Here is a 271585-nt window from a genome sequence, read left to right on the forward strand (position 1 = left end):
GAGTAGAATGGATTATTTCAGGAGGTCCTGGTTTCCCTACCATTGGAGACCTTTAAATGAAAGTGATATAATCATTTGAGGCTATTTTTGAGAGTTTTGTTTAAATAGAAAACTATTGTGATATTCTTTAATTCTGTGATTCTCTGAATCCTTGACTTGGCTCTCAAATGCTAAATCCTATTTTCCACTCACTCCTGATTCAGACTTTGTATCTTTCCTTTGACCTCATTGACTTAGCCCCTCGTAACTAATTCCTCTCTTTACATGACTGATTCAGCATTTCTGAACCCTTCCTGTGCAGGAACCTTTTAGTTATTATTTTTTTTCTTTTTGCCTGTTTGAGATACCTCAAGAACCATCACAGGAGACCCTTAGCTTCAGCCTTTGGCAGACTTGGCCCAACTGTTCCCCTGGCTTAGGGACTAGATGTACCCTAGGTCACTGGATCCTTAGTTCAAATTCTAATTCTGATATACACTACCTCTTTGTCCTTGTACGTTACTACTTGTTTGACCTACTTGCTTGACACCTGAACTTTCTGGGTCTTGGTGTCCTACTCTGCAGAGTGAGAGGTTTAACTTTAGAGACCCCTTTGAGTTCTCAATCCATATTCTCTATCTGAGGAGGGCCAAGAGGAACAGCATAGCTATGTGACCTAGGACAAGCTATTTTACCCTTCTGAACCACAATTTCCTCATCTATAATATGAAAGGATAGGCCTGGATGATTTCTAAGGCCCTTCCCAGCTCTCCTGTTCTGTGTTCTATAAGTGGCCTGGTATAGTACAGAAAAAGAAAAAAGAGAGAAATTAATACCCTAGAACAACCTAGGACCTTGTATGATGATGAAGCAGAATGGCTCCCATTTTTATTCTTCTTGTTTCAATCCCTAAAGAAGCATCCCCCACCCCTTGCTATTGGACATAGTTAAGAACTTATGTGATATCTTGAATCTTTTGGACCATCTGGGTACTTATACATTTAATTCTGGGATCACTTGACTTAGAGGCCTCTTTATCTCTATAGCAGGTATGATAACAGTGTCTTATTCTCAGCTGACACTAAGGACTTGCTGAAGTTCTTTTGTTCTGGGTACTAACAGCTAATTGAAAAAGTGACCCTTTGAGTGGGATTGGCACTTTGCCTGTAGCTGAGAAAATGTCACAATGTGCTTGAATCACTTTTTTCACAAATGTATTTAGTTCTCTATTCTTATGTGGGTATATGTACTTGTCAATCCTTAAAAACCAGAGAGGAACAAGATAACTGTTCCTTTGAAAACCAGAGAGCCACAGTGTTATGCCTGTTAGTCCTAAAAACCAGAGAGCCACAGTATGCTCAGCAAAATTGCTTATTTCTTTTAAGAAAGAGAAAGCAAGATATATATGTAGGGGATGGAATAGAACCAACCCTGCGGAGGAGAAGAATGTTATAAGTTTTATAGTGTTTTTTTTTAAACCTGTACCTTCTGTCTTAGAATTGCTTCTAAGGCAGAAGAGCAGTAAGGACAAGGCAGTTGAGATTAAGTGATTTGCCTAGGGTCACACAAGTGGGAAGTGTCCAAGGCTAGATTTGAACCCCGGAACTCTATCTCTAGGCCTTGCTCTATATCTGCTGAGCTACCTAGCTGCCTCCAGTTTTATACTATTATAAGAAAGAGGAGAGGGGTCTCTAGGATTGGGCAACAAGAGAGAAACTTCTGTCTAGCAACAGGAGATGTTTAATAGCCTAGAATGTAGACCAGGATATGATGGAAGAAGATAGTCTTGGGAGTTATCTCCAGAGATTCAGGGACCACTCAGGCTGTTTTGAACTGTTCTTGTGCAGGAACATCTGCAAAGTTACTTAAAGGGCATGAGCCATTGTTTTATCAGATTAATCCTGATATTCCTTGTCAAGATCTAAAAATCAAAGCAATTCTAATAACACAAAACCATTAGAGACAATCATATACATACCCATAGAATTTGAATCATATTCACATACTATATGTGTCCACATTCCTCTGCCTCTCTCCTCACTGCATTAAAAAAAAAAAAAAGCACAGAGGTGATTTCTGAACCTACCTCACAGGGTGGTTGTGAGGCTGAAAAGAGATAATGTTTGTAAAAAGCATTTAGCGCAGAACCTGGCTCAAAGTAGATGCCATAGAAATGCTTATTTCCCCAACTTCCTACCACTGAAGTAGGACATAAATTGAATTTTACCCTCCCCATCTGTGATATAAATGATGTTTATGTAGTAGTTTTTGAGCAGTGCAACTGATGTATAAAAACTAATGACAGTAGGTATAGGGAGAAGGTAAGGCTTATTTATCAATACTGTGTATTGGTTCCAAGGCAGAAGAGAGGTAAGGGCTAGGCCTGGCTCTCAATCCACTGAGCCATCTAGCTGCCCCTGTGAGTTTATGTTTTGAAGAATGCCTGACAGGCAACTAGTTGGCTCAGTGGATTAAGAGCCAAGTCTAAAGATGGTAGGTACTGGATTTAAATTTGATCTCAGATACTTCCTAGCTATGTAACCCTAGTCACTTAACCCTCATTGCTTAGCCCTTCTCTTCTGCCTTAGAACCAATACACAGTATTGATTCTAAGATGGAAAATAAGGGTTTAAAAAACAAAACAAAACATGAACTCGCTACAATAGTGAGTCATACCCAAGCTACCTAATTTAATACTAGGCTCCATAATATGATGGTTAGTTGGTCTATAGGTAATTTATTGCCTTTACAAAATAAAATTCTGTTAATTTAGAAGCTGAGTGTAGGTGAGTCATACATAGTTTTTCATGATAATCAAGTTCTTAAGCTTATAAGATGTGGGCTACAGTTTCTTCCTGGGGGAGGGAAGAGGGCAGAGAGCAGGAAGAAGAGTGGAGGGTATAAGGAGTAAAATGGTTAGGAGAGGAAGAAAATCATTAAAAAGCATAATTTACTATGATCAGGTTTGTAGTATTTTTTTTTTGTTTGGAGTATTAAATTATATTGAGAAGCAAATTTTGATGCCATATACTCACTCACAGCTACCTTCCTCTGGCCTTGAATCATTAATGAATATATGGTAGTTTTGCTTTTGCAGGTGTCACGAGATATAAGTGAATTAGATGTAATATGTCATCACTTAAAGGTTGTTAAGTAGTTTAGTCTAGTGATCTAGTTTAATCCTTTGAATGGTTCTCAAAAAAAAAATGTTTAATAGGCCATATGAATTCAACTTCCAAAAGAAATCTGACTTCTACTCTTGAAGACCACAGTCAAGATTATGGCATAATTCCATTTCTTAGGCAAGGCACCAGATTTAGAAAAGAGATTGGGTTTGGGAATTTTTAAAGTAAAATGGAAAATATTAGGCCAAAGCAAATTTTCTCAATCCTATTTTCATATTGCCCTGCTCAATTTATGGCCAAAATATTGTTGAACCAATTTAGGAAAAAATAAAAAGAATTGACTAGCAGACAGACCAACTGAATTCAGTTAGAAGACTTGGGTTTGAATCTCATTAAAACTCTCTCTTTGAGCTTCTAAAAGAAGTGGGGGAGTGGATGGTTGGGGGTGTATGTGTGTGTGTGGGGGGTTGGGGTGTGGGTTTGGAGATGACCTTCCAGGTCCCTTCCAGCTCTTAATCCATTATCCTATGGCCCTGAGGAACTTCTGAGCCTCTGTCAACTCTTCTTTGTTCTCTTTTCATTGTGTGCTTGAACAAGTTAGCTCACCTGCCTATGTTTTCCTTCTCTTATCTGTGAGCACACGATTGTCTCATGAGGCTATTTCAGGGAATAACTTAATTATAGTTATTACACATCCCTTTGCAAATGTTAAAGTGGTTAATAATAACAACAATAGTGATGGTGAGATGATGATAGCAATGCTGGCAGTAAATTTCAATCTAATGACTGTATTGTGGTCCAAGACGGCATGGAATGCACCCAGTAAGCAAGGAAAGATGAGTTAATTGTCTGATTCTTTTAGTTCTTTTTGATTTCAGATTAACCAAAGCCCTGATATTTTGGACACCCAACTTAGACTGGTAATAGTGTTCTCTGAATGCATATAGTGAAGCAGCAGTGGAGAGACTCTAAAACCAAACCCCTAAATACAGCTATGAAGACAGAAAGGTATTTTGCAGCTTGGTTGTTAAATCAGAAGATGATATCTTATTCTTTAAATATCACCCTTCAGCCCTGATCCCAGCCATTTATACCCACTGCTGACACTGCTGTAAGTCCAGGGTGGGGTTTGGGATCAGGATGGAGGGTTGGGTGCTGCATTCTTTAAGGTGTGTCCTTTGGATGAGATGTTAAAACAGGCTTTCTGCCATCCAGTCGTGCCCTGCAGGGGAGATTTCATAGGCACTCCCAAATATGAAGTGGATGGATACTATTTTTGAGATTTAACTTATAGGTTGGCTTAGGGCCCCTATCTAACATTCCTGCTTCTCTCTGAACCAGCTTCGAAATGGAATAATGCTATCCCTTGGACTCTGCTTAATGCCAAATTCATAGGCATTTGTTTTCTTTAAGGTTACTTTTGGGTCTGAATAAAATGTAAAATTGGCAGATAGTACTCTGGGGAGGATGTAGCTATAATGATAAAGTGTTTTTTTTTTTTAATTTCCTTTTCAACTTGGATTTTCTTCCTTAGAGGTAAAAAAAGTCTGCTAAGAACTTGTGAGGGTTCTAAGAAGCCATTTGACAGAATTAAACAAGAATTAATATCAGAAGTCAATAATTATCTGGGAGTAAATGGAAACCATTTACTTCTCTTACCTTCATCATAATGATATCTTTTACATTTTCATCAAAGACCAGAAATGTTTTAGCCTATATCAGACCACTTTTGTTGCCAAATGATTCTAAAGATGGAAAATTATTTTCAAAGTCAATAGAAATATTAGTTACAGATTTGGATAAATTAAAAAAAAACCCATCTTCATTTGGTTTAATCACTGTCAAAGATCTCCTTTGCTTTCAGTGATCCCACCAAGAAATAAAGCAAACCTTATTTTTAAAAAATACATTTTCCTTTTTATCTGATTGCTGACCAGTACCTTTCTCTGAGAAATAATAGAGGCAAGAGAATGAATATATGTATATTTACCTGCCATTCAGGGTACTCCAAAAGTCTTAGCACAACTTTAAGCTAAGCTTAAAGTTTCACAACTTTGGCTATAGGATCTCATCGAGGGGCAGCTAAATGGCTTAGTGGAGAGAAAGCCAGGCATAGAGACTTAGAGGTCCTGCATTCAAATATGAACTCAGATGCTTCCTAGCTATGTGATTCTGGGCAAGTCACTTAATCTTATTGTTTTGCCTTGGAATTGATACTTAATATTGATTCTAAGATGGAAGGTAAATGGACAATGAAGCGAGTATCCTTTTATTGAAATTTTTGTGGAGCTGAAAGATAGACTTCTCTCTGGATCGTTTTAATTGCAGTTCTAGTTCTAGGGTTAGGGCAGCTAAATAGCAAACTGGATTGAGTGCTGGGTCTGGAGTCAGGAAGACTTATTTTAATGAATCCAAATGTAACCTTAGACACTTACTAACTCTCTGGCTCTGGACAAGTCACTTAACCATTTACCTCAGGTTCCTCATTGGTAAAATGAACTGAAGAAGGAAATGGCAAGCCACTCCAATATTTTTGCAAAGAAAACACCAAATAGAGTTACAAACAGTTAAAAAGTGACTGAACAACAAAAAGGGATGGAGAAAGGGCAACATTAGGGGCATCAGTACAAAGCTATTTTTTGTTGCCATGTGATGTCAAGGGTCCCTCAACTTCTCCCTCCCATTTCAGTTCTTTTCTGTTGCTTCAGGTCTTTACCATCTGATGAAAGTGGAAATTTGATAAAATTGATAAATTCTGGGTTAGGATTACTTCTCTCAGGGATATTTGAATTTTTGGAAAAGAGGATTTGGTCAATTAAACACAAATGAATATATAATGGTAGACTTTCAGGTGCCCTGATGCCTACATATTATAGTAGGTGTTGAGGTGGCGGGTAGTCATTGATGTACAGACACATTTCTGACTCCCCTCAAAACACATAATTTAACCCCTACACATAACCAAGCCATCTGAATAAGTTCAGGGGCACCATCTGTGCTGCAGGAAAGATGGAAACCCACAGTTATATTACACACCAGAGAATGACAATTGGAAGGAACATTAGAGATCATCTAGCCCAATGCTATCATTTGACAAGTGAAAAATCTGAGATCCAGAGAGGGGAAAATTAATTACTCAGTATCAAACAGCTGCTTACTAGCTATTACCAGTGTTTAGCACCATGATTGGCACATGATAGGCATTTAATAAATAACTGAAATGTTTATTGACTACTTGGTGATAGTCATAAGAAGACCCAGGTATCTTGATGTTCAGTCTCAGGCTTTATTGGATCATAGGATCATTTCAATCCAATTTAATTCAATAAATGTTTATTAAGTACCATCTATATTCCAGGAACTATGTTAAGTGCTAGGGAAACAAATAAGGAGATAATTCCTGCCCTCAAGAAACTTACAGTCTTAAGAGAGAAGATAGCACAGGAAGCTTAAAAGAAGGAGGGGATACCACTACCATGGAGTATCTGCCAAAAATCGTGGAGTCAAAGCCAGGCAGAGCTGCTAATGGATTGTAAACACAGAGCTTGAAGGGGTCTTAGAGGTCATCTAGTCCAACCCTTTTATTTTGGAGATGAGGAAACTGAGGCCCAAAGGACTCAGGTCCTTTAAATCCAAAGCCAGTGCTTTCTCTTTCATGTTTTCATTTTCCTTTCACTGTTTAAAGGGGAAAAAATATTGAATTTAACAAACAACAAATAAAATGAACATTTTAAATAAAATGAGCATTTGCATATACATTGTAGAACAGATGGAAAGGATTTTATGTATATTTTATTGAGAATCTCTATGTAGAGCTTGCTTTTCTTTTTTAGGTATATAATAAATTCAGCACTTAACTTGCAAAGCTGTCCTGCTCTTCTTTTAGCTTATTTGAGTGCCTTTTCTACTATACCCTGTTCTTTCCACTACATTATATTGCCCTCCCTTCAAATGTTAGAACTCATTGTCTGTGGTTCTGAACACCAGAACATGGCTGGGGATCATTTGTAAACTATAAATAACTGCTAAGACAATAATCTCTCCTGTAACATATTCCCTAGAACACATAACCTGCTTGTACCTAGAGCCATCAAGAATCTCATAGCATTTATTCCCATTCTCATACTACCTCTTTATAAATTCTCACTGCTGCTAATGAACACAGGTAGCACAAAACCAAGGCTTTCCATCTACTTGATATGGATAAAGACTAAAAAATTGCCAACTCTTTGACTTGACTTTATTCAAGGGGCAGCTATGTGGCTCAGTGGATTGAGAGTCAGGTCTGGAGATGGGAAGTCCTGGGATCAAATTTGTGTAATCCTGGGCAAGTCACTTAACCTCCATTACCTAGCACTTATGGCTATTCTGCCTTGGAACCAATATACAGTACTTCATCTAAGAAGGAAGGCAAGGATTTAAAAAAAAATCTTTTCTAAAGGATTCATTCTATGCCAAACCCTAGAAATGAAATATTTGAGGGAACTCTCTCTTTTGATAGCAGGTGCTAGTTTAACCACATATAACCATCTTTTGTCAGGGTGGTTCAGTCCCAAATATGTGGACTGAAGAATTTTCCTTCCGTTCCTCAAAGAATTAATTCTAAAGATATTTTATTTTTACCAATTACTTGTAATAGATTTCACATATGTTTTTTGAAGTTCTATCATCCAAATTGTCTCCCTTCCTTCCTTTCTTCCTTCCCTCCTCCTGGAGCTGGCAAGCAAGATCTGGGTAATACATTTATTGTCATACAAAACATATTTCCATATTATTTATTTTTATAAGAGAATAATCAGTAAGACCAAAACCCCCAAGTTAAAACCTAAATAAACTGAAGTGAAAAATCATATACTTTGATCTGCATTCTGACTCCAATAGCCCTTTTTCTGAAAGTGAATAGCATTCTTTAAAGTCCTTCAGAATTGTCTTGGATCATTGTATTGCAGAGTAGCTAAGTCTATCATAGTTGGTATTTCCACAAAATTGCTGTTACTATCTACAATATTCTCCTGGCTTTGCTTATTTCACTTTGCATCAGTTCATATAGGTCTTTCTAGCTGTTTCTGAAATCATCCTGTTCATAATTTCTTACAACCTAGGGGTGTGTGGGGTGCTCAGGGAGGAGTAATATCTTTGGTATGGAGGGCTTGTTGTGTCCTCCTAGGGCAGCTCTCCAGCCTCTGACCCTCACCTGACACCCAGCTCTCACTTGTGGCTCCTAGTAGCTGCTAGCATGTGGCAGTGGCCACACTCCAGGCAATGGCTTCGACAGGCTGGCTAAACCTTGTGAGGGTAGCCATTGGGTCATTGTGGACCCCTGGTGAACTAGGGCTTTGATCACCCAGCATGTGAAGACTGCTTCGGCTGAACAGATGGAAGAAACCAATAAGAAGGTTCAACGGCTGACATGGCGACGCAACAAGGCACTGTGGAGTGCTTAGGGCATGTTGGAGCACAAAAGACAACACGGCCATCCAATGCAGCAGAGGAAGTCTCCAGGTGTAATGACTTTTCGTGTCATTGGACCCAGGCTTCCAACGCCGAGAGAGTGGGACTGTCTCTGTGCATCGACTTTTCCACTTAAATCTTCATGCACAAGTGTCTTTGTGCACAAAAAAGCACAAAGACAATCGTCATCCTCGATTACTGAGAGACAACTACCATACCATACCACAACCTAGGATTCCATCACTGTTATATACTACAATTTGTTTTTTATTTTTATTTATTTTTGAATGCCTCTTTAAAAAAATTATTTTAAAGTATTATTCCAAGATTACATGATTCATGTTCTCTTCCTCTCCTCTTCCCTCCCCCCACCCTGGAGCTGACAAGCAATTCCACTGGGTTATACATATATTATCGCTCAAAACCTATTTCCATAGTATTCATTTTTGTAATAGAATAATCTTTTAAAACCAAAACCCCAAATCCTATACCCATATAAACAAAATGATAAATCATGTTTTTCTTCTGCATTCCTACTCCCACAGTTCTTTCTCTCGTTGTGGATAGTGTTCTTTCTCATAAGTCCCTTGGTATTGTCCTGTATCTTTGCATTGCTATTAATAGCAAAATTGATTATATTTGATCTTCCCACCATGTTTCAATTTCTGTGTATAATGTTATTCTGGCTCTGCTCATTTCAATCTGCATCAGTTCATGGAGGTCTTTCCAGTTTTTAGAGAATCAAGCAGATCATTCCTTATAGCACAATAATATTCCATCACCATCATATACCACAATTTGTTCAGTCATTCCTCAATCAACAGACGCCACCTCATTTTCCCATTTTTTGCCACCACAAAGAGCGCAGCTATAAATATTTTTGTTTTTTTCTCTCTTTAGGGTACAAATGTAGTAGTGGTATTGCTGGATCAAAGGATATGCATTCTTTTAAAGCCCTTTGGGCATAGTTCCAAATTGCCTTCCAGAATGGTTTGGATCACAACTCCATCAGCAATGCATTAGTGTCCCAATCTTGCCACATTCCCTTCAACTTTTATAATTTTCCTTTGCTGTCATTGACTAATCTGATAGGTGTGAAATGGTACTTCAGAGTTGTTTCAATTTGTATTTCTATAATCAAGAGGAATTTAGAACATTTTTTCATATGGTTATTAATAACTTTGATTTCTTTATCTGAAAACTACTTATTCATATCCTTTGACCGTTTGTCAATTGGGGTATGATTTGTATTCTTATAAATTTGACAGTTCTTTATGTATTTGAGAAATCAGACCTTTTTTTTTTCTGACAAAAATTTATTTACAAAAATTTCAATGAGTTTTGCTTTAAAATTGCAATGTTTAATATTATCCTTTTAGTAGTAGTGCTTAATAGTAGACACAATGGCATCTGTAGAATAACTTCAGTCTAAGGATGAATACAGTTCATAAGATTTTGGACAATAAGAGTACATTTCATATAGAGAAAGGTACAATAGTTCTTTCAGGGATTAACCAATTGTTACATTATTAGTGTAAAATAAAATCAGTGCCTTTCAATGCTTTTTGTAAAGTTTTAGAGCTCGAAGAGACCTTTTGCAAATTGTTTTGTAGAGACCCTCTCATTTTACAGTTGAAGAAACTGAGGTCCTGAAAGGGTCAATGGCTTTTCCAAAGCCACACAACGGTTAGAGCTAGGTATAGAACCCAGCTCTCCTTAATATTGGGTCCATTCACAAACTAATCAAGTAAAATCATAGATCCCAGATATGACACCTGGAGAATTCTCAAACTAGATTTTAATTATAGTTTTAAATTGATAATTCAAGTTTCTCACTAATGATTTAAAGATCTGCACAATATTTTTGTACTGCAAGTATTTAAGGCAGATGCCAAGAATGTTTTTAAAAGTTATTATCAAAAGAGGACTTCACTTTCACCCCATTTTCAATATCATTTTGATAGTTGGAATTCTTGTGGCTATGGTTCAAAATCAGTTTCAAAATATAAGCAGCAAATGCAGGCCTCTTGTCAACTGAATTTTTTGAAATTCTTCATGTTGATGCTTAGTGCCTTTTCTCTACACGGGGCAAAAGGATTTAGAATGCAAATGTGATCTGGCACTAACCTTAACAGAATCTTAAACTACAATACCATGCAATAAGAGTTTTAGAATAATCATTTCAAAGTATTTGGTAATTAAGATTCAAACTTTTTTCTTTTCATACTTTGGCAAAAAGATTTAAAACAAGATGTGGAATTGAAACTTCATTGACTGCCTTGTCTGAAAAATAAATAAATTTTGTAAAAAAAATCTACACTGTGCCAGTTTTATACTGATTGTAAATCATTAACACATATCATAAATACATTTCAACTAATCTACGCCCAACGCTTTAAGTTGCCGTTCAATCTCTTCATCAGAGATTGCCGATGCTTTTGATGTGGATGCAGATGGTAAGCCTCGGGCGGCTGATGGTGCTTTGGCCATCTTTCCAGAGATTTCAATTCCAGTTTCATCAAGCACCTGGTTCACAATATCCTGGCTTTCTTCTTCATCATCAGATCCATCAAAGATGTCATCCAGTGTATCATTGATCATTTCTTCAGTCATTTCCATTTTCATGTTTTCCTTCTGGAAATTTTGCATTGTTTGCAATGTCTTTTGTGGATCCATCTTCTTGTTAACTGCCTGCATTGTTTTGGCAGTAGTTGACATGGCTCCAGCCATCTTCATCTGAGAGTTCATGACTTTAGTCTGGGTAGACATAGAAGTGACTTTTGAACTTACAGCAAAAATTCTAGTTTTCTGTTTCCTCAGTTGCACAAGCTGTTTAGCCAAAACTCTGCAGGCTTCTTTGTTACCAATCTTGGCCATTTTCTTAATTTCTAATTCCAGCTGTTTTTCCTGTTTTTCTAATGCTGCTCGATCTCTCATTATAGCCCTCTGTGTACCTCGTAACTCTCAATTCTGCTCCTTTATTACATCATCTACTGTCTTCTTCTTGAAAAGGGAGGCCATGATCACAGACCCCCGCCCCAGCACGTTGGGCTGGGGAAGAGGAGGAGAGAGACCCTGGGGACCTCAGAAGGGAATGGGTTGGCGGGGCGGGAAGAAGAGTAACGGGTTCCCAAGACAGCTCGGGGTGGTGGTGCGGGGTGTGCGCCGCCGCGGCCGCCGCGTCGCCTATCAAGAAATCAGACCTTTATCAGAGAAATATGTTATACAATTTTCCTACAGTTTATTGTTTCCCTTCTAATCTTGGTTACATTGGTTTTATTTGTACAAAATTTTAAAAAATTTAACGTAGTAAAAATTATTCTTTTTACATCTTATAATGTTCTCTACCTCTTCTTTGGTCATAAATTCTTCCCTTCTCTATAGATCTGAAAGGTAAATTATTTTATGCTCACCTAATTTACTTACAGTATCACCCTTTATGTCTAAATCATATGCCCATTTTGACCTTATCTTGGTATGGGGTGTAAGATATTGGTCTATACCTAGTTTCTGCCATGCTGTTTTCCAGTTTGAACAGTGCTTTTTGTCAAATAGTGAATTCTTATACCAAAAGCTGGAATCTTTGGGTTTATCAAATACTAAATTCTTCAAAGAATTAAAATAAGAAAAGCATCATGATGAAATGGAAAGAACAGGCTTCCGGTCAAGATGGCGGCTTAGAGAAAGCTAAAGTTCAGATCTCCTGAAACCCTTCCTTACCGATCTCAAACCGAATGCTCCTAGGACACTGAAATTCAAAATGATCAACACCATAGACCCCAGGAGTCCTCCTCCTGGACCTGGACCTGGATCAAAAGGTATGCCCCCCCCCCCAAAGCCAGAACCCGAGACCACTCGGACCTAAGGGGCAGGCAGAAGGAAGGTCCTAGGACCCATGCCCTCCAACCCAAAGCGCCGAGTCTGAGGCAGCAGAGGCAACCTCAGAGCCCCAGGGCCTGCTATTCTGAAGGCCACATCCTGAAAACAACCTGAACCAGTCGAGGGGGCACCCAGACAGTAGGGAAACAGAGAGGGACGGGGGAGCTCGTAACCCCCTGGGAGGAGCCCTCGGGGATCCGGGAAGCTGCGGCCCCTCCTCCTCAGAGAGCAGGGTTGTGTGGAACAACAGCAACCCTCAGGACTGGCAAAAGGGCCTCGGGAGCCAGCTATTCTGAAGGCCACATCCTGAAAACAACCTGACCCAATCGAGGGGGCACCCAGACAGCAGGGAAACAGAGAGAGACGGGGGAGCTTGTAACCCCGTGGCTGGAACCTTCCATCCGAATCTCAGTTCAACCCAGGGAAAGCTAATCTTCTTATCAGGAGCCCTTGCCCTGAGCTCAGGGAAGCTGCGGCCCCTCCCTCTCAGAGAGCAGGGTCTTCGGAAACAACAGTAACCCTCAGGGCTGGCAAAAGGACCCCAGGGCCAGCTATTCTGAAGGCTGCTTCCTGAAAACAACCTGACCCAGTCGAGAGGACACCCAGACAGCAGGGAAACAGAGAGACGGGGGGAGCTTATAACCCCCTGGCTGGATCCCTCCATCCCAGTCTCAGGTCCCTGCCTCAGGGCACACTCAATTCAACCCAGGGACACACCAGCAATTCCTGGCTCCCCCAGGAAGACAGAACAACAACTTTATAGAAAGGACAATCTGCCTGGAGCTAAAACCTCTGAACACCAGACAGAGATAAGAAAAGCCAATCCTCCCCACTCAGATAGAGATGGCAAACTACACTGAAGCACAAAAGCCCCCAAATTCCAAAAGAAACAAGAAGAAGGGGGCAACTTTGGACACATTTTATGGAGCAAAAATACAAAACACAGAGGAGACAGAAGAGGAAACACAAGCAAATGCTCTGAAACCTTCCAAAGGAAATGGAAACTCTCCACAAACCCATGAAGAATTTGAATCAGAAATGATCAAAAAGATGGAAGCCTTCTGGGAGGAAAAGTGGGAAATAATGCAAAAGAAATTCACGCATCTACAAAACCAGTATGACCAAACTGAAAAGGAAAACCAGGCCTTAAAACAAGAACTAATAAAGCAAAACCAAAAGGCCAAGAAATTAGAAGAGAACATAAAATATCTCACTGACAAGGTGACAGATTTGGAAAATAGAGGGAGAAGAGATAATTTAAGAATAATTGGACTTCCAGAAAAGCCAGAAATAAACAGCAAACTCGACATCATAATGCAAGATATAATTAAAGAAAATTGCCCAGAGATTCTAGAACAAGGGGGCAATACAGCCACTGACAGAGCTCACAGAACACCCTCTACACTAAACTCCCAAAAGACAACTCCCAGGAATGTAATTGCCAAATTCCAAAGCTCTCAAACAAAAGAAAAAATCCTCCAAGAAGCCAGAAAAAGACAATTTAGATATAAAGGAATGCCAATCAGGGTCACACAAGACCTTGCAAGTTCTACTCTGAGTGATTGTAAGGCATGGAACATGATTTTCAGAAAGGCAAGAGAGCTGGGTCTTCAACCAAGAATCAGCTATCCAGCAAAACTGACTATATACTTCCAAGGGAAAGTATGGGCATTCAATAAAATAGAAGATTTCCAAGTTTTTGCAATGAAAAGACCAGAGCTCTGTGGAAAGTTCGATATCGAAAATCAAAGAGCATGGAATACCTGAAAAGGTAAATATGAAGGAAAGGGAAAAGGAGAAAAATCTTATCTTCTTTTACTCAAACTCTCTTCTATAAGGACTACATTTATATCAATCTATGTATACTAACATGTGGGGAAAATGTAATGTGTAAATAGGGGGAAAAGAAAGACCAAATAGAATAATCTTTCTCACACAACGATTCACACGGGAAGGGGAGGGAAAGAAAACTCTTATAAGAAGGAGAGGAAGAGAGTTTTTACTTAAACCTTACTCTCAGGGAAATCAACTCTGAGAGGAAAGAACATCTAGATCCATTGGGATCTTGAATTCTATCTTACTCAATAAGGGTAGGTAGAAGGGAAAACCAAGGGGGTAAGGGGGAGAGGGAAAACAAAAGGGGAGGGAAAGAGAGGAGGGAGGGGGAGGGACTAAAAAGGGAAACATATCAAGGGAGGGGATAAGGGGGACTGATTTAAAGTAAATCACTGGACTAAAAGGTAGAGCCGAAGAAAAAAAGGTTAGAATTAGGGAAGGTTATCAAAATGCCAGGGAATCCACAAATGACAGTCATAACTTTGAACGTGAATGGGATGAACTCACCCATAAAACGTAGACGAATAGCAGAATGGATTAGAATCCAAAACCCTACCATATGTTGTCTTCAAGAAACACACATGAGGCGGGTTGACACTCACAAGGTCAGAATTAAAGGATGGAGTAAGACCTTCTGGGCCTCAACTGACAGAAAGAAGGCAGGAGTGGTAATCATGATATCTGATAAAGTCAAAGCAAAAATAGACCTGATCAAAAGGGATAGGGAAGGTAATTATATTTTGTCAAAAGGGATTTTAGATAATGAGGAAATATCACTAATCAACATGTATCCACCAAATAATATAGCACCAAAATTTCTAATGGAGAAACTAGGAGAATTGAAGGAAGAAATAGACAGTAAAACCATATTAGTGGGAGACTTAAACCAACCATTATCAAATTTAGATAAATCAAATCAAAAAATAAATAAGAAAGAGGTAAAAGAAGTGAATGAAATCTTAGAAAAATTAGAATTAATAGACATATGGAGAAAAATAAATAGGGATAAAAAGGAATACACCTTCTTCTCAGCACCACATGGCAAATTCACAAAAATTGACCATACATTAGGTCACAGAAACATAGCACACAAATGCAGAAAAGCAGAAATAATAAATGCAGCCTTCTCAGATCACAAGGCAATAAAAATAATGATCAGTAATGGTACATGGAAAACCAAATCAAAAACTAACTGGAAATTAAACAATATGATACTCCAAAATCGTTTAGTTAGAGAAGAAATCATAGAAACAATTAATAATTTCATCGAGGAAAATGACAATGGCGAGACATCCTTTCAAACCTTTTGGGATGCAGCCAAAGTGGTAATCATAGGTAAATTCATATCCCTGAGTGCATATATTAAACTAGGGAGAGCAGAGATCAATCAATTGGAAATGTAAATAAAAAAACTCAAAAGCGATCAAATTAAAACCCCCAAGCAGAAAACCAAACTTGAAATCCTAAAAATTAAGGTAGAAATTAATGAAATAGAAAGTGATAGAACTATTGATTTAATAAATAAGACTAGAAGCTGGTACTTTGAAAAAACAAACAAAATAGACAAAGTACAAAGTACTGGTCAATCTAATTAAAAAAAGGAAGGAAGAAAAGCAAATTAACAGCATCAAAGATGAAAAGGGGGACATCACCTCCAATGAAGAGGAAATTAAGGCAATCATTAAAAATTACTTTGCCCAATTATAAGGCAATAAATACACCAATTTAGGTGATATGGATGAATATATACAAAAATACAAACTGCCTAGACTAACAGAAGAGGAAATAGAATTCTTAAATAATCCCATATCAGAAAATGAAATCCAACAAGCCATCAAAGAACTTCCTTAGAAAAAATCCCCAGGGCCTGATGGATTCACCAGTGAATTCTATCAAACATTCAGAGAACAGTTAATCCCAATACTATACAAACTATTTGACATAATAAGCAAAGAGGGAATTCTACCAAACTCCTTTTATGACACAAACATGGTACTGATTCCAAAACCAGGCAGGTCAAAAACAGAGAAAGAAAACTATAGACCAATCTCCCTAATGAATATAGATGCAAAAATCTTAAATAGGATACTAGCAAAAAGACTCCAGCAAGTGATCAGAAGGGTCATCCACCATGATCAAGTAGGATTTATACCAGGGATGCAGGGCTGGTTCAATATTAGGAAAACCATCCACATAATTGACCACATCAACAAGCAAACCAACAAGAACCACATATTATCTCAATAGATGCAGAAAAAGCCTTTGATAAAATGCAACACCCATTCCTATTAAAAACACTAGAAAGCATAGGAATAGAAGGGTCATTCCTAAAAATAATAAACAGTATATATCTAAAACCATCAGCTAATATCATCTGCAATGGGGATAAACTAGATGCATTCCCAATAAGATCAGGAGTGAAACAAGGATGCCCATTAACACCTCTAGTATTCGACATTGTACTAGAAACACTAGCAGTAGCAATTAGAGAAGAAAAAGAAATTGAAGGCATGAAAATAGGCAAGGAGGACACCAAGCTATCACTCTTTGCAGATGACATGATGGTCTACTTAAAGAATCCTAGAGATTCAACCAAAAAGCTAATTGAAATAATCAACAACTTTAGCAAAGTTGCAGGATACAAAATAAACCCACATAAGTCATCAGCTTTTCTATATATCTCCAACAGAGCTCAGCAGCAAAAACTAGAAAGAGAAATCCCATTCAAAATCACCTTAGACAAAATAAAATACCTAGGAATCTATCTCCCGAGACAAACACAGGAACTATATGAACACAATTACAAAACACTCTCCACACAACTAAAACTAGACTTGAGCAATTGGAAAAACATTAACTGCCCATTGATAGGACAAGCCAATATAACAAAAATGACCATCCTACCCAAACTTATTTATCTATTTAGTGCCATACCCATGGAATTCCCAAAATATTTCTTTACTGAATTAGAAAAAACTATAACAAAATTCATCTGGAATAACAAAAGATCAAGGATATCCAGGGAAATAATGAAAAAAAAAAGATATAATGGGGGCCTTGCAGTCCCAGACCTTAAACTATATTACAAAGCAGCAGTCATCAAAACAATTTGGTATTGGCTAAGAGACAGAAAGGAAGATCAGTGGAATAGACTGGGGGAAAGCGACCTCAGCAAGACAGTATACGATAAACCCAAAGATCCCAGCTTTTGGGACAAAAATCTACTATTCAATAAAAACTGCTGGGAAAACTGGAAGACAGTGTGGGAGAGATTAGGTTTGGATCAACACCTCACACCCTACACCAAGATAAATTCAAAATGGGTGAATGACTTAAACATAAAGAAGGAAACCATAAGTAAATTGGGTAAACACAGAATAGTATACATGTCAGACCTTTGGGAGGGCAAAGACTTTAAAACCAAGCAAGACATAGAATCACAAAATGTAAAATAAATAATTTTGACTACATCAAATTAAAAAGCTTTAGTACAAACAAAACCAATGTAACTAAAATCAGAAGGAAAACAACAAATTGGGAAAAAATCTTCATAGAAACCTCTGACAAAGGTTTAATTACTCAAATTTATAAAGAGCTAAATCAATTGTACAAAAAATCAAGCCATTCTCTAATTAATAAATGGGCAAGGGACATGGATAGGCAGTTCTCAGATAAAGAAATCAAAACTATTAATAAACACATGAAGAAGTGTTTTAAATCTCTTTTAATAAGAGAGATGCAAATAAAAACAACTCTGAGGTATCACCTCACACCTAGCAGATTGGCTAACATGATAGCAAAGGAAAGTAATGAATGCTGGAGGGGATGTGGCAAAGTAGGGACATTAATTCATTGCTGGTGGAGTTGTGAACTGATCCAACCATTCTGGAGGGCAATTTGGAACTATGCCCAAAGGGTGACAAAAGAATGTCTACCCTTTGATCCAGACATAGCACTGCTGGGTCTGTACCCCAAAGAGATAATGGACAAAAAGACTTGTACAAAAATATTCATAGCTGCACTCTTTATTTTGGCCAAAAATTGGAAAACGAGGGGATGCCCATCAATTGGGGAATGGCTAAGCAAATTGTGGTATATGTTGGTGATGGAATACTATTGTGCTAAAAGGAATAATAAAGTGGAGGAATTCCATGGAGACTGGAACAACCTCCAAGAAGTGATGCAGAGCGAAAGGAGCAGAACCAGGAATACATTGCACACAGAGACTAATACACTGTGGTATAATCGGATGTAATGGACTTCTCCATTAGGGGCGGTGTAATGTCCCTGAACAATCTGCAGGGATCTAGGAGAAAAAACACTATTCATAAGCAGAGGATAAACTGTGGGAGTAGAAACACCGAGGAAAAGCAACTGCCTGACTACAGTGGTTGGGGTGACATGACAGAGGAGAGACTCTAAATGAACACTCTAATGCAAATACTAACAACATGGCGATGGGTTTGAATCAAGACATATTTGATACCCAGTGGAATCACGAGTCGGCTACCGGGTGGGGTGGGGTGGGAGGAAAAGAAAATGATCTTTGTCCTTAATGAATAATGCTTGGAAACAATCAAATAAAATATTATAAAATTTAAAAAAAGAAAAAAAAGAAATGGAAAGAACATAGAATTTGGAGAGACAAAACCTAGCTCTGACACTAGTTGTATACCTATAGGCAAATCACTGACTCCCAGTGAGCTTTAGTTTCTTCCTCTTTAAAAGTAAGATGATATTATCTGTATTACCACTCATTGCATTGTTGGGAGAAAAGTGTTTTGTAAACTGTAAAGTGCTATGAAAATGTGAATTATTGTTATAATTATAATTTCCTGTAGCCCTGGGCCTTTTCTGTGCCTTATGAGATGAGATAATATACAATCCTTATTACTTCTTTGAAGGTTATTAGGCTTCATTCTTTATTCTCTGATATTCTCCTACCATGCAGGACAAATAGTTAAAATTATTCAATGGGCTTATATGACACTGTGTTCTGGGATAACTAAAGAAAAAGGCATATATTTATGTATTTGTCATCAGGGTGAAAGACAGTATGGTGTATAAGTAATATCTACTTTGGATCAATTCTATCAATAATTTTTTTTCATTTTAAACATTATTTTATTTGGTCATTTTCATACATTATTCATTGGAAACACATCATTTTCTTCCTCCCCCACCCCCCTTCCCTAGCCTATGCGCGATTCGTTTGGGTATCACATGTGTCCTTGCTCTGAATCCATTTCCTTGTTGTTGGTATTTGCATTAGGGTGCTCATTTAGCGTCTCTCCTCAATCATGTCCCCTCAACCTCTGTAGTCAAGCAGTTGCTTTTCCTCGGTGTTTTTACTCCCTCAGTTTGTCCTCTGCTTGAGGATAGTTTAGTTTTTTTTCTTCTCATAGATCGATGCAGATTGTTCAGGGACATTGTAAAGCCATTACTTGGAGAAGTCCATTACGTTCTCTTGTACCACAATGTGTCAGTCTCTGTGTACAATGTTCTCCTGGTTCTGCTCTTCTCACTCTGCATCACTTCCTGGAGGTTGTTCCAGTCTCTATGGAATTCTTCCACTTTATTATTCCTTTGAGCACAATAGTATTCCATCACCAACATATACCACAATTTGTTCAGCCATTCCCCAATTGAAGGGCATCCCCTCATTTTCCAATTTTTGGCCACCGCAAAGAGTGCAGCTATGAATATTCTTGTACAAGTCTTTTCCCTTATTATCTCTTTGGGGTACAAACCCAGCCTATCAATAATTTTTTAAAAAGAAAGTGAAAAAAATCATGGTGTAGTGGAAAGAAACCTGGATTAGGAAACAGAAAACTTGGCTTTTAGAATCGTCTATCAGTTATCTGAAGTTCCTTGAAACTAATATGAGAGTGATGAACATTCCTCTCCTGTCTGACGCCCAAAACTGTTAGGATAGATTTGATAAATGTAGCCAAAAGTGTTGTAAAAACTCTTGCAAATATAAATGATTATTATAATCTAATTACCAGTGGACACTACTGATTGTCCTACACTATTCAGTTCAGTCCCAATAATTTTGTGCTCCTCACAAGTCAAGAAGGCTCTCTGAAAAAATGTGAAACTTTCTATGGCTTTCAGAGAGCTGATTACCTTTATTCCCGTTATCCTTTCCCTTTGTGCATGGCAAGACTAGTTTTTTTGGTTTAAGGGTTTACAATGTTCAGCTCATGGTGGCCCCACAAGCAGAAGGAGAACTTGCTTGTGAATCAGAAGACCTGGCTCTGTCACCTTGAGTTAGGATGGGGACAGTTTGCTTCATCAGCAGTTCTCTGGAGTTATTCTTTATATTCATCAATGTTTTTAAGACTAAGTTCTTGTTCTTTTTTTCTTTCTCTTTTCTTTCTTTTCTTTTCTTTTCTTTTCTTTTTTTTCTCTTTTCTTTCCTTCCTTCCTTCCTTCCTTCCTTCCTTCCTTCCTTCCTTCCTTCGTTCCTTCCTTCCTTCCTTCGTTCCTTCCTTCCTTCCTTCGTTCCTTCCTTCCTTCCTTCCTTCGTTCCTTCCTTCCTTCCTTCGTTCCTTCCTTCCTTCCTTCGTTCCTTCCTTCCTTCCTTCGTTCCTTCCTTCCTTCCTTCGTTCCTTCCTTCCTTCCTTCGTTCCTTCCTTCCTTCCTTCCTTCCTTCCTTCCTTCCTTCCTTCCTTCCTTCCTTCCTTCCTTCCTTCCTTCCTTCCTTCCTTCCTTTCTCTTTTTCTCCCTCTCTCTCTGTCCCTGCCTCTACTTCTTCCTATCTCAAAATTTGCCTTCAATCTTAGAAACAATACTATGTACTACTTCCAGGGTAGAAGAGCAATAAGGGTTAAGGAAATGGGTGTCAGGAGACTTGCCTAGGGTCACTTAGGTACAAAATATCTAAGTCGAATTTGAATCCAGGACCTCCCATCTCTAAAGCCTGACTCTCGATCCACTGAGCCACCAAGCTCCCTTTGCTGCTGTTCTTTATAGAACCTGAACAGCAGATCTTTTATCACAGAAACTTGCTGTAAAGACTATCCTAGTTAACTGTTTCCCTAATAATTTTATCTACATTGATTTTATGTAGAAATTTTGAAAAACATATTAATATAGATTTTATTATCCAGATCTAATACTTATTTGGTCAAGAATCCTTCCTCTTATCCATATGCTGTGAAATGTGTTTTCTTCATTGCTCTTATAATTTGCTTATGATGCAATCTTTTTTTATCTAGGTAATATATTGGAATTTATTGTAGTGTATGGTATGAGATGGTAAGCCTAATTTCTGCCATCCTGCTTTGCAGTTTTCCTGTATTTTTGTTGAATAGTATATCTTTACCCAATTAACTGAGGCCTTTAGAAAAAGGCCATGCTTCTATGTTTATTTACTTCTGTATCTTGCATATGTAGCTTGTTCCCTTTAACTTTTTCTATTTTTTTTAACAAATACCAATTAGTTTTGAAAAAAATTACTTTGTAGTATAGTTTGAGATTTGAGATCACTAAGTACTATCTTTCTCACTTATTTTCATTATTTCTCTGAAGACTTTTGACTTTTGTACACAGAGATGAATTTTGCTTTTATTTTTTCTAATTCTATAAAATAATATATCAATAGTTTGATTAGTTTGACAGTGATTAAGTAGATTAACACAATGTTGTCATTTGTATTATATTGGCCTAGTTGTATATAGTTATTATTTCAATTATTTAGATCTATTTTTATAGATAATTTCTGCCCGTGTTTCAATAGTGAGACTCTCCAATATTTACAGTCTGTAGTTATTTTCAATGGAATTTCTCTTTCTGTCTCTCCTGACTGGATTTTGTTGGTAGTTTATAGAAAAGCTGATGGTTTATGCTTTTTTATTTTAAATCTTGGTATTTGTCTGAAGTTATCATTTAATTAATTTATAATGAATCTTGGAATATTTACATAGATAAACATATTTCTTGAAAAAAATAATAGTTTTTTTCTTCTTTGCCTATAGTTAAACTCTCAGTTTCTATTTATTGCATTCCTGTAGCTGGCTGAACTTTATCTTTCCTGTTTTGGTTAGAAGTAGCTGTACCATTTCTTTTCTTTTCTTTTCTTTTCTTTTCTTTTCTTTTCTTTTCTTTTCTTTTCTTTTCTTTTCTTTTCTTTTTTCCTTTTCTTCTCTTTTCTTTCCCTTACTTTAAGAGTGGTAAGGGCTATAGGTAATGGTAATGTGACTTTCCCAGAGTCACATAGCTGGGAAGTGTCTGAGGCCAGATTTGAATTTAGGACCTCCCATCTCTAGGCCTGGCTCTCAATCCACTGAGCTACCCAGCTGCCCCTATTTTTTTTATTACTTTATCATTTTTTTTAAGTTAAACTCTTACCTTCAAGGCCAAAGAGTGGTAAGAGCTAGGCAATAGGGGTTAAGTGATTTGCCCAGAGTCACATAGCTGGGAAGTGTCTGAGGCCAGATTTGAACCTAGGATCTCCCATCTCTAGCCTGACTCTCAATCTACTGAGCCACATGCCCCTATCAATTGTTTTAAAATTTGTTCTTTGACCCATTCATTGATTCTTTAGGATTAAATTTAGTCTCTAATTTTTAATAATTTCTTCAAAGGTTGTATTTAATATAAGTAATGCATTGTGTTCAGTTAAAGATATGTTCAATACCTATACCTTTCTGGATTTGTTTGTGAAGTATTTATACACATCAAAAAAAGTGGTCAATTTATTTATTTATTTAGAGGTGCCATGCACATCTGATAAATGTGTACACTCTTTTATATGCCCATTGAATAATTATCAAACAAGCTACCATATTTAACTTTTCCAAAATTCTATTTATGTACTTAAACTCTTTGTAGTTTATTTTATAGTGTGGAAGAAGTACTTTGAAGGGCCCTATTTTAGTTTTACTATCTATTGTTCCCTAGAAACCAATTTATTTTTCTTTTTAAGTATTTGGATAGCATTATATTCACTGAATATAATTATTAATTTATTTTGAATGAATATATTGTTAATTTATTTTAAATAATGTCTTTAAACTTAATGTAGTTTCCATAATAATTTCTTTTAATATGTCTATTTTTTACTGTTATATTGTAAGAATTCATAATTTATACACCTGATTTTTGAAATTCACTTGAAGCATGATAATGATAAATTCTGACCTAACTTCTTGTTTTAGCTTTGTGTGAATGGTTAGGTTTTGAATGTGTTTGTTGTTAGCAACATATTGTTGGATTTTGGTTTATAATCCATTTTGGTATACTCTTCCATTTTAAGGATAAGATCATCTCATTCATATTGATAGTTATGGCTATAAATCTAATATTTGTCTATTCTTTTTTCCTTTGATTTTCCTTTGCAGAGAGAAAGAAATAGTGTAAGTGGAATATGCTCAACACTATTGATTTGTAATTGAAATAATCTGCTTTTTCTTTACTGGTTCTATTCTTTCTACCAGGAACCCAATCACATGTTTTTTCTTCCTTCCTTAATTTTCTTCCTTCCTTAACTTCTTTCCTTTTATTCTTCCTTCTGCCCATCATTATAAGACTACCCTACATAAATTAGTAGATGTGAATTCATAGGATCATAAATTTAGAGGTGGAAGGGACCTTAGAAGCCAGCAAATCCCACCTGTCTTTGTACAGATGAGGAAACTGAGACAAAGAAGTATTAAGTGACTTGCCTAAGGTCACAATTTTTAAGCATCTGCAGTGAGATTTGAATCCAGGTCTTCTAGACTCCATGTCTTACACTCTATTCACTGCTCCATGTCATGTCTTTATTAGGGTCAAAAATATTTTTTATCCTCTGGTATGTGATATGGAAATCACTTTAAAAGACTGATATATATTAATTTAAGGTCGCCAAGGAATTTAGCTATGTAATTCCTAAATGAAAACTCAAGTAACAGTCAACCTTTTATGGAGTTTTTAATTACAAACAGGAGGAAGAAAGGTATTAGAGAGAGAGAGAGAGAGAGGGAGAGAGAGAGAGAGAGAAAGGGGAGAGAAGGGAATAGGGCTTAATACCCCCTCTGCTTAGGCTGGGCCAAAGGCCCAAGCCCTTAGATAGCTGAGGCAAAGAAAAGAGATCAGTCCCTATCACTCACGTGACCAAAATGGAGAAACAGTCTCAGGGGCCTCCACCTCCAGCCTCCTTCAGAGCAAGCCCTCCTCTCAGATCTCTCCAGGAGCTCTCCCTCCAGGACCTCTCTCCTCTCAGCCTCCTTCAGAGCAAAACATCTCAGAGCCAAACCTCCTCCCTCTGTCCTCAGACCCTGCTATCTTTAAGGAAACCATCTAAGTCCCCTCCCCTCAGTTCTCACATCTACCAATCACTGTCGATGTCTCTTCTGTGCCAATGGTGGCTCTAGCTTAACCCAGGACTGCCCAAAGGTCTGTTTCCTTTGCACATGTCTGTTGAAGGTCATATTCTCAAATAATTAAATCTTGATCTTTGCTGCAGCCCTTCCTAAATCCTGTTACTCTGAGTAGGGTGGAGATTGTAAGTTCTAAGACCTGGTTCTGTCATTCCAAGTATCTCTATTGTATCAATTCTAAAATCAATCATGACTCAAAGAACTTCCTGTTCTATGCTTAAGCATAGGTCAAAGCCCTTTTCATTGTTTAGCAAAAGGTTTCTGTCCTAAAGTAGTCTTAAGTAGGGAAGAGAAGGATCCTCCCATGCCAAGAGTTTCACATTCCAATAGAGTTCTTACTAATAGTAGGAAATTTTTTCAAGTATGAAATTTCCCAATGATGAAATTTCCAACATTCATAAGTCTAAGAAATTTTAAGGTTTACAGGTAATGCATCTCTCTTCACTTAGCTTGATTGGCCTACAAACAATAGACATATATCACCAGACCCATATTAGAAACCTTTTCAGGTTAGTAGAATCTGTCAGATATTGCTTTCCACTCAAAGGAAAGCCTTTGAGAATTTGGTATCATTCCTACTCCTCCAATGGGGCATTTCAGGACTTTTATGAATGTCTGAGTGCAACAACTATATTTAGGAAGGGCCCTTAATCTTATAAACATAACATATCATAGACTAATTCTCTGCCCTTGAGGGTCTTGCAAACTAAAACTTTTTGCCATATTTTATCTTCAATCTAGTTAGTCTGTTAAATGAAGCCTGAGTAAAGTTTTGTTAATTCTGGATGGTGATCTTCTTGCCTCCAGGAATACGTCCCTGGAAAAGAAAAAGGTAGGAAATTTTATTGGGTTCCACTTCCTACCAGAGACAATTATTGAAATTATTCAACATTAATTTAGTTATCTATAGTTTCATATATAAAACAACTGAGGCTTAGGGATAATACATAATTTTCCCATGGCCACTTTGATAGGCCCAATATGTACTCTGGTCTGCTACATAGGCAGGGCTAGTTTTTCTAAGGTTCTACCACATGGAATGGACTGGCTTTTTCCAAGGCTCCACCCCATGTAGATTGGGATTATTTTCTTTAAAAGATATTGAAAACATCCTCAAGACTTAATTGGCCTGGATGAGTTAAGCTTGAACAATTAATATAGCTTCCTGGAGGCCAAAGTATAAAATCTGATACATGAGGAGTTGGGAGATCCTCCCTTGGCACCTGTACCCTAGCATGACCAACTCAGAAGCAGAGAAGCTATGCCCAAATAAATCAATGCTGTATCTTTGCTGATTATCCTTTCTATGCTATGGCTCAGTAAATTTCTTTTTGTTAATTGTTAGATAGTCTACAAGTGACTCATTTAATTTCAGATCCAAACTTGAACCACCTGAATGGTATGGGTAAGCTTAGCCACCCAGCTAGTACCAGGGACAAGACACAAGACTAGGTCTCCAAATATAGGACTTTTTCTGCTATATTACACATATATTTTGTATTGTATATCTTTTCACATATAGCTGAGGACCTCAATGAATGAGATGTTTAATGTAAATGATCACACATTAAAGAATCAGTCTATTAATAAACACACACATATTCATCATTCATCATCTATTTTATAATTAATACTAACTCAGTTTTACTGGAGTTTCTGCCTGGCACTGACATTAGGTGGAAGAAATATCTTATCAGGGTTTCCTGAAAATGTTAAATTATACTGTTACTGAGTATTACTTTTCTCACTGCAATATTCCAGTCCTTGACCTTTTTTTGAGCAAAAAAGACTTCTGTGGGGAGTCAAGATGGAGGTTTAGAAGCAGCAAAAGTTCAGACCTCTGAAAACCCTTCCTTACCAATCACAAACTGAATGCTCCTGGGGGACTGCAATTCAAACTTAACAGGACAGAGGTGGGGAACCCTCCTTCTGGACTCAATTCAAAAGGTACCCCCCCAAAAGCTGGAATCCGAGAACACTCAGGTCTAAGGGGAAGGCAGAAGGAAGATCCCAGGACCCCTCCCCCAACCCAGAGTGTTGAGCCCCCAGCCTCAGTGGGAACCTCTGGGCAGGCAAAGGTGCTGGTCTGGAGGGTGTACCTTGTGAGCAGGGCTGGGCCAGGCTCAGAGCGTCCAACACAGGTAGCAGGGAGCAGCCATAGAGAGACTGAAGAGCCTGAAGCCCCATGGCTGGGTCCTTCCATCTGACTCCAGTCTCACTGGAGGCTTTTGCCTCGGGGCACACCCAGACCAACCCAGTTGAACCTAATCCCATCAGGAGTCCTCAGAGCTCAGGGAGGCCAGGCCCCCTCCTTCACTAGAGTGCAGGGCCTCCCTCAAGGACAGGAACCTCTGGGCGGGCAAAGGCACTGGTGTACCTTGCGGACAGTGCTGTGCCAGGCTCAGAGAGTGAAACACATGCAGCGGAGAAGCAGTTGGAGAGAACTGGAGAGAGCCTGGGTGTCTGAGACTGAGACCTTCCATTAGGCTCCAGCTTTCCAGGTGTCTTCGGCCTCAGAGCACATACAGCCCAACCCCGTTGAACCTTATCTGATCAAAAGCCTCCAGAGGATGGGGAAGCCAACATTCCTCCCCCAGAGACTATACCAAGAGATCTGACAAAGCTCCAAGAGGGGAGACTGACAGCCCCAAAACAAAAAAAAAATGAGAGGAGCAAGAGCACAGACAAATACAGGGAGCAAAGAAGGGGTAAACACAAGCAAAAAATAGAAAAAGAAGAAAGAAATTACAATAGACAGCTACTGTACTGATAATGAGCAAAGAGCGAACGAACAGAAGGGGAGGGATCAGCAAAGGAAAAGTCAGAAATCCCAGCGAATTGGATACAGGCTTTGGAAGAACTCAAAATGCAATTCAAAACACAATTAAGAGAGGTTGAAGACAATTGGGAAAAGAACTTAAAAACTAATATAAATCATCTGGAAACAGAAAATAATGTTTTGAAAGCAAAAATCAACCAGCTGGAAAATGAGGCAAAGGAGATGAAAGATGAGGTGAAGAAGATGAAAGATGAGAAAAAGGAGATGAAAGATGAGGTAAAGAGGATGAAAGATGACCTCCAAAGAAAATCAGACCAGAATGAAAAGGATGACCAAAAAGCCAGGGATGAAATCCAGTCTTTAAGAACCAGAATACAACAACTAGAATTAAGTGACCTCACAAGGCAGCAGGACACTATAAAACAAAACCAAAAGAATGAAAAAATTGAGGAAAATATGAAGCATCTCATTCACAAAACAGAGGATTTAGAAAATTGTTCAAGGAGAGACAATTTAAGAATCATTGGTCTACCAGAAGACCATGACAAAAGAAAAAGCCTGGACATCATACTACAGGAAATTATTAAAGAAAACTGCCCTGATATCCTAGAACAAGAGGGAAAAGTGGAGATTGAAAGAATCCACAGATCACCTCCTGTACTTAATCCCCAACTGACAACACCCAGGAATGTTATAGCCAAATTCAAGAACTATTAGACCAAAGAAAAGATATTATAAGCTGCCAAGAAGAAGTCATTCAGATACCATGGAACCACAGTAAGGATAATGCAGGATCTGGCTGCATCCACACTGAAGGACCGAAAGGCATGGAATATGAAATTCCAGAAAGCAAGAGAACTAGGTCTACAAACAAGAATCAACTACCCAGCAAAACTGACTATATTCTTACAGGGGAAAGTATGGTCATTCAACAAAATAGAAGAATTCCAAGAATTCGTAAAGAAAAGACCAAACCTGAACAGAAAATTTGATGTCCAAGCACAGAACTCAAGAGAATCATCAAAAGGTAATTAAAAAAGAGGGAAAAAGAAAAACAAAACAAAATAAAACAAAAAAATTTTTTAAGAGACTCAATAAGTTAAAATGATATGTATCCCTTTAAGAAAAGAGGTCATTGGTAACTCTTAAAAACTGTTGTTATTACCTGGGCAGCAAAAAGAAGTATACTTAGAGAGAACAGTGACAAACTGTATAGGATGAAAGGAAAAGACATAAATAGGTATATAGATGTATGCATGCATAAATACATACACATGTGTATATATATATATGTATACATATATATATATATATATAACTAGAGCAAAAAAATAGGTTAATATTAAAAGAAATGGGAAAAGAGACAAATGGGGATAAATTTATATGTCACAAAGAAGCTTATGGTGGGAGGGGGGAGAACATCAATACACTGGAAGGGTAAAGAGGTCGGAGATAGGAAATATTCAACTCTTATGTGCTTTGAAATTGACCCAAAGAGGGAAGAAGAATCCAATCCATTATGGCAAAGAATAGATTTGTGCCCTATAGGGGAGTAGAAGGGCAACAAATGGACTGGTGGGGAGGGAAGCAGTACAAGGGAGAGAGGGGGCAGGGGGTTAATTTTAGAAAGACTACAGGGAAAATAAGGGGGGGAATAAGAAGGGGGAGTAGAAAGGGAAGTAAAATAAGGGTGGGAATTAGGGGGACTGATTAAAAACAAACATTGGTGTAGAAGGAAATAGTGAAAGAAGAAAAGGCAGGAACAGGAGTAGAAATCAAAATGCTGGGTAATACACAGCTAGTAATCATAACTTTGAATGTGAATGGAATGAACTCATCCATAAAACACAAGTGAATAGCAGAGTGGATTAGAATCCAAAACCCTACCATATGCTGTCTATAAGAAACACACATGAGGAAGGTAGATATGCATAGGATGAAAGTAAGAGGGTGGAGCCAAATCTATTGGGCATCAACTGATAAAAAGAAGGCAGGAGTCACAATCATGATATCTGACAAAGCCAAAGTAAAAATAAATCTAGTTAAAAGAGATAGGGAAAGTAATTACATCCTGATAAAAGGCAGTTTAGACAATGAGGAAATATCTGTACTCAACATGTATGCACCAAATGGCATAGCATCCAAATTTCTAAAGGAGAAACTAGAGGAGCTCAAGGATGAAATAGATAGAAAAACTACTAGTGGGAGACCTGAACCTTCCTCTATCCAAACTAGATAAATCAAACCAAAAAATAAATAAGAAAGAGGTAAGAGAAGTGAATGAAATCTTAGGGACAAAAAGGAATATACCTTCTTTTCAGCAGAAATGGTACATTCACAAAAATTGACCATGTATTAGGACATAAAAACATTGCAAACAAGTGCAAAAGGGCAGAAATAATAAAAGCAACTTTCTCAAATCACAATGCAATGAAAATAATAATTAGTAAAGGAACATGGAGGGGTAAATAAAAAATTAATTGGAAATTAAACAATATGATTCTCCAAAACCAGTTAGTTAAAGAACAAATTGTAGAAACAATAACTTCATTGAAGAAAATGACAATGATGAGACATCCTTTCAAAACCTATGGGATGTAGCCAAAGCAGTACTCAGGGGGAAATTTATATCCTTGAGTTCATATATTAACAAATTAAGAATGGCAGAGGCCAATGAATTGGGCATGCAAATTAAAAAATTAGAAAGCGAACAAATTAAAAATCCTCAGATGAAGACTAAATTAGAGATCCTAAAACTCAAAGGAGAAATTAATAAAATTTAAAGGCAAAGAACCATTGATTTAATAAATAAGACTAGAAGCTGGTACTTTGAAAAAACAAATAAAATAGACAAAGTACTAGTCAGTCTAATTAAAAAAAGGAAAGAAAAAAACCAAATTGACAATATCCAAGATGAAAAAGGAGACCTCACCTCTAATGAAGAGGAAATTAAGGTAATCATTAAAAACTACTATGCCCAATTATATGGCAACAAATATGGCAATCTAGGTGATATGGATGAATACTTACAAAAATATAAATCGCCTAGACTAAAAGAGGAAGAATAAATTACCTAAACAACCCCATATCAGAAAAAGAAATTGAACAAGCCATCAAAGAACTCCCTAAGAAAAAATCCCCAGGTCCTGATAGATTCACAAATGAATTCTCTGAACCATTCAAAGAACAACTAATGCCAATATTATACAAACTACTTGACAGAATAAGCCAAGAAGGAGTTCTACCAAATTCATTTTACGACACAAACATGGTACTGATCCCAAAGCCAGGCAGGTCAAAAACAGAGAAAGAAAACTATGGACCAATCTCCCTAATGAATATAGATGCAAAAATCTTAAATAGGATACTAGCAAAAAGACTCCAGCAAGTCATCACAAGGGTTATCCACTATGACCAGGCAGGATTCATACCAGGAATGCAAGGATGTTTCAATATTAGGAAAACCATCCACATAATTGACCATATTAAAAAACAAACGGACAAAAATCACATGATTATCTCAATAGATGCAGAAAAAGCCTTTGATAAAATATAACACCTTTCCTATTGAAAACACTAGAAAGTATAGGAATAGAAGGGCCTTTCCTAAAAATAATAAACAGCATATATCTAAAACCATCAGCAAATACCATCTGCAATGGGGATAAACTAGAAGCCTTCCCAATAAGATCAGGAGTAAAACAAGGATGCCCATTATCACCTCTATTATTTAACATTGTAGTAGAAACACTAGCAGTAGCAATTAGAGAAAAAAAAGAAATTGAAGGTATTAAAATTGGCAATGAGGAGACCAAGCTATCACTCTTTGTGGATGATATGATGGTTTACTTAAAGAATCCTAGAGAATAAACCAAAAAGTTACTCGAAATAATCAACAACTTTAGCAAAGTTGCAGGATACAAAATAAACCCGCATAAGTCATCAGCATTTATATATATCTCTAACCCATTTCAGCAGCAAGAATTAGAAAGAGAAATACCATTTGAAATCACCCTAGACAATATAAAATACTTAGGAATCTATCTGCCGAGACAAACACAGGAACTATATGAACACAACTATAAAACACTCTCCACACAACTAAAACTAGACTTGAGCAATTGGAAAAACATTGATTGCTCATGGGTGGGACGAGCTAACATAATAAAAATGACAATCCTACCCAAATTAATTTACTTATTTAGTGCCATACCCATTGAACTACCAAAAAACTTCTTTACTGAATTAGAAAAAGCCATAACAAAGTTCATTTGGTAGAACAAAGGATCAAGGATATCCAGGGAAATAATGAAAAAAATACAAAGGAAGGTGGCCTTGCAGTCCCAGATCTCAAACTTTATCATAAAGCAGTGGTCATCAAAACAATTTGGTACTGGCAAAGAGACAGAAAGGAGGATCAGTGGCATAGACTTGTGGTAAGTGACCTCAGCAAGACAGTCTATGACAAACCCAAAGACCCCAGCTTTTGGGACACAAATCCACTATTTGTTAAAAACTGCTGGGAAAACTGAAAGACAATGTGGGAGAGATTAGGTTTGGATCAACACCTCACACTCTACACCAAGATAAATTCAGAATGGGTGAATGACTTGAACATAAAGAAGGAAACTTTAAGTAAATTAGGTGAATACAGAATAGTATGCTTGTCAGACCTTTGGGAAGGGAAAGATTTTAAAACCAAGCAAGACTTAGAAAGAGTCATAAAATGTAAAATTTGACTACATCAAATTAAAAAGCTTTTGTACAAACAAAACCAATGTAACTAAAATCAGAAGGGAAGCAACAAATTGGGAAACAATCTTCATAAAAACCTCTGACAAAGGTTTAATTACTCAAATTTACAAAGAGCCAAATCAATTGTACAACAAAATCAAGCCATTCTCCAATTGATAAATGGGCAAGGGACATGAATAGGTTGTTTTCAGATAAAGAAATAAAAACTATTAATAAGCACATGAAAAAGTGTTCTAAATCTCTTATAATCAGAGAGATGCAAATCAAAACAACTCTTGATGTATCACCTTACACCTAGCAGATTGGCTAACATGACACGAAAGAAAAGTAATGAATGCTGGAGGGGATGTGGCAAAGTCAGGATATTAATTCATTGCTGGTGGAGTTGTGAATTGATCCAACCATTCAGGAGGGTAATTTGGAACTATGCCCAAAGGGCGATAAAAGACTGTCTGCCCTTTGATCCAGACATAGCACTGCTGGGTTTGTACCCCAAAGAGATAATAAGGAAAAAGACTTGTACAAGAATATTCATAGCTGTGCTCTTTGTGGTGGCCAAAAATTGGAAAATGAGGGGATGCCCTTCAATTGGGGAATGGCTGAACAAATTGTGGTATATGTTGGTGATGGAATACTATTGTGCTCAAAGGAATAATAAAGTGGAGGAATTCCATAGAGACTGGAACAACCTCCAGGAAGTGATGCATAGCGAAAGGAGCAGAACCAGGAAAACATTGTACACAGAGACTGATACATTGTGGTACAATCGAATGTAATTGACTTCTCCATTAGTGTCAATGCAACGTCCCTGAACAATCTGCAGGGATCTAGGAGAAAAAACACTATCCACAAGCAGAGGACAAACTGTGGGAGTAAAAACACCGAGGAAAAGCAACTGCTTGATTACAGGAGTTGAGGGGATATGATTGAGGAGAGACTCTAAATGAAGACCCTAATGCAAATACCAACAACATGGAAATGAGTTCGAATCAAGGACACATGTGATACCCAGTGGAATCACGTGTTGGTTATGGGAAGGAGGAAAAGAAAATGATCTTTGTTTCCAATGAATAATGTTTGAAAATGACCAAATAAAATAATGTTTAAAAGGGAAAAAAATACTTCCATGGGTCTTCTCCAATCTTGACTCATGTTGCTTTTGAGAGACAGGTATGGGAAGAAAGTGCTTTCCTATATAAGAGTATTCTGGGTTCAGCTCTAATTGACTTGTGAGAGTAGACTGTTGAAATTTTCAGCGTGAGCATTTATGCCTTCAAAATCAGCAAAGGTTATAAATCAGGGCTTAATGTATTGTTTTGCTCAGTGTTTAGACTTAATTAAGTGAAGAAGAAAATGTTATTAATGAAGATTAAACTTAAATGTTTGTGTTCATTATATTGTAGAGGGCCTTTCCCATTTTAGGGGGACTGTCTCTAGTATTTGGGTTTTTTTCTAGGAAGTGGTCTTTGAGAATCACATTCTTCTAGTTCCTATTTCCACCTCTCTGTTCACCTTCTCCTCAAACCATTGGCTCTAAAACCAGTAGGGATAGTATTGTGAAGATGAAGGGCACTGGAGCTGGAATTAAGGGACCTGGGTTTGAATCCTAGCTCATGTTTACAAGTTGAGGTCTTTCTGGGCCTCAATGTCCTCATCTATAGAAAAAGAATAATAATATTAGGATTGCCTAACTCACAGAGTTTCTTTAAGGAAAATACTCTAGAAATGGGAGTTATTATTATAATAGTCTGTTTCTGATTGATCCTATTAAGAGAGTAAGCAGCCATTATAGATCAACTTAATCATCAAGTCCAGGCTGGAATAGGCTTTAGAGACATTGAAGACACTGAATTCCTTCATTTTTACATATGAGGAAACTAGGGTCCGGAGAGAGGATGTGTTTTCCATGTTATACAGCAAGTATTAATGACAGAGCACAGGTTTCCTAGGATCATAGGATATTAAGAGTTGTAAAGTCCTCAGAAACTATCTAGTCTACTCCATCCTTGACCATTCAGTCTTTTCTCAGAGATCTCCAGTGAAGGTGAATCTACTACTTCTTGAGGCAGCTCATTCTGTTTTTATATAGCCCTAGTTAGGATTTTTTCCCCCATAAGTTGAGCCTAACTCCATCTCTCTGTGAAATACCTACTTATTATTTCTAGTCCAATACTATTTTTTAACTATATTCTCTAACATCTTCTGGCATAGGCAGCCATTGGTGGCACATTAGATAGTCACTGCACCTGGAGTCAAGAAGATCAGAATTCAAATCCAACCTTGACATTTGTTAGTTATGTGACCCTTAGAAAGTAGCTTTAACCTCTGCTTGCTTCAGTTTCCTCAAATGTAAAATGGGGATGATAATAGTGTCTATCTCCCAGAATTATGAGGATCAAATAAGATAATATTTGTAAAGAAATTACCATAGCACCTGGCACATACCAGGTGCTTAATAAATGCTTATTTCTCTCTTTACAGACTAAATACACAGGTAGCCTTTATTTTCTTAGACTGAAGAGTCTTAGGTTGAAAGTATAGTTTCTATGCCCTCAAATAATTTACAGCCTAATAAGGCATACAATACCTAAAAAGTTGAATGAATGGTAGGTTGGGAATTAAGTCACAATATAAGACAATTATATGAGAAGTTTTGTACTCTCTCATATTGATTGTGTAGTAAGTAGTATAGAGAATGAGTGCTAGGAGCTCAGGACAGGAGTGATTACTGCCAGCAAGAGGAAGGTTTTATGGAGAAAGGGGAAAATGACCTGGTCCTTGAAGAAAGAGTAGGTCTGTAGTTAAAGTAGGGCATTTCAAGTAAGGTGAGAGAGCTGATCAAGGGTAGAAGAAGAAAGATATAAATATATTTGGATTGCAAGGTAGTGCTTAAGGTAGGGAAAAACAGTAAGCAGTCATCTGGGTCAGAGGATTTGTGTAGAGGAGGAATGGGAGTTACCAACACCCCCATTATCTGACACAGGAACACCCAAAAGATGAAGAAAGGGCTCATTAAGTGTTGAAAAGGATGTAGCTGTCATTGACCTTGTGACAAAGTCATCATTGCTCAAACACATGGCATTTTCTGCATCTAAGACCTAGGGAACTTTATATTAGCCCAGTTCAAAAAACTTTCCCATGGGCATGCAGAAACACCAGACACTAAGGGAAATTCACCCACAAAGAGCAGACATCTGTAAACTATACTACTTAGTCAGTCCTCATGTGGCTTTACCTTTGTCTTTCTCTTTGCCTCTTCCATGGACCATCAGCATTGTAAATAGCAATGCAGTGGGTAAACCTATAAACACTAGCCTAGAGATTCCACCTCTCTAAGCTCACTTTGCAAGCAGGCTTAGGCCAGGAGAGAAGTTGTGGCTAATAGTATGCCAGGAAATGCAATAACTGCTGGCTGTTGTCAGTAGTTGCTGCTCACTGGGCCCACAGGCTCTTGAGCTTCCTTTGTGTGGTAACAGGTGATAAAGACTGAAAAGACTAAATGGGGCCAGATTGAATAGGGCCTCGGATACCAAGCTAATCTTTACTAAGATCAGTGTCCCAGGGTAGGATTTGGGTAGACAAAAGTAAGATGAACTTCATTGTGAGTTATGGAGAGGTAATGCATTTAGGGAATAACATCATAAACTACTAATTATAGGATAATGAACTCCTAGCAATCAGTTATAACAAAGAAAAGGAGTCATTTTAGACCTATTATCTGATGAAAATAGCAGAAAGCTAGAGAAATTTATCTAGAGAAATGCAAACCAAAACAATTCCAAGATATCATCTCACAACCATCAGATTGGCTGAAATGATGAAAGGGCAAAATGAAAAATTTTGGAGGGGATATGGGAAAATGGAAACACAAATATACTGTTGGGGAAGCTGCGAACTAATCCAACCATTTTGGAGAGCAATTTAGTATTACACGTAGAGTTTTATAAAAATATGTAGACTTAAATCTAGTGATCTGATTGCTAGGTCTATTTCAAGATAATGAGGGGAAAAGGAAAAGAATGAACAAAAAAGAAAATATTTATGGCAACTGTGTCTCTAGTAGCAAAGAACTAGAAATTGAAGGGATGCCCATCAACTGGGGAATGGCTAAACCAGTTGGCATGTGATTTTGATGGAGTACTTCCATGCTATAAGAAATGATGAACAGGCTAATTTTTTTAAAAACTTGGAAAGAACTACAAGGGATAATGAACAATGAAATGAGTAGAACCAAGAGAACATCATACACAGCTATAGATTTAATGCTTGAAGAATAAATTGTGAATGCTACCTCCAGAGAATGAACTGAAAAATGAGTTATCTGTCACCTCGAGGATACCTTCTATGATGTGGGAAGGGGAGAGAGGGGTTGAGACACTTATAAATAAAATTCTATGAAAAAAGAATAAGAATACTTAAAAAATAGATTTTTAAGATTTATAATGTACTTAATTCACAAAAAGTAGAAAGTGTATTTTTATTCTCCAGTTTACACATAGCCAAGCATTTCAGACTTTGGACTTACTTAGATTGGGTCCACTTGAGGGTAGCTTAAAGTGCACCTTTCTTTGACTCATGTTGTTTCTACCCAGAATTCTCTTTGAGAAACCTCTGACTTTATCCTGTATAATTCATGTCTAGGTCTTCACAGGTGGGAGTCAAAGAGTTTCCATATTGTATACAAGTATTCCAAGTAATAATAAAAATTGGGTATAACAGTCTTTTTTCCACCCCACAAAAAATGCAAAAAATGACATATAGAGTTCACAGCAAGCCATTTATAGTTCATATGATTTCCTTTCCTTTTCAAGTGAGTCTCACCTTTCCCTCCAGGACCTATGAAGTTCTTCAGGTTCATAGCATCACCTGGTGGTTTGAACTCCACCAAAAGGAAATGCATTGGAGATTTCTAGAGGTAAGCCCTGACTTTTGGGGGAGTTTCCCTTTCATCTCAGACACGGACAGGCATCAGGTTTTTTTACCCTGAAGTCTTAGACTTTCCATGGAAGGGAAATATACTTATGTTTTCTACAGATGTAAGCTCCTTTTCATTGTACTTACATTGCCCAAATAATTTATGATAAGAGTAGAAGGCCAAATACTAGTCCTTCCTTCCCATGCCATAACTTTACTCTCTTGCTGATCTGCTCACTTCCAGGGATCACACACAATCTTCTCTCAAGAGGCTTCTGCTACCCAGCACCTCCCTTTCTGAGCACAGAACAAGTCAAATGGGTCCTTCACAGGTAGATTCAAAGTTTCAAAGGCTTTCCTCCCCCTAAATTGCTGAAGTTGATCTGAAAACTTCTCTGATCAACCAACCCCTTACATAAAGAGTAGGAAAGTGTCTAAGAAGGGTAAAGTGACCTGACCATCAGTTCACACAGTTACTTAATGTCAAAGAACGGATTTAAATTGTAAATAAAACAAAATATTCTCTCTTTTACTTCTCTACAAAAATCATGTGATTTTTTGGTTTAAGAGCCTTTATCCAGCTTTGTACTTTGAGAAGATGTTCAGGAACTGAAAATGATTAAAATAAAGTAACAGAGGGTTTGCACATGATGTACAGAAGGAAAAAATTGAGACATTTTGATCACAACCCCCCCCCCCAATCAGATACTATAAAATAATTGTGGCAGTTCTAGCTTGAAAAGCCCTACAAACAAAGATAAAATTACAAATGCTTATTAAAACAAAGTTAAATATTTGAGATCTAGCCCAAGTTTTGTCCCTACTGACCTTGAAGCAAGCCCCTTCCCCTTGTTGGGCTTTAGTTTATCATCTGACAAATGAAGCAGTTGGATTAGATAATCATTCCGAAAAGCCCTCCAGCTATGACATTGTATAGAATAGACCCTAAGGAGTCATCTAGCACCTACATTCTGTAAGTCTCTAAATCTAAACTAGATTTACATCTCTAACCTTTAGAGGTTGAGGTCATAGAGGGCCATTATACCCTCTGACAAAATATCTTATATGTCACACTCAAAAACCCTCTGGAAAAGGAAGTGGAAAGAAATAGGCTTAGATTTGAATTCCAACCCTGAAACTTACTGACTTTTTGACCAAGGACAAATAACTTTTCTTCTCTAGTTTCCATTTTCTTATCTATAAAGAAGGAATTATAAAACTTGTACTTTCTGCTTCATAAGATTGTTTGGGAAGTATTCTTTTAACCATAAAACACTTAAAACATTTTTATTATTATCAGTAAAATGCTAGGCTAATGTACCATAATAATTATACTCATGTTTCCTACTATCTATTGAACATATATTCCTGGTTCTGGTATTTAAGACTTTTCATAATCTGGCTCCAACATCCTAATATCCTTTTCAAACTTTATCTCATACTATTTCCCATTATATAGGCTCTGTTCAAGATGAACTGAACTGCTCTCTAAGGCAGAAGGTAAGAGTTTTTAAAAAAAACCTTAATTCTGATGTATGGATGTGAGACACATTGCTAAAAGAGAGCCTTCATTTATTAAAAAGAAAGTTTTGTTGAAGTCTTTTATTTATTAAATCATCTCAGTAAATTTAAGTATCCTTCCCCAACCCTTCCACAGAGCCATCTCATGTATTAAAGAGTAATATATTTTAAGAGAGGAAAATACTTAGTATAACTGGTTGATACATTGAAAAAGTTCAAAAACATGTGCAATGTGTAAAACCTATGAACTTCCTACTTCTACAAAGAGGTGAGTTGAATTTATCCTTTCATCTCTTCATTTGAATCCTGCTTGATCCCACAATTAAAAATCTTCTCATTCTGTCACATTTGTTCAAATTTTTCTTAGCACTTCACCTTTGTCTCCATCACTCTCTGCCTTGTATGATTTCCATTTGGGTACCCATTTTACAGATTTTTCTTCTTTGAATCTCCAGTGCTGAGTATATTGCATTATATGGAAGTAGCTTTTGAATAAATGTTTGTATAAGGGAAAGGAAGGTGTAATAGGGAAATTATAGAGATGTAGGATAAGATGGATAGTTGGCTTTAAAGAACTGGCATGGGCACACACCAAGAACTCTGGAGGGAGGATTCTAGAAGCCATGGGGCAGAAAAAAAGGGTTTTGAATTGACAACTGCCACTTGGTGTCTAGGGGTCTGGGTCCTGGTCTTGTTTAAGCTAAGGGAAGGAGAGCTGCTTCTGAGAGCTTTTCTGACCTCAAGCTTTGGTGGACAAAGGACAATCCTTCAACCATTCCTTGAAATTCTTGGTTAGCTGGAGAACAGTCTTGGAGAAAATCTGGTTATCCCTACTGTCTGTGAATGTGTGCCAGCACTTGCCTGGGGATTTTATCTTAAGCTAGGTTGGACTTTTGGGTCTAACCCAGGGTCAAACCCTGCTGGGTGAATTCAGCAATCTGAGTCACTCTTACCAAACCCTGCTGGGTAAACTCAGTCATCTGAGTCACTCTTATCAAACCCCTGAAGACAACTTTGGGAGAATATCTGAGGATTATAGACAGGCAGTGTTTAGACAGATTTTTGGGTAACATTTAGCCAGCACAGGGAGTTGAAAAGGAAGCTGGAAGACCAGAAGAGCTTCATCTTGTGATGTCAGCTTGGGTGGTTTGGGTGGAATTTAGGGAATTAGATATAGGGAAATCCTTTTTTCCTAATCCTCATTCCCTAACCTTAATTTGTAATAAATTATATATATTTTCCTATATAACATAATCTTTAGGGCCATTATACGCTACTGGCTCAGTGAAAGAAAAGTGAAATCCACTGTACTTTCACTAACAGGAAGTCAAAATACCCAGAGATCACAGCTGGGTATTTTGGCAATTCCCTAAGTGGAACCCGATATCTACCTTAGTCCCTTCATTACTAACCTGTTTTTTAAAAGAGTTGAGATGGAAAATGCCTGGGGAACTAAGATCTAGAGGTATATTAAGAAGTCACACAGTATTGCCTTCAACCACATGGTGTCACTATCAATCAAGAAAATCTTCCTGGAAGAGTTGGTTGGATGAAATAGTGTTAATAATAGCTAATAGCTAAGCTTTAAATAGCCCTTACTTTGTTCTAGGCATTGTGCTAAGTGCTTTACAATAATAATGGTAATACTTTTGGGGAACAGCTAGATGGTTCAGTGGATTGAGAACCAGGTCTAGAGATAGGAGGTCCTGGGTTCAAATGTTCCCTTAGATACTTCCTAGCTTTGTGATCCTGGGTAAGATACTTAACCCTCATTGTCTAGCCCTTACCACTCTTCTGCCTTGTATTGATTCCAAGACAGAAGTAAGTTGTTTTTTTTGTTGGTTTTTTTTTTTTTGGTTTATTTTTTTCAAACAATTAAGACAGAAGGAAGGACTTGGCAAATGAAGTCAAGTGATTTGCCCCGAGTCATACAGCTAGAAAATATCTCAGGCCAGATTTGAACTTAGATCTTCCTGATTCCAGCCTGGTCCTCTATTTACTGTGCCATCTAGCCTTCCCCTATAATTATTACTTCAGAAAAATCCTAGGAGACATGCATTATTATTCCCATTTTACAGTTGAGGCAACTGAAGATGAAAGAGGTTAGGTAATTTGCTGCAGTTAGTGAATGTCTGAAGTCATATTTGAATTCAGGACTTCTTTACCAAGGAGTAGGACTCAGATGGTCTCTACTGGGTAGAAAAGATGCAGGTTTCTACTTTAGTTAACTCATCCTTGACTATCTGATATGTCTATCCTTTTTTTCCTTTTGGTATTATCTCATGGGATATATGGGGTGCTCAGGGAGGGGTAGTATCTCTGGTATGGAGGGCTTGTCGTGCCCTCCTAGGGCAGCTCTCCAGCCTCTGACCCTCACCTGACACCCAGCTCTCACTTGTGGCTCCCAGTAGCTGCTAGCATGTGGCAGCGGCCACACCCCGGGCAACAGCTTTGACAGGCCGGCTAAACCTTGTGAGGGTAGTCATTGGGTCATTGACCCCTGGTGAACTAAGGCTTTGCTCACCCAGCATGTGAAGACTGCTTCGGCAGAAGAAACCAATAAGAAGGTTCAACGGCTGAGAGGGCGACGCAGCAAAGCACTGTGGAGTGCTCAGGGCATGTTGGAGCACAAAGGACAACATGGCCATCCAATGCAGCTGAGGAAGTCTCCAGGTGTAACGACTTTTCGTGCCACTGGACCCAGGCTTCCAACACTGAGAGAGTGGGACTGTCTCTGTGCATCGACTTTTCCACTTAAATCTTCATGCACAAGTGTCTTTATGCACACTCATCTATCCTGACCCCATCCACCCTCTTCAAGACCTGCGGCGATGGGGGACTGGCGACGCAACAGGTTTTCATAGTCATTCTCGGTCACCGAGAGACTACCACTATTATCTCATGATTGCATTACCTTGAGTCATGACTGTCATTCTGTGTGTCTGGTTTGAAATGTTGGTGGGGTTTTTTTAAATCCTTACCTTCCATCTTAGAATCAATATTGTGTTGATTGGCTCCAAGGCATAAGAGCAGTAAGGGCTAGGCAATGGGGGTGAATTGACTTGCCCAGGGTCACATAGCTAGGAAGTATCTGAGGTCAAATTTGAACCCAGAACCTCCCATTTCTAGGCCTGGCTTTCTATCCCCTGAGCCACCCAGTTGCCCTGTTGGTGTTTTTAAAGAGGGTTTATTATTGTTATTGTTGTTGTTATTATTATTATTGCTACACGAGTGAGATAATTGCAGTTGGCATATTTGTAATTATGATAATATTTTTTTCAAAACCTGTTGTCATAAAATGATGAAGCCATTGGGAATCAGGGGATGTGAAACATTGGATTGTGAGCTGGGAGGACCTTTAGAGAAAAGAATATAAAGCTATATTCTTATGATCTAATCCAATTTTATAATTATGCTGATAAGATTCCTGAAACCCAAAGAGGTAATTGTCTAGAATTCCACTGAGGAAGAAAGATGGCATGGAGTGAGGGAGAGTGCTGGATTGGGTCTAGAGCCTTCTTCATTCTATATCTGTGATCCTAAGTGTCAGAAACAGAATTCGAATACAAGTCTACTGAAAGGAAACAAGGTAGTATCGGTGGCTAGAGGGTTATTATACTTGGAGAAAGGAAATCTGAGTTCAAATTCTGCCTCATATTTTTATTAGCTATGTAACTTTGGGTAAGATAGTTGATCTTTCTCAACCTCAGTTTCCTCATCTGTAAAAATAACATTATCTGTCAGTGTTATTGTGAGGATCCAATGAGATAAAGTGCTTTGTGAACCTTAAATTTGACATATAAATATTAACTATAACAAACTATTCTTCTTTTTAAAATAGAAATATAGAATTTTATGCAAGAAAGGACCTCAGAAATCAATTTAGTTCAGCCCAGAGATGTAGCATGAATTTTCTTTATAATACCCATCATATATTGTAGTTTGAATAGTTCTTTTTTTTTTCTTTTTAAATCCTTACCTTCTGTTTTAGTATCAGTTCTAAGACAGAAGAGCAGTAAAGGTTAGGCAACTGAGGTTAACTGATTTGCCTAGTATCACATAACTAAGCAGTATCTAAGGCTAGATTTGAACCCAGGTCTTCCCAACTCCAGGTCTAGCACTCTATTCATTATAATATTTAACTATATCTAACTTGAATAGTTCTAATGACAGGGGTCTTACTTCCTCATGAGACAATGCATTCATTTTTTGGACCCCTTTATTATTATAGTGACCTGCAATGGCTTTTTCTTAGAGTTCTGCCTACTAAATGAAAGAATGAAACATTTATTAAGCATTTACTTTGTTCAAAGTACTGTGCTATGCTCTGGGGATACAAATAGAAAGCACAATTTATGATCTGTAGGAGCTCACATTGTATAATGGAGGAGACAACATATTGGAAAATTTCTGATGTGAGCCATATAGAAAAGCCCTTTAGGTTCTGGGACAAAGCAAATACTCTGACCCTAGTTTTTTGTTCTTGGTCACACAGAATCCCAATTCTTCTTCCACTGGAGAGCCCTTCAGATATTAGAATATGGAAATCATGTACTCACTAAATATTTCCTTTCCCATGAAATGCATTCTCATTACCTACAAGAAATTATCACATGGGGGGCAGATGGGTAGCTCCGTGGATTGAGAGCCAGGCCTAGAGATGGGAGGTCCTAGGCTCAAATCTGGCCTCAGACACGTCCCAGCTGTGTGACCCTGGGCAAGTCACTTAACTCCCATTGCCTAGCCCTTACCACTCTTCTACCTTGGAACCAAAACACAATATTGATTTCAAGATGGAAGGTAAGGGTTTTATTAAAAAAAAAAAGAAATTATCACATGATTTTGAGCCCCTCACCATCTTGTTTCCCCTTCTCTGGAAGTGTTCTAGCTTTACCAGTTAGTTCTGCATTCAAGCAATCATCATCCTTTCTCAGCATGCAGAATACAAATAATTTATTTCTAATATATTTGCTGCAATGAAGGCTTTTTTAAGTAGCCTGGGCACATCAAAAAAATACATTCTTCTCTACCAATAGGGAGATGAAACTCTGTCATAATTATTTTGGTGGCCAAAGGTAGGGGTCCACCCAACCACTTCACTGTGCCATGCTCCCACAGGAACTGGGAGTTATTGGCATTTGCTCACCTCAAATTTTGTCCTTCAACATGCTTGACAATGAAATATTTAATAAATAAGACTTAGAAATGATAAAACAGTCAGTAGTGCTATCTCATAGTATTCATTACCTTTGAAAATGTTTTCTTGGATCTTGTAGGGTTAATCAAATTTATTAGTGCTGAAAATATAGCTTACAATCATTTATGGTGCATTTGAAAGAGTATTCTATTCACATCCAGGAGATAGGAAGTTGAGTTCAAATTATGGTCTTTAAAAATTAGAATTAGGCAAATAGAAGCTAATGACTTCACAAGACATCAAGAAACAATAAAACAAAATCAAAAGAATAAAAAAGTAGAAGAAAATATGAAATATCTCATTGAAAAAACAACTGACCTGGAAAATCCAGGAGAGGCAATTTAAGAATTATTGGACTACCTGAAAGTCATGACCAAAAAAAAAAGTCTAGATATCATATTATAAGACATTATCAAATTCTGCCAGTTAGAAGGACAGTGTAATACATTGGAGAGAATATTAGCCTTAAGTTGGAGGCAGTAACTTGGTTTGAATCCTGATTCTGAAGGAAAGAGGGGAGGGAACAAGCATTTGTTTGTTTGAATATTTTTATTTAATTAATTAATTTAGAATATTTTTCCATGGTTACATGATTCATGTTCTTTCCCTCATCTCCTCCCATCCCCCTCCCATAGCCAAAGAGCAACTCCACTAGGTTTTTCATATGTCATTGATCAAGATTTATTTCCATATTATTAATTTTGCATTAGGGTGATTGCTTAGAGTCTACATCCTCAATCATATCCCCATTGACCCATGTGATCAGGCAGTTGTTTTTCTTCTGAGTTTTTAATCCCACAATCCTTCCTCTGGATGTGGATAGTGTCTTTCTCATAAATCCTTCAGAATTGTCCTGGATCATTGCATTGCTGCTAGTAGAGAAGTCCATCACATTCAATTGTACCACAATGTATCAGTCTCTGTGTACATTGTTCTCTTGGTTCTGCTCCTCTCACTCTGCATCAATTCCTGGAGGTTGTTCCAGTTCACATGGAATTCCTCCAGTTTGAGCACAATAGTATTCCATCATCAACAGATACCACAATTTGTTCAGCCATTCCCCAATTGAAAGGCATCCTCTCATTTTCTAATTTTTTTGCCACCACAAAGAGTGCAGCTATGAATATTTTTGTACAAGTCTTTTCTCCTATTATCTTTTTGGGATATAAACCCAGCAGTTCTATGACTGGATCAAAGACTAGACAGTCTTTTAATGCCCTTTGGGCATTGTCTTCCAGAATGGTTGGATCAATTCACAACTCCACCAGCAATGCATTAATGTCCCGATTTTGCCACATCCCCTCTAACATTTATTACTAGGAACAAGCATTTGTAAAGAGCCTGATATGCTAGGCACTGTACTAAGTACTTTATAAATATTATCTCATTTGATCCTCTCCAATAGCCCTATGAGGTTATGGCTGTTTTCATCACCATCTTTTAGATAAAGAAATGGAAAAAGATGTTAAGTGACTTGCCAAGAGTTACACTAGTAAGGGCCTTAGGTCAATGAATTCAGGTCTTCCTGCCTCTAAGTCCAGTGCTGTATCCTCAATCACCCAGCTGCTATAATCAATAAGGCTTCAGCTGCAACCTGGTCTTTGACCCCTAGTAACTGTATGATCTTAGGCAAGATAATAAAGCTTGTAGCACCTGGCTCTTAAGGTTGTTGAGTGCTACAAATGAAAGAATGTGGGTAAAGGCCCTAGTATAATCCTTAAAGTGCTCAATTAAATATTACTTCTTGTTTCTCATTACCTGAATGACCTTGGGTAGGATACTTAGTCTTTCTAGGCCTTAGGTTTCTCATCTCTAAAATAAAGGAATTGGACCGGATGATTTAAGACTTTTCCCACTTTAGCTTCAATGTTCCTAAGGGGCCATCTGACCTTGGGTAAGCTCCCCATTCCAGGCCTCCTTTTTTTCATTTCTATCCAACTCCGGATGCCAGGTTCCTCTTTCTCTCCCTTATTGTTTTCTGGGAGGCTGGCTCTGATCACTTCTGACTTTGGATCCCCTTGGAGCTCTGTAACTTCAAATGCAAGAAGATTGTGACTGATGTAAGATGTGCCATGGGGGTGGGAGGGGGCGCTGCAACCCACACCTGGGCTCCTTGCCCATCTTTTCCTAGGACAGAGCAGAGACCAGGTCAGCAGCTCCCTGGCACAAACCATCTGTTGCTGCTGCTGCTGTTCATGCCCCAATGTGAGCCTCTCCTCATGCCAAGGTGTTTTGAATGCAATCTGATAAAAAGTGTGAAGTGAAGTTGATGGCAGTAAATAGGAGTTCTCAGAGGGAGGGAAGTTCAGAGTCAGAGTCCAGGCCACTCAAAGTCAAGTCTCTGGGGTAGAAGTTCACTGGCAGCCAAGTAAGTGTAAGAGGAGCTGAAGGGCAGAATTCTCCAGCCTTCTCCAGGTCATGGGCAGACGCTCATCACTATATTGGAAAGAGTAGTAGACTGGAATTCAGGGTACCAGACTTCTTGTAGTAGAAATGGCATTAGAGTCAAGGGAGGAGGTTGATAAATCACAAGACTGCCCCTCAATTCTCCCCTCCCTCAATTGTGCATTAACTATTACTTTGGACAGAGTTCTGTCTGGGCCTCAGTTTCCTTCTCTGTAAAATGAGGATATTGGATGAGATGAACTTTAAGATTTCTTCTAGTTTGCTATCTTGTGATTTGACTGAGTTCTGGCTCTGCCACTGTTCAGCTTTGTGACCTCTGCCAACTCAATTCACTCTCTGGACCTCAGTGTACTCATCTTTAAAATGGGGATAATGATACAATACCCACCTCAGGCATTTTTTCCTGAGGAAAGCACACTATAAAGGTGAGTTATCATTATGTTGTTGTTGCCAGGTCTTGTTCATTTTCCCTCCATAATCTTTCTCTTGTTGCTGGTCCCTTCTTGCCACTTCCATTTTGCTACCACCTTCTTTCACTTTTATCTTCTCTTACTTGGATTACTGCAGCCCCCTCCTAGTTGGACTGTTGGGTTCTAGTCTCTGCCTCTTGCAACCTCCACACAACTGCCAAAAGAATCCTCCTCATCTACAAGTCTAACCATGCCATTCCTCTGTCAGAGAAATAGTTCCTTGTTAGTAGTAGTAGTCTCGGTAACCAAGGATGACGATTGTCTTTGTGCATTTTCATCTACGATAGATAAGTGTGCACAAAGACACTTGTGTGTGGAGATTTAAGTGGAAAAGTCGATGCACAGAGACAGTCCCACTCTCTCGGCGTTGGAAGCCTGGGTCCAGTGGCAGGAAAAGTCGTTACACCTGGAGACTTCCTCAGCTTCATTGGATGGCCGTGTTGTCTTTTGTGCTCCAACACGCCCTAAGCACTCCACAGTGCTTTGCTGCATCACCCTCTCAGCCGTTGAACCTTCTTATTGGTTTCTTCCGTCTGTTAGGCTGAAGCAGTCTTCACATGCTGGGTGAGCAAAGCCCTGGTTCACCAGCGGTCAGCGACGACCCGATGGCTACCCTCACAAGGTTTGGCCGACCTGTCAAAGCCGTTGCCCGGGGATGTGGCCGCTGCCACATGCTAGCAGCTACTGGGAGCCACAAGTGAGAGCTGGGTGTCAGGTGGGGGTCAGAGGCTGGAGAGCTGCCCTAGGAGGGCACGACAAGCCCTCCATACCAGAGATACTACTTCTCCCTAAACACCCCATACACCCTGGTTCCTTGTTACTTCTAGGATAAACCACAAACTCCTCAATTTGGCATTTGAGTTCATCACAATTTGGCTCCAGACTATCTTTCGAGGCTTATTGCTTGCCTTCATGCACACTTATTCTCCAACCAATCTGACTTCCATGATGTTTCCAACCTTGGAATTCCATGTTGTCCAAGCTGCCCTGGGCCAGCCTATTCCCAGTGCCTGGAAGGCACTTCCCTCCTCTGCTCTAGCTTTTAGTAATCCCAGTTTAGTCCTAGTTTCTTTCATGCTCAGCGGATCCCTCTGGGGATGTTTTTCCTGATGATGTGTGCTGTTATTGTTTCCTCCCTCCTCCAATGATCATGTGTATATTGCTCTATCCACAAGCATTTATTAAGTACCTCTTGGGAGAGGGTATAAATACAAGAGTTAATTTCTGCCTAGAATGAGATTATATGTCACAAGAGTTGGGAGGGATGTGTGAGTATAAGAAATAAATGTTCATAGCCCTGAATGGCACTGTGCAAAGAGGGTTGAATTTGGGATCAGGGGTCTTGGATTCAAATTCCAGCTTTGTTTTCTACCTATCTTTTTATTTCATTGATTTACTTGTGTCTTGACTTTTTGTGTCCTCAGTGTTTTTTTTTTTGTAAATATACTGGAGTGATTACCATTTTCTTCTCTAGCTCATTTTACAGATGAGGAAACTAAGGCCACTAGAGATTAAATGACTTGCCCACGGTCACAGAGTTAGTAAATGTCTGGGTCAGATTTGAACTCAGGTCTTCCTGACATGAGGCCTAACACTATCCACTGTGCACCTGGCCATACATTTGACCTGTTTGTCCTTGAGTAAATTACTTAATGTCTTTGGGTCTCAGTTTCCTCAACTGCAAAAAGAAGACTAGAGGGCTTTTGAAGTGCCTTCTACTTCTAAATCCATGATCATCTAATATATACAAGGTCAACCAAAAGTGAATCAGCCATATATGCAACACAGCAAGTAGGCCAATCAAGCTTGAACAAAAAGTGAGTCTACCTAGCAGAATATAAGTTCCTTGAGAGCAGCAATTATTTTTTACTTTGTCTTTTGTATTCCTGATGCTTAACACAGAGCTTGGCATATATTATGGCAATTACTTAAATGCTTGTTGACTTGTTGGATTGACTGAATAGGACTGCATTGAATTTCTTGCTTTTCCTCTTGTCTTCCCTGCATTCCTTTCTTGATTTGAGCCTGCCCAGAATCCAGTCTGGGAAGCCAATTGGGGAAGAGTGACTTGGCTGTTCACACCACTTGGATGAGCTCAGAGTTACCAATTACATGCCTTCCAGTAAGATGTAGGATCATTAGGTCTTATTATTTGCACTGCCACTGCGTCATCTAGTCCTCTAAGCCTTACCATCTGCTCTGCTGGTACACCCTAAAGACCAGGGATCTTGTCATTTCACTACCACTGAACCCTTAAAGATTTCTGTGCTTTGCCCTCCATTATGGGATGAATTTGTTTACATGGGTCACCTTCCCCAATTAGAATGTGAGCTCTTTGAGAGCAGGGACTCTCTTTTTTTCTATTCATATGACTAGCATTTAACCCAATAGGCGAAACATAGTAAATATTTAATACTTTTAAATTTTTCATTCAGTTTTCCTTTCATTGAATTAGCTGATTTAGCAAACTTTAAATACCTATAATAAATAGAATACTATGCTAGTCTCTGGGGGAAGACATGAAATAGATAAGAGGAGTTCATTTCCCTCATGGAACTTATAGTCTAGAAAGTTTCCATTCAAAACTTATTGGAGCTTTTAAGTTATTGTTTCTCTTCAACTATTGATTCATCCCAGCTCTGATTCCATATTCTTTTATGGTATTTTAACCATTTTAACAGTTCAAAAAGCTACCACTAGGATTATAACTCACCTCCTGTTGGTGTGCAGTTTGCTTCTCAATAATAGCCCTTATTCTCTCTATGTAAAGCTATAATACAGTGAGTATACTACTGTTGTGTTCTTTTGGAAAGATGACTATTTTCTTGCAAATAGAGGATAAACTGCATGGCATTCTAGGCTCACTAAAATAGAATCATTGACTTTTTGAGCTGGAATGGAACAGAAGTCATCTATGGAAAAAAGAATTTAAGGTGGTAATTTGTTCTAGCTGATCAAAATTGTTTAAACAATTTTGAGTTCCAAATTATCTCCCATCCTCCAGCCAACTCCTCCAACCCATAGAGAAAGCAAACAATATGATACCCTTTATATATATGAAAAATTTTGAACATATTTCCATATTAGCCACATAGCAAAAAAAAAATGCAAGAAAAATAAAGTGAAAGAAAATATGCTTCATTCTGTACTCGGATTCCATCAGTTCTCTCTGTACAGTTGGATAGCCTTCTTCATCATGAATCCTTTGGAATTATTGCATTGACTGACCATTTTCTATAGTCCATCATCTGCCTCTGTGCCTCTGTCTATGACTGGTCTCCAATGCCTGGAGTGCTCCCTCTCTTCACTTCCATGTCTGGGAATCTCTCCCTTCTTTCACAATTCTTTTCCAGATCCACCTTCTACAACAGGTCTTTCTCAAGTCCCCTAGTTAGTACTCTTCACTTCCATAAACTGTTCTTGTGTTTCCTTGCTCTACAGGTAAATAGACATCACCACCCCCACTCCTGGTACACTATAACCTCCTTGTGGGGAGAGATGTTTGTTTTTTTGACTATATTTTAATTATGGGCAGTGGTTGGCACTGAAAAGTTTAATCAGTTTGTTACATGGAACTGGATTTAAAGAATGAGTCCCCTTAATGAATTTATTTGAAGTCTAGTCCATCTCTGGATCTGGCAATATAAAGTAGTATGTTTTTCATTGAACTTGAATTTAGAAATCCTTAATAACCCAGAGATGTTGGCTATGAACAGGTTTTTAAGATTTTAAATAAAAAGACCCACAGTTGCTGGTAGAAATAACATACCACAATATACAAAAATGTACAAAATGCCAACTTTCCCCAACAAAAGATCTGAGCAGACACTGATGGCAACTTTGAATTCCAGCTTTTCCAGAAAATGAAAAAAGCCAAACAAAACCAGCCTATTTGTATTTACAATGTGCATTTTATTGTAAACTTGTCTTTTGTAGATGTTTCCAGAATATTTATGATTTAGATCTTATTGGTACATCCAAAGAGGTACTTTGAGGACAGAGAAAATCTATTGCTTATGCACATCCAACTCTTTTAATGCTTCTTTCTTAGAATCAGTATTATGTATTGGTTCTAAGGTAGCAGAGTGATAAGAGCAAGGCAATGGGGGTTAAGTGCCTTGCCCAGGGTCACACAACTACAAAATGTCTGAAGGTTTGAACCCAGGACTTCCTGTCTCTGGGCCTACCTTTTTATCCACTGAGACACATAGCTGACCCACATCCAACTCTTTTAGTTAAGCCAGTATTTGTACACACAGGTGCTTCCAGTTATTGAAGACTCAGTTGTTAAAGGTGGTCAGGTTAAGTCTTGACTCCGAGTGGCTGTAGTGATGGCTACATTGGACAAATTTAGGCCAGCAAAGCTGCAAGTATGAAAACAATATTTAGTAATAAGTCTTAGTCTGTTATAACCCAGTAACAACATTTAACATACTATATATGTCATTCTTGGATTTACAAAGAGCTGAATTTCCTGCCATTATCTAAACCTCTAAGCTATTTCTGGCAACATGTAAGGCTAATTTAATCAGTTCATAGCTCCTGTAGGTTCTCTCTTGGACTGGATGAGTAGATATTTCTTCAACACTGATGCAGGAAAGCTTAAATACTGTTATAATGGAGAGAAGGTCGTTGATAGAATATCAAACCCAGCAGCAAATGCCACTAGTTCTAAGATATGTTCTTTTCTTCTTCTAGAAGCTCCTACAGTATAAGGTCAACACCAATGAATTCAGCATCAAACACCCAGGGAGGTAGTGACATTATGGTTATCCTCTTCCTCCTTTAAGAAGTCCTCCCTGGCTGCTGCACCAGAGATCAGTCTGTTTTGCCAGGCCAGGCACAGCAAGGAACTTTGCTCCACATCTGTCTTTTTGAGGAATGCAGGAAAAACATTGCCTTGCTCAAAGGTCTTTAGAATGAAGTCCTTCCATATTTCTTTGCAATGTCCAAAGGAACATAGGGCCATGGGATCACCCACAACAACCAGCTGTGACTGAGCCCTGGTCATCACTGTGTTTAGTAGTTGGGGCTCATTGAAGAATTCCAGATGGGTTGCTGAGTTGCTGAGCAGGCTATCCTGGGTATGTACTGTGCTGATGATGACTACTCGGAACTCACGACCTAGGTAAAGAACCAATTTGAAAAATCCGAATTTAGTCAGACTAGGGGAAAAAAAAAACCCTATAAGGGTAGAGAAGCCAGATAACCCTAAGAAAACTGGGGGTAGGGATAGGGGCAGAAGAACCTACCATGGGCACCTTTTACCATTGTAGAACAAAGAAGCAGCCAGAGCCAGAGCTCTTAGACATTTACCCCTGGGTCTTCATCTGAGGCCCTCCAAATAGGCCTAGTTTTTTGTTTTTAAGTATCTTCATTTTGTTAAATATTTCACAATTACCTGCAAATTTTTAAATTTTCATTTTCTAAAACTTTGAGTTCTAAATTTTTGCCCTCTCCTCCCCTACCTCTTAAAAAGTCAAGAAATGTTGATTATACATATGAAGTCATGCAAAACATATTTTCATATTAGCTATGTACATACATACACATGCAAAAACCAAGAAAAATATAGAAAGTTTAAAAAGTATGCTTCAGTCTGTACTGAGTTCATCATTTCTCTCACTGGAGATAGCATTTTTCATCATGGGCCCTTTGGAATTGTCTTGGATCATTGTCTAGAACAGAGTAGCACAGTTCATCATCTTTAAAATATTGCAGTTATGGGGGCAGCTCAATGGATTGAGAGCCAGGCCTAGAGACGGGAGGTCCTAGGTTCAAATCTGGCCTCTGCCACTTCCGAGCTGTGTGATCCTGGGCAAGTCACTTGATCCCCATTGCCTAGCCCTTCCCACTCTTCTGCCCTGGAGCCAATACACAGTATTGACTCCAAGATGGAAGGTAAGGGTTAAAAAAAAAATTGCAGTTACTGTGTACAATGTTCTAATTCTATTCACTTCGCTTTGCATCAGTTTACATAAGTTGTCTCAGATTTTTCTGAGTCCATTTTGCTCATCATTTCTTATAGCAGAATAGTATTCTATTATAATCATGTATTATAACTCATTTAGATTCTTCAAATGATGGGCAACCCATCACTTTCCAATTATTTGCCACCACAAAAAGAGCTGCTAATAATTTTTGTACAAATAGGTCCTTTTCTCATTTCTTTGATCTCTTTGGGATACAGACCTAGTAATGGTATTGCTGGGGCAAGGGCATGTGTGGTTTTTATTGTTTTCCAGAATAGTTGAACTAGTTCACAAATTCACTAACAATGCTTTAGTGAACCAATTTTTCCACATCCTCTTCTGCATTTGTCATTTTACTTTTGTCATGTAAACCATGTTACCTCAGTTATTTTAACTTGCATTTCTCTAATCAGTAGTGACTTAGAACATTTTTTTATGTGACTGTTGATAGGTTTGATTTCTTTTGAAAACTGCCTGTTCACATCCTTTTTTTTAAAACCTTTACCTTGCTAGGTAATGGGGGTTAAGTGACTTGCCCAAGGTCACACAGCTGGGAAGTGTCTTGAGGCCAGATTTGAACCTAGGACTTCCCATCTCTAGACTTGGCTCTCCATTCACTGAGTTACCCAGGTGCCCCCTCTGTTCATATCCTTTTACCACTTATCAACTGGGGAATGGCTCTTATTTTTATAAATTTGGCTCAATTCCATATATTATATATATATATGAAAAATGCAACCTTTAGTACAAATAATTGCTGTAAAAAAATTTCCCCAGTTTCCTTTTAATTTTGGCCTCATTTGTTTTGTTTGCAGAAAACCTTTTAAATTTCATGTCATTAAAATTATTCATTTCCCATCCTCTCCATCTATTGTTTGGGCATAAAAGCTTCCATTATCCACATATCTGACAGGCACATTTTCCCATGCTCCCCTGATTTATTTATGAGATCACTCTAATGTCTAAATAATTTGTTCATTTTTACCATATCATGGTATATGGTATTAGATAATGGTCTATATCAAATTTCTGCCAAACTTCTTTCCATTTTTCTAAGCAATTTTTATCAAGGAATGCTTGTCTCCAAAGCTTGGATCTTTGTTTTTTCCCCCTTGAAAGATTATACTCAGTTTTGCTGGGTAGATTATTCTTGGTTATAATCCTTGTTCTTTAGCCTTCTGGAATATAATAGTCAAAGTCTTCCACTCATTTAATATGATAGCTACTAAATCTTATGTGATCCTAACTGTGGTTCCCTAATATATGAATGGTTTCTTTCTGGCTGCTTGGAATATTCTCTCTTTGACCTCAGAATTCTAGAACTTTGCTAGAATATTCCTAGGACTTTTCATTTTGGGAATCTCTTTCAGGTGGTGACTGGTGAATTCTTTCAATTCTGTTTTGACCTCTGGTTCTAGAATATTGGTACAGTTGTATTTAGATTCCAGGATATCAGGACAGACTGGTGTTATATCCATGTAGTTTCTAGGCCAGCCTCCACTCACATTATTCTCTCCTTCTAACCTCTTTTGCTATGTTAAATGAGACAAATGTCTCTTCTTGACCTTTTGTTTTCCCTGTTACTCCAGATTTCAATTTGAGGTGTTATTTTAAAGTACTTGGAGGAGAATGTTGGGAGAGGCAGACTAAGTGCTTCCTCTACTCTGGCATCTTGGATCGACCCCTGGAAGTCCTCCAAATAGACCTAGTTCTGAAGTTATGCACTTTCTTCCTGTAGGATGAGGGTAATCAAGGTGTTTGACATCTAGCATCAAGAGCTATCTAGGTGGTATGATCTGACAGTACTTTTCTATCCCCACTTCCTACCTTTGTCTCCCCTCTGGTCCCAATGATAAGTCCTGATTCTCCCCTAACCCCACTGCTAGCTTATTTCTGGATAAAATGGAATGTAGACAAGGTCATCTCTCTAATCAGGCTAAGCAAAAAAGAATCCCTGCTTTGGTTATAAAGGGAACACAACACCCAGCTTCCTTAAGTGTCTATTCTTAAGGGTCTCTTCTACCTGTGGCAACTTAAGCCTGACCATAATCTTAGTATGAAAGAGGATACTGAAGGTTTCTATACTATTCCAGATTCACACATACCCTTGAGGGACAAATGAGATAACATTTGTAAAAGCCCCTAGCAAAGTGTCTGGTACATATATAAATGCTTATTCCCTTCCCTTCTCGTGTCCACAATATGTCTTCTTATGTAGGATTCTAGGCATTAGAAGACAGGGATCTTCCATCCATTGCTCAAGGTCCTGGCAAGAGGAATAGAAAGTGACCAGCCACTGAATGAGGTTCTAAATGATAGCTAAGGGCACCCCACCATCTCTTCTCTATTGGACTTAGTCATGCCACCTTCCAATTTTATGCCTCTTATAAGATACCTACCAGGTACATTTTCAGCATTCTCTACTACCACTTCTCCCAACTGCTTCTTCCTCAGTTCTTCCCTCAGTCTTTGTACCTAGGGAATAAAGCAATAGGGAGATGATCAAGCAGTGACCTCAGGCCAACATAAGCAAAATTCCTCAAGATTTCAACATCCTGTATGACCAAACCTGTATGACCAATGCCCAGACCTAAGCCAACCCCATCAGAACTATCTTAGTATGAAAGAGGATACTGAAGATTTCTATACCATTCCAGATTCATACATACAGTGACCCTTGAGGGACAAATGAGATAACATTTGTAAAAGCCCTTAGCAAAGTGCCTGGTACCTTTTTTGGGCCTTCTTTTGGGGGAAGGATCCTTCAATATATTCTTTACCTCCTTATCCAATATCAACTAGCACAATAAAAAGGTAAGCCACCTTTGTCAGTTCATTCCATAGCTTGCAAAATCCCACTTCCTCTAAGAAATCTTTTTTTTTTTTACCCTTACCTTCCGTCTTGGAGTTTATACTGTGTATTGACTCCAAGGCAGAAGAGTGGTATGGGCTAGGCAATGGGGGTCAAGTGACTTGCCCAGGGTCACATAGCTGGGAAGTGTCTGAGGTCAGATTTGAACCTAGGACCTCCCATTTCTAGGACTGGCTCTCAATCCATGGAGCTACCGAGCTGTCTATTGGGATGTTTGCTAAATGCAATCATTCTTCTACTACCTGTGTTTCTGCTGTGTTTATCTACAAAAGCTAAGGCTAAGGATAAGAACTAGACCTGTGATGCCATTAGTATTGGGAACTCTCACTTGAGGGAACCCTCTACCAATGCAGGTTGGCATCTCCTCTTAAAGAGTTGCCTAGAGAGCTCTGAGAGGTTAAGTTACTTTAACAAGGTAATAAAGTCAGTCTGAGTGAGAGCAGGCCTTGAAACTAAATTATACCACCTTCATTAGAACATGCTACCTCTTGCGCATGCTTATCTGCAAACACATACTTGATCAAGATGAATCACTGGACAGTGATGAAGAAGGACCTCAGAGCTCCTTTCTTTTCTACAGGGGTGAAAAGTTTGACCACAAAAAGATTAAAAGGTGATTACTTCTCCCCTTACCTTCATCCCCTTCCCTATCATATTGCTCAAGGATCATGTGAAGGATCATGGGGTTCCCAGAATTCATACTGGACATTTGAACAACTCTAGTTTGGAGGTGAGAATTGATAGATAAGGTCCTATATGCTTGTCTGCAAACCAAGATTCTATCTATTATTCCTATGGGAGAGAAAAGACAAAGAAGAAGGGAGGAGCTAATTACCTGAGAACCACTGGACACAACACAAATTTGCTTTTGATCAGGGCTGCCCCATTGGCAAACCCAGCCATGATAGAATTCCTGTACCCTCTTAATGACTCCCACTATTTCAGCCTTGTTTAACCATGATGTCATTGAGATATCTCTCTCAGGAGTCCCAGGCATATAGCAAAGCATAAGTGGATACTGCCAGGGATGTTCAGGAATTCCACTATCTTCAACATGGATTTTGCTGGACCCATAGAAATTGTGAAGCAGAAAGGGAATGATGGCTTTGGTGGTACGGTAATTTTTATGGAAGATGATCTTGCACTGAGAAGCCAATTTGTGAGTCTCCTGCTCGTAGTACTGGAACAGCCGGTTGAAAAGTGAATAGTCAGCAGATTTTCTGTCCCTTACGTTAAAGAGTGTGGGGGTCCTTTGCAAGTGGTCCCCAGCCAGGGCAATGCGTGTACCTTGGGTGGCATAGGCTAGGGGCATTATGGCTTCCCACTCTAACATCTGATCAGCTTCATCAATGAGGATGTGGGAAAAAAAGCCAGGTGGCACGCGAAGATTGTGGGATAAGGTGGTTGTAGTGACAATAATGGGGTGCTGCTCAAGCTCATCCTGTGTTGGAAAGCGGAAGGAACTCCCATCTTCTGAGAGGCAGCAATACTGCAGTGTGGTTAGATCTGTCTCATGGAGCAAGCTCTCAGAGTGTTTGACTCTCAGAGGCACAGCCTCAGTGTGTCCAGCTGTGGCATAGGAATGAAAGTATTCCCGAATGTAGACATCAGCAGCACTGCAGAGAAGAAACAGAAGAGTTCAGTCATAAGGCTACATACAGGTTTCCTTCAATAACTTCAATTCCCTTTAATAGGTATATCCTGCTTCCTGTGTTCAAGATACTATGCTATTTATTTCTGGGGATACAGAGAAAAGGGAAAAAAAAAGACAGCCTCTGTCCCTAAAGGAGACATTCTGCTGAGGAGAGGGGGAAGAGGTTTTGCTCTGAGCGAGGTGGCTCTGAAGGAGGACTGAGGAGGTTGCTCTGTTGGAGGACCAGGAGAGAAGGCTGGCTCTGAAGGAGGAGAATTCTCTGGAAACATTTCTTGAAAGGGGCTCTCTTGAAGGTGGAGCCTGAGGTTGGCATGAGAAGCCTTACCTAGAGAGATCTTGGGTGAGTGATAAAACCAACTGACTGATTTATTCATTCTTATTCCTTGCTTACTTTCTCTCTTTTTCTATTGATTAATCAGCATATTATAAATTAAATTTCTCTATAAAACCCAGTTGGCTTGGGCATATTCATAAATTGGGAATATATTCCCTGGTGACCATCTTATATTTATGTAAAACCAAGATACAGTAGAAAACATATTTGAGCGGTCATAATTGATATATATATTTCCCTTGCTCCCAAACATTTTAATTATCACAAAGGTAAAGTTTAAAAAGAATAAAAGGCAGCTTAGTGGTGCAGTGGATAGAGTACCAGGCCTGGAGTCAGGAAGACTCATCTTCCTGAGTTCAAATGTGACCCTTCCTAGTTGTGACCCTGGGCAAGTAACTTCACCCTGTTTACCTTAGTTACCTTAACAGTAAATTAAGCTGGAGAAGGAAATGGCAAACCACTCTAGTACCTCTGCCAAGAAAACCCCAAATGGGGTCATAAAGAGTCAAATATGACTACAAAGTGACTGAAGAACACAGAAAGAGCTATGTCCCATTTTCACGTTTTTATCTCTATTGCATCATATGCTATATATTACAATGTACAAGACTAGACTATACTGGACTATGCACTAGACTCAGCAAGTAGGCCCACAATTTAGTGTGCTCCTAGTAAATTAAGTGTTAGTTTAATTGAGCCCCAATCCTGACCGAAAGCCTGGCTTACCTGTTCGTGTAGGTACAGATCAACACCTTGGTATTTGGTTGTTTGATCACTTCTAGGGAAGCCCAGGCTAGTGTGTATGTCTTTCCTGTCCCAAATGAGCCACAAATGAGCAGTGGAGGCACTTGGGTCTTCTCACTGGCTGTGCCCGTGATATAGGAGATGGCCTGCTTCTGTTTTTCATTACAAGATATTTCCTGGGTAGGCAGCATCAAAGAAGGCAGAGAACAGGCAGGTATGTTAGGTATGACCACTCTCTCATCATAAAGTGCATCAATGGCTTGGTGCCACATCCCAAATACCATCCTGTCAATCTGGAACTGGATTTCCAGAAGCTGGGAATCTCTAATCTCAAGCCACAAAGAGGACCAGCAATGAGCTGGCAGAAGAAGCCATACATTTCGCTCTGAAGTGATATTGGCCTTCACCTGAATCTCATACACACGGTTGTCAGGGGAAGGGATAGGTGAGATATAAGCAGTGTTAATGGCCCTGCTTAGCAAGAAGCCATGGTCTGTGTCTGGTGTCAGGGAGCAAGGAATTTGTCCCTTGACATACACTTTCCCTTGTATGTCAAACTTCATGCCCATTGCCAAGGTCTGCACCTTGGAGATCAATGTGCCGTGCACCTGAAGGTTCAGTCTGTGGAAAAGGGAACAATGGGTTAGGGGGCTATACTTTTCTGGCTCTCTTCTAACCCACCCAACTTCCTCCTACATATTTCTGTTCTGACATTTCTTGATCTCCTCTGACTCTGATTATCTTAGATATCTGAGGGTATATCTCAGATAAACCGTAGAACAACTGATTCAAGATAGCTAATGATCATGATTGAGAAGTCAGCAACCTCACCCCTGGATCCTGACAGATCCTGACAGCAAAAGTCTAATTCCTGACATTGGGACTAGGTATTTTCCAATGTGCTTTTCTTGATTTCATACATAAATTCATTTGAATCTCACCAATCCACTTAGCTACATGGATTAGATATTCTTATCCCCACTTGTCAGATGAGGAAAATGAAATTCAGAATTGATACCACTTGTCTAAGGTCCTTTAGCTAACTAGTCATAGAACTAGGTCTCCTGGATTGTCATTGTCCTCTTTCTTGGGTTCTGTTTCGTGTCCTATCCCCCACCTCCAATCTCCCACCTTTCTACCCCAGCCAATGCCTCTCTCCCATTTTTACCTGTCCACCAGTTGTTGTTGAGCCTCCTCCTCCACAAACAAGAATTGGTGCATCCTGTCCCGATAGTTGGCTTGAGTTATAGGAATCTGGGCTGCAGTCATCAACTTGTAGTAGCCCAGTTCCTGGGAGCTCACATTGTACTTGGCTAGAAGTTTTACTTGCTCAGCTGTCCTGGCCACACTGGGTACCACACAGCGATTCCCACTGTGCCAGTGAGTCATTTCCAGAAGACAATCATGGTTCTGGACACAGGTGGGCAAGATCTCAGGGGCCACCTGCAGGCGTAGCTTCTGTACCAGCAAAGGTCCACGTTCAAAGGCAAAGGTCACCCACTGATCATAACTGCCAGAGGTGACACATTCCACATGCACTTCCACATGGAAGGTCATCACTGCAGCACCATATACCCGGAACCTAGAACCTTGGGCATAAGCCTGTCCTGGTGGAAGCCCAGGACCCACCAAGAAGAACACTGCTCCCATGTGATGTTTGAGGAGAGCCACACATCTCAGTGGTTGTCGATTCTATAGAGGGAGGGAGGAGAAAGATGGTGTAACCTCAGCAGTGTGGCTCATCTACCCCTACTTTTTTCTCCCTCTCCTTTTCCTTTCGTATAATCCCCTTCTTTTGCCCCAAAAGCCAGACCAGATTCTCAAGCCATAATATTTTCTTTACTAGCTGCCCTCAGATGTCAGGACCTACTCTAGCACAAGCTTTCTAGATCACTTAATTCCCCCTGTCCTACCTCTACTACTACAGCTACCCTATGACTACATCTGGAGTGACTGGGTTCCAGAGTTAGGAGGAGGATGCTTGATTAGACCCTTAAATACTAAGAGTACAGTGGAAACTTCACATATATATTAATTCCCCAACAAACTGTCACAAACCTTGGAGTGGATGATAAATTTCCAACTGCAGTGTGATTTCTTGTCCTCTTCCTGGCACTGTAGGGGCTGGCTACAGTACATGTTTATATCACCTACAGACCTTTTTCTCTGATGAGGGAAAGACAGGCACAGGAGGCTGTTAGTAGAAGAAATACTGCTAAAACCCAATCTCTACCCCAACTGTTTATGGGGTCAAAATTGAGACCTTCCAATTTTTCACCCCTCTTCTGAAGTTCCTCTTCATAGTCTTTTCCCTAAGTCTTACTCACCAACAACACATCAGTGCCACTGTCCTGATATTCATGAAAAAGCCAGTCCTGGGAAAAAAAGAATCCATGCTTCCAGGCTAAGTCCTCCCTCATCTGGACTGTCTGTGCCCGAAGAATCCATTCCTGTAGCTCTCCTAGGGAGTGTGCCTTGGCACATCCATCTTTGTATGGACACATATCCTGCCTGACAAAATTGAGAACCCAAAGATTATAGTCAACTGAAGAATGAGGAAAAGAAAAGCTTTGCTCTATCTACCCTTTCCCCATGCTGCCCCATGGAGTAGTATCAGACAGATGGAAAGCATCCTGGATTTAGAATCAAAAGACCTGAGGTTTCAAATCCCAACTGAGGCTTACTCTCCATGTGACTTTGAGCAAGTTCCAACATTTTGCCCCAGCTTCCTTGTTCTATAAAAGGAGAGGCCTGAACTCAATACCTATAAAATCTATTCCAACTCTAAAACTATGATCCTATGAGGCATAGGACACCCTCAATGTTCTGGTTTGGAAAGGGACAGAAATATGTAAAAGGAGTGATGAGTGTAGCCTTTTTTCCCCATAGGCATGAAACTTTAGCTTGGGATCTGAGGTCTGCTCCACTTATATGAAATCCAGGACTTTGGTGAGTAAGGAGAGCAAGGAGTTGCTAGGGTATCCAGTCTTTCCCCAGATAGCTGAGTCTTGGAAGGTTGGGGTTGGGATAGAGCATTAAGAGTAGACTGGGTCTACATGTAATATAATGGAAAGAATGCTAAACTCGGGTAGCTAGAATTCCGCAATTGGATCTGACGCTTTAAGATTACTTTCACCAGAGACAGATCACTTAAGCCTCTCTGTCCCCTCATCTGAAAAATTGGAAAATACTTGTCCTGTTTACTTTTTTTTTTCATCTTTACGTTGTGTCTTACTAACATAACAACTCTGAGAGAGGAGCAAGGGCTAGGCAAATGGGATTAAGTGACTTGCCCAGGGTCACACAACTAGGAAACAGGCCTGGAACTCTTTCCACTGAGCTACCTACATAACTGTCCCCCTGTTTACTTCTTAGAATTGCTATAAGGATGGCCAAATAACATTCGCTGTGAAAATTCAAAAACCATTTTTAGAATATAAGATGGCTTTCCTGGTCTCCCCACATCACTTTATCCCTGATAAGCCCCACACACTGCTGGGGACCTTTCTCAGAGATTAGCTTCCATTTAAATTGTGCATTTCCCTTTGTAGATACATTTACATTTTGCATGTTGCTTACCTGTTGTTTTTATATTTAAAATGTAGAATGTGTGCTGCTTGAAGGCAGGGATTGTTTTTTTTTTTGTATCCCTTGTACTGATCAGTGCCTGGCACTCAGAAGTGTGACTTGTTGACTGATTGAGAGTGAACCATGCACTATGCAGATATAGCTTGCTATTATGGAGTCAAGCCCAGTCAGCCTGCACAAAGAACCTTAATATTTGTTCATAAATAAATGAGAAGAGGAAGAGTGGGGAAAAAAGCTCCTTGGGAGCACACTCTAACTCTGCTTCCCTCCCTCCACAGTGCCTGGACTTAGGATGGGCCACACAATTTATGCTCAATAAGTATTTGCTGTAGCGATTAGATGGTTCAGTGGATAGAGAGCCAGGCCTAGAAATGGGAGGTGCTGGGTTCCAGTTAGGCTTCAGACTCTTCCTAACTGTGTGTGACTCTAGGCAAGTCACCTAACTCCAATTGCCTAACCCTTACCACTCTTCTGCCTTGGAACTGGTTCTTAGTATGTATTATAAGATGGAAGGAAAGAGTTTTTAAAAAGAAAAAACAAAAACCAGGTGTTTACTAAAGGAGAAGAGAAGTCTTCCACTTCTGGGGTCTTACCTGGGGCACAGTTTGAATTCACTGACTCCAATGGTGGGGGGCTGATATTCCCATAAGGCCCCCTTGTCATAGGACACTCTCTGTATATGCTCTAGGGAGGAGCAATGCTTCTTGAGACTCTCTTTAGAGCTGAAAGTCACATGGCAGGTCTGGCAGTACAGTTCAATTTGAGGTGGAAAGACTGGGCTCACATCAGCACTATCCTCACCACTGGTTCCAGCTCTTCCTTCAGATTCTATTCTGGCTTGAATCAAGTCAGGGCGAAACAGGTAGTCCATAGTCTCAGCTTCCCACACTGCCATCTCTACGTCACTATGAGCATATATGCAGTTGGTGGCCCCATACTGACATGGCTTCCCTTTAGATACAACCATACAATATTCTAGTAAGAGACGTCGCCTGCGGGGTTTGGGCCTGATCTCCACCATCTGGTCTTCACTTGTTCTATGTACCAGAATGGAGCCAGAAGACAAATGCTCTGGGCACATCAGGTTTGGAGCCCTGAGTGTCACCCGTTGAGGACAGCTCTCAAAGCAAGCCTTACAAATTTCCTGAAAGTAGCCTCCAAATTCTGCCCAAATTTTCTCGACTGTTCTTTGGTTCTTGGGATTCTGGCAGTGCCAGCTTTTTTGCACTCTTGCTTTTAGCCACAGCCTGGGGATACAGTTCTGCCTCTCAAAAGTCCAAACCAGTGCTTCCTCTGGGCTGCTGGCAAGTGTGCACTGGTTATGTCTCCTGCAGCCTATCCCAGGTCTGTAGTAGTGGCATTCTTCATAGCGTCTAGGGTTAGGGAAGATAGGCCTACGTCGGACCTTCCTCCACCCTTGATGTGGAGGAGTTCCTTTGACTCTTGCCAGGAGGATCTCCCCAGAACAGTGGTGATCTATGATTTGCCATATATATGTTGTTTCATTCATTTGCTTGGCACAGACTGAGCAGCCCACAAGGAATTCCAGATGGTTTTGGAGCTCTTTCAGAAGTACCTTCTGTCTGATCATGACTTCTTGTCCCAGGATGGTGGGGCTGGCAATGAAATAGCCAGACAGTCTAGGTAAAACTCCTTCAGGTACCAAAAGCATAAGGGCAATTGGCAGGAGGTAGAGCAAGGTCCTTGAGGTATGATCTTCGGGATCAGTTCCTGTACCAATTTCAAAATCCTAGGGAAACAGAAATAAAAGTCTGAATAGGGGTTTGAAAAGGGATGTAGGGCAGAGGAGATAGCTCCTTCAAGGTAACCGTCTCATTCCCTCTAAGTTTGTGTTAGGTATACCAGGAGAAGGGAAGTAGAAGCCTGGCCTTGTCCTGGAGAAGCCCTTTCACTCCACTGTATGGGAGGAAATAAAACCTAAAGACATACAATACTCTTCAACTAATAGTGGAAAACAGAGAAACTGTTAACTAATTGCAGCTCTGGGTACAAGGTATAAGGAACAATCATAAGGACAGGTAATCAGAGGTAGACAAGGTTAGTTTTGGAAGCTTAAACTTCATGAAGAAGCTAATTTTGGAGCAGAATTTGGAAAGCTAGAAGAACACTTTAAGTTTGAGTGTTTTTTTTAACAATGAAGAAAATAATTTTCTCTTTTAACCATCTATTTTTAAAAAAGGACAAATCACTGGCAGCCTGTCCTGTGAACATTTTTCTTTACCCTCAACATTGAAATGTCATCCAGGATCTCCCCAGGAATTCATGGAACAATTGACTTCAGATATGGGAGGGGAGGTTCATATGATGACCACTCTACCCTAGAGAAACAGGAGGGCAAGCAGACTGGCAGACAGAGTTCTGCTCAGAGCTGGGAAGAAAGCCAAAGTTTCCCTTCCACAAGTCTTTTTTTTTTTTCTATCTCCACCCCTGAATCCTAAAGGTTACTTCTCTCTAAAGAAAGAGATGTTCCAAACATGCAGAGTGCCAAACTGACCACTGACATCATCATTTGTAGTAAGTTGTCACCACCATCATTGTCATCATCTATAGTTAGTTAAAACAAGTTCTGACTGAAAGCAGTGGCAGATTTTATATTCTTGAGTACAAATTTAGAACTATAATCAAAGGACTCTAAAACTATGCATACCATTTAACCATCAATATCATTACTAGGTCTGTATCCAAAAGAGATCCAAAAAGGGAAAAGAACCCATTTGTGCAAAAATTTTATTTCAACTCTTTTTTGGGTTAGTAAAGAATTAGAAACTGAGGGACTGTTCATTAATTGGAGAATGATTAAACAAGTTGGGGTATGTGACAGTGATAGAATATTATTATGCTATAAGAAATGACAAGAATGATTTCAGAAAAATATGTTAAGACTTACATGAACTGATACAAAGTGAAATGAGAAGAATCAGAAGAATATTGTACACAGTGACAGCAGTATTTCTTTAACATCTGTGAATAACCTAACTATTCTCAGCAATACAGTGATCCAAGACATCACATAACTATATTTATTTTATTTCTTATTCTTTAATTTGAGATCTCTTCCACAAGATTACTGATATGTAAAGATGTTTTACATGATTACATATGTAAAATCTTTATCAGATTGATTACTATCTTAGTGAGGGAGGGAGGAAGGGAAAGAAGGTCAGAAGAAGGGAGAGAATTTGGAATTCAAAGCCTTAACATTTTTTTAAAAATTGTTTTTACATGTAATAGGGGGAAATAAAATATTATTTGAAAACTATTCTTGGGCTCAAAGATCATTGGAGTCAGTGACTGCAGCGATGAAATTAAAAGCCATTTGCTCTTTGGAAGGAAAGCTCTGACAAATCTGGACAGCATACTAAAAAGCAGAGACATTATCTTGCTGACAAATGGTTTTTCCAGGAGCAATGTATAGTTGTGAGAGATGGACTATAAGGAAAGCTGAGTGCTATGGAATTGATACTTTCAAATTGTGGTGCTGAAGAAAACTCCCTTGGACAGCAAGGAGATCAAATTCATCATGAGGTCAACTGCTGAAGCTTAAAACTTAATGAGTCACATAATGAGAAGACAGAACTTAATGGAAGACACCATGATTTTAGGAAAGATTAAAGGCAAAAGGAGAAGGGCATGGAAGAGGTTGAGACAGCTAGTGTCATGGAAGCAATGAACATGAGCCCTGTCAGACTTCAGGAGAGCATGAGGATAGAAAGACCTGGAGTGCTATGGTTCATAGGGTCACAAAGATTCAGAAGTGATCAAATCAACAACAACAATCATTGTCACCATCACCGTGACCTAAAACATCCACTAAGGTTTTGTAGGGAGATAACAGCCTTATCCAAAGGTCCATAGGGACTGATTTTTCAGTGACATAATCTCTCATTCTGCTCCTCCAGGGCTTAAGACTTATCAATTCATTCTACCAACTAGGAAACTGACACTCTTTTCAAAGCCTCCTGAATCCATTGAACTCTGGAACCAATATACTGAGCTTCCACACACAATTTCCAATAGAGGGGTGGAGGGACATAGTAAGGGGTCAAAAAGCCCATGGCCTTTCAGGAGCCCTACAACTAAGGAGGGCATCCACCTGGCTCGGTGGACATAGGGTTTGACTATAGTAAATCCTTCCACTTTCATATGTCAATGGCTGAGATAGGGAAGAAAAAGCAAGTGCTGACAGCTTTGGAGAGTCTTAGAGAATAGGCTAATAAATGATCAAGGAGACCACATTCCTGTCTCATTCCTGGGTTTTGCTTTTCCCATGCAATAAAAGTAAGTCCTTGATTCACCTTTTGTACTTCAGTTTTCCTCCCTGTGTAATGAATAATCATATTACTTTGGTTTTGAAGTAATTAGAACCAAAATCTTAAGCAGACTCACAGGACCATGTATGCATTAAATTAGTATTTAACTAAATCATACAACTCAAAACAGTGGCTATTAATCCTGTCTACTAATCCTGTCAGCCTAGCTGAGCCCCTCCCCTGCACTCACTCTACCCCTCCTTGAAGGTGTTGCAGCATGCTTCACTGAAACACTTGAATTCAAGTCAGAAGAGCTCCCTCTTCTCCCTTCTTTATCTCACATGACTCAGAAATCTCCCACTATCTTATCCTCCACCCCTGTCACTCACGAAGAGGTGCTCTGTCTCTGCAATGGCAAACCTACAATGTGCACGCTTGAGACACCCATTCCATTCTCCTAACCTTCTCGAGACCTCCAATATTACATCTCCAGTACATATTGGATGCCTCAGAACTATGTGTCCCATAGACATCTTAACTCAAAAAACAGAACTCAGTGTCTTTCTCCCCACCCCACCCCCAAACTCCTACCCATTTTCAATTGTCAAGGCCTGGAGATTCTACCTTGGTAATAGCTTTCATATAGTTCCACTTCCATTGTTTCACATAGCCATCATACTAGTGCAGTCAGCCAGACTGCTATCTACTCTCTTCCTTGAGTCTCTCCCCATTGGGATCTATCCTCCATTCAGTGGTCAGATTGATCTTCAAGTGCTGGTCTGATTATGGAATCCCTGACTCTATTCAGTAAACTCCAGTGGTTCCCTATTTCTTCCAAGAAATATCTTCCATATGTAAAACCCTGTTTGGTATTTAAAGCCCTTCACAGCCTGGCCCTCTCCTCACTTGTCAATCTTACTCACAGGTACTTTATGATTCTGAGATATGGTCCTCCTTGGTATTTCTAGAACAAAACACTACATCTCCCAACTCAGTTAATTTTCACTAGCTATCCTATGCCTGAAATCCTCTCCTTTGTGGCTTCTTTCAGATCTCAACTAAAATCCTACCTTCAGCAAGAAGCCTTTCATTGCTTCCTTAATACTAGTGCTTTCTGAAATTGCCTACAATTGACCTCGAAACTGTATAGCTTTTACTTGTAAAAAGTGGTTGATGTGTTTTCTTCCCCATTCACATGTAAGCTCCTTAAGTGAAGGGACTCCTTTTTGCCTCTTAGAATGCTAAGCAGCACTGTGCTTAGCACCCAGTAACCACCTAATGAACCTTGATTGATCTACTTGGCAAGTATAAGGACAGAGACACAATGTAGTCAGTAAAATAAAGATAACACACCCAGTAACACCCCCAAACTCAAAGTTTTCTGTTCATCTTTCCAGCTCTGGGAAGGCAGTCAGCTCTCCCCATTGCCCACTAGCAAAAATCGAGTGCGAGACAAAACAGGACTTCATATTTCAGGTCACTGCTACTGCAGGGTTGCCATATATATCCAGTAGCACTCAGGTCTTCCTGGGAAGGAATATTTTGCTCTGGAAATATTGCATCTTTTTTAAGTCTCTTGGAGGAGTGGATAAAGGATCAATGAAACAAACTATTTGTAACACAACTTATTTCTCAAGCAGAAATTATTTTTCCAGAAGAGAGTAAAAAAACAAGTCCCGTTAGAAAATCAGAGCAACTTTAACCACACTTGAAAGTGCTTTGATTCACCCAACTTACGGAGACTGGAGTAGTAAAAACCGGAACCCTGACCCCCTCTCTCAAACACCTCCCTGAAAAGAACAACTCTGTGGGATCCCCGGTTTTTCTGCTAGGGACACAAGGGAAGCAGGGGCCCGAATCGTGAAGCGAAGTCTGACTGGGAAGAGGAGCAGAGTTCATCTCTGCCCATAGCCAAGTCTGATACCTCTCCTTACCTGCTGCCAGGACCTAGATCTGATGATGCTCACAGTACGGAGCTCTGTCTAGCCAATCAGCTAAGTAAGCCTTGGCAGTAGGGCCCAGGTCGCCACGTGGTCCCCTTTGCCTCCGCTCTCCTTACTTCGGGTTCCGCTCCCAAGGCGATTCAAACTTCTGACAACTTGTAAATTTACTACCTGAGGCAACAATTCCAATTGGCCCACTCTCTCAGACCAGACTTCCCCTTTCTCCTTTTAAAGCTGCTCCCCTAGGCCCCTCCCTCCTCCCTGCCTCTCCAACAGTGCTTCTGGCCCCCACCTCCCTCACCTCTGGCTCCACCTCTTCCCCGTGCTCACACCTCTACCCCTAGCGCCTTCACAGCTTCTTCAAATTAGCGTCGGCAGTTCCCGCATATTCACAGTGGCCATCTTTTGAGGAAGCAGCCAATACAGCAAAAATGATGATCTCCAGTTGGCGTAAGGAGTTGCACCTGGGGTACCGCAGAGCAGAACGTGCTGGGGGGTCCCAAAGAAGAACTAAGCTGGGGTCATTTTAGAGGGTCAAAGTCTCAGAAGGCCAGGCTGCATGTGTGAGGGGTGTAGGACCGTACCAGGTTTGACTTGGTAGGTTGCTTTGCATAACAACCAAAAGCCCTTAGTTAAGAAAGCTGGGGAATCCTGGGAAGGGAGTGTTGAGTATTTACAAAATAGTCTGAGGCTGGTCAATGTTCCATCGTGGCTGACCCTTCTCGACGCCATATGGGGTTTTCATAGTAGAGTTACTGGAATGGTTTGCCAATTCATCCTCCAGTTCATTTGACAGATGAGGAAACGGAGACCAACAAGGTTATGGGGTTTGTCTAGAGACACAGTTAGTGTCTGGGGTCAAACTTGATCTCAGGTCTTTTCAATTCATAGGTGTGGAAACTGAGACTAGGTCTGACCTTCAGTCAATTCTAGCTGGATTCAATACCTCACAAGCAGATATGCATATCTCTTTGTCTCTGTCTCTGTTTCCCCTCTTCTCTCTCAGCACTTGTAAGGACCCTCTTTCCAAGGGGGCAAATGCTTTGCCCACAGGTTATCTATGTGTATGTTTATTGACACATACTCAGAAAGAGCCAGGCACACACTCCCCATAGACCTTAATTTTTAAGGAACAAAGCTACTATACCTTCACAAGATGACACAATCAAACTCAGGTCTGTTATAGATCAACTCACCTGAAATCCCTATGTCAATTCCTAGCACCCAACTTCTAAATTATCTTGGACTTTGCTTAACTCAACCTCTATATTGCCAGATTATTTCTACCTTGAACTCTCTCTGACTCCTTTCCCTCCAGGGCTTCCATATTAATCCCAACAGCCAAACTTCTATTATCATCTGATCATAAATTTAGAGCAGAAGGGAACATTTAGTTCAAGCTGTCTTTTATCAATTTGACATGCTGTAAGTTTCCCAACAGGTGCCCATATCTCTAATCTTTCCCTTTCCAAACCATTTTACAAAGGCAGCTAGAGAAGATGTGCCTAGTAGGTGAGTAAATTGACCCACCCCAGGGGAGCATCACCACTAACCCTTCCATTTCCAAGGGAGGCAGACAATGTTAGGGCCTTCCCTTCAGGGAAAGGACCCATAGTGATGCTGGCATGCTCCTGACCCTTCCATATACATAGGCTTACCTCCTTAGGAAACCAAGTTAATTTTCCTAAAGTAGCCCTCAGGTTATGTCTTTGCTTAGTACAGGATAATCTCCAAAATCATTAGGTTGTCATTCAAAAGGTCTTCACAATTTGGCTCTAGTCTCTTTCAAACCTTTTTCTCTTGCCTTTCTACTAGACAGGATGATCTATTGATGGTCCTCAGGAAGCCCCAAGCACATTTCTTCATCAGATCTTTGAATCACACTTTTCAACTCTGGAATATGCATCTTTCTTTTCTTTGTTTTGTTTTTTTTAAATCCTAGTCATTCTTCAAGTCCCAATTCCTCCTTGAAAAATTGAGAGATCCTCAAAAGTTTGGTTTTTTTTTTGCAGACTCTGCCACCACTACTTGCTAGGGCCTCACAGAGAAGTATAGGTTTGCACCTCCATGGAATTCACCAAAGAGGAGTCCTGGCTCCCTCCACTCTCTTGATTGTTTTTATTAACTTGAGAAAAACACAGAACTACTAAAGTAGTCAGAAAAAACCAAGTCTTTAATTAGGAAAGGGATAGGTCCAATAATGAGTGGCTATCACCGAGCCTAGCACCAAAAACTTTCAGGGCCTATATTCTGGGGCTCAGGTAAGTATCTCTGGGAGAATGTACAGCTCTAGATGATTTCTCCAACAAACAATAGAATTTAGGGATTTATATACCTCCTGGGGAACTGGGGACAGGGTAGTAAGATTGATTAGCTTTACAATGTCTATGAGGAAATGAGAAGCCTAGATAGGATTATCCCGGGGAGAAGCTGATGCCTTACAATGGATACAAAGGAAAGGGTTCAGTCAAGGGCTGGGCTACCTAGGTGAGGACTGATAGAAAAAAGGGAAACTACCAGGACAAAAGGGTACTTAACTTTTGATTAAGATCTACTAGTTCCACCCAACTAGGGCCATTAAGTACCTGAAGGTCTATTATTCAATCTGAAAAAGCTGTCTGAGACCTCCCTTGAGAATTCCAGTGGGACAAGGGCAAACTTGGGGTCTCCAGATTTCAAGTTGACACTTTCATTCTAGGCACTAAAACTCATCTAAGAGTAAAGTGTTGATATGAGAAGATCTAAACCTTCAAATTTGTATTATTGGGCAAAATGTCTAAGGAAGCATACTGGCTACATTTTCTATAAGAAAATTCTGAAAAGAGGTTGTGGAAAGAGCAATGAATTTTGTCAGCAGACTTGGGGCCAAAAATTCCTCCTGAACTCAAAAATATTCCTTTGCTCTAGAATTTGGACACTAATCATATCTGGGAGGGGTTCATCAGGGGGACTGTATTCAGGGTCAGGGCTACCAAATCCCCCCCTCCCCCCCAGTTGTAAAGGAAGTCTGTGGTAGAGGTCCAAAAGTACAGGAGACTAAGGCATCTCTGCTGGGTTAGGTGTCTGGAGAAGAGTTAAAAAATCACACACACACAGAAAGTATGCACCATATTAGCCCAAATATAATATGACCCCGAATATAGTGCAATCTCAAGTATTTTGAAGGGTTACTCAGAAAGAGGAAGCACCCATTTTATTTTCTCCTTTTAAATTACAACTTTTTCTTAGTTCATTAATAATGCAGGCAATTTATATTTGAAGTTTTTTCAAGGTCCTGAAAATAAGTTAGAGAAGTTTTAATACCATCAACATGGAAATCTAGAGATCCCCAGTTTATTTAGTTTGAGGGTAGAAACCCCAGGTTTTGACCTTGTCACAGGAGAGGTTTCCCCCTGAGGGAAGGTCCCTCTTCACCAGACAATGGACTTGCTGGTAGTTTGAGTGGGAACCGCTATTCCCACCCAATATTAAGCATCCCTTTTGTCCCAATGGTTTCTCCCCCTAGGCTAAGGTCCATGACCAAGGTGGCCCAGCCCTGGGTTTGGTCTTTCCCTTTTGTGTCATTTGTAGGGCACCAGCCCCTCACTATTATTCCTGTCTGGAACTCCTCATTTTCCTTTCTCACCATTGTAAAGTCAATCAACTGTCCCTCTAATCCTAAAGCCCCAGGTCACCTAGAGTGGTATATAGGTTCCCCAAGTTCTTTTGTTCCTCGGAGCCCATCCTGAGTCGGTGGCACTCCCAGGGGCTGGTGACCAGGGCGTCTTGACTCCGGTGCAGTCCTGGAAATCAGCTCTGTTGTCGTATTAGTAGCGCTAACCCCTTTTCCCTTGATTAAGAGTGATTTTGACTATTTAATAGTTCTGCGTTTTTTCTAGTTGACATTAATGGAGGTTCCACCGAGATCCGAAGTCCTCGCTGCCTGAGCCCTCCTGCTAATGAGGACCCCAAGACTTGAGGTACCTCACACAACCCATTTGGGGTTTGGGTCAGGTCCGGTTAGCAAGGGCCATGTAAGGGGCTCTCTCGGAGGCAGGACTGGCATCTCTGGTTTAATTAAGGGATCCTTAGTCGAGCGTCTGTGGGGTACACAGCCGCATTTGTCCATAGCCACGCGGGCACTATTGGACATGGGTAACAGCTTGTCTGTTGTCCCAAAATTTGGTGGGGGCGGTCAGCAGCCCAAAGAACCACTTAGAAATACGGCCGCAAATTACATGGTTTCGAAGTATGGACCTGATGGAAACAAGTAATTGGATAAATGGCAAACAGTGACAAAGGCCAATCCAAAGGTAAGCTGGCCAAGGTGAGGTTCATTTAATGAGGAAAAGATAATTGTTTCTATAGTCTGTTTTAAGCAAAGCAGGTCGAGAAGTTGAAGAAGACGAAAGAGAAGTCCTCAACCAAAGGCTCAGAACCAGGTCAGAACAGTCCATAGACCAGGAGAAGGATAAGAACTAGAGAGAGGTGAGGGCCAGGACAGCTGGCCACAGGCGTGAAAGCTTTGAATGGGAAACCTGAGTTGGAGTGTGAGAGCCTGAATGTTCAAATGAAAGTCTGAGTAACTGCTTTAAATTGACTAAAATAGAGAAATTTTCTTCATGAATTGAAATGCCATGGCTTAAGGTTTAAATGGTTATAAAGTTTTGCCAAAAAAAAAAGAAAGTAAAAAGAAAAAGAGCTTCTCATAGAAACTTAAGAACTTAAGTTCTGGATTTCTTCTCAAAATTTTTTCTGTGGGCTTTTGCTTGTATTATATGTCTAATGGATTTATTAGGCGGAGACTTCGCTAATAACTTCAAATGCTTGTGATTATTTAAATGTTAGCAAATAATGTCTGTAAGTTGTGTTAACAATGAATTCCTCCCACCCCAAAGAGATAATGGACACAAAGACTTGTACAAAAATATTCATAGCTGCGCTCTTTGTGGTGGCCAAAAACTGGAAAATGAGGGGATGCCCATCAATTGGGGAATGGCTGAACAAACTGTGGTATATGTTGGTGATGGAATACTATTGTGCTAAAAGGAATAACAAAGTGGAGGAGTTCCATGGAGACTGGAACAACCTCCAGGAAGTGATGCAGAGCGAGAGGAGCAGAACCAGGAGAACATTGTACACAGAGACTGATACACTGTGGTATAATCGAACGTAATGGACTTCTCCATTAGTGGCGGTGTAATGTCCCTGAACAACTTGCAGGGACCCAGGAGAAAAAAACACCATTCATAAGCAAAGGATAAACTATGGGAGTGGAAACACCGAGGAAAAACAACTGCCTGAATACAGAGGTTGAGGGGACATGACAGAGGATAGACTCTAAATGAACACTCTAATGCAAATACTATCAACAAAGCAATGGGTTCAAATCAAGAAAACATCTAATGCCCAGTGGATTTACGCATCGGCTATGGGGGGTGGAGGGGAGGAAAAGAAAATGATCTATGTCTTTAACGAATAATGCTTGGAAATGATCAAATAAAATATATTTAAAAAAAAACAAAAAAACAAAAAAAAACAATGAATTCCTCCCAAAAGTTAAAGAGGTGAGACCAGAGCTGGCGATCTGGGAGGCAAAAGGAGGCCCAGAAATTCTTGACTTTAAGGTCTGATTTTTCTTTCCAAAGTTTTGGTATGGTAAATGTGTGAAATATTGTGTATCAAGTGCAGTTAATATTGGTAACAAGATGCATTTTATTCTAGGTATTAACCTGGTTATTTGAGTGCTATAATTTCACATTTTTTCTTAACTGTTAATTGTTTTCAAGTAGCAGGGTATGTGTGAGTTCTGGAGTAAAGAAATTTTAGGATGGTTAACTACAGGTCATTGAATTGGTGTAAATGACAAATAATGGGGAAAAGGCATTTCTTTAAATGGTAAGGAAACCCTGAATATATTTTATTTGATCATTTCCAAGCATTATTCGTTAAAGACATAGATCATTTTCTTTTCCTCCCCCCCACCCCCCATAGCCGACTCGTAAATCCACTGGGCATTAGATGTTTTCTTGATTTGAACCCATTGCTTTGTTGATAGTATTTGCATTAGAGTGTTCATTTAGAGTCTCTCCTCTGTCATGTCCCCTCAACCTCTGTATTCAGGCAGTTGCTTTTTCTCGGTGTTTCCACTCCCATAGTTTATCCTTTGCTTATGAATGGTGTTTTTTTCTCCTGGATCCCTGCAAATTGTTCAACCCTGAATATTTTTAAACTGACCCAATATCAAAATCACTCTTTAATCAAGGGAAAAGGGGTTAGGGCTACTAAATGCGACAACAGAGCTGTTTCCCAAGACTGCAGAGTCAAGATGCCCTGGTCTCTAGCTCCTGGGAGTGTCACAGCCTCAGGATGGACTCCGAGGAAAAAAGAACTTGGGGAGCCTATATACCACTCTAGATGACCTGGAGGTTTAGGATTAGGGGGACAGTTGGTTGACTTTACAATGGTGAGAAAGGAAAATGAAAGGAATTCCAGACAGGAATAACAGTGAGGGGCTGATGCCCTACAATGGACACAAAAGGGAAAGACTCAGCCCAGGGCTGGGGCACCTTGGTCATGGACCTTAGCCTAGGGGGAGAAACCATAGTGACAAAAGGGATACTTAACATTGGGTGGGAATAGTTATTCCCACCCAAACTACCAGCAAGTCCATTGTTTGGTAAAGAGGGACCTTCCCTCAGGGGGAAACCTTTCCTGTGACAAGGTCAAAACCTGGGGTTTCTATACTCAAACTAAATAAACTGGGGATCTCTAGATTTCCATGTTGACACAACACTTAAAAAAAAACCAAAACAAAAACCCTTACCTTCCATCTTGGAATCAATACTGTGTATTGGTTCCAAGGCAGAAGAGGGATAAGGGCTAGGTAATGGGGATTAAGTGACTTGCCCAGGGTCACACAGCTGGGAAGTGTCTGAGGCCATATTTGAACCCAGGACCTCCCAGTCTCTCAATCCACTGAACTATCCTGCTGCTCCCAATACCAATGCTTGTATTATTTTTATAGATATTTGTGAGAAACTACCTTCCAATATTTAATCATGTTCTCCTTTTTGATATACGACATTTTTTAAATCCAAGCACAATAGACTCAATGGAGATTTTGTCCTAGGAGGTTTTGATTCAGTTCCCTAATACAATGACTGATGGTTTCTTTATTTTTTCTGATGGAGTAAATTCATGGTTTCCGGACAACATCTACTTGTCATATTCTTTCCTCAAATGATCTTCGAATGGCTTATTAATTACTACATCTAACACTTGTAATTGCAAAAATCATTCCTCCTGAAATAACAACTAGGCCCATGTGCATTTCAGCAATTCTCTTCACATTTTCAGTCAGGTGACCCTTGAATGGGTCAAGTACAAGCATTCCTCTCTGACATAGTAATGAATGGGGCCGGCATTTGGGTGGGAAAGGGGAAAAGAAGGCTTTTCTATTCCTTTCTAAGTAAGCAGTATCATTTAGGTAGAAAAATGCATTCTAACTCCAAGGCATCACTGCCCTTTTTTCATTAGCCCCCTACAATCTGGCATCCTTCCTAAGGTCCTGTTTCCTAATATTATTTTATTGACCCTAACTAGGCTATGTTAGTAGGAGCGGCTATCCCAGTTTTACTGATCAGGAAATAGCCTGAGAAAGGTTAAATGATTTGCCTAGGCCAGTGTTGGTTAACCTTTTAGTGACTACATGCCCAAACTGCACCTTCAAATCACCTGTGAGCCTTCCCCCCACCCCCCATTACCCTAGACAGTACAGAGAAGAGTATTACTTTGGGCAGCTGGACAGAGGGGCAGGGCATGTGAAAAATGGCCTTGGGTGCTGTGAAGAGGGGGAAGAGAGCAGCCCCCTCTGTGCTGTCCCAGCACTGGTGCCAAGTCTCACTAACATGGGCCTACACTATGAGCTGGAAAGTCTATGAGGAAGGACTTGAGCTCAGATCTTCCTGACTATCAGTTTAGCATTTTTATCTACTATACCATGCTCAGCGTAGTGTCCCTTTCATCTAGACATGTTACATACCTGGTTTGGTAGTCTGTTGAAGGATTCTATAAGTACATGTGTCTTTCTCAACATGGGAATGGATAATGATCTAGACACATAATGGTGAGCCAATGGCACATGTGCCAAAAATGACACAGAGTCCTCTTTGTGGCAGGTGTGCCTGTCCCTGGTGGAGCTGCTCCCTTCTCCCTCTTCATTGTGCCTTTATCCCACCCTTGTCTGGTGGTGGTGGTGGTAGTGTCTCCTCTCCCAACACCAGGCTGGCCCCACCACCTAAAAGATCTTCACTTTCTTCCTTATTTTCCTACCAATGGGGGACAGGAGTGATGGGGGTGGTGACCCTGCCATTCAAGCCAAAGACCACCCAGCTGAAGACTTTCAGGACTTTTTATAGTCACTTCTTGTCCCTTCCCCTCTTTCTAGGGGCCAATCATAGCTTCCAAATTACCTAGCACTGCCCAGAGGGCAGGGTCTGTGGGATCCACTTCTCATTTTCTGAGGGTGTCAACTTTTATCAAAGTATTCACAAGTTTCTGATTAAAAGGGTGGAACTCTCCAAGTAAATGACTTGTGAATTCTCTTACTTGATAACAAAATGTTATCAAAAGTAGGGGTTAAGTAAGTGTTAACTTAAAATAGAGGAAGAGAATAAAGAATTCCCTTTCACAGCAGCCAGGTGGAACAGTGGATAGAACACCAAGTCTGGAGTCAGGAAGGCTTATCTTCTTAGTTCAAATCTGGTCAAGTGACTTGCCCAGGGTCACACAGCCAGGAAGTATCTGAAACTAGATTTGAACCCAGGACCTCCCATCTCTAGACCTGGCTCTAAACCCATTGAGCCATTCAGCTGCCCCACCCCTCCCTTATTCTTATTTCTTTCTTAAAAAACTCTTAACTTTTGTCTCTTAGAATCGATATTATGTATTGGTTCCAAAGCAGAAGAGCTCTAAGGGCTCCACAGTGGGGTTCAAGTGATTTGCCCAAGGTTATAGAGCCAGGAAGTATTTGTATTATTTCTTAAATATAGGAGGTGAAGTGGACAATCTCTCCTTTTGGTTCTAAAGATTTTCCAATTCTAGAAACAGTCAATGAGGGAATAATCAAATAAACTGTGGCATAAGAATGTAATAAAATATTGATTGACTCTAAGAAGCAATGAATATGTTTATAACAGAAGCATTAGAATACATATATAAACTAAAGGAAAGGGAAGTAAGCAGAAATAAGAACAATAAATGTGACTATGGCACTGTCAATGAAAAGAACAAGGATGAAACTAAATGCTATGGGACTATAATGACCAGGCACGACCCCAAAGAGAGAACATAAGAAGGCACCTCATATACTTCTTTGTAAGGGTCCAGAACTATGTGAATGGAATGTTGCCTCAGCCCACTTTGTTTTTCTGCTGCTTCAGTTGCTTCAGTTGCGACCATGATCTCTCTGTGATGGATGTGATGCTCTTCAGAGATAGTGGTGTTCAGCATCTCACATCAGTCAGTGTGAGAATCTTCCGGTGGGATCTTGTTTTCACAGAAAGCTTGGAGTCAGTAAAAGAGCTTTGCAATTTCCTGAAAACAACATGGTTCACTCTTCTTTTGAACTCTGCATCCAGCTCATTGCCCATCTGTACAGATTGGTGGACATGCTCTTTAGGGTGACCAATCAGATGTTGAAATCTGAGCAAAAGACATTAAAAAAAAAAACCTTACCTTTGGTCATAGAAGCAATACTATGTATTGGTTCCAAGGCAGAAGAGTGGTAAGGGCTAGGCAATGGGAATTAAGTGACTTACCCAGAGTCGCAGAGCTAGGAAGTGTCTGAAGCTACATTTGAACCCAGAACCTCCTGTCTCTAGGTCTGACTCTCAATACACTGAGTCAACCAGCTGCCCCCATACCATGAACTAAAATAAAATCTATTTTGAGGAATGAATTGCCTCATGAGTTAGGGTTTCTCTTTTACCATAAGTTTTTAAGCAGAGGTTAGCTGATTACTTGTAAGTAATGTAGAAGGCATTCCCCGACCCATGTAGGTTAGACTAAAATATCTCTGTGAGCCTTCAGGTCCTAAATGCTGAGATTCTGTGAATTTGAACATTATTTTAATTTTAGGGGAAAATTATCTATATCTATCCTTCCATTTCATCTTCTTTCTCAATCAACTGCCTTTGTCTCCGATTGAAGGATGAATCCATTCCTATATAGAGATATTGATATTTAGAGGGGAAAAGGAATGAAGATATGTTCTTGTGAAACTAACATTGGTTAGGGAATCAAAGGACCTGACTCTGCTTGTTGGTGACTTGTGACCCTGGACAAACTATATACAAAATGGGAATTATCCTACTGGACCCATCACCTCAGAGGACTTTTGTTATGATTAAATGATTTAATATACATTAACTATGTTGGAAAGTGGCAATTGTTATTTCAAATTTCTGTTGATTTTACAACTAAAAGTGTTCTTTTCTTAGTCACGTTTGTCTTCATTGTTGGTTCACATTTCTCATTTGTCTCCATGACTCGTTACTTTGTATTATTTCCATATGGGTCCATATTTTCCAGTGCTGAAAAATGGAAAATATTTGAAGTGGAGACTGATTTTTTTTTTTCATCTCTAGCACTGAGTATAATACCTTGAATGTAGTAGTTGCTGTATAAATGGCTGTAGAAGGAAGATGAAGAATTGAAAGGACAGCTAGGTGCAGTGAATAAAATGCCAGACTTGGAGTTGGATGGATCTGGGTTCAAATCTAGCCTCAGAAACTTCACATATATATGTATATATACATATATATATGACACTGGGTAAGATACTTTTAACTCCATTTGCCTAGTCCTTGCCCTTCTATCTTGGAGTTGTTAGTAGGACAGAAGGTAAGTTGAAAAAAGAAAAGAAAAAATGAAGGTTTGAAATGAAAAAGACCTAGGGCTTCAATATCTACAGTTTTATTAAGGTGTCACACAGTATTGGATTCAACCACATGGTGTCACTGTCTTCAAGTTTTTCCTGGGTCAGTTGGCTGGAGGAAATAGGTACAAGGTGATCCCTAATGGTGTATAAAGGGCCCAGCTCTGTATTTCAGTTATCTTACCCTTGACTACGTGGTATTTCTCTCCTTTCCCTCTTGGTATCAAGCATGTTGAATTGGAACTTTCTTTGTGTCTGGGAAGATATAATGTTGGCATTATAAAAAATGTTTATTATGATTGTATTAGTAACCCAATTGCAGAAGATGTATTTGTAATTATGATAGCAAATCTAAGACAGAAATACTTGTTTTAGGGGAAAAAAGAGAAAGAAAATTCTTTAAACCTGAATTTCCCCAAATAAAATGAAACAATTGTTCTAGGGCCATTCCAGCTCTATATATGTGATCCTAAAAGTCAGAATCTCCTGGCTTGTTCTAGCTTGTATGTCTTTGGGGTGCCAGTTGATTCCGCATTCAGGTAATGATCATCCTTTCTCTGCAAAGAATGCAAAATTCATTTTTCTAATTTATTTATTTCTATAATGAAAGCTTTTCAAAAGTGCCCTGGGCACACCAAAAGTAGATAACAAGCACAAGATCAAACATTTAATAAATGAGACAGTGATGAGAAACTAGGCAATAGGGCCTTCTCATAGCATTCATTCCAGACTTATAAAAAGAAGTTTTCTTGGATCTTGTAGAATTATCCCAAATTTGTTAGAGCTGAAAATATGAGCTCACAATCAATCGTGGTACAGGAGAAAGAGTATTTGGTTTACAGCCAGAACATATGAATTCAGTCTTAATTTTGCCAACAAGATGGGCTGTGCAATATATTGAAGAAAATATTAGCCATAAAGTTCAAGAAAGGAACTTGGTTTGAGGAAAAGAGGAGGGAACATGCATTTGTTAAGTGCCTATTATGTGCCTATACTAAACACTTTACAAATATTATCTCATGTGATTCTCACAACACACCTGTGAGGTGAGTGCTATTATCCCCATTTTATAAACAGGGAAACTGAGGAAGATATTAACAACAACCCTGCATGATGAGTGCTATTATTATCCCCATATTATAGAGGAAACTGAGAAAGACATTAAATAACTTGTCCAGAATTACACTGGTAAGGGCCCCAGGTCAGATTTGAATTTGGGTCTTCCAACTTCCAGATCCAGTGTTCTAGCCTGGGTCACCCAGCTCCTGGAGTTAGGAAGTCCTAGATTCTAACCCTTTGTCCCTTAGTTGTTGTATAATCTGAGGCAAGTCTCAACTTCTCTGAGAAGCAGTTTGGCTCACCTGTAACATGAATAAAGCTTGCAGCACCTGGCTCTCAAGGTTGTTGGGCATTGCAAATGAGAGAATGTGGGTAAAGGCCCTGGTAAACCTTTGAGTGCTCAATAAATGCTACTACTTGTTTCCTATACCCTGTGTGATACTGGCCACTCACTTAGCCCTTCCAGGACTTGGGTGCCTCACCTCTAAAATAAAGGGGTTGGGGGCAGCTACAGTGAATAAAATGTCAGCCCTGGTGTCTGGAGAACCTGGGTTCAAATCAGAGGTTTCCTAAGTCTGTGACCCTGGATGAGTCACCTAACCCCAAATTGCTTAGTCCTTGCTGCTGTTCTGTTTTAGAACTTATATTAAGACAAGAGGTAAGGGTTTTAAAAAATAAAATAAAGGAACTGGACCAGATGATTTAAAACTTTTCCCACTTTAGCTTCAATGTTCCTAAGGGGCCATCTGACCTTGGGTAAGCTCCCCATTCTAGGCCTCCTGTTTTTCATTTCTATCCAACTCCAGGATGCCAGGTTCCCTTATTTTCTGGGAGGCTGGCTCTGATCACTTCTGACTTTGGATCCCCTTGGAGCTCTGTAACTTCAAATGCAAGAAGATTGTGACTGATGTAAGATGTGCCACGGGGGGGCGCTGCAGCCCACACCTGGGCTCCTTGCCCATCTCTTCCTAGGACAGAGCAGAGACCAGGTCAGCAGCTCCCTGGCACAAACCATCTGTTGCTGCTGCTGCTGCTGCTGTTCATGCCCCAATGTGAGCCTCTCCTCATGCCAAGGTGTTTTGAATGCAATCTGATAAAAAGTGTGAAGTGAAGTTGATGGCAGTAAATAGGAGTTCTCAGAGGGAGGGAAGTTCAGAGTCAGAGTCCAGGCCACTCAAAGTCAAGTCTCTGGGGTAGAAGTTCACTGGCAGCCAAGTAAGTGTAAGAGGAGCTGAAGGGCAGAATTCTCCAGCCTTCTCCAGGTCATGGGCAGACGCTCATCTCTGTATTGGAAAGAGTAGTAGACTGGAATTCAGGGTACTAGACTTCTTGTAGTAGAAATGGCATTACAGTCAAGGGAGGAGGTTGATAAATCACAAGACTGCCCCTCAATTCTCCCCTCCCTCAATTGTGCATTAACTATTACTTTGGACAGAGTCCTGTCTGGGCCTCAGTTTCCTTCTCTGTAAAATGAGGGTATTGGATGAGATGAACTTTAAGATTTCTTCTAGTTTGCTATCTTGTGATTTGACTCTGAGTTCTGGCTCTGCCACTGTTCAGCTTTGTGACCTCTGCCAACTCAATTCACTCTCTGGACCTCAGTGTTCTCATCTTTAAAATGGAGATAATGATACAATATCCACCTCAGGCATTTTTTCCTGAGGAAAGCACACTATAAAGGTGAGTTATCATTATGTTGTTGTTGCCAGGTCTTGTTCATTTTCCCTCCATAATCTTTCTCTTGTTGCTGGTCCCTTCTTGCCACTTCCATTTTGCTACCACCTTCTTTCACTTTTATCTTCTCTTACTTGGATTACTGCAGCCCCCTCCTAGTTGGACTGTTGGGTTCTAGTCTCTGCCTCTTGCAACCTCCACACAACTGCCAAAAGAATCCTCCTCATCTATAAGTCTGACCATGTCATTCCTCTGTCAGAGAAATGGTTCCTTGTTACTTCTAGGATAAACCACAAACTCCTCAATTTGGCATTTGAGTTCATCACAGTTTGGCTCCAGACTATCTTTCGAGGCTTATTGCTTGCCTTCATGTACACTTATTCTCCAACCAATCTGACTTCCATGATGTTTCCAACCTTGGGATTCCATGTTGTCCAAACTACCCTGGGCCAGCCTGTTCCCAGTGCCTGGAAGGCACTTCCCTTTTCTGCTCTAGCTCTTAGTAATTCCAGTTTAGTCCTAGTTTCTTTCAATGCTCAACGGATCCCTCTGGGGATGTTTTTCCTGATGTGTGCTGTTATTGTTTCCTCCCTACTTCTCCAATGACCATGTATATATTGATCTATCCACAAACAAAAAAAGTACCTCCTGGGGGAGGATATAAATACAAGAGTTAACTTCTGCCCAGAATGAGATTATATGTCACAGGAGTTGGGAGGGATGTGTGAGTATAAGAAATAAATGTTCTAGCCCTGAGTGGTACAATGCAAAAAAGGTTGAATTTGGGATCAGAGCCTTCTTTTACCTTTTTGTCCTTGGGTAAATCATTTGATATCTTAGGGCCTCCATTTCCTCAACTGTAAAACAAAGATATTCAACTAAATGGTCTCTAAAGTGCCTTCCAGTTCTAAATCCATCATCTTAGGATATGTATAAAATCAATATAGGTCATGAGGAGGCAGTAACAACTGGAGGCATCAGGAAGGCCTTTTAAAGAAGGTATAAAGATAAATGATAAGGTATGGAGAAAAATACACAGATTGTCTTTAAGAGGAAAGGAGGAGAAGTTAGACACAAACCCTGGGAGAAAATTCTGGAAGGAGAGGACGATCTTGGGAGTTTACTGAGTTTAAGTCTCTCCTGATCTGGCTTTCCTCTGAGCTGGTAAGGAGGATCTTTTTTCTGGCATCCCCTGGGAAAAGACCAATCTTGTGGGAAGATTAGGAATTCCTGGGTTGGAGAACTGCCTTGAAGGAGACCTGTCTCCCTGAAGTACAGAGATCAACCTGTCAGAAACAACTTGGTTAAGGTAACCCCAAGGGTTTTGTCACCTCGGACTTTGGGTTTACCTAGGAAGTCAACCCAGTTTTTGGGCAAGGACTCAGTACATCTGTGAGTCCTGCATCCTCCGCCTTCTAAAGACAATCTGTAGTATATAGTTAGATAGCTTTTTGGGGTCTAGATAAGATCAGGGAGTAAATGAGAAGGACTTGAGAAGACCAGAAGAGCAAACTCTATGAAGATTGATGGGATAATTTATAGTTGTGTAGATTTAGGACTTTATCATTTCCCTATCCTCAATAAGCTTTTTTTTTTTTTAAATAATTGCAAGGGTTGTGCTTCACTGGCCTTGGAAGGTTCCTAGTTGGGTTTTTAAAAATTTCCAATTTCTCTAGGTCCTTTCTGTTAAACTTTCTCTTTTTTGAGGTAGTTTTCTCTTTCAGTTGGTGATTTTAAAGGACAAGAGCCAAGGAAATTTTGAATTTCAGGGGAGACTGTCACCTTGAGTCCCTTGGAATTCTAAGAGCTGCTTCTGGCTGGGCAAAAGTAGCTAAAGGAATCTTGGTGCTGCTAGAAGGGGGAGTGGCTCTGCCTGACAGGTAGCCATTTTGGTTGGAATTCTTTGTCTTACTGGTTGGTACTCGGGGAACACTCTCTTGGGGACTGCCACTGCAGTTGAGCTGGGGCGGGGCAGTGGAAGGTTCCATTTAACTGTTTTTCACTCAGCTTCATTTCTAACAGCTGATGCTTGGGCTGAATACTTTTTACAGTGGCAAGAAAGAATAGTTTTTCTTCTTATTGGTCTATACCATTACCACAGCTGGTGTTATCTGAAATATACCTTATAATCATTACAAATATGGGTTTGGGATACTATCTTTCATTCCCTATGTTCTTATGGTAGTAATACCTATTTCTATGCTTGGTCTAGGGTTGAAATATTATTACCCTTTACTGAAACAACTATACGAAGGGCTATGTCTTATATCCATCTGTGATATTGATTTGCTGTTTTATGTCTGTGCTAGTTAAAGATTTAAGATGAGTATTAAAGAGATGTAATGTATATGGGTGGATAAGTTTTGGTACTGGTGAATTAAAGCAAATGGTTATTGCCTTACAACTGAAATTGGACCAAATTGAACTAACTTGTGGGGAATTGATGAAGCTTAATGGCATGGCACATGATCTAAAGCAATAGGATCTAGTGAAGCTCAGAGGGGCTAATCAACAACAAGTTCCTACAAAGCTGCAACTAGAGACTGAGGCTTTGGAAAATAATCCAGTTACAAGGTGTCCTTTAAGAGATGTCTCTTATGTTACACCTGACAAGGGCATTGTGCACATTAGACAGCACAAGAATTTTACACAAGATGAACTAGAATCCTTAAACAAATGGATCCCAAATATGAAGAAGAGCCAATTCAAGTTGTAAAAGAGGTGGAAAGAGTTATCAGACTCTTTAATTTGAGTTACCAAGATTTTGACCTTATCTTGGACAAGATTCTGACAAAGAGAAAAGCAACAGACTGTAGAGCAAACGAACAACAATACTGCTCTTACTCCATGGTTGCCTAACTATAATGATTTGGAGATAAATTCTGTAGAGAATTACAGGCAACTCAGAATGGCAAGAGTCTATCTTGGAAACAATGAGAGCAAACTCTAAGTGCCCTGGGACATGGTCCAAATTTAAGAGGTGGAGGCAAGATAAAGGGGAAATGCCAGCTAGCTTCCTTGATAAGATTATTGATTATGGAGAATATTGGCTTGGCCTAGATTTAAGATCTGAGGAGAATGTAGGTCACATCAGGAGGCAATTTGTTAAGAATTCCTGCCCAGTGGTGAAAATTTTTTTTCAGAAGCAATTGTCTAAACTGGTTCACCATGGGTCTTGATGAATTGAAAAGAACAGCAACTTATATATACTAGGATGAGTTGAATAGGCATGTTGAAGATAAGACCGATATTATTGATAAATTGAGGTTGCAATTAAAGGAAGCAAATAAAAAGATCCAAGAAAGTGAGATACAACAGTTCAAGATTGTTGCTGCCTTGCAGTCTTAGAAGTTTTCAAGGTATGAATATAATTCCAGACAGAATAGGCAACATCCTCCAATGTGTTATCTATGCAATCAACTTGAACATATGATGAGAGAGTGTAGATCCAGGGGCTAATTTTCAGCTCAGAATAGGGGAAACTGAGGCAATGCATATAATAACAGTTATAATGGTTATAGACAAAATTATTGTAGTGTAAATAATAGATTTAATAATGGGTTTAATAATAATGTATATAGTGGAAATAATAATTCTTATAATCATGGTTGTTGTAATGGTTCACAGCAAACACCAGACTTGCAAAGCATGCAGGATTTCATCAGAACAGGAGCATGGCCTAAGTATTCTCAGGTGGCTGGTGGAATACACAAAAAAGGGATTTACAGAAGGGAGCCTGCTTAGCATGAAGGTGGGATCAGGATGGTATGGTTAAATTAAGTTTAAATAATGATTGTGGGAAAGAAATTGTTGATGATAAAGAATTAAAGGAATTTAAATATGATGAGATAATTAATGGAATGATGAAATAATTAATGTAAATAATGAAGTAGATAAAATTGTAAATGTGAGCAATGGAAATGTAGAGCCTAATGGAAGGTATAGTGAGTTAAAGAAATCCTGGCAGGGTGATAGTAATGTGGGACCATGGGAAAATCAGGATGCAGGAGTAAATGCAGAGGTGGAATGTAATGGACAGGAACTAGGGATGGAGTTTCTTGATCCTTCTGTGTTAGCTCCTATTATACAAATGCATTCTTCACTGAGCAGCCCAGAACCTCATGTTACTCTGAAAGTGAGAGAACATATTTATGATTGCCTGGTTGACACAGAGGCTTCTAAATCTGTTCTGCAAACATCCCCAGAAGATTGTAAGTCTATGGGAACTACGGAGGTGGCAGGAGTAACTGAGAGACCACAAAGGGTAAAGAAGTTGCAACCCAAATGGTATCATTGGGTCCTTTATCTGTAGAACATTCCTTTCTCCTAATGCCCAATTCACCTATGAATTTACTTAGGAGAGTTCTTTTATGTAAATTAAGAGCTACTATTCAATGTACACCAATAGGGGATATATATTTAGAACTTTCTGAAAGAGTTCTGGATCTTTTCCCAATGTTATTTTTAGATACAGTTGGGGCAGAAGGAGAAAGAGGAAGAGTTTATTCTATTTCAGATGATATACCAGAACAGGTATTGGCTTCTCACACTACAGATGTTGGTCTATTAAAATCTGCAACTCCAGTTAAAGTGAAGACTAAAGGAGGTACTCCACCTTGCATAGCACAATATCCCCTAAGTAAAGAGGCAGTAACTGGTATCACTCCTATCATATAATAATTACTGAAGCAACACATTTTAGTCCCATAATTTCAGAGTTCAATGCACCTACACTTCCAATTAAGAAACCAAGATTGGACGAAAATGGAAGACCTTGTTACAGATTTGTCCAAGATTTAAGGGCTATAAATGATTATATAGTGAAATCCCACCCAATTGTTCCAAGTCCAGCTACAATTATATCTTCCATACTGTGATAGGGAGAGGATGTTTGGCAAAAGACTGTGTAATGCAAATGTTAGAGTGATTGACAGGAGTATGTGACTGAGAGTCACATGGGAGCCTAAGGGTCAGGATCTGGGCAAAGATTCTAAGGTCCCAACAGTCTTGGCACTTCTCTCCTGATGGACCTGGAGTTGGAGGTTTGAAAATAGGTTTCTGGCTTTTTGTTGATACTAGCTGAAGAGAGGGATCTTTTGAACTGGCTGCTGGCAGCTGGAAAAGAAGACTGAGGATCTACTTCTCTACTAGATCTGTTTTGGACAGCTTTCATCAGAAGATCCTGGCCCATTTGATTGGACTCCACTTTGAGATTTGGTTATTGGGGAAACTTATTGTTTTAGCTTAGATAAGATAGGTTAAGATAGATTTATAGAAATTAGGGTTTAAGATTAATTGTAATAATTCTCCTAATCCCTTTTCCTTCTTCCCTTTCCCAAACAAGAAACCTCGATTTTTTATATGTTTCCTTCTTGTCCATTCCCTTACCAAATCCCACTATTACAATACCTAACAATGCCAGATATTTCATGGTGGTAGACTTATGTTCTGCATTTTTTTCCATACCAATATACAAAGACTCACAAAAGATATTTGCTTTCACTTGGTAGGGAAGAATTTTCTGTTGGAGTTGTTTTCCTCAAGGGTTCTGTCAAAGTCCACCCTTCCTTTTGAAAATCTTGAATAAAGATCTAGAGACAATCTGATTTAAAGAGAGCAAACTTGTCTATTTTGTGGATGACATACTTTTAACTTAAAAGTTTTAACTTAAAAGTATGTTTGAGGGACAGCAAATTTCTTTTGTGTGAGCTGTGTAAAAGGGGACATAAGGTATCTTAGGCTAAACTTCAATGGTACTTACCGAGAGTTGAGTATTTGGAATTTGTTTTAGCTGGGGGTTCTAGAAGCATTTCCCCAAAATGGATAGCAGATGTCCAAAAGCTAAGTGTCCCAAAGACTAAAAATAAGCTAAGAGGCGAGCCATTCTGGGGACACCAGGATTCTGTAGACAATGGATTCCTATAGTGAATATTGTATATATATTGTATATATATAGTGAATTGACCAAAGCACTTACAGATTTAACTAAAGATACAGAACCCAAACCACTCAAATTAAAGCCACAACATTACAGGCAAAAACTAAACTTAAGGAAGCAATTCTTTTTGCTCTAGCACTTGGGATCCCAGATTATGAAAAACCTTTTGTACCCTTTGTTTACGAACAGAAAGGGATGGCTTTAGAATTTTTATACAGACTTTAGGGTCAAATTATCACCCAATTGCATATTACAGTGCATAGCTAGATCCTATTGCAGCTGGGATAGCTCCATTTTGCATGAAGTGACTGCTGCTGCATTGTTAGTGCAGAAGTCTACAGACGTAGTTCTCAGGTGTCTGTTAACAATCATTTGTCCACACCAAATTGAGGCCCTTATTTTGAAATATTGCACTCAGGCTTTTTCTGATCAACATATAGCCAAATATGACATAGTTCTTCTTGGAAATGAAAACATACAAATCAAGAGATATAGTGTTTTAAATCCAGCCACGCTATTACCTGATTTGCCAACAAATGGGGAACCATTGCATGACTGTACTGAAGTAGTCCAATTAATAGAACAACTGATGAAGGATTTGAAAGATATACCACTAGACAATCCTGACTTTGTTATTCACAGACGGTTCGTCTTCCATGCAGAATTGTGTCCATTTTACAGAGACAGCAGTGGTCTCTGAGTTTGAGACACTGTGGTATGGTTTATTGCCCAAGAATATGAGTGCACAAGGGGCAGAGTTGATAGCTCTGAAATATGCCTATATGTTAGCTGAAGGCAAAAGGGCTAATGGATATACAGATTCTTGTTATGCATTCTCAATTTGCCATGCAGTGGGTTCCATCTGGAAGAAGAAAGGTTTTATTATATTGGGGAAAACAGATAGCTCATGTGGAGATTATCACAGATTTACTGGCAATTATTAAAAAAACCAAAAGGATTGGCTGTGATACACTACAGAGGCAATTTTTTTTGGCAGAAATCCAGTTTCTCAAGGTAATCATTGTGCTGATGTTACTGCTCATTATGCAGCACAAAATGCCTCAGCTTATATAATGAATTTCTCAGTCATAGAATTGGAAGAACTTGAAAGAACATATCTAGACTCAGAAATTCAAACATGGCAGCATAGTTTTGGTGCTAGGAGAGGGAATGGCATTTGGGTAACATCAACTGGAAAGCCAATAGTCCCAAAGTCATTTTCAATATATTTGCCAGGCTATTCATAATAAAGGCCATTTTGGGACACAGGCTTTGGTTGATACTATAAATAGAGTGTGGATAGCCCCAGGAATTAATACCATGGCAAACAAAATTTGTTCCAGCTATTCTATTTGTCAGAAATTCAATCAGGGTGTTTTTGAGAAAAGAGATCTAGCTTAAACTCCTTTTGAAAATCTGCAAATAGATTATATTACTATGCCCAAATCAGGGAAATATAAGTATTGCTTAGTATTGATGGATAAATTGACAAGATGGCCAGAAACATTATCATCTGCTAGGAACACTTCAGCATTTGTAGTTAAGATCTTGCTGAGGGAGATTGTTTCAAGATTTGGAGTACCAATCACAATTGACTCAGACACAGGGGCCCATTTCACAGATGGCATTCTAAAAGAAGTATATGAGAACTTAGGAATTTTGGCAAAGTTTCATGTTCTATACCATCCACAAAGTTCAGGTCAATTAGAAAGAATTAATAGAGAAATCAAAACTATGACATGGAAACTTTGCACCGAGATGCATCTGAAATGGCCAGACATCTTAGCCCTAATGTTATTCTATATTTGTACAAGACCAAGAACTAATATTTATGTTTAACCATTTGAAATGTTATATGGTCATCCACCTTTACAAGCCAAAAAGTTGTAAAACTGCCTATGCTCTGATGTTAGGGGGTGACATCCAGATAGCATCCTACAAGATGGACTAAGAGACCTGCAAGATATGGGACTTTAAGTTCAGAGTGGTCCTCTGGATTATTCACTTCATGACATCAAACCAGGTGACTCAATTTATATAAAGAATTTTAATAAAACTTCAGCAACACAATAATCATGGTTTGGTCCATTCACAGTAATTTTAACTTTGCCTTCTGCAATAAAAATTTTAGAGAAAGAGTTGTGGCTTCATTGCTCACATTTTAAAAAGGTTCCTAGAGTAGTAAAAGGAGAAGAAGGAAGAGATCAAGAAGAAGAAGATGAAGGAGAGGTAGTTGAGAGATTATCATGAGGCAACATGTATGCAGGCAAAAAGATCAAGGAAGAGGACAACAGATCAGATGGAGAGGACTGAAGAAAGAACACATCATGACAATTGCAGAGGAAGTATAGCAGACTGGACATTGGCAGGATGATGGACTTTTACTCAAGGATTTACTATAGAAATGGATGATAGACTGACATATATTTGGTTTGTAAGGTTTTGCATCATGTTGCACACAGCATATATTCACGATAGGTACATGCATCAGTACATATTATAAAGCAGATGGTGGAAGAAGACAGAAGAGGAGACAACAGGCAACAACACAAGAGGAGTATCTGAAGATTTGGTGAGTATGACTGTATCCAACATATACATTTAGGACACATTAATCAAAAGATATTCACATTAGATTATAAAGTCTTATTTGGATGAAATGTATTTGGGACATTTCACTCAGAAAATATCAGGACATATATAGGATTATGTAGATTTTGTTTTGTATTTTTTAGTATTATCAGAGGGCAGAGATTTTCTTACACACACATGTACATATCTGTAATATTTGTAATATGTTTTGTATATAGTATCTGTATCATAGTTTAACATAGGGTGAGCAAGTGTGTAAATAAGTATAAAATATGTAGATATTGTAAATATTGTATGTTGCTGTATATTCTGTAAACCTTAAAATTTCCCAGACCCTACTTTATAAGATTGGATTAAGACCATTCCCCATTTTGGCAGTGAACTCTACTTAAAGCAGGAATGTGAGAATTCTACTTTACCTACTTGGGTCTGCCCTAAGGGAAGATAAAGTTGTAAACCCTTTTCTGAACAATGAAAAGTACTTAAACCCATACTTTTCTTAAGCTAAGTACCTATAAAGGTCAAGTAACTTGTGAATTTACAAGGAACAGAGAACTGGAAAACTTATTCAGAGCTTTCCTGGTGTGAATTACTCAAAAATCCACACCTTCTTAGGTGTGGACTAAGAATGGGCGGTCCTTTAGAAACATCTACAGTGATTGGTAGATGTAAGGACTTAGGGGAGGTGACAAAGGAGATTTTGCCCTTGAAAATAAGAGCCCAGGGAAGAGCTGGAAAGTCATTCTGAAACATTCAGATTGGAGAGACTCATTCTGAGGAGACTGATTCTGAAACATTCAGATGGAGGAGGGAGCTGGTGAAAGCAGCTGAGATGCTGCTGGCCTGGTGTCATTAGAAATCCTTACTTAGACAGATCTTATGGTGAGTTATAAAAAACTGACTGATTTCTCTTTTAAGACTCAGGTCTAGGCCATATTGGCTTGAGGCCCTTCATACTTATTCCTTTCTTACTCTCTCTCTCTCTTTCTTTGATTACTCATTGTATTGTTAATTAAAATCTCTATAAAACCCAATTGACTTGGGTATTTGAATAATTGTTATATATTTCCCTTGCTCCCAAACATTTTAATTATCACAGTTTATGGCTCCCACTCTCTTATCTACAACTATTTAACGCTCAAAACTATTTTAAATCTAACAGTTTATGGCGACCTTACAAAGTTGGTGAGAAACCCTCAAAAGACTTCTGTGAAATCTCTTTCCTTTATCTCTTTGCCTTATTACTTGTCTATCAGTCAGTTTTGTTTTCTTTTTTTTAACTTGACTTCAAATTTACAGCTGCAAGAACGGGTGAGTAAAAAACCTTTTTTCTCCTTAAATTAAGCTGTTTTAGATCTTAGCAACAGGGCCCTAAGGTCCTAAATTAAGACTAGAAAAACCTGGGAAAACTTCTTTGGCCTTGTCCTGCTTCCCACGTTTTTTACTTTAGAAATATGGAGTCACAGACAGTTCAGTCAGACAGTTCAGAACTTAGTTAACAACTGGAGTTTCAGTAAATACTTTGTTCTTTTCTTAGTACAAGCATTGGTCTGCAGCTTACTTAGCAGCTGGCTCATCAGCCCCATGACCAATCTTATAAATACAGAATTCCTTGTCTCTCTGAAAGGGCTCATCACATGGAACTTATGGCAAAATCTAATCAACATACTACTTTCCCTTGAGTTTTTGATTGTTGTAATTTTAATATTGTATTTCCTTGAAGAACTCAATTCTCAGCCAAACCAACCAATTGCTCCCTCTCATATTCAACAAATGGAAAAACTAAATACTAGACAGGACCTTATAGAGGAAGGTCAGGGAGAGATTGTAACTTTTATAAGAAGCATTAACAGAGAGTTAAGAACAATATCAGAATCTCTGTCCCACCCTGCTATGGACAATAACCCTCTTAACGAACCCACCCCTCCCCCTGCCCCCTTGGCCTCAGAAAACTCAACTCTAATCAATCAACTCTGAATTCACACCCCACCCACGCTTCTGACCCAACACAATCAACTCTAAATTCACACCCTACTGGTACTTCTGATCTTAATCCCTCTACTTCACACCTTACTGATTCCTCCAATCCAAACACCCCTGTATCCTTTCACACTTCTTCCTTGGCTCCTCCTTCTCATCCTACACAATCTACTTTAAGTTCATATTCCAACCTAAATTCACATCCTACCTCTGAATTTTCTGGCACAATGGGACAACAACAAACCCTTCCTTTTAATGTGCCCAACTCTTCTATGTCTCAGACTTACCCAATTGAAAATGGAGCAAGAAACCTAGAAACAGGAGTACCAAATAATTTAGAAAGTTTATTTCCTTTAAGGGAAGTACCCACTTTTAATAAAAATGGAAACTTGATATCTGTAAGACATCATACACCTTTTACCCCTGAGGATTTAAAAAAAATTGAAGGAAGATCTTCCATCATTTGAGGATGAACCAATATTAATTATAAAAAAATTAGAGAACATATTTAGAACTTTTGACCCCACTTGGTTGGGTGTTGAGAATATATTAGAAGAATTATTAACAAAGAGAGAAAAAAATAAAATCGTCTCTCTGGCTAATCAAAAACGAGGTAGAAGAGGACATTATTGGCCAACTGAAGATCCACATTGGAACCCCAATGTTGAATTAGATTACACAAAACTAAACCAGGCCAGAGAAGCATTATTAACAGCCATGAGAGCTTGCTCTGATAGACCTGAAAAATGGTCAAAATTTGAAAAAACCCAACAACATATTGATGAAACACCCTCCCAGTTTATGGACAGACTTATTGACGTAGGGAATACATATATGGACCTTGATTTATCCAGAGAAAGAGACATTAGACAAATACATAGGCAATTTCTTAAGAATTGTTGTTCAGTGGTAAAAGACTACTTTAGAACTAGCTGTCCTAATTGGGACTCTATGGACCTCGATGAACTAAGGAGAGTAGCAACCTATGTTTATAAAGGTCGTGTAAAAAGACCTGAGGAAGACGATAAATCAGTGGAAGATTTAAAGAAAGAAATTGAAATGTTAAAGAGACAATTGAAAAATAAGGGAGAGATTATAGCCCCTTTGAGGGAATTCACAAATAAATAAATAACCTGCCACTTCTGTGAGAAGAAGGGCCACAAAATGATGGAATGTAGAACCTTTCTTAAGATGATTGGAAGGAATATGCAGTTTAATAATAGTTTTAGAAATAACTATAGAAATGATGATAATGGTCATAGAAACCAGAACAACTATAATGATGATAATGGTCATAGAAACCAGAATTTTAGAAATTTTAGAAAATATAATGATGATTATGGAAATAACTATAATGAACAAAAAAATAAGAACTTTAGAAACCAGAATTATAGAAATAGGAATTGGGAAAATAATGACAATGCTCCAAATGAAGAAAATGATAATACTCAACAACAATATATGAGAAATGGAGCTTGTCCAAAAAAAATACTCGAGGTGCAAATGCCCCTCAGGGGGGTGCCCTTCAGGGGGATGCTTTTCAGGGGGGTGCCCAAGGAATATCCCAAACACAATGAAGGTGTCGGGGGGGGGGGGCTGGGGCACAGGAACCAGAGAATACAACCTTTGATTTCCCAGACCCTGATGTCCTACTACCCGTTGTCCCTATCCACTGCCCTCCCCATACTAATGAACCCCATGTTACCTTGAAGGTGGGTAACACTTATTATGATTGCCTATTAGACACTGGAGCTACCAGGTTTGTATTGAAGAATGTACCAGATTTAAATTGTTATTCCGTTGATTCACAAAGTGTAATGGGAGTATCAGGAATACCCCAAAGAGTTGATAAACTTGCCCCTAGAATGGTGTCTGTAGGACCCCTAGAGGTACAACATTCCTTTCTTTTGATGCCTGACTCCCCTTTAAATTTGCTGGGGAGAGACCTTCTATGCAAACTCAGAGCCACAATAACTTGTTCACCAGATGGTTCTTTATCATTTGAAGTATCAGAGGAATCTTTAAATTTACTCCCTGTACTTCTCTCGGAAAACCAGGAGGCAAAAGAGCCTTCCACTTTTGAAATACCTAAAGATATACCGGAGTCTCTTTGGGCCACATCTTCTTCTGATGTAGGCTTACTTAAATCTGCTGTTCCTGTGCAGATAAAAACTAAATCTAGCCCACCTCCTTCTATCCCTCAGTATCCCCTCTCAAAGGAGGCAATTGAGGGTATTACACCAGTTATTAACTCATTAATAGAACAGGGAATAATAATCCCTTGCAAATCTGAATACAACACGCCCATCCTGCCAATTAAATCAAAAAAAGGGCCTGATGGCAAGCACCTCTATAGATTCGTACAGGATCTAAGGGCAGTGAATAATCACGTTATAAAGAGACACTCCTTAGTTTCTAACATACATACTATTATTTCATCTATTCCTAGCACAGCTACATACTTTACAGTAGTAGACTTGTGTTCAGCTTTCTTTTCCATACCTATACATGAGAACTCTAGACATATTTTTGCTTTCACCTGGAAGGGCTCACAATATACCTGGTGTCAGCTGCCACAGGGTTATGTCGAAAGTCCGAGCTTATTTGAGCAAATTTTGAGCCAAGACACAGACAATATAACATTTAAAAATAGCAAATTAATCAAATATGTAGATGATCTACTCTTGGCTTCAACAGATGCAAAAACATGTCAAGAAGATAGCAAACACCTTCTTTTGGAATTACACAAAAGAGGACATAAAATCTCTAAGGATAAAGTTCAGTGGTGTCTCCAAAAAGTAGAATATTTGGGATTCATCTTGACTGCGGATGCTCGTTATATTTCTCCAAAACGAATTGAGAATATTCAAAAATTGAGTGCTCCTACCACTAAGAAACAGCTGAGAGCAATTTTAAGCGCAACAGGGTTTTGCAGACAATGGATTCCTTGCTATGGGGAAATTACTAAACCCCTTATAGCATTAACAAAGGATTTGGTTCCTGAACCCCTCAAATTAGAGCCTGAACACTTGTCAGCTCTATCAGATCTAAAAAAGGCTATCATGTCTGCCCCTGCTCTAGGCATCCCAGATTACAGCAAGCCATTTACTTTATATATGCATGAGCGAAGAGGAGTAGCCTCTGGCGTGTTAACTCAGACTTTGGGACCTTCTCAGCACCCAATTGCTTATTATTCTGCCCAACTAGACCCAGTAGCAGCAGGAGCACCACCATGCTTTAGAGGAGTAGCTGTTACAGCCTTACTAGTAACAAAAACCATTGATTTAGTATTGGGATGTCCATTAACAATAATGTGCCCACATGAGATAGAAGCATTATTGATAAAACATAGAACACAGGCATTCTCGGATCAGAGAATTACAAGGTATGAAATAACCTTATTAAATAGTGAAAATATTACCTTGAAATGCTGTTCAACTCTTAACCCTGCCACCTTGCTTCCAGATTTACCTACTTCAGGAGAACCATTACATAACTGTGAAACATTAGTGTCCATGGCAGAAAAGCCTCGAGATAATCTCTTGGACACTCCCTTAGACAATGCAGATCTGATTTTATTTACCGATGGTTCCTCTTTTATGAGGGATGGCATATGTTACACTGGAGCTGCCGTCGTCTCAGAATTTGCCATTGAATGGTCAGCTTCACTACCTTCTAACATTAGCGCTCAAGAAGCAGAACTCATATATGCTTTTGGCATTTGCCACTCATTCAGAATGCTATGGCTCCAAAGAGGATTTTTAACCTCAGCTGGAAAATCTATAGCTAATGCAGAAATTATTAATGAAGTTCTTTCTGCTCTCCAGCTTCCTGAAGCCTTAGCTGTAGTTCATTGTTCTGCCCATACAGGCGGCACTGACCCTGTCTCTAGAGGAAATGATCGAGCAGATGCCGCTGCAAAGCTAGCAGCCATAGAAGGACCTGAATTAATTTTAACATTAACAACTACTAATGATTTAAATTTACCATTTTCCTATAATGAAAAGGAAGTGGAAAAATGGAAACAAAAATTTAAAGCAAAACAGATTAATGGAGTATGGGTGTCATCTGAAGGAAAGCCCCTGCTCCCTAGAAGTTTCTATAACCAAATTTGCCAATCTATTCACAAAAATGGTCATTTTGGCACCCAGGGCATTGTGGACTCTGTCAAGAGAGTATGGATAGCCCCTGGTAAAACTACTATAGCCTCTAAAGTATGTTCAGCCTGCTCTATTTGCCAGGCATATAACCAACATGCATATCGTGGAAAAGCCTTTGGGGGACATCCTCTGGCTTACACACCTTTTGAACATCTACAGATAGATTTCATAACAATGCCAAAGGCTGGACGTTATAAATTTTGTCTGGTCATAGTAGATCAACTAACCAGATGGCCGGAAGCATTTCCTACGACCCGAGCCACAGCAGATTTTGTTGCAAAGATACTTTTAAAGGAAATTATTCCTCGTTTTGGCCTGCCAGCACGTATTGACTCTGAAAGAGGGAGTCATTTTACCGATTCTGTCTTAAACCAAATATATTCTTGCTTGGGGATAACTCCCAAATTCCATGTTCCATATCACCCCCAGAGCTCAGGCCAAGTGGAGAGGATGAATAAAGAACTTAAGACTATGATTGGCAAATTATGCACTGAGACCCATTTAAAATGGCCTGAAATTCTCCCTCTGGCCCTATTTTATCTTAGAAGCAGGCCTAGAGGAGACTTACATATTTCACCATTTGAGATGCTTTTTGGACATCCGCCTAAACAGGCTAAGCCTTTCTCCCCGGCTTATACATCACTATTAGGGGGAGATATTACTATTGCTGCCTATATACAGGAGTTACAGCACAAACTATGTGAACTTCATGAATCCAGAGTTGCAGTACAAGCTGGACCATTAGACTTTTCTCTGCATGACCTGAACCCAGGAGATAAAGTTTATATCAAGAATTTCAAGCGAACTGGAGCAACTCAACCTTCATGGGAAGGACCATTCCAAATATTAACTACTCCAACATCTATAAAGATTGGAGAAAGAGACTCTTGGATTCACTGCTCACATGTGAAGAAAGCATCTTCTGCTGAGACTGATTGACTCTATCCTATCATATGAATTGTGACTCTATCTTATCATATGAATTGGAGATAATAATCCATAGACAAATGGATGCTGTTTTTTCAAGAACACATTGAATTACTGATTTTTTTCTTAATTTTTATTATTTCTTTTATTTTTTGATCAGAATATTTGATTTTTTCTCATTTTCTGTACTGAAGGTACACATAATTAATATTAATATTATTTTTTTCCTGCAGTAATACGAGTTTATATATATATACTCTTGCTATAATATCAATATATGCCTAAAAGCTTTAAACTATGGGAACCTGCCATTTATTGATAAAATATTATAGGACTGTGATTAATGTTTGTGTCTGATTCCAGGAAAAGGGATAAAAACAAGGAGCACAGACTAAACCTGAATAGTGCCAATAGAGCACACAAGATATATTAAAGTGAGACTCAAGGTTGCAACGCTTAACTTATGTTTAAGTCGTAGGACTTCCTTGTATCTACACTCTTTACAAAGTACTCAAACAAGTACAAAGCTTGACTATCATGCTGGCTCCCTATATCCCTGAGAATGACAAAAAAAAAATCAGACGAGGGAATGACATTTCCCCATAAAAATAGAATTCTAATTCTTTTCTTCTTATATTATGGCAACTTCCTGTAGTCTTGGCTACAAATGGCTAAGTGAAATATTACTGCATTCTGTCCTACATACTTGTGGGATAGAAATTACTTTAAACTGGACCTATACAAGGCCTATTTTGAATTTTTCTTATGTTTTTGATTATTTTTCTATTCTTTTGATAATTGACACATACACCCCCATAACTGAACATTGCATTCTGAGCTAAACTTGATATTTTTTAATACTTACTTCAGGGGGGATTGTATTTTAATTTAAAATCTAAGAATTTTTGAATTTTATTTGTTTGAGATTGTATTTTTATAAAAATCCAAGAATTTTGAATTTTGTTTAAGATTTTACTGTTATAAAAAATCAAAGATTTTGATTCTGTTCGAGAAAAGATCTTTAAGAAAGAAGCTTGAAACTTTTATATCCAGAGAATGAACTGTTGCAGAAGGATGCCGAAAACTTACACTTCATCAAGAAGATCAAGAATGAACTTTGGATATGATTGATTGAACTGAACTTTGATTGAACATTTATTGTAAATGTTCACATTTATGCCAAAAGGGACTGCTCCTGATTTGGCTTTCTGTCAATGCGCCCAGCAAAACATTGGTTTTGCTTTCTTTTCTTTTATATTTCGTCCCTCACTATTCTAATTTCTCTTAGAAAATTGAATATTGTGTATATCTATAGTTAGAAGTACATTTAGAACTACAAAATGATTATGTTAAATGATCAATGGGGAGACGAGTCTCCCAATGATCATCAGGGGGGATTGTAAACCTTAAAATTTCCCAGACCCTACTTTATAAGATTGGATTAAGACCATTCCCCATTTTGGCAGTGAACTCTACTTAAAGCAGGAATGTGAGAATTCTACTTTACCTACTTGGGTCTGCCCTAAGGGAAGATAAAGTTGTAAACCCTTTTCTGAACAATGAAAAGTACTTAAACCCATACTTTTCTTAAGCTAAGTACCTATAAAGGTCAAGTAACTTGTGAATTTACAAGGAACAGAGAACTGGAAAACTTACTCAGAGCTTTCCTGGTGTGAATTACTCAAAAATCCACACCTTCTTAGGTGTGGACTAAGAATGGGCGGTCCTTTAGAAACATCTACAGTGATTGGTAGATGTAAGGACTTAGGGGAGGTGACAAAGGAGATTTTGCCCTTGAAAATAAGAGCCCAGGGAAGAGCTGGAAAGTCATTCTGAAACATTCAGATTGGAGAGACTCATTCTGAGGAGACTGATTCTGAAACATTCAGATGGAGGAGGGAGCTGGTGAAAGCAGCTGAGATGCTGCTGGCCTGGTGTCATTAGAAATCCTTACTTAGACAGATCTTATGGTGAGTTATAAAAAACTGACTGATTTCTCTTTTAAGACTCAGGTCTAGGCCATATTGGCTTGAGGCCCTTCATACTTATTCCTTTCTTACTCTCTCTCTCTCTTTCTTTGATTACTCATTGTATTGTTAATTAAAATCTCTATAAAACCCAATTGACTTGGGTATTTGAATAATTGGGAATATTTCCCTGGCGACCACCTTATATTTGATTTTAAAATCCAAGACACTGTAGTGAAACATATTTCTGCGGTCAAAATTTACTCACCCTCTCTTATATCTATCACAATTTATATCTTCCACTATTTTAATCACTACAGTTTAAGACCTCAACCACTTTAAATCTCACAATTCTTATATATTGCTGTATATTTGTGTATATTTGAGTATGAATAGTTGCAAGAGTGCAAAATTTATATTTTTATAATCTATATATATTCATAAATTTGTACAGAAAAATTTCTACATATCTGTAAAATGTGTGCATAGTTAAAGGTTCCAAAGATAGGATTTTGGTAGGATAAGATAGTTACCATGTTTGACAGATTGTTATAAGATTTTTAGATAGATTAGTGTTACAGTGAAAAGTTGTTATTTTGTTTTGTTACTGTTTTGGAATTGTTGTGTACTTTGCATGTTGCAAATTTTGATGTTTTTGTTATATTTTGTTACAATCTGTATGTTGGGTTTTACTATTGTTATTGCAACTTTTGTATTTGTTTTTCTTTGTTATTGCTTATTGTAATTTCCTTTCCCCCTAATTCCTTAGTGTAAGGTAGATGATAAAGAGGAATAGATAGTTAAGTTTTAGATGAGAACTGTTTGTTTTATTTTTTATAGTGAGGAGCATATGACAACTCTGTAGATTTGATCAGATGCTCAGAGGGCAGAATGTAAGGATAAGTGATAAAGGATAGAGAAAAAATGCATAGATTGTCTTTAAGAGGAAATGAGAATTTAGATATAAACCCTGGGAGAAAATTCTGGAAGGAGAGGATGATCTTGGGAGTTTACTGGGTTTAACAGTCTCTCCTGATCTGGCTTTCCTCTGAGTTTGTCAGGAGGATCTTTTCTCTGGCATCACCTGGGAAAAGACTAATCTTATGGAAAGATTAGGAATTCCTGGGTTGGAGAACTGCCTTAGAGGAGACCTGTCTTTCCCTGAAGTACAGAGATCAACCTGTCAGAAACAACTTGATTAAGGTAACCCCAAGGGTTTTGTCACCTGAGACTTTGGGTTTACCTAGGAAGTCAACCCAGTTTTTGGGCAAGGACTCAGTACATCTGTGAGTCCTGCATCCTCTGCCTTTTAAAGACAATCTGTAGTATATAGTTAGTCAGATAGCTTTTTGGGGGTCTAGATAAGATCAGGGAGTGAATGAGAAGGACTTGAGAAGACCAGAAGAGCAAACTCTGTGAGGGGGAGTGTAGATTGGTGGGATAATTTATAGTTGTGTAGATTTGGGACTTTATTTATCATTTCTCTATCCTCAATAAACTTGTTTTTTATTATTATTTTTTATAATTGCAAGGGTTGTGTTTCACTGGCCCTGGAAGGTTCCTAGGTGGGTTTTTCCATTTCCAATTCCTCTAGGGTCTTTCCATTAAACTATCTCAATTTGGAGGTAGTTTTCTCTTTCAGAGGTGATATAAGATTTGAGCCTTGAAGGGAACTAATAGTTCCAAGTCCAGCCATGGGAAGGTAGGGGTAACTTCTTGTTGTTTGTCCTTCATTTTCAGAGAACCAGTGACATCGTGGGAGATCTTTTATCTTGCCAGCAAATTAGATTTAAGTGAGGCAGAGTTGTACTAAGTTGTCAGTCTCGGTCTCCCTTCCAGAGCTATCAAAGTCTAGTGGCAAGACAAAAGTCAGGACAACTGCAAAGGCCCAGGATGCCGTTGGTATCTTTGATATCTGACCAAACTCTAAGTGCTCCACAGTGCCTGCTTTAGCCACCTTTATGTCACCTGGAACAGATTGTGCTTATCCACCTCTTTTACCAGGAGAAGTCTTCATATGCTTGGGGTAGACAACCCTGTAATGTACATAAAAGTTTGAGGCTTGGCAGTTATCCTCCACCTGCTTTAAGCCCATCTACTGAGAGAGTTTTACTGGGGTGTCACCATTGCACATGCATGGAGATAGGATGTTGTATATACAATACAGCAAGTAGGCCATTTTGACTGGAACATAAGAGTATGTTTATCTGTCCTAAGGAGAACATAAACTCCTTGAAAGAAGCAGTTATTTTTCATTTTGTCTTTGTTTTCCTAGTGGTTAATGCAGAGCCTTGCATATATATAGTGGGTATGCTGCTTAAGGAATTCTTGTTGACTGGAGTGGATTGGATTTCTTGCTTTCCCTCTTGTCTTCCCTCACTCCTTCCTTGACTTGGGCCTGCCCGATCCCAAGCTGGGCAACCAGCTGGGAAGAATATCTTGGCTATTCACACCACTTGGATGAATAGACACTCACCAATTACATGCCTTCCAGTGAGATGGAGGACCACCAGGTCTTAAATCTGCACTGATATTGTGTCCTCAAGTTCTCTGAGCCTTACCATTTGCTCTACCAGTGCACCCTGAAGACCCTGGGATCTTGCCATTTGCACTAACACTGAACCCTTTAAGATTTCTGGACTTCACCATCCATTATGGGATGAATTTGTTTATATAACCTTCCCACCCCATTAGAGTGTAAACTCTTTGAGAGCAGGAGCTGACTTTTTCCCCCCTTCTGTTTGTACTTAATAGTATTTAAGCCAATAGTTGATATATAATAAGTACTTTAATAAAGGCCTTTTCATTGTTTCCTTTTCCATTTAATTCACTGATTAGCAAACTTTAAATACCTATAATAAATAATAAAACTTTGCTAGTCCCTGAGGGAAGATATAAAATACAGGGGAAATGAGCTTTTCCTTCTGAGAATTTATTTTTCAAAATTAATTTTTTATACCTTTACCTTCTCTCTTAGTATCAGTTTTAAGACAGAAGGGTGGTAAAGGCTAGGCAATTGGGGTTAAGTGACTTCCCTGGGGTCACACAGCTAGGAAGTATCTGGGATCAGATTTGAACCCAGGTCCTTCTGACTCTAGGCTTGGCTCTTGATGCACTGTGCCACCTAGCTGGTCCTTTTATGTTGTTTCTATTCCACTGAGGATTCCCATCAGCTTTGATTCCATATATTCTTTACAATTTTTTGACCATTTCAAGGATTCATAAAGCTGCCATTATGATTATAACCCATCTTCTGCATTACTATATATCTAAGAAGTTTGATTTGTCATTCCCCAGGAGAGCTTATCAGTTAGAGTTGTTACTCTGCCTTTGTAAAGTGGGTTCTCACTCTTTTTAAAAAAAACAACAACCCATATCTTCCATCTTAGAATCATTACTGTGCATTGGTTTCAAGGCAGAAGAGTGATAAGGGATAGGAAATGGGGGTCAAGTGACTTGCCCAGAGTCACACAGATAGGAAGTGTCTGAAACCAAATTCAAACCCAGGACCTCTCATCTCTAGGCCTAGCTCTCAATCCACTGAGCCACCTAACTTCCCCCTTGATTTTCAGTTGAGAATCTTGAAGGGAAGCACACTTATGAGGATTCAAGTCAGTGGCAGTAGAAAATCACCTTTAATCTCTCAGGGGTGTCATTAGAATCATGGGAAGGGGTAAATATAATCGAGTTCTAGAGATCTGACTTATAAGTAGAAGTAAGAGTTTGGATAAAGATACTTGGGGCTCACACAGGCTATACATATGTCAATAACATTTATATAATTGTTTTCACTTATAAAGTGCTTTATTTACATTTTTTTAGTGAAGATAGCTAGATAGATCAAGGCAGGTACACTAAACATGGCAATTGTGGATTTCAGAAAGACATTTGACAGAATCTCATGATAATTTTGTGGACATGTTGATAATAAGAGTTAGATGGTTTCAAGCTATTTGACTGAATATTAAGAGTGCCAATTAATATATTAGTGGATGGAGGGTGGTATTAGAGTGCCACTAAATTCTATTACTGCCCCTGTTCTGTTGAATAATGATGATATGATATATCATCATTGATATCAATAATGATAAAACAAGTGATCATATTTGGATAGTATTATAAGGCTTAAAGACTTGAAAATGAAGATATAGGTAGCATGCTTATCAAATATACAGACATACCAAGCAAGAAGAGATATAGCTAAGAAGTTGGAAAACAGGATCCCAAAAGATCTTAGAAAGCCATAACGATAGCTTTCTCTAGGGTGCCTGAAATCTAGATTCCAAACTGCTCTCCCTTGCCTGTTTTAGAGATATCACAGAGCAATAGCTTTGGGTGGAATAGCTTGTTAGGGACTAGACTGGAGGCTGAAGACTGAGGATTCTCCCAAGGGGGGCCTTAATAAATTATTTTGTGCCTTTTAAAATTTAAAAAGTGTTTTTATTACATGATGGAACTAATCTGTTCCAACTACTAGTTTAATTACTGTGGCCAGCTGAGTAGCTGATTCTAGCTTGGTATTTCCTACAGTTGGTTACAGCAGGTTCAGTGTCGTGGAAATCAGGAAAACCAGGGGGCCAGGTAAGAAAAGGCCCTGGGATAATACTTATCTATCTCTACTCTTAGAAGAAAAAAAAAGCATACCTTGCAAGTATCAAGTCTGATAGAAAGGATAGCAGATCATTTCCAGAGCTTAGTCCAGGAAATGAAGTCAGATGAAACTATATACTATACTCTATAAACTATACACCCCTGCATCTTTACACAGGATCTGGGCCAATGTGGGTCAGCAAGAAGCATTATGGTCAAAGGACAAAAGCTGTCAATCCTGAACAAATGTTACAACATGAGACTTACAGGAAACCTGACATTTCAGGTGACACAGGACCATCAGAAGGCCATTTCTCTCTTTCCAGTAACATCTGCTGGGAAACAGAAGCACTGTTCATCTTCAGAGGTAACACTATATCTTGAATGTCAGGCTGGGAAATGGTCACACACATCTAATCTTCTGGGTCAGGGTTGAGATGTCTGTAAAGTCAGGACTTCCTTTCTCTATGGGTCTGGGGAGCCTGGCCACTGTCTGAAGTGAGAGTGTGAAGGGGCTACTCCAGGTGTGTCTCATGAGCCCCTGTAGAGTCACCCACCTCTATCACACTGTCCAATTGGACAGAGACAGATGCGACCACTCCATGGCATTATTTGGCTGAGAAACCTGGAACCTGGCTGCCTGGCAGTCTTCAGACCTTCCTGGGAAAGATGTGAAAACCTCAGAACAGGGTAGAGATCTGGCCTTGCCCTGGGTAGGGCTTCAGATGGTAGTCACTCTGTCCTCTTCAATCAGCTATAAGAATTGAGAAGATGGAGTTAATTCAACAATCATTTATTAAATTCTTACACATGAAAAGCATTGTGCTAGGTACCAGAGGTACATGAACACTAATGAGATTGGCCAGCTCTGAAGGAGCAAGCCCTCTCCTGGAAACTGAATATGGTTAAATGAAAAAGTCTTATACTTCAAAGAATCAAGTAGACAAGTATGAGAAAGGGAGAAATGGTTAGACCTCAGTTCCCATGAGAAAGACCTAAGGGTTCAGTGAACTACAGGTTTAATATGAGTTAATGGTGTGACATGGCAATCCTAACATAGAGAACAAGAAGGGTGATAACCCCCCTCTGCATTTGTTAGATTGTAGTTTGAGTATGGTGTTTTAGTTCTGTCACTTTTAGGAAGGACATTGCTAAACTGGACTTGGTCCTGTAGGAGGGTGACCAATATGATGAAGGAATTGGAAAGTAGTGGAGAGCCAGGAAGTGTTGGGTTCAAGTCTGTACCACATTTCCTAGCTGTGTGACCTTGAGCAAAGTCACTTAATTAACCCCTACTGCCCAGCCCTTACTACTCTTCTGCCTTGGAAACAATACTTAATATTGATTCCAAGACAGAAGGTAAGGATTAAAAAAAACAACAAAAGAAATTGGAAAGAGGATTGTTTGGGGGAACTAGGAATATTTAATCCAAACAAAAGAGGAGTCAAGAGGAGGGAGATGTTATATTTGTCTTCAAGTTTTAGACATGAGCTTGACCGAAGAAACCAGACCTAAGAGCAATGGATGGAAACTAGTGAGACAGATTTCAGTCAGATGAAATAAATAACTTCCTTCTAATTAGAGCTATCCCAAAGTATGCTGGGCTGCTTTGTATGGTAATTTGTTCCTCATCAATGTAGGTCTTTAAGCAAAAGCTAGATGAATGCAAGTTGTGGATATTGTGGTGATTCTTGTTCATATAGGGTGTGGTTGTATATGACAACCTCTAAGGTCCCTTTTGGCTCTGATATTCATACGCTTGAACTTCAAATAATAACCAGACTTAGTTATAGAGAGAGAGAAAATAGACAGATAAAATGTTTATTACACAATTATTATATACTCTACATTTTGCTAAGTGTGGGAAATAAATACAAGTATAAGATGGTCCTCACTGTTGAGGACTTTATAATGGGGAAAGACAACACATAAAAGGGAACAAGAGAAGGGTCAGAAGCATGGGGATGAAGGCATGGTGTGCAGAGAGCCAGGAAGTGACATGGAGGTCTGGCACTGGGCAAGAGAAGAGCAAAAGCTCACCTATTCAAACCTAGAGAATAGGAGTAGACTCCAAGATTATGGGATGATGGTTGGAGTTTAGGCACACCAATGAAGAGATAGCCAGGAAGTTGTATGAAAGTTTGGTTTTGTATTAGATAAAGTGAGAATTGGGGATCCAGGGCAGAGTCCAAGGTTGTGGTAGAGGGAAGATGAATAATTCTGGATTGTTAGAGTTAAGCAGAGAGAGATGGTTTGGAAGTGGAATGGAGACCTAGTTCCTAATTCATTTACAAAAAACAGGTGGCCCCAAGGATGGAGACCAAGGTTGGAGTGGAAGGGAGATGAATGATGCCCAGAATGAAAGCAGCATGGTGAAGGAATGACTGGGAAGTAAAACAATATAGATTATACAAAGAAATGGTAGAAATCATGCAACATATTTCAGGCTATAAAAATTTAGTATCTAGGAAAACCATGACCTAGTGCAGTGATGGTAAATCTTTTAGAGACCTTAGAGACTGAGTGCCTAAACTGCAACCCTCATGCCACATGTGAGCCTCCCTCCTTACCCCAGACAGGGGTAGGGGGAGGAAGTACTTCCATTGGCCTGCTGGGCAGAGGGGCAGGTTATATGAGAAATGCCCTCAGGCGAGCATGGAGAGGGGAGAGGAGCAGTCCTCTCTGACATGCTTGGCACATGTGCCATAGATTTACCAACATGGACCTAGTGGCTAGAAGTATACAGTAGAAACTGTCTTTCATTCATGGACTGACAGACCACAAATGCCCATACTACAAATAGAGACCTCCAAAAAAAATATGGTTGAGAGCTCAACTAATAAACTTTACCAGAACTGGAGCATTATCATGAGCAAAGTTGTTGCCTCAAATCATCTGGGAATAACATTGTTCCACCCAACTTAAAAACAATGGTTTTTAAAAATAGATGTTGCCATTCCAAATACTCATCTCCAAACTATATGAAAAAACAAACAAACAACAAAACTAACTTTTCAAGATATAGGGATGTATTAGAGTAGATCTAAACCATGTGGGAACAGGATAAGGTGCAAGACATCCCTGTTGTGATATTTGTATTGGACTTGTACTGAGGATACTTTTGAGGAGCCTTTCGAGTATGAACTTAAATCCTACTACTTTTTCAGTTACAAAAAGCAGTTATCTTGTTTTACTGTTCAGTAGTCAATAGAATGTTAAACATATAAGAATGGTAAGGTAGTGACTTGACCCAAACCACTTCTATCAGAAATGCATGGAAGCAGATGAGAAGAATGAGATACTCGTAATCATTAATGTTTAATCAGTGCTTTAAGATTTGAAAGTCATTTTATGAGCATTATTTCATAGGATCCTTATAAAAACCCATAAGGTCAGTACTAAAGATATTATCATTCTCATTTTATGATTCAAGAAAAAGGCTGAGAGTGGTCACAAGGTCATATTTTTAGAGCTAGAAGGGTCTTAGAGATCATCTAATCTATCCCCTTATTTTATAGATAATCCCAAAGGGATTAATTATCTTGCTTAAGGCAACTCCCACCCAGGATCCCCACATTCCACATGTTTTTCTAGCAGATATACTTGGATAAGGGAAATTACTCTAATTCTGCCTCATAGCTTCACAGTTTATACTCTTCAGGAATGTTAGCAGGAGTGAGTGGTTTGTGGAAGAAGGGTAGAAAGAGTAGGGTAAACCTGAAGGAAAGTCTCTCCTGAAGGTTAAGTCATTTCTAGATCTTTCCAGTTTCTATGTCACTTTGTTCCTCTATCTCTTTACACTGTGCCTTTTAATTCAGGTATGTCAGTTATATTTGACTCTTCATAACCCCATTTGGAGTTTACTTGGCAAACATATTGGAGTGGTTTGCCATTTCCTTCTCTAATGTGCCCTCTAGAACTTCCTTGTATTTTTATTTTTTAGCACTTAGCTTCCAATTTAGAATCAAATATTGTGTATTTGGGCAGAATGGTAATAAGTTAGGCACTTGTATGGTATGATCTAGTAAATAATATCCATGCATTTGCAAACAATTGATAAGCCTATTTGGACCTTTTGATAGGTCAGACTAGTAAAAAAAGTATTAGAAACAATTTTACCAGTAACTTATGTAATACACTACCAAACAAATCATGTGATAAACAAAAAAGGAAATCCATAGCTAGAAATATAAGAAACTCACTAGAGCACCGTGTTGGTGAACCTATGATATGCATGCTAAAGGGGGCTGTTCCTTCCCCACTTTCCATTGCATCTGAGAACATTTCTCACATGACCTATCCCTCTGACTAACAGTCCAGTAGGAATGCTTCCTCTCTTCCCTATTTGGGGTAAGATGGTAGTGGTGGTGGTAGTGGTGGTGGAGTCATTGGTGGTGTGAGAGTACAATTTGGGCATTTGGCCTCTAAAAGGTTCACCATTACTGCCCTAGCCATTAGCCTGCTTAGTTCTGCTTTGGCATTAGGACAGTTTCCTACATTTCCTAAACTTGAGAGTTAGGCCACTGATATTAGCTTGAGGACAGTGCTGATTGGCAGAGACCTTAGAATAAGATATATTGCCTCCAGCTGGACAGAGAGGGAACCTTGTTGTGAACCCTGGAGTGAAAGGCCCTTATAGAAACCTCTAAGACTCAAGTTAGTGGTTTGTTTGTAGAGGAGGCTGATGCTTATATTATTTGTCTGCATTGATGAATAAATTTAATTGCATACATTGAGAAGTCTAATTTGTTGTTTCTATCTCCTAGTTAGCATATGTAATAGTAAATGGACCATAAGTCTATACAATGTGTTATAGAAAGTATAGCAAGAACAGTAGCTACAAATATAATCCCCCCTCCCTTCTGTATTTCACATTGGGTACACTTTTCTCTTTCACTCACATAGTTTTTGAGGAGAGTGGGCTCAAACTTAAAAAAAAATACTTCCTTTCCCTCTTAGAATCAATACTGTGTTTTGGTTCCAAGACAGGAGAATTGGAAGAGCGAGGCAATGGAGGTTAAATGACTTGCCCAGGGTCACAAAGCTAGGAAGTATCCAAGACCAGATTTGAACCCAGGACTTCCCATCCCTGGGCCTGGCTCTGACTGGCCTCTGACTCGTGGGCAGCTAGGAGACTCAGTGATAGAGCTTCAGGCTTGGAGTTGGGGAGACTCAGATTCAAATTTGACCTTAGACACTGTCTAGCTGTGTGACCCTAGGCAAGTCACTTAATACTGTTTGTAGACCTTGCCTTCTGTCTGAGAGCTGTTACTAAAATAGAAAGTAAGGGTTTAAAACAAATAAAGTACAGAGGCAACGAAGCACACTTAGACTGATAAGACTCAGTCCTAGAAGATCTTTTCTCAATTTGTCAAATCCTCATGAAGTACTTCTTAGGTGAAGCTCTCCTCTGGGCTTTGAGGAACAGTGTCCTTCAAGGGTATACATCTAGTCCTTTTCTTTTTTTATATTCATGTTCCAGGCATTATAGTATAGCTAAGTGGCACAGTGGATAGAGTGCCAGACTTGGAGTCAGGAAGACTCATCTTCATGAGTTCAAATCTGGTCTCAGATACTTACAACCTGTGTGACCTTGGGCAAGCCCCTTCACCCTCTTTGCTTCAGTTCCCTCATCTGTAAAATGAGCTGTAAAAGCAAATGGCAACCATTCCAGGATCTCTGCCAAGAAAATCCCAAATGGCATCTTAAAGAGTCAGACACCACTGAAATGACTGAACAACAAATTCCTGAATTGTCATCAGCCACTGCAAGTGCCTCCAGGGAACTCAGTTACCAACTCTGGTTGTGGGGAGGTTGGGGAAGAGGGAGACTTTTTTTGACCTTTCAAAGTTTGCAAAGTTTATAACTGATCCATTCCATCTCTAGTTCACCCCAAATCAGGGAAGAACAAACAGGTTTCATGGACTCAAGGACAAACAGTAGCCAAGAAGGGGAATCTAGTAACTTGTGCAGCAACTCAAGCCAATTCTTTGCCTTATCCACCATCAGGAAGGAAAAGGGAATCCACAGTCCCCTTTCAATAATCTCTTCACTCAGTATAGTACCCTCCCTTATAAATTAGAGTAACAATGAAGCAAAACAAACCCACCTAATGATTTTGGCAGACATTGAATGTAACATTACACACCTGAAGTCCACCACCTCTCTGCTAAGTGTAGGGAAGTATGTTTAATCCCTGATCCTTTGGAATCAAGATTGATCATTGCAGTTCATCTAAATTCTGATATTTTAAAGTGTTCTAGTTTATTTCATTAGTTCTTATAAATACTATTCTCCTGGTTACTGGTTCTATGTTCTCCCTTCTAAAGCAATTCCTTTGTTTCTCTGAATTTCAAGGATTACTTCTGTGGTAAATCAGATTACAGACTCTTATTATCTACCATGTATTAAGTGCTTAGCAAAAAAGACCAAAAATATATTCTCATGAGGAAGATATTCAGATGCAGAAACATGAGGAACCTTGGGATACTTCTTTATATCTAGTTATAGTCGAGACTAACTAGATAAAACTTCATCTGATTTATTAACAAACAAGAGAAGTTGTTTGGCAAGGCTGAAAGGTTTCTTTTGATAACTCAGGGCCATCTCGTTGCCATGCAAAATGACTGAAATTAGCAAATGGTGGAACACTGGATTATTGATGGCTGAAGATGATGTTCATTAGGCAGTGAAATAATTGAATACATGATCAGGAAATAGATTGAATTAGCCGCTATGGATTATTGCTGTCATGTTAGTGTTGTTGGAGAGGCAACCTGGTATAGTGGGCATTGGAATCAGGTAGGACTTCATTTCAAACTCTACTTCCTAGACTTCCTGGCTATGTGACCCTGAGGCAATTAATTATCCATGCTGAGCCCTGGTTTCCTCTTCTGTGAGTAATACCTACAGTGCCTATGCCACTCCTCTGGTTCCTTTTTAAAGCCTTTCACAACCTGGCCCCAACCTGCCTTTCCAGCTTCTTTAGACATTGTTCTCCCTCCCTCACTCTGAGATTGAGACAAACTGGCCTCTCTGTTCATCACTCATGACATTCCATTTCTGTTCCTTTGCACTGACCATCCCCTATATCTAGAATGCATTCCCCTCCCTCCCTTTTTCTGACATAGTTTCTCTCTTCCTTTAAAATATAGCTCAGGCACTATCTTTGACATGAAACTGCTCCTGATCCCTAGCTGCTAGTGCCTTCCTTCTATCTGCCTTATTTCTTTTCTTTTTAAAGAGTTTGCCCCCTGGATTACATGTCAGTACAAAATCCATGTTCTTTCCCTCTTTCCCACCCCTCTCCTTTCCCCAAGATGGCAGATAATATAACTTGTATATGCTATTATACAACACATATTTCCACGTTCAACATGTTTACACTAGAGAAAAAATCATGGAGGAAATAAAGGGAAGAATGGCATGCTTCATTCTGCCTTCAGACTCCACCAGTTCCTTCTAAGGTGGTAGATAGCCTTTTGTATTATGACCTCCTTGGAGCTGTCCTGAATTCTTACATTGCTAATCCTTGTTAATACCTGGTTGATAATCATACTTTTTTGCTGTTACAGTGTATAACACTCTCCTGGTTCTGCTCACTTTGCTTTGCATCACTTCATATAAGTCTTTCCAGATTTTTTGTGATATTCTTGTTCATCATTCGTTATGGTGCAATAGTATTCCATTACAATTATATAACACAACTTGTTCAGCCATTTCCCAATTGATGGGCATCCCCATAGTTTCCAATTCTTTGCCACCTCAAAAAGAGCTGCTTTAAATATTTTTGTGCAAGTAGGTCCTTTTCCCCTTTCTTTGATCTCATTGGGATACAGACCTAGAGTATGCATAGTTTTATGGCCCTTTGGGCTATTTGACTTTTAAAGCTATTCAGAACCTAATCCCTTCCTACCTTTACAGTTTTTTTATATCTTTCCTCCATATACATCATGATATATTGTCACTGGCCTCCTTTTTCTTCCTTGGCTTAATACTCCACCTCCCAACTATGAGCATTCTGGCTGTCCCTTATACCTTCTATCCCTGGTTTCCTTCAAATCTCAGCTAAAATCCCAGTATCTGCAGAAACCTCTCCTGATTCCCCAAATACTAATTGCTTATTTCCACCCAGATTCAGGTTTTGCTCAATGTCATATAGCTATTAAATGACAAAGGTAGGGTTTGAGCCAAGACCTTCTAACTCCTTTCTCCTGTACTGTGATGCCTATAAAAATCATAGGATCTTAGATCAAGAAGTAGAAGGAATCTTTAGAATCATGTAATCCAACTACCTCATTTTGTGGGACATGAAACTAAGGCAGAGGTTAAGTGACTTGCTCTGGGTCACACAGGTAGGAAAGGTGTGAAGTAGCTTTTGAACCAAGTTCTTGTTAGTTTTAATTCTAGGGCAGGCAGCATCTTGCAGTCATGTCACCGGGGGAATTTTAATATTAAAAAGATAGGACAGGGCAGCTAGGTGGCTCAGTGGATTAAAAGCAAATCCTACAGATGGGAGGTTCTGGTTTCAAATATTGCTTCAGACACTTCCCAGCTGTGTGACCCTGGGCAAGTCACTTAACCCCCATTGCTTAGCCCTTACCACCCTTCTGCTTAGAACCAATATCATAGTATAGATTCTAAGACAGAAGGTAAGGATTTAAAAAAAATGATGGGCTCATATTTTAGGGAGAAGCTTGGGATCATTAAGAGAATTGTATAATTTCCCTATGGCAATTCAGCCTGCATTTTTCCTTCTGGTCTATTCTAGTCATGCCTTATTGTAGACACACACACAGACTCCTCATGTGTACTATACACATCCCATATATATTGTATGTATAGATATATACTTATATACACTACCTCTATCTATAATATACACACTATCTTCTATCTCTCTTGCTACCTGTCTTTCTACCAATAGATAAGCTCTATTAATGATCTCTCCAATTGCATGTCATGATAATGGACATTTTTCATTCATTTGGGGTTTTTGGAAATTGTGTTGAACTCTTCTGAGCTGGAAGGCATGGAATATGGAATAGTGGATTCTCCACTAGTTTTGGAATCAGGAAGAACTGGTTTTGAATCCTGCCTCAGGCACTTGCTAGCTGTGTGACCATGGGCAAATCACTTAATCTCTCTGTACCTCTGTTTCCTCAGTGTGAAACAAGGGAACTGTTTTCAGTGGTTTCTGATATCCCTTCTATGATTGTATGAGTGATTAGGAATCTAATTTAGGAATCTTTGCTATGTCCTAGGGCTTGATGTAATCAGCACAATGTAATCCATAAATGGGAGCATCTGGAAGACTCTCCTCATCAATAGGAAATCCCTCTGCAGTTTAGTGTTTATGCTGGATTTCCTCCATAATAATGGCGGCCTCTTTTAGGGAGTATGTGTCTCCTTATTTCATGACTCACTTGTATATGTATATATATACAGTATATCTATCTATATAACATTAATCAGAGGGGGTAGCTGAGTAGTTCAGTGGTTTGAGAGCCTGGCCTTGACATGGGAGGCCCTGGGTTCAAATGTGACCTCAGATATTTTCTTGCTGTGTGACCCTGGGCAAGTCACTTAACCCCCATTGCCTAGCCCTCTCTTCTGCTTTGGAACCAATACATAGTATTGATTCTAAGATGGAAGGTAAGGGTTTAAAGCAAAACATTAATCAGAAAGTTTCAAAGTGATCTCTATTATAATGCCTTTCAAGGAATCTTTTTGATTTTGACATGTGTGGGAGGTATCATATTGGAGCAAAACATTTTCTCAGATGAAACCAAGAAGGAGCACATAGTTACATGGACAACCAAGAGAACAGAGAGAATATCAAGGAAGAGAAGATGGTCCAGAGTGTCAAATGCTATTTGTGACATCAGGAAAGATGAAGAATAGAAGATTTTGACAAATAAGAGATCACTGGCACCTTTGAGGAGAGCAGTTTTTAGCAGAGTGATAAAATGAGAAGCCAGATTTCAGAAAGTTTAAAAGAGACTGAAAGTATGCTAATAGAACTATTTAAATGATGATCAACTGGGAAGGACTAAACCAGTAACAGCAAAGCAAGTTTCCAGGATAACCACAAGAGATTCAAGATGAAAAATCCTATCCATAGCCAAAGAAGTTGGAGTGTGATTGCAGATCAGAGAATACCATATTCCACTGTATTTCCTTCATGAGTTTTTATTATATGTGTGACATGTGCCTTCTATTATGATATGAGTGATATGGAAATATGTATTGCATGAAAACACTGGTATTAACCATATTAGACTATTTATTGTCTTGGTGGGGAAGGGAGGGAGGGAGAAAATGTCAATCTTAAAATGTCAGAAAAATGTCAAAAATGGTTTCTATGTGTAACTGAAAGAAAATTGAAAAAAAAAGAGAGTAAAAGGAGCAGAGGCAATGAATATATAGTTGACTTTTTCAAGGAGTTTGACTGATATATATATATAGAGAGAGAGAAACTAGAGAACCAGAAGAATCTAGTGAGGATTAAAAATAAAGAATGTAGACTATTATAAAAGTTCATTATAAAAGTATTTACAGACCTTTTTTCTTTTTTCGTCTATTTATCCTCTTTCCAATTTCATGTCTGCCAGATGACTTTGCTTAGTTGAATATCTTGCCAGACTTTCTTGTAACTTGTTTTTCCCTCTATTGCTTCTTACTATTTTATGAGGTAATACGATTCACAATCTTGCACTAGCTATCTCTGTAAGATTTTAAAATACATTTTATATTTTTACTCAATATTGCCCCTGGCTGCTACACTTTTCTATTTGGTTAGGAGATTAAATTTGGCTAGCTGTCATAGTTCCAAGTTTATTCTGATCTTCTCATCCTGGCAATTGATTTACATGGATTTAACTTCTTTAGGAAATTGTTATAATTGTGCCTCCATTCAACCCCCCCCCCGCCCCTTTTAAAGGAATCAACATCACTTAAAAGTTCAATTTAGAGTTTTAACTGAATATCATAACTTTTTTCTCATTTTAATTATTTTTTCTAGTTTTGTAGTAATTGTACTTTTATCTTTGCTCTCACAAATTCTTATTGTACACAGAAAACTGATTCTGAAATGACTCATAACAGTAACAAGTCATTTTTTGCCCATAAAACTATATTAAATATTGATATTTTAGGTCTGTCATGTCTGAATACCTCAACTTAAAAAATTAATTTTATTATCATTTATCAATGAACAAATATTTAGTTTCCCACCTTCTTTTACCCTTAATTGAACAACCATTATCACCATTACCACTACCACTACTACAACAAAAGAAAAATAAGACTCTTATAACAAATACATAGTCAAAAACAAAGCCTTGACAAATTCCCACATTAGCAATATCCAGAAATGTATATTTCATTCTACATCTTTAGTTTGTCACCTCTCTGTATGGAAGTTTCATGTTTAGTCTTCTGGAATCCTCGTTTGTTATTGCATTAATCAGAGTTCTCAAATTATTCACAATTATTTTTCTTTAAATGTTGCTTTTGTTATTATATAAATTACTTTTCTGATTTTGCACACTTCATTCTACATCAGTTAATATAAGTGTCATAAGTTTTCTTTGAAATTATCCATTTTGTCATTTCTTATACCATTACTTTCATACATCACAGTTTGTTTAATCATTCCCCTCTTGAAATGGATACCCTTTAGTTTCTAGGATTTTGCTCCTGTGAAAAGATCTGTCATAATTAATTTTGTACAGATGGGTTTTGTTCTCATCTTTCATCCCTTTGGGTATATAGCCTTAGTAGTATTATTTCTGGATCAATGGGTATGTACAATTTAATAACATTTTGTGCATAGTTCCAAATTTCTTTTCAGAATGGCTATACCAAATCACAGCACCATCCAACAATTATTTTCATTTTTTGACGGATATGTTTACCTGTTGGATGGTTCTGAAATATCTCAAAGTTCTTTTAATTTTAATTTCTCTAATTATTAGTGTTGTGGAACATTTTCATATGGTTGTTGAAAGGTTGAATTTTTCCTTTAAAAACAGTCTCTCCTATTCTTTCCCCCTTTATATAATGGGGAATGGCACTTTTATAAATTCAAATGGGTTCCTTTATGTATCTTGGATAGCAGACTTTGTCAGACAAACTGACTGGAAATATTTTTTCCCCTTAGGCATTTGTTTCTTTTCTCTATTTTAGTGGCATTGGCCTTGTTTGGTTCAGTGTCTCTCAATTATTTTCTTGAAAAAACTACATATATGTATATGTGAGAGTGTATATATTTATGTATGTGTGTGTGTGTGTGTGTGTAAAGTTTCTACATGTTCTATGAGCCTTTGACCTCTCATTTATTTCTCCTGAACCACATTTCCCAGTCATGTTACTTCATCCTCCTCTATGCCAACCTTTACATTAAAGAAGCATAAAAGCATGTGTCATTTTTATTTGGAGAGTGGATATGAATTGCTACCAGGACCATACTTGAAGCTATTGGGAAACTTATTAGAGCTTGTATTCTGTTGACATAGATTTGGAGAAGTCCAAGTTCAATGCCGCCATGAAGAAGCAAAGTAGGACACTGGAATAAGACAAATGATAATAATTAGATAAGTAACAAATAAATATTTGTTCATTTTGCTGCATACTAAATGTGAAATGTCCCTACTGCAGCTGAATGAATTTTGATTGTATTTTGATAAAGAAAATTAATTAATTAAAGAAAACCTCTTACTTTCTGTCTTAGAATCAATGTGTATTGGCTCTCATGCAGAATAGAGAGCAGTAAGGGCTAGGCAATGGGGGTTAAGTGACTTTCCCAGGGTCACACAGCCAGGAAGTGTCTGAGGTCACATTTGAGACCTTCTCTCTCTAGGTTTGTCTCTCAATCTACTGAGCCATTTTGCTGCCCTCAAGAAAGTTAATTAAGAAAATTAACCAGCTATAGCAAAAATCTCTGTCATTTTTTATCATTTCCAGCATTTTTATTAATATAATTAATTTAATCAATCAACAAACATTAGCTTACTTTTGTTCAATGAAGAAATACTATTGAACCTCTGTCTTCTTTCTTTCACTATGATTATATAGGTTGAGAACATATCAAAATATTCACTTCAAGAATCTGATCTACAAAGATATGAAAATACTCTGATAATTAACAATTTGGTCTAATGGATTGAGGGGCAAGAATTCAGAGGTCATGGAATGGTCTTACTTCTCATCATGAAAAATTACTTTTGCTTCATTTGGTTCGAAGTTTCTCTCAGTGTAAGATGAGGTACTTAGGCTCGGTCTTTAAGGTTCCTTGCAACTCTAACATGCCATCATCTAACTTACCAGATAACATTTAGTTTTAAAGTAGCAAGTCAACTGTACATAGCATAAAAAAAGTTCCCTATCCTCCATTTTCTCTCATTCTAAAATAGAAAAAAAAAACACCCCAAATCCCTAAAATCATATACACTTGAGGTATTTGATAGGTGAAAATAAAAGTTCATTTGCAAAGGATCAAAAACTCAAAAGCAAGAATTGATTTCCTTGTGTTTCAAGGCAGTTTGGTCTCTTGTTAGTATCTCCCTTGGCAGTGCATACTCTGCATTGCCTATAAATTTCATTTATAATATAGAAAGCAAAGATAGCCTTAATGCAATGGTGAGAGAAGAGGGCTCAGACTTGACATTTATGGGCCTAGTTCCCAGCCAAGGTACTCATCCACTATGGGACTCTGAATCTGAATAAGCAATGCTTTCCTCCTTTATAGAATCTTTCATCTTCAGATCTCAAAGCACCTTATGCACATATTAATTAGGTATGCCTCATTAAACTCCAGGAAGGTGTATATTATTAACTGTCTGTTACTATAGACACCATCAGTGACATGGATGACTGGAAAAGGAGGTGGGCTTGTCAGGTAGTGAGAATAAGGAACTGGAGGTACACAATAGAAATGCTACATTGGGGTTCATGAGGTAGAAAAAAAGCTTAGGAAGCCTTATAGCACTATATAAATAATATATATTTTTTATTTTTTTACTTTTGAATTTTATTTTAAAATTTTTATTCATCAAGAAATCATAGACTTGTTGGATCCTAGATTTAGAGCTAGAATGGACCCTCAAAATCTTTAGTTCAATCTTCTCATTTTGCAGGTGACAAACTGAGGCTATCTTTTTTGTTTTTACTTCACCTTTATTTCAGCCTATAGCTCTCTCCCTTCTTCCCTTCTCATTGAACTAAACCTTGTAACAAAGAATAAAAAAAAAAACAGTTCAGAAAAATAATGATCAAATCAATCAAGTCTGATGGTGCATGAAATATTCTACATATTATTCACATTTGCAGAAAAAGGAGTAAGATGCATTTCCTCTCTTTCCAGGGATAAGTTTGATCTTTACAGTTGCAGTATTCAGTTTCTCTCCTCCCTTCTCTTTGCCTTTCTACTCCTCTCCTCTTCTCATTCTTTCTATTTATACATTTGTGTGTGTATTATTTTACTTGTTCTATTGGCTTCATTTTGTATCAATTCTTTCCTTGCTTTTCTGAATGCTTCATTTTAATTATTTCTTATGGTATAGTATATTCTATTGCATTGAAGTACCACAATTTGTTTAGTTTTTCACCAATTGATTAGCATCTGCTTTGTTCCTATTTCTTTGTTACCACAAAAAAAGTATTGCTAGGAAATTTTTTTGTATACATGGGTTTAGGCCTGGCAGTAGGATCTCTGGGACAAAGGGTATGAACATTTTAGTCATTTTTTAAAGCACTGGGTCTTTACTATAGGATATTTAGCTCATGCAAAGGAAGGCTTGGCTAATAGGAATATACAGAGGCAGAAAGATAGTGGGAGGTGCTACAAAGGAAGTATTCAATAAAGACAGCCACAGGCTAACAATTCCAAAGTATTCCAGCAATCAAAACCTGCAGAACAGAGTAGCAACTAACACTTGCAAGCTGAGGCATGGAAGGCACTTGTGAACTGGGCTTTTATAAGGAGGGAAGGTATATTTAATTAGTTTTTCATTTCTGATGTGATAAATAGGTGATGGAGACCAGACCACAAAGGGCATGGGGCATTTTCATTTCCACAATGGAAGTTTCGAGGTATGGAAAATTCCAGAAGAGTGAAGGGCGATTTCTCCAGAAAGAGCAAGAGAGAAAAGAGCCTAAAGAAACCATAAGCTTGGGTTCCCCAACCTAGAGAGGTTTCTCTGCTGTTCAATAAGCTGAGCTGGAGAAAGCTATTCACAATTGGATATGTACACCATCATAGCATAGAGTTAAATTAACAATAATAGTCTTTGCACTCGAAAGAACAATTCCACTATAATACTATTATTTAAAATAAAAGCAGAAGAAATCCACTAGATCATTGGGTGGATTTACATAAAGACATGAGCAGGTTTCACACAGGATGAAAAAAGGCATAGAGAGATTTTGATGGATACTGATGCGGGAAGCACTGACATTAGTGAGGTTCAAGATCCATTGAAGCAGAAGTAATGATGATGATGATGATGACAATGATAAATAATAAATGTTTATTCCCTTATCACTACCTCCCAACCTTCACAAAATGCTTTAAAGTTTCGAAGAGTTTCACAAAGTATTTCATCTCCTTTTATCTTCATATCTACCCTAGGAGGTAAATACTATTATTATTTCCAATTTCACAGATGAGGAAACCAAAACAGATGAATCTTACCCAAGATCACACATCTAATAAAATGTCTGAATCAGGATTTGAACCCAGATCTTCTTAACTAGTCCTTAACTAGTCCACCTTGTTGCCCAGCAATGAAACAGATGGGAAAGCTGAGGAACAGAGATTAGGTAATATGTGTAAAGTCACTTAGCATCTCAGTTACCAAAGAGAATCCAACTATCCTAACCCAGTTCCCTGAGGGGCAGACTAGACTTCCATACCCAGCCTCCTTACTAGGTAATGAGTGTATGGAGACTTTATGGATTTTTATGAACTTAAGTGTTTCTATGCACAGAGACCTACCCTATGGTACCATTAGAAAGATCTTTCACTCAATTATTAAATTAATGTCCTTAGCAAAATAATCCCTCTATTCATTAATTTTCAGTGGCAGGGGGCAGCTAGGTGGACTGAGAATCAGGCTCAGAAATAGGAGGTCCTGGGTTCAAATGTGGCCTCAGTCACTTCTTAGTTGTGTGATCCTGGGCAAGTCACTTAATTTCCATTACCTAGCCCTTATTGCTCTTCTGCCCTGGAACCAGTGCACAGTAATAATTCTAAGACAGAAGCTGAGTTAAAAAAAAAATCCAATGGCTCCCTCTCCAATGTAAAATCTTTTGTTTGGTTTTCAAAGTCCTTATAATTTGGCTCCTTCCTACTTTTATTTATTCTGGCTATATCTTGTTTGTACATTATTGTTTGCATGTTGTCTCTCCAATTAGATTTTTAAAAATTTAAATTGTTAGTTACATTAAAATCATCATTTAGAGAACTTCTGGTCAAGATGGCGGCTTAGAGAAAGCTAAAGTTCAGATCTCCTGAAACCCTCCCTTACCGATCTCAAACTGAATGCTCCTAGGGCACCGAAATTCAAAACGATCAACAGCATAGACCCCGGGAGTCCTCCTCCTGGACCTGGACCTGGACCAAAAGGTACACCCCCCCAAAAGCCAGAACCTGAGACCATTCGGACCTAAGGGGTAAGCAGAAGGAAGGTCCTAGGACCCATCCCCCCCCAACCCAGAGCGCTGAGTCCGAGACTGAGGCAGCAGAGGCAACCTCAGAGCCCCACGGCCTGCTATTCTGAAGGCCACTTCCTGAAAACAACCTAACCCAGTCGAGGGGGCATCCAGACAGCAGGGAAACAGAGAGGGATGGGGGAGCTCTCGACCCCCTGGGAGGAGCCCTCGGAGCTCCGGGAAGCTGCGGCCCCTCCCCCTCAGAGAGCAAGGTCTTCTGAAACAACAGCAACCCTCAGGACTGGCAAAAGGGCATCAGGAGCCAGCTATTCTGAAGGCCACATCCTGAAAACAACCTGACCCAGTCGAGGGGGCACCCAGACAGCAGGGAAACAGAGAGACGGGTGGAGCTTGTAACCCCCTGGCTGGATCCCTCCATCCCAGCGAATCTCAGTTCCCTGCCTCAGGGCACACTCAATTCAACCCAGGGAAAGCTAATCTTCTTATCAGGAGCCCTGGGAGCTCCTGGAAGCCACAGCCCCTCCCCCTCAGAGAGCAGGGTCTTTGGAAACAACAGTAACCCTCAGGGCTGGCAAAAGGACCCCAGGGCTGGCTATTCTGAAGGCCGCTTCCTGAAAACAACCTGACCCAGTCGAGGGGGCACCCAGACAGCAGGGAAACAGAGAGAGACGGGGGAGCTTGTAATCCCCTGGCTGGAACCTTCCATCCGAATCTCAGTTCAACCCAGGGAAAGCTAATCTTCTTATCAGGAGCCCTCACCCTGAGCCCAGGGAAGCCACGGCCCCTTACGCTCAGAGAGCAGGGTCTTCAGAAACAACAGTAACCCTCAGGGCTGGCAAAAGGACCCCAGGGCCAGCTATTCTGAAGGCAGCTTCCTGAAAACAACCTGACCCAGTCGAGGGGGCACCCAGACAGCAGGGAAACAGAGAGAGACGGGGGAGCTTGTAACCCCCTGGCTGGATCCTTCCATCGGAGTCTCACGAAAAAAGTCCCTGCCTCAAGGCATACTAAATTCAACCCAGGGAAAGCTAATCTCATTAGGAGCCCTCAGAGCTCCTGGAAGCTGCGGCCCCTCCCCCCTCAGAGAGCAGGCTCATCTGGCCGGCTAAGGCACAGGAACAAGGGCCAAGCTAGGCTTAGAGCGTGGAAGTAAGGCAAGGGAGAAGCATCAGGAGGGTGCCAAGGAGAGGAGGGCAGTAACAGGGACACACAAGCAACTCCTGCCTTCCCCGGAAGACAGAACAACAACTGCATAGAACAGACAATCTGCCTAGGGCTAAAACCTCTGAACACCAGACAGAGATAAGAAAAGCTAATCCCCTCCACTCAGATAGAGATGGCAAACTCCACAGAAGCACAAAAATCCCAAAATTCAAAAAAAAAAACAAGAAGAAGGGGGCGACTTTGGACACATTTTATGGAGCAAAAATACAAAACACAGAGGAGATAGAAGAGGAAACACAAGCAAATGCAGAAACCTTCCAAAAGAAATGGAAACTCTCCACAAACCCATGAAGAATTTGAATCTGAAATGATCAAAAAGATGGAAGCCTTCTGGGAGAAAAAGTGGGAAATAATGCAAAAGAAATTCACGCATCTACAAAACCAGTATGACCAAACTGAAAAGGAAAACCAGGCCTTAAAACAAGAACTAATAAAGCAAAACCAAAAGGCCAAGAAATTAGAAGAGAACATAAAATATCTCACTGACAAGGTGACAGATTTGGAAAATAGAGGGAGAAGAGATAATTTAAGAATAATTGGACTTCCAGAAAAGCCAGAAATAAACACCAAACTTGACATCGTAATACAAGATATAATTAAAGAAAATTGCCCAGAGATTCTAGAACAAGGGGGCAATACAGCCACTGACAGAGCTCACAGAACACCTTCTACACTAAACCCCCAAAAGACAACTCCCAGGAATGTAATTGCCAAATTCCAAAACTCTCAAACAAAAGAAAAAATCCTGCAAGAAGCCAGAAAAAGACAATTTAGATATAAAGGAATGCCAATCAGGGTCACACAAGACCTTGCAAGTTCTACTCTAAATGATCGTAAGGCATGGAACATGATCTTCAGAAAGGCAAGAGTCTGGGTCTTCAACCAAGAATCAGCTATCCAGCAAAACTGACTATATACTTCCAAGGGAAAGTATGGGCATTCAACAAAATAGAAGATTTCCAAGTTTTTGCAATGAAAAGACCAGAGCTCTGTGGAAAGTTCGATATCGAAAATCAAAGAGCATGGAATACCTGAAAAAGTAAATATGAAGGAAAGGGAAAAGGAGAAAAATCTTATCTTCTTCTTTTACTCAAACTCTCTTCTATAAGGACTACATTTATATCAATCTATGTATACTAACATGTGGGGAAAATGTAATGTGTAAATGGGGGAAAAGAAAGACCAAATAGAATAATTGTTCTCACACAAAGATTCACATGGGAAGGGGAGGGGAAGAAAACTCCTATAAGGAGAGGAAGAGAGTTTTTACTTAAACCTTACTCTCAGGAAATCAACTCTGAGAGGGAAAAACATCCAGATCCATTGGGATCTTGAATTCTATCTTACCCAACAAGGGTAGGGAGAAGGGAAAACCAAGGGGGTGAGGGGGAGAGGGAAAACAAAAGGGGAGGGAAAGAGAGGGGGGGAAGGGGAGGGAACAAAAAGGGAGGGACTAAAAAGGGAAACATATCAAGGGAGGGGACAAGGGGGACCAATTTAAAGTAAATCACTGGACTAAAAGGTAGAGCTGAAGAAGAAAAGGTTAGAACCAGGGAAGGATATCAAAATGCCAGGGAGTCCACAAATGACAGTCATAACTTTGAACGTGAATGGGATGAACTCACCCATAAAATGTAGACGAATAGCAGAATGGATTAGAATCCAAAACCCTACCATATGTTGTCTTCAAGAAACACACATGAGGCGGGTTGACACCCACAAGGTCAGAATTAAAGGATGGAGTAAGACCTTCTGGGCCTCAACTGACAGAAAGAAGGCAGGAGTGGTAATAATGATATCTGATAAAGCCAAAGCAAAAATAGACCTGATCAAAAGGGATAGGGAAGGTAATTATATTTTGTTAAAAGGGACTTTAGATAATGAGGAAATATCACTAATCAACATGTATCCACCAAATAATATAGCACCCAAATTTCTAATGGAGAAACTAGGAGAATTGAAGGAAGAAATAGACAGTAAAACCATATTAGTGGGAGACTTAAACCAACCATTATCAAATTTAGATAAATCAAACCAAAAAATAAATAAGAAAGAGGTGAAAGAAGAGAATGAAATCTTAGAAAAATTAGAATTAATAGACATATGGAGAAAAATAAATAGGGATAAAAAGGAATACACTTTCTTCTCAGCACCACATGGCACATTCACAAAAACTGACCATACATTAGGTCACAGAAACATAGCACACAAATGCAGAAAAGCTGAAATAATAAATGCAGCCTTCTCAGATCACAAGGCAATAAAAATAATGATCAGTAAAGGTACATGGAAAACCAAATCAAAAACTAATTGGAAATTAAACAATATGATACTCCAAAATCTTAGTTAGAGAAGAAATCATAGAAACAATTAATAATTTCATCGAGGAAAATGACAATGGCGAGACATCCTTTCAAACCTTTTGGGATGCAGCCAAAGCGGTAATCAGAGGTAAATTCATATCCCTGAGTGCATATATCAACAAACTAGGGAGAGCAGAGATCAATCAATTGGAAATGCAAATAAAAAAACTCGAAAGAGATCAAATTAAAAACCCCCAGAAGAAAACCAAACTAGAAATCCTAAAAATTAAGGGAGAAATTAATAAAATCGAAAGTGATAGAACTATTGATTTAATAAATAAGACAAGAAGCTGGTATTTTGAAAAAATAAGCAAAATAGACAAAGTACTGGTCAATCTAATTAAAAAAAGGAAGGAAGAAAAGCAAATTAACAGCATCAAAGATGAAAAGGGGAACATCACCTCCAATGAAGAGGAAATTAAGGCAATCATTAGAAATTACTTTGCCCAATTATATAGCAATAAATACACCAATTTAGGTGATATGGTTGAATATATACAAAAATACAAACTGCCTAGGCTAACAGAAGAGGAAATAGAATTCTTAAATAATTCTATATCAGAAAATGAAATCCAACAAGCCTTCAAAGAACTTCCTAAGAAAAAATCCTCAGGGCCTGATGGATTCACCAGTGAATTCTATCAAACATTCAGAGAACAGTTAATCCCAATACTATATAAACTATTTGACATAATAAGCAAAGAGGGAATTCTACCAAACTCCTTTTATGACACAAACATGGTACTGATTCCAAAACCAGGCAGGTGAAAAACAGAGAAAGAAAACTATAGACCAATCTCCCTAATGAATATGGATGCAAAAATCTTAAATAGGATACTAGCAAAAAGACTCCAGCAAGTGATCAGAAGGGTCATCCACCATGATCAAGTAGGATTTATACCAGGGATGCAGGGTTGGTTCAATATTAGGAAAACCATCCACATAATTGACCACATCAACAAGCAAACCAACAAGAATCACATGATTATCTCAATAGATGCAGAAAAAGCCTTTGATAAAATACAACACCCATTCCTATTAAAAACACTAGAAAGCATAGGAATAGAAGGGTCGTTCCTAAAAATAATAAACAGTATATATCTAAAACCATCAGCTAATATCATCTGCAATGGGGATAAACTAGATGCATTCCCAATAAGATCAGTAGTGAAACAAGGATGCCCATTATCACCTCTACTATTTGACATTGTACTAGAAATACTAGCAGTAGCAATTAGAGAAGAAAAAGAAATTGAAGGCATCAAAATAGGCAAGGAGGAGACCAAGTTATCACTCTTTGCAGATGACATGATGGTCTACTTAAAGAATCCTAGAGATTCAACCAAAAAGCTAATTGAAATAATCAACAACTTTAGCAAAGTTGCAGGATACAAAATAAACCCACATAAGTCATCAGCTTTTCTATATATCTCCAACAGAGCTCAGCAGCAAAAACTAGAAAGAGAAATCCCATTCAAAATCACCTTAGACAAAATAAAATACCTAGGAATCTATCTCCCGAGACAAACACAGGAACTATATGAACACAACTACAAAACACTCTCCACACAACTAAAACTAGACTTGAACAATTGGAAAAACATTAACTGCTCATGGATAGGACGAGCCAATATAATAAAAATGACCATCCTACCCAAACTTATTTATCTATTTAGTGCCATACCCATTGAACTCCCAAAATATTTCTTTACTGATTTAGAAAAAAACATAACAAAATTCATTTGGAATAACAAAAGGTTAAGGATATCCAGGGAAATAATGAAAAAAAAAAAACACATGATGAGGGCCTTGCAGTCCCAGATCTCAAACTATATTACAAAGCAGCAGTCATCAAAACAATTTGGTACTGGCTAAGAAACAGAAAGGAAGATCAGTGGAATAGACTGGGGGAAAGCGACCTCAGCAAGACAGTATACGATAAACCCAAAGATCCCAGCCTTTGGGACAAAAATCCACTATTCGATAAAAACTGCTGGGAAAATTGGAAGACAGTGTGGGAGAGACTAGGAATAGATCAACACCTCACACCCTACACCAAGATAAATTCAAAATGGGTGAATGATTTAAACATAAAGAAGGAAACCATAAGTAAATTGGGTAAACACAGAATAGTATACATGTCAGACCTTTGGGAGGGGAAAGGCTTTAAAACCAAGCAAGACAGAAAGAATCACAAAATGTAAAATAAATAATTTTGACTACATCAAATTAAAAAGCTTTTGCACAAACAAAACCAATGTAACTAAAATCAGAAGGGAAACAACAAACTGGGAAAAAATCTTCATAGAAACCTCTGACAAAGGTTTAATTACTCAAATTTATAAAGAGCTAAATCAACTGTACAAAAAATCAAGCCATTCTCCAATTGATAAATGGGCAAGGGACATGGATAGGCAGTTCTCAGATAAAGAAATCAAAACTATTAATAAGCACATAAAGAAGTGTTCTAAATCTCTTATAATCAGAGAGATGCAAATCAAAACAACTCTGAGGTATCACCTCACACCAAACTGACTGGCCAGCATGACAGCAAAGGAAAGTAATGAATGATGGAGGGGATGTGGCAAAGTAGGGACATTAATTCATTGCTGGTGGAATTGTGAACTGATCCAACCATTCTGGAGGGCAATTTGGAACTATGCCCAAAGGGCGACAAAAGACTGTCTACCCTTTGATCCAGCCATCGCACTGCTGGGTCTGTACCCCAAAGAGATAATGGAGAAAAAGAATTATACAAGAATATTCATAGCTGCGCTCTTTGTGGTGGCCAAAAACTGGAAAACGAAGGGATGCCCATCAATTGGGGAATGGCTGAACAAACTGTGGTATATGTTGGTGATGGAATACTATTGTGCTCAAAGGAATAATAAAGTGGAGGAATTCCATGGAGACTGGAACAACCTCCAGGAAGTGATGCAGAGCGAGAGGAGCAGAACCAGGAGAACATTGTACACAGAGACTAATACACTGTGGTATAATCGAATGTAATGGACTTCTCCATTGGTGGTGGTTTAATGTCCCGGAACAATCTGTAGGGATCTAGGAAAAAAAACACTATTCATAAGCAGAGGATAAACTGTGGGAGTAGAAACACCGAGGAAAAGCAACTGCCTGACTACAGTGGTTGAGGGAACATGACAGAAGAGAGACACTAAATGAAACTCTAATGCAAATATTGACAACATAGAAATGGGTTCGAATCAAGAACACATGTGACATCCAGTGGAATCAGGCGTCAGCTATGGGGGTGGGGGAGGAAAAGAAAATGATCTTTGTCTTTAATGAATAATGCTTGGAAATGATCAAATAAAATATTATTTAAAAAATCATCATTTAACTCTCTCCTTGTTTCCTTTCCCCCAATAGAGAAGGTATCATTTGACAAGAAGATAGATACACACATATAGATATATATTAGCAAAACATTATGCATATAATATTTTACTAATTTCTATTTATCCATTCTTTCTTTGGAAGTGAGCATACACAAATTATTCCTCAAAAATCATTTCTGTTGCTCTGTATAATGTGCTCTTGGTTCTGCTTTTCACTCTTCATAATTTCATGTAAATCTTTCCATGGTTTCCTAAAATTAACCTCCTCACCATTTCTTACAGTGCAGTAGTGCTACAGCACAAGCATATACCACAACTTGTTTAGCTATTACTATTTTCCTTCTAACCTTGACCACATTAGTTTTATTTGTACAAATCATTTTAAATTTAATATATCCAAAATATATGCATTTTGCATCTCATAATGCTTTCTAGCTCTTGTTTATTCACAAATTCTCCTACCTACATATCGGTTAGGTAATATGTTCCTTGTTCTTTTGATTTACTTATATCTCCCTTTACAACTAGGTGCTGTTCCATTTTGATTTTATCTTGGTAAATGGTATAAGACATTGGCCTATATATAGTTTTTGCCCGACTGTTTTATAGTTTTCCCAACAGTTTTTACCAAATAGTGAATTCCTTATCCCCCAAACTTGGGTGTTTATTTTTGTCAAACACAAGTTTACTATAATCTTTTAAAACCATTTGTTGTATATCTGTTCTGCTCCACTGATGTACTTTTCTATTGCTTAGCTTCCCCATTAGATTTTTCACTCCTTGGATTGTGAGAGTAGGAACTGTTTTCTGTCTTACTTTGTATTTAATCCATAGTGCTTAGCACTGTGCCAGGTACATAGTAGGCACTCTATAAATGCTAAACAACTGAATAAATATAGTCTTAACATGAAAAAAATTATTTCAATCAAATGAGAAAAAACAATGGAAGTTAGAGATCCATTTTGAGGCACAATTGGATAGTTCAAATTTTAATGAGGATGTAAAAATAAATAAATCATGACCTTTGCCCTCCAGGAGATTAGTCTAATAGGGGTGATGGGGTCTATGTATAACTAGTTATAATAAATATATGAATATTATCTGAGGATCCCAAAGTGCTATGAAATCAGAGATCACTGCATTGAGTGTGTGTGTGTGTGTGTGTGTGTGTGTGTGTGTGTGTTGGAAATGAGAGGAAGTAGATATTTCAGGAGTGGAAGCATGATGATGGTAAATAGATCTCTGGATCCATCAAGTCAGGAGATAGCTATATATGTGAATGTTAGTTATGCCACTAATTCTATGTGGAATCTTTGACAAAGTACATCTTCTATGTGTGCCTTTGTTTCCTCTCTGTTTAAACACAAGGTTGTGGTATCAGTTAACTTTGTTTCTTGCATTTATCTGTAGCGAGCAATCAGATCTAGATTCTAGTCCAAATTTTACCACTAACTCTATGTATAACCTTGGACAAGACATTTCAAGCATTCATCTGGAACTGGATCTCAAGGAACTTCAGAAACAGTCATAGTCATCTCTAATATCTCTACTGGGTTTATTGATAACATACTAATCAGTGATCTCACACCCCAAAAGATACAAGGAGACATATACTTCCAAATCACCACCACACTTCTATCATTGTCTTATTCAGATTCTAGGAAATAAAGCAAAATGACTGACACAAATCAAGAAATCTGCTCAGTCCAGTACTAGAGAGCAAGTTGGTAAGCGGCGAGGGGGTATTTCAGGTCTGCGAGACAGTAAAAAGGAGCTAGAACATTTTTCAAATATGCCAGTAAGGTTATGCAGACCTTGGCACCTGTTAAGGTACCAATCATGGGAAGACTAAATAAGAATGTACAAAGGAGTTGATGGAATTCCTTTCTTTGGTGTCAGGCAATGCCCTTTGGGATTACTCAGTCATCCTAGCTATTTCTGTCTACCTGTCATCCTTCTCTCTCTGGAGGAAGTGGTCTAGACTAACCATCCTGCATCATTTCCCTTTGCTGTATCTCAATATCCTCCTCTGTAAAAAGAGTGAATTAAATTCAGTGACCTATAAGAGATCCCTTGCAATTCTAATGTTCTTTGACACCTAGGCAGGCAGAAAACTATCAGAAATAGACTGCTATAAATACATTTGTATTATAAACTATAGTCATTTTTTCTCAGAGGATTATCTGGAAATCTACAGGACACATAACGTGTAGATAGCAATAGAAACTTTGGCAAGATCAAAACTGAAACAAAAAACCTAGGATAGTGAATTGGAAAAAGTGAGCTGGGCTTAGTGTCTGAGAACCAAAGTTCCTGACCAGCCTCTGTCACTCCTTGGTGGTGTAACCTTCAGTAAACCAGCTTACTTTCTAAGAGTCTCGGTTTCTTTATGTGTAAAATACTCTCCATCTTAGGTGGCCCAGTGGCTAGAGAGCCAGGCTTGGAGATGGGAGGTGTTGGGTTCAAATCTGAATTCAGACACTTCCTAGCTGTGTGTCCCTGGGCAAATCATTTAAGTCCTTATTGCTTTTCTGCCTTAGAACCAATTCTTGGAATTGATTCTACTATGGAAGGTAAGGGTTTAAAAAACATACACATACACATGATTCCTACCTCAAGGGAATTCTACAAGGAAAGCATTGCACAAACTGTAAAATCCTACAGAAATCTGTGCTACTGTTATTTCTAACTCAAGGATATGTGATGAAGTTTAATGGGAGAAACAGAGAATTCTAAACTCTGGCACCAAACCAGTATAGCTATGATGGTGAACTGTGAAAAGGTCATGCAAAAAAGCCTGGCAGATTGAATGGAATGCATATTGATTATGTCAGCAGTAGCACAGGCTAATCAAAAATGCTAATGCAATTTGGGACTGTATTAAGCTAAGCAGAATCCAGAAGAAGGAGATGCTAGCTTCATTGTACTCCACCCTAGTCAGACTTTTATCTAGAGCTTGTGTTTGGTTCTGGGAGTAACATACACACACAAATATATACCTTTATTATATATAGCCATACATAAGTGGGTTGGTGGTTAGAGTGTTGGACCTGGAATCAGGAAGACCTGAGTTCTAATCTGGCCTCAGACACTTACTAGCTGTGTGACTCTGGGCAAGTCACTTATAACCTGTTTGCTTTAATCCACTGGAGAAGGAAATGGTATATCACTCTAATGTCTTTGCCAAGAAAACTTCATGGTCAGTATTGGTGTGCTATTGTCCATGAAGAATCAGATATAACTGGACAACTAAATAACAACACAGATATCCATACACACACATATAAACACACATACATATATCGACATAGATCCTTAACCAAATGTATGTATTATAGAGGTATGCATGTATGTGTGTGTGTACAATATGGATATAGACAGCTTAGTTAGCTAGATAAACAGATAATTTATTAAGCACTCACTATATGCCAGGCACTGTGCTAAGTGCTGGGAACAAATATAAGCAAAAATAAAGATAATCCCTGTCCTCAAGGATCTTACATTCTTTTTCCCCCCTTAAACCCTTACCTTCTGTCTTAGAAGTAATATTGTGTATTGGTTCCAAAGCAGAAAAGCAGTAAGAGCTAGGCAACGAGGATTAAGTGACTTGCCAGAGTTATACCTCTAGTAAGTCTCTAAGGCCCAATTTGAATCCAAGACCTCCCATTTTTGGCCTGGTTCTCAATCCACTGAACCATCGAATTTCTCCCAAGGATCTTACATTCTATTGGGAGAAGAAACAAACAAACAAAAAGCTTTGAAGTGGGAGTGGAGACAAGTGGGGAAAAGCAGGGTAGGAGAGAAGGTTTCTAAGCCAGGGCAAGAGAGAGATCATCCATGGAGTCATATGCTGGTCCAGGTTTGAGGAGAACATGGTTGGCACAGATGCTTCCTCAAATGGAAGTTCAGAGAGGAACTTAATAACTAGAGGAAGGAGCCATAGGGAGGGGGCATTGTTGGGTTAAAGAAGGACATTGATGCAATAGGAGCAATCAGAGGGGGATGACGGAGATGGAGAGACTTTAAAAAAAAGTTGAACTTTATTTGTTGTTAGTTACATCAAAATTCCCAGGCATTTCCCTCCTTCACTCCCCTCTTCACAATAGAGACGACACTATTTTACACCCAAAATATGTATATATAAACTATGTCTTTCATGTTTCTATTTAACAGTTCTTTCTCTGGCAGTGAATAATCACAGCTATTCTTCAAACATTAACTCTATATCTGTGTATAATGCTTTCTTGGCTCTACTTATTTTATTTTTCATAATTTCATTTATGTGTACATTTAAAAAATTTATCTCATCATTTCTTATGACTCAGTAGCATTTCATCACAATCATATGCCACACTTTGTTTAATCATTCCCCAAATGATGGACATTTCTTCAATTTTCCAGTTCTTTGCTACCACAAAGAGAGCTGCTATAAACATTTGAGAACATATAAGTTCTTTTCCTTTTTCTCTGATTATCTTGGGAAACAGACACACCAGTAGTATTACTGAATATAAGGGTAAGCACAATCTTATAACTCTGGGCATAATTGCAGATTGCTTTCCAAAATGGTTGGATCACTTCACAGTTCCACACGTGTCCCCATTTTTCCACATCCTTTCAATATTTGTCAGTTTGCCCTTTTATCATGTTAGCCAGTTTGATAGGTGTAAGATAATATATCTCTTATTTTGTTTGCAATTCTCTAATCAGCAATGATTTTGAGCATTTTTTTCATATGACTACATATGGCTTTGATTTCTTTATCCCCAAACTGTCTGTTCATATTTTGTGAGCTCACTCAATTGGGGGATGGCTCATATTCTTATAAATTTGACCAGAGTGAAGGAGGAAAGGGCTAGGCAATGGGAGTTAAGTGACTTGCCCAGGGTCACACAGATAGGAAGTGTCTCAGAACAGATTTGAACCCAGGACCTTTCATCTCTGGGCCTGACTCTCAATGCACTGAGCCAACTAGTTGCCCCATCTCTCTATATTTTTATATATGACCTCTATCTGAGAAACTGTCTATAAATTGTACCTCCCAACTTACTGTATTCATTCGAATCTTGGCTACATTAGTTTTATTTGTGTATCCCCTTTTCAATTTAATGAAATTGGGGGCAGCTGGGTGGCTAAGTGATTTGAGAGCCAGGCCTAGAGATGGGAGGTCCTAAATTCAAATCTGGCCTCGGACTCGTCCTAACTATGTGACCCTGGGCAAGTCACTTAACCCCCATTACCAAGCCCTTAAATTCTAAGGCAGAAGGTAAGGGTTTAAAGAAATTTAATGAAATGAAAATTATCCATTTTATATCTCATAATGCTCTCAATTTCTTGTTTATTTCATAAATTCTTCTCCTATCTAAAGTTCTAATAGGTACTACTTTTCCTGTTTTTCTAATTTGCTTATGATATCTCTCTTTATGGGTAGGTCATGTATCTGTTTTGATCTTATCTTGGTAAATGGTGTAAGATTTTGGTTTATATTTAGTTTCTACTAGACCACTTTCAGTTTTCCAAACAATTTTTACTAAATAGTGAATTCTTTTCTCCAAAACCTGGATCTTTGCTATTCTCGAATATAAGGTTACTATAATAATTTATTACAATTTGTTGTATGTCTTGTTCTGTTCCACTGATCTACCTCTCTATTTTTTAGCCAGTATCAGATAGTTTTCATAATTATTGCTTTAATATAGTTTAAAATCTCCTTATAGAAAAAATTCCATCTTTTACACTTAAAAAATTAATTCTTTGATATTCTTGACCTTTCCTTCTTCCAAATACATTTTATTATTTTTCTAGCTCAAATAAAATTTTTTTTGGTAATTTAATTGGGATGGAATTGAATAAGTAGATTAGTTTAAGTAAGTTTGCTATTTTACTTATATTGACTTTGTCCATCATGAACAATGAATATTTTCCCAGTTATTTAAATCTGACCTTATTTGTGTAAAAAGTGTTTTATAATTCTATTCATATAGTTCCTGGGTTTGTTTTGACTGGCATACTCCCACTTTATCCTGATTGTTCAACCCTTGCTACTCTTTCTGCCTTAGAATTAATACTGAGACAGAAGGTAGGAGTTTAAAAGAAAAAAGAAGAAATTGAAAGACCACCAGTGCTGGTAGCTTTGGGAGAGACATATATGGTGAAGGACGAGGTGAGGAAAGAAGGAAACTCTTTGTTGAGCTATGCAGATCAGAAATGGAATCTAGCTTAGTGGATAGAGAAATGGCCTCAAGCCATGAAGATTTGGGTCCAAATCCTGTCTGTCTGTTCATATATAAATAAATAAATAAACAAACAAACAAATATATATATATATATATATAAATAAAATATACTTGCTCTGTGACTCTGGACAAGTCATTTAACTTATCAGGGCTCCCAGGAAACTCACATAGAATATAAGTTGCATAAAGGTTACAAAGCTACATGAGTAAAGGAAATTTCCTCATTAGGAGTTATCAGTAAAACTATAGATCTCTCTGTAGCTAAGGTTTAGTGCTTTCCTTGAAACAATTCTGAGGAAGGCAATATATATATATATTATCACCATTTTACAGATATTGAAACTGAGGTTCAAATTAGTGAAGTTACTTTCTCAAGATTACATAGCTAGTAAAGCTATCTAGTTGGGGGCAGAACCAGGACTTAAATCCCCATTGCTGGACACTTAATCCTGTGCTCACTCTACTATGCCAGGTTTCCTCCCCAGTTCAGATGTGGGCTAGAACAGATGACCTCCAAGTTCCCTTCTAACTACGTGACCCTGATCTTGTCACTCTGTGACCAGGGGCTCCACCATTCAACAAAGGGAAGAGTTATCTTAGGGTTTGAGCATCTCTCTAAGTGCTGAAAGAGACAGAGAGAGACCAAGGAGATAAAACATGAACTTTTCCCCAAGGTTTAACATTAGATTCTATTCTGCTTTTCTGGTTTGTGCCAGATGTGGCTGAATTCCAGTGGCAAGTCAAATATTTCTTGTGAGGGAAGCTGCACAGCTGTATTTCTGAATTTACTTCCCTTCAGAAACTGATAAAATGAGACTCAAATGGAAACAGTAGAAGAAAAGCTGATTAAAATTAAGAGTTGCTAATTCAGGAGAAATATTTGATGTGCCTTCCTTGAATCTGCTTGTAATGAAGATTCAAAGAATCCTTCATTTACTGTGTATGTTTTTGCTTGTTTAAAGGACCTAGTTTCCCCCCCTCCCCCCATTCTCTGCCTGGGCTATTCTTGGAAAATGAGCGTATACAGTGTGATGAAACATGTGGTAAGGGCATTGCAGATGCAGACAGAATCTCATTAATCAGAGCAGCCACGCCAGATGAATAGTATAGATCCTGGAATTTTGAAGCCTTGAGATCCTCTTAAGTCAAACCCTGAATTTTACATGTAGGGAAATCAAGACCCAAAGAGCTTTATTCTATTTCTACCTCTCCCATTAACATGGTGTGTGTGAGTATGTGATTGGACAAATCCCTTCCCTTCTCTGGTCCCGTTTCCCTAGCTCTAAAATTCTAAAACTTGGAGTTTTGTCTAGTGATCTCACAGCTCTTAAATTTTCTTATACTAAGATTTACCCAAGGTCACATAGGGAGTTAGTGCCAGACCTAAGAATAGAACCCAGCATATAAGATTTTTGAGTTGGAAAAGACCTTTGATATAATACTGTCTGAGTCCCTAACCTGGGGTCTGTAAACATTTAGTGTTTCGGTATAACCAATCTCCTTTGTAATGTTATATTTCATGCACTTAAAAACAACATTCTGGGGCAGCTGGGTGGCTCAGTGGACTGAGAGCCAGGCCTAGTAATGGGAGGTCCTGGGTTCAAATGTAGCCTCAGACACTTCCCAGCTGTGTGACCCTGGGCAAGTCACTTAACTCCCATTACCTAGCCCTTACCACTCTTCTGCCTTGGAACCAATACACAGTATTGATCCTAAGATGGAAAGTAAGGATTTTTTTTTTTAAATAGCATTCTGAGAAGGGGTGCAAAGGCTTTATCAGATTACCCCAAGAGGACATGTGCCTCCTGACCATGAGGGGATTAAACTAGATCAGGGATTGGTCCATGATTATGTAGCTAAGTATCAGAGCCAATATTTCAACCAGTCTTTTTTTTTTGAACCAGAACCAGGTTTTTGAACCACAGTAACTCTTTTTTACTATAACCCCTGACTCCTGGGCCAGGGTGATTTTCAGCTGCCTCTGCTTCCTAAGGGAAAAGGTAACCATGAATTAAACGGATTTGAGGACCTATCTTTGAGCCACTTGGATAGATTGCCCAGCCTGGAGTCAGAAAGACCAGAGTTCAAATATGACCTTAGACACTTACTAGTCATGTGACCCTGGGCAAGTCACCCTCTTTTGTCTCAGTTTCCTCATCTGTAAAATAAGCTGGAGAAGGATATGGCGAAGGAATGTTTCTGCCAAGAAAACCCCAAATGGGGCCACAAAGAGTTGGATAGGACTGAATAACAACAACTTCACATAACTCTCTGACTGGCAGCGAATCTCCTAGGGCTACTTGGAGCAACCAATCCCTTTGTCTAATGACTTCGGGCTTATTTAATGCCTGGTAGAACAGGTCTGCTGGACAGTCTAGATTCATCACTAGCCTATGTAAACCACATCCTAGGGATTAGTAGGCAAATGCTGAATTCTGGCTTCCAGTTGGTCTTCCATTTCCTTAACAACTCATACATTTCAGTTAGTATAGCAGCAGAGCCTGTGCTCAGGGTTCAGTTTGCCCTCTGGGAAGGCAAGCAACATTATTTGCAAGTTCATAGTTGTAATTGGAGGTACCAGTCCTGCCCAACCTCTCCCTGACTGAGAAATAAATTGTTAAGGCTGAGTTAAGGCAGTTAACCTGCCACCATTCTAGAGTTGAATTTTCTGGAATTGGGGTGAGTGGAAAAGAAAAAAGATCAGGATTTTATTATCATAAAACTTTAGTGTTATTTAGTCCAACCTAAAACTAAACAGAGAAGCCAGTGTGATGCAGTAGAAAAAGCACTGAATTTGGAATAAGCAGGAGATCTGAGTTTGAATCCTGGCTCCAAAAACTATGACTCTGGACAAATCACTTTACTTCTTGAAACCTCAGTTTCTTCATCTGTAAAAGGACGGTCAAAAGGAAAGTGCTTTGAAAATCCTGAAGTGCTGAGTAGAAAAAGAAGCTGGGAATCCCTTCTAGAGACCAGTGACCAAGTGCTACTACAACTTCTGCCTAAAGGGCTCTGATAATTGGCAAACCCTATCTCCTAAGGCAGCCAATTTCAGTTTTGGACAGATCTGATTTATAGGGAATTCTTCCTTCCATTGAGCCTAAATCTGCTTCCTTGGAATGTTTCCCATCAGTCCTCATTCTAATCTATAGGGCCAAATAAAAAAAAGTCTTATGTCTCTTCCACATGCAAATGTTTCAGGTTTTTAAAGAGAAAGATACAGTCACAAGTCTTCTGTGTGGGCATTTGCCTATTTAACTAAATATCCAGAGCAGAAACATTTTGGTTCAGAGACTCAATAATGGCATAAACTTTTCCCTTTAATATAGATATACCCCCTACCAAGAAAGGGCATGTATAGTTAAGGAGGTTCATTATCACACATTAGATTTAAACTATTCCTTTCATCTAAAGATATCAAAGAAATCCATTAATTTTAACTAATTTAATCCTTTTACCACTCTTGGGGAGTAGGTAAATAGCAGGTATTATTGCCTTCTTAGGTAAACAGGAAAGCCAACCAAGGAATGAAGGTGAAAGGATTATGGTTAGGTCAAGTAGGTAAGGCATTAACAGACTCAGGAATTGGGTAGTCTTGACTTCTGGTTCTTTGTCTGTCTGTCCGTCTGTCTCTCCCTCTTCTCCCCCCTCTCTCCCTCTCTTCCTCTCTCCCTCTCTTCCCCTCTTCTCTCTCTCTCTCTCTCTCTCTCTCTCTCTCTCTCTCTCTCTCTCTCTCCCCTCAGTCTCTTTCCTCTCTGTCTCTGTCTCTCTCCCCCTCCCTCCCACCTTTTTCCTTACGATCTTAAATTCAGAGGGAAATTTTTTCTTTTGTTTCCAACCAACAGAAACACACACACATAACATTAAAGCAGAAAAAAGACCTTAGAATATAGAAACACAGACTGTTACAACTGGAAGGGACCTTACAAATAGTTTTATTAAACCTCATCATTTTACAGATGGAGAAATTGAAGGCCAGAGGGGAAAGCCACTTTCCCAAAGTCACATGAGTTAGTGTCAGAGGCAGAACCAGACCCCAGGTCTTCTGACTCCCAAACTAGTGCTTTTTAAAAAATTATTATTATTATGTTACTTCCCATATTCTCCTGTTTGGAAAGGCTATGTTATGGAAAGAACTAAAAAAAGTCTTCCATGCCATGTCCAGAGACCTTGTATATTCAGAACTGACCACAGAATTCAGATGGAGTCCATATATCCTAGAGGGAGCCCACATAAAAGAGGATTCATCTTACATGGAATAAGCTAAAAATCTCTCTTCACCTAGCTGGGATATATATGATGATGTTTCTTTGCATGTCCTCAAGGACATGGGATTTTTGTCAGCCTTTATTATAATTTAAGCAAGAATAAGAAATATCAGGGCTTTGGCTTTGGCATTTTGGATTCATATACACAACCAAAAATAATGTTGGGATGGAACTGAATGGAATGGCATTGATGATTGTATTAAGATGGTCTTAAAATTCGCCAAGCTGATCATTCTTTTTCACTTTTTTTTTTCTAGAAATAATTCTGAAAAGTGTCAAGAATGATGAATTGGTGGATGGACAAATTTTGCTTTAGACCAATTTCAACTATTGGCTTTCTCTACAGTTGTGGATAAGGTCTGTTCTTCTGGGCACCTTATTTTTTCCTCTGAAAAACAAAAGGATTAGACAAGCTAAGTACTGAGATCTTTTATCTCTCTCAAAGGTCAGTCCATCCCGAGTTTTGTGCGAGCATGAGGTTAGAGGTGATGATGGTAGACTAGAAGGAAGTGACTCATAGCAAGTCCTTAGGCCTTCAGTTCAGGAGAACAACATCTTATAATATAGTTGACCCATGATTAGGCAAACCACAGAAAGGACAAGAAATGCTTGTCCCAAACTCTTTTAAGGTACAGATTGTCTTCTACTTCCTTGTAGCCATTGTTTGTAACTGGCACAAGGCTGTCATAGATTTGAAGATTCTCAGATTTGAAGAGATTTTAGGTTGGAATAATAGTGGAAAAGTAAAAAGAAAAAAAAATGCAGAGGTAGGGAAAAAGGTATTGTTGCTAAAAGAGGAATGAAGGCATAGAAAAAAAAATAGTAGTCTCTGCTGATATCTGGAATAAAGTTCATTGGATTATAGGTCTAGAAGGTTAGTCTAATCCTCTCATTTTATAGATGAAAATGAAGAAATTGAGAACTAGGCACATTAAGTGAATTTTCCAAGGCCTCTCAGATAGTAAATGGTAGAGACAAGATCTGAACCCCAAATCCTTTCTAACATACCACATTGCCTCCTACTGTATTGCTCATATAATAGAAATATCAAAAATAAAGTCCCAACTTGGGACTGCCAAGTCCCAACATATTTGAATAAGTATAGAGACCAGCTGTGATTTCACTGGAACAGGGAAATCCCTGATGAAGGGGGACCAATGGAAGTTAGCACTTTCTCTGCAACTTGGAGTTTTAGAGAGTTGTTTAGAGCACATGGGGATTAAATGACTTGTCAGGCTCACTCAACTGGTATGTGCCAGAATTATAACTTGAACCCGACTCTAAGCTTTGAAGGGAAAGGAAATAAGCATTTTTTGTAACACCTACTATATGCGAGGGATTATGCTAAACACTTTGCAAATACTATCTCCTTTGATTCTCACAACAACCCTTCAAGGTAGGTGCTATTGTTACCCCCAATATTTAGTTGAAGAAACTGAGGCAAACAGAGAGTAAGTGTACCCTTGCCTAGGTCACCTAGCCACTGAATGTCCGAGGTCGGATTTGAACTTAATTCTTCCTGACTCTAGGCTCAGCGCTTTACTCACTTTTAGGTTGGTTCTCTATTCCCTCCAACAAGTTCTAAATGGCCCATGAAATGATGATTTGGAAGAGATTTTAGGTTGGAATAACAGTGGAAAAGTAAAAAGCAAAAAAAAAGGCAGGGGGAAAAGGTATTTTTGCTAAAAGAGGAATAAAGGCATAGAAAAAAATAGTCTCTGCTGATGTTGGGAATAAAGTTTGAGGGATTATGGGTCTAGAAGTTACCTCAATTTGAATACTGCAATTTGAATACTGTAGTCAAATCAATGAAAAAAAATTCACTAAGCATTGATTATGTACACGGTGTTATTCAAGGTAATCATACCTAGAGAACCCACAGGCCCTGCCCTCAAGCAGCTAACAGTCTGGGAGGGGGGGTAGTGGTAGATACTATGGAAAATGTAATGCGGGTGCTAAAATCACTAATAAGGAGAGAAATGTAAATGAAAGCAGCTCTAAGGCTCTACTTCATGACTATCAGACCAGTCAAATTGACACAAATGGAAAACGACAAATATTAGAAGAGCTGTAAGGAAACAGGAACAATTTATCTTGTGAATAATAGATGTGTATAATTCATGATGAATTTATTGAATGTCAGGAGATATACTCAGATCTGTACTTTAAGACTATTTTGGTCACAAATCTATTTTCTAATCTCTACAGAGATTGTTACTGATCTAATTGTTGCCCCAAGCTATAAAGTAATTTCTAAGAAGAAAATGTTGTGAATATGTGAATTGATCCAGTCATTCTGGAAAGCAATTTGTGAAGAGGCCCCAAGAGTTACTAAACTGCATACCATTTAGCCTGGTGATGCCACTGGTAGGCCCATGTTCTGAATATATTTTTTTTAAAAAGAGAGGAAAAAACTCTATAAAAAAGTATGGAAGTTCTTTGTGTGGTGGCAAAGAACTGGAAGCTAAGGGGGTGCTTATCAATTAGGGAATATCTGAACAAATTATGGTAGAGAAATATAATGGAATAATATTCTTGGGCTATTAAACATAATGAAAGGAGTATTTTTAGAGAAACCTAGGAAGACTAGTATACAGGGTAAAGTGAACAGAACCAGGAGAGCAATTTATTTATTAACAGAAACATTACAAAAATGAATAAGTGGAGGCAACTGGGTAGCTCAGTGGATTGAGGGTCAGATCTAGAGATGGGAGGTCCTAGGTTCAAACCTGGCCTCAGACACTTCCCAGCTGTGTGACCCTGGGCAAGTCACTTAACCCCCATTGCCTAGCCCTTACCACTCTTCTACCTTGGAACCAATACACAGTACTGATGCTAAGATGGAAGGTAAGGGTTTAAAATAATGAATCAGTATAATGCAAGGTAAATGTAATAGGGGCAGAGGAGCCATGCAAAACACTCTAGGAAAATCTGAGAAAGAAGAGAATGCTTTTAGCTTGAGAATAAGAAGAGGATTCTAGAGAAGCTAAGCCCTGAAAAAAAAAGAGGGATTTTATGAGCTAGTGCTGAGGTGGGAGTGAAATTCAGATGGACAAAGTTCAAGAATAAGGGGAGGACAGTTCAGGTTCCATGGTATAATAGAAAGAGTCCTAGATGGAAAGTCAGGGAGATCTGGGTTCAAATAGTCCCTGTGACACAGATAAAAACGAATAAGTGTCACAGGGACTATTGTGGTGAAGTTAAATTGGATAATCTCTAAAGTCCTTTCCGGATAGCTGGGAATCAGATTTGGAAGAGTTTTAGATGACAAACTAGCAAATTTTTGTTTCATCTTATAGGCAATAGGAAGCCACTGAAGGATTTTGAGCAAGAGGAGAGACACTCAGAAATGTACATTAAGGCTATTTTGGGCAGCTATGTAAAAGATGAGTAAAGAGGCTAGAGGTAACGTGACCCTCCTGTTAACTCCCTTTCTGGAGGCTATTAGAAAAGTCCAGGCAAGGAGTTGATGAGGGACCAAACTAGCTATGTAAGCAAAGGGAAGAAGATGGACTTGAGAGATATTATGGAAGATGATTGGCAAGATTCTGCAGGTTAACTGAAAAGGATGAGAAACATTCAGACAAACTCCAAGATCATAGTATTTCAAGCTAGAAAGACTTTGAAAGATAATCAAGTCAAACCTTGAAATATTTTGGAATCAGGTTTATGCTTTACTCTCCCTCATTTCTTACATGGCCAAATCCTGTCAATTTAGGTGATTAAAATGAAATGTTTTGACCCAGCGTTCTACTCGTAAGTAACAGAATCAGAATTTAAATCCATGTCCTCTAACAGAAAATGCACTGTTTTCCACCCCATTTTGCCATAGTTTAAAAAAAATCTGATAGGGAAGTTACTAGTGGGGCAGCTAGATGATACAGTGGATAGAACTCTGGAGCTGGAGATAGAAAGACCTGAGTTCAAAACCAGTCTCAGATTCTTATGTGTGACCTTGGACAAGTCATTAATCCGTTTGCCTCAGCTTCATTATCTGTAAAATGAAGATGTCCCAAGGTTGTTGTAAGGATAAAATGAAATTTTATCTGTAAAATACAATGCAACTCTTATAGAGCTATATAAATGCTACCTATTATTATTAGTTCTATCAATGGAAATAGAGTTGTTAGGAAGAAAGCTGAGTTTAATGGGGGAAATGGTGAGATCTGTTTTGACCAGAGTTATATACCAGGTGCTTATTAATGGTTGAATGAATGATTGGATGATCTAAGGCAGGCTGACTTCATATAGGTTATGTTGTTTCTAGCAAGTATATGACATGGGAACACTATACTTAGAATTCTCTCTGCTGCCTATTCCTTTAGCTGTTTGCTTTCTGTCAACCTGTTCCCCAGAAGAGGGAGAGCATAATGGATCCTTAACAGCCCACACAGATCTAATTTAAAACTCAAGTGGCTTCAGGTTTCCATAGAGTACACGCATCTAGTGACCATGAGTGCCCACTACTATAGGCTAGGAACTCGGAGTTCCTGGGCTGTCAACCTGAACTGGAACATGGAAGTGGTTTCTGAGATGAAGAGGTAGCTTCTAGGAAGCAGTTAGATGAAGAACCTGAAGACATGTGTGCATAGGCAGCGGGGAGGGGGAGATGCTAAGGAAGAGGGGCAAAGGCCTCAGAAAAGAAGATAGAAGGGCAACACAAATGACTGAATGAAATGGAAGGAAGAAGAAATGGAGGAATAAACAGAAAGGAGGGAAATAGAGAGGAAAATGAATTAAACAGTATAGTAGTGGGAAAAGGCTAGCTTGGGAGTAAAAGGACTTCCTTGAATTTAACACTCAGCTTTGCTACTTGGTACTAGTCTGGCCTTGGGGGAACCACTTTACCTCTATGGGACTTAGACTTCTTATCTGTCCTCAGAGATCCTACTCAACCTTATGATCTATGGATCATATGGATCCTTTTCAAAGGGTCTATGATACTTTGAAAATCCAGGGGAAAATGGGGAAAGAGAAAAAAATGGAAGGATAGAGAAGGCATATTGGGAATAGCCTAGCAACATCCCTACCCGAGTATATCCTTCATTCAAGTATTTGTCTGATCTTGTCCCCTCCACATGCTTAAAAAACCCCAGTGACCTTCATAATAAAATTAAAAAACCTCTGTTTGGCATTCAAATTCCTCCATAACCTAGCCCTATCCTATCTTTCCAATCCTTACCTCTATGTGCTCTTTGATCTAGCAGCACTGACCTTCTAGCTATTCTCTGAATAAGACACTCCATCTTTCAGCTCATGGCATTTACTTTGGCTGTCCCCCATTATTGGAATACTCTTCTGCTTCATCTCTGTCTTCTGGTTTCCCTGACTTCCTTTAAGTCCCAACTAAAATTCCATCCTCTATAGGAAACGTTTCCCAATCTCTCAATTCTAATTCCTTTCCTCTATTGTTTATTTCCAATTTATCTAGTATATAGCTTGTTTGTATGTAGTATTTGTATGTTGTATCTTCCATTAGATTGTGAAATCGTTGAGGTCAAAGTCAGTCTTTTGCCTTTCTTTGAATCTCCCGTACTCAGGACAGTGCCTGGCACATAGAAAGTACTTAATACATTTTCCTGAGATATTGAGAGAGACAGTAGAATCTAATGAAAAGATTTCCTGGAGCCACAATTCATTGGATTTTGTTAGAATTTGAGGGAACTTTAAGGATTATCTAGTCTGATACCCTTATTTGATATATGAGGAGATTAATGCCAATAAAAGAGAAATTACTTCCTCAAGGCTACAAAGGGGTGAATTGCAGAATCAGGATTCAAATTGATTTTCTGTCTACAGATTCAGAACTAAACCCTAAAGGAAGTTAACAATGTGGAGATAAGCAAGGGGTGCAGCTAATATTTTACTCTTCATATGGTTTAGGCCATAGTGTCATTCAGTAGAAAGAGTTTGTTTGGGGAGGGAGATACTATCCATTGTAGCCATGACTTGTCTGTGATCACACATGTTATTTACATGTGTAAATTCCCACATTGTGCACAGGTCACATATGCCCTTTTTCATCTGTGTTCGTCTATGAATGTTTTTTAAGCATGTTAATTCTTCCCACTGATTGTATGTGCATTTATGAGAAAGAGTACTAAAGGATTATGTTCTATTGCTCCTTTTATATTATTCTATTTCATTAAATGCTTTTGTTTTGGGCTAATTGTATCATCTGGCTGACTGATAAAAACAACCCATCAGTGGGGTCTTGTGAAATTTGTTTTTGACTGAAGATACACATAGCACCTGGGACAATATCTCTTATGAAAGCAACTCAGAAAAAAAAGCTACATATATAACCACTAGGTGGTGCTGTGGGAGTGTACAACATGTTGCCTGTTCTAAATCAGGGATTCATAATTTGAGGTCTATAAAATTAAAAAAAAACATACATATATACATATATTGATAACCATATACTTAGTTGACTTCATAATTCTACATATTTTGTTTTGTGCATTAAAAATTTCATTTTGAGAAGGGATCCATAAGCTTTACCAGACTGCCAAAGGAGTCCATAACCCTTACAAGTTAAGAATCCCTACAAACGTCATCAGGAGGACTTAGATTCAACTCCTATTTAGCATCTCCCAGACTCTTAAGTCATCTAGAGGTGTGCATGTTAGTCTCTTGACTCCAGCTCCAACTATTGGAATATAAGAGAATTTCAGATAAACTCTTTATCAAATGCCACAACAAAAAATACATCATTATCTTAGCAAGCAATTTAATTGGATTAGATATATTGCTAATAAAAACATTACTAGCATGAGCCACAATCTAGATTTCATTTGGTCTCCCTGAGACAGAAAACTGCTCTCTGTCTCTCTGTCTCTGTCTCTCTCTCATACACACACTTCTAGTCCAGAGCATATGATGAGAGAGTTGGATGTCTTTAGATTTCCTACAAGAGATGATATATAAGTGTATTTATATAGCACTTTAATACTTTACAAACATCAACCCATTTTATCCTCACAACAACCCTGTGAATGAGGTATTATTATTATTTTCATTTTTAAAACTGAGATTCTTTTAAAATTATTTCTAAATTTTAACAATAAATTTCCCTATAAGTTTTCCCAAAATTATATGATCCAAATTGTCTCCTACCTTTCTTCACTTCCCCTTCTGGGAGTTGGTAAGCAAATCAATCTGGGTTATACATGTATTATTATGCAAATATATTCCATATTATTCATTTTTGTTAGTGAGTAATCTTATAAAACCAAAATCCCAAAACATATACTCAAATAAATAAGTGATAAATCATACGCTTTCATCTGCATTCCTGTTCCAACAGTTCTTTCTCTGGAGGTGGATAACATTCTTTTCACAAGACTCTCAGAATTGTTTTGGATCATTGCTTTGCTGTTAGTAGCAAAGTCTATTACATTTGATCATTCTACAATATTGCCATTACTGTGAACAATGTTTTCCTAGTTCTGCTCATTTCACTCTGCATCAGTTCATGTAGGTCTTTTCAGCTCTTTCTGAAATCATCCTTTCATCATTTTGTATAGCACAAGAGTATTTCATCAGTAACACAATTTGTTCAGCCGTTCCCCAATTGATGGATATCCCTTTAGTTTCCAATTCTTTGCCACAACAACAAAAAAAGCTGCTATACATATTTTTATTCAAGCAGGTCTTTTCTCATTTTTAAAAACCTCTTTGGGATACAGACCTAGTATTTCAAGGGGTATGCATTCCTTTATAGCCCTTGGGGCATAATTACAAATTGTCCTCCAGAATGGTTGGATCAGTTCACAACTCCACCAGCAATGCATTAGTGTTTCAATTTTTGTCACATCACCTCCAACATTCTTTTACTGTCATTGGCCAATCGGATAGGTGCGAGGTGGTACCTCAGAGTTGTTTTAATTTGCATTTCTCTAATCTAGAGTGATTTAGAACTTTTTTTCATATGTTTATTGAAAACTTTAATTTTTTTTTATCTGAAAACAGCCTATTCATATCCTCTGAGCATTTCTCAATTGGGAATGATTTGGATTCTTATAAATTTGACTTATGTAAGGTGGGAGGAGAGATAATCCACTTTGAGCAAGAGATTAGTCTCTGACAGAGATCAGCTGCAGAGAGAGTGGGGGAGGAGCAAGAAGACAAAACTTTAAGTTCCAGGAGAGAACCAGAAGCTGAAACTCCAACTGGTCACTCACTTCCAGTTCAGAGCCTGAGAAAAGTAGATCTCCTATTCTGGGAGGAAACCCCCCTCTCTCTCTCTCTCTCTCTCTCTCTCTCTCTCTCTCTCTCTGGAGATCAACTGTGTCTCTCCCTGAGTCCCTGGATAGCTCTCACTCAACTCTAAATAACTACAATCAAGAGCTATCAGTGGATACTGTGAACTGGGACTTTGAAGAGAGCTGTCCACAGAGATTCCTTTCAAAGATCTCACTCTCCATCTCTCTTCCTTACCCATCCCTGGATTCCTGTACTCAAGTTAGTTAGTTTAGGAGTAGGGACCAACTGGCTGCTAGCAAGAAGAGGGTTCAAGACTGAGAAGCCTTGAACCCCAAGTCTTTGGAGGGCCAGTTTTCCAGAGGGGCAAGTTGTAGGGCTTCCTGTTCACCCATTTTCCCTGCTTGATACCTTTACCACTCCTTCCCTGTTTGAACCCAAATAATTTATCTTTTTGCTTTAGATTTAGGTCTGGGCCAGTTTCTAACAATAGTAAAGGGGACTAAAGATTTGGGGAGGGTCATACCACTCCCCCAAAAGGGGAGTCAACCTCGGGATCCCAGTGATCCAAACTACCAGACCCAAGGAATAAACATCTCTCCTTGGCTATGGAGTAGCCCCAAGGTCCCAAAGGGAGTTGGCAGTTGGTGTCCCTGAGGAAACCAGAGGCAGAAGAATTCATCTTACACCTCAAGAATAGCTTGGACCTCAAGGGGGCATTGTGTCATCTTACTAAGGCTTTCCACACTAGTTCTTGTCCTCCATCTCCCAGAACCATTCTCTGAGGAAATATACTCGCTCATTCAAGGAGACAGGACTTGGCTATCTCCCCCCAAAAGAAAGAGAGGGGAAGAACAATCTCTCAACCTTTTCTCCCCATTTCCCTCTCTCCCTCCATCCTCCTTGTTCCCTTTTAGTCCCTATATTACACTTAGTTACTTATATATTTGAGAAATGAGACCTTTATCGGAGAAATTTGTTATAAAATTTTTCCTCCAGTTTATTGTTTCCCTTTTAATCTTGGTTACATTGGTTTTGTTTGTACAAAACCGTTTAAATTTAATATAATCAACATTATTCGCTTTACGTCTTGTAATGTTCTCTATCTTTTGTTTGGTTATAAATTCTTCCCTTCTCCATAGATCTGACAGGTAAACTATTCTATGTTCCCTAATTGCTTATAATATCACTCTTTACATTTAAATCATATACTCATTTTGATCTCATCTTGGTATAGGGTATATTAAAAGTAAATATAAGTTGGATGGGGGAAGGAAAGTAATACAGAGGGATGAACATATAAATATAGACTTTATTAACAGATAAGGGTAAGGGTTTGGGAATGAGGGGAAAAGCATCTGACAATTAACCTAGCTATTAAATCCACTATCTAAATACTCTACTCTAAATACCTAAGTTTCCTAAGGGTAGTCCAACAGGGAATCAGATTTCTCACACACAGAGAGTCTTTGGTGGTTCAGGTACAGGGATCCAGCTGAGTTCTCAATTGTCCCAGGGAAAAGAGAGTTTCTCCAAGTTTCACTCTGTCTACCAGAATGTATGGATATGTCCTCTCAACCTTGTATAGTGGAATTAAAAGAGGCTGCTTGCTAGCTGTCCAGAAGAGTCCAGGAGAGATCAGATTTTCACCTTCCAGGCTTCAACTTCAGGCTCAGTGAGTCTGTTGGGGAACTGTCTCTTCAACAGTTTAGAATCCTGTCAATCATTCCTTGCATAAGTTTTATTCTCCTTTGCTACAGGGTGTGAGATATTGATCTAAACCTAATTTTTGCCATAGCATTTTCCAAATTTCCCAACAGTTTTTATAAAATAGTAAGTATATTATCTCCATTTTTCAAAAGAGACGAGTAAAAGGTAGAGGCAAACAGCAGTTAAGCAACTTGCTGGGGACACACAGTAGTGGCTAAGGCTGAATTTGAACTCAGATCTTCCTGACTCCAGATCCAACATGTTATCCACTACATCACCTAGTTGACATCATCTTTATAACTTTACACTGGAATGAGATCACTGTGCTAACATTCATGATCATACCAGCATGGGAATATAAGAGCAAGTTCACTCCCTCAATTGTTCTCCTGAATTTTAGAATTCACCATAATCTGATTATGTCTCTTCTTGTACTTCCCAAAGGTACTGCTTAAAAGAAAATAAAACAAAACAAAAAACCAACCCTAGCACCCTTATGGTATTGTATGACTATCACAACTCTAATGCTAGAAGCAGTTGGGCGAAAGGCAGAGCTCAAACTACCATTTTCTCTCCATGGCCCAGTTCTGCTTTCCTTTCTTTCTTTTTTAAATTAAAAAATTCTTAATTCAGAAATTAACACACATCAAATAAAACAAGCCTTTCCATATACAAAATATAACAAAAAATGATTATATATAAAATTGTTCCTATTACATACATCTTGGTTTTCCCTTTAAATATATAAGTTCAACATATCACTTTCACAATTGCCCTATTTGTCTTTTCTTCTGTCCTTCCTCCTATTTTATTTTGCATATTAAAAATGTTTTATTGATCTTCTTTTCTTTCTTTTTTTTGGGCAACATTATCCATTCCCTGCCACCCCCTCATTCCCAAACTGAAAAAGAAAGAAAACCATATCAATGTAATAAATATGCATAATCCAGCAAAATAAATTCCCACTTTGGTTATGTCTACAAGTCTACAAGTATGTCATGTTTTATTTTGCATTTTGAGTTTATCATTTCTTTAACTGGAAGTGGGGAACATGCTCCATCAGCAGTTTCTGGAATTGTAGTTGGGCATTGTGTTGATCAGAGTTCTTGAGTTGTTTTCCTTTTCCTTTTCCTTTTCCTTCTCCTCCTTCCTTTAAAAAAATCCTTACCTTCTATCTTAGAAACTTATGAACAGTAAAGTGTAGGCAATTGATGTTAAGTGAATTGCCCAGGGTCATAGAGCTAGGAAGTGACTGAGGTCAGATTTGAACCCAGGATCTCCTATCTTCAGGGCCTGGTTCTTTTATCTACTAAGCCACCTAGCTGCCCCTTCAGTTGTTTTTCTTCATAATGTTTATAGATTGTCCTTCTGGTCTTATAAACTGCATTTTTATATAAATTTATGCATGTCTTCCCAAAGTTCTCTGAAACCATATATTTGTAGTTGCTCATGGTGCTATAATATTCAATTACATTTTTATGTCAAAACTATCATAAATATGTCATAAATATTTTTGCACAAGCAGACCCTTTCCCATTTAAAAAAAAATCTCTTTAGGATATAGACCTAGTAGTGGTATTACTGATTCAAAGGATATGCATTTTTAATAGACATCCAAATTGCCCTCCGGAAGGGATGAATCAAGAATTGCATATTTCTAATCTTTGACTATCATTTCATGTTCTTATAAATGTAACCAACTTCTTCTATATTTTGGATATCAGATCTTTATTAGAGAAACTTCCTGCAAAGATGTTTTTTTTTAATTGGATAACTATTTCCCTTTTAATTTTAATTGCATTGGTTTAATTTGTGTAAATAAAATTGCCCATTTTGTCTTCCATGATCCTTTCTATCTCTTGTGTGGTCATGGATTCTTAAATAGAATTAATAAAGTATTTCCTTCATTGTTATTCAAATTTGTGTGTGACCTTTTATGTCTACAGAATATATCCATTTGGGTGCTTGTCTTGGTATATGTTATGAGGTTTTGATCTACACCTCATTTCTTCTAGACCACTATTCACTTTCCCCAAAGTTTTTGTTAAATAGTGAGTTCACAATCCAGTAGTTGTGGTATTTGGATTTATTGACCACTATGTTGCTGTAATAATAGTAGCTAGTATTTATAATAGTGCCTTATAAAATATATTGTCTCATTTTATATTCATAATAAATCTAGGATTATTATCTCAATTTTATGAGGAAACTAAGGCAAAGAAAGGTTAAATGACTTGTCAAAGCTCTTATGGCTATTATGTATATGAGGCAGAATTTAAATTCAGGTCTTCTTGACATCAGGCCCTGTTCTTCATTCACCAATCTGTCATGGACAAAGTCCACCCTTGCCCACGACTCCAGGGTATCCGGACTGGTGGCGAACGATCAGTCAACAAAAATAACAAACAGAAGACAGCTTAATCATAACAGCCATGGGATTGCTTTGCATCTGATAGCTGCTCCAACATTCCCAGGCTTGGAATTTATTTTTATATCCATATTCTTGGCATGCAGATACACAAAATCAAAGAGAGATAATTGGAAGTGATACATTAACTTTTAATACATCACTTGATTAACATTCTATATTTTTGTATTGTGATTACAGACAGAATACAAGATACATGATTCATCATATTGAAGCTTAGTGTACCTGTACTGTACCTGTATGTATTGTATGGGCCTCTATGATTTATTTGTGTGCTGGCTTCATGAGAAAGTTTTGGGCTTGGCCTGTAGCTGTGGTTTTGCTGGGAATTATGTACCTAAGTAAAAGTTAACCCATGATAGTCTTTTTGGGATTGGGTTTGAGGGTCTGATCTTTTGGTGATGTTTTGGGGAATAAGGATATATGTATTTTGCTCTTGCATTATTTCTTTTTAGACTAGAGGGAATAATAATCATGTCAATTCATAGGTAAGGGGTATTGATGAAAGAAGTAATGCAAGGGGGATAGAGTGGGCAGTCACATCTCGCCAAGGACCATTCTGTGGTCCCCCCAGCTACCATGCATGACTCTGTCAAGGCGTCGTGGACTGATGGCCCCCAGCACCAATCCACTTAACTGTGCCTACTATGTCTGCTTCTATATGTTGTTTATCTAATCTATCCCACTGATGAACCTATTTTTTTAACTATTACTAAGTAATTTTGATGTTCTGCTTCACTTTCCAAAGGCTTGAATATAGGGAGTGTTTTCTGCACTTCCATTAGCCTATAAACCCATCAAATGAATTCAACTCTAGACTAAGGAAGCACCACCAGTTGCTTTCTCAGTGTTTAACATGGTGCCTCACACAGAGGAGCCACTTAATAAATTCTTGCTGACATTCCTCAGCTTGCCCATCTGTGTCTTACTCTGTCTGAGAGTGTAGCCTTAACTACTTTGCAGCTGCTATGTGCAAGACCCTGTGCTAAGCACCATGGAAGACATAGAGATGAACAAGATACAATTCCTACACATTGGAATCTATTAGGGGGCATAGAGACATGTGTACTTCTACAATATGACAAGACTTTAAGAATCAATGATTTAATAAGGGTGGTTATTTTCCTAACAACAGAATAAAAATGTCTCCATTGTTTCTCCTCTCTCCTTTAGTAGCCTTCATGTCTTACTGTGTCCAAGTTTCACCATTTTGTGGACAACCTGGCAATGAAATTTTCTAAACTTATTCTCAGATAACAGGTATGTAGTCTGTCTCTGGGCCCATACTAGCAGTCTTTCCTGTTTGGAAGACCTTTCATAGATTGAAGTCTGCTGGTATAGCCTTAAAGAACCATGAAGAAGCTCCTTACCATGAAAAGGCATTGGAGGATAACATTGGGAGGGAAGACATATACATAAATATTTCTAATCTCATTTCATAACATTCTCTTCTGCATACATTCTATGAACTAGACAAACGGAGGAAGTGTGATGCAACAGGAAACAGGAAGAATGTCAGATGTGGGGTCAGAGAACATGGGTTCAAGTCTTGGCTCTACCACTTGCTATCTCTGTGTTTTAACTTTTCTGGGAAAATGAGGAAGTTGGACAAAGTAATTTCTAAGGTCCCTTGCAGTTCTCAATATGTAATCTGCTGATCCTTTGATTTTTTTTTTATGAAAAAACATTTAAAATTATCTAGCATTTCCCTCCTCTTTTACTTTCTGCCATGCACTGGGGGAGAAAGAAAGGAAGGAAGGAAGGAAGGAAGAAAGAAAGAAACCAAAAGAAGAAAGAAAGAAAGAAAAGGAGGGAGGGAGGGAAGAGGAAGGAAAAAAGAAAAGAAGAAAAAAGAAAGGAAGGAAGGAAGAAAAGTATAAAGGAAGAAAGGAAGGAAGAAAGAAGGGGAGAGAGGGAGGGAATAAGAGAGAAAAAAGGAAGGAAGAAAAAAGGAAGGAAGAAAGAAAAAGAAAGAAAGGGAGAGAGCCCTTCTGCAGTATAAGCAGTGTCAAGCAAAAAAAATTCCCACATCAGTCATGTCCAAAAATGTCTGTCTCATTCTGCAGATTAGTTCATCATCTCTATGTCATGAGAATAACCACTGTTCTCTAGAATCATGGTTAGTCATTGACTTAATCACAATCCTTAAAACTTTCAGAATTGTTTTTTACACTCTTAATATTGTAGTATATATTAAGAATTCTCTGACCCTTAAACATATCCAGCACTCTCGTGTTTTTAGACTTTTGTTGATTCTGCTCTATATGTTTAGAATGCTTGCCCAATTCTCCCTTTATTTGTTGAATTTCTAGTTATCCTTCAAAATCCCTTTTACCTGACAGCCCTCAAAGAAGAACCTATTGATCTGATTGGAAATGACATTCTCCTTCAGACTTGACATGGTAGTTTATTTTGTATCACCCTAATGCATTTAACATATCTGTGTGTGTGTGTGTGTGTGTATGCATGTGTGTGTGTGTATTATATTTCTTTGTAGCTATTCCAGGGAGGTCTGAGCTTCAGTAGATCCTACCAATTTGAAAAATGTGTGAGCATGGACTCTGAGCTGAAGTATGTCTATCACCTAAGGATGAGCTGAGCTCTCTGAAGATCTATTCACATTGGCTTCAAGGTGACAAACTTTTCTTTCTGTTCAGAAACAAATTTGTTGGTATTTTTTGTTTTTAATATCACCTATAGTCCCAATATCTTTCTCCCTTTTCCATCACCCCTCACACCCTCCCTTCTATTTACCCAAAGATCTGCCTTTTATGAAAAAGAATAACAAAGGGGGGATAAAAGTCCCATAAAACTAACTAATGCATCATCCAGATCTGTTATTGTTATAATTAGTGTCCCATATTTAAGATGTTCCACCTCAGCAAGGAAAGGAGAGAAGACAATTCCTCTTTGAGCCCAAGCTTAATCATTAGAATCCCACAGCATTCAGTTTCACTTGCTTGGTTCTTATTTTTTCTATACACATTGTCATAGCCATCACACAACTTTCCTGCTTTTTGATGACTACATCAATTCATTTAAGTCTTGCCATGCATCTCTAATATCTAGCATATTCACCCTTTCTTTCCATGCAGGCAGTTCTATTATATTCCAGCACTGTGATGACTTCCTGTTGCCTACTGTAAAACTCACAATAACTGTCAACCAAAACATGGAAGGGCTGGGGTTTGTGTTGGTAAAGAGAGCACTGACATGGACAACATCAGAAATCCTTGAAGTGCTAATATATGTGGAACCATCTGTATTTATCTCATCCCCCCAAAGAGTCTGAACTACATGTGAGGAGAAATAAATATCTTATCTATCAGTACCTAGGACAGAGCTCACTAGGCAGCAGGCACTTAAAAAAATTGACATAATTATCAGCTATAATTCCAAAGAACTCATGATGAACATGATACCCAGCTACCACTCCTGATAGGTGATAGACTCAGAGTGCAGACTGATGTATATTTTTTCCAGACACGACCAATGCGGGAATTTGCTTTGTTTGACTCTATATATTTATAACATATTTTATTTTTCTCGCTTTCTCAATGGGGAAAGGGGCCAGAGGGACAAGTAAGAGGAAGAGAATGCGAACCTACAAATAAAATAGCATTTATTTTTTAAAAATGTTGAAATTACAAATTGTAATATAAAGGGAAAAGATAGAGTGACATAAAAAGGGAGATATGAAGTATCATGGGGTCAAAGATCACAGAAGTAATCATAGAACCTCACAGTTGCAAAGGACCTCAGAGGCAGACTAACCTGCAGCTGAACAAGAATGCAAGAATGCCTTCTTCAGCAAACACAAGTTGTCATTCATCATTATTTAAAGACCTTTAATGTGCATATATGTATGTCTGTATGTGTGTGTGTTAGAATGTATTGTAAAAATAAAATGGTGAGTTATAAAAATAAAATATTTAGATGGAAAAACTGTTCCAATATAGGTTCAAAACTGTTCAGATACTTTTGATAGATGTAATCAAAAGTATCCTCAGTAATGAGGTGAAGCTCAAATGTGAACTTCATTTCAGGGCCAGGCACAAGGATGCTAAAGAGACTATTATTATAAAAATAAAGTATTTATTGAAATATATAATGATAAATAATGGATTCCTAATTCTAAGGGATTCTAAATCCACCCAAATGAACTCCTAGGTTCCACAAGGAACTGCTTCTCCTGTGTTTCACAGGTTACACTACTCCTCCCTGATCGGATTAACCCAAATTTATACTATCTAAATAAAAACTACCGCTATTATCCTTATAAATCTTAACTTTGCCTTCAAATTATAAACTAGCAAAGGCTAGCTGGTTGAGTCTCAACAAGAATCAAGTTAGGATTCTGAGTCTTAACAGACTCAGAGTCCCAACCAAAGACCAGGTTTTTCTTTGGTCTTCTCAGAGTTAAACCATCTATAAAAAACCACAATAGATATTCAATAGTATTTCCCAAGTTGGGAAAGGAAAACATTGAGCTCCTTCAGGTTTTTCCCTCAGACACAGAGAGAGAGACAGAGATAGGCAGAAAGAGAGTCAGACAGACAGACAGACACAGACAGACAGACACAGACAGACAGATAGACAGAGAGAGAGAGAGAGAGAGAGAGAGAGAGAGAGAGAGAGAGAGAGAGAGAGAGAGAGAGAGAGAGAGGCAAAGATGTTACCTCCTCTAGCCCTGAGTCTTTGAGTGTGTGTCTCTGCCAGAGAGAGTAATTGACATAGAAAAATGGTTATAACTGTCAGCAGTTGAAATTAACATGCTCTCTCAGCTCTGCTTCAAATTCCAGGTCTTTTCTCAAGTCAGCCACTGTTCTTCTTATCCCTAAACTAATAAAGCAATACCTATTTTCTAATCTCATCCTTATAGTACCTACCTCCCAAGATAGCCCATTCCATTTTGGGATGCCTTTAATTGTTAGAAAGATTATTCCTGGCATTGTAACTAAATGTACTTTTTGGGGAATTTCTGCCCTATTACTCCTTTAAAATTAATTATTATTTTTATTTAAAAAATTTATTTTCTGCTTTGAACCAATGTTTTAGGACTATGTATTGGTTCTAAGACAGAATAGTGCTAAGATATAGCCAAAAATTACACAGTTAGGAAGTATCTGAGATCAGATTTGAACCTAGGACCTCCCATTTCTACATGTGGTTCTCTATCCACTGAGGCATCTAATTGCCTCCCTATCTTCCATTTTAGAATCAATATGGTGTATTGGTTCCAAGACAAAAGAGTGGTAAAGTCTAGGCAATGAGGTTAAGTGCAGGCTCACATAGCTAGGAAGTGTCTGAGGTCAAATTTGAACCCAGGATCTCCCATCTGTTGTTCTGGCTCTCAATTCACTGAGCCCCAAAATTGCATCCCTGCCTATTAATCTTAATTCTTCCTTGAGAGGCTAAAGAGAATAAACGTAATCCTTATTACCTGTAGGACCTTGGGCAAGTATTTTAACTTTCTCTGGGCCTTCATTTCCATATCTATAAAATGAGAGGTTTGGACCAAATTGTCTCTAAATTCTCTTCTAGCTCTAAATCTATGAACTTTTGCTCTTTCTTCTATAGGATAGCTCTTAAAATACTTCAAAATAGCTATTGCATCTTCCCCTGAGTCTTTTCTTCTCTAGACTAAACATTCCCAGTTTCTTCAACTAAGTTTCATATGGCATTGACTCAAGGTCCTTCATCATCCTGATTGTCCACTTTTGGACATTTTTCAGCTTGTTAATATTCTCATAAAAATGTGGCATACATAAGGGGGCACTTGGGTGTCTCAGTGGATTGAGAGCCAGGCCTAGAGAGGGGAGGTCCTGGGTTCAAATCTGATCTCAGACTAGTTGTGTGACCTTGGGCAAGTCACTTAACTCCCATTGACTAGCCCTTACCACTCTTCTGATTTGGAGCCAATACACAGTATTGACTCTAAGATGGAAGGTAAGGGTTTAAGGAAATGCAGCATACAAGGGGGCAGCTGAGTGGCTCCATGGACTGAGAGCCAGGCCTAGAGGCAGGAGGTTCTGAGTTTAAATCTGGCTTCAGATACTTCCTAGCTGTGTGGCCCTGGGCAAGTTACTTCACTCCCACTGCCTAGCTTTTATTGCTCTTCTGCCTTAGAACCCATACACAGTATTGATTCTAAAATCGAAGGTAAGAGGTTTTGTTTTTTTTTAATGTAGCATACAGAATTAAATATAATACTTCAGATGTGGTAGGAGCAGGGCAAAATATAGTGGGTTTCCTTATTCTAGGAATACTTTTTTTTAATGTAGTCTAAGACTGTATTAATGCTCTTTGGCTGCCATATCACACTGAGCTTTCAGTTCACTAACACCTCCCTTGCCCTCCACCAATCTTTCTTCTGAAAAATTGCTGTCTAATCACACTTTTCCCATCTTTTACTTGTAAGGGTAAATTTTTGAACCCAAGTGTAAGACTTTACATTTATTCTTATTAAATTTCATCTTATTCAATTTAGTCCAATGTTCTAGTTTTTCAAGAGCTTTTTGGATCCTGACCAACATCCAATATGTTAGAGAAGTGATGTAATTGCAGAATGCATTTCCTTCTGGGCAATGGGCACTGACTCAGGAGCTCCTGACTTAGTGAGCTCATGAGGTTGCCACTAGAACTGGAAATGCCCATTTCTCAATATTGCTATCACTGACCTGGGTTTAGAGAAGAGAGCACAAAATAGAAAAGGGAACCAAGGATCTGCGGCACAGACAGGCTCACCTCTTCAAAAACACGTGCTTGCTGCCCTGTGTTTGTAGCTGCCATGGCTGCTAGGATGCAGAGTGCGTACCGGTGAGAAATTGCCTTCCTCTTTGTGATAAAAGTCTAAGGGAAGGGTTACTACCTGAGTCCAAGTGCCACGCTCAAAGGAGACACTGCTTTATAAGAGCATGGAAGCTATCTCTCTTCACTTCTTACAACTCCCAGAGTGAGTACGCATCCTCCTGGTTCAGCTGCTAACTCTCTTTCACCTTGACCCCAGTCACAGAAACCAATAAAGGATTTCTGCATCATCTCAGCATGCATATTTTTCAGAAATGTCATTGAGTCAATAATCTTTTTATAGGATTATATATATAACATATATTTATATATATAATTTATATATTTTATAGGGTTATATATATATAGGATTTTAGCTAAGACTTAAAGGCAGCCAGGGAAACCAAGAGGAAGAGAAAAAGAGGGAGATCATTCCAGGCTTAGGGACAGTTAGTGAAAATGCCCAGAGCTGAGCTAGAGCATACTTAAATGTCCATAGCATCACAATTCACATCCAACTTCATTGCTCTTGTTATATTCACTCAAGAAAACTTTGAGGTCACATAGGTAGTAAATGTTAAAAGTTGGATTTGAAACCAGGTCCTCTGACTCCGGAGCCAGTGATCTTTCTTCCACCATACCATTCTGTGCTTGATAAGTGTTTATGTTTTTTTCTTTAATTTTTTTAATATTAATTTTTTAAAACTTTGAGTCCCATATTCTTTCCCTCCTTCCCACCCTCCCTCTTTCATTCCCTCCCATCTCTCTTCACTCCTTAAGATTGTAAGTAATCTCATAAGATTTTACATGTACAAAGATATAAAATATTTTTTTCATATTGATCATTTTGTGGGAGAGAAAAAGACAGAGGAGGAAGAGGATTAGATGGAGGAGGAGGAAGAGATGGTGGTGAAATATAGTCTGTTTTGGTCTGCATTCAGATTCTATCGTTTTTTAAAAAAACCCTTACCTTCCATCTTAGAATCAATAGTATGTATTGGTTCCAAGGCAGAAGAATGGTAAGGGTTAGGCAAAGGGGGTTAAGTGACTTGCCCAGGGTCACTCAGCTAGGAAGTGTCTGAGGCCACATTTGAACCCAGGACCTCACATCTCTGGGCCTGGTTCTCAATTCACTGAGCCACCCAGCTGCCCCTCTATCACTTTTTTATTTCTGGAGGAAGTTGGCATTTTTATTATGGGTCTCCTGGGATTATTTTGGATCACTGAGTTGCTGAGAATAACTAGGTAATTCAGAAGTATTCTTCAAAAACATTTCTTCTGGGAACAACTAATTGGCTCAGTAGATTTAGAGCCAGATCTAGAGACAGGAAGTCCTGGGTTCAAATGTGGACTCATATACTTCCTATCTATGTGACCCTGGGCAAGTCACTTAACTCCCATTGCCTAGCTTTTACCACTCTTCTGCCTTGAGTCAATACACAATATTGATTCTAAGACTGAAGGTAGAGGTTAAAAATATATATATTGCTAATTGGAACACTAATTCATTGTTGGTGGAGTTCTGAACTGATTCGACCATTCTGGAGGGTAACTTGGAACTATGCCCAAAGAGCTATAAGACATGCATACCCTTTTATCCTGTAATACCGCTACTAGGTCTGTATCCTAAAGATATTTTAAAAAGGAATGGGGAGGGAAAGACCTACTTGTATGAAAATATTTATAGCAGTTCTTTTTGTGGCAAAGAATTGGAAATTAAAGGGATGTCCATGAGAAATGATGAAGAGGATGATTTCAGAAAGAGCTGAAAAGAACTACATGAACTGATGCAGAGTGAAATGAGCAGAACCAGGAAAACATCATACACAGTAACAGCAGTATTGTGGATGATAATCTGTGACAGACTTAGCTATTATCAGCAATTCAATGATTGAGGACAGTTCTGAAGGACTTATGGCAAAGAAAGCTATCTACCTCAAGAGAAAGAACAAGTGTTGGAGCCAGGAAACAGATCAAAACATACTATTTTTTCCTTTTTGTTTATTTGAGGTTTTTTTTTTTTAAACCCTTACCTTCCGTCTTGGAGTCAATACTGTGTATTGGCTCCAAGGCAGAAGAGTGGTAAGGGCTAGGCAATGGGGGTCAAGTGACTTGCCCAGGCTCACACAGCTGGGAAGTGGCTGAGGCCAGATTTGAACCTAGGACCTCCCATCTCTAGGCCTGACTCTCAATCCACTGAGCCACCCAGCTGCCCCCCTATTTATTTGAGTTTTAAATTGGGGATTTTAGTTTTATATGATTATTCTCTTACAAAATTGAACAATATGGAAATATGTTTTGCATGATGATATGTGTATAGCCTAGATCAGATTGCTTGATATCTCTGGGAGGAAGGAGGGAAGAGAGGCAGGGAGACAATTTGGACCATATAACTTCAGAAAATTTATGTAGAAAATTGTTATTACATGTAATTGGTAAAATAAAATATCATCATTAAATTTAAAACAAGTAAATGCTTATTGAAAGGCTAAAGATATTGCTGTTCCTAATTACAATGCTCTTCTGTTTCTGCTCACCTCACTTTGCATCAATTAATGTAGATCTTTTCAGGTTTTTTCAAAACCATACTGCTCATCATTTCTTCTAGCACAATAATATTCCATTACAATCATATACCACAACTTCTTCAGCCATTCTCCAATTGATGGACACCCCCTCAATTTCCAATATTTTGCTACCACAAAAATTGACAAAAGTTTATTGAATTGAAATGAATGACCCTGTGTCAGAAGTGGTTTAAAGAGGTTTTACTCTGAGGCTCAGAGTAAAAAAAAAGCTTGCCCAAGTACTGAAGCCAATGCTTAATTCTGAATCAAGCTCTCTTTGTTTTCTTTTTTAAGTTTTCCTTTTCTCAATTTTTTTCAAGCTGTCTTATTTGTTTTTTGAATTCTTTTTTGAGATCTTCCAGAGCTGAGTCCAATTCACTGGATTTTTTAGTTTTTTCTTGATGTTCCTTGGGCCTTCTCTGTCCATCTGTTCTTTGTTCTTTATCTGAATAGAAGCTTTCAATTGTAATTTCCTTTTTTATTGTTGCTTACTAATATTTTTCTTCTTTCTCCCTCCTTTTGGGCTGTTCACTTGCTCCTCTGTTTGTTCGCTGGATCTGTTTCTCTTCCTTTCTGCCATTCTACTTTTCGCATTAATAAGTAGAGTATATGTAGAGTGGACAAATGCTCTCTGGTTACAAAGTACTTTTACCATCTCATTTGGTAGATGGGGTATGTATGATTTACTTCAGTACATCAAGGACTGAGAATTCCTTGAGGTAGCTACATGGCACAGTAGATAAAGCACCAGACATGGAGTCAAAACCTGAGTTCAAATGCAGCCTCAGACACTTAATAGTCATGTAACCCTGGACAACTATGCAAACCTGTTTGTCCTGATTGTCTTATCAACAAAATGAGGATAGTAATAACACCTACTTCCTGGAACTTACGTGAAGATCAAATGAGATAATAGCTATACAGAGCTTTGCAAACATTAAAGCATTATATACATGCTAATTATTATTACTGTTATAATTATTATTAGTGTAGGTCTTTCCTTCACTGATTTAGATCATGGCTTTTCTACACTTTAGCAAACTTCTTTATGAGTTACTATCTCCAAAAGCTTCATTCTCTTGTGGCCCAACTTCTATAGATGAATAGAATTTAGTTAGCTTAGTCCCTGGATAACAGATACAATCCATCACTAGTTCCTATTCTAAGCCTTTACAACATGGTAGAACTTGCCAGAGTTGTTGTGGTTTGCTGGCATAACCTTCAAATGCCCAGGACACCTCCATACAATAAAGAGGCACTGGAGGAAGACATTAAGGTAGTGCTGAAAGAGCTTTATCTCCATTTTATAGATGATGAAACTGAAACCTGAAGAGAAGAGACTTGCTGCAGGATGCACAGCTGATATGTGGCAGGACCAGGACTTGATTCCAGGGTTTCTTTCTCAAAGTGCAATGTTTTCTCCTACTACACACCAAGCTGAAAAATAAAAAGTGCATTTTGATACTTTAGTGAATTGATGTTTTCCTGAATATATTGTATTCATGGGTGATACAGAACTAAAGAGTAAACAAAATGGTGGAGGGAGGGGTGATAGAATTAATCTAAAGATAGGAGACATACTTTATTAATATAACTTTGAAAGTGAAGCCAGATATAATCAAATCTGTCAGTCATATTGAGAAGCACTAGCCATGTTCTTAAGGCCCCAAGAAATATCATAAAGGAGAGGTGAATGAAAGGCAAGACACAATCAGTGTCGTCTATAACATCATCATCATTTTTCTTCATGGACTATTTCCAAACATGGCCATTTGGGTCTTTGGTTTGTTTGCTGCTACTTTTTAAAAGTTTAAATTTATTTATTTGTTACATTAAATTTCCCATATATCGCCATTTCTCCCCTTTATACACTACATAAGGCATAATTTTGACCAGAAAAAATTATATATGTATGTTATGCATGTTTCTATTTATCAGTTATTTTTCTGGCGGTGGACATTCAAAGTTGTTCTTCATACAATATGTCTGTTGCTATATATAATATTCTCTTACTTACCTCTTTTAGCTCTTCATATTTCATTTGAGTCTTTCCATTAAAAAAAAATTAACCTTCTCAGGGCAGCTAGGTGACTCAGTGGAGAGAGAGCCAGATCTGGATATAGGACCTAGGTTCAAATCTGACTGAAAATATTTCATAGTTTCATGATCCTGGGCAAGTCACTTATCCCCAATTGTCTAGTCCTCCCTGATCTTCTGCCTTAGAACCAATACTTAGTATTGATTCTAAGAAAGAATGTAAAGGTTTAAAAAAATTAAAATTAACCTGCTCATCATTCCTTGCTGTACAGTAGTATGGTTTAGCCATTCCTCAATTGATGGACATTCCCTCAGTGTCCAATTTTTTGCCACTACTAGAGAGATACTATAAATATTTTGGAACATTTAGGTGCTTTTCCTTTTTTCTGTTGTTGCTACTCTTACAAACAGGTGAACACACCCTATATTAAATGGAAAGATCCTATGGGGGAGAGACAGATTGTGGGGATCAGTCATTTGGTCACTTGGCAAGAATTTAATAAGTGTCTACTACATTCCAGGCACTACCCTAAGTGTTGGAGTTACAAAGAAAGGCAAAAGATAGTCTCTGCCTTCAAGGAGCTTACAATTGACTGGAGGTGACAACATGGAAATAGCTATATGCAAAGAAGATAGATACATGGCAGTGCCTATGGGACTATATAACTCAATTCAACAAATACTTGTTGAATGATTTCTGGGAGGAAGGTTCCATGCTAGGCTTTAAGGATATAAGCACAAAAGAAATAGTCCTTGACCTCCCTGTTGGAGGGATAGAATACATACACAGAAAAATATGACTCAGAACCTATGATTTTACTGATAGACTCATAGTGAGGAAGCTCTCTCAGCTGACACAGAATAGCAACTTACTGGGTTTTTTCCCCCTAATGTGACTTGTCTGGAGCACTAGTTTGTTAAGTAATTCACCCAGAATCACATAGCCAGTGGGCCCAATCTGAACTCAGCTGTCCATTGAGTATATCATGCTACTTCTCATATCATATGGTAAGCAGATAAGCCCAGTAAAATGTGAATTGAGGAAGAAAAGAACACTAAAATTTAGGGGAATCAGGGAAGACTTCAAAGAAGAGGTGACACCTGAGATAACTAGGAAGATAGACAAGATTCTAGGCACAAGGGATGGTATATGTAAATACACAGGATAGAGTATTTTGCTCAAGAACTGATTTGGCCAAGAAGAGTTTACAAAGGAAATTAGTTTGGAATAAAGATGGAAAGGTACACAGGAATTCCATTATGGAGAGTGTGAAATGCAAAGAGGAGTCACTGAAGGTTTTTGAACAAGGAATAAATCCTATTGGAAGGACCAATCCTATTTGGATCTGATAAGAAAAGACAGACCTTGTGAAACAGATAAACAGATAGACACCAGAGGAAGTGGGAAAGAGGAGAGAGAACCTATTAGATGGATGAACAGATACTATCATAAAAATAAATGGGCCCTGTGGAGGTACGTAGATCCTATGAAGATGGATGGAAAGGTCCTACTGTGGGAACAGAACCTATGGAATGAACAGGCATGGAAGTGGGTGAACCCTAATGGGGATGGAGTATTTAAGAAGAGGAAAGAGCCTATGAAGGGGTAGACCCTCTAAGGAACAGGTCAGACAAACCCTAGGAGAGAGCAGGCTCTCTATAGGGTAGAGGTTGAGGGCTGGAACTGGGGTTGATGGATATACCCCACCCTGTCCCTTAAAACTAAAAAAAATCATGTTTGTTTTCCCTCTCCTGTGAGCAAGAACAATTTCACTTCTGGAAAATTGACTCCTCACAGTTTCAGCTGAGTGAATACATTTAGTCCATGAAGGCCTTTTTAATATTTAACTTGAATGAACAGAAGCTAGAGTTGGAAACCAAAATGAGAAGCCTGAAAGCCTGCTAGAATATTTAGCTTGGGCACTGCTGTGGAGGCTGGGAAATCAAGAGCATGGCCATCTCAAGCAGCTCTGTGAACATGGGAGGCTGAAAGGGAAGATGAGAGAAAAGGGGGAAAGAAATATGCACATTCTTCTTTAGCTGCAAGATCTGCTCCTCCAGCTCCCACACAGAACGTTCTATAACTTAACAGTAATCTATGCTTATACGTTAGAGAGGAGAGGAGAAGAGAGTGGGGAGGAATGGAAGGAAGAAAATCAGAGCACTAGGGAGGTTAAATGTGCACTTCAGTTTATACTTGACCAGTCTGGTCAGTAATTCTTCCTCCCACTCTTCTTTTTCCCTTTCTTCTGTTTGTACACCCTCCCTCTCTGTTCTCTTTCTCTTCTTTACTCTCTGTTCCTTGTTTCTCATTCCTTCTCTTCCTGTCTCTGTACCATCTCCCTTTTATTATCTGTCTTCTCTTTCATCCTCTCTACCCCCACTCTTTCTGTCTTTCTGTTAGTTTCTCTTCTCTTCCTCAAACCCTCAACCCTCTCTGTCTATCCTTTTCCTGAATTCTCATCTTTTTAAAATTCACTTCTTGTCTTCTTGCAGTTATTCTCCCATTCATTCTCCCCTTCCATTCTCTCTCTCTCTCTCTCTCTCTCTCTCTCTCTCTCTCTCTCTCTCTCTCTCTCTCTCTGTCTCTCTCTCTGTCTCTCTCTCTGTCTCTCAGTCTCTCTGTCTCTCTGTCTCTCTGTCTCTCTGTCCCTCCCTCCCTCCCTCCCTCTCTCTCTCTCTCTCTCTCTCTCTCTCTCTCTCTCTCTCTCTCTCTCTCTCTCCCTCTGCCTCTCTCCCCATCATCCTTCTCTCTCCCCTCAGTCCTTTTGATATGTTTCGACTTGTTGCTGTGTTTTTCCATAGTAAACTCTTGTCCTGTTGCCAGTACATTATGTTCCTGGTAAGACCCATGACGTCAAATGGTAACTGGCTGGGGGCCAAGGAATGTTGCTGGGAAGGAATGAATGAATGGACTTTCAATTCACATTGTAGTGCTCTGCTCCCTCTCTTGGATCATTTACAGGCTTGAGCTTCTTGATGAAAGTGGTTTCAGTGGGGAGAATTTTTTTTTTTAGTCTGTTAGCTCAGAAAGCTGATGTGTGAACAGCCTTAAGTAACCAAGGTGTGAAGAGAGTGTAGAGCAGGGTTTGGAACTGGCTGGTTAATCTGGTTTAGATTGCTGGGAATGGTATTTAGAATGGTATCAGAAAGAGGAAATATCATTAGCACCCAGAAGCCCAGATTGCAAAGATAGTTTCCAATTTACCCTTGTCATGTAATGTCAGTGTGTAACTGTCTTATTTGTTCAAATAATCATATTCTAAATTGGAATAACTCTTCACTGTCTACTAAGCTCTTTCTGTGTATGTTACCTGATTTGAATCCTCATAGCAAGCTCAGCAGGACTAGAATTTATTTTAATATTTTATAGTATATATTTATATTATATATTTAATTTTATGTCTGTAGGTTTTATGGCTTGCAAAGAACTTTCCTCATGAGAAGAAACTGAGGCACCAAGAGGAGAAGTGACTTGCATAAGATTGTACAACTAAATGTCAGAGACAGGATTTGAAATCAGGTCTTTCCTGTCTCTAAGCCAAATACCCTTTTCCATTAAACCACAGTGCCCTGTTTTAGAGATGAGGAACCTGGGATTCAGATAAGAGGCAAGGGCTAATAAATGTCAGTCCCAAGACTCAACCTGGATTTCTTATTTCTGATGCTGCTAGATGTGCTCATCTGTATGTTCTCACCTTGTTCATCATTTAAAAAATTTTTTTTAAAACATGTTTACTGTCTTTAATGCTAAGCACCAGGAGGGCAAGATCTATCTGTGAATGTTTCTGCCCAGCCTCTGGGATGATAATAGTCTTTAAGGAATAATAAAATGCTGAGACCTGAAGGGACTTTCAGGATTGTCTAGTTCAACTCTAATTTTACAAATGGGGAAATAAAATCAGAGCGATTAGGTGACTTGCCCATGTAACAGATGTTGTTGTTGAGGGCAGTTAGGTGGTGCAAAGGATACTCTTTCTGAATTCAAATCCAGCCTCAGACACTTACTAGCTGTGTGACCCCAGGCAAGTCTCTTAACCCTGTTTGCCTTAGTTTCCTTATCTGTTAAATGAGCTAGAGAAGGAAATGGCAACACACTCCACACTCCACAACTCACAACACACAAGAAAACCTCAAATGGGGCCATGAAGAGTCAAACAAAACTGAATAACAACTGCACAGCGACAAAAACACACAGTAACAGAGTCAGTGCTCAACTAAATCTTACTTCTAGGTCAATACTCTCTAAATTTGATTAAAGTTCATTTTTGAGAATAATCGACTATCCCTACTTACCCATTTGGAAAGTAAGCAAATTCGAAATGGTTCTTCTAGCCTTTCCTCTCCCCCTTTTGTTGTCAATTGAATTGGTTAATCATGTTTCATGTTTGTTTTCTAGGACATTCCACAATTTATTGCATATTCTTCAGATCATATTTTCCCCAAGGTACTTAGGGCACATGGGAGATATTGAATAACTTAGTCATCAGCTTTCTCTAGGTCACAGTTTTTCAAAACTTTTTAAAGACCTAGACTCCTTAAATTCAGATTTGAAAAATCACCAGAACCTTGGTCAAGCACTTGAGATTTAATAACTGGTCATTAATAGACTTTTTAAGCTGAAAGGAATTTTAAAGATTGTCTAGTCCAACCACCTCATTTTTGTTTTCATGTCACCCAGGTTTCCTAGTTTATTACTTCTTTTCCTGAAGAGTCAGAAAAAATTCAACCAAGCTAACTGCTGTGTTCCACTTCCATAGACCCTCACTTCTAGGAGAGAAGTGTAAAAGGAGAGAAGTGAATCCTTACCTCTCTTCTGTGGATCTGAGGTTCGCCACTATAATTTCACAGCAGTGAGTTTTGGTTTTCTTTGAGGTTCTTTCTATTTACATGGTTCTACTTAATATGCATATTGCTTGCCTGGTTCTGCTTATTTTACTAATTATAATTATACTAATATGATAATTATGTTGGTATAATTACTTTATTATAATCATATTAATATTATACTTGTTAGCTATTTGAGGAGGGGCGTTATTTTCCTTGTGTAAAGAAAACCTCAGTTTTCCTTATGTAAAATGGGAATAACAATACTTATCTTATTTACCTCACAGAGTTGTAAAGAAGGCAACTGTCAACTTTAAAGAGTGATGGAACTATGTATGTTTTTTTAAACCCTTACCTTCTATCTTAGAATTGATATTACATATCAGTTCCAAGACAGAAGAGTGGCAAGGTCTAGGCAGTTGGGTACAAGTGGCTTGCCCAGAGTCACACAGCTAAGAAGTGTCTGAGGTCACATTTGAACCCTGGTCCTTTCAACTCCAGGCCTGGCTTTTTATATACTGAGCCATGTAGCTGCCCCAACTTACCATATCTTGTATTTGTAAAGTTGATTATCTATATATGCATATCTATATCTATATCTATATATCTATACATGTTCTCACTCGTATTATCCTGGATTCTTGAAGCCTCTGCCAATGGAGTGACAGTAAGTTCACATAGTATTTCCTATGCTTTTCTATAGTCATTGTAATTATTATTTCTTACAGAATAGCAATATTCCATTAAATTTATATATCACCATTTATTTACTGGTTCTCTAGCCAATGGGCATGTTTTCTAACATCTTCATTTTATTGATGGATAAACTGAGGCCATGGGATATGAAATGACTTGTCCAAGGTCACACAGAGTTAATGACAAAGTTGACATTTGGACTCAGATCTCCTGGCTCCAGTTCGTTTTCTTCTGCCCCACAAATAATACTTACTTCAATAATTCAAGGATCTGAGAAATTTGGAACTATGCTCAAAGAACTCTGAAACAGTGCATACTCTTTGACCGATCAATACCATTACTAGGTCTGTATCCTAAAGAGACAAAGAAAAGAAAGGAAAAAGAAAAAGAAAAGGACCTATTTGTACAAAGATATTTATTACAGCTATTTTTTTTAAACCCTTACCTTCTGTCTTGGAGTCAATACTGTGTATTGGCTCCCATCTCTAGGCCTGGCTTTCAATCCACTGAGCTATCCAGCTGCCCCTCTATTGCAGTTCTTTTTGTGGTAGCAAAGAACTGGAAATTGAGGGGTTGCCCATCAATTAGTGATCAGCTGAACAAAATGTGGTATATATGTAGTGATAGTGATGGAATACTATTGGGCTATAAGAAATGACAAGCAGGCGGGTTTCAGAAAAATCTGGAAAGATGTACATGGCCTGATGCAAAGTGAAGTGAGAAGAGCATTGGACCCAGGAACAGCAATATTTCTTGATGAGCGGCCTAGTTATTCTCATAATACAGTGATTCAAAGACAATTCTAGAGACTCTGAATGACCAATGCTATCTACTCTCCAAGAAAGAACTGATAGAGTCTGAATGCAGACTGGAAAATACTATATTCCATTTTCTTTCTTCTTTTTTTTTTAATTGGACATCTCTTCCAAAAAAATGACTAATATAGAAAAATGACACATGTAAAATCTATATCAGATTACATTTCAGGGAGCAGTGAGGGCAGGGAGGGAGGTGGGATCATAAGAAGGGAGAGCATTTGGAACTCACAACTGAAAAAAATGGAATGTTAACATTATTTTTACATGTAATAGGGAAAAATATTATTAAAAATAATTCAAGGATCTGAGATCCCACCCACCTGATGCTCTCTCTACTGACACGTCCATTAATAAATGGACAGTTTTCTTGAATCGCTGTGGTTGAGTTTATCACATTGTGGCCAACCTTGTGACAAATTTCTCTGTACTTACTTAGCTAAGCTGGTCCTTGGACATAGTAAGTATTAAGTAAATACTTGCTTAATGACTGACAGATCCTCAGTCCATTACTGGTCCTGTCAGGGACAAAGTCTTTCCAGGGATGATCTGTCTGAACTTGTTCACCATTGGCAAAGCCTTCAAGAATCTAGGATAATAGTAGCAAAAACATATCTTTCCTTAGCTATTAAAAATACTCTTACTTTCTGTCTTTGTAGCAACTCTAAGATAGAAGGACAAGGACTAGGCAATTAGGGTTAAGTGACTTGCCCGGGGTTATACAGCTAGGAGGTGTCTGAGGTCACATTTGAACCCAGGTCCTCCCAACTCTAGGCCTGGTGCTCTATCCACTGTGCCATCAAGCAGCCTCGTCCATAATTCTTTTAGGCTGACAATGACTTTCTCCACAACTCTATGAGGTAGATAGGTTAAATATTGCTATTCCCATTTTATGTATGGAAAACTGAGGCTTTCCCTAGACAGGAAAAATGACTTGCTCCATTTCATTTAGCTAATAAGTATTGAGTTCTAAGAAGAGTCTCTTTGGATTCCAGTTATAGCACTGCTTCTTTCTATTGTGCAGCAAAGACCTGCAGAGTCAGATAATAAATACAACAAAATGTTTACTGGTTTATGTTTAGGGCCCCATATTTGGTGAGGATCTGAAACGATCACCATCCTTGAGGATAGGGACTACCTCTTGCCTCCTTTTTGTATCCCCAGACCTTAACCCAGGGCCTGGCACATAGCAAGTACTCAACTTTTATCAATTAATTAATCACCAAGTAAATATTTATATGATAGGAGGGGGAATAGAGCTTGAAATAAAAGTTCTTTCTGCCTTTTTTGAATGGTGTTTCTTTTCCAGGCTGCAGTCAAACAAATGCAATGCCTTTTCTACCAAAAGGTGGCAAAATTTGCTAATAATAGAGCTGTCCCCAAATGGTATGGATTGTCTCCTGAGAGGCTTTTTCCCCTGGAAGTGTTCAAGCAGAACCCGGAGGCTTTGTAGAAGGGATTCATTTATCTAGTAGATGGGTCAGACTATATGACCTTGTATTTTATTTACTCCTCCTGTGTTTGTTGTGCGACTTCTGGAAGCCCTGCCACCTCTGGAGTTCTATGATTCTGTGAACTTATACCAATTTTCTGGAGCTGTTGTTGATTGGGAAGCTACAGCAAATGAATCCAAGATTTGAAATCAAAACATCTGGGCTTTGCCATTTGCTGCCTGTGCCATCTTGGTCAAGACCTCTCCCCTTTATGAGCTCTAGTTTTTTGTTTTTAAACCTTTACCGTTTGTCTTATAATCAAATACTGTGTATCGGTTCCAAGGCAGAAGAGTAGTAAGGGCTAGGCAATGGGGGTTAAGTGACTCACCCAGGATCACACAGCTAGGAAGTGTCTGAGGCCAGATTTGAAACCAGAACTACTTGTTTTCAGACCTTGTTCTCTATCCTCTGAACTACCTAGCTGCCCCAAAACCTCAGCTAAAAAAAAAAATTTAATTAATTAATTTGTTTGTTACATTAAAATTCCTGGGTATCTCCCTTTCTCCTCCCCTTCCCCCCATTAGAGAAGACATCATTTAGCAAAAAAATCTCTGTATGTCTAAAACTATGTCTTCCTTGCTTCTGTTCATCAGTTCTTTCTCTGAGGTGAATATACACTAGTCATTCTTCAAACAATATTTCTGTTGCTGTATATCATGTTCTCTTGGTTCTGCTTATTTTGCTTTTCATTATTTCATTGAGGTCTTCTCATTTTTTACAAACCAGCCTGCTTGTCATTTCTTATAGCACAATCATATTCCATAACAATCACACACCACAACTTTGTTCAGTCATTCCCCAGTTGATGGGCATCCCTTCATTTTCCAGTTCTTTGCCACCACCAAGAGAGCTGTTATAAATACTTTAGGATATCTGGGTCTTTTCTTTCCCCCCCAATCACCTTGAGAAATAAACCTTAATATTGGCATTTTGGGGTCAAAGGGTTGTCATAGTTTTATAACTTTGGGGGCATAATTCCAGATTTTCTCCAAAATGGTTAGATCATTTCCAAGTTCCACCAACAATGTCTTAGTGTCTTCATTTTTCCACATCCCCTCCAACATTTATTATTTTGCCCTTCTTATTTTAGCCAATCTGTTAAGTGTTTTGATGTGCATTTCTCTAATGAATAATGACTTGGAGCATTTTTTCATATAGTTTTATATAGCTTTGATTAACTGTTCCTATCTTTTCACCATTTATCAATTGAGGAATGCCTCAGGTTCTTATCAATTTGACACAGTTCTCTAGATTTGAGATTTGAGACCTCTGTCTGAGAAACTATAAAATTTTTCCTCTACTTTTTTGCTTAAAAGGAATTAGGTTTAGAAAAAAAAAGATATTTTGGCTTTATGGATATAGGAAAACTCCTGATGAGGAACCTCCATTTACTGATGCAAGTTGGGGTTCTGTAACTTGTAGCCTCAGAGTTGCTTGAAGACACTGAGTAGTTAAGTGACTTTCACAAGGTCACACAGCCGGTAGGTGTCAGAGACAGGACTTGAACAGGTGTTTTCCTGACTTTGAGGCTTGCTTTCCACTCACTAAAATAATGTGGTCTCACTTGAGAGGCTTCCTTTCTCTAAGATCAATTTCCTCATTTCATGCACCAACTTCAGAGCAGAATATTGGGCCAGAGCTCCATTTATGGCTTGTCTTGAGACACAATATCCACACAGAAACTTAAAACATTTTTAAAAAGCCTATAATTTCTTATAAACATTCACAACTTACTGCCACTTGTGAAATAGCCCTAGAGACTCCAAGCAGGCTTCTGGGGAATCCTAGTATTTCTTGGAAGAGTCTCTTTTCTAGGAGACCATTCAGTGATATCAGTCAGAACGCAATAACATTCTTTTATTTTTTTAAAACCCTTCCTTTCTGTCTTAGTAACTAACTTAGTAACTAAGTAACACTTAGTAACAAGTGTCTAAGACAGAAGGGCAAGGGCTACGTAATTGAGGTTAAATGACTTGCTCAGGGTCACACAGCTAGGAAGAATCTGAGGCCATATTTGAACCCAGGGCCTCCCATTCTCTAGGCCTGAATCTCTCTCTACTGTTTAACTCCATTCTGTATGTTATCCTCTCCATCAAAGGATCTCTAGTTGGTCTGCTACAATTCCATTTCAAAGAATGGCACACTAAGGATCCTGGTGAAAACCAGAACCAATACCACGTTTGAATTTGATGCATTTCTGAGAAGGCTTCTTTCAGTCCTTTATAAAGCCAGAAAGTTTTTGATTATATATATATGTATATATATGTATATATATATATAATTATTTTATTTTTCAATTATTTTAACTTAACTTTAATTTAAAATTTTAGAATTATTTAAATTTTATTTTAGCATATATTATATATTAGTTCATTAAATTTAATTAATTAAAAATAAATATATATTATATTTCTATATATTTTAAATATGTGACAAAGGCTGGCACTAAAGAAAAAGTACCAGGCTGAAGAGTGTGTGAAACTGATCACATCAATGGGGAAGGGCCCCCAAGGGTTTGGAATCTTGAGAAGGAGAAGACTCTGACTGGGAGAGGAGTTGGTCTCTCAGTCTTGAGAAGCTGAAGAGAAAAGGTAGAAAAAGACTTTCTCCTGAGGGTTAACCACCTTTCCTGCTGATGACTGGAAATCTTTCCCCCCAACATTTCCCAATTTAAAATACTATTGAAGAGGAAACCTGAGAAAGACATTTTAAATCTCTGTCTGACTACTTCAGCTCTTGTTGCCCTGAGTCTGAACTGTGGCCGAGGGGCCAAACCCAGGGTAAGTCAACCTGACTTTCTCTCAGGGGGCTCAGGCTGCCAAAACCTGAGTTCCCCTGAAATTCGAGGAGGGAGGAAAAGGGTTTTAGATAGAGACAGGGAGGTTCTCTACTCTTCTCTCTATATATACTGATTTAACCATCCCTTGAATACAAATATATGTATATATTTTTAAACCTTAACCTTCTCTCTTGGAATCAATACAAAGTATTGATTCCAAGGCAGAAGAGTGTAAGGGCTAGGTAACTGGGATGAAGTGATTTGGCCAGGGTCACCTGCCTAGGAGGTGTCTGAGACCAGATATGAACCCAGGACTTCCTGTCTCTAGGCCTGACTCTCCATCCATTGAGCAACCTAGTTGCCCTCCTACCCCCAATATTTTTTAGTGTTTCCCGTTGATCTTTTGCCATTGATGATGACAAAGGAAAGACAGACATTTTTCAAAGTTTATTTACTATCTCATCATCATAGAGGTCTGCCAACAGAGACTCCCCATCAGGAGTTTTCCCATATCTATGGACGTCTGATGGGTTGGTAACTCGGACCTGGGCTATAGTCAAAAGGAACTATGAAGCCAATGTAAGTCTCTCTCTCTTTTTCCTCATGACTGTGTTCGAGTGAGGAAGCAGGGCCTGTGGTAAGCCTCTGGTGGAGAGAGAGGCTCCCTTATCAGATTGCAACGAGGTGGCCTGTGGGAAGACCATGCTGTTACTTCTCTCTCTGATGGGTCTATTCTTCCTGCTTTCAGGTAAAGAAATATTGGAGATAGCTCAGACCTTATGAATTTGAAAAGACTGGAATCATGAAGGCCTGAAGTATAGGAGCTACAGTCCATGCTGGGATTTGCTGGAAGTCAAACATCCATGAGACACCAGTTGACTTCTTGAAGGGATGACCTGTTTGATCCAGCCCAGAAGTAGGAAGCAACCATAAACAATGACTTCTCCAATGGTCATACCACATTTGGAAATCATTTTAGTGGTAAATGTATTGTAGCAACTCCTTTAAGCTTAAGTCTACTCTTCCCAGGGAGTGAGGTGAGATACCTCTCCCATGTACGTGGGGAATTCTTTATAACTTCTGATCAGTACTGCTGCTCTGTAAATGTTAATTGATGTTAACTGGGTAAATGAGCCTAGAGTGCTATTCACTAGTGAATGATTTTTTTTTAAACCCTTACCTTCCGTCTTGGAATCAATATTGTGTATTGGCTCCAAGGCAGAAGAGTGGTAAGGGCTAGGCAATGGGGGTCAAGTGACTTGCCCAGGGTCACACAGCTAGGAAGTGGCTGAGGTCAGATTTGAACCTAGGACCTCCTATCTCTAGGCCTGGTTCTCAATCGACTGAGCTACCCAGCTACCCAGCTGCCCCCACTAGTGAATGATTTTGAGGAAAACACACCAGAATGAAGGCTAGAGATGATAGTGTTAAAGAGATCCCCCTGACCTCTGAAAGGGTACCTCCAGATCTTAGAGGAGGAGATATACCTTGCTCTTGGAACTTTATTCATCAGTGATCTTGGGATTTAGGAAAAGGCTTTCCAGAGCTTAAAAGAGTTATATTAGAATCACCAAATCACAGAATCTCAGATCTGAAAGGGACTTCAGAGGCCAACTGTACATGAACAAAAATCCTGTTTACAAGAAGCCTGATAAGTGGTCATCTAGCCTTTACCTGAAGACCTCTGCTAGGGGGAAATCACCAGAGGCAGCTCATTCTGCTTTTGAGAAGCTCCAATGATTACAAAGAGGCATCTAGGTGGCTCAGGGGATGAAGCACTAAGTCTGGGGTCAGGAAGATCCTAGTTCAAATCCAGTCTCAAATTCTTATTAGTTGTATGGCCCTGGGCAAACCATTTAAACTCTGTTTGCCTTAATCCACTGGAGAAAGAAATGGAAAACCACTGCAGTATCTTTGCCAAGAAAACTCCATGGACAATATTGATGTTATATAGTCCACAGGGTCACAAAGAATCAGGAACATTCACAATTGTTTCCAAGTTATTTTTGCATCAAACTAAAATTGCCTCCTAGAAAACTGTCCATTGCTCCTACTTCTGCCCTAGGGGGTCACTTCATGAGTGTCAGTCACATTTTCTCAGCTTCTTTATATCTTTCCACATTGTAAGAGGGGGCTACTTCAAGTCTCCAAGAGCACAATGACGTGTCAAGAGATATAGGCTGCGACTGGCTTTGGAGACTCTGGTCTCCCTAATAAAGAAAAAAAAAGGAACCTTCCAACAAAAAGCAAAGAAAAAAGATGTTATTTAGTTGCCTTTAAAAACATTTAGCAAATGCTTTTCTAGTCCAAAGGCACTAATTAGTGAAAGAAAATATAACTTCTATGCAATATCACAGTTGATTTCACCCTTGGTGAAGTTTTTCAGGAGACCTGGGTTCACATTCTGGATGTATAGTATGAATTTGAGCAAATTATTTCCCATCTCTAGGCCTTACTTTCATAGATTTAGGATTAGAAGACATGCCAGAAATCACCTATTTTAAAATCTCCATTTTATAGGTGAGGAAACTGGGGCCAAAGGAGTCAATGGACTTTCCCCAAATCACCTGGTCTGTAAACCCAAGCTGGGCTGGGCTTGAAACTCAAGTCCTAGGACTCCAAGTTTAATGCTACAGATAAACACTCTTTACCCTGTTTTGCTTAACCTTCTTCCTCTGTGAAATGGAAAAAGTTAATCTTTACAAATGATTTCTATCCCTTTCTGCTCTACCAATCAGTTCTCTGTGGTCTAAGTGCCCTTCTAACTCTGGCATTCAATGTTTGATTCAACAATTTAATAAGCTTTTGTCAAGCATCTGTGTGAGACACCACTCTAGGTTCTGAGGTTGCAAAGACAAAAAAGTCCCTGCCTTCAGGGAGCTTACATTCTCCTGAGAGGAAAAAATAGGTACCCAAATCCCTGAATATTGAAAATGTGCACAACAAATAAAAAAAATTGTTTTTGGTTGGGGAGGGGTGAGGATTGCCAAGAACTAAGAGAATCAGAAAAGAATCACAAAGAAAGAAGACCTTGAGCTGAGATTTGAATACAGACAGACACTAAGAAGTAGATATATGTCAGGGAGAACATTCCAGATATGAGTCATGGCTTATGCAAAAGCAGAGGCAGGAAATGGAATGTTATATTGTCAAGCAACATATAGGCCAGTTTGTCTGGAATGTAGCGTGTGAAAGGGAGAAATATGAAATTGATGTGAAGGGATAGGTTGGATCTCTATTGTGAAGGGAATTTAGACATTAAAAAAAGGAGTATAGATGTTATTTTTTATTTTATTTTTTTTAAACCCTTACCTTCCGTCTTGGAGTCAATACTGTGTATTGGTTCAAAGGCAGAAGAGTGGTAAGGGCTAGGCAATGGGGGTCAAGTGACTTGCCCAGGGTCACACTAGATGTTATTTTTTAAACCTTTACCTTCTGTCTTAGAATTGATGCTAAGAATTGGTTCTAAGGCAGAAGAATGGTTGAGGATTAGGCAAATGGGGTTAAGTGACATGCCCAGGGTCATACAGCTAACCTCTATCTGGGGCTCTATCTACTGAGCAACCTTGCTACCCCAGGTGTGTGTACTTTAAACTGTGGACAATAGGGACCCATTGAAGTTTCTTGAGCAAGGGTGTGACATGGGAAGGCTTTTAGGGACATAATTTAAGCAGTTGTGGTGAGTTAGAGACCAAGAACACACTCTCTAGGAATTCCCATTCTTCTACTGTGTCCTGGATGCCAAGGACTCTACTCTTTATGGCATCCTGTGTTCTAAGCTGTCTAGTTACAATAAACCTTCCAACTCAAATGGTCTGTGGTTCAATAACTGTCAAATATAAAATCCAATTTCATTTTTATACTAAATATTTTCTAACCATTCTCTTCAGTGTCTTGTGAAGAGGCACAGTTTGTAACGTTTCTCCTCAGAATTTCAGGGGCTTCCAGTGGTCTTTGAATTTCTTCTCTCAAATCTCCTCGGATCGAAATTTCACTAAGATTATTTGTTCTTGTTGGCTAAATCAATTGAGTGTCCACGCTTAATCTGGCACCAAGAGGCAAACCGTAACAAATGAGGGGTCACCAGGATGCCTAAGGAAAGGTGAAGAGGCCTAAGTTGAAGATGGATTAGGTCAGCCCTGGAATTGGGCCCCTGAGTGGACTTTACACTGCCAGTCTAGAAGAGATAGAGACCCATCCTTAAAAAAATTTTTTTTCAATTAATAAGCATTTGTTTTTTCTTCTGATTTCCCTAAAGGAAAGAAGAAATAAGAACGTGTAATAAACTTGCCTAATTAGGCAAAACAAATCCCCACATTGGCCATGTTCAAAAATATGTCTCATTCTGCATATTCAATCTCATCATCTCCTTGCCAGATGAGTAGCACAATTCCTTAAAATCCTGCCTTCCTCAGAGACAGCTGGTGACAGTTTGGATAAAATTCTGGGCCTGGAGTCAGAAAGATCTGAGTTCAAATGTAGATCAGGTGCTTAATAGTTATGTGACCCTAGGGAAGTCACTTAACTTCTCTTTGCCTCAATTTCTCAACTGTAATAATACTTACTTTTAGGGATGTTCTGAGGATCCAATGAGATAATATTTGTTGAAAGTGCTTTGCATGAGGCATCTAGGTGTCAAAATGGATCGAGTACCACTCCTGGAGTCAGGAGGAGCTGGGTTCAAATTTGACTCCAGACACTCCCTTGTAATGTGATCCTGAGCAAGTCATTTGATTCCGTCTGCCTAGCCCTTGTCCTTCTGTCTTAGAGTTGTTACTAAGATAGAAAATAGGGGTTAAAAAAAAGAAAGTATTTAACACGGGGCCTGGTACATAGTAAGTGCTACCCAAATGCTTATTCCTCTTCTTCTAGAATCATGGTGGGTTGCTCATTGGTCAGAGTTCTTGGGTCTTTCAACATCCTTCTCCCCCCATAATGTTATAGTATAAATTGTTCTCCTGATTCTGCTCACTTTTATTCTGTGCCAGTTCATAAAAGTATTCTCAAATTCCTCTGAAACTCGTCATATCATCATTTCTTATGGCACAGTATTCCAATGCATTGGTATACCTTCATGGTTCAGAAATTCTCCAAATGAAGGGAACTCCGCCTCTTTGTTTCCAGTTCTTGACACCATGAAAAGAGCTGTCATAAAAATTTTTGCACATATGGACCCGTTTTCTATTTCTTTCATCTCTTTGGAGTATGGGCCTAGTAATGATATCACTGGGCCAAAGTGTATACTCAGTTTAGCAACTTTTTGGGCAGAGTTACACGTTGCTTTCCGGAATGGCTAAAACAAATCACAGCTCCACTAATTGCTTATTTTTAAAATAAAAAATAATAATAAATAAGGAGTTTAACAAACACCCAATAAAATTAGCATTTCCTTTTACAAATTGGAATAGAAAGAACATTTTACATGAAACTGTAATCTTGTTTTTTAATTTAATTTAATTTTTAAATATGGTGACGGGGCAAACATGCAAGCATGGGCAATGAGCTTAAATCATGGAATTCCTGTGGGGAAGAGGCTGGAGAACCTAGTTCTAGATAGATATTATGACACGTACTAGAAATACTCTTGTCTCTGATCCAACATGTTCTGTATCAGCTTAGACAACTAGGGGACAAAATGGATAGAGCACTGGGCCTGGACTTGGGAAGACCTGAGTCTAATCCAATCTCAGGTACTTGTTAGATGTGTGACCGTGGGCAAGCCACCTAACCTCTATCTGCCTCAGTTTCTTCAACTGTAAAATGAGGATAATAATACTCTCTACCTGTCATGGTAGTCGTGAGGATCAAGTTAGAGAATGTTTGTAAAGTACTCAGCACAGTGTCTGGCGTCTATTTAATAATGCTTGTTTCCTCTTCCCTTTTTCTGCAACTGGCTCTGGCATGCTGACCACATGATGAAGAGGGAGGGCTGTTCATTGTCTGCCTCACCATCACTGGGGTGCACTCAAACGGCACTAACCAACCAAAGCTGCTGGCCCTCATTCCTTACTGCTATGGCCAAGGGAGAAAGCAAAGCCCAAGACCCTGCTAGGGAGGGAGAGACCTCAGGCCTTTATGTCCTTGCTGTTTCCCTGTGGCCTCCTAGTGTGTGGCCTTGCTATTGCGTATGTCTCTGTTTGTTCCCCCTCCCCCCTTCTTTTAGATGAAGGATACTGGAGATAACTAACTATGATCTGGAGAGCTTTAAAAGGTCAGAAGAGTGCATCACCCAAACTGGAGTCCATGCTAGGATTTGGATGAAGCAGAGGATGGGGATCCAAATCCCAAGCAATCTGTTTGCAGGCTCATCTACCGATTGGCCATGCCACATTCGAAAGAACTTGGTGGGATCAATGTTTTGTAGAAATTGCATTGAATTTGAACCCTCTCTTTCCAGGCATTGAGGCATATAGGGGAGAGTGTGTCCCTCACCCCAGATGTTGAAGGGAAGTGATGTGGCTCTCCTTTCTATATCTTTACCTTCACAGTAAATATAACTTTGAAAAAGCTGATTGATATCGATTGGTTAAATGAAACCAGGAAACTATTCATTGGTGGTTAACATTGGGGAAGGGGAGGTCTCCACCATTATGGGGACTTAAGCCTATAGCATCAGGGAAAGACTACCCTGACCTCTCAGTGGGTACCCTTAGGATCCTTTGGGGGAAATGTAGCTGATCTTGCTTCTGTAGAGTCTTGCTAAGTAAATAATAAATTCATGGCCTCGGACACTTCCTAGTTGGGTGACCCTGTACAAGTCACTTAACCCCAATTGCTTAGTCCCCACTGCTCTCCTGCCTTGGAACCAATACTTAGTATTGATTCTAAGGCAGAAAGTAGGGGTTAAAAATAATTAATTCAACATGTAGCTATCAAAGCTTTCCAGCTTGTCTACTCTCTTCTGTGCATTTATAAAAGTATTTCAATGACACTTTTTCCCTCTTTGTTTCTTTGACAACCTTATAAGGGTCCCCTCCCTTTCATCTCCACACCCCCTCCAATTGGAAAAACAAAACACAAAAAAGCAACAACCTTACAAAAGTTATGTGTAGTAAAGCAAAACAAATTCTGACATGGTGTGTGTCTGAATATATAGATCTCATTCTGCACACTCACTCCGGAATCAAAATTGATCTTGACACTGGTCAGAGTTCTTAAGTCTTTCAAAGTCATTTGTCTTGACAGTGTTGTTGTTATGGGATAGATTGTCCCCCTTGGCGCTACTCACCTTGTTTTACACAAACTCACTTGTTAGGAACAAATGATGCACTACATGTTAAGTGCTTTGCAATCCTTAAAATGCCATGTAATTATTAGCATTATTCTCTTTGGTCGTCCATCCTTCTTTACCCTCCTTAAAATAGTGGCTCTCCAAAAAAGAAACCAATGGAGGGGTCACTAGGTAGCACAGTGGACAAAGAGCCAAGCCTGGAGTCAGGAGAACCTGAGATCAAATATGATCTCAGACACTTCTTAGCAGTGACCCTGGGCAAGTCACATAACCCTGATTGCCTAACCTTTACCATTCTTCTATCTTAGAACCGAAGAAACCAGTGAACTATCTACCTGTTCCGAACTGGGCATCAGACATATCCAGAGCTAGTGGATATTTTTTCCTTAAGATAATCTATTTGCATGGACACTTTTTTTAAAAAACCCTTACCAATACTGTGTTTTGGTTCCAAGGCAGAAGAATGGTGAGGGCTAGGCAATGGGAGTTAAGTGACTTGCCCAGGGTCACACAGCTGGGAAGTGTATGAGGTCACATTTGAACCCAGGACCTCCCATCTCTAGTTCATGGACTCTCTTCATCAAGGTCAGAGTGAGGCTGATGATGATCAGGCAACTAGTAATTTGTGGAAAAACTTGACCTTTGCCCTTTGGACCGGAGGAGGGAGCAACTGTGGTTTGATGCCCTTGTTAACTCTGCCCGGCTCCCATCGGTCTTTGCCCAGATTGTTTTGTGGATGTCATTAGTGAACCAAGGTCCACTAATAACATTGAGATTGTTTTTGTTTATCCCTTTGTCTCAAGAACTTCAGTTCACAGACTGCAAATGTCATTGGCATGACCTATTAAGGCCCAGCTTTATTGGTGACACCATATGATACAGTCACCGGTTTCTGATCAGAAGTAAATAGGAGAGTCCCAGCTCTGCCATTTACTGGGCACAGGGTGAGCTCACTTACAGTGATTTGGTCTTTATGAGTAGGAGTCTCCTTATATTTAAAATGGTGCTGATGATGAGGGTGATGTTAGTTTTGGTGATTTTCTCCTGTTGAGTAACTGGTGGTGAGGTAGGATGGAATAAAAGATGTCCATTGAAAGGTGTGCAAGGTGATGAGTGGGACTGATAATGGACAGGCAATAAAGAAGAAAAATAATTAAGAGTCAGAGAAGGGACAGCTGGGTGGCTCAGTGGATTGAGAACCAGGCCTAGAGACAAGAGGTCTGGGTTCAAATTTGTCATTAGACATTTCCTAGCTGTGTGACTCTGGACAAGTCACTTAACCCCCATTGCCTAACTCCTACTGCTCACCTATCTTAGAACCAATACAAGATAAAAGTTAAGGGTTTTAAAAAAGACAGAAAAAGGGAAGAGGAAGAGTGTGATGGTTTTATCTTCATCTAGGATGGAGATGGAACTAAATAATTGATGAAGTCATCTTGCCTGAGATGAAGATCTTTAACTTCTCTCCAAAGTGCAGTTTTCTTAACTGCAAAATAGAAAAAAATATATATATATTTTAAACCATTATCATCTGTCTTGGAATCAATAGTATGTATTAGCTCCAAAGCAGAAGAGCAGTAAGGGCTAGGCAATGGGGGTTAAGGGACTTGCTCAGAGTCACATAGCTTGGAAGTGTCTGAGGCCAGATTTGAACCTAGGATCTCCCATCTCTAGGCCTGATTCTCAATCCACGGAGTCACCCAGTTGCCACCCCCCCAATAATATATTTAATATCTACCTTGAAGGGTAGGTGTCAGTCAAGTAATCACTTCACCAGACTTATAGTAATCTAGAACAGTGTGTTACTATTATATATATATATGTATATATATATATATATATATATATATTCCTGTATATATTTCAGCTATGTGCCACAGATTACAGAGTACTAGGTCTGGAGTCAGCAAGATTTATCTTCCTGAGTTTAAATCTGGCCTCTGGCACTTACTAGCTTGGTGACCCTGAGCAAGTCATTTAACTCTGGCTTGGTTTTTGTCTGTAATGAGTTGAAAAAGGAAGTGGCAAGCCATTTCAGTGTCTTTGCCAAGAAAACCCTAAATGGGGTCATAAAGAGTTGGACATGACTGAAAATGATTGAACAACAACCAAATATATATTTTTAAGAGGGTGAAAAAAATGTCCTATAATGTCTCTGGGTTTTATGTGTTATTAGACATGAAGAAAAAACTGCATGATATACTAGATGGTATAATGGGTACATAGTCAAAAAGACTGGGGTTCAAATATGACATTAGTCACACAGCTTTGAAGTGTCTGAGGCCAGTTTTGAACTCAGGATCTCCCATCTTTGGGTTTGGCTCTCAATCCACTGAGCCACCCAGCTGCCCCAATAAAATGTCTTAAAAAAAATTAAATTTAATGAAAAAAAAACTGACCAGACCCTTTCTATTTCTGAGTGTGGAGTGCTAAGGTAGGTAGTTACTAGGACAAAAACCTTACTCAGAAAACCAAATACATAAATCCATTTGAAGCTATGGCATAGGCAAAAGAGAGAGGGAAACCCAAGCTGATTGTTGCTGTATGGGACTTGCAAGATGAGCTCATTTGCTGCTTGCTCCTGTTGTGGTCTCAGGCTGTCCAGCCCGGTTATTGTCCAGCTCCTCTGCTTCAGTGAAGTTCCCCAGAGATCAGGGAAAGACAAGGACCTTGGATAAACCCTAGCAGCCTGGAACAAGGTCAGCCACAGGAGGACATTTCTCTGACTTGCTCTTGGAAACAGGCTGTGACTGAATGTTCTGTTTTGAAAAGCCATCTCTGGTCAGAGGGGAAGGTGGCTGACCACGAAACCTGATAACCTGTCCAAACACAGTTCCCTTGGCATACACAGAGTTCTTCCCCAAGGGGAGAGAGAGAAAATCCAACCGATGGGACATAATCAATGGAATTGGCTAGGAAAGAATGAAATTAAGAAAATAACTTAATTTTTTTTAACCCTAACCTTCTGCTGTAGAACTGATCAGTTCTAAGGCAGAAGAGTGCTAAGCAATAGGCAAATGGGTTTAAGGGATTTGCTCAGTCATACAACTAGGAAGAAAATAATAATAATAATAATAATAATAAAGAAATGTCTAGGTATTTCTAATTTCTCATGGACCTCTCTGTGATCTCTTTCTATGTAAGTATAGTCTCTAAGGGCTAGAAGAGGCTTTAGGATATGGAAAGTCAGGGGTAGGAAGGGCCTTAGAGTATAGATCCTGGGAGAGCCAAGCTGGAAGGGATGTTTAGAATATACAGTGTTAGAACTCAAAGAAACTCCAAAACATAGGCCAATGAATGTCCGAGCTGGGAGGGACCTTAAAGTCCATCCAAATACATCTTCATTGGTTGATCAAGAAGGAAATTTAGACCCAGGAAAGTCGTGTGTCTTACTCAAAGTCACGGGGCTGAGTGGCAGAGCCAACACTGGAACCTGTATCTACTTCTGCGTATTTAAAACACACTCAGATACACACGCATGCACACACGCATGTACAGACACACACACGCACACTGCATGCATTGATTAAGGAGAGAAGGAACATGTAGGGATTCCTACATGTAGGGGAGGCCTAGCTTTTTCCTACCTCTGTGTGTTGTTTTTAGAGTGGGCCAGCTTGGCTCTAGTTTCTCCCTACCCTGGATCCAGAGCAAGTTTGACGTCACTGTTTTTCACAAATCTGTCTCGTTAGGAAGGTCTCTGTGTGTTGTCCTGGCTGACTGTGAATCCAAATATCCAAAGTCCTACAGTTCAGCCATGTGCCTGCCAGTGTGACCGCAGAAGCCTACAAGCATGAACTTTTAAACCCGGAGGGGACTTTGGAAATAATGTCCAATTCCCTAATCCCTTTCTATTCTTTATTTGTTACAGATGAAGAAGGTGAGGCTTCAAGGGATGAAGTAACTTCTCTTAGGTCACATAGGTAGAATAGTAAGTACCCAAGTACCCACCTATTTTTCTTTTTAAAAAATCTCTTACCTTTTGTCTCAGAATCCATACTAAATATTAGTTCCAAGACAGAAGAGTGGTAAAGGCTGGGCAATTAGAGTTAAGTGATTTGCTCAGGGACACACAGCTAGGAAGTGTCTAAGACCAGATTTAAACCCAGGACCTCCAGACTCCAGACCTAGCTCTCCTAGTTGCTCAACCACTATCCCTCATTTTTCTCAAGTTCATTTTTTAAAACCCTTCCTTTCCCTCTTAGAATCAATACTGTGTATTGGCTCCAAGGAAGAAGAGTGGTAAGGGCTAGGCAATGGGGGTTAAGTGACTTGCCCAGGGTCACACAGCTGGGAAGTGTCTGAGGCCAGATTTGAACCTAGGATCTCCCATCTCTAGGCCTGGCTCTCAATCCACTGAGCTACCCAGCTGCTCCCTTTCCCTTTGGCCCAGCCACACTGTCTGTTCCTCATGGATGGCATTCCATCACTCATCTCTGCACCTTTGAACAGACCCCTCCGTACCTGAAACACACTCCCTTGTCACTTCCACTCCTTAATCTCCCCAGTGTCAAACCAGAAGTGATCCCCTAGCAACTAGCACCTCCCGCTGAAATGGTCCTATATTTATTTTGGACTTTGTCTCCACTTCCTCCGTAGGGTTGTTGTTTTCCCTTATGGAATGAGCGCTCCTTTGGCCTCTCTAATGCCTAGACCCTGGGCTTCATAAATCGGAGGGATTGACTCTCCAGGGCGGCTGGGGAGAGGATGGGGAAACCATCTCTGACTCAGTCCCAAAGTTCATAAAGCAGGCCCTGTCTCGTTGGGGAGCCTGCCTTTCCCAGGGAAGACGTGTCGGCGGAGGCCTGATCTGCCGTGGTGGATGGTTTGGGACATCTCCCGATAACCCTGGGGCAGCGCGGGGCGTTGGAAGCCCTAGAAAGCCCGGGAGCTGGAGCATAACCCTTTCCTTCCGGTTAGCCCAAGAAGCAGTCAGCTGGGGAGTGGCAGGGGGAAAATAGAGCCTCGCCTTCCCGCTCGCCGCGTAATCCATCAGGAGAAATCATGTCACGTCACATGATACACCTTATAAACTTAGCGCTGACCTTTCCAAAGCAGGCGGGAGGGAGCAGCCTGGGCAGGGCAGCCCTTCCCCCATCGTGCCGCAGAACCGTGCCTGACCCCTCCGCGGATGGATCGCTCGCGGGGCTCAGAGAGAACAATGTGGGCAGGAGACGATTTCATCCGGCGGCGCTCCAGAGGCTTTACTAAGCGGCTCCAACACCTCCAAGAGCCCACCCGCCCATGAGCCTGGAAGTATTTTTAAACCTGTGCCCTCAGCTGACCTAGTCAAAAAAAATTCCTATTGGCCCGGGAATTTAGTTCCCCTCATGTTACTTGTCAGCAGGGTAGCCAATCCTGTGGAAATCAGTAGGATCGCATAATATACCCTACAGTAACAAATAACGGAGAAAAGAGAATGTTAGATAAACAAAAGCTAAGTAAATAATTGATTGTCATTTGTTGATAATATATTGGTAAATAGATATTTATAAACATACATATATATGTAATAATTGGGTGGCTAGGTGGTGCATTAGGAAGAGCACTAGGCCTGGAGTTGGGAAGGCATCCTCCTGAGTTAAAAACTGACTTAAACAGGAACTAGATGACCCTGGGCAAGTCATTTTACCCTGTTTGCCTCGGTTTTCTCATCTATAAAACAAATTGGAGAAGGAAATGGCAAAGCACTATGGTATCTTTGCCAAGAAGAACCCCAAATAGGGAGTAGCTGGGTGTCCCAGTGGATTGAGAACCAGGCCTGGAGATGGGAGGTCCTCTGTTCAAATGTGGCCTCAGATACTTCCTAGCAGGGTGAACCTGGACAAGTCACTTAACTCCCACTACCTAGCCCTTACCCCACTTCTGCCTTGGAACCAATATATATATACTATTGATTCTAAAATGGAAAGTAAGGGTTTAAAAAGAAGGATCCCAAATGGGGTCATGAAAAGTCAAAGTGGCCTGAAGTGACTGACTAACAATAAGCATTTCTATAGTGCTTAGAGGTTTACAAAATACTTCATGCATGCTATCTCATTTTATCCTCATAACAGCCTTATGAAGTGGGTGCTATTAATATCCCCATTTTATAGATGAGAAAACTGAGGCAGAGAGGTGAGTGACTTACTCAGAATCACACAGTAAGGGTCAACTTGAACTCAGGTCTTCCTGATTCCAATCCTGATACTCTATCCTCTTGGCCACTTAGATGTCTAAGAATATAAAAGAATGCCTGAGCTGGAAGGGACCTTAGGACACAGTGTCAGAAGTAGAAGGGTCATTAGAACACAGAATAGCATAGTAGTAGCTTCCATTTCTGTAGTGTGTGAGATTTACAAAGCACCCTCCTCTCTGCAGTATATAGAGCAAGTGTGATCATGCCCATTTTTCTGATGAGCATGTGGAGGGGCAGAGAAATGAACTGATCCGGTTTCTATAACTAATCATCAGAACCAGGATTTCAATTCAGATCTTCTCTGATTCCAGGTCTAGAGTTATTCAGGGCCTTGGAAGAAAGGTGAGCTGGAAGGGCCTTTAGAACTTGGAAAGTCAGACTTGGGAGAACCTTTGAAATAACAAATGTCAGAGTTGAAAGGGACCTTAGAGAGATCATCCCTTTTCAGAGAGGGAAACATCCGTCCAGAAAGGAGTTGCCAAGATTCCCCAGCTCATGAGTGGCAGGACTGGGAGCAGAATCCAGGTCTAGTGTTTTCTGGAGCTTTCAAAATCGACAATAACAAAGCAGGATCCATCTCTTCCATTGCTTTAGCAAGCCCGTGATACCACCCCAAATAGCAACAGCTGGTCATTCCCAAGCAACACTCCAGGGAATGCCATCAACCCTTTCAAGTGGGCCCTTTCCCAGTGCGCTAGCATGCAAAACATGCTAACCTCCAGCCCATCATCAGGTTTTTCCTGAACTCTTGCATCATCCAGTGATTTGGTTTTTCTGCCAGTGAATTTACCAGAAGGAAAACTTCCCTGGGATGGAGAACCACCTCTCTGGAAAATGTCCTTGGGGAGAAAAAAGGCCTTGTCACCCCATGAGCAGAATTTTCCCTTTACTGGGAAAGCATTGGAGATCAGTTTCATGGGTTGAGCTGAGGTAAACTGGGTTGCCAGCGGGCAGGCAGGGATGACCTGGGGATGTTGATGATCTCTTTGCCTCATGTTGTCCAAAAGACTGAACTGACACACCTTCCTGATCAGAGGAGGGAATTGATTTATTCCTTGGCAAAACAGCAACTAATTACTTGTTTAACCAAATGTTTAAAGGAGAGAGGCACATGATGGAGCCAGGAGAACAATAGCCTTAGAATTAGGGAGACTGGTTCTAATCCTACTTCTGATATTTTTTTGTGTGGTCCTGGGCAAGTCAAGTGCCATCCTCTGAGTCTCAGTTTCCCCAACTGTAAAACAAGGAGGCTGGGCTTAATGATCTCTATGGGCCCTTTTCATTCTAGCTTTATGATCCTCTTCAGAGAGCTTACAAAGTTCTTTCATACTTGTTTGATTCCTCATAGCTGTCTGGTGAGACAAGCAGGGAAAGAAAATGGTACTTATTCGCTGGGAGGAAGACGTAGGGAACATCTTAAAGCACTAGGCAGGTAGTATAAGGAAGATTTTACAGATGGGAAACTGAGGCTTAGAAGAAGTAAAATGATTTGTCCAAGTTCATAAGCCAGTCAATAACAGATGTGAGATTTGAACCCAGGCCTCCTGATTACAAGTCCAACGTTCTTTCCCACATACCACCTTGCTCCTCCAAATAATGTGAAGGAAATTTACTTTCTACTGTGTGTACCCCCGAGTTAGCCCAAACTTGATCCAGAATTGAGGATAGTGTGAGGTAAATGATTGGGTGAATTGAGTCATGAGGATAGAGTGGCAGCCAGAAAAAGGCAGCAATAGAGTCACAGGCAAAATAGAGAGCCACAGTTGGCTCCCAAGAGTGACGTGTGAGAATTTGTGAGTGGAGAAAAGGTTTGATAGAATGAGGCAAGGGTGGATTTTGGTCTCTTCTCTTCCATGTTTGTTGCTGGCTGGACTTCCCTCTGTAGAATGGCTAGGGGGCCCTCATGGTGGCTGTGGAATAGCAAACTAAATGGAGCAGCTAGGAAAGTAAATTCTCTCTTGCTCTTCTTTTACCTATTCAAGAAATTGCAATAAACTTTGTTAAAATCTAAGAACCATAGTCCTAATTTAATGAAAACATTTATCAATACTGATTTTGTGAGAGAACTCTTGCCCCTATCCATAACTTAGAATATTAGAAAATTGCCTTGGCCCTAGAGGAGACAAATGACTTGCCCATGGCCCCACAAGTGAATTTCAAAGGTGACATTTGAATACAGGTCTTTTTTAATCCAGAGTTTTATCACCTATACCACAGTAATTCTCCAAATAACTGGGCCCATTTAAATCAGTCCACTTAGCTGGAACTCCTATCCTCTAGAGCTGTGGTGTCACAGGAACTCAAATAGAAATGGGGGCTACTCAACCACAAGAAAGATTCTTGCCAAGAGCATATTGACTCAGAAAACCACATATTAACATTATCTGTGTTCTACTATATTTTTATTTATTTTGTTAAATAATTCCCAATTCCATTTTGACCTGAATGTGGCAGCATTTGAGAGTATTGTGGGCTGCATGTGGCCCCAGGCAATTTCTAAATTACAGACAAGTTGTTGATTTGTATCTGTGGGGGGAATTTCCATTCAGGGAATTTGGTTCTACCATGAGATTCCTGATCCTGACCATCCTTGAACCTCTCAGAAGAGACCCTGGGGTCTGCTGTGTATTGGCTAGCCCAGAGACATAGTACTCAATGGCAGTGTCTCTTAGACCACAGTCAGACTTCCAGCCTAGCCCCCACAACTATCCTGGAGGGAAATGAGTGGAGAAAGGGTCCACCATTCTCATCATCACCATTGCCATAGATCAGCTATGATGGATAAGCAGTAAATCCAAGAACCACAAGAATAGCAGCACTTCTCCCTCTTGACCACTGATCCTGATATCAGGCCAGTCTCTGAAGCCAACATCTAGGGGAGTGACCTTTGTAGAGATGCGGGCTTTCCACCGTTCCCCAGGAGTTGTAGCCTCTAACTCTTCAGAAGCCAAAACTACTACAGGTTCAGAAATGGAGGTTCTCATCAACAAAATCCTTGGTACTTTGAATAGATCAACAACTGAAATAAATGTGATTTTTATCACATTAAATAAAATAACATTAAAATAAAATATTCAAGAAGATCAATTGCTTTCTGCTTTGCAGAAATATCTTAAAAATATCTTAAAAAAAAAAAACACAACAAACCCGGACCTTTCATATTAGATACAATACTGTGTTGGTTCCAAGGCAGAAGAATAGTAAGAGCTAGGTAATTGGAGTTAAGTGACTTGCCCAGGGTCACACAGCTGGGAAGTGTCTGAGGTCACATTTGAATCCAGGACTTCTATCTAGACCTGGGTCTCAATCCACTGAGCCACTTAGCCGTCCCCTTGCCCATTGTTTCTTAAGAGCCTTTCTATCTGACTTGCAGCTGAAACCTCCTATATATGTTGTTTCCCTCCGTTGGACTGTGAAGAACAAGATCCTTAAGAACAAGGATGATTTCACTTTTCTGTTGTTAACTCTAGCATTTGGCATGGTGCTTTGCATATAAAAAACACTTAATAATGGATTTTGAAAATTTTATTCATTCAGATAATCTGAGTAATGTTTGATAAGTCATTAAAAAAACCCCGAAAAACCCTTACCTTCCGTCTTAGAATCAATACTGTATATTGGTTCCAAGGCAGAAGAGCTATAAGGGCTAGGCAATGGGGGTCAAGTGACTTGCCCAGGGTCACACAGCTAGGAAGTGTCTGAGGTCAAATTTGAACCTAGGACCTCCCATCTCTAGGCCTGGCTGTCCACCCACCGAGCCACCCAGCTGCCCCCTGGGCAAATCATTTTAAACACTTTAGACCTTAGTTTCTTCATCTGTAAAACTAAAGGTTTTTAAATGTTATGATCTTATTAACCTTCATTTGAGTTCTCGTTCCTGTCCTTTGAAACTGTGTGTATTGCTTACCATCTCCCATAGGGGAGAAGAAAGGAAGGTAGTGAGGGAAGGAGGGCCAGAAGAAGGAAGAGAATTTGGAACTCAAAACAAAAATGAATGCAAAAAAAAGTTTATATGTGGATAGGGGGAAATATTACTTATTTTTAAAATTGAGAATTGTTTATTATTTTATTTTAAAGTATTTTTCCCAGGTTACATGATTCATGTTCTCTCTCCCTCCCCTTTTACTTCCCTACTCTGGGAGCTGACGAGCAATTACACTGGGTTATTCATGTATTAGCATTCATTTTTTTTTAAACCCTTACCTTCCGTCTTGGAGTCAATACTGTGTATTGGCTCCAAGGCAGAAGAGTGGTAAGGGCTAGGCAATGAGGGTTAAGTGACTTGCCCAGGGTCACACAGCTGGGAAGTGGCTGAGGCCAGATTTGAACCTAGGACCTCCCATCTTTAGGCCTGGCTCTCAATCCACTGAGACACCCAGCTGCCCCCTAGCATTCATTTTTATAATCAAGTAATTTTAAAAAACCAAACCCCCAAATTGTGTTCCCTTATGAACAATGATAAATCACATGTTTTTCTTCTGCATTTCTACTTAGGGAGAAAATATTATTAAGAAAAAAAAAAGAAACTATATCACCTGCCCAGAGTTGCTTCCCCATCCATAAAAATGTGGGTTAATATCAATTGTTCTATTTCCCAGGTCTGTTGAGCAGAAAGCATTCTGTAAACCCTATAGAAATGCGAGTGATGCTGGTGATTTTATTAATGGCCTCAGCTTTGGGGCCCTCCCCTTTTCTACAAGCTCACATGAAGAGACCCATTGATGACTAATGATGGGAAGGGAGTGTGTGAAGCCAGACTGACAGACAACCCGAGAATTTTTAAATTTGAACTGAGTCACAAAGGATGCCCAAAAGCCTGGCTGTTCCTATCAACAAACGTGACCAAAAATAACTCCCCAGTGCTGTGAGAGTAAGGAGACCCAGGACATTCTGTACCCAGAGTGCCCATGGTGATGGGAAGCTGTTTACTCTGCTCTCCCAGTTCCCTGGCTGCTCAGTCCACAGGTGCACTCCCCAACCCCCATTAGCCAGGGAGGCAAAGAGAACCCCATCTCTGGGAGGGGGGGCATCATTTTCCAGCCTGAGCAAAGTGGAACCAGGACCAGTCCATGGAGACAGGCTCATTTCGTGACTATTTGGATGTTCAGTATTGAAAAAGGCAGTCTAATGTGTAGAACAATAAACGATAGATTTAGAATGAGATCTGAGTTGGAGGAGGTATGCAGCTGGGTGGTTCAGTGGATTGAGAGCCAGGTCTGGAGACAGGAGGTCTTGGGTTCAAATCTAGTTTCAGATACTTCTTAACTGTGTCACTTAACCCTCATTGCCTAGCCCTTACCACTCTTCTGCCTTCCAACCAAGACACAGTATGGATTCCAAGAGGGAAGGCAAGGGTTGAAGAAAACAACAACAAATAAAAAAGATCTGAATTGTAGAGCCCAAATGTATTACCTTTGTCACAACTCTTCCTCAATCTGGGCCTCATTTTTTCCATTGACGACAGGTTTGAATGAACAGTTCTCTAGGACACCTTCCAGCTCTAAATGGATTGTCAACTGCTTCAGTGAGCCTGGATTCAGGTTTGGGTCTTTCAAGAGAGGTGCCCATTAAGTTTGGTTGAAGTTTTCAATTGTGGAGTTGTTAGACAGGGCTTCTGGTAATGAAGGAATTCATAGGATTAAGAGCCAGGACAGACCTAGAGATCATCTAGTCCAGCTTTGATGACAAAGTTTGAGTGCCCAGAGGGCAAATTCAAGCTGTCTGTGTCTTCTCTCCTCTCCTCTCCTTTCCATATTTATAATATTTACAATTGGGAAATTATAATTTACTTTTTTCTTAACCCTTACCTTCTATCTTAGAATTGATACTAAGTATTGGTTCCAGGGCCGAAAAGTGGTAAGGGCTAGGCAGTTGAGGTTGAGTGACTTGTCCAGGGGCACACAGCTAAGAAGAAGAGGTAGCTGAGGCTATATATGACCCAAGGACCTCCCATCTCCAGCCCTGGTGCTCTATTCTCTGAGCTACCTAGCTGCCCCTATATTTAGCTTTTGATCATTTGGTGTGTAGTTCTTTCCATTTAGATTATTCTTATTGTGTATTATGTCTTCTTGGTTTTACTTTGCTGTGTCACTTCAAATAGATATTTCCAGAAGATGTGAATATAGTTCTTCTCTGTATTCATCACACACAAAATTTCTTGTAGCATATTAGTATATCATTATGACCTTATACCACAGTTTATTTCGCCATTTCCCAACTGATGGGTATCTACTTTGTTTCCAATTCTTAATTATAAAAAAAGTCACAAAAACACGGCTATAAATACTTTGGAATATGAGACCATTTTTTTAATCGATTGCTTCATGGGGTTTGAGTACAGGAATGGCATCTCTGATTCAAAAGATATGGATATCAGAACCATTTTATTTGCATAATTCTAAATTGCTGTCTAAAATGTCCAATTTACTGTCTTAACTTCACAGCTCTACCAACAAAGTATTAATGAGCTTATCTTCCCACAATCTTTGCAACATTGATTGCTATAATTAAAAAAGTTGTTATTTCTTTGCCAATTTGCAGAGTGTCAGTGAAACCTCAGGTTATTTTCATTTCATTTCTCTTTTTACTAGTGATATGGAACATTTTTTTCATGTGGTGGCGAATTCTTTGTATAGTATGGCCCCCTTCTTTGTGGTTTTGCTTTTTGTGATTTCAGTTATCCCTAGTTAACCCAAAGTACTGGAGGTCCATCTATGAAGCACCTAAAGTCCGCCTTAGCAGCAGTCTGTCCCCAATAGGTGTCTTCTGCTTCCACTTTCACTTTTTTAGGGCTTTTTTTTTTTGAGGGAAGGGGTAGAAAGCCATGAAACACCAAGCTAAAGACAGGAGTGGGGAAAGAGAGTGCATATATGTAGGGTCAGCAGGTGTTTGTGTATATCTATGGTTTTAGCCATCCGAGATACGTATTGAAATGTATCCCCCATAGATAAGGGACTCCACTGGAGTTCTTCCGAGGACCATTTGTTCATGTCTTTTGACAATTTATCTAGTGGGTAATAGCTATTCTCTTTCTCTCTCTGCATATATATATATATATATATATATATATATATATTTATTTATTTATAAATTCATTTATTGTTTTTAATATCTTAGATACCAAACATCATCAGAGAAATTTGATACAAAGTTGTTGTTTTTTCCCTCTTATTCAACCACTTCCCTTTTTATCCTAGATACTTAAATGTTGTCTGGGTAGAAGCTTTTCAGTATTAAGTAGTCGAAGTTATCTAGTTTATCTTTTGTAATCTCTAGGCAGCTAGGTGCCTCAGTAGATAGAGTGGCAGTCCTGGAATCAGGAAGGCCTGAGTTCAAGTCCAGTTTCATATAATTTATTAATTGTGAGATCCCGGACAAGTCATTTCACCCTGTTTGCTTCAGTTCCCTCATCTGTAAAGTGAGCTGGACAAGGAAATGGAAAGCCACTCCAGTATCTTTGCCAAGAAAATCCCAAAAATAGGGTCACAAAGGATTGGACATAACTGAAATGGCTCAACAATAACAATTCTCTCTCTCTCTCTCTCTCTCTCTCTCTCTCTCTCTCTCTCTCTCTCTCTCTCTCTCTCTAGGTTAACAATGCACCTCTTATCCATAGGTGTGAGAGGTTTATGATTTGTTTCTCTTCTAATTGTTCATAATATGATCTCTAGATGTAAGGCCATGTACTCATGTAGAATACATTGTGGAGTGTAGTATAAAGTATTGATCTAAGCCTAATTCCTGCCAGACTGACTTCTGGTTTTCTCAGTAGTTTTTATTGAATAGGGAATTTTCCTCTAGGTAACATATTTTCCATTTTACAAAACACTGGGCTATTAAATTCTTTTGTTTCTGAAATTTACTAGTCTGTTCCATTGATCTATCTCTCTATTTTCTAACTGGCATTAGAGAGTTTTGATGGTTGATGCTTTATAATGTAGTTTGAGATCTGAAAGTGCTATTGTCTTTCTATCTTTCTTTCCATCATTTCTCTTGTTGTTATTTTATCCATTTCTGTAAAATATTCCCTTAGTAGTTTGATTGGTATGGCATTAAAAGCATACATTAATTTTGGTTATATTGCCATTTTTTATTATATTGACATAGCCTAGACATGAGCATCTTTATTTCTTTAATGAGTGCTTTGTAACTGACTCTGTTTAAGTCTTTTGTGTGCTTTGGGAGACTTTCCCAGAGAGTTTATGTATTTTGTAGATATTTGAAATGAGATTTCCATTTCTATTATTGTTTCCTGTGTTCTGTTTCTTAGTAGATATGCTTATTGATTGGAGAGGGGGGCGGTGGTTATTTTGAAGTCGGAAACTTTGCTGAAACTATTGTCTCAATTAAAGTCTTTGCTGATTCTCTGGGGTTTTCCAAACAGACTCATCATATCTTCAGCAAACAGGGAGAGTTTTATCTCTTCTTCTTTTTTTTTTAAACAATATTTTATTTGGTCATTTCAAAACATTATTCATTGGAGACAATGATCATCTCCCCCTCTCCCCCCAAGGCCAATGCACAATTCCACTGGGTTTCACATATGTTCTTGATTCAAACCATTTCCATGTTGTTGGTATTTGCATTAGAGTGTTCATTTAGAGTCTCTCCTCAGACATGTCCCCTTAACCCCTGTAGTCAAGCAATTGCTTTCCTTGGTGTTTTTACTCCCACAGTTCGTCCTCTGCTTGTGGATAGTGTTTTTTCTCCTAGATCTCTGCAGATTGTTCAGGGACATTGCATTGACACTAATGGAGAAGTCCATTACCTTAGATTGTACCGCAGTGTATCAGTCTCTGTGTACAATGTTTTCCTGGTTCTGCTCCTTTCGCTCTGCATCACTTCCTGGAGGTTATTCCAGTCTCCATGGAATTCTTCCACTTTATTATTCCTTTGAGCACAACAGTATTCCATCACTAACATATACCACAATTTGTTCAGCCATTCTCCAATTAAAAGGCATCCCCTCATTTTCCAATTTTTTGCCACCACAAAGAGTGCAGCTATGAATATTCTTGTACAAGTCTTTTTCCTTATTATCTCTTTGGGGTACAAACCCAGCAGTGCTATGGCTGGATCAAAGAGCAGACAGTCTTTTATCACCCTTTGGGCATAATTCTAAATTGCCCTCCAGAATGGTTGGATCAATTCACAACCCCACCAGTAATGAATTAATGTCCCTATTTTGCCACATCCCCTCCAGCATTCATAAGTTTCCATTGCTGTCATGTTAGCCAATCTGCTAGGTGTGAGGGTGATACCTCAGAGTTGTTTTGATTTGCATCTCTCTGATTATAAGAGATTTAGAGCACTTTTTGGTGCTTATTAATAGTTTTGATTTCTTTATCTGAAAACTGCCTATTCATGTCCCTTGCCCATTTATCAATTGGAGAATGGCTTGATTTTTTGTACAATTGATTTAGCTCTTTGTAAATTTGAGTAATTAGACCTTTGTCAGAGGTTTTTGTTGTGAATATTGTTTCCCAGTTTGTTACTTCCCTTCTAATGTTGGTTACATTGGTTTTGTTTGTACAAAAGCTTTTTAATTTGATGTAGTCAAATTATTTATTTTACATTTTGTGACTCTTTCTAAGTCTTGCTTGGTTTTAAAGTCTTTCCCTTTCCAAAGGTCTGACTTGTATACTATTCTGTGTTTGCCTAATTTACTTATAGTTTCCTTCTTTATGTTCAAGTCATTTACCCATTTTGAATTTATCTTGGTGTAGGGTGTGAGGTGTTGATCCAAACCTAATCTCTCCCACACTGCCTTCCAATTTTCCCAGCAGTTTTTATCGAATAGTGGATTTTTGTCCCAAAAGCTGGGATCTTTGGGTTTATCATATACTGTCTTGCTGGAATTACTTGTCCCAAGTCTATTCCACTGATCCTCCTTTCTGTCTCTTAGCCAGTACATGACTGCTGCTTTGTAATATAGTTTGAGATCTGGGACTGCAAGGCCCACTTCCTTTGTATTTTTTTTTCATGATTTCCCTGGATATCCTTGATCTTTTGTTCTTCCACATGAACTTTGTTATGGTTTTTTCTAGATCAGTGAAGAAATATTTTGGGAGTTCAATGGGTATGGCACTAAATAGATAATAAGTTTGGGTAGGATGTTCATTTTTATTATATTGGCTCGTCCTACCCATGAGCAGTTAATGTTTTGCCAATTGCTCAAGTCTAGTTTTAGTTGTGTGGAGAGTGTTTTGTAGTTGTGTTCATATAGTTCCTGTGTTTGTCTCGGGAGATAGATTCCTAGGTATTTTATTTTGTCTAAGGTGATTTTGAATGGGATTTCTCTTTCTAGTTTTTGCTGCTAAGCTGTGTTGGAAATATATAGAAATGCTGATGACTTATGTAGGTTTATTTTGTATCCTACAACTTTGCTAAAGTTGTTGATTATTTCGATTAGCTTTTTGGTTGAATCTCTAGGATTCTTTAAGTAGACCATCATGTCATCTACAAAGAACAATAACTTGGTCTCCTCCTTGTCTATTTTGATGCCTTCAATTTCTTTTTCTGCTCTAATTACTATTGCTAGTGTTTCTAGTACAATGTCAAATAATAGAGGTGATAGTGGGCATCCTTGTTTCATTCCTGATCTTACTGGGAATGCATCTAGTTTATCCCCATTGCAGATGATATTAGCTGATGGTTTTAGATAGATACTGTTTATTATTTTTAGGAACAACCCTTCTATTCCTATACTTTCTAGTGTTTTTAATAGGAATGGGTGTTGTATTTTATCAAAGGCTTTTTCTTTGTCTATTGAAATAATCATGTGATTTTTGTTGGTTTGCTTGTTGATATGGTCAATTATGTAGATGGTTTTCCTAATATTGAACCAGTCCTGCATCCCTGGTATAAATCCTACTTGATCATGGTGGATGACCCTTCTGATCACTTGCTGGAGTCTTTTTGCTAGTATCCTATTTAAGATTTTTGCATCCATATTCACTAGGGAGATTGGTCTATAGTTTTCTTTCTCTGTTTTTGACCTGCCTGGTTTTGGAATCAGTACCATGTTTGTGTCATAAAAGGAGTTTGGTAGAATTCCCTCTTTGCTTATTATGTCAAATAGTTTGTATAGTATTGGGATTAACTGTTCTTTGAATGTTTGATAGAATTCACTTGTAAATCCAACAGGCCCTGGGGATTTTTTCTTAGGTAGTTCTTTGATGGCCTGTTGGATTTCATTTTCTGATATGGGATTATTTAAGAATTCTATTTCTTCTTCTGTTGGTCTAGGCAGTTTATATTTTTGTATATATTTGTCCATATCGCCTAGATTAGTATATTTATTTCCATATAATTGGGCAAAGTAATTTTTAATGATTGTCTTGATTTCCTCTTCATTGGAGGTGATGTCCCCCTTTTATCTTTGATGCTGTTAATTTGCTTTTCTTCTTTCCTTTTTTTAACTAGATTGACCAGTACTTTGTCTATTTTGTTTGTTTTTTCAAAGTACCAGCTTCTAGTATTATTTATTAGTTTAATAGTTCTATCACTTTCGATTTTATTAATTTCTCCCTTAATTTTTAGGATCTCTAGTTTGGTTTTCTTCTGGGGGGGTTTAATTTGTTTGCTTTCAAGTTTTTTTATTTGCAATTCCAATTCATTGAACTCTACCCTCCCTGGTTTGTTAATATATGCACTCAGGGATATGAATTTACCTCTGATGATTGCTTTGGCTACATCACATGAGGTTTGAAAGGATGTCTCACCATTGTCATTTTCTTCAATGAAATTATTAATTGTTTCTGTGATTTGTTCTCTAACTGATTTTGGAGTATCATATTATTTAATTTCCAATTAATTTTTTATTTGGTTTTCCACGTACCCTTACTGATCATTATTTTTATTGCCTTGTGATCTGAAAAGGCTGCATTTATTATTTCTGCTTTTCTGCATTTGTATGCCATGTTTCTGTGACCTAGTGTATGGTCAATCTTTGTGAATGTGCCATGTGTTGTTGAGAGGAAGGTGTATTCCTTTTTGTCCCTATTTATTTTCCTCCATATGTCTATTAACTCTAATTTTTCTAAGATTTCATTCACTTCTTTTACCTCTTTCTTATTTATTTTTTGATTTGATTTATCTAAATTTGATAGTGGTTGGTTCAAATCTCCCACTAATATGGTTTTACTGTCTATTCTCCTAGTTTCTCCATTAGAAATTTGGGTGCTATAGTATTCGGTGCATACATGTTGATTACTGATATTTCCTCATTAACTAAAGTCCTTTTTAACAAAATATAGTTACCTTCCCTATCCCATTTAATCAGGTTTATTTTTGCCTTGGCTTTGTCAGATATCATGATTGCAACTCCTGCCTTTCTATCTTTCTATCAGTTGAGGCCCAGAAGGTCTTACTCCATCCTTTAATTCTGACCTTGTAAATGTCTACCCGCCTCATGTGTGTTTCTTGAAGACAACATATGGTAGGGTTTTGGATTCTAATCCATTCTGCTATTCATCTATGTTTTATGGGTGAGTTCATCCCATTCACATTCAAAGTTATGATTGTCACTTGTGGACTCCCTGGCATTTTGATATCCTCCCCTAGTTCTGACCTTTCTTCTTTAGCTATAACCTTTTAAGCCAGTGATTTACTTTAAACCAGTCCCCCTAGTCCCCTCCCTTGATATGTTTCCCTTTCTAGTCCCTCACTTTTTGTTCCCCCCTACCCCCTCTTCTTCCCTCCCTTTTTTGTGTTCCCTCCCCCCCTCTCCCCCTTGGTTTTCCCTTCTTCCTTCCCTTGTTGGGTAAGATAGAATTCAAGATCCCAATTGATCTGGATGTTCTTCCCTCTCAGAGTTGATTTCCCTGAGAGTAAGGTTTAAGTAAAAACTCTCTTCCTCTCCTTATTATAGGAGTTTTCTTCCCCTCCCCTTCCCATGTGTATCTTTGTGTGAGAAAGATTTTTCTATCTAGTCCCCCCCCCATTTCTTGGAGTATATCTTAGTACCATCAATGATTCCCCCCTCCCTTTTTCTTTCTATCCCCCCTTTCTCCATACCATTTGATGCCCCAAACGTACCCTATGCATGATTCTTCTTACTACTCTAATGATGCATATAATTTTTGAGAGTTACACATTATATTTTCTCCACATATTAATATATATATATATAAATTGATATAAATGTAGTCCTTATAGAAGATGAAAAAGATAACATTTTTCTCCTTTTTCCCTTTCCTTCATATTTACCTTTTCAGGTATTCCATGCTCTTTGTTTTTTGATATCGAACTTTCCACAGAGCTCTGGTCTTTTCTTTGCAAAAACTTGGAAATCTTCTATTTTGTTGAATCCCATACTTTCCCCTGGAAGTATATAGTCAGTTTTGATGGATAGCCGATTCTTGGTTGAAGACCCAGCTCTCTTGCCTTTCTGAAAATCATGTTCCATACCTTATGGTCATTCAGAGTGGAAATTGCAAGGTCTTGTGTGACCCTGATTGGCATTCCTTTATATCTAAATTGTCTTTTTCCGGCTTCTTGTAAGATTTTTTTCTTTTGCTTCAAAGCTTTGGAATTTGGCAATTACATTCCTGGGAGTTGTCTTTTGGGGATTTAGTGTAGAGGGTGTTCTGTGAACTCTTTCAATGCCTGTATTGCCCCCTTGTTCTAGAATCTCTGGGCAGTTTTCTTTGATGATATCTTGTATTATGAGATCGAGATTATTATTTATTTCTGGCTTTTCTGGTAGGTCAATTATTCTCAAATTGTCTCTCCTTCCTCTATTTTCCCGGTCTATCACCTTGTCAGTGAGATATTTTATGTTCTCTTCTAATTTCCTGGTCTTTTGGCTTTGCTTTATTAATTCTTGCTCTTTTGCAAGATCATTGTCTTCCAGTTGCCTGATTCTGACCTTTAAAGCCTGGTTGTCCTTTTCAGTTTGGTCACACTGTTTCAGTAGTTGTGTTTTTTCGTGTTTCAGATTGTTGATTTCCTTTTGCATTATTTCCCACTTTTCCTGCCAGAGGGCTTCCATCTTTTTGATCATTTTCAATTGAAATTCTTCAAGAGTTTGTGGAGAGTTTCCATTCCCTTTGGAGGGTTTCAGAGCATTATCTTGTGTTTCCTCTTTTATCTCCTCTGTATTTTGTATTTTTGCTCCATCAAATGTGTCCAAAGTCACCCCCTTCTTCTTGCTTATCTTGGTGTTTGGAGGCTTTTGTACTTCTATACTGTTTGCCATCTCTATCTGAGTGAGGTGGACTGGCTCTTTGTGTATCTGTCTGATGGTCCAAGGCTTTAGTCCCAGGCAGATTGTCCTTTCTCCGCAGCTGTTCTGTCTTCCCGGGGAAGCCCAGAGCCTGCCCTCCCCTGCCTGCCAGAGTTTCGGGTGTTACTGCTCTCAGTTCCCTCCCGTTGCTTCTCCACTGCCTTACTTCCACACTCTGAGCCTGGCACAGCACTGTCCACAAGGTTCCTCAATGCCTTTGCCGGCTCTGAGGTTTCTGTTCTTTCAGAAGACCGTGCACTCGGGGGGGAGGGGTCGTGGCCTCTCTGAGCTCTGAGGGCTCCTGATGGGATTACATTCAGCTGGGTTGGGCTGAATGAGCCCCGGAGCAAAGGAAACCTCCTCTTCTCTCTGTGTTAGGTGCCTTGAGGCTGGCCCAGGTTACTTTCAAGGTAAGCTCTTCTCCCTTTGGAGTAACCCCTTTGCTGGCCCTGAGGTTTCTATCCTTTCAGAAGCTCTGAGGGCTCCTGATGGGATTATGTTCAGCTGGGTTGGACTGAATGTGCCCTGATGCAGGAATCTGCTCAGATGGAAGCAGGGACTGACTCAGATGGAAGGACCCAGCCAGGGGGCTACAGGCTCCCCTCGTCTCTCTCTGTTTCCCTGCTGTCTGTGTTGGGGGCCCCTGAGACTGGCCCAGGTTGCTTTCAAGGTAAGTCCTTCAGAATAGCCGGCCCTGAGGCCGTTTTGCTGGCCCTGAGGGTCCCGCTGCTGCTGTGGGCTCAGCGCTCTGGATTGGGGGTGAGGGGTCCTGGGATCTTCCTTCTGCCTTCCTCTTAGATTCGAGTGATCTAGGATTCTGGCTTTTGGGGGGCATACCTTTTGATCCGAGTCCAGAAGGAGGGTTCCCTGGGTCTGTCCTGTTGTTCAGTTTGAATTTCAGTGCCCTAGGAGCATTCAGTTTGTGAGCAGTAAGGAAGGGTTTTCCGAGGTCTGAACTTTTGCTGCTTCTAAGCCGCCATCTTGACCAGAAGTCCTTATCTCTTCTTTACCTATCTTTATTCTTTTAATCCCTTTCTCTTGATTTATTGCCATTGCTAGCAGTTCCAGAACAATATCACAGAGGAAGAATGAACATCCATGCTTCACTCCTATATTTACTGAGAAAGGTTCCACTAGAGTCCCATTGCATATGATACTTGCTTTTGGTCTTAGATGCTTTTTGTCATCTTAAGGCTCAGATGAATTTGGATAGTAAGGCATTTAGAGTATATCATTTTTTAAAAATTCCTGATGTTGGTTTGTTGTCTATAGTTCCTGGAAGCATAATATAATGTCCTTTGTTATTTTTTAAACCTTTGGTTTTGCTTTATCTGGTAGCATGATGGCTACCCCTGTTTTTTTGGGTTCACTTGATGAATGGTAAATATATTTTTCCATTCTTTCAGTTTTATTTTGTGTATATTTTTGGTTTTTTAAATGTGTTTCTTACAATCAACAGATTGTGGGATTCTGCTCTTTTTTTCCAATGTCACTCTTTTTCATTGAAATGTTTCATCCATTCACTTTTGAAATGATGTTAGGTTTATATTTTCCTTTCATTGCCTCCAAATTTTTTATTATGATCCCTCCATAGCAAACATAGAATTATGTACCTTCACTTATACTTTAATTTTTTTTTAAAGATGGCTCTATTCCTACTGACTCTCTTTTCCTCCACTCCCATCCCCTCTTTTTTTTGTTACTCTTTTCCCTTTAGGGTTTTGTTTATTCCTTCCTCTTTTCTGCTTTTATTTAGTTATATACTTCTTTTCTGTTAAAGTTTTCTTCCAAATAAACTAATTGTTTTGTGTTTTATCAAACTGCTCTCCTGACCTTTGTTCAAACTCCTACCAAAATTTAACCCTTCACATTTCCCTTCATTTTTCTTCTGAGTAAAGATTATCTTTTTTTCTCCTCTCTTTCAACTAGTTTTGTTTATTAGATTTTTAATTTCATTTTTTCATACCCCTTTCCAAAATGGACTTTTTTTCACTCCTTTCATTATCCATTTTCTCTTTCTCTTTAATCTAGACCCTCATTCTGATTGATGTCCTCTATGATGACTGGTCTCTATCTTTTATCTATATTATTTACACAATTAACGATATCCATTCTAGGCTCTGCCCTAAAGGTACTTTCTGCCACAGCCTTTTAGTAATTATCCGATCATAGTGAAAATTTATCTAGCATTTATTGTTATATACAAGTCACTATGCAAAGTGCTTTACAATTATTATCTCATTTGATCCTCCTAACAACCCTGGGAGGTAGAGATACTACTATATTCCCATTTATTTTATTTTTTAAAATTTTATTTATTTGCTTATATTTAATATTTAAAATATTAAAATACTGTTAACCCCATTCCTCCTTCCCTTCTCTCCATTAGAGATGATGAAACTGAGATAAACAGAGGTTAAATGACTTGTCTAAGATCAAATTGCTAGGAAGAGCCTGGGGCCAAATTCTTCCCGATTCCAGGTCCCATGCTCTATCCATTCCACCACCTGGCTGCCATTAATTCCCCTTTTTTCACTGGGCCTCACTCCCCAAACAATACCAATTATTACTGATATTTAAGAGGACATTGCCCCATAGTAGTCCCTTTCCCTGATCTGAATCTACACCCTCTCTAATTGACCTTTTTTTTTTCTATATTTGTCTGGAAATCTCTCTGTGTCCATGCTCTCCCATTCTTCCAAGTGCCAATTGTCTCCACGGGTTCCATGAATGTCCTGTCCCACACAGACAAAGAGACTGTTTAGTCATCAAGTCCCCTAGGCCTCATCTACTGTCCTCATCTCCCTTCACCTATGGAAGTATTTATCAGTAGGATCTCTTCCCATCCTCACAGTATGGCCTCCTTTCTTTTCCTTCTTTTAAAAACATTTCTCTCTTCTTCCTCACTCCTTGTTCTGGGGACTCTTCTCTCTCTGAGATCACAGGGGTCCCTTTCCTCTCATTGCTAGCCCTTCACTTCACCCTGTCATAGCACACTCACTATTCTTTATCCTCCTGTTCCCTTCTACATTTTTCATATATCCTCCCATTTTTAAAAAAAATTTTAATTTTATTTAGTCAATTTAGAACATTATTCCTTGGTTAAAAGAATCATATTCTTTCCCTCCCTCCCTCCCCTTCCCCCACCCTTCCCATAGCCAACGTGCATTACATGTATCCTTGATCAGAACCTATTTCCATGTTGTTGATGTTTGCATTAGGATGTTCATTTAGAGACTACATCCCCAATCATATCCCCTCGACCCATGTAATCAAGAAGTTCTTTTTCTTCGGTGTTTCTGCTCCCAGTTTTTCCTCTGAATGTGGATAGTGTTCTTTCTCATAGATCCCTCCAAGTTGTTCATTATCACTGCATTGCCACTAATGGAGAAGTCCATTACATTCAATTGTACCATAGTGTACCAATCTGTGTACAATGTTCTCCTGGTTCTGCTCCTCTCACTCTGCATCAATTCCTGGAAGTCGTTCTAGTTCACATGGAATTCCTCCAGTTCATTATTCCTTTGAGCACAATAGTATTCCATCACCAACATATACCACAATTTGTTCAGCCATTCCCCATGAAGGGCATCCCCTGGGGTACAAACCCAGCAGTCCTATGGCTGGATCAAAGGGCAGACAGTCTTTTATCACCCTTTGGGCATAGTTCCAAATTGCCCTCCTGAATGGTTGGATCAATTCACAATTCCACCAACAATGCATTAATGTCCCAACTTTGCCACATGCCCTCCAGCATTCATTACTTTCCTTTGCTGTCATGTTAGCCAATCTGCTAGGTGTGAGGTGGTACCTCAGAGTTGTTTTGATTTGCATCTCTCTGATTATAAGAGATTTAGAACACTTTTTCACATGCTTATTAATAGTTTTGATTTCTTTATCTGAAAATTGCCTATTCATATCCCTTGCCCATTTATCAATTGGAGAATGGCTTGATTTTTTTGTAAAATTGATTTAGTTCTTTATAAATATCCTCCCATTTTTAATGGAGTCCCACAAAAGAAGCATTCCCTTATAGGCAGGGTTTTGCCAGCTTCTACCGATCATGTTCCATCTGCCTCTTAACTTCTGCCCTATTTCCACCTTCACTCCTGTTTCCTTTTGTACCTTTAGAAAGAAGTTTCTTACCACTCTGTTGCTGTTGCTGTCCTTTGCTGCTATGTTTATTCACTCTGTTGTTTGGGGTATTTGAGAATCAAATACTCTCTTTTGTTCTGGTTCTATTTCTAAAAATATTTCAAACTCTTCTTTATTATTGAATAGCCATCCTTTACCTTGTATGGTTATGCTCAGATTCGAAGGATAAGAACATAGTGGTGTTAAATTGAATTGTGGTTGGACTCTGAATATTTATATAGGTTGTCGCCAGGGATTTAATTTCTAAATCCCAAATGAATTACTAAAGTAAATGGAACTTATTGTAGTTTATTTATAATAGAGGGAAGATATTGTAAAAAATAGATGCGAACTCTGGACTTCAATCCCCAGAAGTCCTTGCTCCACTTCCTCAGAATGCTTTGAATTCTCACATGGGCCGAGATCGAGAAGGTATTTAACCTGATTGCAAAGTTTTTGAGGTCTCTTTTGGACTTCTGTTTTGGGGCAGATGTGGCTCTTTCCATAATGTAGGTGAGGTCTTGTCTAGGCCTCTCTGGCCTAGGCACGTTTTCCTTATCCTGTATTTTCTTTAATCCTTAATCTTCAATAAACCTCTAAAAATATAATACTCCTTGCAGAGAGAAACTAATTTCTACCTGCCTCAGTCTCCCCTAAATTTTAATCTTTACAATATTAAGGAATGAGAGAGAAGGAGAGAGAGAGAGAAAGAGAGAGAGTAGAGAGAGTAGTGAGAGAGAGAGTTCTGGCTTCCTCTGATACCAGTTAGAAATTCTAAACCCCAGCCAGGGGAAGAGAATCTCAAGATGATTGGCCTTTCCTGGAGGCTTCACTCCTCCAGAAAGTCAGGGTCACTAAGTCAGCCTTTCACTCACCAACGGTGACCTTCTAAATGGAAAGAAGTCTGGGTGTCTGTCTTCCAGTCTCTTCTCTAAGTCAGAGAGCTCCTCGTATTAAATATTGAATCGAATATCTTCTTCTGGCCTTTCATCCTCTTTAAAGATCTTTTTCTCTTGTGTCACCTCCCCTAAATTTCACATCTACCCATCACAGCAGATGCTTTTCTCCAGGACTACCCACTCTTTAATTCACACCTTCTTTAGTTAGATTATACCTTTTGGGTTACTTAACACCCTTTTTTTTTTTGGTTAGTTCACCTTTTGTAGTTACTTAGCTTTTTGTAGTTAAAATGGGTCGATCTCCTTAAAATACTGAGTTACCACCTTTTTGTAGATTAAAATCTAAAAATAAATTGTGGATTACAATTCAATCTTCCCAATAAAGGACGAGTACCTTCATTGTTATAATCAGGGGATTACAATTTAATCTTCATAGTGGGCTGCAACCTAAGCTTTAGTACTTGATACAAAGTAAAACACATTAGCCCATTCCCTCCTCCTTTTTCTGATGTGGAATAGTGAAGCATTACATGAATGTTTCTTAGCTTCCACAGTTTAGAGCTTTGCAGCACTGGTACTTCCAGACTGTAGCCCCTGGCAGTAAAAGCCTGACTGAGCTTCTGCAGCTTGGGAAGCATTAGAAGGAAGTAGGGAGGAACAGAATTCAGGAGCAGTTTTCTTTAAACCCTTACCTTCTGTCTTGGAATCAATATTGTGTATTGGCTCCGAGGCAGAAGAGTAGTAAGGGCTAGGCATTGGGGTTAGGGTCACACAGCTGGGAAGTATTTAAGGTCAGATTTGAACCTAGGACCTCTAATCCCTAGGCCTGACTTTTCAGGAGCAGTTTTGATCTAATCCTGTGTTGTGCCCTTGGGTCTGCTAGTGTAGCCTTAAAGCTGGTAGTATGGGAGGTATGATGATATGCATGATAGCATGTAAAAATGTACATAAATAAATGTGATACAGGGCATCCAAGTGGCTCAGTGGATAGAGAGTCAGGCAGATGTGGGTTCAAATTTAGCCACATATATTTCATCCCTATGTGACCCTTGGCAAGTCACTTAACCCCAGTTGCCTGGTCCTTACTGTTCTTCTGCCTTGGTGAAGATACTTAGTATTGATTTTAAGACAGAAGGTAAGAGTTGAAAAAAAAAATAGTAAGTAGATATGACATAAGGGGAATGTGATAGGGGTAAAGTCAAGATAGGTAAAAAACTCAGGAATTTGTGAAGGGAAAGCTAATTTTTACCTTCAGCCATAAGGGGAGACTTCATGGAAGAGGTGATTTTGAAACTGAACCTTGTAATGAGATCTCTTTCAACATCTGAAGACAAGAAAGAAAGCTGATTTCCCCACTTAGCTTTTATACTTCCAGGCTGAAGAAGTCTTCTCTCCTCAGTCTTTCCTCTTTAGACCCCTAACAGCAAGACTTAATTCTTTCATCTAGGTGTTCATGCCCATTTCTGTTGTCTTTCCAGTTCCCCACAGCAATTGATTCTCTCTCACTTGGTTTTCTTTATCTGGGAATAAAGGGAGAGTCCTCTTCCTGTAAGTCTTTACTAAGGACCTTTATTGTCTTTTCGTCCTACCCACCCCTCAGGGAACATAATAAATATTTTCTTTATCAGTTGTCAGCCACTTTGGGTTGCTCATTCCTTGCTTTTATTGTTCATTAGTTGGAAGCTCCAGTATGCTACATATGACTAATACATTTGATCCAGAAAGTTAGTTGTTTTTTTTAACTAAGTCCCTCTTCTACAGAGCATATCGAATATTTTGTTTACTCATTTTTTTCCCATTCAGTAATCCAAAACTTCATTTTCAAAATAAACTGTAAGTTCTTTCAGGTGAGGCATCCTTTTTTGCTTTGTCTTTGGTCTCTCCAGTTCCTTGTACATGCAAGACACTTAATAAATGCTTATTGGATAAAAGTGATCAACAAACATTTATTAAACTCCTATTATGCTCCAGCACTTTGCCATGAAATGGATTCATTCACTCATCAAATGCTTCCTGAGCACCTACTGGGTAAAAGGTGCTGTGGGGAATTCGAGGTAATCTTTGTTTTCAAGTTATTTATAGTCTGGTTTGATAGATGAATAACTCTATAATAAGATAATGTGAGTAAGTGCCCCCAGAGAGGTGCAAAGAAAGGTTCCTTCCCATTCAGAGACTGGAATGGAGAAGAGTTAGATTTAGCCTTAGTATACTGGGTTCCTAGCCCAATTCTGATATTTATTGGCAATATGATTTTGAGAAGGGGGCAAGTAGCTGGTTCAGTGGATTGACAGCCAGACCTAGAGATAGGAGGTCCTGGGTTTATATCTGGCCTTAGATACTTCCTAGCTGTGTGACCCTGCGCAAGTCACTTAACCCTATTATCTAGCCCTTACTACTCTATTCCCTTGGTACTGATACAAAGGCTTGATTCTAAGATGAAACGTAAGTTGTTTTTTTAAAATACGACTGAAAAGTTGTTTTGTCTTTGTAAGCTTATGTTTCCACATATTTGTAAAATGGAAATAATCATTCTTGTACTCCCCACATCACAGACTTGTTGTGGTAAAGATCAATTCAGTTATTTTTTCAGTCATGACCCCATTTGGGTTTTTCTTTCAAAGATATTAGAGTGGTTTGCCATTTCCTTCCCCAGCTCATTTAACAAATAGGAAACTGAGGCAAACAGAGTGAAGTTACTTGCTCAGACTTACCCTGCTAATATGTGTCTGAGAACAGATTTGAACTTATGAAGATGAGTCTTCCTGACTCAAAGCCTGGCAGTCTATCCACCCCACCACTTAATTGTCCTACAAAGTTGTGGTTGATTGTTCTCCTTAGTACTTGAAGAGGATGAAAATATCATTGGTGATATCTTTTGACTGAGATCGTTGTTTCCTTATCTGTCGAATGGAACATTAGTGGTTGTTGTCCTTAGTACTCAAAGAGGACCAAGATGACATCACTGGTCATGTTTTTTGACTAGAGCATAAATTGGACTTAAGTGAAGCAGAGTCATTAGTCTCACTCTCTTCCAGAGTCATCCAAGTCCAGTGGCAAGACTAAAGTTAGTATGACTGGTGATGGCCCCGGATGCAGCGGATGGTCTTGGCGTCTTTGATGTCTGACCAAGCTCTAAGCACTCCACAGTGTCTGCTTCCACTGCCATTATGGCTGTTGGAACAAATTGTTCTCCTCTGGCCCTTCTGCCAAGGGAAGTCTTCATGTGCCTGGGGTAGACCCCTGCTAACTTGCAGGCAGGTTTGAGCCTTGTCTCATCTCCAACCTGCTTTAGGCCACCTGTAGAGATAGTTTACCTGGGTGTAGCCACTGTGCATGCAATTGTTTCTTGGAGCCACAGGTGAGAGCAGAGTGACAGTGGAGCACCAAAGGAGCATGAGGAGCCCTGAAAAGGGCTCACAGCAAGCCCTTGCACTGAGATGCTGGTCTTCCCTGAATACCCCAGACACCCCAAAGTTGTGGTAAAAGAGCTCTGTAAATCTTATAGTAGCATGGGAATAGGGGGTGCAATTGATTCTTCCTGGGTTACCTGGATAACATTTTACAAACACTATCTCATTTTCCCTCATCAGTTCTGGGAAGTATGAGCTATTATCATGCTCCATTCTAAGTGTACAGGGGGTTCAGAGAAGACTAGTAATGGATGCTGTGGAAACAGACTAGCTTAGTCAGGAGCACACAGCTAATAAGTATCTGAGACTAAATTTGAACTCAGTTCTGGCTGATTCCAAGTGCAGCACTCTATCCACTTCACCAGTAGTTGTCTTCAAGGAAGAGGTGTTTAAGTTGAGCTCTGAAGGGTGCAGAGACTTTCAAAAGGAAAAAATGGTGGAGACTGATTGAATTCTACCTTGCCAAAATGAGTGACTCCTTTCCCCCTCTTTGGACTCAAATCACACTCAAATGAAGGCAGAGGGAAGGCCTAGAAGGCAGAAGTTTGGAAGACATGCATTTCGGTTCTAAACTCCTGAATCATTCAAGAAATTGGAATCACCCAATTAGGCTCTGACTGTAGTTAATCTATTAACACAAACTAGGACTGAGGGTAAAGCCTAAATATAATCAAAGGTGATGAGGTGCTATTTGTTTACTCTTGCAAAAAAAGAACATTAGAACTTGCAGGGACACCTCCCTAAGTTTCATTTCACTTAGATTCACAGTGGGAACCTGGAAACCCCACTTTTTTTTTCCTCCCCAAGCAAGGTTTTCTTGTCTTGCTTACGATTTGTGCTAAATTTGCTTTTCCTTGAGAAAAATTATGTGGAGTAGCAGTTGAAAAACTAACTTTAAAAAATCAACCAGTCTTGGTTGGGAATATCCTCTGAAAAAACTCTCAAGAGCAAATATCTGTTCAAAGATTTGAATAACAAGATGCATTTATCAAGCACCTACCAGGTATAGCCACAGGGCTTTATTGTTCTTCCTTGCAAAGGACACTTCATCACCTCACTCTGTTGGTGCAGAAGAGATGGAGCCTGAGAAGGGGCCAATCTGAATTTTATGGTTTTGGTTGACCATTGCAAGACTTATAGGACCAAGAGTAGAAACAACATTATATTAAAAATATGATGGAAAGGGGGGCAGCTGGGTAGCTCAGTGGATTGAGTCAGGCCTATAGACAAGTGGTCCTGGGTTCAAATCTGACCTCAGACACTTCCCATTTGTGTGACCTTGGGCAAGTCACTTAACTCCCATTGCCACTCTTCTGCCTTGGAACCAATACATAGTAAGGGTTTTTTAAAAAAATATGATAGAAAGCCTCAAACTAAATAGAAAGTATCTGAGTGAAAGACTAAAGAATATTTCTGAGTGGACTCATAAAACCACACCAGAAAATGATACCTCTTTGGTTCTAGAAGGAAAACTAAGAACAGTGAGTGAAGACTGCAAAGAGACAAATTGTGGCTTGATCCTCCCTAAGGAAGGAAAACTTTCTAACACTCAAAGCTCTAAAAAATGGAAGAGCTGCCCTGGAGGGCAGGTGTCCTTGTCATTAGATACTGTCAAGCAAAGGATGGATGACGGCCTGCCGAGGAGGTAGTAGAATGGATTCTTGTTTAGAATGGGTTGAGGCAGATGACTTCTTAGATACCTTTAAACTCTGAGTCTCAGTGATTCTGACACCCCCATTGTTCTTACTTTTGAATCAACCCTTTGGCATTTCTACAGTAGACATTAATTACCTTTCTGCTCTATTATCTAAAAATATAAAGAAAGGAAGAGATATGTAGGTTTTAGTGGACTATACTTTCAAGCTTGGTGTAAGCTAGCAAACAAAATCCTAATTCAATAGACTGTATTAGAAAAATAATGCTCTAATCAAGTTACATTTGGTGGTTCTGAGAACCACACTTTAGGGAGCCCATTGAAGAGCATCCAGAGGACGGCAAATAAAATGGGGCTTCCACATCATGCTATATGAGGGCAGGTTAAAAGAATTAGAGGTGTTTATTTTGGAGAAGAGAAGATACCAGTGAGAGAGACATGTTCATCTTCTTAAAAAGGGAACAGACTTTGTTCTGATTGGTTTTGGAAGGCAAAATTAGAAGCAAGGGATGGAAGTTTCAGAAAAGCATGATTTAGAATTAATGTAAGGAAAATTTTCTTAAAAATTAGAGTTTGATCAATGTGGAAAGGGATACCTTAGGAGGCAATGGGTTCCCCTTACTGGAAGTCTTCAAGCAAAGTCTGAACAATCTCTCTCGGAGTATGATATAGAATGGATTCTTATTCAATTAAGAGTTGTATTAGATAGATACACCCAAATCCAAAGTTTTATGATCTCATTTATATCTTTTGAAAAATAATTATATTTTAAAAAGCAAATGTTAAAAATAATGATTTTTTAAAATATGATAAATAAATGAAAAATTTTAAACCTATTTAAAAATTCTGAACTTAAACCCCAATGTAGAATATTTCCCTATACACAGCAAAATACAAAGCAAGCATCTTGCATGAAACTATGAACCCACCATTATTTCAAGTACAAAATACATTCTACATCTTACTTTCAAAACTATCATACTTGTTTGTACTTCATTCTGAACTTCCTTTTTGTTCTCTTTTGTGTATTTAAAATGTTATAATGGCTCCATTTTGAAGGCATCATTATTCCTACAACTCCCCCTAATCCCCTTCAGTTAAATAGTAGAGAGAAAGTAAGATGGAGGAGGGTGGAAAATCTTATTCTCCCTTCCCTATTAGCTAAGACAGCAAGATAAATAGAAAAAAAATTGTAACAAATAAGCATAGTAAATTAAAATGAATACACATAATTATCATTTCAAAATTCTTCTTTCTCAGGACAGAGTGTTAAGGACCTCTGAGTCACTGGGCCTGGGCTATCTTTGTCTGCATGTTCCAGCAATAGGCTAGGTACTGCTGGATGCCATACCATTCACTGGGGTTCCACTCTGGGACTCTGACTATACTAGAGTTGTCTCAGGGGTCAGCCATTGATTTCTAGTTAGTCTATTCTAGTTTTCAAGTGTCTTATTTCTTGGATAAAGTATACTATCTTTTCTTCTGAACTTCATATTCTCTTTCTAATTCTTCCCTCCAGAGATTTTATTTCATTTTTTAGATTTTCTTTTATTTCTTTTGGGTGTTCATATAATCCAAATGGAAAATATTTTTTCTTTGAATCTCTACTTGCAGTTGATATGAAACTGGAATTGCAATAATTTTAATACTGAATGGTTTTGTTTTTAGTTTACTCGTATCTCCAGTTTTAGTTTCTGAATAGAGACTTTGTACCAGGGCTAAATTCTGCCTTCTACTGTACTCTTGGATAGGATACTCTGCCTTGCTTGGTTTCAAGCTGGGTCTCAAGGTTCTTGTGCTGAGCTCAGCCTCCCAAATCTTTGCCCCCTAGATCTTTGAGGTTCAGAGTTTAGATCTTCAAGGTCCTCTTTGATGTCTCAAGTCAGTGTTCGAGATCATTGAGCTCTTTGGCTTGGCTTACCTTGTATGAGTGCTGTAGCACCATGCTGGTTTTTGCTTGATGCCATTGCCATACACAAAATGGCTTCTGAAGTTCTCATCCTGAGGTTTTCACAGGGAAATTTTCTGATTTTGTTGCCTCCAGACACAGGGCATTGTGTTCCTGGTCATCTCTTGTCATGCTGGGATGCTACCCCTCTTTCCACTAATGGGCACTAATTTTACTAGCATGGGTCCTACTGACCTTTTGTCCAATTCTAGAATGGAATAAGTCACTTACTACAGTTTCCCATGAGACTTCTTGATCATTATTCAATTTAGTGCAAACTTCAAGGGTTTACTGGAGTAGATATGTGAAAACTGACTTCCTATTCTGGCAGCTACCTTGGCTGGAAGTTTGATCTCATTTACTTCTCAAAACAAGCTTGTGACACAGACAATGCAAGTATTGTAATATCCACTTTATAGATAAGGAAGTAGATGCTTAGAGAGGTAAAATGGATAGCCAGTCAGTTAATCAATCAATAAACATTTATTAAAGGCCTGTTATGTGCCAGATTCTATATTAAGTGCTAGGAGTATAAATACAAAGAAGAAATACAATCTCTGCTAGTAAGGAGATTACAATCTAATGGAGGAAGACAACATAAAAAAGGAAGCTAAAAATGTTTTCCGGGTAAGAGGGAGAAAGGAAATGAAGGTACTCAGTATGAGAGCAGGATGGAAAAGTCCAAAGATGTATCAGCTGATGGGAAATGAAGAGATGGCATTCCTGGGTGCCTACCTCAAATGGAGGTTCTAGGAGGAGTACTCTGCTCCATCCTTTAATTAGAAGGGACCCAAAGACAGGGGATACTGATGAAGTTTGAGTACTAGGGTCAATGTGATCTTGAAGGATGATTAGATTCTTGAAACACGACGGGAAAAGTTTAAAGATGACAAAGAAATGAGGAGTTGGCTGGCCTACATGTATGCCCCATAAAATTGATGTTCTGGTAGAGCTCTCCTTTCTACCTTTCATCAGGAGCCACAGGGCCAGAGGATAACAAGGACATTAGTAAGAGATATAGCAACAGTTTTTATCCCATGGCCCAGAACTGCATGAATCAGGTTCAATGTTGGGTCTGCCTTTCATAATTATATTCTTTGGCTTGCATGACCACCCAGGGTTTCCTCCTGAAATATAAAATTTTGGCTTGGGGCAGCTAATGAATTGGCTTAATAGATTGAGAGTTAGACCTGGAGATAGGAGGTATTGGGTTCAAATCTGGCCTCAGACACTTCCTGTGTGACCCCAGGCAAGTCACTTGTCTAGCCTTTGCCACTCTTCTGCCTTAGAACGAATACACAGTATTGATTCTAACAGAAGATAAGGGTTCAAAATTTTTTTTTGTCTTTTGTCTGGGTATATATAACACATCCTCAGCTCTCATGCACTTAGGTTAGTATAACATTTAACAACAGATTTTATTTATCTCTATAAGAAATCCAAAGATCTCATACCAGAGCCCATTAACGATCAAAACATTTAGAAGTACTAAAAGTTAATTAGATTGGGGACAGCTAAGTGGCTCAGTAGATCTAAAGCTGGGAGGTCCTGGGTTCAAATATGACTGATACTTTCTCTCTGTGTGATTCTGGACAAGTCACTTAACCCCCATTGCCTAGCCCTTACTGCTCCTCTTGCCATAGAAACAATATACAGTACAGATTCTAAGATAGAAGGTAAGAGGTTTTGTTTTTTTTTTTAATGTTAATTAACTCTTCTCCAGTGAACCCCACCTCCTCAGGAGCCTAAGAGTCCTCCAGATTTATTGTACTGCCTTGAGTAAATTCTCCCCCTTCTCCTCCAGAAAAGGGAAACTTTTTGGCTTTGCTAGCATCAACTCTCCTCCCCTGGAACTTCATAGTGCATTTAACTTACAGAATCAGGGCCCCAGGCCAAGGTGTAGGTTCACTGTTCCACAATGCAGCTATTTTCCTTACTACTCCCTAGCCGTGGCTCCAGTAGAGGGTCTGTGTGTCTTATCTAAACCTTATCTCTTCCATCCTCTAACCCAATGCTCTACATAGGATAGATTTCTTAGGTTCTCAAAGCCTCAAAGCCAGAATCAGGATTTTAGAGCTGGAAGGGACTGTTAAGACTACTTGTCTCACCATAGGCAAGTTCCTTAACCAATTGGGGCCTCTGTTTCCTCATCTATAAAATGAAGAGGTTGAATCCAGTAACTTCTATGGCATTTCTAGTTCTAAAGCTTTGATGGCTGGACCCTCCTCATTTTACAGATGAGGAAACCAGGCTTTAGAGAGAAGTGAGCTGCCCAAGGTTTCTCAAACAGCGGCAGAGGCAGAATTGAACTCCCATTGCAGTGCTCATTCTACTATATCATGCTATCTATCTGTAGGTATGTAAATATTTGTATTCCCATGGTAATCAGGCATCAGGAATGGAAAACCACAATGAAAAACTAAGGTACACAGAATGCTCTTCCTACTTAGCTATGCCTTGGATCATCCCAGATGAGAACTTTTGCTTCTCCTCAGACATTGTTAGGTTAGTGAAGATCATGCTTATCTCGTGTTACATGCTTTCTGAACCCAAACCACACAAATAAATAGATGGTGTTATTTTTGTGGGATGCTGAGAAAGATAAGTACCTAAGTTATAGAGGTATTCAGGGGAAGAAGGGAGACTACCGTCATGAGAAATGGCTTGAGGGACTTCTGAAGCTTATTTTCAGAATCTAAAGTACAAAGCTTTTTTGTTTTGTCAAGACACCTGGGTCTTTTAATAGGAACAAGTTTTGTCAAGCCCCTACTTGTGGCTTTGCTACTCACTACAGTAGTTATTTAACCACAGACAAGTCATTTCCCCTCCCTGGGCCTCAGTTTCCTCCTTTATAAAATGTAGGGGTTGAGTTCAATGATCTCTCTGAACCCTTCTAGCTGTGACATTCCATGTCTTAAGGTCCATTCTAGCGCCAACGTTTTCTATTCTGTGGTTTAGTGTCCCTTCCAGCTTGAGGACCCTGTGAGATCAGTCCAGCAGGGATGGATACTAATGTTTGTGAGAAGCACTCTAATAAACACTTTGCAAAATAAGTCAGGTATCTGACACTGGGGAAAGCCCCTCCATGGGTCAAAACAGCAAAATACCCAGCACAGGACTCTAGTAGTCATCATTGTACATTATCATCAAAGCCTTGGTTAACCATAATGCTTGGAAAGTTGAGGTTAAGAGGTGGAGTCAGTCGGGGGTTCTTGTTAAATGAATTTTCCTGGTTTTAAACCAGGAAGTCTTTTTTTGTTTTAAACCTTAGCTGTTGAAAACAATTCTGAAAAGTTTGAATCCCTTTGCTTGCCTTAGTATCACAAACTGTGACTATTCACCCTGGAGTTATGGGCAAGCCAACAGTCACGTAAGGATGAATCATAGCACTTAGATCTGAAAGGTGCTGGGTGACCAAGGGGCTAAAGGTTGTAACACAATCCTAGAATGTTAGAACTAGAAGAGGCTTTAGAATATAGAGCATACATAGAATGTTAACCACAGACAGGATTGTGGAGCATCAAATATTTGTGGCAGAGGGAATTGTAGAGACCATTTAGTTTAAGTGCCTTCTTTGTTTTAAAATTAAATTAAACTTTATTTTGTTTTTTCCCAATTACATGTAAAAACAGTTTCTAGCATTTTCCAAAGAATACCGACAACCTAGAGTCTAGGTCCTGAGTTCCCTTTCCAGCTCTAATATTTTCTGTTTTGCAGGCTGAGTCCCCTTTTACTCTATTGCTTCTTTTATTTTTAAGTGACTGTGCATATCTCTCTGTATTAATGTTTATTTGAAGAGGGTCTGAAGTGTGTGGCCTGGCTGAGCATCTCATTCATCATTACAGCAGCCTCTAGAGGTGCTTTCATCCAGCCAGTCAGCAAAAAAGATGGAGAATCCCAAGTTCTAGTTTTTATTTTTAGCAGAAGTTCAGGCAAATCTTACACTCTGCCTATAAAACTCAAACAAACCCATGAGGCAATTTTGAAATCCAGTGGGGAAGTAGGTCACTCTGCTGTTGGACGTTTACCAGATGATAAGACTTCTGTTGATGTTTAATAATATGATTCCCTCTATTCATGACATAATTTATAATGGGGAGGAAGCGGCCATCCATAGTAAGATTGTGCAACCACTGGACAAAACTCTTTAGCAGCTCATAAAGCCTGGGGAAGGAAGCACCCGATGGGGCCCATATCAGCTGCTGTAGTTCAGTGGGCCAGGGGGTCATCTGGCTCTCTCTGCTAGGGAAGCTGAACAAGCTTTTAAAGTCGCAGCTTCCTCCTTCTATTTTGTTATTTCCTCAAGAGTCAGCAGATCCAGGTGAACTGAAAATCTCATAGAAATAGAAACATGAGCTTGAAAGATAATGAGTATGGGGCAGCTAGATGGCTCAGTGAATTGAGAGCAAAGACTACAGAAGGGAGATTCTGGGTTCAAATCTGGCTTTATAAACTGCTTAGCTGTTTGACCCTGGGCAAATCACTTAATCCCTATTGTCTATCCCTTACTGCTTTTCTGCTTTGGAACCAATAAATGGTATTGATTCTAAGACTGAAGGGAAAGAAAGAAAGGAAGAAAGGAAGAAAGGAAGGAAGAAAGAAAGAAAGAAAGAAAGAAAGAAAGAAAGAAAGAAAGAAAGAAAGAAAGAAAGAAAGAAAGAAAGAAAGAAAGAAAGAAAGAAAGAAAGAAAGAAAGAAAGAAAGAAAGAAAGAAAGAAAGAAAGAAAGAAAGAAAGAAAGAAAGGAAGAAAGGAAGAAAGGAAGAAAGGAAGAAAGGAAGAAAGGAAGAAAGGAAGAAAGAAAGAAAGAAAGAAAGAAAGAAAGAAAGAAAGAAGGAAAGAAGGAAAGAAGGAAAGAAGGAAGGAAGGAAGGAAGGAAGGAAGGAAGGAAGGAAGGAAGGAAGGAAGGAAGGAGGAAAGAAGGAAAGAAGGAAAGAAGGAAAGAAAGAAAGAAAGAAAACAAAGAAAGAAAAAGAAAGAAAGAAAATTGCTAAGTATGGGGCAACTAGGTGGCACAGTGGATAGAATGTCAGGCCTGGAGTCAGGAGGACCCAGGTTCAAATGTGATCTCAGACATTACTTAGCTATGTGGCCCTGGCCAAGTCACTTAACCTCATTTGCCTAGCCCTTGCCCTTTTGTCTTAGAGTTGTCACTAATACAGAAAGTGAGGGTTAAAAAAAAAAGCATAGAAAGTTAATGAGTAAAGAATTCTCATGCACATTCCAAGTCTCCCTTTTTGAGTTGTCTGAACTTTTTGTCTGATCACAGATCTTCAAACATTTACCTTGTTAAGCTTATTCCCCTTTCTTTGCTGGTTTTATTGACATTGTCCTTCTTGTTCATGTTTTCTGAGTTGTTTTTTAATAGGGAAGGGAAGCTGGTGTAATGGACAGCACGTTGGTCTTGAAGTCCAAAGATTTGGATTTGGATCATTTATTAGCTGTGTGATTTTGGACAAATCAATTTTCCTCCATGAACCTCAGTTTCCTCATCTTACATATTCTAAATTTATTGGACTTTACTTCCACCTTTATAGTGCCACCTAAGGGAGAGCAGTAGTTTTCTAGAAAAATTCCTCTTCTTAGTGTTTCTGTACAGACTCATTTCCCAAAGCTTGTCCTCCTAATAGATGGAATTTCTCATTCTCGGCCACTATTCCTTTTGCCAAAGAGGGCAACAACATCCATTTCTCAGTTTGCCATTGAATATAGAGAGAAACTTTGGTTTTCTAGGGCTTTTAGAAGTGTTTAAGTTTTTGAGGGTCCCTGCAGTTTTTTTTTTTTTTATCAGTTCTTCTCATGGCATCACCTATTTCTTCCAAATGTACCTACTTGTAGAGCATTTTCCGTCCCCATCCAAATGAGTTTGGAGAGGTCACACCTGGAATCATTTCTTGCATTCCTTTTCCCTTTCCTCTTTTAGTTACTCTGCAAAACATGCCCTGATGAAATAGCTCTAAGAAGGTGGGAGAGACAGACAGACAGATGGATGGACACAGAGACTGAGAGAAAGACAGAGACAGAGACAAGGGTAGAGACAAGGAGACAAAGAGACACACAGAGAGAGAGGTAGAGGCAAAGACAGAAACAGAAAGATAAAGGCAACGACAAACAATTATATAGACAGGCAAAAAGACAGGGAGAGAGAGAGACAGAGAGACAGAGACAGCGAGAGAGAGATAGAGACAGAGAGACAGAGAAAGTGTTGACATGTTTAACAAGTTGCAAAGAGTTCCTATAAGAATGACTGCCCATCCAACTTTTCCAGACTTCTTTTTACACACACAGGAAATATCATCATCATCATAGCAGAATAGCAAAATCTCAGAAAAGAAGGGGCAAGAATGAGAGGAACTAGCTTTCCCACTAATTTATTGTATAACCTTGAGCAAGTTTTTTTTCTTTCTTTTTTTTTTTTGCTGGGTCTGTTTCTTCATCTGTAAAACAAGATTGGGATAGATAAGAGCTTAGGTACTTTTGGGCTTTTTTTTTTTTAAACCCTTACCTTCCGTCTTGGAGTCAATACTGTGTATTGGCTCCAAGGCAGAAGAGTGGTAAGGGTAGGCAATGGGGGTCAAGTGACTTGCCCAGGGTCACACAGCTAGGAAGTGGCTGAGGCCAGATTTTTGGGCTTTTATAATACACTATCATTCGATCATTGCTGGCAATGATTATTTGCTCTTCTTATCATGATGATGATATAATAGCTAAAATTTATGAAGTGCTTTAAAATTTGCAAAGCACTTTACACACATTGTTTCATTTTAGGTAACAATTCACATTTCTATAATGCTTTTTTTTCTTTAAAAACTGATGTGATAAGGGCAACTAGATGGCACAGTGGATAAAGAGCCAGTCCTGGAGTCAGGATGTTTAGATTTCAAATCTGTTCTCAGATACTTGCCAGCTGTGTGACCTTGGGCAAGTCACCTAACCTTGACTGCCTAGCCCTTGTCACTCTTCTGTCTTAAAATTGATACTAAGTCTTATGGTAAAGGTTAAAAAACCCGAAGAAACTAAGTATGATTTTATTGGGAATTCCTGATGAGGAAATTTTATCTGGTAATTTAAGTTAGTATATGTTTGCAACTTACAAGTTGAGAGAACCTCCTGGGGCACTGAAAGGCCTGATGATTTTGCACATGTCTTCCCAACTCTGAGGCTGGCTTTATAGCTGCCATGTCAGACTGTTTCTCATGGTGTCTTGAGGTTTAGAAAACATTTCCCTCACAATCAGGTGAAGAAGATAGTGCAAATATTATTATCTCTATATTACAAAAGAGGAAATGGACGCTCATAAACATGCTGTGGAGCAATGTTCTAATAATCTGGTTACATGGTAACATAAGACTTGGATGGGGGTCATGAGATGTAGGTTCTAATACCAGCTCTAGCCATATTTACTGTGCGACCTTAGATAAGTCATTGTCCATTCTGGGTCTCAGTTCTCCCCTCTGACAAATGAAAATGAGACTATGGATAGAAAAATGCTTTGAAGAACAGAGAGTTGTATGTACCAATGCAAGGTGACAATATTGTCCTGGGAATGAGTGAGATTCAACTGCATCCTGAAGAACCATAGTGGAAAGGGAGATGGAGTTGGGATCAGAAGACCTAGGTTCTTTTGCTTATTAACCATGAGATCTTGGGTAAGTCACTTAACTTCCTTGGACCTCAGGGTCTTCATCTATAAAATGAAGGAGCCAAATGGGATGTTCTCTAAGATGTTCCTTCCAATTCTAAACCCTGGTCCAGTGAATCAGGTCCCCCAAGAGATCAGTAATGATTAAATCATGTAACTTAGGGTTGGCACATGTATAAGAGGCTTCCTGTACTTCCTTCCTTTTGTTTTTTATTAAATTTTATTTTATTAAAATTTTTTCTTAAAAAAAATCCACATTACATATTGATTCCGAGGTAGAATAGGGAAAAGGTTAGACAACTGGGGGGGGGTGTGTGTGTAAAAAACCCAGAAGGTTTCTGAGGCCAGATTTGAACCAAGACTTCTTGGTTCAAACAAGATCTCTTGTCCTGGCTCTCAATCTACTGCCCCACCTGTACTTCCTTCTCTGTCAGGCTAGGATCCCTGTACTGTAGCCAATGCCTGCCTGTTAGCACTAGGGAGATAAGGTGTGACAGGCTGGCCCCAGAAGAGGTCTTGAATGAGCCCATTATCTGTGGCTAGACAGCCAGACTCTCCTTGGCCTAAAGTCAGATTCCCAGCCTCTCATTTCCTCCTTTTGCTGCCCTGAAAAGGGTCAAGGTTCTCCCCGTTTCCTTCACCGTCCAGCACCTGTCACATGCAGCAGAAACCTGGTGCCAGGGCTGCCCCAGGAAAGCCACTGAGAGGGACCCTGGACTGGGGGCTTGTTCCCTGTCTCTTCTGACACCTTGGGCCCTCAGTGGGGACAAAGCCTGACAAGTGAGCAGACTGAATCTCATTCCTTTGAAATGTTCGAGTAAACACATATGAGCTAAGAAGGGCTGGCCAGGGCCGGAGACAAATAACTTTCACTCAGCAAAGGAAGCTTCATTTAAAAAAAAAGAAGAAGAAGAAGAAGAAATTAAGAAAACCCCAACAAAGCCACACCGTGGCCCTGTCTGTCTGGGAACTGCTGATGCAGCTCGCCGGGGCTGGACAGAGTGTTCTGATCAGAGCATGATCTGGTGTGACCTGGACGATCAATTTTGTTCCCAGCATGAAAAAAAAAGAGGTATGCAAACAACTTGTGAGGGTCTGAGGAAAGAGGATTCAGGGTCATGTTGGTCATAGGATGACAGGATTTTAAGGTGGAAGAGACCTGAGAGGTCAGTTACTGATTCTACATTGCCTTTATTTTACAGATGAGAAAACAGGCTCAGAAACTTAGGGACTTGCCCAGGGTCACTGAGCTAATAAGTTGCAAAATCAGGATCTGAACTGAGGACCTTTGATTCCAAATTCAATGCGCTTCAGCATTGAGGCTGCCTCTCAGGCAGTCTTGTCACAGGGACCCAGGGGCCAAGTTACCTTCATAATTTTAAGAAAGTGCAGGTTTAGGTTCTGACATAAGCAAGGAGCCAGTTCTCCCTTATGTCCTAGGTCAGATAACAAGGGACTTGGGGTCACACCTGCCTACCACAAAGTGCATTTGCAGCCAGAACTTCCGGCTGTGTGTCTGCTAGGCCCACTTCCTTTTGAGTCACAAGCACAGGGACTATCTCCTGCTGACATCAGGTGGTTTTTCAGTTTTACCTAGTCCTGGTTTTGGAGCCAGAACAGAGGCAGGAAGCGGGTTTTCCCTTCTCCTTGGGAACAATACATTACCCTGCTAGGAGGAACCCTGGACGCAAGCATGCAGCCCCTGCCCTGAGCCCACTAGTACAACATGGGCTATGCGGCTGGGGAATGACGTCGATCCACATCTTTCACGTGGGACAAGGTCTAGCTCTTGTAAACGAAGGTTGTGGGTTTTTAGAGGAAATGAAGTCCCTCAGACTCAAAGCCCAACTAGAGGGAGAAAGACTTGTGAGAAGTGTAAACACTCTTGGCTCTTCAGCCTATGAAAACAACAATAGGGTTTTGGGGGAAAGCATATAAGAGGTTAGAACTGTGGCATAATGCTGTGAGCCCCTCTTAAGGGGCAAAGGGGTGCCAACCCAAAGGAAGTCTTCATTCTCTCACTCTCAACTGCCAAGTAATGGTTCCCTAAAGGCCTGAGATTTGCTGAGGGCACCCATTATGATGATGGCTGGGAGATGGACCCTGGACTTTAAAGGGGTGCTGTTGGCTCAGTGAAAATACTATGGAATCTTACCTTGGTAGGATTGTGTCACATCTTTAAGGCAGCATCAAACATTATATGTACAGAATGAGTCCTAGATATCAGGACAAACAACAGTGATGGCAAACCTTTTAGAGATGGAATGCTGGGTGCTGCCCCCACCCCACCCCCCAGACTTCATGCCATGCCCCTCCCCACCCCCCTGAGACCATGTGCTGTGCCCCTCCACCCTACCAAATGCCAGACATACCCTGTCCCCCCTTACCCTTCACAGGGGAGGGACAAAGTGCTCCCACTGAGCTGCTGGGCAGAGGGGTGGGTAAAGTAAGGAATATCTTCAGCAGAGGTGAAGAAGAGAGGAGTGGCCTGAGCACTCCCCTCCCCTCCAGCTCTGCCTCCTGTGAGTTACCATCCTTACCCCCCTGTGCTCTCCCATTGGGCTGCTGGGCAGAGGAACAGGGACATGAAAAAATGTCCTTAGGCATGTGGAGACAGGGAGGGGAGCAGCTCCATCTGATTCCCTCTGCCTTTCTAGTAAGGAACTGGGGTGGGGGGGAGGATGGCCACATGCCCACAGAGAATGCTCTGCATGCCATGTTTGGCACCCATACCATAGGTTCACCATCACTGCCTTAGAACATAGAACAGTGCATTAGCACTGCAAGGGACTTTAGAATGCAGAATGTTGGAGCTGGAAGGGATCTTAGAATACAGAGCATGGCTTAACCTAGAGAATTAAAATTTTTTTGATCAATATGTTTTGATACAATTGGCTTCTTTTGTAATCCTTTTTATTTTATGGAGTATAATGTAATAACAAATTTAGTGATCATGAGCATGTGAAGAAAGGATTCAAATTTAAATGGAGATTAAATAACTTATTCATAGGGAATTGATGGATCAATAGCATAACTGTTCATTTAAATGAAATACTTACAAAATATGAACTATCCAAGTTAATAGAACAAGAGAGATTGAATTTAAATAAGTTTTAGAAAAAGAAATTGAATAAGGCATCCATAAACTGAAAAACCCAGTACAATATTAACAAATGAATACTATGAAGCATTTGAGGAAAAATTAGTTTTAACATTATATAAATTGCTTACAAAAATAAGGAGGAGAAGAAATTCTATCTAATATCTCTATGAGACAGATGTGGTCCTGATACCTACACCAAGGAGAAAGAAAGCAGAGAAAGAAAACTATAGATCAATACCCATAAAGGGAATTAATTCAATATATAAGCTATGTGTCTGCTATAAAAGCTATAAAGGGAATTAAATCAAATGCATAAGCACAAGAGCCATTCCCTAATATGTAAATAGACCAAGACTGTAAACAGTTTTGAAAAAAGAAAAACAATTTATAAACAACTATGTATATTAACATTCCAGATCATTAATAATAAGAAAAATATATATAAAACAACTCTGAACTTCTACCTTACACCCATTAGATTGATAAAGATGACAAAAAAGGAAAATGACATTTTTTGGAAGAACTGTGGGAGGACAGGCACACTAATGCACTGCTGTTAGAGATGTGAATTGGTCCATTTCTGAAAAGCAGTTTGATCTCTATTCAAAAGAGTCAATAGAATATGCATACTACCATGCATGTACTCCAAAGAAATCAAAGAAAGAGGGAGGAGCCTCCAATACACAAAAATGTTTGTAGCAACACTTTTTGTTATAGCTAAAACAGGAAACCAAAGGGATGCCCATTAATTGCGAAATGGTTATAGATATTATAGTATATAAATGTAATGGATTATTATTGTGCTATAAGCAATTACAAAAGGGCCACATTCTAAGAAGCCTGGGAAGACTTGTATGAATTGATATAGTGTGATGTGAGCAGAACCAGGAGAACAATGAATATAATGACTGCAACACCAAAAAGAAAAATTAGTAAAAAATGCTTAACAAGACCTAACAAGACCTAAGATCAATGACTCCAGAACACTGATGATGAATCATATTGTCCCCAGTTCTTTTTATTTTAAACCCTTACCTTTCATCTTAGAATCAATACTAAGTATTGATTCCAAGGCAGAAAAGTAGTAATGGTTAGGTACTGATTCTAAGACAAAAGGTAAGGGGGATAGAAAACTAGAAGTAGTATAAGGGAAAGAGCACTGTTCCCAGAATCAGAAAGCCCAGCTTCCTGGTTCTGATCTTCACAATGTGACCCTGGGCAAATCACTGTCTTTCAGATTCAGTTTCCTTACTTGTAGAACATTTTTTGAGGAAAGGGCTCTTTAAACTGGAAAGTGGCATATAAGTATGTGGTCTTTATTAAAACTGGAAGAAGCGGGGGTAACTGGGTAGCTCAGTGGATTGAGAGCCAGGCCTAGAGATGGGAGGTCCTAGGTTCAAATCTGGCCTCAGACACTTTCCAGCTGTGTGACCCTGGGCAAGTCACTTGACCCCCATTGCCTAACCCTTACCACTCTTCTGCCTTGGCGCAAATACACAGTATTGAGTCCAAGATGGAAGGTAAGGGTTTAAAAAACAAAAACAAAACAAAACAAAAAAAACTGGAAGAATCCTTAAAAATCATTTGGTCTAGTACAAAAAAATCAAGTCATTCCCCAATTGATAAATGGCCAAGGGACGTGAATAGACAATTTTCAGATAAAGAAATCAAAACTATCAATAAGCACATGAAAAAGTGTTCTAAATCTCTTTTAGAGAAATGCAAATCAAAACAACACTGAGGTACCACCTCACACCTAACAGATTGGTTAATATGACAGCAAAGGAAAGTAATAAATGTTGGAGGGGATGTGGCAAAATTGGGACACTAATACACTGCTGGTGGAGTTGTGAATTGATCCAACCATTCTGGAGGGCAATTTGGAATTGTGCCCAAAGGACCACAAAACTATGCTTAAGCCCTTTGACTCAGCAATATCACTACTAGATCTGTATCCCAAAAAAGATCAAAGACAGGGGAAAGGACCTGCTTGTACAAAAATATTGATAGCAGCTCTTTTTGTGTTGGCAAAGAATTAGAAATTGATGGGATGTTCATCAGTTGGCTGAACAAGTTGTGGTATATGATTGTAATGGAATACTATTGTGCTGCAAGAAATGGTGATCACAAAAATGTACCTGGAAGCTTTTATATGATGTGATGCAAAGTGAAGTGAGCAGCACCAAGAAAATGTTGTACACAGTAACAGCAACAAAGTATGATTATCAACTGTGAATGACTTAACTAGTATCATCAATACAAGGATCCAGGACAACTCCAAGGGACCCCTGATGAAAAAGGCTATCCACTGCCATAGGAGGAATTGATGAGTCTGAAAGTAGACTGAAACATGTCATTTTTCACTTTGTTTCCTCAATAAACTTTTCTCTAGTGCAAGTGATATGCCTTTTTTACACAACACAATGAACATGGAACTTTGATGTAACCAACTAATAAATTAATTTTTTTAAAAGAATATATTTTTAAAAAATATTATATTGGACCATTTCCAAATCAGAGAATGCAAGTTCTGCTTTTTATTCCCCATGTGACCTTGAGACCACTGAGTCTCAATTTCTTTAGCTGTAACATAGGACAATTGTGCTAGAAAATCTTGAAGATGTCTTCCAACTGTAAAATACTATGAACTTTTGGGATTCCTTTTAGCTTAGAGATGCTATGATTGTGTAGAATTTGGATAGGTAGGAAGGAAGAAGCATGATATGGTAGAAAGGACATCAGATTTGGAGTTAGGGGTTCTGGATTCCATTTCTGTGCATGGTGCCTAAAAATTATGAAACCAAGAGCAAAACATTCATCTTCTGGGAAGCTAAGTTGTTATTTCTTTTATAAAATGGGAATGATAATATTTGTATTACTTACCTCACTGGGTTGTTGTGAGAGTGCTTTATTGGCTCTTAAAGTGCTATGGAAATTTGAACTAATATGATTAGAGGAGCATGAATAAGGGCCATCCTTAGCTCTGTACTCCTAGTAACTAGAACTTTTTTCAGATACTGGGTTAGCCACCTGCTACCTGTTTGATTCTGCACAAGTCTTATCCTTAATCTGGACTACAGTTTCCTACTTTGGAAAATGAGGTTGTTGAATTAGATGATCTTTGAGGTTCCTTCCAGCTCCAAATCCCATGATCCTGGCTGATCCCTGGGAGTTGGGGCCCGGGGTGGGGTGGGGTGGTACTGGCAAAAGAAAAGATACTTGGTTGGGTGCTCTCCAGCAATAAGTGGAAGATAAATTTTCAGCCCCAAGATGACAGGCGACATTCCGTCCCCAGCATTGCTAGCTGGTGATGCACTGGCCTTGATCCCAAGCCAAAAGTCACTTCCAGATCCTAGGGAGAAAAGGAGGAACAGGTGTGAGCCATCATCATCATCATCATAATCTCTCTCTCTCTCTCTCTCTCTCTCTCTCTCTCTCTCTCTCTCTCTCTCTCACCCCCTCCCTCTCTCTCTCTCCTCCTCTCGGTCTCTGTCTCTGTCTCTGTCTGTCTCTGTTTGTCTCTGTCTGTCTGTCTGTCTGTCTGTCTGTCTGTCTGTCTGTCTGTCTGTCTGTCTCTCCCCACCCAATGGCTACCCAGCATCCCAGCAGTGGACCCTGGTGCTGTTGTGGGCAATGGATAAGCTTTCTGTTCTTTGGGGTAGACAGGAGTGTGAGATCAGACCTCATGCAGGCTGTTTCTGGAACTGCTGAATAGCTGAGGGTCTGGTCCTAACTTGTGAAAGACTTAAGACCTATGTTCCAGTGTGGTGTAGTAGAAAGAATCCTAGATTTGGAGTTAGGATCTCAGATCCTGGAACTGCTACATTGGACAGGTAATTGAGGCCTCTTTAGGCCTCAATTTTTCCTTTTGTAAAATGATCTTGAGTTATTTTGGACCACAGGCACATATATACATACATAATCCACCCCCCACTCTATTGTTTTTTTCATTTGAGAAATGAAAATCAGATTGCAATAAATAAATAATGAAAACTAAAATTAAAAACAAAAATCCTTTTGCAATAAGATGCTCTTTAGACTGCTACCTGTCCCTGCTTAAGGGGCAGCTAGGTGGTACAGTGGCTAGAGTCCCAAACCTGGAGTCAGAAGGACCTGGGTTCAAATTTGACCTCAGATACTTCCTAGCTATGTGATCCTGGGCAAGTTACTTAACTTCCATTACCTAGCCCTTGCCCATCTGTCTTAGACAGAAAGTAAAGGTTTTTAATTTAAAAATTAGATGCTCTTAAGCCTGCTACCTAAACTATATCAGCAAGCATACTCGAATCTTTCTACTTATACATTTTTCATTGTTTTATAATAAGAAAGCTTAGCTGAATCAGAGGGGCAAGAAGAAAAGAATATAGGTCAGTTCTGTGAAAAGTAGTCCCTCTACCAGAGGGAGAGCATCACAGGTTTAGAACTGGGAAGAACCTAAGAGGTCATTAATCCATTCATTTCATTTTACAAATGAGGAAACAGGCCCAGAGAGTTGGTCAGCCAGCATTTATTAAAAAAAAAACCCACAACTTTTTAAAATCCTGACCTTCCATCTTGGACTCAATACTGTGTATTCGCTCTAAGGCAGAAAAGTGGTAAGGGCTAGGCAATGGGGGTCAAGTGACTTGCCCAGGGTCACACAGCTAGGAAGTGTCTAAGACCAGATTTAAACCCAGGACCTCATCATGTCTCTGGGCCTGGCTCTCCATCCACTGAGCCCCTTAGGAAGGCTTTTATAAATCAAACAGAAGATTTTAAATTTGATCCTGTAATCTATTGACTACTGGATGTGATTGAATGGGCGCTGAGAGGAATAGGACCAGATTGGTGTTTTGGATCCATTTGGCAGCTGAGTGGAGGGTGGTTTGGAGTTGGGGAGAGGCTTGACCCACCAGCAGGCTATTATAATAGGCTGGACCTGAGGGGAAGAGGGCCTGCATCAGGCAGCTTTGGAGATTAAGGGGGCATAAAGGAGAGATGGTAAGAAGGTAGAAACAACAGGACTTGTTGCTTGGATGAAGGGCAGGGATGAGAGAGAGGGGGAGGAGGCGAGGATGATCCCTCCATTGTGAGCCCTGGTGACTGGGAGGCTGATGGTTCTCTCTGGAATAGCAGGGAGTTAGGAACTTGGGAAGGGGAAAACTTGGAGTTCAATTTTGTACATTTGAGCTAAGACATATATAAGCTATCTAGTGGGGTGGAGTGATTTGCCCAGGGACACATAGCTGGTTAAGTACCTGAAGTGGGATTGGAATCCAATGTCCTATCCACTTGTGTTCTATATCACATCCAGTGTCCTATAGCGTGCTCTCTCTCGAGGGTAGGTTATGCTGCGGAGAGATTGTTCTACCCTTCATGGGTATCTAGAACCTGTGGCATATAGTCGCATCTATTCCGAGGTTCTTAGAAGTGGAGGTCTGACGCCCGGGGTCAAGTCTGTGGAATTAGTGCCAGACCTAAAAGGGGTCTTGGAGATTATTGAGTCCATCCTGTTACCTGAGACAGGAATCTCCCCTAGGACACATTCAGCTCAGACATCCTGATACAGTGGTACCTTGATGCAAGGGTTTGATTTGTTCCATGGCCAAGCTTGTCACTCAAATCTGCTCGTGTATCAAATCTAATTTCCCCATTTAAATGAATGGAAATTCAATTAATCCGTTCTTGCCTCCAAAAAACAAAGGAATTTTTTTGTTTCATGTGCTTTTAAATATGAAAATGTACTTTATAAATAACAAATGAATATATTTCTAGATAATAAGGAAGAATGTAAAGAAATAAACTTGCTTATGAAATGTTATTTACCTTCAAGGTCAGGCAAAGAGGCTGGTGGTTTCCATTTCATTCGCTATTGCTTAACATAACTTACTCTCTATGCACGTATCCCTACATTTAAATGCGAACTTGATCTTATACATTACTTATGATAAGTAATTTTATTGCTAAACTTAATTGCTATTTTTAAACTTTACTTATAAATTTATTCATTGAATTTTGGCTGTTTTGCCACACTTTCCTCAATTTCTCTTAGAGGCCGTTTCAACAAAAACCTTTCCACGGAAGTTTGTTTCTTTCTCCCTTTTAGAATGTTTCGATAATGTGTGAACAAATGTCATTTCACAGCTCCAAGGCACGACCTGTTGCAACTTTTTCTGGGCATGTCTTTTCAATAAACTGTTTGATTTTCCCCCAAATCCTCTACATTTCCTCAATCTCACTTGTACTGATTACCTCATCCACTTTAGGCTCCTCCCCACTAATTTCTCGTAAAACTTCCGTATTTTGCTGCTCTACTGCTGCTGTAACTCCTTCAATTCCTCCGCTGTCAGGACCCATGGTTAAAAGTTAAGAAATTTGCCCAAAAAACTGATAAGATAAAAATAAAGAAGAAAGTAAAAGCTCGCAAGGCCAGATAAACACAGAACTAAATGAGGCAGTCTTGTGTAACTTGTGAAACCGAATGTCAGGCTATCTAGCTGAGGGTGGTGGATGCTCGTGATTCAGATATCCACTCGTGACTTAAAGCAAAGGTCCGGATCATGACTGCTCCTGTCTCAAATTGCTCTTATCTAGCCACCACTGTATCTCTTTAAGCCTGGTGATTATAGTTTTCTCTACTCCTAAAAAACCAAACAAACCCCTATCCCACCCCGCTTCCCCTCACTTCTCTAGGGAAAGTGATTTCATGGTTAGTCAAAAGTTCCTGAGAGGAGGGAGATGTTCATTGCTTTTTATCAACTTCATCAACAAATGCAGAGAGATTCACTGATTTTATCAACGTCATCAGCATATGAATAGTGTATAAGCCTTACCAGATAAAGTCAAGTCAATAAGATTTTATTCATGACTTACTATATATTAGTCACTGTGATAAGCACAGACAAAAATGGACTGGGATCTATAAAGAGGTGCAAAGGGGTAGCTGGGTGGCTCAGTAGATAGAGAGCCAGACCTGGAGATGAGAGGTCCTGGGTTCAAATTTGACTTCATACACTTTCTACCTGTGTGATCCTGGGCAAGTCACTTCACCCCCATTGCCTAGACCTTACCATTCTTCTGCCTAGAAAACAATACATAGTATTAATCCTAAAACAGGATGGGAGGGTTTATTTGCTTGTTTTAAAACACCGTGATGGATTAATTGAATGTAAACCATCTGCTTAATAGTTGATAAAGTTAGAGGTAAGTGATAACTAGGTGGTGGAGTGGATAGAGTGATGGGCTTTAACTAGATGGCACAATGGGTAGAACACTGGGCCTAGAGTCAGGAAGATTTGACTTTGCATTCAACACTCAGATACTTACTAGCTGTATGACCCTGGGCATGTTAGCCTCAATTTCTTCATCTATAAAGTGGGGATAATAATAGTATCTACCTCCCAGGGATATAGTAAGGACCAAATGAGATAATAATTATGAAATGCTTAACATAATACCTTCTACATAGTAAATTTCATATAGATATTAGTTATTATTATGATGTTATAAAATAATAACTTTGTGCATTTATAGAGTACTTTATGTTTAGACAAACCCTTTTCTCACAATTAATATTTGAGGGAAAAGATACCAGAATTGTTATATGTCATATGATCATAGAGTTAGGATTAAACTTTTCCAGAGACTATATATTAATTTATATTTATTTATTGGGCAGTAAAAGTTGGATTTGGAGAGAAAGGCACATTGTCACATCACCATGCCTAAGTAGTTTGCTCCTCACCTCATGTCTCTCTTTGCTGGCCAAGAAAGCCCACACCTTCCTAGGCAAAGACCATATATGGACTGCCCTATCAGGCAAGTTTCTGGACCAAGTACTAAGAGCCAAGACCCCTGCTGCTTACTCAAACCCTAATTTATAACCATCACTCTTTCTGGGTCTCTATGGTTGGACAGACTTGAACTCAGTCCAGGTTAGAGGTCAGCCTTCTAGATACCAGGAGCCATAGGGGTCAAGAGGCAAGCATCTTCTGATATCAGAGATTCAAGGCCTCTGGCATCTTCCCATGGTACCCATGTGCCCAAGCAAAGGGTGAGGCTGAGACTGACAGAAATGGGTTTTCAAAACTCTACTTTCTAAAAGGAAAAAGGGATATAATTTATATTAAATAGAAGAACTTTACAGATCATCTATTTCAATAATTTCCATTTAAAGCAGAGAGGAAATAAAGGAAAGAGAATACCAGAGAGAGACTAGATCAGTGATGGTGAACCTATGGCATGGGTGCCATAGATGGCACGCAAAGTGCTCTCTGTGGGCACTTGGCCACCCTTCTTCCCCACCCCCAGAGTTCATTGCTAGAAAGGCAGAGGGACTCAGATGAGGCTACTGCCTTCCCCTCTCCACTGTGCCTCCCCACCCCTCTGCCCAGTAGCCAATGAGAGCTCACAGGGGTAAGGATGGAGGCTCACAGGCAGCAGAGTTACAGGGGAGCAGAGCACTCCCCTCCCCTCTTTATACTTGCTGATGTAATAGAAGGATCTGAGAGGGGAAAAATTGAGAGGGGGAACAGAGGGAATGGAAGGAGACAGGGAAATGGGGAGAGAGAAGGTTCTTTTTCCCCTCTCTTTTCTGGGAGAGAGGTAGCTAAGTCTTGTCCCCCTGACAGAGGGAATATATCTCCTCAGAGAATAGTTCTGAGAGATGGAGGACACCCACTGTCACTTCCCTTCAGAAACCTGGGGTCACCCCACTATCAAGGAGAGATGTTGTTTCCTAGGTTAAGCAGTGTGGATCCCTGGGATCCTGAGCTAACTTTCCCCTTTTGGGGAGAGATGTGATTCTCCCCAAATCTTCTGTCCCCTTTCCTAGCGTCAGAAACCAGCCAGACCTAATTCTTTTTTTTTTTTAAACCTTTACCTTCTGTCTTGGAATTAATACTTTGTATTGGTTCCAAGGCAGAAGAGTGGTAAGGACTAGACATTGGGGGTTAAGTGACTTGCCCAGGGTCACACAGCTAGGAAGTGTCTGAGGCCAGACTTGAACCTAGGACCTCCCACCTCTAGGCCTGGCTCTCAATCTACTGAGCTACCCAACTATCCCCCACCAAGACCTAATTCTAAAGTAGTAAACAATTTATTTGGGTTCACACAGGGAAGGAGAGGTAGGGGTGTCAGGCAAGGAAAGTGGGGAGTAGAAACCCTAACACTGGTCCCCTCTGGCAGACTGCCCCCCCCAAGTTCTCCTCTGGCCAGTTGCTGGTTGATCCCTATTCCTCAGCTAACTAGCTTTGAATTCAGGAGTCTAGGAACAGGTCAGGGAGAGAGAGAAATTTCAGGGAAAGATCTGGATGGCTCTGGCCAGAGGGAGTCCAAATCCAAACCCCCTTTAGAATTCAGGTAGTTCTTGAAGAGTCTTAGTAGAGGTGTTTTTGGGTCCCAGAAGGAATAACAGGTCCCAAATCGATGGGTTTTTTCTCAGCTTCCAGGAAAATCTCCTTTCTTCCTTCACCTCCCAGGCTGGAAGACCATTGACAGTGGGAGCTTCCCTGTCTCTGACCCTCCTCTATTGCTCTTCAGCTGATCTCTCCTTCAGCTTGGCTTCTCATTGCCAGCCCCTGAATCTCTCTTTCTTACATTACACTGAGGACATTTCTCACTTTACCAGCCTCTCTGCCCAGCAGCCTAATGGGAGTGCTTCCTCCCTCCCCTATGTGAGTAAGGAAGGGGGCAGGGTGTACCTAGAATGTGTGTGTGTGGCATGGCACTTGATCTGGTGGGTGGGGCAGGGGTGAGGCCTGGCATTGTCTCTAAAAGGTTCGCTGTCACTGCTCTAGCTCATAACTATTTTCATAATAATGCTGAGACATTATTTTCTCTTTTTCACTCTCATTCTCTGACAAGTATATATAATAGAGTTAACTGCAAACATGAAGACTGAATTAATATCTTTTTTGCAGAATTATATTTTTATCTTAAAAATGGACAAATCTATAGACACTGTCCAGACATATTTTTTTCTCCTTAATAGGAGTAATTATTAGTATTAGCATCGGTTTCAGCATCAATGAGTCACCAAAGATTTTCATGTGAATACTTGGTAGAAAACACAAGTGGGGTCAAATATTCAAAGTGTTGTGTGACTTTTTTGAATTCTGCATTTTCTTTGTCCATGGGAGTCCCAAGGCATGCCTTTCTTTTGAACAGCATTTGGTGATAGATGAAGGGGAGAAGGGTTCTTTTCCTGTGTTAAGTGACCTGTCCACTTCTGGGGATGGGGAGGGGTGGAGAGGTCACTGGGCCCCCTCTTAATTAGCTAGCACCAATTAAAGATGTTTGGGGATGGTCAAGGGAGGGGCTGAATCACAAGCTCCCGAAAATCTGTTTATTAGGCTGCCTGACCCAGCTCGGATTCTTCTGAGAGAGCCTTAGAGACCTTTGGCACTTTACTGGTTATGAAGCTGGCCTAACCAATAAATCTAATAGAATCAATAAACTTCTGTTCCTACCCCCAAATCAGTTCTCTGGGATAATTTTCATCATAATGAAAGTTTATTGGAATGCTCCTTCCTTTTCCAAGGATATATCTGTGTAAGGTAGGATTTTCTCCATATATTTCAAGCAAAAACAGATTGAATGCAGAAGCAGCTCTGAGAATCCAGCTGTCTTCAATTAAGACAGACATTAAAAAGATTTGCAAAAAAAATGTAAAATGATGCCACTCTCTTCACTAATTATTTTTTGTTTTGGAAAATATAGTTATATTTCATTAAAACATTATTCATTGCATGTAATGACTTTGTTTTTGTTATTTTTATTGAATTAATATACCATTTTATCTGTTTTAATTTGAATATGGCAAATATCAATAGCTATAACCTTCATAAACAAAAGTTCTTTGAGATCCTTAATAATTATTAAGTACATAAATTGGTCCTGAGACCAAAAACGTTGAGATCCAACATTCTTATTTTATAGAGAATGAAGCCAAAGCTCAGAGAGATGAATTAACTTACCCAGGGCCACATAGGGAGTCTGAGCAGGAGCTATAAGGCATCAGGGTATAATGAAAAGAGAAATGGGTTTGGAGTCAGAATCCAAGCCCCAGCCCTACTACTTGCTACCTCGGCAGTATCTTTGGTGCCCACTGATCACTTGCATTTCTTTATGATGAGTAAAACTATGGCTCAGAGATGAGAAGAGTCACCCAAAGTCACACAGCAAATTAGGGTCAGAGCTGGGGCAAGAACCCTGCTCTCCTGACACCTAACTCAGCACTCTTTCCTCTACACTCTTTAAGCTAACTCTGTATCTTTTCTCAGTCCAACATTTTGCCTTTTGTCACTGATCAAATGGGAGATTTTCCCTTCCCCACTGTTAGCCTCTATAGCTCCAATCCAGGAAATGGACATTCTACCAAAGTGTCTCAGGGATGCTCTTGCTAGGAACCCCCACTTCCAGACAGCTGTCCTCTCCTCTTGGCCATATGCTCATACGTTTAGATGTAGTTCTCCTTGCCTTGCCCTTACTGCTCTTCTGCCTTAGAACCAATATATAGTATTGATTCTAAGATGGAAAGTAAGTGTTAAAAAAGGGGGGGGGCAGGAGCAAAATAATGCAATTCCAGCCAGAGTAAGGAATAGTAGAGACTTTGTATACCCTGTCATCATGATGTGACGTTTGACAGCCTGGCAGGGACTCTGAAACATTATTGGTAATACCACTGAATGGGTAAAGTGTCCCAGCCAAGATGATGCCACCATTCCTGTGAGTGTAGCACATAGATGAGCCCCCATCGAGTTGTAGGCTGGTGCTACTCAAAACCATTGTGATGATCAGCTTGAGATGCAAGACTATATTTGAGATCAGAAGCTCCATTGGTGTTCTGGCATCACAAGAAAGCAACATAGAATAGAACGAGGCAGAAATGCCAATGCCCCATTTGCTGGAAATGCTTCAGGACAGATGGTACTGCCCATGAAAGCAGTCAAACTAGCATATATAAAGTGGGCTAAAAACATGAATACTTTTTCATTTTGAAAAATAAAATTTTAGGGGGTTGCTAGGCGGCTCAGTGGATTAAGATTTAGGCTTAGAGAGAACTCCTGAGTTCAAATCCTGCTTCAGATGCTTCCTGTGTGACCCTGGGCAAGTCAATTAACTCCTATTGCTTAGCCCTTACCTCTTCTGCCTTGGAACTGATATACAATATTGAATTATTGGTTCTAAGATGGAGCACAATATTGATTCTAAGATGGAAGGAAAGGGTGTTTTTTTTTTTTAAAGAAAATTTGATTGAAAACTTTTGCTTTTATATTACCTACATTTCCCATTAGAGTCTTCTTTTCACCTCTTCCTGACAGTCACCCTTTATAACAAAGAATAAAAAAGAAAAAGGAAGACTATTTTAGATGGAAACATTACCAGCTCAAAAAAAGAAAATGCTTGTTATTCCACTGGAACAAAAATTGAATATAATTGAACAGGATGAAAGTGGTCACAGTAATTCTAGTATATGTGCTGCCGAAGCAAGCATGGTCACAACAACTTCTAAAACAGAATGTTGAAATGCTTCAATCTGTGGTATAATTATACATTGTGTACATTACATAATAGATATTCTATTACAATAGAATATATAAATGGAATATTCTAAAGCACGCAGGTGGAATAAAAGAAAAAAGGCAAAGTTGTAACAACTTTTTGTGGTTTGCACACAATTCGAAGGAATAGTAGTGATACAATGATAGAAATGGATTCATTCATCTTTTAGCTGTATGGATTGAAGATTATAATAAAGATAATAAAATAAATAATAAAATAGAAATTATGAAATTATAATAAAATTACAATTAAAATGAAATAAAAATTTCCAGGTTATTTTAGGTGGTGGAAGGAAATGGAAAGGAAGGGAAGATGGAAGAAACTTTTACTGAAAGCATTGGTTGTTTCCATTACTTTAAAAAAACAAACCAAAATCAGTTTGCATGATGTTAAAATTACTGGGGAGGCAGATGGCACAGGTGAGGATATGGCAGCAAAATGTCCTGGGAAGAGAATTTTATTTATTTTATTTTTAATAAACCCTTATCCTTCCATCTTAGAGTCAATACTATGTATTGGTTCCAATGCAGAAAAGCAGTAAGAGTTTGGCAGTGGGAGTTAAGTGACCTCCCCAGAGTCACACAGCTAAGAAGTGTCTGAGGTCAAATTTGAACCCAGGACTTCCAATCTCTAGACATGGCTCTCAGGCCACTGAGCTACCCAGCTGCCCCTGGAAAAGGATTTTGAATAAAAATCAATGCTTGTTTATTGGTCTTTTCATTTACATTCTTCTTGTCATTATGTAGCTACATTTATATAGCACTTTAAGGTTTGCAAAGCACTTTTATATACATGATCTCATTTGATTTCCACCAGAGTCCTCTAAGGTCAGAGCTATTATTATAGCTCATTTCACAGATGAAGAAATGGGTTCACAGAGATTAAGTAATTTGCTCAGGTTCACAGGGCAGGTAAGTATCTGAGGTAACATTTGAAATCAGTTCTTCTCAACTCTACACCTAATATTTTCTCTACTACCCTGCACTGTCATTAGGTTCCTTCCTTCCTTCCTTCCTTCCTTCCTTCCTTCCTTCCTTCCTTCCTTCCTTCCTTCCTTCCTTCCTTCCTTCCTTCCTTCCTCCCTCCCTTTCCCCCCTAAAACCCTTACCTTCCATCTTAGAATCAATACTGTATATTGGTTCTAAGGCAGAAGAGTGATAAGGGCTAGGCCATGGGGGTTAAGTGACTTGCCCAAGGTCACACAACTAGGAAGTGTCTGAAGGTAGATTTGAACCTAGGACTTCCCATCTCTAGGTCTGGCTCTCAATCCACTGAGCCACTCAGCTGCCCCCAGTGATTAAATTTCTAAAGGAGATAATAAATATTGAATCATTTTGAAGAAGATAAGATGCCACGAGAAAAATGGAATAGGCTTCCTCTAGAGACATCCTACAAGTCTCCAGATTAAAACAGAATCTGGGTTCAAATCTAGCCTCAGATACTTCCTAGCTGTGTCACCTTGTGGAAGTCATTTTACCCCAATGATGTAACCCTTACCATTCTTTGCCTTGGAACTGATAATTCAGTATTGATTCTAGGACAGTTACAGGAACAGAATCTGGAGTCCTTCTTGTCTGGGTGATCCTTGAAAGGATTTCAGGACTGTTTTGAGTCAAAGGGGAACGATGGTGTTTGGAGTTCCTTCCAGCTCTGAGAGTCTGTCATTCAGATTTAAGGTGGTACTTACTGAAGGCTAGGGAGGACTCTGCTCCAGGCCCATAGGAACCTATTGCCAAATCCTTCCCAGATAGACAGTGAGAGAGAGCCTGCATGGCCAATGAGAAATCCTTGTGTCAGCCAGGGAAACTTCTTGGTTGTGATTACCTTGAAGAACTTGTCCTGCAGGCTGAGAAGGGGGTTGTAGTTGCCATGGGGCACACCTTGAGTACACAAAGCAAGACTTCACTCAGGAGCTGGAGCCCTCCCAAAAGGTGGTAAGGAAAAACAGCAGAGGGCATCTCACCTGCTTTGAGCCAATCAATTTAATCTGGATCTTCTCCAGATAAGGTCTCTTATCTCAGAACATTAGAAAGATCTTTCTTTGTTTTTTCTTTGTTTGTTTGTTTTCTATGTTTGTTTGTTTTCTTTGTTTGTTTGTTTCTTTCTTTCCTTCTTCCTTCCTTCCTTCTTTCCTTCTTTCCTTCTTTCCTTCCTTCCTTCCTTCCTTCCTTCCTTCCTTCCTTCCGTTCTTTCTTTCTTTCTTTCTTTCTTTCTTTCTTTCTTTCTTTCTTTCTTTCTTTCTTTCTTTCTTTCTTTCTTTCTTTCTTTCTTTCTTTCTTTCTTTCTTTCTTTCTTTCTTTCTTTCTTTCTTTCTTTCTTTCTTTCTTTCTTTCTTTCTTTCTTTCTTTCTTTCTTTCTTCCTTCCTTCCTTCCTTCCTTCCTTCCTTCCTTCCTTCCTTCCTTCCTTCCTTCCTTCCTTCCTTCCTTCCTTTCTTTCTTTCTTTCTTTCTTTCTTTCTTTCTTTCTTTCTTTCTTTCTTTCTTTCTTTCTTTCTTTCTTTCTTTCTTTCTTTCTTTCTTTCTTTCTTTCTTTCTTTCTTTCTTTCTTTCTTTCTTTCTTTCTTTCTTTCTTTCTTTCTTTCTTTCTTTCTTTCTTTCTTTCTTTCTCCTTACCTTCTACCTTAGGATCAATAATAGTATTACTTTCAAGAGTGAGAGATAAGGGCTAGGGCTTGGCAACTGGGGTTAAATGACCTGCCTAGGGTCACACTTCTGGGAAGCATCTAAGGCCAAATTTGAACCTAGCATCTCCTATCTCCAGGCCTAGCTCTCATTCTGAGCTGCCTGTCTGCCCCTCTAGGGTTTTAAGATTACAGAGTAACATATTCCCTACATTGGCCCTGTAGGTTAATTACTTGGAGTATTATTATTCCCATTTTATAGATAAAAAGACAAAGCTCAGTGGGATTAATTTTATTTTTAAATCTTTGACTACTGTTTTAGGATCATTACTGTGTATTATTTCCAAGGCAGAAGAGCAGTAAGGGCTAGGCAATGGGGGTTAAGTGACTTGCCCAGGATCACACAGCTAGGAAGTATCTGAGGTCAAATTTGAACCCTCCCATTTCTAGGCCTGGCTATCTACTAAGCAACCCTGTTGCCCTCTCAGTGGGATTAATTGACCAAGGCCACATGATGAGTAAATTTAGGAGCCAGAAGTTGAGCTCCTTTCTCTGTGTTCTCAGTCCAAGTGCTCTGTTTTCTACCTAAATTGTTATTTCAGCAGATCTTTAATCTCATTTATGTGGGTCTTCCTTCCACTAGTATAGATCAAAGTCCACTCATGCCTTTTCATCTTATGTAGCTCCTCTCTGTGACATTAGCGAAGTCCTCCCCTGGGGATCCACCCAACAGGCTGGAGGTTTCTCTACCTTCTTGACATTTTGTAGTATCAGCACAACACTTGGGCTGTCCATCTGTTATCCCTGCCTCTCAGCACATGACTGAGCCTCTTCCTTTTGCTCTTCTGTATTTCCTGATTATATGCTTTTGGTAACTTCTTGAAAGTAGGGCGTTGCTGGAAATATTGTCAGATCTCACTTATGCCTGCCATGGGCCTCTCTGTATTGTACTTTGGGTCACTCTCAATTCTTAGTCCTCTTTTGCCCTGCAGAAACTGAGGTTTGCTTTTAGGAGATGGTCACAAAAGTGAGGATCAAGTTGAATAGACCTTTTTCCCACTATCATCCCCTTTCCTAGGCTCTTCATTCCCTCACTGTGCTCTGATCTACTCTGGAGATGGAGGGCTCTGACACAATGGTGAAAACTTCTTGTGCCATGGGGTAGGTGGCTCACGCCAAGCCTGGGCACCAAGCAGGGCTGCCCAGGGGCATTTAGACAGTGGCGGAGCAGGGTTGGGGCAGCTAGATGGCAGAATGGATAGAGCAAGAAAGACTCCTCTTTGTTCATTCAAATCTGGTCTTAGTTACTTCTGAGCTGTGTGACCCTAGGCAAGTCACTTCACCCTATTTGCCTGTTTCCTCATCTACAAAATAAGCTAGAGAAGGAAATGGCAAACCATTCCAGTATTTTTACCAAGAAAACTCCAAATAGGGTCATGAAGAGTTAGACACAACTGGAAACTGACCAAACGACAAGAGCAAGGTTGGTGCACCATGTTAAGGAGTTAAGTAAGTGGTCCTGCCATTGGGAAGTAAAAGAGATGATTTGGGTCTTTCAGCCTCTGAGGTTGTACAGGGGGCTAGAATTGTGCTGCCTACCCCTGCTCCAGTCCCATTCCTACAATGGCCTTTTTGGGCTAGTCTCCCCAGTTAGAAGCCCCTGGGGTCTTCCTGCAAAGGAGTGGAAGCCCAGCCAGCAGTTTCCACACTTTTAGACTGGACTAGGGCACAGAAGCTCAGATTACCAAGCTGTATATATGCCAACCCTTCCTGGGGCTGTAGGACACAAATGGAGGCAAAGGCCCCAAAGTGGCCAAAGGAGCCCACAGCAACCAGGACGTCTCAGGAGCTGGGCTGCAGCAAGGAAGGTTCCTGGTGTGTGTGACTCTTTGGGGAGTCCAAGCTCTGGCTCTTGTCACACCGGAAGCAACTTGATGGGTGAGAGGCTTGAGCCTATCAGGAACAGGCTCTTTGGGTGAATTCTAGGGTTTTCCTCATTCGCCTCCAGCAGAACTGAGAAGTATAGCCTATGGGCTGTCCATCATGCATTCAATATTTCACCTTCTCAAAGGGGTGAGCAGCTTGTTGCTGATGAAGGCCAACTTGTTCTCTTATGTGTGTTTCAGGAAGAAGGCATCCTGGGCCAGATTCTCTTTGGAAAGAAAGTGCTCCCTTGGGTTATGATGCTCCAACTGCTTACCTACTGCCCAATGGCACTGCCATATTGAGGGGGTGCCCCTTTTTCATGAGAAAGAGTAAACCCACCTCTGCTCATCTAGGTGGTCTCTGTTGTCTTTAAGCCATATTGTCCTGTACAATTGGATCCCCCTGACTGCACCTTCATGATTATGTGTTCAAACCATGGATTTTAAATGATATTTTATCAGTTGGCCTCACTTTACTGAATTAGCTTAAAGCTAAGACCTTTAGATATTTTTAATTGAAAATGTCAATTTAATTAATTAATTTAGAATATTTTCCCATGGTGATATAATTTATGCTCTTCCCCTCCCCTTCTCACACTCCCCTCTCATAGCCAATGAGCAATTCCACTGGGATTTACATGTGTCATTGATCCAGACATATCCATATTATTAATATTTGCACTGGGGTGATCCTTTAGAGTCTACATCTCCAATCATATCGCCATCGACCCATGTGATCAAGCAGTTGTTTTTCTTCTGTGTTTCTATTCCCACAGTTCTTCCTCTGAATGTGGATAGGGTTCTTTCTCACAAGTTCCTCAGAATTAAGACCCTTCGATATTACCTTGGGTCTTAGATATTATCTTCAATCCAGGTAAATAGAAAAAAACCCACAAAAATTGGTGGACCGAATCCTGGCTTTGTCCAACCAAAGAATGAAGAATGTTTTTCCATTTGTAAATAGAGTTTTATTATATTTTAAAATGAAAAATTATTCTTAGCTCAAGGACTGTACAAAAATAGATGACTAGTGGACTGTAGTTTGCTGACCAGTTCATGATGCTAACAGACCCAGGCCAGGAACAGCTTTCTAACAGTAAAATGTTTAATTAGGAAAGAAATTATTAATAGTTAAGCCACAGAAAATCCTGCCAGCCATTTTTCTAAACATTAAAATTTCTTTCTCCTTTCCCTTAGATTATTTTAAAAAACAAAGTCACACAAAAAAACTTGCCCTAGAAGGGCAAGATATGGGCAAGATCTCCCTGCAGCTAGAATAAGGACTGAGAATCTTAGTGCCAGAAGCCTCTGTATCTCTCCTGGGATTATCAGAGAGGTAACTCAATGCTACAAGAATTTAGATTCTTCTCTTCTTGCTCCACAAGGCCTGAGGAGTCCTTGTTTCCTGAACTCTGCACTTGCAGTCTTGGACGTTGTTTACATCTGTTAGAATGGCAGTGAACCCTAATAGGAGATTCAACCTCACCGCTGCATTCCCAGAAGTCTCCTTGCTACAATCTCCAATTTCACTAAGGGCATGTGGCCTCAAGAGAAATGAAATCCTTATTCTCATCCAGTGAAGGCTCATTCTCTAGGCCAAGGTGTGGAGAGAAAGGTTTTTTGGTAGTTTTTTTAAAGATTTTTATTTTGAACTTAACAATAAACAACAAACATTCTAATAAACCAAGAAGAGGAAGAGGGTTTTTTTTTTAAAATTGTGAACTATTATATAGATCTTGTTAAAAAAATTTTTTTATATGAATGTATTTCTTGGGGTTAGTTGAATAGCTCAGTGGATTGAGAGCCAGGCCTAGAGATGGAAGGTTCTCTGTTCAAATATGACCTCAGATACTTTCTAGCTGCGTGACCCTGGGCAAGTCATTTAACTCCCCATTGCCTAGCCTTTACCTCTCTTTTGCTTTGGAACCAATACACAGCATTGATGTTAAGATGGAAGGTAAAGATAAAAAAAAAAGAAAGATATTTGTTATAAACTTATTGGTTTATTTATATTGTATATCTATGTGTATTATATATTGTATATCTATATAACATTTTATAATGTCTCTCCACATGTAACACACACACATATTTTGTTATATAAATATCTATATATAATATGAATATAATTGTATAGTTTATATATCAAGTATAAATCTATTTTATATATGTTTATATTTTATGCAAAAACATATTTAATTTGAATGTAGATTGCATTAATATTATATTTATATTATGTTATATAATATTTTATATCTGATATTATATATACACATACAGAAATAAATAAGGTTGTAACAATAGTATTTTATTTTTAAACCCAATCTTCAGTCTTAGAATCAATACTGATTATTGATTTTAAGGCAGAAGAACAGTAGGGGCCATGCAATAAAAGTTAAATGACTTGCCCAGGGTCACACAGCTAGGAAGTATTGAGGCCAGATTTGAAGGCGGGATCTCTGTCTCTAGGCCTGGCTCTCTATCCACTCAGCCACATAGCTGCCCTGAAGGTACTTTTTAAGAAACAAGCTCTATGTAACAGAAATTCACAAGTTTAAAGTAAAATCAATTTCCTTGCTTTTGTTTTTATTGATTCATATATATGTGTTTCACATATATATATATATATATATATATGTATGTATATGTTTATGCTCCACATATATAGGTCAACAACCCTAGATGAAGGTGATGCTTACAAATACCTTGTCATATATATGTATGTTACATAATACATAAACACAAGGTATGTGTAAACATGTGTGTATGTCTATAAACATATATGGGTATACAATTTTTTTTTATATATACAGTATCAGAAAACTGCTCTATTTGTTCCCTTCCACATTTTTTTGTTTTCTTCTATGCATTAAAATGTTTTTTTATTAGTGAATTTTCTAGGGAGAACTATCACTCCCTACTAACCTACACCCAGATCACCTTAAGGAGTCTTCCCTTGTAAGCAAATATATATAGTCCAGCAAAGCAAAGAAAATCCCTGACCATATCTGAAAAGGAATCCCACATCCTCTATCTTTAGTTCTTCATTTCCCTATTAAGACTTGGATGTGTTTCATGATCAGTTTTTTGAGGTTTTTATAGTTCATTTTTTTTTTATCAGAGATCTGGGGTCTTTGAAAGTAATTTTCCTCCTTACTACTGTTGTCATGTATATTTTTTTTCTTGGTTATGTTCATTTCACTTTGCATCTGTTCATATTAGTCTGCTTGTGTTTCTCTGAATCTGATGTATTTTCCTATTTATTTATTATTGTATTGTATGGAGATATATATATATATCATATATCAATAATATTCCATTAAATTTATGTAGCATGAAGGGGTTGCTAGGTGATTCAATGGACAGAGAGAAAATCAGGTCTAGAGATGGGAGGTCCTAGGTTTAAATTTGGCCTTGGACACTTCCTGGGTATGTGACCCTGGGCAAGTCACTTGACCCCCATTGCCTAGCCCTTACTGCTCTTCTGCTTTGGAATCAATACACAGTATTGATTCTAATATGTAAGGGAAGGGTCTTAAAAAATTATGAAGCAATTTTCAATTGATGGACACTAATTTTCTTCCTAATTCTTTGCTCTTACAAAAAGTGTCAGTGTAAATATTCTTGTATATATGGACCCTTTCTTTCTGTCAATGATCTCCTGGGAATATATACCTACATACTTCTGGATCAAAGGGTTTAGATAGTGATTTTTTGGATTTGGTCCCAAATTATTTCCCAGAATAGTGGAACCAATTCCCAGCTGTACTAACAGTGCCTGCCTTCTCATAACCCTTCCGACATTCCCATTTTCTACTTCATTATATATCCCAGTTTTATGAATTTCAGATAGAACGTCAGAGTTTTTCAATTTGTATTTCTCTAATTATTAATAGGGTTAATTTTTATATGGTTATTAAAAATTTTTATTTCTTCATTTGAGAACTGAATATTCAGATCCTTTGACCACTTATCTCTTGGGAAATGGCTTTTGTTCTTGTAAGTTTGCATCAATTCTTTATAAATCTTGGCTATTAGACCTATATTAGAGAATTTTTTGTGAAGATTTTCCCCAATCGTTTTTCTTTTAATTCTAACTACATTTATTTTACCCTTGCTAAAGCTTTTCACTTTTATGTAATTGAAATAGTTCACTTTATCCACCTCTATTTCTAGGTAAGCATTTTTCTCCCTCGCCATAATTATGAAAGCAATCACCTTCCCTTCTCTTTCTATTCTTTTATGATACAATCTTTTATTTTTAGGTCACATTTCTATTTGAAGTTGCTTATATATGTTTCAAGATGTTGGCCTAAATGTACTTCCTGTAGCGCTACCAATTTTCTCAGCATTTCTTTTTTGTCATTTAGAGTGTCCTACCCCAAAAGATGATATTCTTGGATTTATCATATGTCATTTACCTAATTTGTGCAACTGATCAACTTTTTTTATTGTTAAATCATTTAGTTGTATCTGACTCTTTGTGACCCTATAGACTAGAGCACACCAATACTGTCCATGGGGTTCTCTTGACAAGGACACTGGAGAGGGGTTTTCATTTCCTTCTCTAAGGATTAAGGCAGAAAGGTTAAGTGAGTTGCCCAGGGTCACATAGCTGGTAAGTATCCAAGGCTAGATTTGAACTCAGGTTTTCTAGACTCCAGATCCAGCACTCTATACATGAGTGGCCTCATTGCTTTTCAACTTATTTTTTAACCACTACGAAACATTTTTGCTGATAATTATATTACAGTTTGACATCTGGTACTGCTAGACCTCCTTCATCTAACATGAAAAAAAAAAAGCATGTCCCTTAAGAGTGTTGACTTTATATCCTTCCAGATAAATTTTATTATTCTTTGCCTAGTTCTATAAACTAACTCTTGGTTGTTTGGCATACCACTAAGCTATAAATTTGTTTAAGTAATAACATTTTTTATCATAATAGCATCACTCATCCATGAAGAAGTAATATTTTCCTAGTATATGTCTTCCTTCATTAAAAAGGATTTTAGGGGGGGGGGCAGCTGGGTAGCTCAGTGGATTGAGAGCCAGGCCTGGAGACAGGAGGTCCTGGGTTCAAATCTGGCCTCAGACACTTCCCAGCTGTGTGACCCTGGGCAAGTCACGTAATCCTCCATTGGCTAGCCCTCACCACTCTTCTGCCTTGGAACCATTACACAGTATTGACTCTAAGACAGAAGGTAAGGGTTTTTAAAGCAGGGAGGGGGCTAGAGTTATATTCATTTAAGTGAATCTGGCCTTGGACATTTACTAGCTACATAACCCTGGGCAAATCAATTAACCCTGTTTGCTTCAGTTTCCTCATCTGGAAAATGAGTTGGAGAAGGAAATGGCAAACCTCTCCAGTATCTTTGCCAAGAAAACCCCAAATGGAGTAATGGAGAGTCTGAGACGACTGAGATAACTGAACAACAACACTAGCAGATAGACGCAATTACAGAGAATGAATGTGACTAAGGCAAGAACTATGTCTGGCGCAGCAGTCCTCCAAGGTCCTTTCTCTCTTTGTGGTAATCTGATGCCACTTCCCTTTGGGTTTCTGTTCTGTATTCCCTGGCACTTCCTCTCCCTACAGCTCAACTCTGACTTTTAGGGCTGACTCTTTCACCTGGATCCACTGTATAGTTGGTTGTTCCGGTCCTGCTCTCTGACAGGCATGGTATTCTCTTGTAAGCCAGTAGCTTTAGCAGCTTTTTTTGGTTGTTGTTCTTAAAACGAGTTTAATAGACTATAAAAATATCAGATGGGCTCAACACCCAAGACCTGACAAAAGTACAAACAGTTTAAAAAATGTTTTAGTCATTTTTCAGTCATGTCTGACTCTTTGAAACCCCATTTAGGGTTTTCTTGGCAAAGATACTGGTATAGGTTGCCTTTTCCTTTCCCAGCTCATTTTACAAATGGGTAAACCAAGGCAAACCCAGTTAAGTGACTAGCTCAGGGTCAGACAACTAGTAAGTATCTGAAGCTGGTTTTGAACTCAGGTCTTTCTAATTCTAGGCTCGGTACCTTGGTTATTAAAGAATGAAAGGGAGAAAGATCCAGAAACTCTAACCCATCTACCTGGCTTTGAGGAAGAAATTATTTCAGTTGGTCACTATGAAGATGCTTCAACAGATACATGATAATACAGCAGGTAAGTCTACAAAGGAAACATCATGAAGATATTGAACATCTGTACTGTTTTACACCAAGAGGGCTAGTATGATTTGCCCTCCTAGTGAGTCTGGCAGAGAACAGCTCATTTTTGCTTGGAAAATAATTCCTTACTCTTCTGGAAGTCTGGGCTCGATTGCATTGTGACCAGGCTTCCCAGCCAATTGGACATCCTGCACCATGTTTCTCTTGAACTAGCTGCAATGACCCGATCACATTAAAATCATTGATCGTATTCTGTTAAAGGCTAGAAGAGATCCCTGAATGTAATTCTCTCATCTGCCTTTAATAGAGGACCTCATCTTGAGCAGTCGTACATTTTGAATCGCACATCAACAGAATATTCTTGGTTTCCAGGCCACCCTGCTTTTTGAGGTGTGCTGGCTCATGCGAGGTGACATAAGTGGCAGTCAAGCGAAGCACCAAGCACTTGACAAGTTAAGTTCCTTAAAATCTTCTGCAGGATCACTGAACATGGTAATCTCTGTAGGATGTGCAACGGTGAAGTTCAGAGGATAAAAGACAAATACCATCGATTTGCCTGTCTTTGACGTGTCCTGCTGCCATGACTGCTAAGGCTTTGAAGTTAGGGAATGAGCACCCGATCCTGACATTTCCTGCCAACATGCTGATATCAACTACTTTGCATCTCTGTTGGGTCATGCTGTAAGATGTCATTGCTGATCAAAGGAGGACGAGGTGAGGGAAATCACTTCCCCCATTTCTACTAGATTCGGAAAGAGCCGATTCTCTCCTCATTTTGCCAGGGATGAATCTCCTAGTGAGCTTGCTTATTATTCTCCTTAAAGCAGCCAGAGTCATGACTGATCCTAATGGCTAGCTGCTCTATAATTCCATCAAGTTAATGGAGAATTTTTTAATTTTCTTAAAGATATAAAGAAAGCATATTTACTTTGTTCCACCCCTTTCCATGAGTGCTATTTTCCCTTTTCACCTATATAACACACCTGATATTAATGCATGAGAGAACAAATAATAAAATCCCATTATTTTCAATGATAAATTCCACTATAGAAATATTGGCAAATTTATTCCATTTCACAACTATTAATAAATCTATTTCTTCTTTTTTTCTCCCTTTCCCAGAGCAGCTGTGGAAAGTTAACATATTTCGCTTTTCATCTTTCATTTTCCATCTTCAAATGATCTTGAAACAAACTGATTTACATGGATACTCTTTTTACTGTATCACAAAGAATGAGAGACACATCCGCTTTATAGATGGGAGAGGGACCTCTTTGAGATCAAATAGTCCAATGTCTTCATTTTACTGATTAAGAAACTGAATTTTAGAGACACTAAATAAATTATTTAAAGCCACACTGCTGGTTGGCACCAGAGCCTGGGCTAGAACTCCCATTTTCTGACACAGTCTAGAAGTCTTTCACAGAATGAATTCAAGCACAGAATTTTAGTACTGCTAAATATCTCGGAAGTCATCTAGGACCAAAGTGTCAAACACAGAGCCCCATTGGTCTGTATGAGACCTATTATACTCTCACATGCTCTCAAACCAAATTAAAATGTAGTTCCTATCTGATGATAATGGACGGATGGATTTCTCAGTTAATATGCAGCTTTCAGGGATCTTTATGCACAATTCAGGGACCTCTGTTTCTTTTCTTTTTTTTTTTAAACCCTTACCTTCCGTCTTGGAGTCAATACTGTGTATTGGCTCCAAGGCAGAAGAGTGGTAAGGGCTAGGCCATGGGGGTCAAGTGACTTGCCCAGGGTCACACAGCTGGGAAGTGTCTGAGGCCAAATTTGAACCCATGACCTCCTGTCTCTGGGGCCTGACTCTCAATCCACTGAGCTACGTAGCTGCCCCCTTAACCCCTGTTTCTGATTGAGTTTGATACTACTAATCTAAACCAACTCTGAAAAGGAATCCCTACTAAAACATACCTAATAAAGGGCCCACTAGCCTTTCCTCAAAGACTTGCAGTGGGGAAGCCCACTACCTTCCAAGGTAACCATTCCATTTTTTACATAGCTCTGACTGTTAGCTCAATGAGCTAACAACAGTCCAGAGCACTAGGCCTGGGGTCAGGAAGACCTAAGTTCCAATCCAGCCTCAGATACTTGCTGGCTGTGTGACCCTGGGTAAGTCCCTTAACCTCTGTTTGCCTTAATCCACCAGAGAAGAAGACAGCAAACCACTCCAGTATCTGCCAAGAAAATCTCAAGGACAGAGTGACTCACAGGGTCATAAAGAGTCAGACACAACGGAATGACCAAACAATTGTTTGGAAGTTTTTCCTTATATAAGCCCGTGTGCCTCTTTGCAATTCCCTCTTATTGTACCCAATTTTGTCTTCTGGGGCCAAATTGAAATGAAGTCAAATCCCTCTTTCATGTACCTTCTCATCTATTGCAATGCTTTAAACAGTTTAGGCACTTAATAAATATGTTGATTCAAATTGAATCAAGACCACATTTAATTCAGAAGAACAGCATGAGATATTTTGTCAACTGCTTCATTAAAATCTAAATAAATGTGGACAGAGAGAATAAATAAAGCTTAGAAACAAATGAACAGAATAGCCTAGCCTAGTGTTTGATCAACCCAATACCGAAAGCTACTGGAGGAATAGTTCTATATGACAAAGAGAGCTGAGAAAACAGGAAATCAGTATGGGAGAAAATAGGTTTTGGCTGACTAGATACCCCTTTCACCACAGGCTCCAAATGGAAATAAACCTAAAAGGTCACATTATAAAAAGATTGAAGGAGAATGGAAAGACAGAAGACCTTTTTATCACTCAGGAGGAGAACTCATATTCATTCACCCAAGAGATGAAAAGATCACAAAAAATAGGTCTATTTCAATGCTATAAAAGCAAAAAAACTTTTGTCAAGCAAAATATATTTAGCTAGAAAAAGAAGAGAAGCTGTTGATGTGGGGTGAATTCTTTGAAGTATGTCCAAGATACATTGTAAATTGATACAAATATATAGGATCTGGAGACATTCTCTAATAAGTAAGAGCAAAATATGAATGGTTAAAAAAATATGAAAAATGCTCCAAAATGACTAAAACTAAGAAAATTCACATCAACAATTCTGACCATATTGTCAATCACTAAAAGATGGAAATTGTTGGGATGAGAGAAAGGGGCTGTGGGAAGACAAAATATTCCTTACAACAACCCTTACATTGTTGGTGAAATTGTAAATTCACCCAGTTCTGAAAAACAATTCAGAATGATAATAACGATTGAACCATTCATGCCCTTCTGACCCAACAATCCAACTACTACTGCCAGATGAAGCCCCTTTAGGCCATTAACAGCAGGGGGAAAAGATTTGATGCTATTCCAAAAATAATAAGCATAACACTTTTATAGTAGAAAAACTGGAAACAAACTGGGCATCCATCAATTTGGATGCAACTGAGCAACTGTGGTATGGGAATTCATGGAATATTATTGTGCCTCAAGAAATTATGAATATGAGGAATTCAGGGGAAAAGGCGTGGGAAGACTCCTTTGAAATGATGGTATAGAAAGTAGAACCAAAAGAACAATATACACAGTGACCACAATAATGTGGTTTAAACAACACAAAATTATGTCAGAATACAAATGAAATACAATGATAAAGCTAGGTTCTAGAGGACTGATGATGAAACAGGTCTCCTCGCTAGAGAGGTTGTGGGCTACAGATGTGGAAACATTGCACAGTTGTTGAATTAAAAATGCAATTTGATAATACTCTCTTGGTATTGTCTCTTGGTAAAGACTTAAGTAAAACATTAAAAAAATATAAAAGTCCAATCTAGAGTGAACTATATCTGCAGCTAAGCAGCACAATGGATAGAGTGTCAGGACTAGATTCAGGAAGATGAGTTTTTCTGAGTTCAAATCTGGCCTCATATACTGACTAGCTGTGTGACCTTGAATAAATCACTTAACTTTGTTTGCCTCAGTTTCCTCAAATGCAAAATAAGCTGTAGAAGGAACTGCCACACCACTGTAGGATCTTTGCCAAGAAGACCTCAAATGGGGTCATGACTGAAATGATGGAACAGCAACATTCCCCTTATCTCTAATAACACTATTAGAAAAGGAAATAAGATTGCTTATTATTATGACTTGTTCTCTTCTGTTATGGTTACTATTAACTATTTCTCAACTGTGTTAAACATGTTTATAATAGTTATATGCTATTTTATATATTATGAATATTTTTAGTGTACTTTCTATGGCAATAGTGGTCACTAATACAATATAATAATAATACAGATATTTATCCCAAACCATTTTGGCTATTTCTTTTATACTCAGAAAAGATCTTATATTTTGCTCTTTTATCCATAATATTAAATTTAACTAAAAGTAATTAAGGAATATTATTATTTTTGTGAACCAAACATCATTCAAGTGCTTGTATAAATTTCTCTAGTTAATTTTTGTTGATGAATTCTTGGAGATCTTGTTTATCACTGAAATGACATCTGTTTTTAAACCAAATGGTCATTTTTAGAAGGTTGGTCATTTGGTGGTCCAATCATATTTTGGTAGAATTTTGGTCCTACTTGGAAATTTTTTCCTTTGTTGCTTTAGAAAGATCCACTGTTACTTTAATTGCTTAAATGTGACTTTTTTTCTTTCTTGAAAAGGATATTTTTAAATTGTCTTTAAAATTCTTTACGTTTATTAGAATGTGCCCTGGTGAGTTAAAGTCAGAACTTCTTGTTGGGTATACCATAAATTTTCTCTGCTTGTAAAATGTTTCCTGATCAGATCCTTTGTAGAAAAATTGCTCTACTTAGCTTCTCAAAAAACTTTTTTTTTGCTTTGACTTCCAAATCATTAACGGCTTTTTTTCCTCTCCCAGACTATTGCTTCCTAGGTTCTATTCTTTAATTTAATTTTTTACAATTCTGTATTCATTTTTGTTCCATTTGTGTCTTTTTTTTCTGCTTCCATAGATGGGTTAAACCAAAGAAAGAGTTTTGTCATTTTCCTAGTTGTTGCTTCAGGGTGAGAGCTCGTAAGTGTATGTGTGTGTTTCTCTACATTAAAGTTCTCTTTTAATTCCTTTGATATATTTATTATATATACACACACATATACATATAAAAATATATTCTATATATTAATATATTTTATTATATGTAAGGTAGTTATTTTATATAGTTAAATCTATATAATCCTATATGGTTACATATTACATATGGTTAATAACAACATTCACTTGAATTCATAGTAAGAAGCCTTAGTGATCCCTGGAAAGCCAGGCTGGACTGGGTGTTGGGACTCAGCTTCCGTGTCAGTCTTTTCAAATGTAAAGAACTTCCTTATTGCTGAGAAGATGGGGCATGGCTGAAATGGCTGAATGGTAGCTCTTAGCCACTGAATATGAACTTTTGGGGTTGGGGTGGTGGAATACAGAAGGAGAGTCCTGAGCCCTCAGGATATGTAACATAGACCAGGCATTTCCTCATCAATTAGCAGTGAACTGGATGAGGCCAGGGATCACTCTTTTACTCGGACTGTGAAGATGGGACGAACTCTCCCCTGCCCATTTTTAGATTTAATCGCCAGATGATCCTTAAGTGGGAGAGGTCTGTGACCCACATGTGTGAAAGTGGGTGACGAACCAAAACCCACAAGCAGAAGAGGGTTCCCCAAAGCCTTGGGCTTGGCTCAGACTAGACCCTGGGCTTGTGAACCAGACTCCCAAGGACTCAAATGCATAGATATCTCCAATATAGTCATGGCTCTTAATCTAAGGCACTCAGAGGTCAGTGGAAGATGGAGAGTGGAACAGGTAAACCCTGTATCCCAAACCCAAGGGCTGACTCTTTTTCAGACTGAAGAAAGAAGATGGGTCAGTAAATTCTAGAACTCACTATTGGCATAACCTTGGACAAGTCATTTCCCTTCTCTGAGCCTCAGTTTTCATATTTGTAAAATGAGACCATTAGACTAGAACATTTCTAGTCAGGTTCTCCTAGTACAAAGTCTAGTGATCATGGCTCAGAGGTAGGAGGTCTCCTATGGGAAGGCAAAGGGCATCTTGGCTGCCATGGTGTCCAGGGGCTGAGTGGTTGGCTTTAAAGACTAAGAGTTGGATACTTGTGTCAGATAAAATAATCCAGCTTGCCAGCGAGGCTCTCCCATGGCCATGGCCTGCATTTTCCCCATGTTCTTTCTGTTTATCAAGGCCCTGTATAGGAAGGGACTCTTTTTTCTTCCCCAGCCTTCAGGTCTTTTTGACCCATCTCATCAATTTATTCATTTAATAATAGTTCAAATGTGTATGGTATTCAAAGATACTTGATTATAAGCAGCTAGGCAGCACTGAGGGAAAATGCTAGGTTTGGAATCAGGAAGAATTAGTTGAAATATGGCTAGGTGACTGGGTAAATTACTTAACCTCCCCCATGTAAAATGGGCCTAATAAAAGCACCTACCTCACAGAATTGTTAGGAGGATTAAATGAGAGAATATATGTAAAGTACTTTCTATATCCTATAAGGAAGTGTGTAATTTGAATCTGTTACCCTAACAACTGCTCCCCGCAAAACTACTTCCCAGTACCCTACTCACTTCCTGTCATTATGTGCTGACTTAGGATATAAATTGGGTGTAGTTCCTTCTCTAGTGCTTTTCCTTCCTGTCAGACTTTGGCGGAGTGGGATTTTTGAGCAGGTAAAAAAATTTAGTAACATGGTTCTATTTTGTCGGATAATAAACTTAAAAAAATAATACTTGAAGTATTGGACATTAATTTAAATCTTACAGAAGGAAGAAAATAAGCACTTATTAGGAGCCTACTATGTGTCAAGCTCTGTGCCAAGGAGCTATCATTATTACTATTTTTTAAACCCTTACCTTCCATCTTAGAATCAATACTGTGTATTGGTTCCAAGGCAGAAGAGTGGTAAGGGCTAGGCAATGGGGGTCAAGTGACTTGCCCAGGGTTACACAGCTGGTAAGTGTCTGAGGCCAGATTTGAACCCAGGACCTCCCATCTCTAGGCCTGGCTCTCAATCCACTGAGCCACCCAACTGCCCCCACTATCATTATTTTTTGCCAAGTAGTCTTCCTCCAAAAAGCTGATAGAGTCATTGATGTTCACTCGTGTCCAACTCTTTGTGGCTTCATTTGGAGTTTTTTTGGCAAAGATACTGGAGTGGTTTACAATTTCCTTCTCCAGCTCATTTGACAGATGAGGAAACTGAGGCAGACAGGGTTAACAGATTTGTCCAGGGTCACCCAGCTAGAAAGATGAGTTTTCCTGACTCCAGGCCTGTCATTCTATCTACTGTATCCCCGAGCTGCCCCTGTGAAGTAAGAAGCATTTATTTCCATTTTGCAAATTGGTAAGCTAAGGTATTGTAGAGATATAGAGAGATGGGAAGTGACTTGTACAAGATCCTATGGGTTGTCCTAACTGAACTGAGATTCAATCAGGTCTTCTTTCCACTGAGATACCTCTATGACTTCATAGCATTCTTGTGACTTTTAAGCCAAATCACAGAAGAGAATATTTGATACTTCTGAACTCTTGCTCCAGTAAGAATAAGTAATCAGAATGAGAAAGAAAATAGAAAGAATAACAATATAGACAGATAGAAAAGGGTACAAAAGAATATAGAGATACATAGAGTTACAGATGGAGAAAAAAGAAAAATAAATAAAAATAAAATAAAAAGAGTACTTACAATGGGGAGTCCACAGAAACACCTGTCAAAAATGGAGAATGACAGGAAAGGCAGCACAGTAGACCAGGAGGAAGGAAAGCTGAACTTGTTATTCTAGCTGGATGACCACTGGCAGGTCATTTCCGCTCTTTCTGCATGTGCTTTGACTTGGTTTCCTTTTCTGGAAAATCAAGGAATTATATTAAAATTTCTTCCCATTCTGAGATTCTAATAATCAGCATCATGTCATGGAAAGAGCCTTGGAGTCAAGAGAACTGGGCTTGAATTCAGTTTCAGTGACTAGCTGTATGATCTTGGACAAATCATTTTACCTGAGCCTGAATTCTCTCTAGTGGATAACAGTGGAAAATAATATTCATAGTCAACACATTAATTACCCTCATAGAGTTGCTTTAAGGCTCAAAGAGCTTTCAATGTGGGACATCTTTATATTCTATGAGGATCTATAAAAATTCTATTTGTGAGTTGTAAGTGGTCCAAAGAAAAGTTCATGGCCAATAGGGTGGAGAGAAGCAGGCTGCAATGTGTGGCCTGGGAGGATGTCTGGGAAAGAAATCACATAAAACATATCCTCAAGGAAAAGGAAATGGGCTGCTTATGTCCTAAGAGAGAGAGTGATAGAAATCAAATAACTTCTCTGGTCTTCAAGAAATAGTAAAAGAACCAGAGAAGGGCCTCCAGGAGGTCTTTGGGTACATCCAATAGGGAAGTACTAATCCACATGGACAAATGGAGCACAGAGGCAAAAGGTAGGGAGGGATTGTGTTGGATTTGGGGAGGGAAGAAATCTGTCCAAATATAGGCTGATGGCCAACCAGGAATCTAAAGAACCAGTGAAGACAGAAGGAAGGAAAGAATCATTTCTTAAAGGTCTACTCTATGTGAGGCACTCTGCCTATTGCTTTACAAATGCTATCTCATGTGGTCGTCACAACAACCCTAAGGAAGGTGCTATTATTATTCCCATTGGACAGCTAAGGAAACTGAGGAAAAGGGGTACATAGTGTGGAAGAGAGAGAGATACTGAAGGAAATACAAGGACTGGATTTTGTAGTGAAATCTCATGCAAGGAGACAGAACTTTGGCTGCCAACGGGGGATGGGAATAGAATCTCCAGCTAAGAAGAGAAGAGGAACATTTGGGAATATACTCTTTTTTCCTTCTGAATTGAGGGGGGGGGGAAGGAGCAAATCTCACTGATCATATATAGCTACAAATCCGTCATTGATCTGAAGAGATCCAGATTAACCATCTTTCTTTATAATTGGTGGATAGAGACTTTTTCACTTTGGGGAAGGAAAGAGCCTATCCATCAGAAGATTTCCTTCAAAGTTATTTCTCTGTCTCAGGAAAATACATCAACCTGACTACCCAAAGATCCTAAGGTCTTCTGGGACTTAGTCCCTTGACCTGAGCTTCAACTCCTTGAAGAGAATTTTGGTGGAAAATAGATAGGGACTTCCTGTTTCCCTCTTTCCCTAACTAACCATTCCAGACCTATCAGCTAATAAATAGATCTTTTAACTTACTGAGGAACCAGATATCTTTTTCAATGTGCTAAGGAGATCATAGATAACAATTATCCAAAGAAGAGAATAGTAACTGTGAAAATTAAATTATGTCTCTAATAATAAAAATATATTATTTTTTGAGGTTTATTAAGGATTATTAGAAATCAAGGATACAAAATAAAAACCAGGTGCCCATGGCTGATTAGTCCATGCAAAGTCCCCATGCTTAGCTTACTTGCTACATCATTGCAATGGCAGACAAGAGCTCATGGTAGGCTTTACTGCCAGTTAAATGCCAATTGTGATCTCACCTACGTGGAGACTCAGGTGAGATTATAGGGAATTCTGGGAAATACCAAGGACTTCTGGGGATTGAAGTCTAGGGTTCAAAATCTCCATTTATACATACCCCCCACCCCTGTGATCTTATTGGGAAACCAGTTTCCTCAAAAGGATCATGGAAACATAATCAACTTAAAGATTGCAATAATTTGCAGATAAGAGGAAAAGAGAACAAAACCAATGATTACTAGGCGCATTGACAAAAAGCCAGTTAGGGGGCACTTTCTCTGTTTTCAATTCCTCCCTAACTATTGTAATTTCCTCTTAGAAATTTAATATTATATACATCTGTAGTTAGAAGTGCTTTAGGACTACAAGATGATTATGTTAAATGATCAATGGGGAGACTAGTCTCCCAATGATCATCATGGGGGATTGTGAACTTTAAAACTACTCCACCCTACTCAGACTGTACTTTAGGGGAAGATAAAGTTGTAATCTCCTGATTGTAATAATGGAGATACTTGGTCTAACAGAATCAGGAATGTCTTGTGAACTTTACATAGCTCCACCCTACTTAGTCTAACAAGGTCAGGAATGTCTGCACCCATACTTAAGGATTAAGTATCTAGGAGGATGGCCTTTGATAGACTTGTGCAGAAACAGCTGATAGACCCCTGGGCTGTCCTAAGTCAAGCTAAGCTACCATTGGTACAGATAAGATAGGAAAGTGATGTAAAACCGTCTATATAGGGCACATCACTTCCTCTCTTTGGGCTCTTTCCCCGGAGAGGTGGATCTGGCTTATGACTTCCTGTGAGCAGGCCTGGGTGGCAGTTCAATCCTGGAACTCAGCCTGGAAGATCTCCCTTGGACAGCTTCCTTGAGATGGTCATGTGGTAAGTGATAAGATTGACTTCCCTTTTCCTTATCTCTCAGGGGAGGCCCCCTTGGCCAAGGCCTTGAACTCCTGCCTGGCTCAGCCTGAGCTGGAGAAGTTTTAATTAACTCTTTCCTTTCTCTCTCTCTTTCTTAATTTCCTTCTCTCTATACTAATTAAAATTCCCATAATTTCCAGCTGACTTGGCTATTTCAATTAATTAATTGATTGCTTGATTAGTCTTATTTATCTTTTTAAAATCCTTACCTTCCATCTTGGAGTCAATACTGTGTATTGGCTCCAAGGCAGAAGAGTGGTAAGGACTAGGCAATGGGGGTTAAGTGACTTGCCCAGGGTCAGACATCTGGGAAGTGTATGAGTTCACAAATAATTAATATAGATTTTAAGTCACAACTACAAAATTTTCCTCACATAACAGAGATTGAAGGGGATTTTCTCTTACCCTTCAGCTCTGGGCATAGATTAACTTCAACTTCTCTGCATCAGCTCTGACTGGGAGGGAAGTGGTGTTTGTTTCTCTTTATCTGTTCCTTCCCACTCTGTTACCTGTCAAACTTTGGTTCCTGATTCCTCAATAGTACAATAGCTACTAAATTCCCAAGGATGGGGCAGCTAGGTGCAACAGTGGATAGAGTGCCAGGCCTGGAGTTAGGAAGACTTACTAGCTGTGTGATCTTGGGTAAGTCACCTAACTCTGTTTGACTCACTTTCTTCATCTGTCAAATAAGTTGGAAAAGGGAATAACAAACCATTCTAGGATCTGTAAAGATAATTTTAGGGTTGTGACTTAAAATCTAGATTTAATTGGTTTCCAGAGAAAATCCCAAATAAAATACCCAAGTCAGTCTGGAAATTTATGGCAATTTAATATTTTATTATATTGGTATATATATTATATTTATAATATATACCATATTATATGTAATATGGTAATTTAATATAGAGGGATGGAATTTAAGGAGAAGGAGGGAAGAGAAGATAGGATTTCTCCTGCCTGGCCTGTGCCAGGGGGAATTTTAAAATCCCTGCTTCTAGTTCTCTGAAGAAGATTAGAGGCTTCTAAGAGGATAAAGTTGGAAAGTAAAGGAGGAAAACTCAGCCAGAAACTCACCACCAAACCGGACAATAGCTTGTAGCCATGCTAAGATGCTGAAAGGCCCAGTGCACTGCTGTCAGCCATCTCTCCACCGCCAAAGGTCCCAGAGAGAGGAAGTGAGCCAAATATATAGACCTTTCATCCTTGGGTCCCCTCCTCTAAATGCCCATTCTTTAGTTCTCATCTTCTTTGATTAGATTATATCTTTAGAGTTACTTAACACTTCTTTGTTAAGTTCACTTTTTATTAGTTACTTGACCTTTTTGTGATTAATTTATGATTAATTTATCCTTTATAGTGACTTAACACCTTTTTGTATTAAGATCTAAAAATAGACTTAGCTTAAGGTTCTAGCTTCACTATAAGGTAAGAGTTAAGTACCTTCATTGTTCAATCAGGTGATTACAACTTTATCTTCCCATAAAGTAAGGTCTAAGTAGGGTAGAGTAATTTAAAGTTCACAGATCTTTGCCAAGAAAATCCTAAATGTGATCATGAAGTCAGACAGTACTGAAATGACTGAAAACAACAACAAAAATGTCTGAGGTAAGGGCATCTAGTTGACTCAGTGAATAGAGAATCAGGCCTAAGGACAGGAGGTCCTGGGTTCAACTCTGGCCTCAGACACTTCCTAGCTGTGTGACCCTGGGCAAGTCACTTAACTCCCATTGCCTAGCCTTTACCACTCTTCTGTCAAAGGACTAACAAACTGATTTCAAGACCAATGTAAAAGTTTAACAAAAGCACCTCTGAAGACAAATTTGAATGTAGGTCTTCCTGATTCTAGGCTCAGTGCTCTATGCCCTATATCACTGCCTCCTAAAAGACATTTATGGACTCAGGATATAGAATGGAGCAATTTTTCAAAGATATGGCCAATGTAGGAATTCATTTTGCTTGACTGTGCATATATATAACATGGGCTTGATTTTGTTTCATTTTTCACTAGGAGAGGAGGAGAAAAATAATTTTTTTGCTAAATTATAAAAAAAGTATATGCTATTCCTTTAGAAGTGACCCTCAGGCCCCATCTGCTTGGACTGGGCCATCCTTGAAGGAGTAAAGTCCATTTCACAGGCTCCATTGTTCCTCAGATCTCAGACTGGGGGATCATTGTGTTCCAGCGCTGTGAATCTCTTACAAAGGGGTTGATCTAGCCAGCCTTGAGGAAAGCAAATTCCAGAGGGTGGGCTGATGCCTCCACATTGTTCAATGACCCTGTGGTTTTAGGCAGCCACTCAGCCACATCCAGGAGTTGGATCTTTTAGGGACTTTGGCAAATGGTAGCTTATTTTCCCAAAATGTAGTGCTTTCTCCTCCTTCAAGCAAATTTACTTCTGACCTAATAATGACAACCTTAATGGCAGCCATCTGATAGGAAAGCCACTCCCTCTTATAGATAAGGATTAGAGGGGCTGGAGGTCATAGCAGCCAGGGTGCAAACTTTGTTTTTGTTATTATTGTTCAGTCATATGTAACTCTTCATGACCTCATTTGGGGCTTTTGGGAGGAACAGATACCAGAGTGGTTTACCATTTCCTTCTTTAGTTCATTTTACAAATGAGGAAACTGAGGCATATAGAGTTAAGTAACTTGCCCAGGGTCACACAGCTATTATGTGTCTGAGGTCAAATTTGAACTCCTGACACCAAAAGTAGGGCTCTTCTAGGGATACAGGTTGGAAGAAATAATCCTGACCCTGGTATGAATGTATGAATCCCCACTCTGCTATTCTTCCTTCCTTCCTTCCTTCCTTCTTCCTTCTTCCTTCTTCCTTCTTCCTTCTTCCTTCTTCCTTCTTCCTTCCTTCCTTCCTTCCTTCCTTCCTTCCTTCCTTCCTTCCTTCCTTCCTTCCTTCCTTCCTTCCTTCCTTCCTTCCTTCCTTTCTTTTCTTTTTCTTTTTCTTCTTTCTTTCTTTCTTTCTTTCTTTCTTTCTTTCTTTCTTTCTTTCTTTCTTTCTTTCTTTCTTTCTTTCTTTCTTTCTTTCTTTCTTTCTTTCTTTCTTTCTTTCTTTCTTTCTTTCTTTCTTTCTTTCTTTCTTTCTTTCTTTCTTTCTTTCTTTCTTTCTTTCTTTCTTTCTTTCTTTCTTTCTTTCTTCCTTTCTTTCTTCCTTCCTTCCTTTCTTCCTTTCTTCCTTTCTTCCTTTTTTTCTTTTTCTTTCTTTCTTCTTCCAAGGCAGAAGAACAGTTAGGGTTAAACCCATGTTGGCAAATCTATAACATGTGTGCTAGAGCATGCCAGAGGTGCTACTCCCTTCCCACTCTCCATACAGGCATGAGGATATTTCTCACATCATCCACCCCTCCTTTGCCCAGCAGCCCAATGGGAGGGCTTTCTCCTTCCCCTGTCTGGGGTAAGGCAGGGTGTTCACATGTGGTATGAAGGTTGTGGTTTGGGCACTCAGTCGCTAAAAGGTTTACCATCACTGGGCTAGGCAACGGGGATTAAGTGACTTGCCCGTCACATGTGTAGAAAGTGTCATAGGCCAGATTTGAACCCAGAACCTCCCCTCTCTAGGCCTGGCTCTAGTCCACTCAGCCACCTTGCTTCTCCCTTCTGCTATTTTTGAATCTGAAACAGCCACTTTCCCTTTTTATCCCTCAGTTTACTTCACCAGCAAAATAAGGGCAATAGAGTAGATGATCTTTACAATTCTTCCTACCTCTGACATTTTAAGTTTGAAATTTTTTCTTTTTTTGTTGCAAATTTAATGCTCATCCACAAAACTATAAATCAAAGAACAAGAAAGAATTTTATATAAGAAATTATGAAATTCTGTTATGTGTAGATTTTAAAAGAAATATCTATGTATATATAAAAAATTAAACAATCTTATAAGAAAGTTTTTCTTTGTGACCCCTTCTGAATCTTTTTGTTGTGTACATTTTTCACACTGTTTTATTGATCATCTTTTATTCACATAACCTCCATTACCCACTACCCCCCATCCTCATTCTAAAGAGAAGACTTCCTTTCTAATAAATCTAAGTAGTCAAACAAAACAAACCAACACGTCTGAAAATGTGTGATGTTTTGTATTCTAGGATGCTCTTTCAGCTTTCAGTCCTCTATGGATCACTTTGTCCTTCTTTTTCCCATTTCCATCCACACCAGGAAAACAGTCTGCCAGTTTCCCAGCCTTCCCATTCACTGGCATTGGAATGACCTTAGATGGAATGGAAAGGCTGAATGGTGAAGCCTGGAGTTATTCTGAGTAAAGGAATTTTGACTGAATTAGAATTTGAGCAGAGACTAACCTGGAGGAAAGTTTTGAATTTCCCCAAAGCTAGGAGTGAACAGAACAGAAATTGGAAATTTGGCCTGTGTTAAGTACCATTTGCTGCATACATCACATTGTTCTAGGAACCAAGGATCTAAAAATGATGACTCTTAAGGTTTACACATATAACCCTGCCCCATAAACCACTTCTGCCTTCCCTACCTCCCCCAACATCCCTGTGAGGGAGGGGGTACAGGGATTCTTATCTTCACTTTACAGATGAGGAAACCAAGCCCTGGCAAGCAGCAAAATGACCTATCCAGGGTCATACAGCTAATAAAGGTCAAAGCTCTGTTTTTAACTCAGGCTGATCTCACAGAGTTTACAGGCTAGTTGGAGAGATAAGACAAATACTGAGATTACTAGAATGTAGATTAGAAGACAATAAGTACATAAGAGGAATGCAAAATGCTAGGAGATCAGAAGGGAAGGGCACCACTTCCCTTTAGGGGAATGGGATGCATTCTCCGAAGAGGTGGAATATAAACTAGGTTTCATAATATGTTAACTGAGATTTGGCTGAAGAAGTTTTCAAGCCCTGTCTGTCATTCAACATTCAAGAAATGTTGTGAACAAAAGCACAGAGATCTAGGAGAACAGCGTGTACTCAGGGAACTGTTTCTGGTCCAGTTTGGCTCCGGCCTACAGTCTGAGAGGGGATAGTGGGTGATTTGAGTCTGGAAAAGTAGGGTTGGAGTCAATTGGTAAGCAACCTTGGGTGCCAGGCTCAGGAACTTGCTTTTTATTCTATGAGTGATGGAAAAAGAAGTGAGAGTTGTTGAATAAGGGAAGTGATATGCTCAAAATGGATAAAGTCAGAGAAGCAAGAGGCCTGGAATCAGGGGGCCTGGGTTCAAGTACCAGCTCTATCAAACAAGACACACAGGAAAATCAATGACACCTCGGACACCTGTGAAAAGACACTTAAAATGGATGAAAGCCCCAGAAAATAATGAAGGATCAACCCAAACTGGGACAATGTCCTCAAGGATCATTTTAGCAGCGATAAGCTTGGAATTGATGGTGACTGGAATTGAATGATGATGATGATGAATTGGAATTGATGGACGGATGATGATGATGATGATGAATACTAAGGGTCATTTTTAAAAGTTTTATTTTACTGTAATGGAAAAAAAGAAGGATCAAAGATGGAATAGGGCTATTGCTCAGGATGAATGGAATAATAACAGAGAAAGGAAGAAAGGCAGAACCACTTGACATTTATTTTACCCCTGATTTTATTTACAAGGAGAATTACTGGATTGGGAAGAACAGAGCAAAAATAGTCTATAAAGAGCTGAAACACAAAATAGACGAGAGGATAGAAGGTCACCGAGCTGCCCTCAATGAGTTCAGGTCATTAGGATTGGACAAACTGGAATCTAGGTGTATTCCACAGACTTTGCTCATATTTACTCTCTTTGTTACAAAGTCCAGCTCAAATGCGATCTCCTACATGAGGCCTTTCCTCATCCTCCCAGTTGCTAGTGGCCTCTCTTTTCTCAAACAACCTGGTCGTTACTTTGTACATATTGTGTGTACATATTATACACACACATAATAAAAAAATATATATAGTATATACTAATAATATATACAATATATCAATGTTATATATATAGCATTTCTATAGATTAGTACATATATACCTATATAATATATACATATATTAGTATGTATACTAGTATTTATAATATATGGTAGGTATTCTATTGTATATTATTAATATGTACTATTATAGTATATATAGATATGCCAATAACATATATCTAATATTTATACTATTTTATGCTATATAACTATGTATTATATATAGACCATATTAGTGTGGCTATATATATGCTAATAGTACATATATATAAATATACACATACACATATAGTATTTGCATGAGAGAACACAAATCAAGAGACTATATAATTTTTATCTTTGAGCATAGTTCCTGGCATAGGTGACTAATAAATGCTTTATTAATATATAATATAATAATATAATTATAAGTGATCACCAAATGCTTACAAAATGATTTATTGGTTGGTTGAATGAACAACTTTGGGCAAGTCATTTCCCTTTTCTGTGTCTTAGTTTTTTTTATCTGTAAAATAAAGGCTTTGAACTAGATGTCCTCTAAGCCTTCATCTAACTCTAAAATCCCATGAATCACCTTGGTCAAAAATAGAACTTCTGTCATATTCGGGGTCACAATTACCTGACTTTTTTCTCCGCTGTGTACTTTCATATTGTTTCCCATAGTTTTGGCAAGAGGTATATTAAACCCACTTTGAAATAACTTTTGTCACAAACACATTTATCAAGTCTAATTTCCCCCATTTCAAAGGCATGTTGAGAGCACGAGTAATGCTTGATCCTTTTCTGTTGTTCTTTTAAAAACTCATCATTGGTTGCCATATGGATGGCAGCTTGTTTCTCCAAGCTGTGAATGCCTCCCCTTTCCTCTTTCCCTTAGCTGTTGTAGACTCTGGCCTTCTATGTCAGACTCCTGTTTATGGGGGAAAAAAAACCCAACTGATTTGTTTATATCTTTCAAGCAATTATGATTTTTCTTAGAAAAACTCAGGCAGAAACATGTAATCAGAGGCACTGACTGTACGCAAAACACTTAAATGACTGAATTTCCCACCAGTGATAATAACAGTTTTCTGGGCAAAAGAAGTATATGAAACACGCTTCTCAACTAAAAATGTGTTGAGGGAAAGGCTATTAGAGAAAGATTTATGGCTTTTCTTGGAATGAAAACATTTGGAGAGCTCTATGGTAGTGGCAAGAGTAAAAGAACTTCAACTACTTACTTTCTATGTGACATTGGGCAAGACCCTTCCTCTCTCCTTCTTCTCTCTGAGCTTCAGGTTCCTTCCATGAAAATGAGGAGCTTGGACTAGATGAATTCTATGGCCCTTTCCAGTTCTAAATTCCATGGACTTACAAACTTCAGGTGGGATGCCTGCCCTTTGCTGAGCAAATATTTGAAACTTTTATGGCTTCCTAGAGCATGTCAGAATATAAGATTATAGACTACAGAATCAAAGGATTCTGAGCAAGTAGAAAACTTCGAGATCAGCAATTCCAATCCCTTCATTTTTCAGAAAAAGAAACTGAGGTCCAGAGAAGACAAATGGCTCATCTAAGATCACATAATTTATGTTCTCCTGCCATATGTGGTCTTTGAGAACCTAAGATCTTCTTCATACCATGAGGAGACATCAAATAAAGTCTTCAACCAGGCAAATACTTTTATTCAATCTTACAAATAAGGAAACTAATGAGGACAGAACAGTAAGGGATTTGGGTGATTATTTAGCCCAATCTTCTCACTTTAAAGATGAGGAACTTGAGATCAGTGATGTGAAATTTTTTACCAGGGTCACATAGGTAATGAAGTTCAGAGCTCGGTAGAACCCATGGCTTCTGACTCTCAGATTGGGATACTTTTCCCTTGCACCATATTTCATTGTACCATACTTCAATATTTCATTAGACTTGCGGTATAATCAATTTAAGTATTCTCTCTGAAAGAACTATTGTTTTTATCATCTGTCTGTCTGACTAGAGCAAATCATTCAACCTCCCTGGGCTTCAGTTTACTTGCCTACAGAATTAGAGGGTTAGATTATATGATTTTTAAGGTTTCTTCCAGCTCTAAAAACCCATAAAACTATCAATGAATTAGGCTAAAGATACTGGGAAAATTGCTCTTCTGATGCCTATGTAATAGGGGAAATGGGCTCAGTTTTTTTAAAGTTTATAATTAACAAATTTACTTCTAAATAACCCTTACCTTCCATCTTAGAATCAATATGATGTACTGGTTCCAAGTCAGAAGATTAGTAAGGGCTAGGCAATAGGGTTAAGTAAGTAGCCCAGGGTTGTCACTAACCCAGGAAATATTTGAAGTCAAATTTGAACCCAGGGCTTGCTGTCTCTAAGCCTGGCTCTCAATTGACTGAGCCACCTACCTGCCCCTGAGAGTCTAGCTCTTATTTACAATGTGTTCGGATTTTATCCCACTGATTGGTGAGGATAGCAAAATTTTAATGTGATATATGGCAGGTAGGATGAATACAATGGAGGACAGGTCAATGAAAGTCATGTTCTGTATAATCCAGCAGGAGGGGCAAATTCAAGCATAGTCTAAGCCATGAGCCCTCATTGGCAAGTCCTTCCTATTATCTTTGCATAGGAATAGAAATGAAAAAAGATGACTATTAGCAATAACAACAACAAAATCCTGCTATGTGGCAGCCATCACTCTGGTCTTAGAATTTCCAATTCTTAATGTCCCACTAGCTGCTTTACTTGGTTTTGACCCTACAAACATCAGGGTTACCCCAAGATGAGCTGATCACCAGAAATCTCATCATCATGGAGACTGTTTTAGCTATGATACTCAATATAGCCTCAGTTGCCCCTGGTGAAGCAAAGACATCTCCCAGAGGCTCCTTTATTTATTTATTTATTTAGCCCTTCTCTCAAAAACTTTTTTTTATTTTTATATTTTTTCCATAGTTACATGATTTGTGTTTTCTCCCTCCCCTCATCCCTCCCCCCCTCTCAGAGTTGACAAGCAATTCCACTGGGTTATACACATTATATATATATATATATATATATATATATATATATATAATCACTCAAACCCATTTTCATATTATTCATTTTTGTAAAAGAACAATCCTTTAAAACCAAAATCCCAAATCACACACCCATATAAATAAGTGATAAATCACATGTTTTCTTTTGGATTCCTACTCTCACAATTCTTTCTCTAGATGTGGATAGCATTCTTTCTCATAAATCCCACAGAATTGTCCTGCATCATTGCATTGATATTAGTAGCAAAGTTAATTACATTTGATAGTTCCACAATGTTATAGTCTCTGTGTATAATGTTCTTCTGGTTCTTCTTATTTCACTGTACATCAGTTCATGTAGGTATTTCCAGTTCTTATAGAAGTCCATAATTTCATCACTCCTTATAGCACAATAATATTCCATCACCATCACGTACCACAATTTGTTCAGTCATTCCCCAACCAAGGGATACCCCTTCATTTTCCAATTTTTTGCTACCACAAAAAGCGCAGCTATAAATATTTTTGTACAAACAGATCCTTGCCCAGTTTTTTTTTTTATCTCTTTAGGATATAAAGCCAGTAGTAGTATTGCTGGATCAAAGGGCATACATTCTTTTAAGGCCCTTTGGGCACAATTCCAAATTGCCCTCCAGAATGGTTGGATTAATTCACAACTCTACCAACAATGTATTGGTGTCCCAACTTTGCTACATCCCCTCCAAAATTTATTATTTCCCTTTCCTGTCATATTGGCCACTCTGCTAGGTGTATGGTGGTACCTCAGAATTGTTTTGACATGCATTTCCTCTGATCAGGAGGGATTTAGAATGTTTTTTCATATGATTATTGATAGTTTTAATTTCTTCATATGAAAACTGCCTATTCATAATACTTGACCATTTGTCAATTGGGGAATGATTTGATTTCTTATAAATTTGACTTAATTTTTGTATATTAGAGAAATGAGACATTTATCCTGCAACTTTGCTAAAGTTATTATTTCCACTAGCTTTTTAATTGATTTTTCTAAGATTCTCTAAGTATATCATCATGTCATTTGCAAAGAGCAATAGTTTAGTTTCCACAAAGCCTCCTTTAGAGAGGGCTTAGCATCTCCAACCTTTCATTTCTTAACTGCTGTTCTGCTTGGTTTTGATTTCACCATCATTATAACTCCCCTTTCTGTCACTGGTTTCCTTTCATGGATTGTCTTCCCCCATTACATTATAAGTTCCTTGAAGGCAGACTGTCTTACTTCTTATTTTTATTTCCAGCATTTAGCATTGTGCCTGGCACAATGTTTATTGACCTAACTTTTGGTTTCCTCTGCATTTGCCCATTCCACTCTTTGGACCTAAATGTAGCTCAAACTTTTTTTGTCTCTTTCAGAAGTTGGACAGAGTCAACATTCATTTATCCAACATCTAATAGATATTTATTAAGTACCTACTATGTACATAGCACCGTGCTTTGAAAAATCAAGGTATATGCAGTATGGAAACTACCCTTAAGAAGTTAGGTTATATGTTGATGATCTATAACAGTGATGGCAAACCTTTTAGAGACCTTAGAGACCAAATTCCCAAAGTGAAACTCTCATGTTGCATGTGAGCCACTCCCCTGCCACCTTGCCTTATCCCAGACAGGGAAGGGAGGAAGCATTTCCATTGGGATCTGGGCAGAGAGGCAGATGATGTGAGAAATATCCTCAGGTATATGTGGAGAGGGGGAAGGGAGAAGCCTCCTTCAGCATGCTCCAGCACATGTGTCATAGGTTCGCCGATGGGGATCTATAGGAACAAACTGACTACTGAAATGACATCCAAGATAGGAAACGTCTTAGAAGGGGAGCAGTTTTATTTAATTACTATTTCAGTTTTACTGTTTAGGGGACTATTTGCTAAAGATTTTAATGTGAGGTCCCCTTGCCCCACCCCCATGAGTCAAAAATCATCCAGATAATTATGGCCAGTCAGACCAGAAGATTGCATTAAATCCTGAATCCTTATATAAATGAACTATCGAAATGACTAACAGGCTTGTAGAATGTCAGAGCTAGAAGTAACTTAAGAGGACACGGCATATTATAACTAGAAATAACCCTAGAACATCAAATGTCAAAGCTGGAAGTGATCTCAGAACATCCTCCCCTCTTATCTCCTCTGAGAGCTCCCCTAGGCTTGGTCTCTGACTTTCATTCTCTCCCTATCTTCCAGCATCTTCCTTGCTTCCTGCAAATATGTTGAGCTTTGGCCCTGTAAAAATTAAAATAGATCTCAATAATAAAAATATTATATTTTAGGAGATTTATTAATGATCATTAGAAATCAAGGAATAAAAAAGATACAAAATAAAGACCATGTGCCCGTGGCTGATCAGTCAGTTCAAACACTCACCTTACCACCACCAAGCTTGGGACAGGAAGTAAAGAGGCAAAAGTAGGACTGTCCATTCAATTTATCCCCTGTCTATCGGAAGTACGTAATGACAGGAAGTCAGTGGGCTCCCAGGAAATTTAGGGTTTTTTGTAGGATAACAGATTTTCAATTATACAGCCCCATCCTTAAATTAGTCTCACTTGACCCTACCATGTCCTCAAACTAAGTCTCTTCTCTTTCACACCACAAAACTCCTAGAAAGAGTAACCTATATTCTCTGCTTCTGCCTTCATTTCCTCACCACCCACTCATTTCCCTTGCAATCTGACTTCTGACCCTACCACTTTACTGAAACTCTCTGTGAAACTGCTCAGAATTTCTCAGCAGCTAAAACTGATGACCTTTTCTCAGGCATTATCCCTCAGTACCCTTCTGAAGCTTTTACATACACCATCTATATTTCTTACTCTTACATACTCTTCTTCCTTGGCTTCCCTGACATTGCTTGCTCTTGGTTTTCTTCTTTCCTAAATGCTCATTCCTCAGATTCCTTTAATGATTTACCCATCTTCCTTCCCTTAATGGTATATACTGGCCCAAGACTTTATCCTGGTCCTACTTCTCTTTCTTTAAGCTTTCTTCCTTAGTGATTTCATCTCCCATGGGATCAATTTTCACCTTAATGTGGATAATTTCTAAATCTGTATTTCCAATCTTATTTTCTTTTGTAGGTTCAGCCCCACATCTCTACCTGGATACCCTGCCAACATCTCAAATTCAAGGTACCCCAAATGAAACTCATCTCTTCTCACCACCCAAATGCATCGTTCTCCTTCTGAACACCTCTCTTTCTTTTGAGGGCACCATCACTTTCCCAGTCACTTAGATTCACAATGGACTCTTCTTTCTCACTCACACCCAATATCCAATTAGCTGGGGAGCTAGTCGGCTAGATTGCCAGACCAGAAGGCAGGAAGACTTGGGTTCAAATATGGCCTTAGACACTTCCTAGCTGTGTGACTCTGGAAAAGTCATTTAGCCCTAATTGCCTAGCCCCTATCATTTTTCTTCTGCCTTGGAACCAATACTTAGTATTGATTCCAAGACAAAAGGTAAAGATTTTTAAAATATACATATAATCAGTTGTGAAGTCTTGTTGTTCTATCACTAATAGTCTCTCTCTCTTCTTTAAATTTGTCTTCCTTTCAGTACAACTGGATAGCTCAGAGGATTGAGAATCAGGACCAGATATGGGAGATCCTGGGTTCAAATCTGGTCTCAGATACTTCCTAGCTGTATAACCCTAAACAAGTCACTTAACCCCCATTGCCTAGCCCTTTCCACTCTTCCGCCTTGGAATCAATACACAGTATTGATTTCAAGATGGAAGGTAAGGGTTTAAAAAATAAATAAATAAAATAAATTTGTCTTCCTTTATTGATTTGTCCCATGATAAGCACGATACATGGCATACATATTTGTATCATATATATCTTTTAAAAATTTTTTATTATATTAAAATACCCAGATAACTCTCTCCCTCCCCTGCCCCATTAGATAAGTCATCATTTGACAAAATGATACATATCATAGTCTCATTCTCTCATGCCCCTTTCTTTTTACTTACACAGACACCATCCTACCTCTCCTACACAAATTACTGTAATAGTCTCCTAACTGAATCCTCTCATTCAAATTTCTCCTGTCTTACTCTACTTCCACATCAATAATGTGAGAATTTACTTTTTACATGCTATATTAATTCTTATATCAAGACCTTGGAGTAGAAAGACCTCAATCCCTGTATATTAGGGAGAATTTCTATGTATTCCTGTGTTGTATCTGGATCAGGGATTCCATCTAATCTATTGCTTTTTGCATTTTCTTTGTCTGTAGGAATCCCAAAGAATGTCTTCCTCTGTGTAAAATTTGGTTAATAAATGAAGGGGACAAGAGTTCTTTTCCAGCATACTTGACAAACCCATCACCTGTCCACCTATCCCTTTTTGGTGTGGGAAAAATTGAGGGGTTTGGTGGACCACCTCCTAATTAGGTATTCACCAATAAGAGATGGATGGGAATATTCAATGGAGAGATTAAATAATGAGCTTCTAGACTTCTATTTTTTAAGCTACCTGACTAAGATTTGGGGTCTCTGGTCATTCAAGAAGACCATTGACCTATATGTTACTTATCAGTTATGATGCTGGCCTAACTGATAAAATGATACAATCAATAAACTAATATTCTTACAATATTCTTACCCCCAAATCAGTCTCTCAAAGTCATTTAAATTATAACAATAATAGAATAATATTCCTAAGGAATGGTTCTTACCATGTCATCCCCTTGTATCAAAACCTTTAGAAACTCCCCATTTCCTCTGGAATAAAATAAAAAATCCTTGACCTGATGTTTAAGGCCCTCCAAAGTCTGGGCCCCGTCCTACCTTTGCAACCTTGTTTGATATTACTTCCAGCAGTATACTCAACATCTAAAACCAAACTAGAGCTGGAAATGTTTCCTGATCTCAGTATTCCAATTCCTGCCTCTCAGTCCACTATTATTTATTAAGATCATATTACAAGCTAAGTGCTAGGGACACAAATGAGGAGAGAGAAAACCCTAACAACAGAGGACATCCAGAGAGACTTCATAGGAGAAGCACTAGAACTGAATTTTGAGAAAACAAAGGACTGACAAAGTAAATGGCAGTAGCTAAGTATTTGAGGGTATACATTTTCTGCATCAGGGCCAGCTTGTGCGAATGCACCGAGGCATTCACCATCCAACAACTAAGGCTTTCTGTGCCTTGCCCAAGACATTCCATTCCTGGCTCCCCAGTTGTTAATGCTTTCTCTCTCCTCAAATTACCTCGTATTTACTTCTCTACTGGAAAGATAGTCCGTGGCTTTCAAGTCGAATGTGATCTGCTTCCAGACAGGGACTGCCCTGCCCTTATCTTTGCATGTCCAGTGTGTTTAGCTTCAGTCTTTCACAGAATGGACGCTTCCCAAATTCTCGTTGCATTGACTTAGAAATGGAAAAGGACCCTTAGAACATAGAATGCCAAAGCTAAAAGGGAACCTTCGACCATGACCCACAGATGGCAAACTGGAAGGGTCCTAGAAATTCGGAAGACATAGAGGGGGCTCTTAGAAATAATCTAGGCTAGAACTTCTAAAACCTTTTTTTTTTTTGCCATGGGATCCCTTTGGCAGTCTGGGGAAGTCTATGGACTTCTTCTTAGAATAGTATTTTCAAATGGGTGAACTAAAATACAAAAGATTCTAAAGGAAACCAATTATATTGAAGTCATTTCTAAAATATATTTGAAAAAAAAAATAAGGGCCCGGACCCAAGGTAAGAATGTCTAATCTTGTCTAACCTTTAATTTTTACAGATGGGGTAAAATCAAGGCCAGAGATGATCTATGAATTGCCCTTCCCACTAACATTTTATAGACGTGAAGCATTTGGTCTTATTCTCCAAACGGTACTCTCTTGGGACTTAATAAAGCTTTAACTCCACTCTGTTTTGATGACAGGTGCCCTCCTTTAAACCAACAAGATGGGGGGCAGCTGGGTGACTCAGTGGATTGAGAGCCAGGGCCTAGAGATGGGAGGGCCTGGGTTCAAATGTGGCCTCAGACACTTCCAGCTGTGTGACCCTGGGTAAGTCACTTAACCCCCATGGCCTAGCTTTTACCTGTCTTCTGCCTTGGAACCAATAGACAGTATTGATTCCAAGATGAAAGGTAAGGGTTTAAAAAAATAAATAAATAAAAATAAACCAACAAGATGGCAGATGGGATCATAGACTGA

The 271585-nt window shown here is 39.1% G+C and overlaps 2 protein-coding genes and 4 long non-coding RNA genes across 6 annotated transcripts; 2 read left to right on the forward strand and 4 right to left on the reverse strand.

The window, feature by feature from the left end:
• Positions 1 to 9850: 9850 nt before the first annotated feature.
• On the reverse strand, positions 9851 to 12459 carry LOC130456487 (charged multivesicular body protein 2b-like). The gene has a single exon (XM_056812954.1). It carries the CDS (start codon positions 11490 to 11492, stop codon positions 10932 to 10934), a length of 561 nt encoding a protein of 186 aa, XP_056668932.1. The 5' UTR covers positions 11493 to 12459; the 3' UTR covers positions 9851 to 10931.
• Positions 12460 to 25350: 12891 nt separating this feature from the next.
• LOC103096123 (uncharacterized) lies at positions 25351 to 38077 on the reverse strand. The gene is made up of 2 exons (XR_458580.2): positions 37914 to 38077; positions 25351 to 25454 (listed from the first exon to the last, which is right to left on the reverse strand). It is a non-coding gene; the product is annotated as an uncharacterized LOC103096123 (long non-coding RNA).
• Positions 35178 to 104280, forward strand: LOC103095881 (uncharacterized). The gene is made up of 3 exons (XR_008915436.1): positions 35178 to 37086; positions 38545 to 38585; positions 104041 to 104280. It is a non-coding gene; the product is annotated as an uncharacterized LOC103095881 (long non-coding RNA).
• Positions 50214 to 68246, reverse strand: LOC103095597 (helicase with zinc finger domain 2-like). The gene is made up of 9 exons (XM_007475747.2): positions 68049 to 68246; positions 62437 to 63593; positions 60583 to 60766; positions 60314 to 60421; positions 59424 to 59947; positions 58238 to 58876; positions 56359 to 57139; positions 55051 to 55126; positions 50214 to 51803 (listed from the first exon to the last, which is right to left on the reverse strand). The coding sequence occupies exons 2-9, from the start codon at positions 63513 to 63515 to the stop codon at positions 51418 to 51420; spliced, it is 3777 nt and encodes a 1258-aa protein (XP_007475809.2). The 5' UTR covers positions 63516 to 63593; positions 68049 to 68246; the 3' UTR covers positions 50214 to 51417.
• Positions 77180 to 107065, reverse strand: LOC103095418 (uncharacterized). The gene is made up of 4 exons (XR_001623342.2): positions 106874 to 107065; positions 104420 to 104616; positions 79160 to 79230; positions 77180 to 77741 (listed from the first exon to the last, which is right to left on the reverse strand). It is a non-coding gene; the product is annotated as an uncharacterized LOC103095418 (long non-coding RNA).
• A 49945-nt stretch (positions 107066 to 157010) lies between these two features.
• Positions 157011 to 161151, forward strand: LOC103096420 (uncharacterized). Its single transcript, XR_458581.3, has 2 exons — positions 157011 to 157281; positions 160993 to 161151. It is a non-coding gene; the product is annotated as an uncharacterized LOC103096420 (long non-coding RNA).
• Positions 161152 to 271585: the final 110434 nt, after the last annotated feature.

The sequence above is a fragment of the Monodelphis domestica genome, chromosome 1, assembly GCF_027887165.1.
Source record: "Monodelphis domestica isolate mMonDom1 chromosome 1, mMonDom1.pri, whole genome shotgun sequence".
Lineage (NCBI taxonomy): Eukaryota > Metazoa > Chordata > Mammalia > Didelphimorphia > Didelphidae > Monodelphis > Monodelphis domestica.

Coding starts and splice junctions, on each gene's coding strand:
- LOC130456487 (XM_056812954.1), bottom strand. CDS start 11,492: ATGAGAGATCGAGCAGCATTAGAAAAACAGGAAAAACAGCTGGAATTA.
- LOC103095597 (XM_007475747.2), bottom strand. CDS start 63,515: ATGCTTTTGGTACCTGAAGGAGTTTTACCTAGACTGTCTGGCTATTTC. Junction 60,767..62,436: donor GAATTCAAACTGTGCCCCAG/GTAAGACCCCAG, acceptor CAATTTTGTCAG/GCAGGATATGTGTCCATACA. Junction 58,877..59,423: donor CAACAACAACTGGTGGACAG/GTAAAAATGGGA, acceptor CCTTTTCCACAG/ACTGAACCTTCAGGTGCACG.